General features: G+C 39.7%; 6 protein-coding genes and 4 long non-coding RNA genes across 16 annotated transcripts; 7 read left to right on the top strand and 3 right to left on the bottom strand.

Moving 5' to 3' along the window:
* Positions 1 to 8,958: 8,958 nt before the first annotated feature.
* Positions 8,959 to 30,508, bottom strand: MDM1 (Mdm1 nuclear protein). Its single transcript, XM_066319138.1, has 15 exons — positions 30,432 to 30,508; positions 29,912 to 30,017; positions 27,763 to 28,115; positions 27,202 to 27,318; positions 25,213 to 25,356; positions 23,515 to 23,648; positions 21,294 to 21,393; positions 18,149 to 18,187; positions 17,606 to 17,781; positions 16,933 to 17,214; positions 14,996 to 15,141; positions 14,773 to 14,873; positions 13,622 to 13,865; positions 12,504 to 12,572; positions 8,959 to 10,274 (listed from the first exon to the last, which is right to left on the bottom strand). The coding sequence occupies exons 1-15, from the start codon at positions 30,447 to 30,449 to the stop codon at positions 10,168 to 10,170; spliced, it is 2,136 nt and encodes a 711-aa protein (XP_066175235.1). The 5' UTR covers positions 30,450 to 30,508; the 3' UTR covers positions 8,959 to 10,167.
* A 25,959-nt stretch (positions 30,509 to 56,467) lies between these two features.
* On the top strand, positions 56,468 to 66,544 carry LOC136361315 (uncharacterized). 2 transcript variants are annotated; one of them, XR_010743616.1, is made up of 2 exons: positions 56,468 to 57,463; positions 66,379 to 66,544. It is a non-coding gene; the product is annotated as an uncharacterized lncRNA (long non-coding RNA). The 2 variants fall into 2 exon arrangements; XR_010743615.1 differs by lacking the exon at positions 56,468 to 57,463 and adding an exon at positions 63,680 to 63,882.
* LOC136361314 (uncharacterized) lies at positions 59,471 to 65,157 on the bottom strand. The gene is made up of 3 exons (XR_010743614.1): positions 64,213 to 65,157; positions 62,671 to 62,814; positions 59,471 to 59,968 (listed from the first exon to the last, which is right to left on the bottom strand). It is a non-coding gene; the product is annotated as an uncharacterized lncRNA (long non-coding RNA).
* A 5,026-nt stretch (positions 66,545 to 71,570) lies between the features above and the next one.
* LOC136361313 (uncharacterized) lies at positions 71,571 to 83,644 on the top strand. Its single transcript, XR_010743613.1, has 3 exons — positions 71,571 to 71,685; positions 71,925 to 72,036; positions 83,234 to 83,644. It is a non-coding gene; the product is annotated as an uncharacterized lncRNA (long non-coding RNA).
* A 16,326-nt stretch (positions 83,645 to 99,970) lies between these two features.
* LOC136361333 (uncharacterized) lies at positions 99,971 to 101,566 on the top strand. The gene is made up of 2 exons (XR_010743619.1): positions 99,971 to 100,227; positions 101,081 to 101,566. It is a non-coding gene; the product is annotated as an uncharacterized lncRNA (long non-coding RNA).
* A 197-nt stretch (positions 101,567 to 101,763) lies between these two features.
* Positions 101,764 to 160,839, top strand: NUP107 (nucleoporin 107). The gene is given in 30 exon segments (XM_066320223.1): positions 101,764 to 101,768; positions 101,880 to 102,251; positions 140,166 to 140,251; positions 141,244 to 141,333; positions 142,088 to 142,203; positions 143,063 to 143,198; positions 143,735 to 143,838; positions 144,324 to 144,451; positions 144,781 to 144,829; positions 146,042 to 146,113; positions 146,581 to 146,669; positions 147,442 to 147,520; positions 148,455 to 148,568; positions 149,473 to 149,563; positions 150,715 to 150,791; positions 151,317 to 151,376; positions 151,726 to 151,871; positions 151,983 to 152,031; positions 153,082 to 153,151; positions 153,627 to 153,745; positions 155,367 to 155,405; positions 155,846 to 155,996; positions 157,001 to 157,107; positions 158,034 to 158,055; positions 158,058 to 158,135; positions 158,315 to 158,475; positions 158,664 to 158,789; positions 159,445 to 159,558; positions 159,842 to 159,938; positions 159,941 to 160,839. Coding segments are annotated over 30 exon segments (3,024 nt in total). The 3' UTR covers positions 160,018 to 160,839.
* RAP1B (RAP1B, member of RAS oncogene family) lies at positions 102,101 to 133,135 on the top strand. 3 transcript variants are annotated; one of them, XM_066319166.1, is made up of 8 exons: positions 102,101 to 102,251; positions 120,911 to 120,995; positions 122,380 to 122,448; positions 125,231 to 125,287; positions 126,376 to 126,516; positions 128,440 to 128,583; positions 130,319 to 130,434; positions 131,894 to 133,135. In XM_066319166.1, the coding sequence occupies exons 2-7, from the start codon at positions 120,939 to 120,941 to the stop codon at positions 130,403 to 130,405; spliced, it is 555 nt and encodes a 184-aa protein (XP_066175263.1). In that variant the 5' UTR covers positions 102,101 to 102,251; positions 120,911 to 120,938; the 3' UTR covers positions 130,406 to 130,434; positions 131,894 to 133,135. The 3 variants fall into 3 exon arrangements, with proteins under 3 accessions (XP_066175263.1, XP_066175264.1, XP_066175265.1); XM_066319167.1 differs by lacking the exon at positions 122,380 to 122,448; XM_066319168.1 differs by lacking the exons at positions 120,911 to 120,995; positions 122,380 to 122,448 and having other exon boundaries at positions 102,121 to 102,251.
* A 1,379-nt stretch (positions 160,840 to 162,218) lies between the features above and the next one.
* On the top strand, positions 162,219 to 168,362 carry SLC35E3 (solute carrier family 35 member E3). The gene is given in 11 exon segments (XM_066319140.1): positions 162,219 to 162,234; positions 162,237 to 162,481; positions 162,483 to 162,569; positions 162,571 to 162,609; positions 162,697 to 162,706; positions 162,709 to 162,806; positions 164,314 to 164,472; positions 165,353 to 165,392; positions 165,395 to 165,434; positions 165,904 to 166,031; positions 166,034 to 168,362. Coding segments are annotated over 11 exon segments (918 nt in total). The 3' UTR covers positions 166,090 to 168,362.
* A 15,597-nt stretch (positions 168,363 to 183,959) lies between these two features.
* MDM2 (MDM2 proto-oncogene) lies at positions 183,960 to 201,972 on the top strand. 3 transcript variants are annotated; one of them, XM_066319155.1, is made up of 11 exons: positions 183,960 to 184,101; positions 184,603 to 184,675; positions 187,211 to 187,285; positions 187,652 to 187,785; positions 187,944 to 187,993; positions 189,235 to 189,302; positions 189,451 to 189,544; positions 192,084 to 192,244; positions 193,244 to 193,399; positions 194,774 to 194,851; positions 196,483 to 201,972. In XM_066319155.1, exons 2-11 carry the CDS (start codon positions 184,607 to 184,609, stop codon positions 197,050 to 197,052), a joined length of 1,455 nt encoding a protein of 484 aa, XP_066175252.1. In that variant the 5' UTR covers positions 183,960 to 184,101; positions 184,603 to 184,606; the 3' UTR covers positions 197,053 to 201,972. The 3 variants fall into 3 exon arrangements, with proteins under 3 accessions (XP_066175252.1, XP_066175254.1, XP_066175253.1); XM_066319157.1 differs by having other exon boundaries at positions 192,087 to 192,244; XM_066319156.1 differs by having other exon boundaries at positions 189,454 to 189,544.
* Positions 201,973 to 203,186: 1,214 nt separating this feature from the next.
* Positions 203,187 to 232,021, bottom strand: CPM (carboxypeptidase M). Of its 2 annotated transcripts, XM_066319162.1 has the most exons (9): positions 231,977 to 232,021; positions 231,661 to 231,817; positions 216,068 to 216,165; positions 208,713 to 208,885; positions 207,099 to 207,283; positions 206,688 to 206,858; positions 205,705 to 205,857; positions 204,517 to 204,665; positions 203,187 to 203,873 (listed from the first exon to the last, which is right to left on the bottom strand). In XM_066319162.1, exons 1-9 carry the CDS (start codon positions 231,992 to 231,994, stop codon positions 203,634 to 203,636), a joined length of 1,344 nt encoding a protein of 447 aa, XP_066175259.1. In that variant the 5' UTR covers positions 231,995 to 232,021; the 3' UTR covers positions 203,187 to 203,633. The 2 variants fall into 2 exon arrangements, with proteins under 2 accessions (XP_066175259.1, XP_066175260.1); XM_066319163.1 differs by lacking the exons at positions 216,068 to 216,165; positions 231,977 to 232,021 and having other exon boundaries at positions 231,661 to 231,801.
* Between the last annotated feature and the right edge of the window lie 27,445 nt (positions 232,022 to 259,466).

A 259,466-nucleotide genomic window follows, 5' to 3' on the forward strand; every position in this document is an offset into this window, starting at 1 on the left:
TTCTGGCAAACGTTACCTCTCCATCCGTTTGGTCACTCACTCATCAGGAACAAATCCAGCTTGCCTGACTCCTTTTTATGACTCCAGTCCCATGGAAAGGGTTCATGACAAAAACAGGTGCTGTGGTACACACATCAGTTCAAACCACTGTGAGGAGCACACTTCGTCCCTTGTCCTGATGAATATTTAAACGAAATCAAGCAGATTAATGAGGAATTAGATGCTAAGTCTTTCTTCTTCCACTTCCTATGCAGTAATTACAAGATCTCTTCTGTCCTGCAGCTCTTTTATTTGAAACCATGCGCTGAGACATACCTATTTTCATAGAAAACCTTAAGTTAGCTTCCCATCTGTACTGTTAGTGGTCCCAGCCATGCTACTTTTCGGTTGTGCCATCATGTCCTCCTTCTGAGGCTGTTTCAGTTGTTTAGTTTACCTTGCCATTCTCCAGACTCTGAGATGCTGAAATGCGTATTTCAAGTTCATTAATTCATCTTTTGCAACTTCTGTTTTTATAACATCCCTGTAGCTTTTGCATTATTTACCCTTTATGTGAGCAGCTGTGAGTTACAACTATCTTTTATCCCTCTAGCTTACTCTGAGTATAGTCCAGCCCAAAAGCAAACAGCCAAGATGTTACTGGGTACTAACATGAGCAGACTTTACAGTTCCCATGTTCATCAGATCATTCCTGGCCTTTTCCCAGGACTGTTGGTCCTGGATGTACCACAGAGCTATGGTGTAGCCACAGCCATGGCTGCAGTGATTCTTTGTAAGGCATCAATAGAATTTCTTTGGAAGTGGAGACATGCTTGCCATTCCCAGGGTTCTGTATTTCTATTATGAGACTGAATTGAACAAAGACTAGTCACAGTTACCACCTCTTTCACTGGCTCACCACACCCTGGATGGGAGATACACATCCAGTGATACATCCCATGGAAAGATGGGGCTAAAAACCACCAGTGCTGGATCCTACTCCAGTCCCCAGTGGAAGTCCAGAGAGAGACTTCTTTTTTTTTAATCTGAGGCAGAAATACAATAGACCTTTGAAAACAAGGTCTTGATCCAGCACTGAGAGTGAACCACAGGGAAATTTCTTAGTTAGATTCCCCTTCCCAAACAGCCTACCCTGAACTGCACAGCAGGAGAGATCAGTGGAAGGAAAGCTGCCCTTCATTTAAAATGTGGTACTCTGCATGAAACCATCACTGGAGGGTCTTGCTTTGTGGAGAAAGAGTAAACTGAATAATTCATGTGAAGAATGAGGGGGAAGTAATTTCCCTTTCTTATTTCAATATTTTTTAAAAGTTTAAAGATATTTTTAATGTTTAAGGCTAGTAGCACTGCTTAAAACACAAAGTTCTTACAAGAAAATATATCTTCTCTGCTTTCATTTTAATTAAAAACTACCAAAGACCTTTAATCTTTTATAAAGTACTCTCTGATTTTTTTTTCAAGTAAAATTAATTAAGGAAATTATTTTGAAATTGATCATGGGTCACTTTTTCTCCCTGGTACTGCCCCAAGAGTTAAATGTCTATCCTATCACTTAACTCACCTATAAACTTTGAAGTCTAATTACATGGAATTTCCCTAATTCATTAAGAAACCATAGTGGTAAATATTCTCGACAATGACTTCTTGACCCATTTTGTAGACAGGATTTTTTTGAGGAGGACTGGAAGTCTGCATCACATCTGCTTCTAAAGCCACAGACACTTCCTTCTGACTTTGAATGGGGTCACAGGTGAGTAACCAATACTGTACTTTGATGTTCAGCCGCTGTGTATCAGCAGCAACATACTAGCACACAGGTATTTTCTTGGGCTTTAGTACATTTTAAATCAGCCAACATTAATTATACTGCATTATTGGAAATGTCAGGACTGGCCACTGGGCTAGAAATATTGTCAAGAGTTGGCATGTGAGAAAGTGAGCCTTTGTATCGTGTATTGTTCTCTTGGATCTTTTATTCGGCAACGAGATTCTCCCCCCTTTAAACACTTGTATGAATGAGCCATAGGTCATGTAACACCTAAAACTGAACACTCAATTTGAGGTTTCAGTCACACTTCATCTCATTTTGCTCCAGCTCAATTGTGAAGCAGTCAGCTGCTGTCAGGTCCATTTTATCTCAGTTCTTTTCTGCTTTTGTCCAGACTTTCAAGCTTCTGAAGATTAACATAGACTATAAAATTGTTTCAGCTCAAACTCCACTAAAGTCTTATTTCAGTCAGCTCTCTGGCCAGCAATGAAAACCTCAGTAATTCTTCTCTACAAAACTTGAAAATAAGCTTTTCTGTAATCCAGACATTTCTTATGCCAACATCCTAGTGCACAGGGAAGTGTCTTCTGGGCACGATCATTACGAATGGCAGAAGGAATTCAATTTCTACAGAGGAAATGGTACCAATACAGACACTGGGAAAAGACATAACATTTGACTGTTACATTTTTGCTTAGGTTTTTTTGTTTGTTTGGTTGGTTGGTTTTTTGTGGGTTTTTTTTTTGGTTTTTTGTCTGTGTGTGATAGGTTTAATGTTATGTAAGAAATTGTGAGTACTTTGAAGAAGAATGAATAGCATTAATAAAAGTGTTTAGCCTGGGAATCTCAGGCGATTGAAAAAGACTCTGGAGACAGTTCTCAGTACAGGCACTGCTGACTCAGGGGTTTTGTGGACTGTGCGCCATTTCCTACCTTCCCTGGCTGTAACAGTTTTGTAACATAGAGTAACACATTTCCTCTGACAGTAACACTTTGGCTTTTATAGCTGATATTTCATCAAAGATCTTTATCTCTGACCTTCACTTGGTCTTGTTACATAATTTTTGGGTCTCCTAACTATAAGATGCTATCATAAAGCTGGTATTTCATACCATAAAACATCGAAGAGGAACTCATTGCCTCAAATTTAAATTACATTCTGGGATTAAAAAAAAAAAAAAAAAAAAAACACCACCAAAACCAACCAACCAACCAACAACCCAGAAAACAACAGACACACATACAAAAAAAGCACCAAAAACATTCTGGTTTAAATAACTTTATTTTCAGAAACATTTATAGTGGAGATACAAAAGAAAGCAACCCAGAGATACATTGAAATAACACTATACTGCTGGCTACCAATGTCCTTACTGTGTTAATATCATGTTATTACCAGGACCACTGAGGTAGTAACTTCCACTGCAGTCCCCAAAGGATTAACTAATTAATACAAAAACAAAAAACCAAAAACCTGGGTCGATGTAACTGCAATAGGTGTTAGTCCAGCAGTTTTGCTTCTTCAGAAAACTCCTGCCAACATCAGTAAAACATAAACAGAAGTTTTAATAATACTTATCAATAACAATCAACACTCAGTTCACACAGAGGGAAAAAAGATAATTGAGATCATGTCAGTGCACACAGCCTCACAGCACCAAAGGCACCACTATTAACCCTCCCACCAGATAGCAACTCTTAATTCAGCATATAGTCACGCACATATTACAAGACTCTGCCACTTTATATAGTGACCTACATGTATCCAACCATGTCTTGTGAACAGTCAGACCAGGTAAACTGAAACTTCTAAGTTTCCTGTTAATGTGTGGTGTGGTTGCACAGCCATGACTCAGTAACATGATGAAGTGGAATTCATGACATAGTGCAGCTCAAAGAAAACCATTCTAAATGGGAACAGAATTTTGTAAACTGGCTTATAATTCAAAATCCAATAATAAACAGTTACGCAGGTTAAGAAATAGCCCCAGTACCTTGGTTGACTAGCTGTTTCATCATGAAACAGAGTAATTATATGAAGCCATTTTGAAGGGAAGCAACATTATTTAAGGTGAAGTACTTGTGTCCAGACACTGCCCACATACCAGCACTTACACTGAGACCTTGGGCTCAGATCTCCTGAAAGTGAGCCCCTGGTAGCTCAGTTATTCACTGTAACTGAGCCATGAGAGAAGGTGACAGCTCTCATGTCATTATCAGCAGCTTTCTAACTTGTCCTAGGATGTGTCCATCCCTAGGAAGCCAGCAGCCCCTGTGTGAGCCCTTCTCCAGACAGGGGTCATGCTATTGCCAATCTCCCAAGTGACTCTCTGTGAGTCAATGAGTTTCCTCTTGGAGTAGAACTACTGTCAAGAATGTAAGATTTATGGGGCCATAAAAAATAGCATAGGGATGATGATGCTGTTTTCCTGAGTTATCTTTTTTTAGCCATGTGTCATGTAAGCTAAAATACACAAACAGACTGGAGCCAGCCTCCCACTGGAACACAGGTAAGTATTCCTCACGAGTGCACCATTCTGGGAACTCACAAGCCCACTCTACATGGGGGAGCACTGAGCCTCAGCAGGTTTCCCCAGTGCACAACTCTGCAGACCTGGGCACCCAGTCCTCCACAATAGGGTGCATCTGCAGATTAACGTTATGTGCCACACAACCCAGTAACCAGAGAGGGGCCTAGAAAGGGAGAAATCCAAAACTACATGGATCCTGCCAGGCATTCCTATTCTAATTCACATGCTAAAGTAGGTGCTTTGGAGACATCCCAGCACACGACAGTATTACAAAGACATCTTGAGTTCTAAAAAATATCATACATGTATATATACATATACACACAGTTGTGATTTAATTACAGCCAGGACTAGGCCCCACTCACTCACTCACTCACTTCCCACTAGAATGGGATGGGGAAGAGAATCAGAAGAGTAAATGCAAGAAAACCTGTGGGTTAAGACAAAGACAGTTTAATAGGTAAAGCAAAATCCACACATGAGCAAAGCAAAATGAGGAATTCATTCACCAGTTCCCATCGCAGGCAGGTGTTCAGCCCAGGAAAGCAGGGGTCCATCATTCATGATGGCTACCTGGGAAGAAAAACACCATCACTCAGAATGTCTCCCCACTTCCTTCCTCTTCCCCAGCTTCATATGCTGAGCATATAAACCACATGGGATATCCCCTGGGTCAGTTTGTGTCAGCTCTCTTGGCTGTGTCCCCTCCCAACCTCTTGCGCAGCCCCAGTTTACATGTTAAATGAGTAGGGTGAGGAGCAGAAAAGGTCTTGACCCTTTGCCCAGCAATGAAGAAAACACATCTGTATTATCAACATTATCTTCAGCACAATTTCAAAACAGAGCCCCGTGCTAGCTACTATGAAAAAAATCACTCTGTTCCAGCATGCACACAGACATATATATATACACATACATACACAGACAGTATATATGTACATCAGATTTAAACACAGTTAAAAGGGTTGAGGTCCACTAGAAACCTTCGAAGGTTTACCTTAGCATAAGGTTACCTGGAATAAATGGAAGTCAGTCACATTTACAAAGCTGGCATGCTTTACTAGAAGACATTATCATGATCTCTGAAGAAAGTGGGGAGTAAGGAGCTTGAGTTGTCCTTTGCCCCCTCCACTGAAGAACCATCTCCACTAAGCAGGATCTGGCTGAACCACCCAACTCTCCCTGCAAACAGCAAGCTCTTTGCAAATGAGTGCTCTTGCTCTTACACTGTTAACAGAGCCCCATGAATGCAACAAGCAATCCAACAGAAGCTGTGAAAGCTGTAGGTAAACCAGGCCTCACTTCCTTGCCCAAAGAACAGTCAGCCTTCACACCCATGTCATGCAGTTCTCAGTCCTCCCCCCTGACACGACACCACACTGGACCAACCAGCAAGCACCATCCTTCAGTTTCCCAGTCACAGCATCTTTGACACACCAAGTTCAGGCTTCCTCAGTCACTCCATGGGCTTCTCTAGGACATAGCCTGCAAAAGAGAAACCTCACAAGGTCAGCTCACATCCCACACAGATGAACTGCAGGAAATACTAGTATATTTAGGAAGTTCATTCTATATGGAACATTTCTACATGGAACTCCAGATGTCCTTCTTAAACAAAACAGAAAAATTGAATCAAAAAGCAAACTAAAACTTGGATTTCCATGAAACTGGAGTTCCCTTGTTACCTACCACCCACTGCCTGCTATTCAGGTTTTGCTTTTGGTGTGATCACTGCTATTGTCATTAACACTTCTCACTGGGTTCCAGTGCACAGAAAACCAAAGAAATGACTGCACACCTGAAAGTTAAATACAGCTCCACCATGCTATTCTCTCTTCTCCAGAGTCTGGTCTGCAAAGGTCTGAATAATTGACAGGACCAGGACATTAATTTTAGGCCACTTACAATTAAAATTACCATAGGGTTTGTTTTCTTTATCACACAATTGTGTGCATCTAGGTAATGAAACCAATTTTCTTCAGGCTACAGTAAAAATCTGTCAACAAGGTCACAGCAAAACTTCGATCTGCATCAAATGGTGATGGGGCTCTTGGCTGACAAATTTTACCAGATGGTTAAGAATTGCTGTGACACCAGAACCATAGGTGTCAGCTCAGCCTTGCAGAACAGGAAGACAGAATGAATCAATACGGCATCATGCAAATAAACACACACTAAGTTGTTCAAAGAAGCTGAGCTTCCTACCCCATCTTCAAGTACTACACATTTGCTCATTGAGTATTATGGATTTGGAAATCCCTTTTTTTCAGTTACCTGCCAGAGAGCAATGACACCAAAATCAGATAAGACCAACATGTTAGTACCCAGGCTCCAAAAACTTCGGAGTGAAGGAGAAAGCTGGTGACTGGTAATAATTTCATTTCCTCTCACTTTACTGCTTACACACTTGGTTTTGGGCTGTGGCCCTTGGGTGCAGAGGGAACTCCAGCTACATGCAAGACATTGGTGAAGCCAAACCTGTTTTCAGAAGGTTGTTACTCACCACATGGGAATCCATCAATAATTTCGTAGATGTGGATCTATTAATCCAAAAAGGCTGAAAAATCCCTGTTCAACATACTCAGTGATTAAAGTATCACTAGAAGACTACCTACTCAGTGGCTTTGTGACTTAATTCAGACTGTATATGCAAGACCAGGAAGAGAATCACAGAGTAAGCTGAGCTGGGAGGGACCCCAAGGATCAGCAAGTCCAACTCCTGGATGGGCATAGGACCATCCCCAAGAGTCACATCATGTGTCTGAGAGCATTGTCCAAATGCTTCTTGAACTCTATCAGGCTTGGGGCTGTGACCACTTCCCTGGGGAGCCTGCTCCAGTGCCCAACCACCCTCTGGGCAAAGAACCTTTTTCTGATACCCAACACAAACCTCCCCAGACATAACCTTAGGCCATTCCCTCGGGTCCTGTCAGTGGGCACCACATGGAGATCAACCCCTCCTCCTCTCACAAGGAAGCTGCAGACTGCAATGAGGTCTTCCCTCACCCCTCTTGACCAGCTGGTGACAAGCTGGGAACAGTAGCTGAACACATCCAACACTTACTGACTGGGTCAGTTATTAATGTGCTGGTTTTGTAAATCTTGACCTTAAGTGGACACGCTCACAAAGTTGTTTATTCCTGAGATGCATCTCCTATTGGCAACTGACCTCCTCCTTATTTATCTACTTGGTCTCTCCACTTCCAAAGCTTCTAAAGTTTCCTTGACAGAAAACAATACATATTCAGTGCACAGCACACACTTGTAATTATTAATAAAGGGTGCACTTTTAAACTTTTTTTTCCACATTCAGCTTGCTTGAAAACACAAGAGGAAATATGTTTGAAGGCTGGTCTGAAATATTTAGAAAAACCAAAATCCCTCTTGAACAATAAAGAATAGCAGAGAACAGGCATAAAGGATTTTACATCTGCCTTGAAGACTACAGAACACACTTCAGAGACTTTGCACTAGTGTAACTCAAAACCAGGTATTTTGCCTACACTTTCCTTTTAAAGCTTCTGCCCAAAAGTAAATTCAATTCAAACATTTCAGGCAATACATTAAAAGTTGTTCAGATGGGAAATAATGTCCAGTGACGTCTGAGACACCAAGAACTTCCATTCAAGTATCTGAATTTGCATGTACCCCTAACACAACAATAATGTCTCCCTCCTTTCCCATACCTACTCTCTCCCTGGCAGAAATCAATATATATGTACCATACTGCACACACCTAACAATCTCAGAGCTACCTAAGATGTACCAGACTCACCTGCACCACTACAGACAACACTATAAGCAAAACTGGCACATACGGTTTACAGTATCTATGACTTAGAGGCCTCAAAATCAGATCTGCACAAAAACTCTTGACAGAGCTGTGAGCCAGGAAACCCAGACAAACAGAGAAAAACAAATAAAGAGGACACAGTTCATTAAAGTCAATTAATAGGTATTACAGAGAAATAATGGATGATGAGAGCTCTTGGCCAGGAAAACAAGGAGAACATGCTGATATGAATAATGTAGATAGACACAGCAAAATTGATGCACCCACATCACAGTAACATACCAATCTGAACAAGAAAATTTCCCCTTTTAGCCATTAAGTTTTCCACTATAAAAATATCATTTTAGAGGAAAAATGGAATTTTTCATTTTCAAACACTGTTGCATATTTTCCCTTTCAGTGGAAGTTTTATGACCAATTATAACTTACACATTAAGTGCACACCACAGAACAATCCCAGAAGCCCTTGAGATAAAATAAAATACCTTGATTTGTTTCAAACAACCCCACTGGTAGGAAGCTACTGTACCATGCAATTTCTGAAAGAAGGGAACAGCCTTTTCTAACATCATCAGTACTGGACAGCACTAATTCACTGACCCTTTAAATCATTTGTTTGCGGCTGAGCCTTTGGGCATTGCAGCCTTTCCAGCCTGTGTAGCACCCATCTGCTTCAAGTCACCATTTAAAATATCTGTAGTCAGTTACGATTTCTAGTGTCTACATATCAATAAATTACTCTTTCTGAAGATCAGCTCAGAGGCAACATCTTTCTTAAGCCCACAGATATTCCAGCTGAACAGGTGAAACAGAGAACTCAACAGAGAAGTGCCAATGTAATAGGCTCTGCCAAATTATCCAGCATAACTTATATAGAAACAAAACAACCGTTTTTATTTTCAGTAATGTGCATACATAATTACATACAAAATCAAAATGCAATCAGATGTGTACAAATTTCAAATTGTTCTTGTATAAAATTTTCAAATTAAGTAGTATTAAAACCTGAAGCCACACACAAAGAACTAAGCTGCTTGCTAGCCAGCTATTTCCTCTACTTCATTTAAACTTGTCTGCATTGCTTGGAAAGACAAAATGAGCTGTCAGCACAAATCACACACATTTTACACTGTGACAATCATAATGCTATCAGTATCCCCAAAACAGGAAACTAAGAGGTAATTAAAATATCTAAGTCAAGAAAAAAAACATTCTTTTGAGTTTACTTAAAAGAGTTCACTAGTCCTAAATACCTGAGTTTGAAGTGGAGTTGGGGAACACCACTGGCTAAGGTGGCTGAATTTGCTTTTTCTAGAGAAGTTGAAATTGACACTAAACATAGGTTTTAGTCTACAAGACAAGCATTCATACCAGTATAGCTGACAAACTGCAGCACTGTACACTCTGAACTCTGACAGTCATCCTGGCCAAAAACCCGTGGACAATGAACAAACCATAATGCTTTGCTTTTCTTAAACTCCTGTTAGTTCTACAGTTAATGACACCCGATGTTAGTGCCATTAAGAAATTAGAATTTTTTGGTAAAAGGTTAAAAGCAGTAAGTCGTAAAAGTATCTCTTTGTTACAGCACTGTGTTATGCTGACAATTCATACAGTAACAAACACATAAACCACAGCTGCCCTTAAGATAATTTGATAAAATACAGCAACTGAGGTATATTTGGTGAACCATGGTGTTGCCCCTGAATACTGTTCCAGGTCACACGGCACAACTGCAACAGAATACCTTGAAAAATCACACACAGGTTCCATTAAAAAATAATTATCTCAGTGTCAAAAGCTGCCACTGTAAAAAAAGTAAAGCCTCACAAGACTGTTTCAACATAGTGAATTAAGACCTAACTCGCAGATATAAAGAACATTAATTTTCAACATCATCAGTTTAAATATTTAATTTTCCCTTGGGATGGCAAGTCCTAAAACTTGGGCCATAACAATGGTAAGTGAAAAAATGCTGTGTGAAACCAACAATCACAACTTTTTAAAATGTACATTACAAGCCATACAAAATACATAATTTTACAGAATAGTTTTTATACAACAGGAAGGAGAGACTATGCCTTGCCCCAGAAATCCTTCCTCCTCTGAGCTCGTTCCAGTATCTGAGATGCAAGAGAACTAGATGCTGCTGAGCGAGCAGAAATCTGAGACAATCTGTCATCTGTGGGGAAAGCAAGAAGGGAAAAAGTAAATAGGAAGATTATACACACATATTCAAACACAGCTGACATTTTCTGAGTATTTTTATGCCCTCTTTCACAACAGATGCTAAAACAGTACCACAATACACTTCAATTCAATTACTTTGGAACTGACATGCTGGAGAAGAACCTCACAAGGAAGCCTCTAGTAGGTTAGGTCAGTTTAAGAGAGTTATGTGCCCATCTCTTGAGAAACTCTAGAACGAGACCCCTGTGTTCACCTGGGAATTGCCCAGTTCTCCAAGTCATCTTGATCTTCACTCTCCTGTGTCAGAAGACCTCATGAAGTGTTCTTGTGCCACTGAAATCTATATACACTAGACTCTGGTAATGACATATTCTTGAAAGCAACCCACTGCTTCAAGCAAAGCAGACCACCTTAGAATAATATGACTAAAATATCAGAACCTATGTTTGCCAAAAGGAGTCCTTCTGTGCCAAATCCAGCTAGTGTGCCCAAAGCTGCTAAAAGGAACGTGTCTTCTGAAGAAAACAGGAGTTTACCACAAAGACAAGAAGCAGGCTTTAGAAATATACTTTTGAAGGGTCTTCCTTTGCAATATAGGGTCCATTTCACACAGAGTAAAACTCCTAAAACTAATCAGTCTTGATGTTGTTTGCCTGATAAAGCACATTATAATTCTTTAACGGCATTATTAAAATGTTCCTACAGGTCTGTCAAGATGCTCTCCATGAAAAATTACAGTAATTACACCCATTCTCCTACAATAAATTAGAAAGAACTGTATCACCAGCTTCCAGACCCCTCACCAACAAAAAAAAAATCCTAAGACAAAATTCCTCAACTCAATCCAAACAGCACCAGTATTCTGTCAGTGTTTGAATAAACTTTACAGCAGAGTTTCTAAATTCTTAAAATATAGCAATCATAACAGCATGTGAAAGGATCACACACTGTGTATAACAACTATATTCTCATGCATAAGAAAACTGTGAAGTACACTTCTGCAAACTGACATGTCACTGGAATAACTCCCAGGTTTGTACCTGAACAAATATGGGCATACAAAGTATCTATGAGCTGGCACATTACACCTGTTTCTGCAAGTTCATACATTGCCATTTAGCTCACAGGGGCAAAAAAAAAAAAAAAAAAAAAAAAAAAAAAAAAGAAACAGCAGCTAAAGCATTTAATCTGTGTGCAGCAATCTGTGTGCAGCAAGCTGCAGAGTACTACAGGATTTTGCATATTTTATGCAGTTGCACAGAAGCTTGGCTGAGCCATCTGCACCACCCATATATCTTTCAGCCAACTGCAATGAGTAAAACAGAGAATCAGGGTGAACCTTGGTTAAAACCCAAGGAGCGATGAAGCGCCAAGAGGTTTTGGTTGTTCTGGGGAATAACTATAAATAAACTGCAATCAGATATAAACCTGCTCTGCCCATACTCTGAGCTGAACCAAACACAGGTGATTGCAACTAGCACAGCACCACACCAGGCTCAACCTCAGACACCACACTAAGAAAAAGTGTATGGCAGATACGGTGCCTTTGGTTGACTCATGCTACTGAAAGAGTTTATTTGTGTCTGCCCACAAAAGGGCCAAGAAGATGCAGCTGTGCAATGGCTGCTCTCATAGATTAACTTTAAAATAAACATTTTTAAAAAAAGGCCAAAACAGCAATCAGAATACCAACATGCCATAAGCACCCCTAACACACTGAGCAGAGGACAGGTAGGAAAACTGAAGTCAGAGGGATCCTCCATTTTACGTTGCACATCTGGGGATAAGTCCCACATGCAAAACTTTTATCTTAAAGTTTGTGGTACCTTTAAATTTGCAACCAAAGTTACTCCAGCTGCAATTTGGTCTGTGTCGCAGTTTCCTTTAGTTGCTATCAACACAAAGGCTTAAAAATGTGTGGGCAAGAAACAATTTTAGGTATGGAACTAAGCATGCTACAGTAACCATATCGAGAGCCACAATGGTCTATTAATTTTCAGCCACATTTAATGATTTATTCACATTACCCTAAACCTTCATACTTCAGATTACTAGGTTGAACATGCTCAAATTATTTTGATAAAAATACACTGTAGTTATTCAGGCAAACACATAAACTAGTATTACTTCTGCATTCAGAAACATCTCACATTCACGCACGAGTTAAGATTTATTTATGCTACATACACAACATACAATAATGCTTTGGGACAACAAATACCTTCATCGTAACGGTTTCTTTCCCGAAGGGGCAATTGGAAAGTTCTTACTTTTGGATTGCCAAGATTCCCTACAATGAAAAGTCAAAAGGCACTGTTTTGAATCATTTCAGAACAGACTAAGGATAATTTTTCATTTTAGAACATTTTAAAATGTTGTAACATTATTTCCAAAACAAGAGTCTTATAAATAGCACACATAAAAATTTTACCAGACTCCTTTACATTGAGATAAGGTAAAATAATCTTGCTCCACTGTATCCTTCTCAAGACACCATTCTTTCACTAAAAGTCACTTACTGAAATGCACTCAAGGTGTAGAACTAGAAACCAGCACCAATTCTAATCTTTCTGAGGAAATTCTCTGCATTTCACCTTCCTACTTTAATTGACAACTGCTTGCTCTTTTCTAAAATGGAAATACAACTTTTTAGTTAACCTCTATAATCAAAGGACCAAGAATTGTGGGACCTTAAGCAACTATGGCAAGTCGTTCTGGAATGGAGACTAAGGGAACAAGGAGTCTTTTCTTTATCAAATTTACGTCCCCAGTACCCTTAAACATCATTTAAAACTTCTGAAATGCTTCAGTACAAATCCCTCCTCAGCCAAGAAAAGATTTTTCTCAATATCCAATAAACCTTCCAGAGATAGCTTTCTAGTTTCCTTATCCTGCAGGAATAGTTTTAAGGAGCTTACCTCTCAGAAATCCACAACTCTTTGAAAATAATACTACATCAAAAAGGTCTCACTTACATACTGCAGTTAGGAATTGCAGCTGGAAGTGTCACACCACCCAACTGCAGCTAAAATTTAGAGCTGTTCATGCTAACCCAAATTATTCTTGTGAGTAATATTTATTGAAATTAATACAGCAAAATCAGGCAAACTGATCACTGTAATACCGTGATATTATAAAAATCTGAAACTAAGGTAGATGTTGTGCACATTTTCTCAGCAAGACTAACCAACCATATAGCTAAAAAGCTTTTGTTTATAAACAGCACATTCTTTGTAGATATTGTAAGGCAGCAAGCTCAGCACCTCTTGGCCTGAGCACTGCACAGTAGTCATTCACATCTTGCATCACTCTAACACAGACTTAATAAGCAAAACCCACCATTATGCTGGAATTCTGGATCCTTAAGAGTCCCTTGAATACGATGAGAGGGACTCCAGCAAGGCACAGAGCAGCTTTTTGTGAATTTTAACTGCTCTTGATGGGCTGAAGCAAGAGGAACTTGCTCACCACCAGCAACCACGTTAGGAGGCCACTGATCCTGCCTAAGTGGCAGAGGATCCACAGTTCCCAGCCCAGCAGGTCCAGAGTTCAAGAGTGAAGTGGCTCCCATTTTCACATCAGGCTACAAAATAGAAAGAAAAAAAGGGTCAAAAAAAAGCACAAAACTACAACATCTCATATACAGCCTCCAACTACAGATCCTCGCAAATGCAGGAAATGCTGAGTTTACACTGTTACACTTCTCATGCAAGTACTAAAATAAAAAGTATTTCAAACTTGTGAGTGTAAAGAAAATCTGTTCCTAATAAGAAGTGTTTAACATGGACTAAAAAAGTGTTTAACAGGCCAGACCAAGAGCTTATTTTCCAAAACTGTGGTTTTTTAGACTTTACAACAACATAACCGATTCCTCATGCAGTTGTGTCTGCTTCTATTACAGAACTTGCTACAGAGGATGTATGCAGTTAAATGGTAGCTCTCTTTGTAGAACACACCACAAGCACAACTTGACAAAAAACTATCAAAATTTTGAGGATAATATCTCCTAAATGTTTCTATTTTTCTTTTAGTAACTACATAAGCTGCAAAGTAAAAGTAGCACAAAAGTAAATGAAAGGAAAAGTAAAATTATTATGGCACATTAACCTATCTTTCACATAAGCACCCAACCTCTCTCTCTTTAATTTCTTCCGACTCAAGCAATCTGGAGTTGTGCCCTATGTGAATGGCTACAATAACATTAAGGGGAAATCCTACTGGCAACCTTTTTATTTTTCTGTAAATGGATCCTGTGCATTTAGACTAAGAAGCCAAAGTGAAGTACAGCTAATCTCACTCCAGTAGTCTCAACACCTTTGTCTGACAACCCAAAAAACCTATTTATTCAGACATACCTTTTTTAGTCACAGATACTGACAATTTCAAGACAGTAAATAACAACTCAAAACAATTTCTTAAATAAATTATTCATTATTACTTTAAGAGCACATTCCCAAAATTCATAATGGTAAGTCTGTTTTCTGGCTCACCTGGAAGGACCTTTTTTTGGTAGAGTTTGTTGCTAAGTTTTGCTTTCTCTGAGGTGAAGATGAAGACTTGAATTTAGGAGCAGACACTAGAACAGTACCTCCTATTGTATTGGAAAAGATGAAAAATGCCTTACTACGTTAAATTACCTAATAAATTAATTCAATTATGTGGGTTTTTTCTTTAGTTCTTGAAATATTGCTTTGCATTTAGAAGTCTTTTTACCAGCAGCTGGGGTAGTGTGATCATGATGAGTCCTCAGGGTTCCTGGAAGAGCCCTCAGCTTTGGAGTAGGATGCCTGCTGCCTCTCCTTGAGGATACAGAAGAATCTGACAAAGCTGCAGAAGTGTTCAATACTAAGGCATTCTCACTGAAAAAAATGAGTAATGATGAAAGGATTAGCTAAGGAAGGACTCGAGTCTTGCACTCAAGCTTCCTCTAATCTGTTCCTAAAATGGAGCCCAAGGCAAGACAGTTAAGGCCTTAACATCCCAACAGCCTGTAGCTAAAACATTTGCTTACCAAGGGGAGTCCTGAATTCCAGCCCTTAAGCTTCAATTTCTGTATTTTGAACAGTCTCAAGCCATAAATCCAGGTTCCCGCTGTCCAAAAAACCCTGAGTGTATTGCTGCACAATACAGTGGCTCAACAGGAGGGCTGGAAAACTTTGAACCCAGAAAACCTTTGAACATCATTGTTGCCTGAGAGGTAGGAGCGTGGGTTGAACATTCTTCAGTCAATGTGGTGGAACTGAAGCCACATATCCCAAATTTATGCAACCACTATAGCTCCATGGTTATCAAATATGCATCATAATACAATATAAATATATATATCATACATTATATATGTATATATAATATACATCAGCACTACCATATACTTCAGTCTACTGCCTCCAGGTGCATTTCAAAAGAAGGTGGCAGCATACCCACAACATGGAGAAACCTGATTCTATCAGTACTTGATGGGACACATCTAGGCAAAGAATTCCTCATTTCTAGCTCTCAAGAAGGTGTAACATGTAATCATTAAGCTGCTCTGCACGGCTGAGGCCAGTGCACATCCCAGAATACACAGAACCCCACTGCAAGATGACAGAAAATTGACAATGTCAATCAGAGACATCTATGAACTAGATTATCTCTAGAATTAAACTGAAACCTAGAAAGGTTTCTAGGTGATGGTTTGGAAAGCCTGCATTTAGTATCTGTTGGAGTCTAACATCTCAATTTTTTTTTGCCTGGGTTGAATACAGGGTATTATCCCAAATGGAGACAATTATGGTTTCTTATCTTTGATTAGTGCTGCAATACCAGAGATAAAATGCAATGAGGAATATAAAATGTGTAGCTGTCACAGTTACAAGGGTCAAAGCTATTCAGAATTAAATGTCTATCAAACAAAAATACTGTTCTACAAAAAAGTATACAAAACTTGCACAGTAAAAAGAGACTTCTGAAACTAGATACAATCTGGATGTCTCAAAAATCAAATATAGTACTATGCATATGCTGAGCTGATCTCCCATTATTTGTATATACTTTTCCATGTTTTTCCCACCCATGCTTAGTAACATAATCACTGGTGATTACTGGATATTAGTTATTTTTTTTCCTAAGTCCTGTATCTTTGTCCATGATTTTTTTTAAGAAAAATAGATGCCTTAGTACAATATTAGCATGTATCATGTCCCATCAAATTCTATGCTGTCATCTTGAAGCAAATTCTGAGTTTTAATTTTCACTAAACTTGGCTGCTGTATAATGAACAGTCTGTTCTAAGAGGTTCATACTGCATATTTTGGAGAAAAACATTAGAATCATTCATGAGTCTACAAACTTCTGTCTTGCAAGTTAGAAATGCAGTATTTTTAATGATATGTATTTTAATAATAAGTAATAAGTATTTTAATAATAAGTATTTTAATGATGACTTCCATCAACCAACTCAGTGTTTTAAACCTTCTTATTCCTTATCATACTGTTCAAAACAGAGGTACTACCATACCAATTTAGACTCTCTTAAATACAGAAACTACTTAACCTACAAATTTCTGAATTGGTAGAGGAAATACACACACAGTGTGTATATATATATATATATATATATATATATATATACACATATACACACACATCCAAAAAATGTTCAGTTTTACCCTTCAGTTTTCTTATCTTCTTTAGCATCCTTATTGTTTTTTTCTAATTGCTGGGTCATGACTGCAGTCTGTTCATCTGGCTTTTCCTCCTCTTTCTCTTCTGTTGATTGTTGATTTTCCCTTTCTTCAGTACCTCCTTGTTCCTCCCAAACTAAACGACTTTTGACTGGAACAGTTAAAGCATCTGACAAGTCTTTCGTTGTGCTGTCCCGATGTGGTGGTTCTCTGGAGTCACGTTGCTGTAGCACTTCAGGGCTTGGTGAAGCCTCTTTTTCAGAAACACTGGGTAAGAAAGAACACAGCATTTTGTATCACTGATACGCACAAAATGCACGTGTCTATATAGAACACATTCATCCAGTTCAGTTCTTTGCAAGAAGTACAGTTCAGGCATTAAAAAGTAGTACAGCTGACATGATGAATGGTAAAATTGCCACTGCAGTTTTATCTGATGCTTAAGCACATCCCATTTTTGAACTAGAATTTATGAAGACTCTTTCTATATTACCATTTCCAAAAATTCAATATAAATTAGGGCTGCATTTTCAATTTACACAGCATATTAGATTATTAGAAGTGCTCAAAAAACAACAACTATTTCCATACCAACCTGCGTTCAGCATATTGCTCAGTTTCAAAGCTGCAGAATAACAGGCAGGAATGACAACCTTACCCAGCAAGATCTAGGGCTCTGATGTTGTTGCTGATTTCTTCTTCTGAACTGGAAGTTGAGGACACATCCCAAAGACTGTTATTATCAGACAGGATCTGGTTGAAATGGTATCGGGAGAAGTGTGTTCCCTCTACTCGTTGCCTGTAAGCCTTCGCTCTTTCTCGAAGCTCTCTCACCTACACATCAAGGTTTCACAAGTTTCACAGCTGTTTAAACTTCACTATTAAGCTTCTATAAATATTTGCACTAGCTACTGGCAGCTAGAAGACAAAGGCAAGTTACTCATAATACAGGGCCAGCCACAGCACAAACATTGCATGCCACAGTAAATATGAGGAAAGCAAAAATAATATATTCGGTAAGCATATATTCAGTAAGCATGTTTGAGCCATGAAGCCAAAGCAAAATTGTCAATTATTCATTCCATGAGCACAAAAATTTATGCAGTAACTATGAATAAGTTTAGTGCTGGATTCTAATTTTTCCATCAGCACTCAGACACAGTGCTCCAAACACTGAAAGAGGAACTTGGAAGCAACCAACCTCCACATACCACATGGAATTTAGGGTGTTTTGAGATGCCTAAAGAGAAAAATACAAAGTTATTTTTAAATTTCTTGCTTTTCCTCTCAACACTCATGAGTGATATTGTTATTATCACCGTTGTAACTTTACTTCAGTCTAAGTAAGAAATTAAATACTAAAAACCTGTCAATGTAGCTCTATGCTGCCTCCCTGAGATTCAATAAAAAACTCTCAAACAAGAACAGTCAGCACTGCCATTCAACCACTTTTCTACCAAGCTTGAGGAAATTAATTTAGATTTCTAACAATCAACACTAAAAAATACACTCCCCACTAATTTATGGTAAATTCAAATCAACAGTCTACATGTATGTGTAATACTGAGTTTGTCTGCTGCAAGCACTGCAACTGCTTTAGCTACATAAATATTAGTGAAAAGTTAAGATTACGACAAGAACCCTGGGTGCTACTGTATGCAAGACATAGTATCAAACTTATTCCTTCTAGGCCATCAGTAACTGCAAGTATGAGATACAAAACCATTCAAGTGTCAGTTTTACTCCAACATGATGGAAGTGATAACCCCTCTCTTCAAACATTATACACCTCAAGACCATTTAAACACTTCCTGTCTTGTGTTCTTCACCCAAACACACTTAAAAGGGCAGGGAGAAAAAGCAAAATCAAGAAGTTTATGTTTAAATTATTAAAAATAACTTTGTGGTATCGTGTGAATTCTGACTTACTAAAAAATGATCCACAGAAAGTTAAGCATTTTGTCAAAGAGCAGGAAAGTAATACTGACATTTCCTCTACCACATTTTCATAGCTTTTCTTTTTTATTCTTCCTTCATGACAGATTTCACATCATTCCTCCTGCAAGGAACAGAGTTAGTGGGCTAAACTCAGCTAATCCCACTAAAAGTAACCAGATGCAGCAGATGGATAGCCAGCTAACATCCCACAATTTGACCCACTAAACTTCCAAAGAATAGCCAATTAAAAATATATGCTTGTCATTTTCAAAGGAGAATTTAAAGTTTGATGTGCAAGTGATTTACTGGATTACTCACCAGAAGAATAAAAAATTAATTATGATAGCCAGAACAGAAGGAATGTAAATCCAGAGCAACAGGGTACCACAGGGGGAGGACGAATACTAAGTCTTCAGTGAATTTTGAAGAAGTACAAAGGACAACCATCTTCTTCAGCAACTCAGCAGGCAGCATTAACTCAGCAGGACACAGGCCCTAGAGAGTCCTACTGCAATTATGAATTGCTCACATTAATTTTTCAAAAGCCTAATTGGAAAAGACTTTTTTTTGTTTGACTGCTGAAAAGCACCCTTAATAATAAATTGCAGAGAATTAGCCTACAAGTAATCACTATGGCTAAGGTCACATCGGGATTTCATTATGGCCTTTGCCTGTTTGGACTCAGAACTTGAGAAAGCCTGCTTTGGACAGGAAGTCACTCACATGCCAAGTAACTTCTTTCTAGTTTCCTGCAATTCCCTTTTTAGCAAGAAAATCATAGTGGAAAAGTCTGATGCACTCAAAACATACCTTGACAGTGTGGGAAATCCTTGGTTTTTCATACACTCTAATTAAATGCCACATGCAAAGTTGAACATCCATCCTCCACTTGCCATCTCCTCATTCTTTCCCTCAACTGTACTGCAGTGATTCCTCCCAGTGTGCCACAAACACACTATATCCCAAGGCCCACCCGTCAGTCACCTACCAGTCAATTGCTCTTGAAGCAGAGCACGGCTCCTAATTGGTTTGAATGTTTCATGACACGACACCAACAAATTAAAGTATTAAAAGTGACAAAAACTACATAATATTCTACAGAAACATTCAGTATACCACTTAGGCTGCATGCAATTTTGAAACCTTAGTTACAGTAAATCTAAAAAAATATAAAAAACATTAAAATATTACTTCTTTTCAGTCCTCTAATATCTTTTTGAGGCTGTTTACACAGAATGCATTTTCTCATGCATGCGTACACAACCTCTGATTACGAACAGTCTCATACTTTAATATACTTTAAATATTGAGACCGATTTCTCATCGAGTACTTTTTTTATGTATTCTACAGTTATTTCTTTTTGCTAAAAGGAAAGTTACTTGCTAGATTAAATCTAGCAAGAAAAGGCAGAACTGAAAGCTACCAGATTACTCCTGCAATTCTCAGAGAACCTTATTTTCAAAGAGAACCTATACTCTCAAAGCCCAGCACCCCAGAACCATTTCCTCCAGTTCTACCTTCCACTAGAACCATTTCCTCCAGTTTTACCTTCCACATCACCATGGAACAAACTGATGAGGAAACTCACATGCCCAGGTATTTGCCACACAGGCAGCACCAGTGTCTCAAAAAGGCTCCCTCTGTCAGCTGGGAGAAGACTACATGAATTCAGTGCAATCAGAGAGTTGGACAGCTAGCTCAAGCAGTTTCTTAGCACACTATTAATGGTTTTGATTTCCTTGACTAACTCAGGAATCACTTAATAATGCAAAGAAGTGTTGTGGTCTTGAGGCTACTCAGCATTTTCACAGTTCTGTCAAATGACTTCATATAGAGTGAAATATGGTTTCTAAATAAACTGCAAGAAAATACAGTGACTGAAATTCTTAAGAAAAATTCTCTATTTTATGTTGCATTATGACACAATTCAGCTGAGTGCCTTGAATGGATTCATGCACAGTAAGCTACTGAGCTGACCTGACTATCAAGCCAATCTAGGCTGATACGTATGTTGTCCTTTTCATTTTTATTCCCTTGGAATCTCCTATAATTCAGCTCTGTATTTTGAACATCTCTGCTTGTTAAAAATGGGCAGAACATCAAGAATAACATTACCTGTGACAAGAGACTGTTCTAAATGATCCTGATTGTAAGGGAAACAAAACTTCTCCCTCACTTCGGAGGTCACATTAATATTTTCTAGTCTCATAATCTCTTTAATTTTCCCCTATGTATTACACCGACTTGTCAGAATCTAATTGTCTTAGTATACTCACCTTCGGGAGCTTGAGTCATTAGCATTACAATCTCAAAGCTGAATCTTATAAATACCACAATTCCAAGTTTTTGCATCTAAAAATCAAAATACAAAGCATACACAGGCTTCAGGTTTTCTAACAATACTCACCTGGTTGTGAGCTTTACTCTTAATACGAGACCAAACTCCATCTTTGTAGAAATACTGGGCTGGAGACAAAAATTTTGACCTATATTCAGTGTTCATCTTCCTAAGAAATCAAGAATGAGGAGAGAAAAAAAGAGTAAAGTTTGATATCCAGAATACTCTCTAAGAGCACTTTTAAAGCTACTCAACAAGCATAAATATACTTGCACCTAAATGCCAGTGAGACACAAAAAACAAATGCACAAACAACTCAAACCCACACAACTAGGAAAGCTGTGAAAAATACTCAAGTCACAGTTGGTGGTCCTTCAAGTAGTTTCTCCTATTGTTCTTCCCTTGCAACACTTCCACCAGAAGCTTTTGCCCTGACAGCCAACAAGCAGAACATAATACATACATCAGCCTCAATGACTTCAATGCAAAGTGTGGGACCTTGATTTAAGTCACTGATGAAGGTACATTTAAGTAAAAATGCCTGGTTTGGCATTAATATGTCTGAGACATTTCCTTCTATGACTTCCACTTTAAAGACACTCTGCATATTGGTGGGGTGAGCTCCTAGAAACATCTGACTGCCAGAACATTGGTCAATATAATTCATCTGTGTCCTAGTGGCTTTGATCTTCAAAAGGCCGCAGTACTTGAAAAGATGGGTACATTTTTCCCTTCTGCCACACACATACAAACACAGAAAAATTAACATCATGTAACCTATAGCAGGCAGTAAGTAGCACTTCAAGTCCTTAAGCACTGAACTGTGGATGTATCAGCTTAAATCTAAAGATATTTTTGGATTTAATCATGCTTCAGAACATCACCAACTTAATTTTAATATATTCACCACAGGGTGGTACACAGCCCTATTTTTCAATTCTTCTTCAGAAATAGGTCATAAAAGCCTGAAGTCAGAGGATAAAATGAACCTTGTAAAAAGAAAAATATGAAGGTCAAAAAACCCTTTATATTCAAAATTTCTCTCAATATGTCCCTTTCTTTAAAACTGACAGAAATCCTTAACTTTTGTTTGCAAAACCAGTGGATTAGCACAAAAAACACAACACTGCTGTGCCTTGATCCCAGTCATTCTGCTGCAAAAGCAGGCCATGCATTGCAACACAACTTGCATACAAGTAACAATCCCGTCTGCATATTGAGAACCTGCACATTTTGACAGCTATTTTGCCCAGTGACTTTTTAAGAGAATTTTTGTCCTGTGCTACTACACTGAAGGCATATGAGGCAGAAATTTGCTTAGATGAAAAGAGGCCCAGCAAATGATCAATAATTTTGCACATTACTCACTGCAAAATTGACTATAACCTACTGCAAAGAGTATGAAAATCAAGTAGTTAAAAGTTTTAGCTATACTATATCCACACACTTTTCCATAAACCAATTTTATTTCATAGAATTTGGGGTGATTTTTTCATAATCAACTCCCAATATCCAAGAGCATTCAGGCATGTAAGTCTCCTCTCCCACCTTCAATCTAATGCATTACCACTGCCACAAGGAATGAACACAATTGCTGGGCATACATTAAGCACCAATACAGGAGAGATGGATTAATCTATGCATTTTAAAGCCTACTTCTTTGCTTCTATTGCTGTTGACATATCTCAGATGTGTATGAAATGGAAATACGAATTCAATTCTCGCATGTGGCAGAAATAAAAAGATACTCTGATAGCACTCAATAACATACCATTTCACTTCATTTCCACACTTGCCAGATTTCTCTAAACAGGACAGATTTCTTTACCTCATGTGTTTGTTTTTGTTACTCAGGCCCACAAGGCCCTACAGACCAGAATAAGCAGACATCAAGTACAATCACCAGAGTCTTAAGGTGTGGAGTGGGCACAGTAGGTAAAGCAGTTTGAAAGTTGACTATGACTTCCAAAGCACCTGCTGAAAGTTTAGCAGCAGCACTGCACTGGTTTTATTTCATTCATGTTGTATTCATTAATACTGCTATTATTGCATCACAAGGTTCACCTGAACAGGAGTGGTTACAAAGCTTCTAGTTCCACTGCTCAGGGAAGAGGATGGAAATTAACATCAAGCTTAGATGTATCCACAAGAAGCTCAATCTCAGCACTGCAAGGGTCATTTGCCCCTGCAACTGTAGCATGGTGGGGTTAAAGGTCCTTAGTCCATCATTCTAAATACTGGGCTGCTGTACACCTACTCACTAGTCTAGGTTTTCCTATTTTATACATACCCACGGCTTGTATGTAAAGTGAGGGGCTTTGGACTGATATGTTGCTTATTATTTTGTTTAGGATGTTTCTGTTCTGATTTCCCTTGTTTTGCTGCATCTTCTGCTGGTTTTTGAAACGGTTCTTTCCTCTTACTCTAAGGCAAAGATAATTTTAAAAATACCACATTAGCTAACAATCTCAAAACCCTCATATTTCTTTTGACATCAAGCACTTGCAAATAGCTAGTTTTAGTGTTAGATGTTTTGAATATTTAATACAAACAAGAATACCACATTCTTTTGTTAACACAAAAATAAACTAGCAAAATGCCAAAGTTAAGATAGAGTCATTCTGCTAGCTAGATGATCCATTTTGACCACTTCACAGAATTAATTCAACACGAAACACAGAAATAAAATAATACAATATCTGCACATTCTAACCTCAGTCCAAAAGGCAAATTTTGAAATATTTATTGTTTTATAAATGTTCAGATTGATTTGTTTGGGTTTTACATTGAAGATTTTTTCCCTGATTATTTCATTCTTTCAGAAATCCAGTGCATGACTTCTGATTCTGCTAGAGATCTTCACAGATATTATTCAAATTCAATTTAAAAAATTAAAAAGCCCACCAAAATTCTCCAAAACGTTTTCAAGATATTCATCAGAGATGAGGTATTGGTATAAACAACCAGTTTTTAGGCACTTTCAACTTTCACAAAAATTCCCTTCTCATGACTCCTCTTACTTCATTTGTTAGCTGTTCTTCAAAAACAACCTGAAATTTCAACATTATAACCAGAAAAATGCTTCTTGGAAGCCTCAGGCTTTTCATGGTTTCTTCATATCCACTTAAAGAGGAAAAAGGGGACATAAAATTTCTCATCCCCAGACAGGATTTGAAGAACTGGGCAGGTCTGAGTTTTAAGTGATAAAACATCCCAGCCAACAATCCCCTCAGAAGTGCCAATGGATCAAGCCAAGGCACTGCATATTTGTACACCTTCTGCTTAGCAGTGGTCCTAATGAACACCTTGTCCGAAATGGCCCTTCCTGTTCTATCAGCAACAGAGATGGGTAGTGAAGAGACTCAGACTAACTGGGAGCATCACATAGCTGGCACAAGCCAGGCCAGAAGATTCCTAAAAAGCCAGAATAACAGCTTTTTGGAACAGGTCCTATGGGAGCTGACTCAAAAAGGCAAAAAAGGAAGATGTATGCCCTGTGGAAGCAAAGTCAGGTGATATGGAAAGAATACTGGGATACTGCTTGCCACTGTAGGGAGAAAATTCACTATCTCTGATTTATGACATTGGAAGGGTTCCAGACCTCCCATCTAGCCCTACTGCACACCAAGACACAACACTGGTACCAACCAGAGTATAAATCAGAGGTTTAAACTGCAGAAACTACCCTAATTACTAAAAACAAAGTGTCAATTTGGAACAAGAACAACAAAAAATCACTTCAAAACTCAGAAACTTAAAACTTTCAAGTGAAAAAAATGCTCTACAGAGGACCCACTACAGAACCCCCAAAGAGCAGAGCTGTACAGAATTTATTTTCAGTCTTTTACAGCAAAACCACTACTGAGTCCAGTGTCACTTGCAACACTAAATAATTTCAACCTAAACCCACCCCCTTATAGAACAGATCAAAACTGCAGAACTACAACTAAAGCTTTTCTTTCTGGGAAGTATTTACTTGTTAACACACCAGAACTTCTTTTGCTTCTGAACCACCTCTCTCTTGTGGATTCTTAACAGGAGGAGACCCTTTGGAATTTCTCTCATATGCAGTTTCAAAAGTAATGGCAGGAGGTTTAACCGGAGGTATGGATTTCTTTGTGCCACAAATCAGCTGCCATGGGAGGAAGAAAACAAAACAAAGAAAAAAAAAAAGTGTGATTTGTTTGCCTTAAGGCTAAATTTTCAAAATCTGTTAACTTATTCACACAAATACACTCACATATGAGCAGAGAGACAATCATCTGTACAAATACAGCATGTGTGGACTAATGAACTTCTAGGAGAAATTCAAGAGAAATTTAAATACATTTAGAAGTGACCAAGTCAGACACAGTTTAACCTGTGATCAAATACTGTTCTTAATGAAGTTTACTGTCAGAGGTTTTGTTTGTTTATTTTTTTGTTCACCTTCAGAGCTGTATGTAGGATCATGGATTTTTTAAAGGCATGCCATAAAACTTCCATGTGAGTCCTCAGTACACATCCTGTCCATAAGTAACAGAAAACTGCTCTGAGTTTTAGAGCTGAATGCTTAGAGCTTGAGCAAATTAAAATCCACACCTTTTCAACTAACATAGTAATATATATAAAGGCAGGGAATTTGCCTAATATGTGGTCATGTATTATCCCCTCACAGGGTTCCAAATTTCGAGACCGTGCCATATGTGAGAAGCATGCATTTTCCACAGATTTGCTGTGAGAATTTAGGTATATTGATTTATAATCTAACTTGGATAACTGATATTTTCACAGAATCTCCTCAAGGGAAAGGGATTGTCAGTACTGAGGTATATTTCCAGTCCTATCAACAGTGAAGAATACCAATTTGTTAATATGTACAATTTTTATCATTAAATTTTCTCTAAGTTCTATTTATCCATGGATGTACAGTGCCTATAAATTTATTCTCACTGTTTCCTCTTCTGTGTAAGCTGTGACAAAAGTCTTTTTTCTGAGAAAAGCACAATGTTCACAAGTATTAATAATAAAATTATCAAACTGATTGCATGCAGAATCAAATGGAATTCTCTTTGACTCTTTCCATAACGTGACTTTCTGGAAACTGCTTCTTCTTTGAAAGGTCCTTTGGATTTTCTATACTACTGTCTTGTAGTTCAGTGAGTTTTCATTGGATAAGGAGCTGCTGGGAAACACATCCTGCAGTAATCCACCTGCTTGGTACTCCAACAGAACAACACAGGATAGTGATTATCTTAGTTATCAACGCTTATTGCCTCTGAAAGATGTTACTGAACAATCTGAAGATAAAAAAAGCATACTGTCTCTGGTAATGCCACTAACGTATATGCTTCTAGTGAAGAAAGAAAAGACAAATGCAGAAGTGCCTGTTTTACACTGCAGAATGACCCAAAGACTGAGTCTCCTGGGTCATGATCCCAGTAACAGTTAATTGAAAACAAAAAGCAGTCTCACACTCGGTTAGTCTTTGTGGTCTCACCAGAAAAAGCAGCATTTTCAACCCTACAAAGCCCAAAAGCTCAGGAGAGATATTAAAATGTCATAAGAATATCTTAAAATCAGAAAACTCCATTTTAAAATATAAGCTGCTCTCATGAAAGAACAAAACACTAGAGAGACACACTTCAGGGCTTAGAAGTGTATGTGCACAGAGATGGAGACTGAGAATAAGAAACTGGGGCAACACAGATAAATTAATGCAAATAGAAGAACAGGACCCCATTAGAAAGAATGAAATACAAGAATGAAATACAAAGTCTAAGGAGAACAAATACTTAGGCCTGACCACAATAAAGAATCACATGGGAAAAAATCAGATTATGCTACACTTTTGTAAAGTGAGAGAAAAAAAAACTGTAACAACATTAAAGTTTCTTGTTCCCCCACCAAAAGAGCAATAAAAGGAAATCTTTTTGAAAGGAAAACTTTGCAAATATATAAAAGAAAGTATTAACTTGCTTTTTGGATTCTATGTTACCTGTTCAGCTGCAAGTATTGGTGACTTTTCATGAGGACTCTTCCAGACAAACTGGCTTTGATATTCAGAATTTCTGGGAATATTTATGTCTGCTTTCCTCTGAAGGGCTCTGTGAAACTGACGATGGAGAAAAAAAAAAAGTAACTAACAATGTTTGATCCCTTTCCTACAATATTTTGCAACTTAAACATTTTTCAACACACCCTTTCAAAACAATGGTTTGGGTTTTGGTTTCAAGAATAAAATGAACACAAAGTACGTTTTCTCACTATAGTCAACTACCCCAAAAATCTATATATTATTGGCTAAATCCTTGTTCAATTGAAATCAGCAGTGATGACACATTCTGAAGATGCAAATGAAGAGCAAATTCTATTGAATTAAGTAGCACCAAAATCTGATCTCAAACATACTGCTCTCCCAACAAAGGAACTACAAGAGAGTATCAAAACACAAAACAAAGGAAAGAGTTCAGTAAGAGAGTCTGAGCATGTGTGTGAAATTACTGTTAGTAATTTTCACACAGATCAAGTTTTTTAAAAAACCAACTTATTTCCTTACCCCATTACCCATTTTTTCTGATTCCTTTTTTTGAGACGAAAATGCTTCATTTTGATTTGGTGGAGCTTCTGAGGGTGATTTCTTCATGTCGTTCTCCACAAGGGCAAGAGCTACTTCAGCACCAGAATCTACCACATGTGACTGAACTTTTGGGGAGACTCTGGGTTCTTCTGGTGTTTCAAGTTTTTCCTGATTCACATTATTGTTGTTGTGGTCAGTGCGCAACTCTGCAGCTTCAGTTTCCAGCGGGTCATTTGAATCACAATCTGCTGTCCATTCGAGGGACTTCGAAATCTGGGGATTATGGTAAGGTACCCTTCTCTTGGAAATGAAATTGGGTTCTCTCGTGATTCCTGAGCAAAAAACATATTCGACTGAATAGAAACATTCACTGAAGACATAATATCACTCTATAACAAGAATAAGCTGAAAGTTTATCATACAACTGATTACTAGAAAGCTTGGAGCAGTGACAGACTATGAATTATGGGCATGGCTGTGAAATTCTCTGTTCTTTCCTATCTGCAAATGACCTTCCTTTCCATTAAACAGAAAGGAACATGGTGCTCCAGAAACATTTTGGATAAAACCGTATAAAGCAAAATTGTCCATAGGACAATCCTGTGCAAATTGATTCCAGGAGCTGAACAACAAGAAAACTAACACAGCCAGTGAAAAGAATGTGGTTAACACAGGTACAGAGTAAAAACCTGTGGGGAGAAAGTGTGGTACAAGCACTTCTCATTACAATGCACAACACACCTTGCTCAACAGGTTCCCTCTGACTGTAACAGATCTCTATTCACTTGCAATTTAAGACAATCTCAGATAACTGAAAACTTTTACAGTATGAACCCAAAAACATTTTCAAAAATAGAAAAATATTTTGTAACAAAGCCAGGTATCAAGCTGGTTTAAGAATTGCTGCGCTTTACACAGGCAAGTGAAAATAAAATTACCGCACCATTTTAAGGAGAGTATTGAATGACTGAACACATTTGAAGAGGAAAATCATACGAGGGAAATCGTAATCCACCTCAAAGTGCTGTGAATGGAATAATTAGTGAAAGCCCCTAACTGGCTGAAAGAAATATCTTCCACAAGACAGACACTCCCATCCCATGACAAAGCAATGCAGAAAGAGAGAACAACCTATGGTGAAAGGTACATAGAATCCTATACATACAGGATAGGAAAATCATTTCAGTGGTAAAACACTGGAAAAGTAGCAGAAAGGCCCTCCAAGCACCTGCAGCTGTCAACTTTTTGCTGTAATGTTCCAAGTGATTCCTAAAATTGCCGATTATGGCATTCAACAGGGAAGAACCACAAGTAAATTATCAGTAACAATCTGCAAATCCTAGAGCAACCAAAAGTGACATTTAAAGATGTGGGCACTTAAATGGCCAGAAAGGAGGTGGGAGTGAAAATTAACACAAATACGTTGAAAAACTACAACAAGCATGAACAAAAACACCATTACAAAGTGAGAAAGAGGAGAAACTGCTGTATTGCTAAGTCATGAGTTTATTGCAAGGCTTGTAAAATTTGCTGTTTCGTTTGACTGGAAAATAAGCATAGGTTACCATTTTAAAAAGTAGTCAACATGCTTAGATTTTTAAGCATTTCAGAATTCATGACAATTATAATCGTCAGCAAGAGGTATCCATACACAGACCCATGTGCTGGGGAAAGCAAGGTTAAACTGACCTCTTTCAGTTACCTGTACCTGTTAGGTTCTTAACAATTTTACTTTATTAAACTTCACCCCAAGTTAATCTCCCCTTAAAAATTGAATTTTATTTACTATTTCAATACATCACAGATAACCCAATTCCACCCTTGACATATGGGTTAAAACTGCACCTGTGTTTCATGTTTGGGCTTACACTGCATGCCAGAAACTACCTTTTTTCCAGGGGTTAAATAAATAACACTAATTGAAAAGAAAGTTTCAGTGTAGTCATAAAGAATATGGAGGTCAAAAACACAGTCTTATCTAAATGACGACCAAGACTATACTTTCAGTTTAATTACTAAGGGCACAAACTGTAAACACCACCAGTTCACCGCGGCCATGCAACACCCATGACAGAGAAACTTCCCGCGCCCTGGCTGCACCAAGAGGGCAGCTCCCAGGGGCACTTACCAAACCGATCCGACCGAAGTCCTGCCCACGGGGATTTCTGCTGCTGGGACGGGCTACAAAACTCTGGGCTTCTCCATTTGAAGTTTCTCTTGTATTCGCTCAGTCCCTACAGCAAACAGAGAGGAGTCTGTCAAGCCACCGGTGCACACGCTGCTCCACTGCTCCTGCCGGTAGCAGACCTCCGAAGGGGGGAAGAAAACACCAACACGCTGCTGCAGGATGAGCTAAGCTGGCAGGCTGCTCTGCATCATCCAAACCCACCCCCGCCGGAGAACAAAAAGAACTAAGAGAACGTGGAAGCATTTCATGCACCAAAAAAAAATAATACAAAAGTTTAAAAAGCCAAAACCATGTATCTTATGTCCTCAAGTTAATGGTTCCAGAAACAAACACAGTCTGGACCCTGAACTGATTCAGCCTTCACTGGCCGGTGGCGTAGCGCAGGGGCCTTCCCCTTCCCGCTACCCCAGGACCGGCCTCAGCCGCGCTCCTCCCGCACTCTGGGCCCCGCTCGGCTCACCCTGAACGGCACGGGCATGGCGCAGCCGCGGCCAGAGCACGGCCGGGGCCCGCCGCTGGCCCGGCCCGGCGCCGTCCGCCTCCCCTGTGCCCGCCGGGCGCCTGCGCGGGGCCGCCGGGGCGGGGAGTGCCCGGCCCCGCCGCTTCCCCCGCCGCCCCGCCGCTTCCCCCGCCGCCCCGCCGCTTCCCCCGCCGGCCCCGCCGCTTCCCCCGCCGGCCCGCCGCTTCCCCCGCCGGCCCCGCCGCTTCCCCCGCCGGCCCCGCCACACGGAGACACCGATCCCCGGTAACGGCGCTGGGCGGGAGCGCTGCGTGTCTGGGGGAGCACAACAGGCAGGCAGCCGGTGCTAATGCATCGCAAGGCCTGGGGGATCTTGGGCGCCTGCTTACTAAAAGAAACCCAGGTGTCTACGCATGCAGCCTTATGTTGCTACAATAGCGTTTCGAGAAATGAAAAAAAAAAAAAAAAACAACCAAGTTTCCTACCCTTCTGGAGCCTCTGCGATGGCGTGGCAGCTGCCGGTCCGCCTTCGCCGCCTCACCCGACCTCGCCACCCGGTCAGGAGAGCCTAATCTACCTTCTTGTTCACATCTTCCCTCGAGGGTCGCTTTTCTGACTGCCTTCCCCCTGCTGATTTCCATCCTGACTGGTTTTAACTGTATCCCATTAGAAACAACGGAGAGGGTGGTAAAACAAGGCGCACAGATGGACGCGCCGCCCACGAACGGTGTGTTTACATTCGCTGTTGCCCGTGGCTGCCGGCCCCGCCCGTGTTCCCTGCTCCCGCCGCCTTTTCTGGGAAAAGCTTCCCGAGCGAGGGCTTTGTCACCGGTGTGTCCGCACAGCGCCCTGCCAGTGCCGGACCCGCTCAAGCAGAGTTTAGGTCCGCTGGGACCCTGTATAACTGGTGAGCAACAATTTACTGTCGGTGTGAGACGGGGAGAGCACCAATCTGTGATGAAACTCCTGCGAGCCAAGTAAAATGTTCTTCTGCCATGTGAGCAGCAGCGGGGAGAACTGAAGAACGGTGCTGCGCTTGTAGTGTGTTTAAGTTTCACACATCTTTATTAATGAATTTCAAGATCAAGACAATAATGTTGGTATTAGTTACTTGCCGATTACACTTGAATCTGCTAGGTCCACCACATAAGGTGGTTTGTTTTGTTATTACAGTGATTTATTTCATAACGTTCAATCAGGTGTAGTTCAGTAAATTTTCTAAAGTAATGTGTAAACTTGCTGCAGAATGTGAAAAGCCAGCTGGCAGAAATACAATGTTCAAAATACATATTCCAGGTTTGCCAGGAATCTTTCCTCTTTGATATGTACAGAAACCAGGCCAAACATAATTTCTGTATGTTTTTAGGGTGTTTTTCAATCACCAAACTGCAACAATGCTTTTATAGATGGTTTGGGGCTGTCTGAATTTGGAGATGGATTTGATTTTTTTAGTGCAGAAACATAGTAGGACACCACACCATCCTGATAGGCAGATTTTTTATATTTCTTCATGTCTCTTTTGATTTTTTTAAGATAAACTACAATAAATTATCCTGAAACAATGGAATTCACACTCTTCTTTATGCACTGATTGATTTAAGTTGCATTTTAGATATTCTCCTTATAGCTAGGAGATAGGAATCGCGTATGTGGGGGAAGCACTTCAATAAATATGTCAACCATTGAGCTACTAATGTCTTTATCTCATGTTTTTTTATCGCTGCTGGTGTGTACCAGCCATTTCAGGTTCAATGTATACACACTACTAAACATACAAGTATTCAAGACAATATGATGTAAGAATGCTAAGATGCTTAGCCCAGTAAAAGTATTTCCATATGAGGGTGTAATAAATTAATGAATTAATAATGAAAACATAAACATGGATCTGTGTGTAGAACAAGTTGCGCTGCATTCACAAACTCAGTCTGGAAAATTAGGAAAGGATTGTTTCCAGTCTTCTGGAACATAAACTTGCAGAGAGTGATGTGTGTATCCCTCCATAACTGATCTGTATAATTTATGGGATCCTATTGTTTAGATAAATAAGTATTTAAAGCTTGTGTTGCTGCATTAGGCATCTAAGTAGTTTTGAGTTCAAGTCACTTCGCATTCTGTAACACTTGAGAGGTTGACTATCTCCCTCCTTTATTTCCTATAAAGCAAATATAAGTATTTTAATTTGCTGGTTCTCCCTCCAGATCTAGATTGTCTTGTTGCTGTTCTTCAAATCAATCAAAATATGCAGTTTCTTTTGATAAACCATGTACAAAAATTATTTTGATTTTTTATGTCTATAATTTCAAATTAGTAATTTGTAACATGTAATTTTTTCTTTTCAGTTTGCTTTCCCGTTAGCATCACCACATCTTGCTACACATCCAGACCTAATCTTTGACTTTTTCTGTCTCTTGACACCCATACTCTTGAATCTTGACTTCAAGACTTGAGCAACTTTCACTTGAACTTCAGCCTGTGAACAGCTAATTCATCATTCAGCTGCACTACATCTAACTGAGTCGGGACCTTCCCATGACCTGTTTTTCTCACTGATTGTAAACTTGGATACTGCAGGCAACCCTCCCTTAGGGAGCTGGTAACCTGAAGTCTCTTTCTTTTGGTTCAACACTGCCAGAGCAAAAAACTCAGAGCATGGTGTATCAGCAGCCCTCCCTCCAGCCAAAGGCGGCTAGACGCAGCTTGCTGTGAAGCTTGACAACTCCACTCCATATGTCAGCCTAAAGGGAATCAAACAAGAGCAATGAAACGTGTTTTCTACCTCCAGAGTCTGTAGCCTCTGGCACTCACTGGTACCAGAGTAAAGGAGGAGTGGTAGCACAGCTGGCCTGGCTCAGGTCCCATGGTTTTACTCTTGAGAGTAAATGTTTCATGTGCAAACTTGTCCCAGCTTATTTTACAACCCATTTTAAAAATGCAGTGTTAAAACTATTTTAATTTTAGCACTCATTTCAATCCCTTTTTCAAGTGACAGAGCTGATCCAGCAGTCGTTAAAGGGCAGTGTTTTGTTGCTTACAGGGGTCTGGATTTGAAGATCTCCTGGCTTCATGTGCCTGAGCTTGGCAAAAGCATTAACTCTTATCATCTTAAAGCAGTCTGTCTCTCTGGTACAATTTCATTCTGAATAGCAAAAAAGCTTATATAGTTCTTCTTTATAGCTGTAAAAGAGGTCATAAACATGAAATATGGATAGAGCAATCCAACTCTCAACCTACCATCTACTTATTAGTACACTGTATCTTCTTAGGGCAAAACACTGTCAAAAGTAATGGCTGCCTTTGAGAACTTCATCTTTAACCCCCAGGGCCAGAGACATACAGCAGGGCTTTCCATAACCAACGTCTGCCAACCTCCATGGCAACTCAGGATCTTTAAATGGTCTTAGATCAGATAATTTTGGAAATCAGCATCCTTAGCCGTGCTTCCTCGTTCTTTAAAGTGAGAATATTGAGATCTCTAACCATGGTTTGATATCTGCTAATCATGAGGGGGTTTTTAATAAAAGCACAAGGTAGTTTTTAAAAAGTGTAGAATTCTGGTTCAGAAGCAGAACAGAGTATCTCAAATGTGTGTAGATGTTGCAAGGGCAACCATGGCCAACTTCATTTCTTACATTAGAAGAAAATAGGAAGCAGGAGAGCATGTGTCATTTTGATCTAATGTTTGCCTGAAGAGCACAGAGAAGCCACAGCTGCTCATCCTTCAGCAAAAGAGCTTGCACCCACTTTGTAGGTATAAACAACAGTGATCTCTGTTTCTGTAGGGAGCACAGGGCATTGCTTTGTGATGTGTGTGCGGCTCTATGCACTGTCATTACCAGTCGATGTGACTGTTCATACTATAGAAATAATCTGCTTTCTGTTTTTAAAGGTGCATAAGATGTGTGCACTGCAGTAGCAAAATTGTGCAATGGTGGCATAAATAATCTGTTCTGACAGCCCCTCAGGGAGTAATTCCTGTAGACAGGAATTGTGTGAGTATTATCCCAGGATAAGCTGATGCATTGGAAACTGCACTGTAACAGTGGAAGCATGAGATGGGCCTCAAGTACCATGGCTTTGGTGAGCAGACTCAGCTGGGTTGGCAAGGTAATGCAGCTCAACTTCGAAAGGGAAGGCAAAGAAGCTAATAGTCACTGTAGAGTTAATATCATCTGTTAACAGACAGAATTCACTGTGTTGTGTTAAGAAAACCTTTGGTAAGACACATCCTGAACTTTAAGTGAAATTTTTTTCATTTTTCATTTCTTACTTTGCTTTTGTGCATGCCATTTGTCACAGTAATCTGTTATCACACTATTGGTGCTATATACATACATCAGTAAGAAACCACACTTCCATGATGCTGACTCATAGCCATTTAGAAGAGAAGTCTTATTAAGGGAGTGCAAATTAGCCACATTGTCCAAAGGAGATTGTTCTTTATGTTTTAGAATCAGGATGTGAGCAGCTGTCCCTCTTCCCTGCTGCTCTTGGCAGCATCCTTCAGGAGATGGACAGACAAAAGTCTATTTCAACAGCCCTGTAGGACAGAATGAAAATCTTGTTCTTCTGGCCTTTGTTTCTCCCTAGGCACACACATATCAGCTGGTGTACACATTTCTTACCTGTATTTCCGTATTGCAAGAAATCTGTTTGACTGTGCACCTTGTTCTGACGCATGGTTGTGGTGTTCTCAAGGAAAAAAGCTTCTGAACATTCTGTATAAGCCTTTGGTTACTGCAGATCAGCTGTACAGTTGGAATTATGTTAGGCAATACACAGGAATATTTTAGGGCACTGAATAGTGCATGAAAATGCTGCAAACTTATGGTGCAAAGTGTTGCAGGCATGTGATTTGAATATGCTAAAAAAGTTCCAGGTTTTATTGGTTTTGAATATATTCTATCCATACCACACCAGTTCCCCTCAGACAATGTAAGCCAGTATAAATAACAAACTCTGTACCCTGGATAATTCATCAGAAGTGCCATCATGTGCTCCTGCCTGGTAGGTGATCCAGTGCCACACAAATCAAATCTTAATGATCTTGTCAGCATGTCCTTACTAAAGCTGAAATTCCTTAATTGTCTGAGGTTCACTTCTGTCTGACATACGTATGAGCACAAGGAAATATAGTATTTACTACCACAGCTGTTTTCTACCTCCTTCCCCATCTGCAGCCCCCCAGGGACACCATTATAATAATGTCTTGTGTAAACCGCAGTTGGCAAAATCCTGAAGTCCATTCTATAGCAGATGTGACATCACTGTGACACACATATCTTGAGTATCTTCAAAAAATTATTTTCCTCCAGGGAGACTGAGCAAGCTGAGGATGTTTCTGGAGAGCCTTACTCATCTCTGGCTGAAGACAGCATCAGTCTTTGCATTGGCTGCACAGGGATGCAGGAGTTACAGGCTGAGCCCGGCCCTACCCCTTGATGGTCCCAGGGAGAGGTCTAGTGGTCTGTGTTGCTCTCAGGGGACTCCACACATTCCCAGCTAGAGGAAAACCACCACATGGGGATTGGCTGAGGTCAGGCAGCAGCTCTGTCTCTCAGTAAGACTCATGTGGCAGCAGCTCCCTCAGACAGGGCTGGGTCCCAGCTGTAGTGTCCCCATGGCACTGCCTGGACCTCTGCCTTGGCTGCACTGACTCTGCATCATGCCCAAACCCTGGCAGCCACAACCTCCCAGTGGTGGATCTTCTCTGCACCTCTATAAAATGGGCACCAGTTTTTACAACTGGTCTGCACAAATAAGATTGTTTCTAGTATTTTCTTTCAATCTGTGTCAAAATCTGAGTTTCAAATACCAGTTGAAAAGGAAGTGCACCCAACCAGCAATCGGGTCCTTATTGCAGCTGGCTCAGTCTCAGCACCGTAATTTAAGTTTCAATCAATTTTGTCTTGGATGCCTTTTCAACTTCAGATAAACTAGAGTTTTGTGTACTTAACAGCTTTTCAGAAAATATCTGCAATTAAATATGATACTTGAATTAAGTTCAAAATACCTGACATTGCTATGGTACACTTCCCAAACATAAATTCATTAGGGTTTTTCTTTCTGTGACAGTACCTGGGAACAAAATGCTGAAACTTTTCCTTCTCCTAAGTGGCTCCCATTGAAATCAATGGAGCAAACTCAGAGGGTACAGTCTGCTGAAGGTAACCCTTTCTTTCCACAGACCAAATGTAATATGGCCATCGGCTGATCATCTCTGTTAAGTGATCTAAAAAGGAATATTTCTTATAATCTTTTATTTTCTAGTTCTGGCTTGAACCTGGCCATATGAGTCATGTTTCATGTCATTCATGAGAACCATCAGTTTTCAGTTCTGGCAAAAATCTGAGTAAACTTTGCTGTTTTTTAATCTGGAATGGCAGCAAGAGGTTTTGTGATCAAAGTCTCCACCTGCAGATGTGCTGGGTGTCACCATCATCAGTTGCAATGACCTGACAGAATCTAACCCTCAGTTACAATATCAGGTGAAGAGATAAAGTTTGCAAACTGTCTTACCCTGAAAATTCTGTTGATGTAAGGAGCAACATTCCTGATGACCTCAAGAGAAGGAGTATCTTGTTCTGAAGAGAAGGATGGTGAAAAGCATTGACCTAAAGAGCAATCTCATAGTGAATTAAAACCAACATTCATGGTACTTGATTGTTTTTAAAGATTACTTCAGGCAGGTGTTCCACCACTTCTACTATCATAGCCAAGTTGAAATTCTTTCAGCAGACAAAACAGTCCTTCATCTGTACCAGGATGTAAGTCACAGGAGGGAAAAGCCATGTTAGTAGTAGTTAGATTTGCAAATATTCATTTTAAAATAGGAATGTAAGGAAAAAACTCTTTATTTTGGCTGACTTATCCTGTAAGTTTCCATCTGGGTTTGGAGTTTGCATATATAAAAGAAGTAGAGTTAACATTTTCAGAATATCCCAGTGGTCCTAGTTATTTTCCTTCCTTTCCTTTCCGTTCCTTTTTCCTTTCCTTTCCTTTCCGTTCCTGTCCTTTCCTTTCCTTTCCTTTCCTTTCTTTTTCTTTTCCTTTCCTTCCTTTTCTATTCCTTTTCCTTTCCTTCCTTTCCTTTCCTTTCCTTTCCTTTCCTTTCCTTTCCTTTTCCTTTCATTTTCCTTTCTGTTCTTTCCTTTCCTTTCCTTTGCTTTCCTTTCATTTCCTTCCCTTCCCTTCCCTTCCCTTCCCTTCCCTTCCCTTCCCTTCCCTTCCCTTCCCTTCCCTTCCCTTCCCTTCCCTTCCTTCCTTCCCTTCCCTTCCCTTCCCTTCCCTTCCCTCTTCCTTTTCCTTTTCCTTTTCCCTTTTCCTTTTCCTTTTCCTTTTCCTGGGTTATATCTCTCTGACTACACAGTGTCCAGCATGGTAAAGACAGGCTGTTTGTGATTTTTTAACATATTTGCAGAACTTCTGGGGCCACTTAGGTGGTCAGAAAACTATATCCCATCCATCCCGCCTCATATTTGGAGAAAATGGTCTAAAGCAGGCTTCCAAGGCATAAACTTCCACAGAGTATTTTCTTATTTTCTCTGGTGAAAATATCTGGATGTTAAACATTCCATATGCAATCACCTGATGACAAATATAAATTTTCCAATTGAAAAGTATCAAATTTTCCAAATATTTTATATTTTCGTAAAAAAAAAAAAAAAAAAAAAAAAAAAAAGCCAAAACCAGGAAAGTTTCAGTCTGCTCTGGTCTTATCAGAAATTAAACTTTGTTAAAATATACCAGGAAGATGTCTCAGAATAATTGGCATGTTAATTTAGCACAGGATCCAAGAAGTCAATCCAGCTTGGCTGCATTATCACAGTTACATTATTCTAAGGTTATCAAATGGTATTTTGGGGGGGGTTCTCCATTTTTCAGTCTCTCTTTTAAGTGTGGGTCAGGTTGGCAGCCTCTGTGAAGTTGTTGTTTTTCAAAACTTAGAAAAATTATTTGAGATTAATATTTGATTTTTTTTCCCTCTGCTCCCTCACAGACATAGTCATCCTTAAATAAACATTTTGCCATTAAAGAAGATGCTACATTGTTTTCTGTCATAATATGCTGCATCTATCTTGACTTCAACTTTAAAATGTAATTCTAATGCAGCAGCTCTTCTAGGTGATTTTCCTCCTAATTTACATTTGCATTTGCTCCACCACCAGTGCTCACTGAACAGTGAAAGCATTGTATTAAGAAAGCTTAAAGAAGACATATTTATCACATTTTTCTGTCTATAAAATATTTAATCTTCAACAAATGATGCTTCTCTAATCCATTTCTTACATTCCTTGAGATGCGTGGCTCATCTCTCAGACATAGTTCTCATTGTGTTTTGAATTGGATTATTTAAGGAGCACCGATTAAATCCCTAATTCCTTTATTGGCATACTATCATTTCTGCTACACTCAGAAGTTCTATTTTCTTCCTGGGCACTTTGGATAATCCCAGTTGCAGAAAGGTTTATTGGAAGAAGGATGCATGGCCAAAAACAAGACCAGGGCCCACACCTCGCACAGACAGCAGGACCATCTCTGGAGGTTCCAGGGTAGAGGTTACATATTAGTAAGAGTTTTATACATATTTCTGATCAGAAGAACTCATAGGTGATCCTGCTATTATTTTAAAGCTAATCTAACAGTTTCCAGAAAAGTGTGGCAGAAGTGCCACATTTTTCCGTGTTCTTGGCAAGTAAAGCAATTCAGGGTTTCAGATTTCTTCTTACCTCCTCACCAGGGCAAGTCAAGTCTTTGATCTCTGAGTGGGAAGAATGCAGATTTTATGGCATGACAGTTTCTCTGAAGACTTGAGTGCTGACTTCTTTTCAGTATTGGCCTGAATCCATTACATGAATGCACAATACTAGAAAATTTCCACTGCAGTCTGTTCTGTGGCTCAATCAGTGCAGAAAGATTGAAGTCAACAATTCTTCTGTTGTGTTTTGGTCAATAAATCTGCTGCTCCTGATTCATTCCTGGTACAACTCCAATGCTGCAATATGGATAGGTGCTGTGGGTTTTTTTTTCCCTGAATTAAATTGTCTGACCAAAAAGACTACAAATCTTCAAAAGTACTTGGCTTAAGCAAGGGCGAAAATGTCATTGAACAAAGACAAACTGAAGAATTTTAATTTAAAATTTACTGCAGGTTTGCTGAAAACTGATTATTATGCCTATCTATTCTGGATTAAGACAATAATCATAAATCAAAGTGAAAGACAAAATCAGTTGAAAAAGCTTCTTAGAAATATTTTTTTTTTCAGCTATACCTTCCAGGGCTTCTAGGCAGTGCATGGACTGTTGACAACTGTTTGATTGTTTGATGACTTGGGCAAATGAAGGAATGGCAATGACTGAGAACTGCCCAAGTGAAGTGCTCCTCTATTCTTCTGTTTTATTACTGCATTGCCTCTGGCTTCAAGACCCAGGCAGAGGCAGCTGGAGTGGGCAGACAATTTTACAGATGTTAACACTATGCCTTTGGCATCTTCTTTCACCGAAGTCAAGGACATAATCTGCAGTCTTCTTAAGGGTTGATGTGTGGTTTGGAGATAAAAGACAAAACTTACCGGAGGATCCAGTGTACTGATTAATAACCTAGGACATTGTGCTTTAGAAAGTGTGCTCTGATTTTTTTTTTTTTTTTTTTTTTTTTTTTTTTTTTTTTTTGTATTCATGAAAAGATGTGAACGCCGCTGTCTGCGTTGCCGAAGGGACTCAGCACGGTGGGACTGTCACCACTAGGTGGCAGGAACCTGATGCGGCAGAAGACGTCTCAAAAAAATGCTGAGCACTTAGTGCTTTGCTGAGCAGGTGCCATCCAGTGAGGGAAAAGACTAGCACCGCTCCACCACCACGCTAGCCATCAGAGCAGGACTCGTTTGGAGTCACTCTGGTTTGCAGAACAGTCTTCTGAATAACGGGGGAAGGAGGATGTGTTTGGAACAGAAGTTCAGTGTTGCCTCCTCCCCCCAAGCAAAATGAAAATCCATGGCTAATAAGATTATTTTCTCTATTTCTTCAGCATTTAAAGTATTTAAAGGACACTTTTTTTCCCAGTTGGAGCCGCAGTGATGTGGACAGCTATGACCACATCATAAAAATAAGGTTATCTGGCTGCCATTGTGGTCCCATTCCCTTTGGCTGTGGCCACACAGCTCACTCAGTGCAACCTCGTGTTTAGGCCCCAAGGTTGTAAAGTGAAATATCTCAGCATTGCATTGCCCCCAGGTCAGCACTGACCCTGCACTGCAGCTCTGGGGAGAGCTGTCCTCTGAGCAGACTGTCAACCTGGAAGACTCCAAATTATGGCTCTCCAAATAGGTATTAGAAATCCCGAGATAATTCCAGTTAAAAAAAGTGATCCTCAAGATTTCTTTAGGGACATGCACTCTAGTAAACTGCTGATTTCCTATTCAGATTTGCTAGTATCTAATCCATTCCTTTAAGCAGCATTTCTAGGTAAATATGGTAATGGATCGCTCCTAAAATACAGGAAAACTGCCCTTGCTATTTACGACAAAGGAGACTAAGAGCCACAGAAATACATTTTGGTTATGTTTGCAAGTCTTGATTAAGCTTCTGTAACAATTTTTTCTACATTATAGATGTAGAAGGCACTTTAAAGAGTGGGAGAATATCTGCTTTAAATGTGATATCATATATGCAGAAGGCACTCAAAATAAAGAAAATAGAAGGTCCTTGTACTAAAGCACCTATGCTTTAAATGAGATTAAGTGCAGGATAAGATGACAGTAAACAAAGGGCTGGATGAAAAGCTGGCAGTGGTGAACAGCCAGACTTAATATTATGACCATATCTTATTTCCTCCTCAGATTTTTTAATACAGTAAATTTATTGTAATAGGATTTCTGGACAGCATCCACTTGAAAGCCTGCACAGAGGTTAGCAACAGAGGACTGAAAAAAATTGAGGCATGTCAAAAGATTTTAAGGAAGTCTGAGGCTGCAGGAAGAAAAAAGATCAGAGACTATTCCTTTAAAAATAGGTTTAACAATTCCCATTTTTTACACAGAGTACTGTGAATACATTATTCTAAGTTCCTGAGTCATTTGTGTCAAATGTGAATTTGGTTTGATTTCCTGGAAGTGTGATGCTACACCCCAGACATTACAGTCACAGAGGTTATGCGCGTGAAACTGGGCAGAAACTGTGGGGTAAGAAAGAGTTCCTTACAGGAAACTTGGTTTTTGGCAGGAAACAGACTAAGTTCTCAATTTTGGCCAGTAAGGTAAGAAAGGGGGAAAATACTCTTTTATCTATAACATAGAGGAAAGCAAACTATTTCTGAGAAAAAAAAATTCATTTTGTTAAACCTGAGTTTTCATTAATACAAGTTTCAGTCATCAATTCTCAAACATTTCTAAGGGGTTTTTTGTGTATTCTCACACTGCAAATCTCTTGCCCAAGAAGGACTACAATTTACATGCAGTTGTCAATTATATGCCATTTAGCAACAGATTTGTTGTTGACACTTGGAAACCCTGAAGCTGAAGCTTGCACAGGGCAGGAGCTGCTCAAGGGCCTTTGCTTCTAGCAGGCTTTCAGCTCAAGCAGAGAGTTCACCACCCTATTCCCCTGTCTAAACAGCCCAGAGAGCAGACCTTGAAACAGTAACTGCAAAATTAATTACTGGGACTCAGTATTTGTCCAATAATTAAATATTTAAAAAAAAAAGAAAAAAAAAGGCAGCTCCTCCCACTTCACATCAGGGATACACAATCAACACTCTGCAAATTCAGAACATTCAATATTCACACTCTTCCTTTCTAAAGAGGGGTAGGAATTTGGGCTGTTTCACACACAATTGGTGTGTGCTATTTTTGAGATCAAAAGAAAGAGAGGCACTCATTGCATCCAGACACTGGAAAGTGCAGCTCTGGACTTCCTCATGAAGATCTGCTTTTCCCCTTTCCAGCCCCACCCTTCACATGCCCCAACCCAGAGTGCACAAAGATACAGCACTTCTTTTCTGCTCAGCTTTCCTGAGCATGTTTGTTAGTGTTGGGCCTATTACATTTGGATTTGTGTTACAATCAAAGGAACTCATTCTGACCAAATCTTCCTAGGAGAATCGCTGGGCTTATTAGGTCTTTCTGTCTGTTACAGCTAGAAATCTATCTAGAGATCAGCAACTGGCAATCTGCTGTCCTGGAAGAAGCAGTAGGATCATTAGTATTTTATACTCCTGAAGGAAAGTGCTTTCTTAGGTCAAAACATTACATGACTGTTTAGGGCGCTACACCAAACATCTGTACTCATTTCCATTAACTGCAAGTGTGCTGGATCAATAGTCAAACACAGTAATTTGTTCTCTGCAATACCACCAGGCATCTAAAAACTGTCTCTAAAACCTGGGTGGTTAATGTGAACCAGGCATTTGTAAATAGATCAGCTGGCCCACCCATGATTATAAGCCTGAACATAAGGCAGCATATTTTACAAGGTCAATTCAAATTAAAGCTCCTCTCCCAACCCAATACCTTTAATCTCCAAAGACTACTTGTATGCATCATTTCACTTATGCAAGTCTGTTTTGTGATTACTTCCAATTACTTCCCTGCCCACATAGCTTTCTCACCCTCATCCATGGAGTACACACGTAGGGATGTAAGTGGCCCTAGCACACCACAGCTGCTTTCCTCAGGTGCTCCTCTGTAGGGCAGCCTTCACAATGTGATTTAATACTTGAGAACAAGCTGGCATGTGGAGGAAGGGGAAAGAAACTGCTCAGATGATGATATTAGTAGATCATGTTCCTGCTATTTTAGTTACTAGTTTCACTTTTTCTCTCTATAGTATATTCACAAGCATAAACTTGCGAAGTTACTAAAAAGAGCACAGGAGAGGGGTTTTTGATAGTAAAAATCGAATGAGATTTAGTCTTAACATGGATTAGTATCAAAATTCCTGAATCTATACTGGAGGAAGGCTCAAATGTCAAGGGCAGACCTTGATCTTAATTATCTTCATGGAAATCTGAAGTAGCTCCACACTTTGTCAAATATTTTCTTGGAAACCTCACTGAGAGCACAGTGTGAATCAAAGTGCTCAGTCCAGGACCAAGAATGGAAATTTGTTCCAGCCCATTTTAATTCAAATATGTTTTTAAAATGTTAATACTACAAAGGTCAATCAGGACACAGACCACTGTGGTATTTGACCAGAGAAGAAAGGCATCTGTCTCCAAACTCTACCACAATATACTGATTTCTTTCTCACTTTTCAACAGGCATAAGAAATGATGGGCTTCTGCAATTGTTTTGTGCAGGAAAGGGCAGTGAATCAGTCTGATTCAATATTTGAATGCTTTGCATCAGCCCCATGGGACAAAGGAAGGTGGGAAACAGGCGGTGTCCTGACCTGACTGCCCTCTCTCTGGGGAGCTCTCTTCCAGCACCAAGTTGCCACGTACCCCTTGGTGCATCAGAAGAGGAAAGGCAGGGAGGGAGATGGCCAAGCCTGTGGTGCTCCCATCCCATCTGTATCCAGTCCAGTGGGACACTCACTCCTCAGGAGAGCAGAGCAGCCTTCAGGCTATAACTGGCTTTTCTGAAATGTCTCTGCTCAGCTTGGGTGTGCCCAAAATCAGACCCAGTGGAGTTACACCAGTATTCGTGAGAGCAAATTATGGCCCTGGCTCTTTAGTTTCATTGTTTTGTGTTGGTGATGCAATATGACTAATTTGTTAGGAATAATAGTGCTGCACTCAAATATGCCCCTCTCAGAAATAGATTCCTTGCAGGCTCATTAAGAGTATCCATTTTAGAAAACAAACGCAATTTGCCTTAGTTCCTGAGAGCAAAATTACTTTAAAGTAACAGATACTCCTTTCAAGCTATACCATCTTGCTGCTGTATTGTATGAAAGTATTAGATGTCATCATGCCTCATTGAATGGACACATCATTTAACCACCACCTCCAAAGAAAAAATTCTAAAAACATATTTTATAACAAAATTATCTCCTTTAAACAAACATTCCCGACTAAGGCCTGGAGTTTCCTGGTTTGGGACTGTCAATCCAGTACTATAGAAATAATTGGGGTCTGTGTGCTCCCAGTTGGGATTGGAAGTGAGTTATGAAAATCCTCTTCTATTTTTCTCTGACTATTTACAAATCTAGCTGTAAGTGTTAACCATGGGTTTCCTAGGAAAGCTGGTGACTGGAAGAACATGAGTAAGAGTGTCATAAAATGGCAAATGTTCTGGAACAACATTCACTTCAAGATAGAAGGAATTCCTTTGAATATGGAAATATTTTTGGGAATGCCTGAGAAATTTTCCATTGCCCTTTTAACAGCTGATCTGAAAATTCTGCCTCACTGCTTCCCATCATTTTTCAATTCAAAAATTTTGTGAAGTCATATTAAAAAACAAGAGGTACTAGGAAAGATACCTTGCTAATTTGGTATATTTATTACATATATCTGCACAATTAATCTAGATTTTGAAGAGAAAAAGAACAAGTGTATGCATTTGAATGAAACAATACACCATATATTTATCATCAAAATTTACTGCATTAATTATATATTTTCTACTTCTTACAGAACATCTCCAAAGCATATCTGATCTCTGCTGGAATTCCTACAATGAGTAAATTAGCAGGCATCTGTACCTGAAGTGTTATCCCAAAAAACCACACTTGCTTGGAGACCATGTCTGTGCTTACTTTCTGCAGGAGCTGTCGATGTCCTGAGGAGTCAGTAGTTATACTTGCTATGACTAAGGTAGACCTTTGGAGCAGATGTTTGTATTGATCTGATTTCGAGGACACACATCACTGTAGTGTCCAAGTCACCTTAGGCAGCATATTTCAGGACTATGTATAAAGAATATTGATTTTTGGATGCCTGTTTCTAAATGGAGAAAAATGCAACATCTGCATCTTTCTTGTCCCTGAACTTGCACCTGGTATTTCTAATTCCTTCCATGCAGACTGGATATAAAGCACTTTCTATATCATTCCCTCTGCGTGTTTCTAGTACTTGATCCCACAGAAGTCAACAGCACCGTCTTCATGTGCCCAAGATCAAACCTTGAAGCGGCAGTGAAGGAGATAATCGAACACTACATCTGCTTCACACTTTCATACTGAAAGCCCCTTTCTGCTAGTAAACTGTATATAGTGCTTCGTCCAGATGAAATACTTTGGAAGAAGCCATGCTGTTGCAAAGGATCAGTCAGAAAATATCTGTTCCTCATACATACCCCTACAAACTCATTCCTGATTCCCTGATAAGGAAGCAGGGCATCATCATAGAAACAGAAAACAGAGTGAAAAAAAAATGAATGATCCTGTGAGAAGAAAGAAAATGAACCACAGCCTAATCACTTAAATCTCAAGGCAGAACAAAGATTTATGCTGTTATTGGCACCCTTGTCACCTGGACACCGGTATTCAAGAAGGTCTACCTGAAAGTTATTTTCTTCACACATTTTTGCAAGTGCAGCTTGCAAACATGACAACATGAACTCAGGTTTAGATTAGCAGTGAATTGTGGTGTGGAGGGCTGTTGTTTGATGGTGCCCAGTGACACTTGTGAATTAAGATGGCCACTGCCAAGGAGCGAACATTGCACGTGACCTCGTGTGACACACTTTGTTCTGCTTATTTGAGACACATAGGAGTAGCCAGACTAAATAAAGGTCAGAGTGGGCCTAGCTCACCATGCAGAGCCACTATAGCATATTTAAATTTACCACCTCAAATTTTAATCCAAACTGCTCATCTAAGCTATGCTGATGGATACAGGGTACTTGCATTGAAATCTTTTTACTTTGTTGACAAATAATAGGCTATTTAAAAAGTCTTGCAATTGTAGCCCTTCAGTTAGATGATATATATGACTAAGTTAGGTGATTACGGAGAGAGAGTCTTTATACTAGTTGATTCATTATGTTCTCTACTGGTGTAGGAAACTCATCCACTATGCTTTAGTGAGACATATGGAAGGTTTTAAAAGTGCCTTTGGCATTGGGACCTAATATGAAATATGTTGCAACATAAGTTCTTTCATAAAATCTAGCCCAGTTTATCACAGCGACATTAGGAAATCCACAGAGATTATTTTTGTAAGCAAAAGGTGCAGAATTTGGCCCAGCTTTTGATTGCCTGAATGGATCTATGTAATTGCTGCTGCACATATTTCTGTTTGTGACTAAATGCAAGTTGCTTTCTACACAACCTGAGCGTGCCCTGTGTATTATTTACATGTGTTGAAAGAAGCACTGATGTACGACAGGAGCCAGAATAAAACTGCCAGGAGAAGGCTATTAAGACATATAAGTGCTGAACTCATTAGGTAAATTTATCTTGTATTATTTTTAGTAAAAGTCCTGATGACTGTGTATCCCCATTACATCTCCCTGAGCTTCCAAAAAAAAATTTAAAGGCCCAAATTATCAAGTTATTTGTCTTTCAAAAACAAAGTAAATTTCACTGACAATCTACACAACTCTGAGGGGCTTGGAGGCTGCCTCTCTATCTCAGTGGCTGCAGCAGTAAGAAGATCCACACCAAATTGCACCTTCAGGCTGCCTATCCTGCCTTCCCAGCAGAATGCCCTTCATTAAGGCAGACATTACTCCGTTGTGTAGGAACCTCTGCAGCAGAAGAGGCAGTGCAGGAAAATAAGTTGAAACCTGGTGTGTTGCTTGTCTCCAGCAAGGGATGTATGGAGTCAAGCATCCTCAGGCAGCAGAAGATATTCAGCCTGGGTTCACCATATCTTAGGAATGTTCCTCTCAGGAGAAAGAAAGGAAACAGAGATCTGGCAGCAAGAATCCCTAAGAAGAGGCATATGTACCACAGCATCCCTTAGGAGAGCAGACTCCCTAATTTCAGTAGCTTTTATAGCCCCCCTGGCAGGAACCTTATTGTCCCTCATCTCCATGAACTGCCATGGCTCAGAGCTGTGACTCCAGTAGGTGACAGCTGATAATTTACGAAGCATTTCATCTTGGCCTGTAGCAGACCAATACTGCAGTGAAAGTCAAAACTCACTTCTAATGAGAACACCATTATATCTACACAGACCTCCCAGGTGATCAAAGTCCTCTGCAGCAGTGCTTGCTCCACTCTGGCATCACACTTCCACAGGCGTCTTCCCCACCACTCGAGTATGAAGCACCCTCAGGGTGCAGCTAACCATCATCTTCTTCCTGCACCCTTTCCTCTTCTCAATGCTGTTTGCTATGTGACATTCAAAAGCAAAGCAGGCAAGAGCACCCTGACTGATTTTGCTCTATCCCACTGTTTCCCTGTCTTTTCACTTGGAAAACAAGAAGATACTGACTGTGGCTGGGGAAACTGGGACTGCTGGGTGAGTTACACAGCAATTACATCTATTTCAGGATAATCTGGTACACCTCATTACTCCTGGTGTATCATTGATTTTACTGCAATTAAATCCTGAGGTTTCAGGCTTGGCTGAAACATCAAATATCAATTAAAACAAAAAAAATCTCAGACTTTCACAAAATGGTTGCTTCCTGGAGATGCTTTAGCAACGCTTCTGCCCTCACCTGCTTTTGATCACCAGCTCAATGATATCTGCTCTATAGTATAAAATGTCTCCAAAATGGCTGCAAATCACTAATATTTCAACCTTACCAGCTACATTATACACATTAGCTATACACAAGGAGAGGACAGATATGCTGTGCCAGCACAGGTCAAGGTATGACATGCTAGGTAAATTATAGTACATAATAGGAGATGCTTCTCAGGAGTCAGACAAGTTTTGACACAGAGAAAAAAATAAGGTAGTACAGCTGGTGCATTTCTGTCCTTCCTTACTAGAGACGGTGTCTGATCTCTGTGAACCAGTTGTGTTGGACTGGGGCTCGTCTGTGGATTTAAGCAAAGGCCATGCTGGCTGATGCTAAAGCCAGGCCCTGCACTGGAAGATCCCTTAGCCCTGTTCTTACCTCCCTGACTTTCCTGTGTTGGGTGCGCATGTCATCCAGACCCTTCACTGGGAATTAGATCCATTTGCTGTGTTACTTACCCAGGAGAGCTCATTACACCAATAGCACTATCATGCTCACACAGGAGAATCTGTGTGTGTTTCCAGTGCACAGGTCTAATCAATCATCCACATCTAGGAACAATTTCTCTCTCTTCTGCTCCCGCACGGAGAAAGAACCAGTATTTTCATAAAGTCATGTTAAATATCACTGGTTAGGTTTGAGAGATATAGAGGGTGAACATTTAAAATACAGTGCCCATTTTGTTTGACACTGTTGAAAACAAATAGTTTACTACTTGTGTTTGGTTTTTTCTCATTTAATTAGGGACTTAGCTCAATGTTCCAGTATCAACAGAGCGAGCAAATATTTAAATGAGATGGGCATGCTTATTTCTTCATTGCTTTTGTTATAGGTGGGAGGAGACCCTTTAGTGTCTGTCTTTCCATTTAATATTTTATAATGAAGCAAAAGAGTCAAGTTATTTCAATTATCCCATGTGTGTGTTGAAAAGAGGAAGGGTAGAAAGCAAGGCAACAGGAGGCTAAAACACCTTGTCTCTGCATTATATGGGAGCGCAGCTGGATTATAGTAAATTGATGTCCTAGGCAAAATGTAACACAGAGTTCCCTGAGGCTTCCTCTGCTCCCCCAAGGGCATGTGCTGTCTCCATTGCTACACAGAGCTGCACTGACATGGAGTTTTCTTCTCTGGATAGCAGAGACTTAGCTACCACCCACTTCTCACACCATGCTAGCTCCCATGGGGACATCCAACAGCATTTTCCTGGGCCAGGGTAGGGTGGCCTGAGATCTCATGCTTCTCCAGCAACACTCCAATGGCAGTGCAGTTACTCTTGGCTTTTAGAATTTGAACTCTAATTTGCCCTGGGCTAGATTCTGGGTGCCAGTGGGCTGAGGCATCGTTGCATCCATAGTGTGCTCATCACCCTTCACAGATTTTCCTTCTGACCATGAGATCCAGAGATATGTATGAGCTTCTGTTCAGATGCAATCATGGAGCTCCCAGACAGAGAGACTGAGACTTAGACCCAGTAGAGCCACTAAATCTAGCATGGGAGCAGTTGGGAGTGTTTGCTATGGGTTCATTTCAGAGAGGGTGAGCTATACCCCAGCTATGAACAGAAAGTACAGGCAGCAGCACTGGCAGACCCTAGCAAGGCTGGGCTTTCTTCCTTCATCCTAGCATCTCCCTGGCACACTGAAAGATTGGGAATGGAAGACTGCTTCAGATGTAAAGCATCCATTTGTATTTAATAGCTAGCATTGATTTCCAATTTCATATCTGCTGAACAGTAGCCACTGGCCACATTAAATTCATCATCATCTTCACTGCACCTTCCAATTCAGGCTCTAGTATCACCCTTAATGAATCAATCCATGTCAGCATACAATATATATATATTTAACTATTCTCGGTGCCTTTATGAAGTTAAATCAGCTGGATTCTGAACACCCTAATTTTAGTTTGTGAGGCTAGGAAGATTGTAATATAAAACAAACAGTCAATTACATGTTCAACCTGTATTGAAAACCTTTTTGTTGGGCTACTACCCTCTGTCCTTAAACCACACATGTTTAATGCATGATTATAGTATTTATCCATCATCATGAAGCTTTATTGCTCCTTAAAGTAGCATGGAAAACACCAATCATCTGTGTTATTCTTTGCCAGTGTTTAGGTGCATGGGTCACCATTTACCCCCACCATGAGCATGCACCAGCACAATCTGCCCAGGAGCTGGGTATTTAGAAGGGACAAATGGATCCCAGGTTTATTCATGGCAGAAAGGGAAGCAAATATTTTATTTCATGGCTCCGTGGCTTTGTAGCCAGCATTAGAGTTTGTTTCTGTGTCAGAGGCTTGCAGACCTTGCTATCCAGTGGCCTTGCTGGTAGCACCAGCAGAAACACTGGAAATATCAGTGATACAGAAGAAGGGGACCTGGGGCTTTTCCAGCCGGCGAAAGAACCGTGGCATCTTCAGGCCAGGGATCAATAGAGGCTGCTGCTCGCTTTGTTTCGCATGACCTGGAACCACCCGACTTTTTTCACCTCCTTACAGGGCAGCGCTGAAGCAGGTGTCAGTGTGCGGTCTCCTCAAAGAGAGGAAACCAGTGCAGCCCTGTGCAAGGAAAAGCACAAATCTTCATTGCAAAGGATTGTGAAAGGCTCTGACAACTGACAGCAGCAAAACTCACTTGGTTGCTTGGTGCCACGTGTAAATGAGGGGGTTTTTTGTTTGCAGAAGGGCAGCTCTGCTTGGATCATGTTCTCCTTCAAGAGATTAATTCTCCCTAGACTTTATGTTAGCACAGTGAGTCCAGAGATACTACTCATCAATTAAAAATTCAGTAAACAATAAGCTGTCATTACCATAATCCTTCAGACTGGGAAACATGGGGTCGAGAGCTGTATCATCCTGGCCTGTGACAAAAGCTCCAAAGACTGCCGGCTGTGGTGTTAATTGATTGGTGTCATTTATAAGTAATCTAAAAATGCTGAATAATTTATTTTGCAGTGGCATGTGCTGAAAATATACAGCTGCACAGATATTTGCACAGCTTCAGAAGAAATAGTGCTTAACAGGGTATAAGGCAAAGATTAAGATTCAGTGATCTCCTTAGGAGCACTTTATCATATGCTCTGCTCTCCAGTGCTTTTATTACAGCAGAAGTATATAGATCTGACAATAGGAATGTATAGACCTGGGTGGCCAACACACACAGGCTCGATATTCTCCTTCACGGCAGATTACCAATAATGAACTTTAAAAGCAAGGAAGGTGGATGCCAAGCAGGAAATACTCAGTGCTGAGGACAGCCCTGCCGAACCACGATAAAAATTGACTGCTGTGTTTCCACAACAAGGATGCTGATGATGGGAAAAAGTCTAATGATTTAATCTCTCTCCAGCCAAAATGGGATAAAAATTCTTGCCATTGACTGAGCAGGTTTTCCAGGGGTCACCTCGTGGGGAGTGACTCTCATCAACCCACATTGTTTTTACAACTGCATGAAAAGCCCCAGCTGACACACTTTGAAATCAAGAGGAGCCACCCCAGGGAGCCCAAAGGACTGAAGAGGCTGGCAGCCAAAGCCAAATCTCTTCCCTTATGGATGCACAAATGAAAAGTTCATGTGAACACTAATTTGCTCAGGCAAAGCTGCCACTACAGTCGAAGGCTGACGACCAGGGCCTGTTTCAAGTCCACATCAACCCTCACCCAGGATGAATCCCACCCCACAGGCAAACCCTGCTCCTTTTCTTTCTCTTAAAGGCAGAAGGCTTGTCCCTAAATTCCATTTTGCTGGAATGATTAACTGCATTTCTAGGAGTTGCTTTGAAAATTGTGTGTGTGCATTGTAACTGAACCCTAACCCCATGCAAGTTTGCAAAAGAACATGGAACTCAACCCCAAAACACTCAAGATGAAAGGTTGGGCTCCTTACAACATCATTTCTGTGCTGTTGTATCAAATTTTAAAGTAGAGAATTATATTCTTGAAACCAGATTTGTGTGGCTAGCTTAAAATTGTACATTTGTACAAAACATTTGTATTTTAACAAATGTGGCAGGGTGGGGAATTTCTTTCTGAACATAAGCTTTTGAAGTGAAGTGATTATGCGGAAATCCTAACTTCCATTTCACAAAGTTCTTGGTTCTTCAATCTGCTCTTGGAACAGAGCCTAAAAATACAACCAAATATAGCTAAATGCCTCAGAAACTAGAATGGCAGGGGAAAAAGCATGCAAACTTTTATTTTTAAAACTCTTTTTATTTCCCTTCCTCCTGACTTTGACCCTGTTTTGGGGCCTGGAGGGTGAACTTACTAACCCTGAGTACGATGAGCTCTGCCATTTCCATGGGACTTTTCCATCTGCACTGCATTTTGAGAGCCATGCTTGTTTGAGGGGAATGCCAACTGCAGGCAGCAAATCCCATCTTGCTCCAGAGAAGTCAACAGAGAGCTCCCCCTGACTTCAGTCAAGGCTGGATGGCATCCAAAGAGAGTGAGGGCAGCAGGGAATATGCTTGTTACCATTATTCATGTTGGTTGTGTAAACAGTGCTCACTTGTGACCGAGAAATATGTGACTTTTTTTCTATGCTTTTAAAAAAAAAAAAATTACCAAGAAAATAATCATTACTGCACACTGCTCATTTTTTCCATTGCTCTGCATGTAAAAGCATGCATTGGTACAAATACAACTGATCTGGTTAAGTGTTTTAATACACCAGGGAGTAAATTGTTTGGGATGAAAGAAATTCATTATCCACAGTTTGCAGGGCTGAAAGTCTGGCTGTTTTAATGTTACTGCCGAGTAAAAAATTTAAAAGTGCATGCTGTGGCAAGATGAATATGTCTTTAAATTCTAGTCTAGTACACTAAGCATATTAATTAGATTACTATTCATTCTTTTAGTAGTGCTGAACCCCCAACATGGCTGGTAGTATAACTAAAGGTAATCAGCCTATTTTCCCTAGATTATTTTTCCATTAATTTAATTCACAAGGGGAAAAACTTGTGGTATCCTCCTAGGATAGGGACGGGCAAAGCATAAGTGGCAAAGACCAAACATCTCAAGAGGTCACAGCTGAACCCAAAAGCTAATGTATTTGTACAGGAGGCAGGGGAGTGTCTCAGGTTGTGGACTGCTGCAGTGTGTGCGCTCCCACTCCAAGCGATGCAGGTCAGACCGTCTCCTCCCCCTGCAAAGAGCGGGCTCCTGTGCACAGCAAACACAGCCAGGCCTTACACAGACCTTCGGTGTTTGGACAAGAGAGCCTGCAATAAAACTAAAGGACCTTCTCAACTAGCCTTTCACATATAGGACCTTTATTTTTGTCCATCCTACCCTCCAATTTGTCCATGATAAAGGAGATCGAGATATACTTATTTACTTACTTGTAATACTTTACATATTTACTTATTTACTTACTTGTTTGTATTTCACCCCTACTTCAGCAAAGCTCCATGATTCAGAAAACTCAACTTGCATGATTCAAAAAACTCAATTTGCAATATCTGAAGCAATTCCTCTTCATGAATACCATACTCCCATGAGTAACATCTCGGAAAATTAAATGTTTCCCACCTGGGCTTTTGTATGCAGCTGCTGCCAGATCTCCCTTTGAGCAGTGAGGTCAAGACATTGAAGAGAAATCATTTCCAGCTCATTTAAAAGCTTTGTGGGGTGGGATGGCCCATGGTTAAGCATACAACTCTTTTTATAAAGTTAGGTTTGCAAATGCTCAATTAGTTGGCTTCAAAAGAAATTTACTACTAAGATTTTTTTTTTTAATGCCTCCAGTCTGTCTTTTAGAAAATACTGCTAGCTTATATGGTTGTAAAGCTATGGCATGGCTGTGCAGAGCTTGCACGAGAGATGAGACAGAACTGTAGAATTCCTGCATAAGGTTTTTGACTGCATTGGAAAAACTGTATCCCCATCAATAAGGCCCCAACTTAAGAGTTCCCTCCAGCTTTCTGCCTTGCCCTCTGCCAAAATTTGCCGCCTCTGCAGCAGAGGAGTTAGGAGGTGGTCAGGAGCCCACGGCTGCGCTGCAGTGCTTGGAGCGGAGGCAGCAGGGAGGGAGCTCGCCCAGTGCTGATTGCAGCTGACAGCAGCCCTGAGGGGCCCGCAGTGGCTGTGAGGAGTGGGAGAAGCCTCAAGGGAACTGAGCCAGGAGCCCATTGCAAGGCAGGGCAGGCTGCTCAAGCAGCTCAGTCACCACTCCCAGCTGCCAGCATCAGTTCTGCACTGGAGGGAACTGCTCTCATAGCTGAGAGGGTCTGCCTGCACCTCAGCTGCCCCAGTTTGCTGGCTGCTGTGTAACACAATCGCAGATGAAGACAAATTAGCAGCATCACACCCACAGAAGTACCCACAGCACCAGCCCACCTTTCTCTCCTTCCCAGGATGCGATCCGGCCTGGTTCCCCAGGCTCACCTAGGAGCAAAACTAAAACTAAGCACCCTGCAGACATTCCCAGGCAGTCCACAGATACCATTTTCTATTTAGGGAGACCTTACATTTCATAATGAACTCAGTGATGCTGCCAGAGCTCAGCATGTCCCTGAGTCAAGGCCTTTGCTGCGCCACAGCAGAGCTCCTGCAGGTTTCTCCTTGCAGCTCAAGGCACCTTGGCAAAGATGCTGCAGGGACCTGAGGACACTGTGCATTTGTGGCACTTCCTTGTACAGCTTCAGAGTTACTGCCTGGCCCTGTGCTGGGCTGCACATTCCCATGGAGGGGTTCAGACCTTGTGACTGGGACCGAGGGGTGGACAGGGAGTGTATCTCTCATCAGTATTTGAGTCTCACACCTCTTTCACTCCCTTTCTAACTGAAGGGGCTGTTTTGCACTGGCACAGAAAATTATAAAACCCATGAAGTGAAAAGCCATTAATTTGGATGTGTATTGTCTCAGTTTCTGGGTACCTACACAGAGGTGCTGGACTGTGACTGATACTCACGGCCAGGAGCTGGCATCATTCCAACAAGCATTAGTGGGAAAGTGGTGCCTCACCAACCTTATCTGGGAAAACAGTCAAACAACCCCAAATTTAGAAACAAAAAGTAGGGGCACACAAAGCTAGTGGTGATGGTAAAACTAAAGGAGGCTATGTCTGCTAAAGGCTGCACTGGTGCCAAGCCTAGGGCTTACAGCGACGAAAATTTTTGTCATTGTCTGTTTCACTGATCCTAGTTCGGGAGGGTCCTTGGTTAAAATCAAGTGGAAAGCGAAAAATAAACTGGTGCAGAAGTTCTTCACGTATGTGCCTCAGACAGGGGTTTTTTTCAGACCCATCCTGAGAAACTGGGTTTGGGCAAGCAGGTGTAGATAAGGGTGTTCTTTCCCTGCTCATGCAGTATGTTCTCTGAGCTCTGCTTTTCTCTCTGCTTCCCTGAGTGTACTGAGAAGTGCAGAAACCTCAGTAATTTCAGTGTCCTGACCTGATGTCACTGCCAGTTTTATCTCCAGCCCCTTGGTCCAAAAGCTTTGGCATTTCCTATTACCAAAGGACCACTGTCCTGTCCTCTTCCCCTGGTCTGTCCAGCTGGACAGAAGACTGCAGGATTTGTTCCTTGATGACGAAAACAATAAGGAGTTGAAAATGCAGTGCCTAGTTGCTCTGTGAGTGCCAGCACTGCCCCAGGATGATACCATTTCAAACAGGAAGCTGCATGGCCCTGCTTCAGCCTGGAGCTGCAGCCCTGGCCCTTATCAGGTATTGACTACCTGCGACGACAATAGCACAAGAAATTTTGTTTGCTTAGGTAATGAAAGACTTCATTATAGAGCAACTGTACCATACCAAACATGTTTAATAATTAAGCAATGAGATATGACAAGAGGCAAATTCCAGCACAATTTTTACGTGCCTTGGATTGTACGATAAGGCCGAAGGCTGAGGAATTTTAAACAGACACTCACACTATTTTGCATTTGAATCATCTATTCTTCTACTTTTCCACACTCTTTAGCACAATGGTGCTATTCTGTCATAAATATTGTAAGCGTTAAATTTCTTATGGTCTGAGACCTTGGAATCTATTCTCTAAGTGATATATGTGTATCGCTGGCATGCAGAACATGGAATGCACCCCTTTGTCCATGATTAAGTCTGGAATTGATTTTCAGATCACAGTTAACAGGTCTGAAAAATAGGTTTGCTGATGGAATTGCTGACAGATTAACTACGTCAATGCAAGGGAACATCAATTCAGTGCCATGGTTGCTAACTCTCAAATATTTTTCCTTATGCTTTAAAAAAGAACTTGAGATTTTGGGATACTGCTCGTTCTTACATGCTGCAAGTTTGATAAGAGTTCTGTTTACTTCACACTTGTCTCTCTCCTTTAGAACTTGAACACATAATCATGAAATGCAATAATTTCCACAGAAGCACCACACTAATGCAGCATCAGTTCTGAAACTTTAATCTTATAAAATCAAGTAAAGACAGACTGAAAATTCTCACAAAAAGATTTACAACAAGCTCTTTGTGGTGTGTTTTGCAAGGACTTTCTTTATGCAGAGAACATAATACTGCATAGTGTGACGTGCTGTACAGCAAATATTTGTTTTTGAGATAAGCATGGAGGCTTGAAAGGTCTAATGACCTAATTGAAATAAATAAGTCGAGCTGGAATTCAGGGCCAGATGTGTGTGGCAGCGATGGGGAAGCTGCCCAGCTGCTTTGCCACTCCTTCTCTAAAGAACAAACTTCTGCTTGGCAAGATATTGTAGCTTTGGGCTGCTGACCCCTCCCCACCTCTGCTTTGGGTAATGCATACCTGCAGGAAAAATATAAGCCATTCATGGCATTAATAGGTTTACTAATATTTAAGAGAATGTGTACTTCATCAGGACAATTAAAAGTAGAATCAGGCCCTTTGGAGTAGCTGGAATATGTTGTTCAGAGGAAAAAGTGCAAACTTAAAAACTAAATGTTAAATATTCTGTAATGTAGTCATGTATGTCTGTAATGTTCATTAGAGACACCAAAATGTAATTGTGATTCCTGCCCTCAAAAGCTTCCACTTCAGCAGAAGCCTGAAGTTTGGGGTGCACTGAAACTCATAGGAGGCAGAGAGCCATCATGCAAAGAGTAACTGTGGCCATGTGGGAGGGTGGGGGGACACAGACCAATCTGGAGGGTCACCCAGTGCCACCTCTGCACTGCTTTTAAACTCATCATAGATGAAAATCTGATTACAATACAGAGGTGCAAGGTTGAGGAAAGAAGGCATCAATTAAGATGTGACCATCTGACTGTGTGGTTAGGTATTTGCACATCTTCCTGTGTGCTCAGCCAGCTGTGTATGTGTAACATCTGGAGTTGGGAGGGGGAGTACAGCTGGGACATGGTCCTTTCCTGATTCCTGCAGATAATCGGCTTTTGCCCTGAGGCACTACACTTTGTTAAAATCTTCCTCAAATCCAATTTTAAACAGAATGCAAGATCATACTGTAACACTGGCTAGCCAGGACAGCACATAAATCAAGGTATGATGTGTGCAATGCATTTCACTGCGATAGTGAAGAGAGAAGTCAGTTGTATTAAAGACAACAACAGCCATGTCTTTCCATGTGGCTATTTTTTATATTATATTTAGATAGCTAGACTTTTATCATTTTCTTGACTAAGTAAGGGCTGTTTCACAGAAGCTTCAGGAAAACGGCTGCATTTTAATACAGTCTAATTGACTTCTATGGTTATCTCTGAGGATTCCTGGTCATAAAAGCTAATTAAATTATGCTGATCTACATATTCAGGAACCATTCTATTTCTTACCCTTGAAAGAAAAAAAAAAGAAAGCCAACCAAACTGGAGGCTCATACTCATGATTAGAACACCTCAGTTTGATTTGCTCATTATTACAAGATATATTTAACTTTCTTGAACAAGTAACTGTCCTTACCAGTTTGTTGGTTATGTGATTTCAGATCTCTCATTCTGCAAATGTAGAAAGATCTGTATACTCAATTTACAATTCTACATTCTTCTAATAATTCTAATAATAAAAAGAGGAAAAGATTAAAAAAAAAAAAAGGCAAAAGTCAATCATCTGAATCTGCACGATAGGGTCTTTATAAAGTAGACTTTTTGCATTTTCTCTATTCTGTTCATTATCTGTTTTTTTTAAGTGTCCGTTTTTTATTTTTACCTTTTAGTTCCATGCACCTTGTAAGAGATCCTGATTTATTTATATTAACTGTTAAACGGTGTACCAATCCTAATAGTGTAAAAAAATCTGGGTTTTTTTATCTGAACTCACATTATTTTTCTGCATTTATTACCTGCATGTTGCCAAGTTTCCAAGATATTTAAGTACCAAACAAACCAGATGAGTGCCAATTAAGATTTTATGAAGCAAGCAATATTTCTAAAAGTCTTAGTAGAAGTTTAAAACTATCTTTCAGCACCTAAATGTCTTTCAAAATATAGCCTAAGGCAGTAAGCAAAATTCTCCCTTAGAATTATGGCCACTTGTCTTGACAAAAATTACAGAAACCAGTTCCTCTAGAGTTGGTGTCCACATATTTCAACCTTTTTATTTAGAGGCCTTCTGACACAATGCACCATTGCAATCTCAGTCTAAATGCCTTAATCGAGCTAAAAGCAACACAGTGCTCACTAAAGAATTTTCAAGAATTGCCCAGCAGCAGCTCAGACTCCAGCAGCTTGTACCCACCATGTCAGGGGACATGAAATGCTCTAGACACCAGCAGTGAAGTGGCAACATGCTAATTTTGTTTTTCCATTATGAATTGACTGAACAGCTCTGACCATCTCTTTCACCTTCTGCCTGCTTGTCCCCTCTTCTCTCAACTTCTATGGCCCCAAGTATTTGGAGGACTGCTGTTAACATCCTGTTTGTATCTGGGCATTGCCTGGCAATGCAAGGCACAAGCATTGTTATTTCCACCATTTCTCCTTACTGCTGACCCACTCCTTTCGCAGCTCCAAGCAGCTTTTAAAAACACCCCCAACATGATTTTTTAAAAGTTCATTTACTAAACATAAAGTAGTAAGAGAAGACATCAAGAAACCAATGTAGTTTGCACAAATAAGCATCAGCACCATCAAATCCCTCTGCGCAGACCTTCAGTGCTGTGAGAGTTTGTAATGAGCATGAAAATCTAAAGGTTTTTATGGAAAAAAAAAAGAAAAAGAGGAGAAAAAAAAGGAAAAAAAAAAACCCCACCCCTAGCTCTTTCTACAATGTAATCCCAAAAAATTAGAAATGTTTGGCAAATCTTTTGCATGAACTTCAAAAGGAAAAAATGTGAACAAAAGGAGGTAAGGCTTCTGCTAGTTTCTGCTAGTTTAACATAACTGTGAAAGGAATCCGTGAGGGACTAGCCTAAGGATTGGTCTCTGCCTGTGTTTCATGCTGCTTAAGACCTTACTGAGCAACAGGTGCCACTTCTTTAGCAGGAGCATCTCCCTGGGGTCCAGGGCCTGCAGGGTCTCACCAGCAGCATGGGAAGGTCAGGACCTCACCCAAGCAGGGAGCACCAAGAATCCAGATCACTGGCATCTCTGTGGTGGAGAGGTGGGTCCAAGGACAAGCCAGCCTAAAGGCCAGGGTCCATGAGGGTCAAGAAGGTCCATGACTGGGCATAGCTGCAGACCAGCATCACAGCTCAGATGGAAGTCTAAAAGTACAGGCTAAAATGGAGCCCATGGGTCCCTGGAGAGGCAGGGCAGGGACAGTAAGGCTGTTAGTGCACCCACAATGCTTATCAGTCAGGAAACCTCTGCTCTCCTTAAGGATCTGAGGCTCTTCCTGTGGTCTTCATGCCTTTCCTGTCTTTCCAGGATTTCTGTAATCTCCCTTGCTGAAGTCCTGGTAGGCAAACAGATGCACAACAGAGGTTATCTCCTGCGCTGTCCTCTTGCATTAGCACACCCTTGGACTTTCCCACTCCAGCTCCACTGTGACTTCAGTAGGCGTGGAGGTCCCTTCCTTTCCAGATGGGCTGGTGGCTTTTTTTAGGTTTATCCTGGAGGAAAAGCAGCTGATTATGGTCATAAAGTTTAACCCAATCCAGAAAAATATTAGCAGGGATAAAACAGTCTCAGGTACATTTGTCTTAGTTGTATTTACCTAATAGCAAGCTCTTCAGGTTCTAATAAACAGTAACATTTCAAGGTTCAGGTTTCAGTGGTGAATTTGTGCACCTAAGAAGAAAGTGTATCAGCTCTGCAAGGGGTCTGGTAATCCAGAAGGTCTTTGTTTTTACCTGGGAAATCTGACCCCCAGGTTAGTCCTCGGCAGGGCTGGGCTGCAGGCGCTGCTGACAGCCGCAGCAGTGTGCGCTGTGCCTCTCAGGCGAATCTGAGATCTGATCAGGCAGGTCAATAAATATGGCTGATGTATTTTAACTGACTAGTTTCACAGACCCGTTATGTCTGTGTTCATAGATGGATCACTGGGGAAGAGATTCACAACTTTCCTTATTAAAAACGTTTTAAGGTGTTTCACCACCACTTTGGCATAATTCAGAAGAAAACTGCTCCAGCTGGACTTTTTTCTTTTTAGCAAAGCTGTTCCTCTGTGTCTGTTTGATCTAAGGACAGTTGTCTTGCATTAGCATGCAGGATCTGATAAACAGGGTGCACAATAAGATTAGAGCCTGTGGTGTTGACAATAACATGGTCCATCCACAAAAACCTGCACAGTGCTTAGTGAGAACCTAGAGAGTCCATTCCCCACTGATCATATTCTGCTTCTAACCTCTTACCCACCCTCACCCACAATACTATTTCACTGTTATGTCCTTCCCACAAGGCACCACAGTTTCTGTAACAATTGATTTTTGTGACTCAAATGCATTTCTGAATGCAAAACCAGATTGCAAAAGAACTGCAGAGGCAATGACAGTCACTGTTTTGTATTCCTCCACAGATATGTTCTAATGCACCCCTGAAAAGAAGGGGAAGTGTGCCCTTTTAACACAAGGGCTGTGCTAGAAAATTTCATTTTCTTTTAGGAAAATGAAAGTTTTATAAATCTTCAATTTACTGTCTGACTGTACAATGTCTGAGTGACAAGAGAGTACTAGTCTTTAAAAAACAACTCATGTTTGGAAACCTCCTTTCCTATTGGAAATGGGGTATATTGGTCACTTAAATAGGCACTAGGAACCTAAATGCCTTTTAGGATCTAATCCTTAGATGCTTCTTGTCAGATAACGGCCTGCCCGCAGGGATGTGTGACATGGGTTTGACACTAAATTCATTAATCCTGAAACTAGTTATGAAAGTGATAAGGAGGATTCTCTGCATGACAGACAAACCTCCTGCATCATCCAGGTGTTATAAGTACATCAAACCATGGTTCATCTCTCAGGACCTCAGTAGCCCTTATTAAAGCTCTGTTAGTGTTCATTAGGATGTTTCTATGAAGAGATCTAAATCCAGAAAAAATCAATTCAATATATTGACCACTAATACAGCTGATCTGTAGTGTGCCAGAGAGGCAAGAGGTGCTCATGCCAGGAATGACAGTCTTTGTACCAGACCTTCTTTAAGCAGAACATGAGAAAAAAAAGTTCTGTCTCTCAAAACCCTACAGTTTAAACCTAGGAAAAGATGCAACAGATAGGCAGAAAAGAAGATGAGAACAAGTTTAAGGAAGTGATAAAACAGATATTTGTCAGTCTATTCGGTCTCATGCAAACTCATGGAGATAATATGAAAAAAGGAGAGTTTAAAAGGAGAACTGAAGAGACATTATGAGGCAGATATGCTGATGTTTCAGGGAGACCTTCTCTTGAGTGTTTGGGACAGCATGAGACAGAGCATGGAGCCATGTGTTAGAAAAGCTAGCAGGAGGCCATGGGTATTAGTACAGTCAATGACACAGACAGGCTTCCCAGTCCTGGAGGAGGTGGTGGGTAGGAGGAGGAGAAGAGACATTCCCTTAGAGCGTTACAAACACTGTAATGCTGTAACTGTCTGTTAACAACAAAAAAGCTCCCCTTAGTTTTGACCTGCTGAGAGTCAAAAATAGCTATAAAACTGAAATGGAAGCAGATGGACAAATAACTGCTGAGAAGAAGGACTCCATAAAAGCAGTATAAACATGGAGTCTTCCAATGTTTCTAAAACAGCTTTTCTCTGCCTACAATTCAATAAGAAGGAACTGGGTATACCTTCTGATATTTGTAAAGATTTAACTACAACTTCAGAATTTTGTTCCCCCATTTATTCTTTTGTTGTTTGTACTTATATTCATAGATCTTCCTTACCACACCGGATTTTCTAACATTCAACAACCACTTCTTGCTTCAGCTGCACTTTTATTTTATCAGTGTAACCACTTTTTACACAGTCCCTTGGTGTTTGTGCTCTGCTTTGTTTGGATTAAAAAAGGACTTGCTCTTGTAATCCTACCAATTGCTACTTGAATATTTACCAGTACCTACTTGTAAATTCCTGAAAGTTTAGTGAGTTTTGCATAATTGTTCTGATTAGTATCTCTATTGTCCTTTATAAGGGAAAACTCATGTCAGAGTCATAACTATTCCACATTCTTCCAGCTCCAGAAACAACCCTGAAGTTAGGCCAGGTAGATGCCTGGATTTGACCCTGTAAGTCTGATTGTCCATGTGTTTGCCAGATGTCCCGGTTAAAGCATAGCCCAGATCACTGAAAGTGCAAGTAGGAGGGAACTAGAGTTGCAAGGAAGAGATAACCTTACCATGTCACACTAGGCACACTAGATTCAGTACATATTTTCACCCCTCTTGCAGAAACAGAGGTAATCTTCTCCCTGACGCCAAAATGGTCTGTGTTTGCTCTGAGGAGCTGCTGTGTAGGGCTGATGTGTTGGCAGGATGCTGTCCTGGAAAAAGTTCTCTTAAAGTTCAGGCAAAGATGGATCAAAAAAATTGACAGGTGTCCTGACTACAGCCTCACCATCCACAAAAAGATCATCAGCACTTTTTTTTTTCTCTAAATTCTCTTTTTTATAGCCACCTTACAAGACTATTTGAACATACAAGCAAAAAAATAATCCCATATTATCCTTAAAACTTGTTTCTTCATTACTCTTTTGGACTAAATGATCTCTACCATCTGCACAGTGAAGGGATATTTTTAGCAATTGTAAACTGTAGTGATGGGCCAGAAACATGCAGTTTAGTACTTTTCAGTCAGAATCTGAATTTGCTCTATTTGGGCGAACCACATGCAATGTGAGTGTTTGTAATAAGTCACCTATATCAACAGTGTGTTTGTCCTCTGCTAAAAATCGTATTATGTAGATTAAAGAACCACAATTCCTCTTTAAAAAAATTTCCTGACATGTAATTGTGGTGACATGACCTTCAGGAGGCGGGGGCAGTGTGGTAGGTCAGGAGGCTGGTGGCCACAAGGTCTGTCCCATTAGTTCACCATTAGTGGGTTGTATGAACTCTCTGAGAAGTGTACATAGAAAGGCTCAAAAAGGTAGCCCACTCTCATCATTCTGCATCTCAGCACTTATATTTAACTAACACTACTTCAATTACAGGAGACATTTCAAAGGGTAGTATTTAAAAATGGCTTTGTCACTTCATGGTTTTTTTGACCTATTGACTATACTTTACTGTATAACCTACAAATATGCAAGAGGAGAAAAAGCATGAGTCAAAAGTAGGTGGTGGCAAGATCCTTCACCATGTTTCAGTCCCTTTATGAAGTGTTGACAGCACAGAAAAAAAAATCCACAGAACCGGCAGCAGTAAAGTCTCCTTTGGGTAAAGCACTGCTGAAGACAGTAGCAAAACCTGGACACTTGTGCCGAGACTGTCCTAGGCAAATACCAGGAGGGGGACTAGTGAGGAGATGAAAAGCAAGTGTGGCTCTCAGTTGGGTTTAAGCTGCAGTGACTTTGAAAATGCAATATGTGCTACTGAAGGTGTACAAAAAGGTGAGTGCCCCCAGGCCTATGACATTTGTATCGTATTTCCTGGAGATCCAGCCCAGTATTTTACCCACAAATTTTGAAAACAACTGCCATAAAATATTGACAAACAGCTGAATTATTTATTTTGAAAAATAAAGAAGAAAATGATCCAGATGGTATTGAAAGGAGACTAAGAGTCAGGAAGGCTGGGTTATATCCTGGTTCTATCTTTAAATGGCTGTTTATTTATTTAATTCTCTTAACATACATGCACATTTCCATGTCAATCTTTTCAATTATAGCGCTCATCTGCTAATGAAGCTTATATCACTTCTAAGAAAGTAATTTAGATACCTGGATAACAGGAGATCTGAGCATACATTGCATTATTGCTGGCCCATGTGGTCTGAGGAGATCTTCACTGAAATATTAAGCAATAATCTGATTGATCCTTCTTATGACTTCTTGACCTGAGCCATTATCCAAATTTAGATGTCTTTGCTGATTTGAAAAGAAGCTTTGGAGAAGGTCCTAGGTCTTTCTTTACTTCCAAACATCATCAAAAGATAGGTGTTTATACTTAGGGATTTTCCAAACAAGTCACCATTCTGCTGCCTGTGAGTCCAAGAACAGATCTTTGACCTAGGCTCTTCTCAGGGCTTGTTCAAACATTGTCCTTTCAGTTGTGTTCTCACCATCTCTGTCCCTCTATTGGCAGGCCAGAAGAGGGACATCATTAATCCCATCTCTAAAATATTCTTAACTTCCGAAAGTGTTATCCAGTAGGCTGTCAGAGACTTGATCTGAGCCTTTCTTATAGATGAAGATCTCCTGACCTTTTTTTTTTTTTTTTTTTTTTTTAAGAAGCTCTTATTTTTAAAGTTCTCTTTCATACCCTCCAGCTTCTGTGGGGTGCAGCATTTGTTTAATAGAGTGAAAGGCCTTTTTTACCACGTGTAGTATTCCTTCTGACTTCAGCAATAATTTTGCTGCAACCTGAAATCAAAATTTGCCCTGCATTTGGCAGGGCCTTGAATTAGCTGTTAGCTGCTAATTTTTCAAACAAATATTTACATTTGTGTTTTATTTGTAGCTGATCCTATGGGAAAAAATTAAATGTGTTCTTTTCCCAATTAAATCTGAATGATCCATATTTGGGGTTAAAAGTTCATTTTGTGATTTTTACTTGCTTTGCTGTATTTTATTGCTGAATTTGCTGTGTTGAAGAATTGTGCGTGTCAGAAATAGTCAGCAGGCAACATAAGTAGGCAGGAGTATAGACTTCTGAATGTTGCATGAATGGTCCAGAAGTGTGGACAGACAGCTTCAGAAAAAAGTCAGCAGCATCAGAAAATTTTCCTCTAAACAATTGGGAACTTTAACGACAGATAAAGGGGTTTTATACTTAAAAATAACCTCCTAGCTAATCATCCTACCCATATGTTGAAGAGCTGCTGCTTTGTCATTTCCTTTTGTTTGTTTAGTTTATATGGTAGTACATGCAATGTGGAGATAGACTGTGGATTGTTTTTCTAGCTTCAAAACTCCGAAGTTTCACCTAGAAGTTAAAAAGGGAATATTAAAGTTCCTGTAAAAGGGCTATTCTACTGATTTTGCACAGTACAATCTTTCACGCTTCTGATCCCAAGTAAGATGATTAGACCAGACACTCTTGATGTTGTGAGTTTATCGATGCTCACAGGGATCCCATGAAGGCAGAAAACCAAAGTGCATAATCCCTTTATATAAAGTGACCTACAAGAAAGTGCAGTTTATGGAACACGCACAATCTAGAGACCTCAGCCATAGTCCTCTTGCCAAAATCCTGCTGGGGCAGTGGGAAACTCCTGTGCAAAGAAGTGTAGCAGGTGCGGGCATTTTCTTTGTGCCTTCCACACATCAGCCTTGATTTCCCAGACACACATGCTTTTGCCTCCCTGATGCTTTTGTACTGAGCAATTAATATGTGTTGATACATTCTCTATTTGAAAGTGTAGCATTTTATATTTTCATCTATTTATGGAATTCCTTACTCTTGCTACAAGAAATGTAGTTGCAAATGGATATTCCATTGACTGCCTAAGCAATCAGAGCTTTAATTTTGCTTTCAGTGAAGTTTCAGTTTTCCACAGATACAAGAACAGATCTGTATTCATGACTGCTTTTGATAATTAAACCAAAAAGAGAATAGCTGCCATTAATGTAATGCAGTTTTCCAAATCAATATTGTGGCCTCTTCCTCCCTGATCTGCTGAAATACAATTTCAGAAATGCAGAACACATGGCTGTTTGTGGGGAGGGAGGCACAGAGTTCCTAATGTTCCCTTACTGTTTGCAAAACGTAAAACCTAAGTTGCTGAGCCATAAAGAAGAGAGGCTGAGGGGAACTGCTAGAGTTAAGCAGTTTTATAAAGCAAACAATATCAGCTTATGCCACAGTAGTGCCCGCAATAGTTCCATGTAGGGGCAAGGTATTATCAATCATGTCCTTGCTTCCTCATTAGTTATTTTTGGTTCCAGGTGAATCCTTCATTCCTCTTTACCAACAATGCTGGGTTTCCATCACCATCTCAAGAAGAACAGCAGCAGAAAAACAATGTGCATGTCTGGGAGTAGTCTGAAGAATGAAGCTCAAAGACAGAAATTGTTATGCTATTTTAACAGAATAAAGAGGGTTTCCAATTTAGCAACCGAGTTTATGTCATAAAATGTTATACTGGCAAAGACATTCTTTGCAAATACATTTTCCAAGCTTTCCCAAAATCAGCTTCTGCTACATATATTTCATCTTGTCTTTAGGATATCTTGCAAAATTGAAGAAGTAATATGAATGCTTCTGAAACAATGAGGCCTCACATTGCAAAGTACAGTGTTAGAGAGGCCTATATTCCATCAGAGCACCAAATTCTACCGAACACTGTAAAGCTGCATCAACTTCACCTATTTTGTCGTTGTTGTGGGTTTTTTTAAGAGAGAGAGAGAGAATTATGATAAATCAAAAATTTAATAAAATAATTCAATCAAAAATTTCAGAAAATATTTTCAATTATCAGGGCATGGATTTTTTTCTCACAAGAATGAATCTTCCAAATTCTGTGGAAATCATACCATCCGTCTGCACTTTTGGACCTTTTCGGCATCCTCTAGGTCAAAAATCTCATGCATAGGTGGGATTCTCCTGAATATTCATGTCTACTTTGGGGATATTTTCATCTGAATTAGTGGCCTAAGATTTCTGCATAGCCAGTCCCAATGGGAGAAGAAAAAAACAATCTTAAAAAATATTTCTTCTAAAAAAAATTCTAATTTTATCCCAACCCAGACATCCAAAACATCAAGCCCTTGTAAAGAGATACATCAAGCCCTTTTAAAATGCCTGTCTATCTGCTGATAGTAAAGATGGCCCAAGGTGCCTAGTTCAGACATAGACCTTTGTATTGCAGATGACTCAAGTTGGGTGAGATGTACTCTGCCCCATATGTCTTTTTGATTCTGCAGGCTGTCTTGGAAGCAGACTAGGCAGTAGACAGTAAAAATACTGAGACATTTTTGTTCTGTATACCAGAAAGTTTGGTATTCCCCCAGCAGGTCTACTCACCATATGTCTTTACATTTGTTCTGTATCACAAAATTGACTTCTTGTTGCATGGTTAAATAAAACATTTTTGAGAAACTGACATATGGTGGTACCACGCCGCTCTTCAGAACTGGGATTCTATGGAGAGCAATGGGGAATTCTGTTTAAAAACTGGTGTTAAAAGATGTCCTCAAAAACTCTCCTAAATGGGGAAAAGAAAAGGGTTTTTTTTATCAAAAGCACCTCTTCTTAAAATATTGGTAAATTACTTAACTACTATGAATTATTTGTATCAGAAAATGCCTATAGCAGCTGTTGAGTATGGCACTGAAGTGGGTCTGGTTCTGTGCATCCAAATGCTTGAAAATTCTTTACACATGGACAGATGTTTAAGATGTAAATGTGTTAGAGCTGAACCTGTCAGATCTAAAAAAAAAAAATATTGTTTGCTTGCTGTTTTCTCCCTCTTTCAAGTAACATTCATTTCATTATTATTTTTATGTTCCAGGCTAAGGAGTAAATAATGTAATGGCAACCAGCTGTCTCAATGGAAGCGCTCTGCCTGCCCCCTGAGGCTTTGGTACAGTCAGTAGGTGTCCCACACTGTGAGAGCCAGCAGAAGAGAGATCTGGGGAGGGCACATTTACACAGCTCCAGAAGGTTGAGACTATCTTATAAAAGCTTTCTGGTTTCGCAGTTTCCCTCTGGACTAAGCAGCACAGGTCAAGCCATACCTCATCCAGGGGTAATGTGGTAGGAAATATCAACAAATTTTCTTGTTCCTGTGATGTAATACTCCCTACATCCTAATGCTCCGGATAACGTGTCATCTTCAGAGCCCTCCACCCACTGCCTTAGCCACCCTTCCTCTGAGCTGAGGAGGCCTCAGCTTCAGGATTCTCCATCTGCACCAATCACACCAGACCTTGGGTTCAGAGTATCTGATCTCATTTCACACAAGCTCCCGAAGCTCTGCTGGCATGCCAGCATTGCTGCTGAATCACCAACGTGTCTTAGTCAGCCTGCTTAAAACAGCACAGCTCTGAATTGTCTGACTGCCTCCTCCAAGCTGCATCTGACTTTGTGCTGGCACGCCTTGCTTGTTTCTAGCTACTGTCTGGTCCTCTTCATTTGTTCCTAGCTACTGGCCTCATGTCTGAATTGGCACCCCCATGTCCTTCAGACATCTGTGTTCCAAAAACCGTGCTCCTTCCTCTGATGAGGTACCAGGGCTCTCCTGCACTTCCACTATCAGGCTACAAACCCTTCAGGGCAAAGGCTCACTACGTGTTAGGCACTGACCTCTTCCTGTACCACATCATGTGCGTTTACAACACTATCAATTATTTAAAACAGCACTGCCTTCAGTTCAGCCACATGCTGAGTTAAGCTCCATAGCCTTTGGGTAGTTTGCGGCAATTTTGTTTTTCCTCCTTGGCGTTCACAAATCACTTGCTGCTCTGTAGCACTTGTTACTATTTGCTAAGGGAGATTATACGGTGTATTATCACTTGAGAGAAGTGGTTTTGGGGAGATAATGTAAGCTTTCTTCACCAAAATCCAGCTACACCTTCACAGCAATGGAAGCCAGACCTCACCCCCAGAGAGGCCTTGACTTCATTAGCACTTTCATTTAGTACAGACAAGTAATTATTAATATCAACATCCAATTCTAGCAAATCTAGCTGGATGTGCCACAAGGTGACAAGATGTAATAAACATTAAAAAAAACAAGATAGACTTAGAAGAAGGGAAAATGCTCCTTTCACTTAACAAGGGAGACAAGGCAGCTACAGCAACAAATGGCAGTGCACGAGTAGCTGCTTTTTTTAAAATGCAATCTTATTCACATACACTAGGATATTTTTAAATGCTTTCTCTCTTGAAATGTTTGGGACAATTTTAATTTTTTACTCAGGTTTATTAAGAAATAAAGTTCTGCCTCCTGAAATATAAATGCCAGGATGTTATATGAGACAAATTTATTTTTATTTAGCTCAGAAACAGCCAGAGATAAATGCAATGCCTTTCCCCCTAAGGTCTGCAAGGAGCCAGGGCAGTCCATTGGTGAACTGTCAATTACCCCTTTCTACACATGGTAAACAACGGACTTGGCTAATCATGCCATGTATCACGTACAAGGTCACCAAGAGCTTCACCCTCAGCCTGGAGAGGTGACTCCAAGTAAAGACTCACTGCCAGCCTCCAGAGTCACTGCTTCCTCACAAATTCCTCACACATTAGTAGCTTTCTACACATCCTTCCATCCGTCATATCCCTGTTGGAGGCACAACAGTGGGAGAATAGTTATTGCCAGTGCTGCTCTGAGGAGCACCTAGCAGCACACACAGAGGATCCTACAGCACTGGGTGTAGGGAGATGGGGAAAACTCTCAGTCCTACATTTTTTTCTAGGAACAAACCTTAAAGTCCTGGAGGAGAAATTACAAATGGAGTAAACTTTTACACCTTCATCCCAGGAATCTGACTCTGGGATGCTATGACAAGAGGCCCAAAAGAAGAACTAAGCCAAAAAACAGAGCAGAGACTGAAAATGCTGAATGAGAAGGACATAGTTCAGAATTTTTTTGCTTGTCCACAAAGCACATTAAAAAGCCACGGAAGCCCAGACAAAATAAGGCCTCTAAAGGCAACACTCTAAAACTACCCTTTTTTTGACCCATGGCTCAGATAGAAAGCCTGAGGCTAGAAGTGCATTCTGTTCTTCTCTAAGTTTTAATGAATCATCATGGTGCATTTGCCATTTTTCCTATGGCTGATCAAAGAGATCCAGTAAAAACTGCCCATATATTTTAATTATTTTTTTAATTCTTTATTCACTGAAGCCAGTGTTTTACTCATGGTCCAGCAGCTAAAAAAAGGGAAGCAATAGAGAAAGAAAAGTATAAAGTTATGATTTATGTAGATTGCTGGTCTTCTCTTCAATTTCCAATTCTCTTTAACTTGCCTATTGTCCATAGTCTGGCTTCTTAGTGGCCTTCTAAAAGGTGTACATTTCAACAAGGAATTTGAGCAAAGGGAACAGTGACCTTAGTGACTCCTTAAGGCAATAGCTGCAATAATCTTCTCAGATGAGCAAAATATACATGCATATAACTTGATTTATATTCTAGAGGATAACATACTGCTTTCAGAATGACCTCTTACATGATTAGCTGAGCATCCTGTAACATTCAAAGTGGTTTTATGCTAAAAGCAGCTTTCTAGGCAAACAATATGACCTTGTAGAGGTGAGAGGCCTGCTGTTGTGGAACACATGCAATATCAACAGTCACCTGAGCAAACCAGCCCCGTGTGGGTAAAGCTGCATGCCTAAGGCATTTGCTGGGTATAGCACCATAGCTGCAGCCAATGTGGAAGTTTTTTTATAATCTGTCTTTCCAAGAGAGTTTAGAAGCATTTCCATTAATAAAGTACTATAAACACTTTTGTCTTTGCCATAAAATCTGAGGTAACAAAATAATGTTTCTCAGAGGTATAATGGGTGGTTAGCTGTGCACTGGGAGTGCTTTCCTCCAGCACAAACTCATACTCTGTTCTGATTAGGGATCCATTAGGAAACAACTGGATTTCAGGGACTCCAAGAATGAGACAATTGCCCCCCTCCTACCAAACCCCATTATCTTCAAGAGGGTTTCTATGTGCCCCACTCCTCTTCAGGCAAAGTGATTTTACAACACCCAGACTAGTGTTAACATAACACTGGTATTAGCAAGTGAAGCAAAAAGTACAAGTGAATACTATGTGTGCCCAGGATACTTGTACTCCAGTTGCCAGCCTGTGCTGTCATATCTTTACCACTGCATGAAGTATATTAATATTAACACAGGTAGCTCAAAAGTATGTCATATCCGCCTTGAGCAAATATTTATAGTCTGTGTAGACATACCCAGTTCAAAAGCCAAAAAAATGTGGAACAAATGTCTATAAAGGCAGTCTCTTGCTACTCTTTTTTTTCTCTTTTGCATATTAGCAAACTAAGCTTCCTTTGTGGAAATTCTTATTATAGTCCTGCTTAGAATAGACTGACAAGTGATGGGCTGAGTCATACAGGGTCCAATCTCCCTTATATGGCAGCAACTGAGGAGTCACTCTGTTGAAGTTCCCTGGCATAAAATTAGGCTAAATGGGATCAGAATTAGGCTCACAAGCTTGCACAAGGGTGTTATAGGTGCTGCTGGTGATACATGTATTTTGGAGTTAACCCTCATCTAATTCTTCACCATCAAGGTAACAATAACAGTTCTCAGAATTGAAGAGGAGCCCAAACCCACATAGAAGAGCGTACAACAAAATGATCTACACCCTGGGTTTTGCTTTAATGTAGGATGTATGAAAGTCTCTCAAACACACAATTGATATATGCAACCCATAATGGCAATAAGACTAAAAGCACAAGGAAGGGTTACAAGATAATCCCTGACATATTTTTACTGATGCCTTACACTCTTTTTATTCTGATCCTCTAGGCTGTCATACAACTATGAAAAACTACTGGGGGATTCCTTGTGATTTCTCTCAGAAGCTGGTTCATGAATCTTGTGATCAGACTGGCTTAGAAGACCAGTTGTTCCCTGACATGTAAGCAACATTATAACAGTATTAAATAGCAAATCATCTCATCTTCACACAATTCCTGATCATTTATAATTGCTTAATTGCTATGAGTTTTGTTGGCAAAAGCTGTACAAACCACTTTCCAGGGTGTATTCATTTCCAACCATTTTTATTGTGGTCCCTGCTGTTCTTCTTCATTATTTTTATCCTCTCTGGGCCATGCACCACTTTGCTGAATCCAATGTCTTTTCTTAAAAGCCAGTTTTCCTTGCTAAGTTGTTAATTTTTTTTCCTGCTGGCTTTGATGTCTTTCTTCAGTTTCTCAGTGCATCCTCAGAACTCCAATTCATTTCAGGCTTTTATTTCTGTTGATGACTACTCTTTAATTTACGACTACATATGCCAGCAATTTACAACTGTCTGATTTCCTTAATTTGAATTTTTCACACAATAATAAGAAAGACACTTAAGTCGATGTAGTGTTATCAACCTAAGGTGAAAAAAAAAGGGGGGGGGGGAAGGGAGGATACAAACCAACATCTTCAGTTGTTTTATGATTCTAAGTCTTTGTGCCATTTTTGGTCTTCTAATCTAATGGTAAGGACAAAGATATGCAAATTAGAAACAACAACAAAAATAACACTGAAGGAAAGTCCAGTGTATTTGAAAATACTAGTTGGTTTAGCAATAAGTCTAATATGCTCACATTTTTTCAAAAGAAATTTTAAATTTCAAGCCAAAATGGTCAAGGCCATTTGAAACTCATTTTCAAGAATTGTTTGAAGGTGAACCCTAGTCCAACCATGCAGCACTTGCACAGGGCAACTGTGGGAGGTCACAAAATGGGGAGAAATCATAATGAAGGGGAAGGAGGAAAAAAGAGTAGAAGGTGAGGAAGGGAGGAAAAAGACTTAACAGAATTGTCCCCTTGCTTGGTTAAGTGTCCCCCAGAATATAGTGTACATCCTACCTTTCCCTTTTAGCTCACTACATGGCACAAAATTACTCTGCTTTGTAGTTTTCCTTTAAGAACTTGTTTGCCTGAAGTTAAACACCTTGTAAGGCTCTGATACACAGAATTATTCTCCTCAGAGCACAGGGATCAGGCTTATACTTAATGTTGATGTAAACCATAAAGGCAGTATTTTTAGTGTGTGGTTAAAACAAAGAATGGAGAATTTAGCATCCCTAAATTCACAAAGAGAAAACCGGAACATACTTCTAAGGGAAAAAACATGTCGGACACCATTCTCCTTGTCATGTTCATAAACCCATCATTTCTATGTGATTCCTTTTAAGTTCAAAGCACTGAGTTTTTTTAGTAAATGAGACAAGGGAGAAATGGAACTGAAAACGGTTTCCCTGAGGAGAACTATTCCCCAGTTCTTAAAAAGTTTCAACATTTCAGAACCTTAGAGAGATGAAAGTATTTTCTATTACATTTGAGCTTTTCTTCCTGGTATTTTTTATTATTATTACTGAATGTAATACAGCAAGAAGGAAACAAAGAGCCAACTCAGATCCATAAATGAGCTCTTGAGTTGGCTGACACCAGTCTTCTCTCAAAATGTTTTGAAAGGTTTCTCACCGTTTTCAGTGGTGTGGCATCATACTTCTTGCTGTCCTCACATTGGGCCACCATTCAAGTTTTTCAGGGCTTTGTAGGTGTTTTGTACTTGTTGTGTGGATTATGGAAGAAAATTCAGCACAAAAAAGACCTAAGAAGAGTAGTCTCAGTTATGCCCCAGATTTTTTTTTTTTTAATATGTTTCCATCTGAAATATCCTGAAAATGTTTATATATAGTGATAGACTCACAAATAGCAGGCAGGAAGGGAGCTTGGGAGGTCCTCTAATCCATCCTGTTACCTACAGCAGGATAGAGCATACCTATGCCACTTCCCACAAATGCTTCTCCAGCTTGCTCTTAGAGATCTGCTTCCTAGGACATGTATCCTAATACTTCATTTTCCTTACCATTAAAAACCTTCACTAATGCTCAAACTGTGTGATGCATGTGCACTATCCCCCTTAGCACATTTTTTCTGGTCTTATCCAACATGTACACAGAGGTCAGACAATTTCCTGTCCTCTCCCTGGCAGGCCTCAATGTGTCTGGAAAAAAACCACATTTGAAAGTTGACATCATGTCACTCCTCCCTCTTCATTTCTCCACAGAAAATAACCTGCCTTTCTTCAGAGTCTGTGCCCTCATTATTTCTTGAGCATTGATCATTCTTGTTGCTCATCTCATGAAAATCTACCATTAATTCTGCCTTTTCTGAAGTGGGGTACCCCAAAATGGACTTCTGTACGGATGAGAAAAAAGATTCCACCCTTGTCAAACCCTTCCTCTCCAACTCAACATGGAATATCAATACAGAAACTCTTCAGCAGCCACAGCAGAAACATATAGTATTTAAAGATCTATTAAGCTCAAGTTTCAGGAAATTGCAATTTGGCCTCATTGTGCCATTTCTAAGCATCAAGAGGCATTAAGACTAGTAGCAGATACACTAGTGTAAGTGAATACCCACCCAGAGGGAAGAAAAGTTGTAGGCGCTGTTGGATCCAGACGTTCCCCTAAATGCCATGTAAGGGCCTCCATGGTAGTGTCCCACCACTAAAGGTCGTTTGCCTTCCTCACACACACACACCCCCACAACCCCCCCCCCGCCCCCCCCCCCCCCCCCCCCCAAAAAAAAAAAAAGGCAGAAAATCTGAAATAGGAGGGAAAAAGTGCTGACCCACTCTAACTCAGTTGGTGTTGGTACAAAATGATGCTTGGATAGCAGGGTTCTATCTTCATTATTTCCATCTTTTACAAATATCAATCCACAATCCACACAATTAGTACAAAATTTTCTGGAGACTAACTTTCAGAGTTAATCTCCAGAGAGACTGGTCAGTATCTTTATAACAGTGAATCTTGTTCTGTGGGCTTCTCTTGTGCAGCGTTTAGGATTCCATTCAAGAGCAGTTCCCCTTTGTCTGCTGCCTTCATAAATAATGGATGTATCTTGCATTAGAAATTAGCAAAGATTGTTAAGCTTCCTTTTTTGGCATGTGCAAGATCTGGTAGCTTTTGAAATATTGATAAATTTGTGCAATTTGGTGTACCTATTATGTTTTTAAGAAAGAATTTTTTTAAAAAAGACAAAAGAGGAAAATTATAGTAGATCTAAAAAGCAGATATCTTACTCTCATAAACATCAGAAAATGTGATCCTACCATCTTTAAATCTGTGAAAAAATAGTTGCATACTAACTTCTGTAATATTCTTTTAAGAAGACTCTACAGAGATTGCTGTAGGTTTCAAAGCAATTATGGCAGGAGGTCACAAAAAGCCTTCAGGAAATGCTGCCAAGGTACTGTACCATCTAAAAGGAAGAACACAGTGCTGGAAACTTTTCAAATCTGATTGAGGGTAGATAAAGGAAGACAAATTTTTAAAGTCCTCTTTACTCATTTCACTGATTTTATTTTTAATGTAATACTTTACAATGACATCTTTTATCTGAAAACACATGTTTAGCCTGGATATCTCTTTTAGGAAAAAATCCCACGGATAATTCACTGCATGTTTTGGTGGGAACCATCTTTATCAAAACTAGTGACTTCTGTTTTTCATTTTGTTTGCATGCTACAGAGTTTAACTGTCTAAGCAGCAACATAGTGCTCGTTGTTGTGGTTCTCTGTGTGCAACAAAGTCCTATTTCCAGCTCTCTAGCCCATCCCTTCCGCATATTCCACAGACAGGACTTGTAAGTACAGCTTATTACAGGGATGAGTTAACCAGTAATTTCATTGTGCTTCGTGGCTAGGGTCCCAAAATGCAGTCTGCCTAGCCAAAAAAGGGTGGGCAAAAATTGAAAGGCTGCATTAAATAGCCATAAAAGTTACAGGGTCCGATAATACACACAGTTATGGCAAAATCATTGTTTTTATGCTGTGGACAACTTGCCAGTATCCAGAGCTGCAGGAGAGAAGAACAGGAATAAAGGCCTGAAATAACCTAGCTAATGAAAATTGCAGGCAATATGGTACAGAGCAACTTGGTGCCAAGGCATTTGAATGGTTTGCTCTGAAGTCAGCCAGGATGGCTGGTGCCACATTAGTGCTAATATGCCCTTCTGGACATGTTGATTCCTTCAGGACCACACAGTTGGGGCCTTTTGTCCATGTTCCACATTGCACGGATGCTCAGAGCCGGTTGAGAAGCACAGTGTAGTTGTGCTCAGGGCTCTGCAGGAGTCAGCTCAGCTCCAGCTGGACTTAGTACCTCAAACTTAGTGCCAGACTTGCTAAACTGAAGCTGGCTTTGTGCAAAACCACATTGGGCCATGGGGTGCTTGGACACCCAAGTTGCCTCTGTTCAGAGCAAGCTTCATTCTGGTAGGATTAAGTAGTTCAGTGTACAGAATGTGCAAAATTTACTGAGCTTCTTCGGTGGCAAACTTACTTGAGATATGGTATAGCTAACTACTATAGCTATCAAACTACTACTAACACTAACCAAAACACTGAGCCTGGTCAGATCCAAACTGCCTCTGTAATCATAATATGATTTATCCTGCATGTCAGTAAGCAGTCAATAGCTGCCAGCTAACTCAACTGTTTCCCAGACTTTAGCTCCTAGCCCACACTACTCTGTGAAAACAAGGCTAGAGTTTCTGTCCTTACTTTCACCAATTGAGGGAACCGCAGGGTGAGGAACTCATAACTCATGAAATAGAACTGAAAAAAATTATGGTTTAGCAGACAAAAAGCAGAAACAACAGGTGTTTCCACAGGGACAGAAATATTCAACTTTCATGACCACGCAGGGATACCACAAAAATTATCAAGAAAAGAAAGTTATTTGAAAATCAGAAGGGAGGGAACAGGTACCCTATTCCTAAATGGATTAAGTAAAGCATGACTGACTAGAATAAAATGTGCCTTTTTAAATTACCCATTTAGCAGCACTAGGGAATGTGAAGAGAGCAAGAGAGATGGACCACATTGTTTTCTTTTGACTCTAAGACAGGCTGTTTGGACTGGAAGAGGATCAGAACTTGCAAAAAGCTCTTCACTCTTCTACGATTCATCAGGTTACACATATGTATCCAAAAGTGGCTTAGCCTCTCCCCACATCATTGATATGTTATAGAAGGACAGTGGAAAAGTATGATAATATTTACAATTTTCTTCTCTTTCACTTTTGTGAAATTCACAAAATTCACCTTCCTTTTTGAGTTGTCATTTGATTCCTCTCTTCTTCCACCTTTCCTGTGAAGAAATGTTAAACAATCCACAGAAGTATTTCAAACCATAGAAACAGGGACACCAATTCAAGGAACATCAGCCTAGCTCAGGCTCTAGCAGTGGGCAGCAGTAAATGCCTAGAAAAGAATTAGGAACAGAGCAAGTGCATCATGTTGCTTCCAGAAAATCTACCGAGCACACAACAATTTGGGGTTCAGAGGACTCCTGAACCAGACATGGTGATTTTGCATTTGGATTTGCAATGGATTCACCTTTCATTAAGTTGTCTAGTCACTCTGGAACCCATGCTAATTTTACTCATCTGCAGTATTTTGTGGTGGGTGGGGTCACACCTTCAGCAGTCTCTCCTCCATGTTGTTACTTAAGGTTCTTGGCTTTAATATATGAAGAAGGTATTTCAGGAAATATTTCAAGAATTGACAAATGAAGGCTGATCTTTGACCTTGAGGTGGAGACAGATATGATTCTCCTTCAGAAGAGCAGACAAATGTATCTCTGCCTTTACAGAAACAAAAAACCCACCATAACTAAACCCAACAGTAGCATGTCTTTTAACAGTGAAAGTACTTGAATCCAGTTTCAGGTGCAAACTTTTCATCACGCACAGTTGAATCCATTAGACAAGTTGTCAAGAAGTAATCTAAACTTGGCTGCATAGTTGGACTGTGCAGATATATTGCTTTTCGATAAGTATTGAACTGAATTTATGCTGCAGTATGGCTGGACAGACTCACTCCCATAGACTTTCATAATCAGTATTTCCTGTTCTCCACCATTCTTTCTTTCTAAAGGACACAGCTCCCTGTGCCATTCCTCATACTGTTCAGAGGAATTCAGAACAGAAGTGGGAATTCTGTTGTATACTGAGAAAAACAAATCCTTTGTGCCTTAAGGTAATGGAGCATATCTAAAATAATACAGTACAAGCTTTAAGCTCAGCAAGGAAAATTCTTTTACCACTAGCTTATTGACAGAAAACGAAGCTGAAAATTTTGGCCAAGCATACTTCTGTATTTTCTTTAGGCCTGATTGTTGTGTTCAAACAAAGGCCTTCTCTTTTCTACTTAATATAAATGCTCCTTGTTTAAATCCAGAGTTCATAACTTCAATTTTTTTCCTAGGGAAATTGTTCTATTGGTGTTACTAATGCTGCTGAGAAGACAAAAAAAAAAAAAAAAGTTTTCTAAAGCATTTAGGATTCTGTACTATATTAATATCAACTGAAACAGGGGAAACACTAAAGCACTGAGCTGGTTTTGGACAGCCTATCTGGCAATAGCCACGGCTGTCTGCTGGCATACCCAGTTTTACCTGACATCATCCAGGAATTGCTACAGAATGAGGTGCTAAGATTTGAACAGAAAGCTCTGGCAAAGAGATGGAAGTCCAGGACACCCACAGGGATATCACCTGATTTTATGTAGGTGGATGAGATTATGTTGGGTCAAAGGCAGACAGGAAGAAGGGAAGACCAGGGAGAATTTTCCCATGGAATCTGTACAGTAATCTGGAAGAGGGAAAGGAAGGCCTTCAACAAAATGCTAGAAGAGAAGGTGGAAGGAGCAGAAAGAGAAATCAGTATGATGGCAGGCATTCAATATGATATGATCTTGCATGGAACTAACTAGGATCAAAAAGTGGCTGGAAGCAATCAAAAATCCTTTATAAATTCAAAAATGTTTTCTCTGAAGATCTGGGTCAAGAAATACAATAATAAATGAAAGGGTCAAAGACTCATACTTTTGACCTTGCACTGGTATGTACAAGTGTCTTCCCCTATACAAAAGTCCATCTCTCCAGTGCATTGCTGTTTGCTGCAGCAAACGGCAATACACTGGTTAATAGATTCTGGTTTTGCAGCTCAAGGAGGGCAAGATCTGCTTTCTGTTTCCTTCCAAGGACATGAAAGCTTCAGAAGCAGTGGGATGGTGAACAGCACGGGTATAAGCAGGAGAGGGAACAGAATGGCTCCATACATTACTAGCCCAGCAAGCAGGATTTTGCAGGAGCAGAGTGGGCGATCAGACCATAGGGCTGTTGTTCCAAGGACTGCCTGCTTCTCGGCAAGACAACAAGAGGTGGGAGCTGCAAGCAGGCACAGGGCCATAGCTGTCCAGAGGGACAATCAGAACATCCCATGTGTCTGTGTACAAGAGAAAATGCCTTCAATTGTCACACCCCCAAGTATCCCACCTGGGTTCCTGCACCCTCAGCTTGAGTGGTTAAAGATTTTGCACCGACGAACAGCCGCAGGTTGCTCTTCAGCCACTACGTCATGCTGTGCTGTTTGCTCTAAACTTACATTCAAAACAGAGATGGACTTTTGAACTGCAGGCCCCTGGGGAGACAGAGCTATGCACCATTACTAAATTTAGATGCTTCTGAAGTGGAAAATGGTAAAATGTTTTGCGAATAGCTAACTTTTCAGGATGTAACACATAAGAGTTGTTCCACGCAGCCTGGCTGTCACAAACAGATGATTGGAAAACAGGCAATCATTAATCTCTTTCTGGAAAGACATACTGACATACATTCCTGAACTGTTCACACATTACTTCAGATATATCCAGAAAGAAAGGCCGGATTTTTTTGTCCCGGCTCCAGTTGCACTGAGCATTTCATACTGGCACTTCTGCCTAGGAATTGCTGCTCCCTGAGGCATTATTTCAACCCTCTGCAGAAACAGATGAGTCTACATAAACACTCCTGCATTTCTTTACAATTTCTTGAAGGGGTATTTTATGCTATGTTGTGATTTTTTTTTCTTTTTTAAAGCTATATAGGTATTATCAAAATTGATAATTGACTATGTCAGATAATTTTTTATTTGTGGCATTTATCACCTTCAGTTCAGTTCAGAGCATTTAATTATATTTTGAATATGACTTTTCTGTACAATCTTCAAAGTCATCATTCCAACAGCCAAATATTTATTATTTCCTAATATTGGAATACCCAGGTTTAATTAGGGTGCCTTACTATATGTATCTTGTTGTGGCTTGTTTATAAAGACCTGTAAGAAATCTGGCTCTGGATTTTTCGCGTTTTCTGTGAGAGCTCCTTCACTGCATTGCATCACAACATCTGCTTCATGTAAACTTGTTGAAGGTCACTGGGACTCAGCATAGCAAGCAGTAACTAGGGGTTAGTTTGGCCAGTGGCAGCGGGCGTTCCTCTGCAGAGCCTTTCTGACAAGGACTCCAGTCACTACAAGTGATCTGTGTATTACCATGGATATTCAAAACAGTAAATCCAAATTACTCTTGGGATCTACGAACTGGAATACATAAAGAGGAACAGAAAAGGCCCAAAGCTATGCTTCTTCCTTTTAGTTTTCATTCATTAACAATAGAGAAGTCAGACACAATGAAATAAAATGTGTGTATCTAGACCAGATTGCTTTACTATTTAGATAACAGAGTTATTTAATAACAAGATATAAAATCCTATAAAAAATAGCATTTTGCCTCTCTCATGCGGATTGATGGTTCTAAGTAAAACTTGGATAATACAGCTGCATGAATTATGAGACAATATAATCTAAGATGAAATGTAACTATGTTGCAACACTATCTCTTAGCTTAAGTTGCACAGCAGGACAAGGGTTTCCTAAGCCAAATTTGATAACCACCTGAGAGGTTCTTTCTTTTTTTAGTTGCCTAGTTACAGAGTTTGTAAGTATCTATTACAAGGTTAGTCCATTTGTGAGGCATCCTAAATATGTTCCATCTGAAACTACAGCCTTGGCAATGTATCAGAGACCCAAAGGTTTCTTACAGTAGTCTCTGATATGCATCAGGTTCCAACAAAACCTACAGATTAAGATAATTTTTGGCATACAAAAAGGTCCAGGCTAGGTCCAGACAGACAAAGACATAGTGTTTCTCCATGAGTTAGTCATTAAGCTTTGTGATTCAATCCTCTTGATATCTGTAATATGCAAAACAAAACTACATTTCCCTCATTTCTATAAAGAATTTTAAAATCTACAAATAAAAGAGTTATACAGCAGAGTTAAGGACTATTATCCTAAGTAACTCAATTGCTGTATCGCAAATCAATCTATCTATCTATCTATCTATCTATCTATCTATCTATCTATCTATCTTCTATGATTCATAGATTTCCTCTCTCTTTACTAGTACTTTATATGGGGTTTGAAAACATTTGTTTGAAAACATTTTCAATATTTTCTGCTGATATGGTCCAGAATTTGAAAGATTCCCATTTTGGGACTCTGGTTTAGAGCCTGAATTGCCCTGACACCTGCTCCTCTCCTGATGGTCACAAAGGTAACCTTGGAGCTGGTGGAATCATCAACTGGTGCAGTAACACCTTCTGCGGCTGCAAATAGTCTGTGTTCAGCACAATGGCCTGCCCGATGGTGCTCCAGGTGACCTGAAAGCCACATGTGCAGGGGGCAGAACCAGGCAGACCAAGGGCTATCTGGGAAGCTGGGACCAGACCAGTCCCAGCAGGCAGCTGTTGAAGCTGCCTAAAAGTGATCTCTTTCCTTTGAAAAAAATGAAGGGAAAGAAGGTCCTGAATAAACATCAGTCAAACCAAGTTCTGAGAAGCAGACTCTGACCAAAACAGAGGTGTAATGTAATAAACTCTTCCTCTACTATAACCTTTGTTGAGAAAAACCACCAGTTATTTCCACTGTAAACTTCAACAAGAGTCAGGTGTCAATTGGCCATCACTGATTATTCATCCTGATCTTGGTAATTTATGAGACAGCTCTGCAAAAGCCCAGGTCAGGTCTAGAGGAAGTGTGGCCTCTTCAGGGGGGACTGTGCCCACTTGTAGGCATAATGCTAACTCGCAGTTTTCTCTTATTGTATGCCTTTAAACTATAATTTAGATACCATATTGCTCTTCTGTTTTTCCTCAAGCCAAGCTTTGACCTCTGTCTTCCCTGCCTGCATTTTGCTAGATAATTAGCAACTGCATGAACTATACTGATGGGATGAAGGTGAACATGAAGAACTGGGAGCAAAGATTAAGGCCCCATTCTTTCACCTTAGAAACAGCAGTTTGTTTCAGAAGAGCCCATAAGAGTTGCCATGGCTCTCATGGATTGTTTTTGTGCTTTGGGTTCCACTGCGTGGTGACTTACATAGAGCTTCTTTTAATTTCCTGACATTTTCACTGATGGGACTAAACTGTGAATTCTTAGATCCTTGAACTTTGCTCCTATTTTGTGGCTTGAGCTCATTTTATTGACTGATAATGATTTTATACTAAGAGAATTGTTTCTCATTAGCAGTCCAGTAGCTGCTGAAGGTCTGTGCCTAGCATAGATTACTTACTCCAGCACAGCCAGGTACTTAAATTGACAGAGCATTTTAGCTGTTTCAAATGAAGGCTGTTTTACTGAACTACTTTCCATTAATTTTCACTGCTCTCTGACAGCTGCTGCATCAGAGTTTCCTTGCTGTAATTAGTTACTGCAAATTTGTATATATGAGCAGTGTTTAAATATGAAAGGTAGCTGACACTGGTGGTCTTCGTACTGGTGCTGCCAGAGTGATTAACTCAGTAGGAAAATGAGCAGGGAGGAGTATGGAAGACTCACAGAAGTGAACTCCTGCAATATGAAATGCCATGTGATTATACTGACCCAGAGCCATGCAGCAATCATGTGCTGTGCAATGCCTCCCAGGTGAGTAATGCTGTGGTCCACCACAGCTCCCTCACTCTCTCCTGGCCCCCTCTGTCCCAAGGCTAACTTTGCTGCCATACACAGTCCAGTATACCACTATTGCAATGAGAAATTGACCTGAAGTGCCAGTTGCAGAGTAAGGCCACGGAGAAGTGAGGCTGCCAGGCCAGTTTAGCCTTTAGAGCTCTCCCTATTGACACACCTCCAGTGCACAAGTCATCATTATCAGCAAGTGGCCAGCTTTTCCACTGGCAGTGACACCTTAACCAGGTCTCACCATTTCTTTTAGGCACTCATTTGTGGCTCCACAAGGCTCCCCCAGCAGTTCAGCGAAACTCTGTGTGGCTGCTCTGTGACTACCAGATTGAACAACCAACACGGACTAACAGGAGTTCTCCTTGATTTCCCAACACAATTCACTGTGTCCCTCAACAACAGCTTCACCAGCACCAGTCATATAGCAGTGCAGAGGAGGGAGAAGGCAGGAAGACAGAAGAGCTGCAATTTAATTAAAGCCATAGCTGACAGCAAAGAAAACATCTGTGGAGCCACCATGTCCACACTGACTCCAGAACGGCTGAACCTCCCCTGGTACTTGTTTCTCCCTGCAAAATACTTGACAGAGCCTAGAAAACCTCCTCAGGCTGAACATCTAACTTTGAGATGGTTAAAGTCAGATTAAAAAAAACAATCCAAAACATCTCTGAGACGCTGGTATGAAGATACCACATCCTGGCATCTTGTTTGCTAACCAGGTTATCAGATGCTTCGTTTCTGATCATGCATTTCTCTTGGTGCCCCCTCACTGCCTGCTTTTTTTTCCCTCTACCCTTTCAAAATGTATTTTGACCTTTTCATTTGCTCTTTCTTCTATTGTACTTTTTTTCTTCTTTCTCTCATGTTTTTCCTCTTCTCTTTTTTCTCTCCCCGGTTTCAGCTTTACATTTCCGTACTTTGTTTTCAGAGTGCTGCTGCCTCCTGGGTTGTCACAGTAACACCTCCTAATTAGCCGGTGTCCTCCTCATTGTCCTGTGGGGTAGAGATCTAATTGGCCTCTCAATTTCACTGCTACAACTCCATGGCCAGACCAGCGACAAAGCCTTAGCTGTCCCTTCCCCTTCATGCTAGCAGTCACCATTGCCCTCCGAAACCTTTCTTCTCCCTTACATCCACATGTCTTCAGTGAAGAAGGCTGGAAAGCAGCTGATGTAGCCTCAGAGCCAGCAGCTTCCTGCTTTGGTAACTCGTCAAAAATTTGCATTCCTCAAAACCTAATTTGGAGCTGGCAAGTCTGAAGCCGAGCTTCAGCAGTTGTGTGCATGTGATTTCAGGGTGGTGCCCCTGACTTCAGGGAGTTGCACACACCAGAACACCCTTGGGCCCACAGGAGCAAAACCTCTGAAAGATGGAAATAGAAATAATTCTGAGAAGTGAAATAAATGGTGGCTGGAAAGGAGGCAGGAGGAGAAACAGACATGGTCCTCAGTGTTTGCCAAGAGACAGCTTGTTGTTCAATCTGGTTTGTAACCATTAGCCTATAAAGAAGTACTTCCCAGCTCTGCTGTGCAGTAACACTGAGGATTCAGTGCTCTCCAAGTTGCAAAGGGTCTGTATACAGCCTGTTGTAAGCAAACAGCATGTTTGGTTGATGATACATTTCCTGCAGGTACTGCCACACATAAAAAATATTCCAGATTATTTAACTCCATTAAAGAAAGCAATTACTGTCTTCATTCAGCTGCACTGGCAGGCCAGAACCACGGTAAAGGAAATTCATCTCCAGGATGCCTAAATGACAGAGCTGGCCCCTGTACAGTACAGCTTTACTGCAGTAGCATTAGCTGCAGTACCTTTCATTACATTCTGCTTACACCGTACAGTATTGGGTAACTTGATATTTCTCCAAGTGACATTTACATTCAAGTCCAGAAGGGAGCTTTGATTGTCATCTTTTGTGAAAACATTACGTGAGAATTTTAGGCCTCTATGTCACTTGATGTAAATCAGCTCTATATATAAAAAGTTACTAAACTACCCTCAGACCTTGTAAGGGCTATGATTTTCATCATGTTCAGCATCTTTTGGTGTGATTGTTGTTCAGCCATTTATGTATGACTATGATAAACATACTTCTTTGGAATTAGTCCACTTAAAAACACATTGCCACGATCGGCTTGCCCTTTTTAGCTCTTCTCAACCCCCACTTGGTAATTTCTCTCTAGTTATTTTAATAATGTTTATCATTACAAGGGTTCTTAATAGGATGGTCTAGCTTTCCCTTCTCACTGCATGAAACACTGCTGCTGGAGTTTGATTTGCATGACCTAAATGATTTCTGCAATCACTGCTCTCCAGTTGTTTGTCCTGGAGGGACAGTGAAGGATTATACTCTTTTAAAAGCATTTCTATTTAGCAAATGCCTCATTTGCAATAAGACATCAGCATTTACCACATTCATAAAGCAGCTAATAAATTTCATTTCTGCTTCAATTTTCTTGCTTCACAGAAGACCAGAGAAAAAGATTGCATAATTGAGATCCAAAAGCAGGTAATAATTCCTTACCATTAGCCGTCCAACCACAGACATGTAAGCTTGTTCAAAGCTGCTGAACGTATCAGCAGCTAGAACTATCCATCCTATCACAAGACCTCTATATACCACTGCATAAAAATGAAGGGAAGACTACCCTACTGAATCCTTGAACTTCTGTCCCTCATACTGCTGTTCCTTTCTACCTCAGTTTCCCTTCATTTAAAATAAAATAAAAATCAAATCCAGGAATTTAGCACCACAAATATTTTTAATTTGAAGATGATATTTCTTCTATTTGGGAGATTGATCCAATCAATAGGAATCTCATTACAGAATTAAATTGCTCCTAGTTCAAGCTCATATTTTGGGAATGGGGAACAGAAAAAGGATAGAGTGAGGTGAAGGGGTGTTGTTCAAGCCTTTTCCAGTTGATGTCCCAGATGGGCAATTCTCTGTATCACCAGCTAACGGAGGTAACACTCTCTGGGCCAGGAGCTAATAAGCCACTCCACAGATGCACTGAGGAAGAGTTTGCTGAGAGGAGGAAGGATCTGAAGTTCCCCATCAAGATGCAGCTATTTTAATACAAGAGGCATATTCTCCTTGGAACAGTAAGCTAAATGAGACTTTGAGTTGATTAATGATCATGGCAGAAAAAGAACCAGCAATGAAAGCATTTGTAAGTCACTGTATACCTTCCAGTCCAGCAAAGGATTCTGAAATAAACTACTCCATGCAGTGGTTGCTGTTAAAGGGAGGCATTCACATTGCTTTGCTGATGGTTAATCCATACAGGTCTTCACAATGACCTCTAATGTAATGTCAAAAGCAGCAATAATGGATTTTCCACATCTTCTTGAAATAGTCTGTGTCTTTCTTAAAACAGGGTATGTCTCTGCTTCTGTCTCTGTGTTTCTGTAAGTCCTAGGACATTGATACTGAACCTATTAGACGTCACCATAGTAGAAGGAGGAATTATTTTATAATCCTTATAAGTACAATATAACTGTATAAAAAATATTTCCTTATCTCAGCTTCCATATCTGGTGATGCAACAGCATCCAGCTCCACAGTTCATTCATTAAACAGATCTCTTTCTGGCAAAGAGAAGGAACTTCTTTGGGACGACATTTTCTTTTTTCATCTGTCATTGAACCCAAGAGAAGCCCTCCCTGAACACCACGAGCAGCCTAGAATATTGTTCCTTGGAGCACAGCACACTTTCCTCCACACTGCCAGCCTGCTCTTGCCGTGGATAAAAAATCAGCTGAGCCAGCAGACACTTGTTGCATTCTGAGCATTCCCCATCACCCACCACAAGCAGTGAGGGCAGCTTGGCTGCTGGCTGCAGCAGCAGCAGCACAGAAGGCCTATTAACAGAGCAGACTTCAGGGCGTCTCTTCAGCTACAAACACACACACAAGTACACACACAGACGCTCACACGCAGGTGCACGCAGGAAAAGTAACAGTGGCCCAAGAGAGATACAGTAATTTATAATGCTTCAACCTTGCAGTGTCACAGCAAATTCAAAGACAGACAGCTTCCTAAAATGTGGCAAATGGCCACAATTGGAAGTCTCAACACTAGCAGACTGTTTCTCTGCTAAATTTGTATTAAAGAGTAAATCACAGAATCTGTCGTCAAAAAAGAAGAATCACTTACAGACCCAACACACTCAGAGCAGGTGAGGTTCACAGTAAATTGATACAGCTCATGCAACATCAGGCAATATGAGGTGTCGCTTACAAAAAAAAAAAAAAATATTTGGCTCATAACTTCAGGTCTGTTGGCTGAAGCAGGAAAAGCAATCAATACATGTTGGCAATATTTACCCACTTAGAGTGCTGCCAAATGTGAATTTGCAAGAATGTATCAGCTGCTTTGAACTGATCTCTGACTTTGTCTCTTCATAGACAAATGTGAATTGAAACTAGAGTGATGCACATTACAGAGAAAGAGATATGGCAGGAATGCACAGAGTCACCCCTATTATTTGTTCTTGCCATAAGAGTCACTACAGAAAAAATTAGGTCAGATACAGTTTCCAAAGGGCTTAAGTGAGGTAAATCAAATTGATAACAGAATATGAGTCTGAAAAAACTCAATGTGTCAGACTAGATCACCCTCTACCTGGAATAAAACATAGATTTTTTTTTTTAATTGGAATTGAAATTCTGAATTTTACAAGCAAAAGCCCACATCTGGTACATTATCTGTCTCCTGCTCTCTCACTGTCCCTTCCTCTCCATCAAGCCATGGCTTTTAGATGCACCACTCTCCCGAAATACAGACTGAGGCTTCTACAGTTGTTAGGTGACATGCTGTAAATGAAGAGTAAAAAGCACCTATCAGACAGAAACACATCCTGTGGCAATAAAAACTAGGACAAACATGACTTTTGGTTACTTGATTTGATTCCTGATGGTTATTACAATCCAAGTTCTATGAAAATTTCACTGAAAAACAATAATTATTTCAAATATCTGGTCCTACTTAAAAGCACCAGAAACATCTCACTAAGTCAAACTAATGATACATCCTATTCAGTATATTGTCTCCAATGGAAGATGTTTTCAGTGGAAGATGTTGTTCATGGTGAGCATGTGAGTCTAGAGACTTTCTGCATTCCATTCTTTTACATCTCCCAACAAGAGAACTGCTGTTGTAGCACGTCTGATGGTGCATTGCCTGGTGCTGTTAGCATGTTTACTGACATTTTATCTGCAAATCTGCCTCATGTCTTTTTCTCCTGCTGGTATATTCCACCTTCCCAACCTCTTATATCCCTTGTGTAACACAACAAAGCCTTCCCACTCTCCATCATTTTTGCAAGGAAGGCCCAGCTAACCCAGAGAATGACCTTGGGCCATGAATGATAGCATGTGGGTCCCTTCCCAGAAAAATGTCTTCCTTCTCGTTCTGCAACATTTCTTCTTCCAAGAAATAGTTTGAAACTGAAGAACTGGTTTCTGTGGAACAGCAAAGGCAGGAGAGGAAAATTAGCCATTTCCAAGTTGCCGACAGAGACAGGGCTCTCCTACGGTCATACAGAATATTTAAAAATTAAGCAACAAGCTTGAGACATGGAATAAATCAAAGGAAAACCAAAGTTGTTCTAGGGCTTTTGCGAGCATTTCTAATTGTGGAAAGAGATGAGAAAACTGTCAAATGTAATCTCTTTGATAGGACTGCATTAAAAGATAATTTCCATTCCCAGATGCATGATCTAACTCCTAATGAAAGGTGCATCCTGAAGAACAGAATTTGGCCTTATGTGAATCTAATGAACCCAACATCTTTAGCAGGCCTCTCAAATACTCCTTTGTTCTGCAAAGTGTTTTACTGTACTGTTTACATGAAGGAAGCTGTACAAAAAAATTAGTCAGATTAAATGCTGTAGGGCCAGATTTCATCTGACCTTCCCGTGATACTCTAGTAAAAAATTAAAGGAAGGTCTTGCACAGGGAGTATTTCTTTTTACTGCATGAAGCAGCAGGTATGCTCCCTCACTGGGGAGGAAAAAAGGACACAGGTCTAACTTCCCTCTGCAGTGGAGGAGATACTGAAAAATTGAGACCATTGGCATTTCCCCCACACAGCAAAACTAGGAAGAGCATTGCCCAAGGTATAGGCTTACCTTTAAATAATGTATAGCTTATAAAAGGATTATGGCTTTCCCTGAAACTGTGCCTACAGGGCAGAGCTGCATGCCTGCATGCAGTGTGGGGCTGAAAGGCCTGTACAGGTGGTTGATCTAATGGTTTAAGTTGGAAACAAAATTCCAAATAAGATTAATAATCACAAAGCTCTACTGTCCAACACAGGTGATGAATTCTAAATAATTAAAAGCTTCGTTTCTCTTACAATGCAGATTTATTTTTAAATTTTTTTCTGCAGTTGTATTGATATCACCTTCTACTGCATTTACTCTTAATGGCAAATCTGTTTATGTCCCTGGAGCACAAAGCTCAAGACAAACAAAACAACAGGAGACTCTATAGGTGTCATGTAGCATTCTGGAAGAACTGCTCCTAGGTATGAGCTCTGTTCAACAGGAAGTGCAAAACAGATTGGGAGAATGACAGTAAAACAGACTTTGGAGGTGCTGTATGATCCCTAGGGAAAGGAAAGTATTTTGGATGTGATTTTTTTATTTGTTGCCAGAACCTTTTAAATGTGCATAGTAGAGGAGATATATTTTCAGTTAATAAAATAAGGTTCCAATTTACATGAACATTCATTATGAAGCACCTGTAGATATGGCCAGACTCTAGTTAGTGGCAAACTTGACAGAGGCTGAAGTCAGACCTCCGTGGCTCCCCTCCTCCTGATCTTTAACAGCCAGCTTTAAAGCAGCTTTAACACTCTATCCCAGCAGCAGAGCAGCACAACCACAAGGCAAGGCAGAAGGGACTGCTGTTGCACAGACACTGTAACTGTTAGACCTGATCTGCCTGAGCTGGCTCACACCCTTGTGCCTGGCTCTAGGGTCCACACTGGGAAAACTGCTGTGCTTTTCGCTTCTGGGGACATGGAGGAAGTGTGGATGGACCCCAGTCAGATGGACCATCCAGTCAGATGGACCTCACAGCAATGTCTCTGGACACACAGCTCATATATTTCCCTGACCCTCCCTGGAGAGATCCTGGTCTGATCTCTATAATGACAGCAGATGCAAGGCTCCCAACAGCCTGATCTTACAGTGAGCATAACCTTTCTACAGGTGAGGGATGAACACATGGCATTAATGCTATAAATGTACTGAGGGAATTCAGAAAAGCTTCTGTCACACTTAGACAAAAGATTTGCAGGGTGACCATAACGAGCCACAGTACCAAGTTGTTTTCTGGTCCAAAGGAATCCTTTCAGCAAATCAACACCTCTGACTGCAACAGAAAACCTTGTGAGCACAATATAGAACATATGAACTGAAGAAACACAGAAGAACTATTAGATTACTGTAACATGGCAGGAAAAAGAGATAAAGTTTTCAGTACTTAAAATCCAATAGCCAGTTTCTTGCACCCATTTTGACTATCAATTTAAGTATGAACATTCCTGCTCTGCTCCATAGAGTTGTTGGTTACTGTATATACAGTTTTCATATAGGACTTTTTCCTTAGCATTCCTTAGTATCTGTTATTCTCATACTTTATCAGCCAGTAGGAATGGAGTCAGCACCATTTTACACTTGGCCCACAGGTTCCTGTGAGTAAAGAGTACTCATCTTCTACCATTGCACTCAGTAATTATCTTCAGGATAATTAGCATCTGTATCTTGGAGACCTCCATCAAGAATCTTCTTTCTATTGTGGACTATAACTATTAGGTTGAATCTCAGCCTGCTATGAACTGGCATAGCACCCTTAATTAGTATCTTTTCCTTTCCATCTGAGCTGGGAAGAAGCCTTAGGAATATATATTGTTAAGGGATACTCAAGGCAGCTGTGAGCTGTAGAACTGAGTCTCCCAAAATCTGAATATACATTCCTTGTGCACTCTGAGCTCTGAAAGTTATAGCTTGGTTGTAAATATGTGATCAGCCCCTTGACTTGTCTAAATAGAGTGTTGCATAGAATGGCGGTATCATTAAACTGCTAAACTTTGCATTGATGAATTTTTTTTTTTTTTAAGACAGAACAAATTATTTTCAAACCTTAAAACTTCACAGACAGTATCTATGATGCAAGAGTGCATGGTCTGCATCCTTTCCATTTTAATCACTATAATTATAAGGGATTATTCTGTATCATTTTTACAATAATACAAAGTTCATGTATCATCATCTTGCAACTAAAATACCAGCGGCACTTCATGGATCTATGTCAGCTTGAGAACAGATGACGGTATTATTTTTCCTCTGTCTCTGTTGTAGCTATGGCCTGTTTCATGCTTGCTGCTGAAACATGACTACACCCTACTGTAGCAGCAGATCTGTATGCAACCGGGGAGCTGGCAGTGGGAACAGGGAAATCAAGTCTCCACTTCCTTTCAGCGATAAAAGCCTCAGGATAAAATGCCTGTAAGCCGAGCGCTACTGAATGAGCCATTCGGCGGAGTGGAATCAGGCTAGGATTGAAGTCTAGCTATTTATCTCTTTTTACAGCAGATTTGTGAGTGTTTGCCCTGGAAAAAGGAGAGGCTTCAGAAGCCATCAGTGTTCACAAAGCACAGTTTTAGAGCTGAAGTGTTAACACCTTTCTGTGGTTCTCTGTTATCTTTGTAAAAAGTACAGTAACTTCTGGCTGTATATAAATGTTCACTACATCGATCTCACAATTTGTGGGGAAGTTATTTAGAAATAACAAGGAGGTTTCTATACGTCATAACATTTATCTGGATTAAAGTAAGGTATGCCAATTCCAGGACAACTACATTTTCAGGCACACATAATCCACTTCAGTTATTTTAGTAAATTTTCTCCTTGTAAATAAGTACCACTAGCAACAGCTAGGATGTTGACACGGTTCTTTTATGATCTTTCTCATCATATACCATTTATACACAATTGTAATTAATATTATTACAAAGCCCTGTATAATAATTGCATATGGAATACATATGTGTTTGTATATGTGTAGCATAGTATGATGTTGTAATAATGTATCATGTAACAGCGTATTAATGTACATAAAGTGTTGTATAAATAAATAGTAAATATTAGTGAATATATATATTATTTGCTACATATATGCATAAGGCAGTAGTAGGTACTTTGACACAGACTATCACAGTTTGAGGCTCATATGAATAAAAATTTGAGAAATAAAAAAACGAAGTTATAGTAAAAATATTCTATCAATATCCAAATTGTTTATGACAAATTGTTTTTGTGGATAAGTTAGGATAAAATTACCCAAAAAAAAAAAAAAAGAAAATAGTAATCAACAATCAAGCTATATTTTCTTTTCTTTCCTCCTTAGAATGACTTTGATTTTTACTGTATTCAGATAGATTCCAACATATTCAGGAACTGTCACCAGACCACTTATCATTCACAGAGAAATATAACAGAACTTGTATATCAGTAAATGAAACAGGACCATCTGATATTGCCAGCATAATATCAGCACCTTCTATTTAATTTGGATGCAATTAATCTGGAAGGACAGCAAGGTCCCAAGAAACCAAATTCCCTAGTTTTACACAGCAGAAATAGATGTAATTTACTGGAATAGTGGCCTCATTTATGTGGGACAGACCTTCCAGTTGGAGTTTCCAAGCACCCAAACATTCATTTCACCAAGTTTCCTATAGGGTATATATATGTATTTTCTGTCCTGGAGTTACATGAGCTGTGAACTGCAGGTGTAATGACACAGGGTGCACAGTCTCTGCACCTAAGCAAGGAGAATTGCAGGACATTTATGAGAAGATTGGGGTGACATATGCAGGAGGACAAGACGGTGGATGTGTAAAAAGGAACAAACACGCTGAAAATACGAGATGCAAAGAAGGTCGTCCTCAGAACACTCCTTGTCAACAACACACAGAGAGGGCAGCCACAAGGTCCCCAGCTCCAGTGGACCTTATTATTGTCTGGTTTTGAATCCATGTGGTGGCTCTGAATGGCTTAGTTCCTCACACCCTGGATTTGTTCACTGTAATGACCGCAAGCACAGGGACGGTGGCTTTGAAAAGTTGCTCAACTGAGGAGTGAAGATACCTACCAGGATGCCTCTCTTGAGTGTTGTAATTTCCTAGAGCCACCCTCAGCTGCTGGCACTAGCCAATACTCGGGCATAAATAAACATCTTTTACTGTCTCTGTATGAGGTATTCAAACACAAAAAAGGGCAGGCAACTCCCTAGCCTATAAAGCTGCTATGAATATATTGACATTTCACTATTGTGACTTAATCAAGATTTGTAAATACATTAGAATGAGCAAGTGATACACTCAGTGTCAATTAAAACAAGAGGATGACACAGCACTGATACTAGCCAAAGATATTTCTTGATGATCTGAAAACCACACCTATCTACTGCTGATGCTTGGGGCACATTATTTCCATAGGCGCAAATAATTAGAGATACCCTTCTGAATGATGTTTATCTAACACTGCTTTCTTCACAGTGAAGACTGTTAATGCAGCAGTTGAGCAACTCCAGGAAGGCACAGTTATCCTGAGATAATCAGGAGCCTGAGGGCTCAGAGGCAGTCATCTGTGTTCTCTGCCCCAATTTCATCGGTATATTAAATTAAAAAAGAAACCCTCTGTGTTAATACATCATGAAGGTCAAACATTGCATTGCAAAGAAGGGTGGAAATTCAAAAATAGGATTCCCAGAGCAATTCTAACTAAATGTTTACATATATATAGGTAGAGTGCATTATCACAAATATTATGTTGTCACTGAAAACCCATTAGACTGCAGAAAAATTATTAGGAAACTGATGTATCAAAATTGTGCATTTGGTTTTGTTTTTTTTTTGCCTACATGTTTATGAAGGGTGTGGGTAAGCAAGTAACCAAATCAATTTCATTGTGAAGACGTATTTTAAAATATTCTTTGATTAATTTTGTAATTAGCTTACATATTATGCTATGGTTTATATGGGAGGGCAGAACTAAGGTTCATCTGTCCATCTTAGAAATTCCATATAACTACACGTTTTATGTGATACTGGTACTAAACCACAGCACAACAAGTATATAATATGTTTTTAATTGTCTTTTAGGCAAATTGTAGCTTCTACATAGGTTCAGCTGGCATGATATACTGATATACTCTGAAAGAAAATGGGGCTAAGATCTATTAGTTGTGTTTAGGATTCTTAATTATGGACTTAGCCACCTTGGACATATACTAGCAAACCTGGAACAAGCTGTAACAAGCTGACAGGCATCTATATGACAGAATAGCTCATGACTCTGTTGTGCACCGGTAGCTTATTATAGAGCATTTAAAAATACATCTCCAGAGTGTAACTTGGACAAATACACACTCAGCTTTTCATCATGGGTGTCATGTGTGTGGCAAGGAGTCATGACTGACTGTCCTCCCTACATCATCATCTGAGAGAGGCTAATCACACTTTGGCCAGATAATCACACTTCAGCTAGATGAGCAAAAATCCTGTGTATGGAAAATTCTGAGAATTACTCACCCTGTGACTTGTTGACACTCTGTGTTCTCTGTACCTTAAGTACTGTGGGCAGCTGTCTTCACTTTCTGGAGTCCATGTGCCTCCATGAGCAGCCTAAACCATGCACAGAATGTTTCTGGGAACTAAAATACTACGTTATGCCTAGAACACAGCAGATATAGGGCGAGTAGGAAATGGGCTAACTCGGGAAAACCTGAAGCACCTCAGAATTTCTTCTATAAAATGAAGGATTACCCCCTGAGGACTTTTCCTCCATTACTGAATGCCAGAGACAGGGAAAAAAATCACTTAAATGATAAAAAGCTATTCACAAGAACTGGTTATAAAATGATGGTTGTCTACAAGGCACTGCTCTTTCTCTGAGTATACTGTTACGTACCAGAATTGTTAAATAACAAAGTACAAATATAAGAGTGTTTTCAAGGGGAAAAAAAAAAAAAGCTACAGTCCTCTCTTTTTAACACTGAGGAGCATAAAAAATACAAAGTATTTTACAGAGTAAATACTGATCTCTGAGCATAAATTACAGTATTGTAGTGGGTGACAGGAAATTTAAATACGATTTTCAAGTTAATTATATCACACAACTCCACCCTAGAACTAAGTCTTTAAACTACCATGTTAAAGCAAGAAGGGAGACAAGATAAAAGATAAAGAGGAGAAGGGGGAAGGGAAAACTTGCTATTTTATTAAATAATGGGATTATGTAGAATAAAGGATAGACACAATACTAGGAGTTAGAGAAAGATAGCATGAAACCCATTACTTTAGTTCATTGTGGCCTCACTGGGGTCTGAAGCTCATATAATTCAATGATTTTTTTTTTTTTAAGGAAGAATGGAAAAGGAAAAATGTAGAAAACAACAAAAATTAGGAAAAGCAGGGAGGAAAACTAACAATAACTAACAATTCAGGTGGCAACACCGTTAAAACAAATTAGAATTTTTATTTTATGTCACATCATTAAAATCATGGCCCTGTGTCTTCTTTAATTCGAATTGAATTTGGAAACGCCACACGGGGCACACAAACTGGCTGCACAACTTACATAGCCCCTGGAGTATCACCTTAGTGTGTGAAACAGAGCACCAGGGCAACAGGAGTATCGTTTTCATGAAACGAAATGCAACACCAGGGCAACAGCTTCCATTCTGTCCCTATCTTTGGTAGTGATTCACAGGCCTCCTCTTCACCAGCCTCTGAATGTTCAAATCCTGTCTGGAGTTCAAATTTAACACTGCTTGAGGTTGAAACAAAAGATTCTGTGTAGTGCAGAGGCAATTAAAAGTCTTGGGACTCGTGAATTTCTAAGAAAGGGAGAGGACAGCATTTTCATTTCAAATGCATGTCTTTATCGATAAAAAGTGAATACAACAACAAAGATATCTCATGTGAATAGGATATTATGAAATCTTCAATTTGAAGTTCAACAGAACTGCATAATACAGCAGAAGTAAAATGAAATTATTCATAGAATAAATCTATTGGACAGATCTTCTATTCAGACTTTCAGGACAGTTAAGGAACAAGAAGAGATTTGATCCCTGAGCCCTTCTAAAGGTGACAGCAGAAAGAGGCAAATAGGTTACAGGCCTACAAGGTGATAAACCACCCTGAAAGTGGGGCTAAAGTGAAGCAAACAAGCTGCAGAGAATGATGAGAGGGAGAGAGCAAGAGGAGGCAGAGTGGGGAACATCGTGTCTCTGCACAGGTCTGATGCCATCAATTATCACTGCACGCATATGACCCAGAAAAACACCCAAACTTTTCTGGAACACACTGTGAACCATGGCCTGTGCCAGATGTAACACCTTATCTGGAAATGGTTTGAATACATGCACTTACTGAAAATCAACATTTTCCTGTTTTTACACTGCTTATTTAGAGGATACAGAATTTCATTAAAATATTCTCTTCTAACTATATTATATACTGTTGGATTAGTGGTAAACACTTTAATGAAATTACTATTTCAGAGGTTTGCAATTTATGGACTTTCTAAGAAAGGAGTAAAACAAAGAAATTTTAATCAGCTAAAAAACACATTCATTTGGGAATAAAAAAAAAAAAAGAAAAAAAAAAGAAGAAAAAGAGGGAAAAAAAGAGGAAAAAGAGGAAAAAGAGGAAAAAGAGGAAAAAGAGGAAAAAGAGGGAAAATTAACCTGCTTTTTTTCCCATGGCCAGAGGAAAGATATGGCAGAACAAGGACACATGTAGAGAGAAAGCTAAGAAGAAAAATGATCTAGCAAAGTTATGAAATAAATTCTCCTTTCTGTGCTGCACATTTTGTTTTTCTAGCCAAATTGAGCAGCAACACTAATGAAAAACTAACGTAAACAATTATTTTTCCGTGAATGCTTTCAGCCCAGTGTGATAATTAAAGCTTGATTCTGAAGTGGACAGAAACAAAAAGGAAGCAATGAAAAGTCACTTTCACATCTATATGTCAGTGTAAATTGCTGTATTAATCAAGATATAATTCAGCTGCTAGGGAAAGCAGGACCAAAACAGTGAGTATTTTTAGGCCTGTCATTGTTAAATATATTTGTTCCTTTCTTAATATTGGCATGAAGTAGAAACGAATATATATATTTTAAATTCAAGTATTACTAAATGTTGCACATCCCTCAAGGGCTGAATTTAGGTCCTGGTATAAAACTCATTAAAATCAACAGGAACCTTTCTTTTGTCTCCGGCAGTCAGAATCCGGATATAAATGAATATGCTAAAAACAAGTAGCAATGAAAAAGGAAAAAAAAATCATAGAATAAAAGAATGGTAGAATAGTATAATAGTTATAACTGACATTCAGTTATAACTATAAACATGTTTTTACCAAGTAAAAATTCTGTACTTTCATGTTCTCATAAAGAAGTGTGAAAAGTACCCACTTTCCCCATAGCACTAGCACTATGGACCCAGTCCTATCTTTGCTCAGGCTGTTCTATTTTGCTCAACACATTATTCTAAAATATCTGGCAATGGGGTGAAGAAGGACATTCTTGGGAATAGTGCAGAAATATAAATGAGGAAACTGTTCGTTTACAAGTTTATACTGACACATTGTGATCAGTCATCATCATCACTTAACTGCCATTGCACCCAGCCCTTTTTTGGAAGACTTTGAAGAACTATCCAGGTATCACAGCAGCTGATGATTCAGAAAGTAGTAACCCCCTTTCTGCATCACGAGCTGCTAGGAGTGTTCTCCGGGAAAAGCAGGGAACTAAAACTTCTGAAGCTTTAAAATTGTGAAAATGTATGTGTGACTTCCAGGGGTTTTTTGAGAGAAATGGTCACCCATATCCTGGACAGATTTTCCTCCAGGTAATTACAGTCCTTCTCTAGTTTCAAGTAGATACATTATTCTTCAATTACACTTTTAAAGCACTTATGTTGCTGTGACAATCTTGTTCCTTATCTGATGAGCTGGTTGGCCAAAGCAATTTGAAAGCTCTTTTCCACAAAGGATAAAATAAAGTAGGTTTTCCTTTTACCAAAGGAATCCTCATTTTTAAGAGTTTAAATTCCAGAGTTGTGGACATTTTCTTGAATCCCTCTGCAATTCGGAGTACTGTGCTTTCACAACAGCTATGTTGTGAAATAGCTATTCCTTGCTTTATCTGAAGTAACTGCAGTGATATAAAAGTAGTCTCTCAAAGACAGAAGAAAATAGATTTAAAAATTAGACCCCTATAAGTAAATGCTGACATTTACAATTTAAATTGCTGTAGTGTCCATTGCCTGCTCTTCCCAAGCTTAAAAGAACAAAGGCAAATTTTGCTCCTCAAAGCAGTTATCACAGGGGAGGGAAGCAGACAAATCACAAGATAAAAGGAGAACTATACGGTGTGAACAAATAATAGGATTCTGGCCAAGGCTAAGGAAAAGGGTTAGTTCAGTAAGAGATTTTGGCAGATAAATTGAAGAGTCATGGAACATCACTTAGAGATAAGAAAAAACATTAACTCAAGATAGTTTGGAGAAGGAAGAGGAGCAAAGTGACAGAATTTTCCTCAACAATGAGGTAAATGTATGGAACATGAAAAAAAAGTCGAGAAAAAAATCTTCATATCAAGTTTCAGTCAAGCTTGTGATTAAGCCAATGTTTAAACAACTTTGATTAGCAAACAGCAAGACAGCAAGGAGATGCAATGAAGAGACATTAAGAAGCAGAGCTACATAATGGAAGCAATGTCTGAAGGGAAGATGATGAATGAGTAGAACTGATAATTATCAGGTGAAAAACCTCAGGCTGAAGCTGTATCAACAGATATGAAGACACAAAGGAATTGCATTGAGTCTGAAGGGGAAGACACATCCCTGAAACATCTCAAGGTTCCATCAAGACAGGTGTTCCCACTCTGTGTGACTAAATCTTCTGAATATGGAGAAATAACGAATGAAAATCATATTGAAGGATACAGAAACAAAAAAAAAAATCTCACATACCTATGTCTCAAAAATATGTTATTTTTCTTCAGTGTTGAAGAAATTTTCTCTAAATTGCTCTCATGATCCAAAGCACATTCTGATCTAGTAACCATTCTCTTGCTGGAAGAGCCGAGTTGTAGAGCTAAGAATTGATCCCTTTCAGTCCATTTACCTTAAAAGATGAGAAATTTGCTTCCCCTCTGAAAGCAAAGAATCCTCTTAGGATTTATCAAATGGCGTTTCTTTTCCCTTCAGGACAAATTTCTAGAAAAGCTCACAAATAACTGGCATGCAGCCAGCACTGTATTCCCTGGCACCACATACCCATTTAACTTTAGAGTTTGCTGGCACAAGCCAGCTCTGCATTCTGTCCCGGAGATGGCTGTGTTTCAGCAGTAATGAAACTGCAATACACATAGTGCCACATTCTTCACCCCAACACCCATGCAGCCCCAGTGAAAACAATGCAGACAAAGTCAGGAAAATTACATGGAGGTGACCAAAGGCCAACCTGCCAAGCTTTTATTAAAGAATCATTTAAAAAATATTACTTTGTTTTCCCCAAATAATCTACCAACCCCCACCTTACTCCCCCACTAATTCCATGGAACTTTTCAACAAGATTTATCAGTATTTTCCTCTTCATCTTCCATCAGAGGGATCTTCTATGTTCTCCTGTTCCTCACAAGAGCCATGACATTACCAGATGGCTCACTGTGTTAGTGATCAGCAGACTGAACTACCTCCAGCTAAGCACTGGTCATTGAAATAAAAGGGTTTTGAAGTACATGCAGGCAATTGGTAAATTGGGAGACAGAGATTACAGCATAAAGGACAAGTGCTACAGTGCTTTAGAAAGGTCTATTTGACGTTAAGATTTATGCACATAAGCAGGTCTCTACTGCTTTTTGTTCAGTAAACAGCCGGCTGAGTATTTGACCTTCTTCTTCTAAAAATTCCAGATCAATGCTGGGCACAGGCAGGCCCAGTAAAGCAAGCTGATGTATTTGTGTTGTTCCTATTAAACACAACAGCACTGTGGCCATATCCCCCTCATTTCACTCATATTCCTGGTTCTTTGGGGAGTTGCTCTATCATAGGGAAACCTTCAGCACTTGTTCAGCTGCTTGAGTGACCGTCAGTGATAAGGCACATGTGAAACTGTGAGCAAGCTGAGCAGAGCAAGCCCTGCAAAGTACTGGGTGAGTATGCTTAACAAGCACACCAATTGCTATTTGCCAGTCACACTGATATGAGTAAAGCTGGTTTAAGAATTGTGCTGAGGATTAGCTAGATGATTCATAGGAAAATCCAAAATTAAGGACCCAATTTACATTCAAAATATGTGGCTGAGAGAGTTGGGGAGAGGGAACACTTGGTCTCTTGCTTAGAATGAATCCTAATTGCCTATTTCTTCTGGTTACAGTGATCAGTCTCCAAATGTTCTATATTAAGCAAACTATATGTTTATATATGTGTATATACACTTCTTGTAAAATACTAAGTTCCAGATACCCCTAAATTAAACTCAAAACACCAGGATCTGTTCATAGAGATTTACTCAAGACTCCCAAAGCCCACCTTCCTCTTCTCTTACTGTTTAGCAAAGAGGAGGATTTGCCCCAGAGCCCATAAAACACAGAACAATTAAAGGCACAGTGTAAAATACTATTACATTAATGACATGTATCTGTTCCTGGAGTACTGCAAGTTATTTGTGATTAACCTAGTTCACTGAAGAAGGTTGTCAGGGCTGAGGATATATATCTTTGTTCATTTCCTCTGACTATTTCTGGGTGCTGATATTAATATCTAGCGACAGAAAAAAAAAAAAAAAAAGAACACAAGTATTTTTCTGTCTGGTGAGCTAATATGCTACACAGCTAATAATTGCATGGAAATGCTCTTCTGATTTTTACTTGAAAGGCTGTATTTCACCTATTCATCTCATTAATGATTTTTGTCCTGCATAGGATGCCTTGCTGAGAAAGGACTGGTTTCTGTAGACTTGTTTTTTCACAACCAGGGCTCTCTTGCATTATCCATCTTTTACAGGGATTCATTATCAAAGGACTGCACACGGGTTTAAGCTGCAAAACACCAAGAGATTTGTCTGGACTTTGGAAGAGATTTTATGACATTCAGGATTTGGAAGCAACACTCTAAAAGAAAAATCTTTTTTAAAGTGTGTCACTTTCTGGATGCCCTGTATCACAATGAAGTCTTCCCTACCAAGGGCAGTTCATTTCACTGATCACCCTTTGACCCTGCTCTGAGCTTCAGCATATCCCACAGATATGACTTGAAGTCATATCGTCTCCCTTTTTTATCTGTGTGCTAGAAACAGAAAGCCTCTGCTTCCTCCACACCCACTCTCCTTGCCAGAAGCCTCACTGCAACTTCCTGTCAGTTTTATACACTCTTGTGTAAGTGTGGAAGTGCCTTGGACTTCCTCAGAGCACAAGTTTTATCTGAAAGCACCACGTTAACTATTTGCTTACTAAGTGTTTCCTAGAAACATAAATGCTCATTTATTTTTAATCTTTATCAGCTAAACCCTTTGTAACTGGAAAATATGAGTGACACTCGGGGAGGGGGAGGAGGGGAAGTGATTTACATATTTTAGGACTAAAGTAACAGAAAAGCTAAGTAGTTATTTGCAGGCATTGGGAATCCTGCTCTGTATCGGCAAGACTATTCACATTCAGAGGCAAAATGATCCACATAAAGCGAGCAGTATGCGGCACCTCTGAAACACCCTTCACCAGGGCATCTCGACACCCTTTCGGAAACGCAAGGAATACCGCACCGGCATTTACTTTTCCATCTCTTTACGTTCTTAATTAACTTTAAGCAGCCACCCCGCGCTTCGGGCGCACCTTCGAGCCGTACGGAGGCGCAGCCCGCCCCGGGCCGGCCGCAGCAGGACGCGGCCCGAGGGGCGGCGCCATGGCGGCCCGATCCCGCCGCGGGGCCGGGGTGGGGCGGGGCGGCCGCGCGCGTGCGCAGGGGGCGGCGCGCGGGGTCAGCCCTGCCCGCGCCCGCCCCTCCCTCCGCCCCCGCCGCGCCAGAGCGAGGCTGGGCGTGCGGCGTCACGGCGACGGCCCCGAGCCGCGCCCCGGCACAGGCGGCGAGCGGAGCCGAGCGGAGCGCAGCGGGCGCAGCGCAGCGGGATCGGCCGGCGAGGCGGCGGCGCGCGGTCGGCGGGGAGCGGAGGCGCTGTCCGGTGGGTATCGGCGGGCAGCGCGGGCCGGGTCGGGCCGGGCCGCTGTGGCGGGGAGCGGCGCGGCGTCTCCGGTACAGGTGGCGAGGCGGGGCGGGGTGCGGTGGGGGCGGCGGCGAGAGGGGGGTGGCGGCGGCGGCGACGGCGGGGAGCGGCGCGCTCTGAGGGAAGGGGCACCAGCCTGGAACATGGCGGAAGTGGAACCGGGAGCCGCCGCCTCGTCCGGCCTCAGGCGTGGTGGGACCCCGAGGGGGTGGGGGGAGCGGGGCGCCGAGGGGCAGCCGTCGCGGCCGGGCCCTGGGCCCGGGCCTGCCTTTGGCCGCCGTCCCCCGCCCGGCGGTCCCCGGAGCAGAAGTTGGAGCGGAAGCGGAAAGTTGTAACCCCGCGGGTCGGGGCCGCGACGTGGGGCCCGGACGGCCGCGGGGAGGGGCGGGTGACGCCCGGCTCGGCCCCGCCGCGGGCGGGGAAGGGGACGGTGCCCGGCCGCCGCCGGCGTTGTCAGCGGGAAGTCCGAGCCGAGCCCCACCTAGTCCGGCCGCGGGAGAGAAGCCGCTCGCTCTTTCCGGCCGGTGTGTGGGGGCGAGGCGGGGGGGGCAGGCCGGGCGCGGCCGGCCGGGGCAGCCCGCCGGGGCTTGTGCCTGGGCTGGACACGGAGTGGGACGAGCAGCCAACGCGGTGGCCTGCGAGCTCCCTTCCTGCTTATCACAAAATAAAAAGGAAATGACAGGGATGTTCGCCTCCTCTGAACACCCCACCATCACCCGTGTCAAAGCAAATGGAAGAATTTGACTGACACTTCCTGCGACAAACCCGTCTAATGAGCCTGTGATCCTTGTACCCTTCTGCGTGCGTTGGTGAAGAAGTGGTGGAAGCAAAACAAAGTTTGCTGAGAGGAGAATAAAGCCAAATCTGACCTCGCATTGGCCTTAGATTTCCAAAAAGAGTGAGAAATCAAGGTTTTCTGCGAAAAAAGAACAGCGTGCTTTTACTCCCATTTCCATCTTGAAGGCATGGGTTTTGCTGCTCAGAGTAAACGAAACAAAAAAAAAGGAAAGTCTTTTCCTATCCTGCTTTGGGGTACAATAGGAGGGTAGTACAGTTCTAAGAGAGAGGATATGTCAGAGATGCCCAGCTTGAAAATCATACGGGTTGTGTATATGTTCTTGCATTTAGATATTTTGATTAGTGTAATTTTAATTTTCCACACATAACAGCTGCATCTTACCCCAGGATGAGATGAGTAGACGGTGTATGAGAAAGACTTTTCAGTACTCTTTTGTAGTGAAGTATATGTTGAAATTACTGTTATAAGAAAAGGAGACAAGAAACACACTTTTTTTCTGTGAATTTTAATTATAAGGCAATGAAGCAGCACATTCCCTTTAAGAATACCCATTCAAAAACAAGTGTATTTCCCTTTGGAAAGAGTCTCTTATCTCAAAAACTTTGAACATTATTTGAGTTGCTACCTTTTGGATGACTTGCCTCTATATTAAAATCAGAAGCTTTAGGAGGGAAAAAAATCCAACCAAACTTGGTGTAGAGTTGAGTATTTTCATTTTTATTATTCATTGCATCTTTTTTTACTCTTGCTCAAAATCTGTCCTTTAGACTTCATTCTAGATAAAAATGAACTGAGTGAGTAGTGGGGGATACTTGTACTATTCTTATTAAAGGCTTTGCAAAAATAAACTGATTAGATGTGGTGTTTTATTCTTTTGGTACCTGTGTGTTTTCAGGGATGCTTCTTGTAGTGATATGGGCTGCCTCAGGTTTAACTTAAAGCTGTAGTGTAAAACAGTGTAAAAATTATCTGTACCCAAATAACTGAGTTTGGAATTGCTCTGAGCAATTTAAGTGCCATGGATCTTTTTTGCCGCATAGATGATCATACTTGGAGCACCTGTCTGCCTGGGAATGAAATAAACTGCAAAACAGTGTTGAAAGACCACCCAAAAAAAAAAAAAAAAAAAGTAAACTCAGAACTTTATATGGGGGATGAAAAAAAGCAATAGTCTTTTTTTCCTGTTGGTACCTGTGCTTCTATTACTATATATGTGCACTACATGAGTTTTCTGAGTGGAGTTAAAATTGTGCTGTTTTGTTCCAAAGCTCTCCTGTAGGACAGTTCATCAAAAATAAATCTGAAGTGAGCCATGACAGTTCTTTTTGTGCTGTGCCAGTTTTTGCAGAGTGGAACTGACTGTCTTGTTAATTGAGAGCCTTTCTGGAGCAGAGGCAAACAGATGGGAATCTAGGTGAGGGCCTACAAAAGGAGAGAGAAATTGCTTCTGTGGCTGAGGAAGGAAGTGTGCTGAAGGCTACACTAGCTTGTGATCTCAGTTAGTAACTGTGACAGGGAACTAAAATAAACAGTTGTCCACCTATCATCTGGGATGTGGGAAGTGCAAGAGTCACAGAAGTACTGGAGTACTTGATGCTTACTGCTACCGTGCCAATCCTGTCATCCAGAGAGCTCTGCTGGCTGCTCAGGGTTAGGTACAGAGAGGTGCTCTGAAGGATAAGAATGTCTTGCCCATTAAAACAGGCACTCTTGTCCTTGCATGTGTGCTGAGAGGCTGGGAGGATCCTTTATGAACTGGCCTTTCTCAGTAATGCTTCGATGACTGTCAGACACCCAGCTGACATTTGGGAGTGTTCGTCATGTTAGCCTCAAGTTGTGAGTTTTAATCAAAATTGCTCTCTTAGTAAAACAGATCACTCAGCATAAGCTGAGCGACAGAAGTCTGTGTTTAGCTTGTGGTTGTGAGTGCTGCCACTCCTTTACCTCAGAACAAATCCAAAAGCAGACTGAAGTGCACTGTGTGGTGTCAGTATGCTGAATCCCTGCTGAGTTGGGGCAGGCTTCTGCTGTGTTCTGTTGCATCTAGGTCAGGTAGAGGGATATTTTAGACAGCCTCCTTGTTCAAAGAGATGAAAGGAGTATCTACAGTAACTACACCTTCATATTTCAAGGTAAACTTTGTTTTCCTGCTCAGATGTGGTTAAGATGGTCTGTTTCTATTCTTCTCTCATAAAGCAGAGAAAAAAAAAAAAAAAGAAGTGTTTTTGTACCTGAATGCCATTAATAGAACTGTTTTCAAGTTGACTGAGTTTTCAAAGTTGTTTAACAGTAGAGTGTAGTAGATCTTTAGTACCTTAGAGCATCTAATGTATGGCTTTTTCCTTAAGTCCTGTCATCCATGAGGCAACTGAGTGAGACAGGCATAGAAGAAGTAATATTTTGGTGAAGTCATGGCAGTTTGCTTGTAGTAGGCAAATTCTATTTGGAGAAGGTCAAAGACTTTGTCTACTGGTACAGACTGTTTCTTCATGAAGCAGTTGAATGAGGTTACCTTCAAAAACAGCATTAGGTTATGGCTTGAAACTCTAATTTCTCAAGCTTTAGAGTGTGTAAAGAAACACTGGACAACTAAAAGTTTTTATTTTTATGTGTGCCTGCTCTTGTGAGCTCCTGACATACTGCATGTTCCTCTCTTCTGGCAGCAAGGGAAGGGAGGAAGGCTGTGAACACCAGGTTGGAAATCTGCCTGTTAGGCAACTTTTGAAATATAAAAATTTTAGGGGGCTCTCTAGCTGTTCAGGATGCTTATTTTTCAAGAACAGTGTTTTAATAGTGATTTTTACTCCTGAAGCAGTAGAATGAAAGTCACTATAAGACCCTAGAGAATGTGCATTAAAGAAATGCAGAAACTTTTTAGATGGGAACCAGGAAGAGATGTTTGACAATATCTTGTGCACTGTCCCGGTCAGCACTCTATAGTTATTAATCTAAGGACTTGATGTTATTTGAAGTAAATCCTGCTATGCAACTGTGAAAGGAGACTGCCAAGTCAGTTCCCACATGGTTAGTTCATTCCTGATCAAGGGAGGAAGGCTAGACCATAGTGCAGGAGTAAGACAGCCTAGCCCTTCTACTGGATTGGTGTTTGTATCCTGAGGCAGACAAGCAACATCTCATGTTTCTTCCCAGCTTGAAATTCTCTTCAGGAAATCTGTACTTTCTTAGATCACTTGGTATCATTCCTGCAGCTGTTGCAACACAGGAAGCTGGCCTAAATGTGAATGGCTTGACCAGGTCTTCTGCAAAAAGGATACTGTGTGCTGCTGTTACTCATTCATGAAATAATTTTCAATGTAACCCTAATAGTAGAGCTGTGAGAAACCTTACAGCATTGAAGAGCTGGGACAGGAAAAGAGTTTATTTTCATAACTGAAGGTAAAGCAAGACTCTGTAGTTACTTAGTGGTTATTATTACCTAATTTCAGTAGGTAATCTGGATTAAAGGAAAATATGTACTTCAGCATTTCCATTAGTTATGACTTACTCTATAACTTTCTGTGACATTAGATGGCAAAAGTTTTTTTCTTAAATTAACTTCTTAACTAGATAATGTATATTGTCTAACTCATCTATATTGCCCAGATAATGTATATTGTCTAACCTCATCTTCAGTTGATCTGAAATAATTTCTATATTGCCCAGATAATGTATATTGTCTAACCTCATCTTCAGTTGATCTGAAATAATTTGTGAACACAGATAGCCCCTGCAACTGTTTCTTTTTGTTTCTCTGCATTAGTTGTCTTAGCTTTTGAAGTCTTGTCCTATTTTTCCTACTGACAGTCTCTCTTTCTGAAACCTAACCAATTGTGCCTTCACTTTTTTTATGTCTGCAGTGAAGAAAAGTTTCTTAAAAGCATGCTTCGTATATCAGGAGGAAGCAAAAAAACCCAGTACCACCACATCTCTGTCAAAGATGAACTGCAGACACTTGTGAGTTGTCTATGTGGAGCTCCAGAGGGGAGGTACAGGAGATAGGAGGACCTGTTACTAGGAGTGACACTTAAGCACTACAGAAGTGAAAATTATTTTGGTAGTTGCAGAGTCAGACCAGCTATTTCGATTTTTTTTTTTTTTTAAATTTTTTTTTTTTTTTTTTTTAGCTTTCATGTATGGTCAGTATTTTTTATTTGAAGCTAGTATGCTAAACAGTAGTTGGACTGCATCAGAACCCAGACAGCAGTGATAGTTAAGTTGTAAAACTGTACAGTCCTTGTTTGCAGTTAAGGATATATCATACTGTATTTTTGTGACCCTTCTGACTTGTTTAAAATAGGGATTTGATGGGCAGTAGACATTCTGTTGAAGTGTGGTGATTTTATTCCCATTCAGGGTAGGGTCCTTTTGTTATTTACTGTCCATTGTTAATATTGGTAGAAGCATAGAGAAAATTTCATGGGTTTTATGATGAGGAGCATCAAAACTGAGTTTGTGGCAAGTGTGAACTCACATTCAGAATTTTTACAAATATCATACCAATCCATAGATGAATTTCCAAGGTAGTTGTATATCAACAAGTATACAGTTCGAGATGCCTTGGACTTGTGTTCTTTGTGAGCTGTGGAATGTTGTGTTCAAAAATCCAACCTCGACCAAGATAAGTTATTTCAGAATGTGCCGTGCTTCTAGAAACTGATGCCAAATCGTCATCAAATTGTCACTTGGTGGAATCAAAGAGACTGTAGTAGTCCTGTGGCATCAAGGAGCACTGAAGAGGCAAGAATAGCTGACTGTCATGCTGGAGAATATCACTCCTCTATTTTTCTGATACATCTTTTTTGACTTAGTAGATTAGATGGGATTTTGCCAAAGAAGAGATGCCCTGGCACTTAATCTCTGTGGGCATTGAGTAAGTTTGGAGACTAATAAAGAGAAGCTGTAATACTATAATAAGCAAGCACTCATAACTAGTTTTTTATCTGGATGCTTGGTCTTCAAATGTTCTTATTTCTGGTATATTTTCTACTTGCTTTTAAGTCTGAATACTAGAGAGGGAAGCAAGCATTTCTAAATTATAGCTATGTATACCTGTAGTTACTGTTGTTGTTATTTTATTGTTACCTTTTCACCTTTCTCTATATTTGAGCTTAAATTTTTATATTTGCTTATATTTTTAGTGATCCTCTGGTTTTTGTCCTGATCTCCCTAAACCTTTTATTTCAGGAATTGTCCAAAGCTAAATTGAAGTTCAGCAGAGAGATCTTTTGTAGAAAACTTAAATGTGGTAGCTGAAATTCTGCAAAAACTGAGGAGCTAAAAATGAGGTCTTACAATTAAGTGCTTTAGGCCTCTGTGTGTGCTTGTGTTTGGCATCCTTTTGATCTGTGTGTTGCTTTTCATCAAATTCTTAAGAGTAATCTCAGAAGAAGAGTGCTGTATCAATTGTAAGTGTAAGTACAAATTAGAGTGAGAAAATAGGAATATTTTGTGTGGACCCTGGAACAGAAAGGTCTAGTAAGTTGTCCAGTTTTGTGTTTAAAGAACAAAAAAGTCCTGAAGTCCTCCATTTCTGCTAGAAATCTGGGTCCTGTTTAGCCAGGAAACTGGTGAAGAAGGAACATTAAGTGCACATTAGTTTGAAAATAATTAAACTGCAGTAACCAATATTTAGAACAATGTGCAGTCTTGCTAGCTAGTTCTGCTTCTAGCCAGAGACAAGATCTTACAATGCAGTTTGCAAAAATGTTTTTCAAAGACAAATACATCAATTTGAAAATATTTGTATTTACAGGTAATGCAATTCTCTCATTACTTAATCTTATTGTGAGAGTACTTTTTAAATTAAATTTGGCGCTATAAGTTTTACAGCGGAAAGTTGAAGCCCCTTTTCTGAGCTGAATGCTGAATCTGCTGTGGTAGAAATGAAAATAAGGAACTGTTCACACACTTGCCTACAGAAGGTTGAAGTCACAGATCATAAGAACCTAAACAATAGGTAAAATAAACTGCAGGCACCTTGAGCAACGTGGGAATGAAAGATTGGTTTCCTGAAGGATAAACTTTCTTCACTGGGACAGTCAGGATGGACTGAAGAGTCATTCTTCTGCTTGGTCTTTGCCTAAAATGCAGATTGTTTTGAGATGCCTGTATTTAATTTGCTGAAAATAAAACTCTTCAGTGAAAGATTAGGGGTGTAGTGGTGATGCTCATTCAAATACTGTGCTCGTGTGATTGTCATAGCCTAAATAATAGATGACCCTTAGAAGACAGACATGTGGATTTTATTTAGAAAGGTCTGCCTATCCAAAACCCTAGAGTCAATTTAACGTTTCAGTAACCTTTGGACATCTTCTGTTACCCTATCAATGTGTTTAATCTGTTGTGGGTTGATCCTGGGTGGACATCAGGTGTCCACCAAAGCTGCTCTATCACTCCCTTCCTCAGTTATATGGGGTAGTGTCTTGAGTTTGAATGGCCTAGGTTTGGTACTGTGTAGGCTATAGGGTCTTCCGTGAGAAGCTGCTAGAAGCCCCACTGGCAGAGCCAGTAACTGGCAGCTCCAAAGATAAACGTGCCACTAAGTCAAAGCTTGGCCAATTAGAAATGGTGGTACTGCCTCTGTGGTAACAGATTTAGAAAGAAGAAAGAAAAAAAAAGTGACTGCACAGTCGTAATTGCAGCCAGAGGAGAGCAGGGTGAGAACATGTGAGAGGAACAACTGCAAACACCAAGGTCAGTAGAGAAGGAGGGCAGGAGCACCAAAGCTGGGGTTCCTCTGCAGCCTGTGGTCCTGCAGCCCATGGAGGAACATGAGGATGCAGAGATCCACCTGCAGCCCGTGGAGGACACCCACACTGGAGCAAGTGGATTCCTGAGAGGAGCCTGTGGGAGGCCTGCACTGGAGCAGGACCCTGGCAGGGACTTGCAGACTGGTGGAGAGAGGAGCCCACACTGGACAAGTGTCCTGGTAGGACTTGTGATCCTGTGGGGGTCCAGTGCTGGAGCAGCCTGTCCTTGAAGGACTGCACCCCATGGAAGAGTGATCCATACTGCAGCAGTTTAAGGGGTTCTGTTGCCCAGGGGGTGGACTCATATTGCAGCCATTCATGGAGAACTGTTGTATGTGATATGGACTCAGACTGGAGAAATCCATGGTAACTGTCTCCTGTGGGAGGGACCCCACACTGGAGCTGGGGTAGGACTCCTGTCCCTGAGCAATGGGAAAAAGGACCTGTGATGAACTGACCATAACCCCCATTCCTTTCTCCCTGTGCCGCTGGTGAAGGAGGTAGAGCTTAGGAAGGAGGGAGGGGTGGAGGAATATGTTTTAAGGTCTTACTTTACTTCTCATTTGTTAGTAATAAATTCTTTTAACATCTCTAATTCCAGCCTGTTTTGCCTCTGATTGGATTTGGTGAGTGATCTCTTCTGGTCCTTAGCTCAACTCATGAACCTTTCATTGTATTTTCTCTCCCTTGTCTAGGGCGGACAGTAGTGATAAAGAGTCTTTGGTGGGTGCCTGGCATCCAGCCAGGGTCAACTCACTACAGATAGAAAAAATACAGCACAAGGCTTGTGGGTCAAGATAAGGACAGGGAAGACCACTTGCCAGTTGTTGTCATGGGGATAAAATAGACTTAGCTTGGGGAAATCAGTTTAATTTATTGCAAATCATATTTGTAGGATAATGAGAAATAAACCCAAATCTTAGTAACACGTTCTTCCCAGGCTTAACTTTGCTCCTACATTTTCTACCACCTCTCCCTTAGAGGCTCAGTGGGGTAAGGAATGGGGGCCACAGTCAGTAGCATGTTCATGTTGTCTCTGCTGCTTCTTCTTCATCAGTCGGAGGAATCCACTCACTCTTCTGCTCCAGTGTGGGGTCTCTCCCATGGGAGATAATCCTTCACAAGCTTCTCCAGTGGCAGTCCCTTGTGAGGGTGCAGTCCTTTGGGAACAAACTACTCCAGCATGTCTTTCCCATAGTGTTACAGCCTCCTTCAGGCATTTTTCTACTCTGGCCTGGGGTCCTCCCTGGGCTGCAGTGGGACAACCTGTCTCACTGTGGGCTGCAGGGGAATCTGCACTGGCACCTGCAGCACCTCCACCCCCTCCTTCTTTGTTTCACTTTGGTGTCTCGAGGGTTGTTGCTCTTGCATATTCTCACTACTTTCTCTGCTGCTGTGTTCCCCTAGCAGTTGACCCCTCCAACTCCCTTCTTAAATACGTTGTCCCAGATATGCTGCTGTTGCTAATGGACTCAGCCTTGGCCTCCAGTGAGTCTGTCCTGGAGCCCATCTGGTGTTGGACATGGGGAAAGCTTCTGGCAGCTTCTCACAGCAGCCACCTAGCTAACAAAACATTGGCATGCAAACCAAATAAAATTTGATTTCTAGCAAGGTGAATCTGGAGGTATGACAGGTTTCTCCAGAAAATGACAAGCTTTGAAGATGCAGAGGAACCAAGAATTATGGTCCAAACGTGAACTAGAGTGATCTTAAGAAGATTCAAATAGAATCTTGTGGAGACTTGATTAAACAAGTTCAACCCTCTTTAATTTGGTAATTGTGTCCTAATGATCTAGTCCATGTAATTGAAAGTGGTGTGGGGATGAGTATGATTCAAATTCATTAATTAGGTTAAAATTATTCAGCTCTTTGTGTAGGTGTCCTCATGGAAGAGGACATGAGCTCAGGCTTGCAAGTGTGAATTGCTTACCTTTGGGGTTATGCTCGTAACTCACAGATCTTTGACCTCTTGAAAATTTGGGACCCATTAAATGAGAGTTCTGGGTGGGGCTAAGGTCCATCAGCCATTCACAAAGCAGATGCAGAGAAATGGCAATTCACAGCTTTGCATGCAAATATTAGCTAGAGTTTGGTTTTGTGGGGGCTGTTGGTTTGTTTTTGGGTTGGGTTGTTTTTTTGGGTTTTTTTGTTTTTTGTTTTTGTTTTTTTGTTGGTTGGATTTTTTTGGGAGGACAACATGGGGATAGAGAATCACTTTAGTGGGTGGAATTTTTTTCTGTGGGATTTAGTTTTAATTGGTTGAGGGGGTTTTGTGTTTGAGGTTTTTCTTGAATACCCTCTTCTGAAGCGTGTGGCAACTTAACAGTTGCCTAAGGAACAACCAAGTTGTATGTGCATCTCCATATGGGCAGAGGTGTGAAGGTCCATGTCTCAGTTGTCATCTTATAGTTAAGGTTTGCTTGTGGGTTGGACACTTGTGGAGCAACCATCCCTAGGTTCAAAGTGTTACTGCCCTGCTGCCAGAAACAGAACAGGACATTTTGCCCAAGTTTCACCCTCTTCAGTTAAGCATGTCAGACTTTTTAGAAACTTATGTCCATCAGTGAATTCAGCTAATGGAGTTAACCGTGAAAAGAAGCAGTTAAGGTTGCCCCTCCATCATTGCACAAGTAGCAAAACCAAGTGTGCAGAAAATAGTAGTTGTTGCCAGGTGTCAGTGTATGCCTTTTCCAGGTTACTCTCAGGACAGATGTCTGAAGCTGTAACAAAATTACTTTTGTTGAAATTAGCTACAATTTGGGTGACTTTGAGTGAGGTTTGTTGCTCACGTTCAAGTACCATGTTTCTATTAGGGAAGTATCAATTGAGTTACAATTACTTGGAAGTTTGCTGGTATGGTTCAGTTATCATGAAAGAGCTAATTTTATTCCTGTTAATGAATGCTAGTAGGGAGTAGTCTCAATTTGCATAGAATCAGTGTCTTTTCAACAGATAAAACTTCTAATCTTAATTAAAATGACATATGGGAATTTGTAAAACTTCTCTCTGGCTACCAACCTGATTTGTAATAGAATTACTGTAAATTGTACTGTGGAAGGCTACTTTGTACATAAAGGGCTTACACTAGCTGGGTTTAAATGGCCAGTAACAAAACATCATATAATGATGAAAGAAATCTTTATATCTGTGCCTTGATGATGTGTTAGTAATCTAAACAAACCTGAATAAAACCCAAACTTCTTATAGTGAAGACAGTAGAAATAATGATACATTGGCATGCAAGCTCTGGTGTTGCCAGGGTGTATATGATGTGTAGGTTATGGAGAAAAATAAACAGGAGAGAAAAAAGATGGTCCTGGAATTGCAGTTGAACACAGCATTGCCTTAGCTCTGGAGAAGGAAACCCGATACAAGGTTTTACTAGTTCAGCAGCCAGTGGCACAATCAGCATAGAGCTAGGATTGCCAGATATTAAGCAGATACCAGATGGAATTTGAGACTAGGTCTTGCTTCTGAAAGAGAAATTAAGATGCCTTTTTCAAAAAAAAAGTATCTTAAGCCAGCTGGCAAGCTTAAAGTAACTTTCAAACTGCACTTACAGAAGAAATATCTTAACTCAGAGAACTTCCATGCCTTACTTGTAGTCCTGCTGGGTTTTACACTGTTTTGTAACTTGAAAGATAAAATTTAGTGTAACAATTATGGGAACAAACAAATACTTATATCTGCTTTTAATCATAAGGATGCATATCAGGTAAAGCATTTTGTGTATACTGTGATGTGGCAATCCATTAACTAGGAAAAACTAGAGCTAAATACTGATCCTTCTCTGTAATGACAACAGAGCCAAATTTAAAGCATCAAATTGCTGGCTCAGTTCTCAGAACTTGCTTTATGGTTGAATATCTACCTTACGCATAGCAAGATATTGTAATGTGGTAATTATGCATTCTCTGATTTTAATATACTTATAGTACATTTTAAAGTCTGTGTGTCGTTTCTGTTTATTGCCTGCCTGGATTTTCTTTGAAAGCATAAAAACTATTCGCAATTCAGTTTCTTCAGGAATTCCAAGGCCATAATTTTAACTGTAAGTCTGACTAGTAGGACATTCACAAACAGCTTTCCTGGGGGATGGTGACTATTTGACAGGAATAAGGAGAAAATGTAAAATTGTGGCAAACACATACAAAAAATTAAGGATGATAAATGTTACAAATTCCATTTGGAGCTTAAATAGATTCTATTGCATAGGCTTTATAAGGTACTCCTCATTTGAATTGACACATTAGAATTTTTGTGCAAAGTTGAAACTTGAACTCAGTAAGTGTTGAAGCATAGTGTATTCTTAGTAGCATAGGAATGTTCATTGCATCACTTGCTTTGAAAATGCTTTTTATATTTTGTGTGAATCTACTGCAAGTTGTACATGATTGCTGGTCTCTCACATCAGGAGGCTTTCATCTTGAGCTATCAGTATTGACTTTAAGCTGGCAGTTTTTACCTTTACAACATCCATTAAATTCATGTTCAAATTTAAGACCTAGCTGGGAGTTAACTTTGGCTTAAGAAAAAAAACCCCACCAGATTCTATTCAGCTATTCTAATTATAGACAGTGGAACTAGTCTCACAAGGTCAGATGCTGTTAGCTGCTTTGCAGAAATGGTCCCTGTGTGCAGGATTAATCAAGGTAGCTCCCTTCAGTGGAAGGAGGAAACCTTGGTTAAGCTTTCTCTGTGTAAGTGTCCCTGTAGGCTGTTCAAGCAGCAGGTTAAACCTTTGTGCCATGTTTGTGCTGCAGTAGCTTGTTCGCAGGTCTCTGGCTTTTCTCAGGTGATTAGTATGATTTCATGTCACTGAATAAGCTTAACCACCCAGACAGCTTTTTGAAAATCTTCTGAAGATTGTCTGACATCAGTTTAAAATATTTGAACATAATTGAAGAGCTATTTTTGTCCAAGAAAAAATTACAGTATTACTGCCCAGAAGAACTAGTTGTTCAACTGACAAAATACATGTTTGTCAAGATCAGAAACTATCAAAACCAGGTAAAAACTAGAAATAAAAATTGCTCCTAGCTTTGTTTACTGAACAGTTGATTTGCTTCCAGACACTCTGCATTAGTAATGAAATAGCTTTACTTACAGGAATATAAAAGTATGTAAGTCTTTATTGGACCCCGATCAGCCTTTCAGAATTGATTTATGAATAATGTTTTTTATAATTTTTTACAAATGTGTGAAAATCCCCTCTGGAGTATTTTAACTTCTCTTTCATAAGAGGAACACTTACCCTGTTGAGTAAGGGTTATCTAAATTGCTTTAACTTCTGAAGCCTCTAAAAGTTGGTGAAAATGAACAGGCTTCCACTTTGGGCTATGTTGTCAAAGTTATGCTCATGCACTTAAATTTTTCGGGTGGGGGGGGGTGCCCTCCTCAGAGTTGAGAGATTAGAATTTAGGACATCACACATGTAAGTATTTGGGGAATATTAAGAACAGTACACATTATTTTTTAATTAGTTGTTTACCTGAAGAGAAGCTTCTAAACCAGGAGGTTGAAAATGTAGTGGAATCTGCATGGTTTAGCCATCTGAGACTGTTTCTGTATCAGAAGTGGGAAACATCTCTGGAAAGACATAATCCTCTGAGCTTGGCTGGTCCCGTGACTGAACTACTGCTATTTTTCCAAAAGTCTGACCATTGTTGTCTTGTTTCATCTCAGGGCTAGTATCTGCTTCCTGAGAAAAAGATGAGATTTTTTTCCCTTGGCTTTTTTTCCCACCACTGCTAATTGTGAGCAGGTAAACCAGTCAGTTAATTTGTTTAATCTGTCAATCTAGTGTTTGAATCTTTTTTTCCCATGCAAATTGTTGGGATTAATTTAGGAATGTTGTTCTCAAAGTGGTTCTAACAAAGTCTCTTCCAGAGAGGTAAATGTTCTGAGGCAAAAATATCAGGAGAGTTTTAGTGAATGAAGTACAACCAAAATGTCAGGGTCTGAACAAGAATCATGGTGTCTATGAAGTGCTATATAATTATGATCGCTTCTGAAAATGATAAGACTTCTGGGAGGGCCAGTTTATTTAATTCCATACCTGAACAACTAGTTCATATCCTCAAGTCTTGAGGATATCTTCAAGTAAGTGACTGTACCTAGTTCATGTCTTCAGCCTGGGACTGAGCTGCAGTTACAGCTTTTTAAGGCTTAATATCACTTGAAAAAATAGGATTATTAGCTTTCTCATCTCTCAGATAACAAAGTTCAATCAGAACCCAAAATTTGAAACTGAAGGAATTGAAAGAAAACTAAATAAAAAGTCAAAAACCCACCTCACTTTCAGAACTATCACATCAATACCAATTGCCAATGGTATGTGAATTTCTTTTAATTCTTCATTGTGTGGTTGCTTTTTAGAAAAGCTGTACAAGTAGCAAGTGTGCGATTTTTTCCATTCACCGCTACAGTAAGGTTACTCATTCCTCAACTTCCTTAGCATCATCTTTGGTTTGCATCTTTCTGGAGACGTGCTTCAAGAAACTATTGAAGAAAATGTCCAGGAGGCACGTTTTCCTGGTTTGCCTGAGAAGGACAGAAGCAGAAATGTTCACAGTCCTTGTCAGATGTAAAACTTCCGAAATGCTGCATTTTCAGTTCCTTGTCCTGGTTAACATTTCTTCTGTTCTAAAGGGCTTATTCAAAGATGTGCTGCTCATCCTTCAGAGAGAATCTTTATTGGGGAAAGTGTGCATGTGCATATCAAGTTTATCAAGTATTTTAATTCTAAGTATGTGATGAAGAAGTAGAATTAAGCAGTTATCTAAATATGCTGCACTAATGCACTAAGTGCAAAAAGCAATATGAACAGGCTGGTGAGAGAGGCTGCACAGACTCAGTGATTTTCTGGACAGCTGCATCTCAGGAAGTGTGCAAGGCAGCTCCTGGGGCATCACTGGCAGTTAATGGAGGCAATCTGGAACTGAGCTCTGTACTTTTGAGAGATTGTATACTCGAGACAGCATTAGAATTAAGTTTGCGATAGTGCTGTTTTTTTAAAGAGTAGCTTCACTCATTTTTTCTAGCCAAAGCTTACATTAGGCATCTCCACGGTTCAGTTATGTCAGTTATATCTGTGCATAGAAATACTCAACTCAGCTGTTATAAGGCAGTACCTGCTCCAACTAAATTTTAAAAAAAGGTCGTATTTTTTGCATACTTCCCATCTTTTTGCTTTTTAGTGTCTGCATAAGGGCAAAGTTGACAATATTTTTCTGCCTTCAGATAGGGGAATGGAAAAACGCAAATGAAAAGGAAAGTTGGCATTTCTCTCACTTCTTGCAGGTCACTCACCTTATAGGTAGACAGCCTTTAAAGCAAAATTTCTCCCTTAAAATAAACTCCATTAAATGAAGAGGGAGATTCAAACAAGTTACTTGGTATATTTGCTGGGAATAAGTTTAAACTTACTTGTATCTAATTGTTGGGTGGTTAAGTAGATACTTCTCAAGTGTCCAGTAAATCTGGGGATGTCTTGCTTATCTGTTGCTCACATATCTCAGTATCTTTATTTCTGTTGTGCCTGTTTGAGTATACTCATTTTGTATCCCTGAGGTGATCTGGGGACTACAGACAAATACTGATGTTGGACTTGACCCTAAATTATTCTAGAAATGCCAGGCCAATATGGTGTTTTATGGCATAAACCTGCTATTTTAGACTTTGTCTTCTGCTTTTTCCCCCACTCATTTGTCACTAATGAGTCAAAAGGAAATCCTGCTGGCACTAGATGAATCTGGATATATTATTAGTTCCACAGACAAGCGTTGTGTCAACTGAAAAATAAAGTAAGAGCATGATTGGGATTTAGGATGCCAGCCTGTCACTACTGCGTTAGGGATGGCATTAATAATGACACACGACTCTCTTCGGTCTCAGAAAGCAAAGAGAGCAGTCTTTATTTTTGACCATCCTTTTTATGGACAGTTTCGAAGGAATTAACATGATTGGCCAGTCATAGACAACTCTTCTTAAGCATTTTTGCAAGTAAACAATAAGTTGGACAAACAGCTGCAAAGATTGTTTTTCACCTTCAAGGACTGTTTTGATTCCTCTTCACAATTTCTCAGGCCAGTGTGAGAAAGTTACGTGACTTAATTTCACACAGACTCTGCTGCTGCTGCCTGATCTCTCACATTCAGCATCCACACCAGCTGTTTGTACAAGATCTGATATGGAAAAAGAGATTTGATCAAGAGCAGAGCCAGGTCAGGTTAGCTGACCTGGAATCACGGGAAAGTCAAATTCAGGAAGGATCAGAGCCGAAGTTCAGTCTGGGGGCATGCTTGCAGCCATCATGCATACTGGTCAGTATAAAAAAGCGTGTGCTAGGCTTTAGCAACATCAAATATTTGGTAGACTGCAGTCTACCAAACAGTCCTACGTGATCCAGTGGTTTCTTGGGTGAGGAGGCAAAGACCTGCAAGCAGGAACATTTTGTTAGGAAGGCTCTTTCAGGTAGGAGTTGAGGTTTTCTTTTCTGTTAGAAAACAGTAAGAGAAAGGTGAAGTGACATTAGTGCTGTTGCTCAGAGGCAGTGGGGTGGTAGATATAAGTGGTATAGATGGTGTTTCTGCTGCCTGCTGTGTTAGGGCTGTCCAGGTTAGCTTTCTTAAAGTGTTTTAGAGGATGCATTTGTTTGTGTTCCATTCCAAAATGTAATGGCCAGATGATAACATCAGTGCAGGGATGCCAAGCTACCTATATGCTATATGGGGGTGTGCATATATAAAGCATTACTGTGTGCTCTCGGTGAGTTAAAAAGTAACTACAAATGACAGAAAATTGTCATGATAAAAGAAATTAGTACTTGTATTGTCCATTGCCCGAGTTTGGAGGGCAGGTCAGAGAAATGTTTAACCTCTATTGCAGTCTGGCTTTGTCCTCAGAGATCATAAAAAGCTTTTTGCTTTAGGTGTTCATTGATTAAGAAGATCGCCTAAGCAAGCTGTAATACTGTATATATATGCTTTAATTGTGTGCCACCACTTAAAGTAGGAAAATCAGCTCCAGAATGTTGTACAGTGATTGGATATGTAGGGTTGAACTTCCAAATCTGGATGCTGAAAAAAGCTTCAGCTTGTATTGAATTCCTGAATTGCTGTTTCTGAGCCAAAAATGAAAATGGCAGTCTCTCGCTAAAACCAAGTTAGTTTATTTCAGGATTTGGAATTTTCTTTGGAATTGTAGATCACTGAGTAAGAAAAAGTCAGAAGTAACTTAAAACAGATATCTTGGTACCTGCTGCTGAAGTTCTGTTACTTTTAAACTACTGTTGGCCTTCATTATTGATATCTCTATATTTAGCTGCTAACTTCAGTCTGAGGACTGAAAAATTCGGTTTAAACTTTTCTTTTAAAGACAGTGAAATTGCTGCCAGTCACCCAGTTAACTGTACTGGGATTTCCACTACACCTACTATGTTTGTCATTCTAGTGATACCTTCTAAAAATAAAAGGATAATTGAATGTTTGTTTTAAAGAAATGGCAGTAATGTAATTATAGGCTTAACTTGTCATGAGTTTGAGAGGTGCCTTTCAGGACACTTAGAAACAATCCTGTTTATAGAAAGACTGGACAATTTACACTTTTGTGGATCTAACAGCATTTACAGTGGTGCCACCTAGATGAAACTTGTGGTGTGGATGTTTCTCATGATCTGTGTTTGCAAAAAATTTTGTAGGGAGAGAAGAGTTTTTCAAGTCAGGAGTGAAAAGATGTCCTATTAGGTGTGAAAATCACCAGTCTCAAAATGTATTGTTAATGGAAGCCTGTGGAGACTTCTTTTGCCAGACATAAAGTCCATTATTTTTCCTTAAAGGCTTTCTCCTTGTGTTCCTTTGGTGAGGGACAGTTTAGATAAATTGAAAGATTATGCATTTGCAAGAAGAAATAGGACATGGTCTCTTGATTTCTCCATCTTCTGACCATTGGTATATTTATTCAGTGGTGGTGAAGGCAGGACTGTGGTGGTCCTGTGTGGTGGTTAAATTTCTGCATAAATCCCCTTAGCATTTTGTTCTCAACACCTAACAGATGGTGTTTCAGAGATTTCAGAGATGCTGTCCAATTACTGCTGATGAGAAGGGTCTTTCTTACCTTACTTTCCTCCCTGCTTAGATTTTACAGGCACCTGTGTTGAATCCTTGCACTTTCCCTTTTCCCTGGCCTGTAGATTATTTATTAGTTAGGGAGGGTTTCATCTTTCTTTGGGGGTGGAGAGAAGAGAAAACAGGTAACTCAATCTGATAAGTGCTAGAGTCCCTGCAGGAAAGGAACCGAGACCTTCCTCAGGGAGGCAGTAACAGTCTTGCTAGCTCAGTTGCCTGCAGGACTGTAAGAGGTGGTGTGGGTTTTTGAGCAGTTTGACCCAAAGACATGTCCCAGAATCTGTGGCCTTGTTTTGGTTTGATGGGTCAGTTTCCAACAAAGATGAGCAAGCAGATCCTGTAGTTTGTTGTTGGTAGTCACACCGGCTAGTGTGGAACAGGGAAGCAGATCTAGTTCATACAAGAGGTATAGTCTCAAAATACTATTTTAGTTGCTTCTACTTACTCATGAAATGAGTCATAATAGATCTAGTGGAACATTAAACAGTTTTATGGGGGGGTTTTTTTGAAAAATTATTTCTGGGATCCTGCTGTTCTTTTAAAGGAATGTTTGTTTGCTGGGAAGGGGGGGGTAATTTTCTTGAAAAGGTATCTGTGATTCTTTGTTTAGTGCTTAAGTGTTTCAGAATGATAAAATTCATGCTCTTTCCTCTTGGATAATTATTTCTTATGAATAGTAACTGCTGGCTTTAGTATAGTAGGGTTTGTTTGATATTTATGGGAGAACCAGTAATTAGGTAGAACAAATACTATATCTGATGATTTGCAGCATTTTATTGTGGCTGCATTAAGAGTTGATATTTAGAAAATATCTGCTGTATTAAAGAAGTTAACTAAGGAATTTTTATCAAACCCTGCGTAGTGAACTGGATTGTGGTGTCATTATTGTACTTCCTGCATATAGATCAAATTTTAATCAGACTGGCATTTTCTGTGTTTTAGGTGTTGAGGGTGATTTATCTATTGCATCATGCGTGAATACAAGCTAGTGGTTCTTGGTTCTGGAGGTGTTGGAAAGTCTGCTCTGGTAAGTATGAGACAGTTCAAGGATGGGATTTTTTTAGGCTTACTGTGTGGTTTTTTTTCTCTAATGCACTCTCTACTAAAGTATATTTCTTTGCGTAAGTTTGCACTAATAAATATAAGTGTTAGTAATGCCCAGTGAGGCATCATGGCTAGCAGGTAGATCCTTTGCTGGGTGCATCTGCATACATTGGTGCGTTCTCACATGCTACTGTTTTTGTATGGGTGTGGTTGATCAATCTCATGCAGTGAGCTGCAGAGCTACAGCTTTATGGGGGTGTCTGGCTTTGACAGATAAACCAGCTATCAGTCTGTGGGAAATCAGGCTCCTCTGTGAATCTCTCAAAGGATATAAACTAGCTTGCCCAGTCCTGTTTCTAGAAAGGTCTTCAGGGCACTGTTTGCTTTATGTTTGACAGCAGTGTCTTTAACACCAATATTTTTATGGAGATAGAAATACAGATTTGCATGTTGGTGGGAAGTTGAATGTGTTTGCTGCATCCTTTCTGTGCAAGTAGTTATATAGCTGCAGCAGATAGATGATTAAAATGCATGAACTCTTTCATTTACAACATTACATTAAAATGATTACAGAACAGTTTAGTCTGACCTAGACTAGAATCGAAAAAGTTCACAAAATGTGATATTCTCAACCCACCTAAGAACTTTACATCTTTCCATTTAATTGTGCACCTTGCCATAAAGTAAGTCCAGAGCTTACCCACTCCCTTGAGTAAGAAGTATTCTCTTCTGCAGCAGTTCATAAAGAAATCTTAAATGACAAATCATGTTAGATTGTGAAAGAACATTTTCTTTCACCTCTGAATTCTTTATCTCACGGCAGCATTTCTGGATTTGAATGTGCCTGCCCTGACTTGGCCATTGAGTCTTAAGTTCCATTTGACTTGTGCTAAAAACGTCCTTCTTGCTAGTTACACAGGAACAGCCTACTGAGTGTAGTGAAGACTAGTAAAAGCTGGCAGTTGTTTTTTGACTAATTCCTACACTGGCAGATGAGTAGCAGAAGATGAAGTAGTTCTAAATACAAATGTAAAAGCTGTGCAGCTGTATAGTGTCCTGGTGAACTAGAAACTAATACTGATTCTAAGAATTAGGCAAACCTTAAATCAATGCATGCTTTAATTCTTACCCTCCATGTGACACTGGATAAAGGAAGGTGTAGCATTGCTTCATCTAACAGTTAAATAATTAAATAGGCATACACATCTAACTTTCTGTTGTTTCTTAAAATTATAGTTATGACAGTCATTTGATTTGCATTAAAAATGTAATGGATAACAGAGTATATGCCTAGAACAGTGATTTGTGTACACTGTTTACAAAATGTTGCTAAGCAAGAGGATCTTACAAGAACTTTTGTGTTGCAGACTGTACAGTTTGTTCAAGGAATATTTGTTGAAAAATACGATCCTACGATAGAAGACTCCTACAGAAAGGTATAAACAAAAGACCACTCTAGTGTTACAGAAACTTAAAGCTGTAGTGCATATTGTCAAATATTTGAGTCACTGCTTGAAAATGAGTACGCCTCATAATGCCATATTGAACCAGATAACAAGTTTGAAATATAAATGTTCTTCTAAAGTTTGTTTAAAAGGAATAATTCAAGACTAGCTTTTTAGCGTTTAGTCATAATATCTTGCTGACTAGTAAGTAAAAAATGGTTATTTCATTGTCAGAGTTGGGAACATGGATTGAAAAAAACATAGGAAAAACATTCCCACTATTCAATTTTATAATATTTATTATTAGTTTGTTTATGTGTTAGTATTTGCAGGTAGATTCGGACTTGGAGGTACTGAGCTGCTTTGCTACTAGAAAAATAGCTAAAAACACCTTCACACCCTTAGAACACTGAAGGCATCTATCATACTGTACTCATAACAATTTCAATGATAGCTAGATATGCTTTCATTAGATGGGTTGTTGTTTTATTAGTAAGCTAACACAAACCTGTCATAAATGAACAGGCATTTGCAGCAAGTGGCCTGTTAGTTTCTCTCTTCCTGTCTTCAGCATGACAGGCTGAAAGTCTGAGTCTGCTTGCATCATCTTGAATCTCCATATTGCTCACTCTTCAGTTTCACCTGAGACCACGATTAAGATTCCAGACTAAGATAGTTTATATCCAAACTGCTACCATTAACCATTTGGTGCAAGAGAGAAGTTTTTGGCTGGGTCAGTTTCATAATCTTTCTTTTTTAGCTGAATTACTTTTCATATGCATAGATACTCTGATGTTGCTGATCATGTGGCCACAAAAAGGTTGGTGTCTATACATGGGAGGCAAGATGCACAAACCATAGCCGGGAATGGGCAAAACAGCAGGACCTCCTCTTTCAGCACTGAGCTACATTTGTATTGGAACAAAGGTGGTGCATTAAGAACTGTTGCAGCCTACAGTCACCAGAATCTCTTCTGAACAGAAGAGGAATTAGTGAGAGTAAAATAATAATTTCATACCTCTTTTCTTTGACCTCATATAAACTGTATGTTGGAAAAACCCAAGTCTGTCCTAAATATGTGGGCTTCTAGCCAAAGGTAGAACTCCTATTAAAGACACAATAGCAGAACCAAATTCTATGTTGACATTTTTTCTGTGTTAGAGAAGCAAGAATTTTTGGCAATGTCTTGGTGTTTGGTGCAGGACTTTGCTGGGTAATGTAAATTACCAGTATATACTCCAGTATATGGAGTAATTTACCCAGTAAATGACTCCAAAAACATTCACAGGCTGACCTAAAGTGAAGTGTTTCCTTTGTTACATATTTACATTCTTTAGGTCATAGTAGAATAATGATGTTTGCTGGGTGAACTTTTCCCAAGACTGTGTCTGTGAAGCCTAAAAAAGTAATCCCATCTTAAGAAATTTTGCTGTTCGTCAACTACTTCTTTTTTGTTGTTGCTGCTAATAAAGATTTATTATATTCCTTCCAGGTTTGTTCCTGAAATAACTAGTAATAAGTAACTCTGGGTATCCTTCTTTTCAAATCAGCCAGATTGTTCAAGTCCTGCTAAAGTCTGGACAACACTTTATGTAATAGTAATTTTCACCTTCTCACTGTTAGTTACAATTGTAACTTGCTTCTTGACTTCAAAATGTGTTGGTTTGGCAGTTGAAATTCTATGTTATTTACATTAAATGTAATTTTATGATACTTAAGGTTGAGAAGATGTGACTTGTTTCTCTAATTAATTGAGCTTGAAGTCTTGCAGCTTTATGCTTTGGTTTATTCCCCAAATATTTCTTCATAAAGTGAATAAATGCTTCTTAATTAGATGAAGAATTCAGCAACAATACCTGTTTAAATAGTCTTTATCTTTAAGGAATCACAATCCATAGGAGACATGGGGGAGGTGTGAGAGGAAGGGAAATAGTCACCTTCCCTATCCCCAGCTCAAATCTAGTTACAGAAGACCAGCTGCAAATGAAACTAGTGACAGTGCATAAATGGAGAGGAGGTAATCTGTTAACTAGGAATTTTACATGCAGATGGAAACAAGGGAAGTTTACCAATAGCTTGAAAGAAAAAGAATTTTTTAAAATGTGGGTAGTCCATTTGAAACAGCTTGAGGGCACTTCCACAGGCTTTGCTGCTCTCAGGGCCATTTCTTTGAGGTATTTCCACTAGATGGAGGAACTCTGGAATGAATACAGAAATTATTCTGTCATCTTAAGCCTTCCATTTTTTGCAAACTTTTCTAAGCTGGGTCAATTTTCTAATTAATGTTCCTAAAGGCTTGTTTTGGGGACACCACTTCTAGTGGTGGCTGTTTAATTGTTTGCTGTGTACTACTTACGCTCTTGTAGATGTAAATTACTATTAAATGAGCCTTAGTATGCCAATCCAGTTTTCTGGCTTTCACTTGTACTTTTCTTTCAATCTGTGATGATCCCTGAAACAAGTGGAAATTAGTTGTGCTAGCTGCTGATAACCATCATTACAAATTTAGTAGCCTCCTTTTAAATAATCAAAAATCCCTAATCACTTTGCAAAGCGGTACTTGGCTGCTGACACTGCATTTGAAAATGTCACTGGGGCTCTTTGAAAGGCTTCTTCCTGCTGTTTTCAAAGTGTATATCCATACAGTCTTCTTAAGCCATTATGTTGCTTTATACATTATGAATTTGCTTATTAAAAATAACACAATTTCTGATGTCTTTGGAAGGAGAGTTGCAAGGGGAAAAGTTCTAACCACATCTTTCTCTCCTGACAGCAAGTCGAAGTAGATGCACAACAGTGTATGCTTGAAATCTTAGATACTGCAGGAACGGTACGTAGAAAACAACTTTCCTAAATACTGACATACAGAGTGTTTAAAAAAAACCAACTTGAGTATTGCAGAAAATAATTGCAAGTTTCCCATGAGCTTATATTCTGTAACAGAATAGAGTTATAGAAAAGAAATAGAGCATTTAAAGAGATGATGCTCTTGATTTAAGTTTGTTGCCCAGAAAAATAGACCCACTGGCCACTGAGATTTGATTTCTGTTGCTGTAGAGAATACGTGCTTTCTTCTGATGTCCTTTTTCTTTTGTGTGTGAGATGTGCTGTGACATTGGGATAAAAATAGTATTGCTTCCGTCAGCTTATAGGAGCTCAAAGCAAAAGGGTTATGCTGACCCTTTGCATACTGGTCAGGTTTTTCTCTGACTCATTCCAAAATTACTGAAACCAGTAATTTCCTTTATGGGTTCCAGTGAGTTTAAGCTCAAGACTCTTGGAGTTTAACATGTGTTCTCTGAAGTGTGACAGTAATTTGGTCCAGTAGTAACTTACTTAAATTCTCTGTCACATTAATACTCTGTAAAGATATAGTAAGATGGAGTGACGGTTTTCTAGAAATAAATTGCACTTCTCATCTGACATACAGCAAGGGACAGGCAGTGATTGATCAGGCACCAGATAGCCAAGTCACCAATGCGAAAGAGGCACATGCCATTCTACAGTTGTACTGGTAAGAGTGCACAAGTGAGTCATTATATGCAATATCATAGTTGTCACTGAAGTCAAGGAAATGTGACAAGTCTGTTGAGTATCTCCATCCTCTAGTCCATCTCTTTGAAAATTAATGTAGAATTAAACATAGGAAATTGGCTAGACTACAAAATTGGGTGTGAAAAGGGATGCATTTACTTTATAAACCATTTTAAGGCACTATTTGGATATGTAGAAAATGTTGGTGTTGGAGGCTCAGGAGGAGTTTAGCTTCTGTAATCTACAGATTACAGTGTACCTTCTACTGTACTTCTTCCCAATGAAATTGCTTTAGTTTCTCTAAACCAGACCCACAGTTTACAGCAGTGTGTGTAAGTAAAAATGCAAATTGAATGCAACATATGTATCTTTTTTTAATTACAGGAACAGTTTACAGCAATGAGAGATCTGTACATGAAAAATGGACAAGGTTTTGCATTAGTATATTCCATCACAGCTCAGTCCACATTTAATGATTTACAGGATCTAAGAGAACAGATTCTTCGAGTCAAAGACACTGATGATGTAAGATCTCTAAAAAGTTCTTAATCCTTAAAGTTTTCATTAGCATGTTGCAGTGTACACACCGTTGTCAGGAGGTCTCCAAGTTTTAAGTTAAGATGTATGAACCAGTAGAAGAAATTAAACTCTTAAGGTAGACTGAAGAAATATAACTTGTTGTGTTATATGGAGAATTATTTAATCTCTTTCTTTAAAAATACCTTAATTGAAACTGGGTGTAACTTCATTCATTACACTGCAGCAAACATTTCTAAAGCAACTATGGTTGCTTTAATTACTATCAGTGAAGTTTTCTGCTCAATATCTCTACTGTTTATGGTATTTTAAAAGCATAAAATTTTAAGTTGTAACCTTTAAACTTGCATGTTATGTAACTCTTATATTTTGTCTGTCTGCTCGCAATTAAGTTTGGTCATCCTATTTCCACACAATTTCTTTTATGCATCTCTTAGCATTATCAAAGCTGTAAAGTGAGGCTAAAACATTTCTTAGAAATGATGAAAAGAACCTTATGGCAGTTGGAGGAAGTGAATGCTTGGTCCCCTAATAAAGGAAAGAAGTATTTCAAATGTGAAAACACCAGTAAGAGTGTGCTTTTAACAGAAACACCTTGTAGCTTGTAGCTTTCAGGCAGAAAGACTACCTTCTTGAAGAAAAAAAATAAGCAATGAACAGCTTTTAAGTGTAATAATGTAATTTAAACTGTGTTTATGCAAACTTTGATACATCCTTCACTGCATGTATCTGTATATGTTGCTGCTGTCAGCAGACACAGATATTAACCATTTCAGTTTTGGGGAAGTGTATTAAGACTTTTTTTATACAAACCACCTTGCACTTCCTTGACCATAAGCACTTGCAGGTCTTACCTATGTTCAGCAGATTTCTTCTTGAAGCAATTTATTGCCCATTATCACAAATGTATCTCAAAAGGTTAATATTTAAGTTACATGGACCTTCTCATCCACAACCTACCAAGTTATAGCCTTGGTTACCATGAAATTAGTTTTGTACAATAAAACCAAGATAAATGTGATGATATTTAAAATCTTATTTTGTGTGTTATATTTCTGCTGATTAGTATAATTTTGGAGGTATTTCCTTAGAACTGTATTTTTTAGAAAACACCCCTCAGTTCCGAAAGGCTTTCCATAGTATCAGGAGAAAGATAATAAGCTTCAAGTTGCAACTTTGGTTTTCAGAATTCACAGGAAAAGTTCTTCTTATGCCAAAGCTTAGGCATGACTTGCTTTCTTGGTGGGAGGAAATTAAATGGTCAAAATATCATAAAACTTTTGTCAACACTTGAATGTGTGAGGACTTTAGCTATGTCCTTAAATTAGTAAAAGACAGGAATGGGGGAAAAAATAGATGATGATGTTTTCTTGCTACAAAGCTCAATTCAGCATTTTCTGTAGTTGGGAATGCTGGTACAGTGGCATGTTCCTTTTCTCTATGTGCTGTGGCTTGTTGATAAGAACTGTGTGGTATGCTGAGAGTAGAGGAATGGTGAAAGGAGCTTTAGCATCCTTCATCATGCTACCCAGTATAGGACAGTTTCCAGGATTTTGGAATTTGTAAGAATCATTTGGTAAATTCTTCAGTAGACTTCTTGGTGCCTCAAACATCTAAAAATGAAATCTCATTAAGTCCTCTAAAAAACCATGAAATTTGCTTAATTGGCAGTGAACTAAATCTTCAGACCATTCCCCCTATTACCATGCCAAAAGCCAGCCAAAATGCAGTCACTTTCATTTGAAGATTGAAATATCACACAGCTGTAAACTTAAGTTTCAGTTATACCAGAGCTTGATTATTCTGAAAATCAGGGTCCTCTAAGGAATCAGATGGCTTTTAGGTGTCCATTTACGTTGTGCCATTGAAAAATTTCAATTGTTTCTTCATTGGCATTGAATTGTTTTTTAGGTGCCTATGATTCTGGTTGGCAATAAGTGTGACTTGGAAGATGAAAGAGTTGTGGGAAAGGAACAAGGTCAGAACCTAGCAAGGCAATGGAATAACTGTGCATTCTTAGAGTCTTCTGCAAAATCAAAGATAAATGTTAACGAGGTAAGGCATTTTATCTGTGCTGGGAAGAGGTGTCAGGGTGGAAGAATGGGGACACTGTCCTGATAACCATTTACTGTTTGTCGAGGAAAAACTAAAAAAAATCATGAATATTCACTGTAATGGACAAAAATGTACCCTGCTGTTGTGAGATGTTCATGTTAAGGGATGTGTGTAGCTTTGACATGGGATCTTTTCAAATTATATTGATTTTAGTGTAATTAGTGTAATTTTCAAATTATCTTTGTATGAATTTGGGATAAATATTTCTCTCATGTTCTATTCCTTACTTGATACAATTTCTGTCAATTGAGATTGTACTGCTAGACTTCTTTGTTCAAAGACCTTTAAGAGAGTTAAGTTACTAAAACTATTTGATTTGAGTTATTTCTTGTTAACACTTTTTGAGATGGTAAGTACAAAAACTCTTAAGAGCTTTGTTAAAACTAGCTGCTCTGTAAAGTAAAAGGGATGCAAAACCCTCTCTACTATATATGTATTTGTTTATTTTAACAGGAGCTAGACAATTAATCAAATGCATACATTTTGGGGATTTGCCAGCATAAAGAAAGGGATACAAAAATTTTAGAAAAAGAGACTGTGTTAGTATTTACATTTCTGGAACAGCTTGAATTTTATGATAAATTGTACAGTTCTTGAGGTCATTTGGAAAACATTGTTGGCAGCATCAGTCAAGTTGAAAGGGCCTCTGTGCAAGACTTGCAAGTTATCCAAACAGTATGGTGGTTTTAACACAGCCGATTTTTAAAATAAGTAATGCGTGTTTAATTAGTTGGGAATTTCTGGAAGCCACTGATTTTTTTCAAAATTCAAATTAATCACGATAACTGTATAAAAGTCATATGTTCAATAAAGTAGAACTTCCAGCAAATACTAAAACCCTTGCTGGAATATTTTCTACTTTGCAGCCAGTGCTTAGGAAAGTGCCAGGATGGCTTTAGCATGAGGGCTTCCTTAGTTTATGAGATGCAGAAGTAATTGGAGCAATGTCAATTATGAATGAAACAGATGCTGCTGAAATGTTGTATGTTGATTTGTTTTAAATTAGCCTTTTAAAAAAATCATGTTCTTGTTAGAATTCTAGGAGACTCAAAGTGTGAGTCTCATAAAATGAGAGTCGCATAAATGAGTTACTTTTCTAGGAAATTTTATGCTTTTGTCATGCTGTAGGTCTAGAGAGGTGGAATTAGTTCTTAGACTTCGGTATTTCTTAAGTATCTGGAAAGCCATGATCACATTCAAGTACAAGGGACTATTATTGAATACGTAGTGTATGTGAGTTACCGTGAAAAATGTGTCATTAAAACTTTAAATGAATATCTTAAGAGTGATTTTGAGTTAGAAGAAAGCTGTGACCTGTTTCTTGACCTTACTGCTAAACTGCAAAGTTATACCATAGAGTAGTTGATCACTGTGGCATTTTTCATGTGAGTTCAGATGAGTTTGAACCAGAGATTAAATAGCTGTGGGTTATAGATGTCTTTCCAGTTTGCTTCATTGAAATTGTAGAATCTTTTGCTGACAATTATCTTAACCAAGAAAAAAAAAACCGAACCAGTTACTAAATAAGCATACAATTTAACTTTACAGCTTTGTGGTAACTAAATCTTTTCAGGGGTTCTTGAGTATGTGAGTGCATTATGTGTGAAGATTCAAGGCTCAAGGTTATAAGAGAAGTCTCCTAATATCCATAATCAACTGGTTCCTGTCTTTTCAGATCTTTTATGACCTTGTGCGACAAATTAACAGAAAAACTCCAGTGCCTGGAAAAGCACGCAAAAAGTCATCATGTCAGCTACTTTAATGCATAGCTGTACTGTAGCTCTGAGCCAGGTAAACAGTTTAAAATTTTCTGTGCGTTATGGCTATTCAAAACAAACAAAACAACAGCTAAAAAAAAATCCTAAACAGCTATGGTAACTGTTGATGCAGAACAGCATTGAAAACTATTGATTTACATTATCATGGAAATGTCTATAGTCTTTATTTTGCCATTTCAAAGTCAGAACTACAAATATGTGTGCAAGATATACTGTTCACGCTAGTCTGGATTTTTTTTTTTTTCTTTTTCAAGCTTTAAGGTGTAGGTAGAGCTCAAATTAACAGTGTTTCCTCTGATACTTCAAAGCTTTTGGAAATGCAGTTTTCGCTTTTAAAGCCTGATAGAATATACTGCAAGAGCTCAGTTACCTGGAGTTATCTGGAACATGCACACAGTACCATATTGTAGTTTGCATGCTAGTGTCTCTTTCTGCTTTGAACTCCTGCATATGCTTGTGTGATGTCACAGGAATTTAGCTTCCTTTCTTAAGACTGTGTGGATATTTTGGAGGCCAAATTGTAATTATTAAATTGTAATATTTGGATGAGAAAGGTGAAGTGATCATTGTAACAGTTCAAATATTTGACCTGATGCTATTGGTTACTAGATCAATTTCTTACTTGTTTGCAGTTGGCTAAATTTCTACATGACTTAATATGTGCACCAAGAATGGTGCTGAAGGATAAAGCAAGCTCCAGGCTGCTCTTTAGGCAGGCCTTTCCAGAAGTTAGTCAGGAGGCATTGATTTTTTTTTCCTGCTGATTTTTTGGGGGAGGTTCTGGGCAAGCTGTTTGCCTCTTTCCATCTCCAAGCCTTAGTATGAGCAGGGGTCTGTCTTGATTGGCCTGACATCATTGATGTTGCCTCCCTTTCTTTCAGTGTTATTGAACATACAGTGCTGCAGTTACTTCAGTACTGGGATCCATAGACCTATTGGATGTACTGAAGGATCCTATTAGGACATGTCACTGCCAGAAATCTTAGGCTTTTATTAAAAATCAAATAGTGCCATATGTAATTCTTTCTTTGGTATATTAAAACCTCCTCAGTTTGAACAACTTAGATCAGTTAAAAGTAGAACTAAAATGGTTCCAAAAGCATTAGCTGAGGGTGGTAGAAATGGTTGCTCCATTTCCTTAATGGGACTTTTGATTCAGGAGCTTTCATCCTTCAGTTGTGCTTGTTTTTAAAGCCATGGGAATTGCCATGCTGTAAGCAAAACTAGTCCCATCAATCACATATAACTTCCACAATGTAGCCTGGATTCCTCTATGTATCCCAATCCAGTTAGGATAATAATTGAGATAGTCTGGTTTTTGGATGAGTATAGTAGGAAGTGTATGATTAAAGAAGTGTTGAGGTTGTTTTCTGCTTGTCAAGAACTTTGCTAGTTCCTGCTGTAGCTGTTTTAAGCAAAGAGCAAGGACAAATAATTGTTACTAATACTAATTCCTTGTTTTGTTGTTACAGGTCTGAAGAACTGTTGCCCAATTCAACAGTGCCAGCATTCCAACTTTATTAAACCTACCAACATCTTAAATGGACTTTCCTGTGGTGGTACCCTTTAAGAAATGGATGAAAGCTACATCAGTTTGCACATTCTATCACTTTCCAGTGTCATGAGAGATTTTTACTTCTAAATATTCTGTGTATGCAACTGGTAAAACCAGAGCCTACATCCAGTATTACTGATAAGAGACATTGTTCATCCACCAATGTTGTACATGTATGAAAACTGTGTACTGTATACTTCAACAATCCCCACTTTCTATTGGAGAGTACAATAATGTAAATCCTAAAAGCACCACTATTTTAGCATAATAAAAGAAAGTCCAAAGAGCTCCTATATAGACTACTCCAGATAACTTTGCTTCATCGGTATTTGTAGCTTATTGTAACTTTTTTAAAGAAATACAGGATCATCATCATCATCATCATCGTATTGTACAAAAGCGCTTTGATTAACACAACGGCTATATAGTTTTTTAATTTTAGGAAAAACCTGTGGAGACAGTGACCTAGTCTTTAAGAGTCCTTTCAGTATAACGTCTGACTAAAGACATGGCCTTTAATATCTGTTGGGAAGGAAATGTCCAGACTTTTCAACCTTTTATTGTATGTTTCCTTTTCCTTGTTTACATAGGGAACAATGTTTATAGTTGTGTGTACAGTGGGGGTCTACAACAAGAAGTGTATATTTTAAAACAATTTTTTAATGATTTAACAATTTTTTGTAAATCATTTTCGGGCTTCTGCAGCTGTAGATTCTCACTGTGAATTCCCTTGCTTGCTCATGCATAAGTGTATTTGCAATACCAAATATACAGGTTTAGTACTTTTGCCTGTTAGTGATTGTTTTACATGTGTAACGTTTTGGTTGAGATGTTAAATGGTGGAAGAGTACTGTGGATGTGAATGTGGGAAGTAATTTTAATCATGTGTAATTGGTCACAGGGCCTAAGTTGCAGTAATTAACTTTTGCTGATTTATTTAACAATGCCTTGTTGCTTTGTATGCATTAACGTTTGGGTGTAAAGATTGTGTGTATATCCAACAGGGAGCCACAGTATTTAAATTGACCAACCTAATGTTACAACTGCTTTGAGGTGGCCAAATGTAAACTAAAAGCCTTAATTAAAGTGGTGCAATTTTGTATGACTTAGCATCAGTAGTTCAATAAATTTGGATTGCCATGCAAGGGCTTGCATTACAGTTATACTACTTGAATGTTTTGTGTTTTAGTAGTGCTAGTAAATATTGATTTTTAAATCTCTTGCACAGTGCAGATTCATACATCTTAGGATGAAGAAGAACCCCTATGTCTTTGTTTTCTGACAAATACATGCCATAGATATTTCTTCTAATAGTATCCCATGTGTTAGTGTGAATGAATTTTTGACTGAATGAAATTCCATTTATTTCTGGACTTGGAATATTCCAAGCTGTAACAAAAGGAAAAGTCTAACAGAAAAATACCTGTCTTCAAAGGTTACACTATCAGTGGCTGTTTAGGAAACTTGCAAATACGTTACCTGCTATTTTCCTTCCTTACAGGGAGAATTAATTGTTAAAATCTACTTAGTCCGGCAAAAAAAAAAATCTTGGGAGACAGAATGATTATTCTGCATGAACCAAACCTTACTTGCTTGCTTTTAAGGAAATCTGCAGAGGAGCATTCTTGCAGTATTGAGTGTAGACTTTTTAAGACTTTAAATACCTGTTAATAGTGTTGGACTGAGAAGTGGAACGCATGGACTGTAGATGATTTCCTGATCTTGGCTCTGCTGCTGAAAATTAATGCCACACTCAGATACTTGGTACCTCCTGTTTCTCTGGCACAGAATTATCAGAGAGCTTGTTCTAATTCATTCTGCAAATTCAGTCAGATTAGGTTAGGTAATACTGGTAGGCTTTGAGATAGTTTATGTTGCCCTGAGTGAATTCAGCTGATCCTTCCTGCTGGTAGTTTCATCAGTCATCACCATTTTTTCTACTGTGCAGAGTCAGATTTAAGACTGAAATTCCTTTTCATTTATCATTAGAAACCGTAAGATTTTGATGATCCCCATCCTGCTTAGTCCCCAGAGTAGAGGAGACTGGAGCACTAGATGCCCTAGTTCTTTTTTCAATAGGTACCTACCCTCTTGGTGAGCTAATCCGAATTTTTCTTCCCTTCATTTCCAACCTCTTCTTATTCAGGTCTTGTAACACTTTTATGTTCTGGCTCTGTCCTTTTTATTGGTCTTTTTAATGTGTTTCTTTTCCAGGCAGCTGTACAGATGGCATTGGGTGGGAGTGAGAGAAAATTCTTTAAAAACATCATAGAAGGGACCTTGGTCTGATCTTGGTGTCCAGCCAAAGAATACTATTGACAGGGATGATCAGGCTTTGTCCTAAAAAGCTCTGTACTGAATCATTCTTAGTGTTTCTGTTCCTCAGCATTAAGAGGTATTCAGTTGGATCAAACCCTTAAGGAAGTAATTTTTCAGAATTTCTAGGATTTAACATCTAAAAGATTGTGCTAAAGAAGGGAAATATGTTGCCTCCTCCCTGTATTTAGAACTTATGTCAGATGTGTAAAGCCAGCACATTGTAACCCAGGTAACACCTAAACCCTGGTAGTCTTGAAAATTTAGACAAGCTTCAAGGGGAGCAGTGTCCCAGTTGTTAAAGGGAAGATGCTTGACAAAATGTTGCTAATGAAATGATGAAGTGTAAAGAAAAATACATAAGAATTCTCTTTGTGTCTAAATAATTGTGGTGGGAAAAGCTGTTCCCACTGAGGAAGTGAGCACCCCGTTCCCCATGGGAATTGGAACTATGTAAGCAGTTACCAATTCTAGAAAAGAATCCTGTCTGCTGAGATTTTTGAACAAACTTTTACATAACTCCAAGACAATTCTATTACATACCAACGCTTAAGAAGTTCATGGTAGAACTACTTGTACAGAAACAAACATTTCTCCTAAAGCTTTGGATTAAAACATGCATAACTCACATTTTGAGAACTAATGCAGGCATTTTTGCAAATTCGGTGTTAATACATGTGTTACTGCTTGTCAAGTTAGCTTATGCTTACAGTGCACACTTAACTTTACAGGAAGTTAGCTTATGCTTACAGTGCACACTGCTTCATTTCCTCTCTAATCTGAAACTGATATATATCAGTATTTAAGGTCAGAGCCTTCTATGGAAAAAGTAGTACAGAAGTATTATTTAATGGAATTGCACTCTTCATATTAAGACTCTTTCCTTGCAATGCAAATTTTTGTTATATCTTACCTTATCCTAGTGCCCTTTTTCATTCTCAAATTATTCTGTGAAATGAATGTTACTTGCCTGACTTGCAATGTCTCAAAATAGTCTTCTAAGATATTTTCAGATGTCCAAATGAACTAAGTGTAAGCTCAAACTACTACTTCTCTCCTGCATAAGACTTAAATTCTGGAAAAGTACTGTACAGTTAGATATTACAATTCTTTAATAAGACATACTGGTTCTGTGATGCTAGAAATGAAAGGTAGCGGGAGTTTAAAATTTGGATTAAAGTGTTGTAAGTAGAATTGCAATTTTCTTATGGCTATAAGTAGCAAAGTAAATATGAGAATTTTTCTTCTTTCAAAATGCTGTCAACAAACTGGATGAATCAAACATCATTAATTTTTTTCCCAAGTTTTCTAATCTTTGCCAGTTTTGAAAATAGGTTAGTTGGGCAGAAGTTTTGCCACAATACTGGACTAGTTCTAGATAGACTACAGTTTAGACATATCAACAGTAAAAAGTTGTACTAGATGTGAATGGTCAAAAAATAGTCTATGTTACAGCTATCTAGCACTTTTTAAATTCTAATTTTATGATGCAGCCAAGTGTAGACAAGAAGCTTTTTGTTCAAATTTAAACTGCTGTCCCAACAGCATTAGGCTATATTTCAATTTATTGCTTTTATTTTGCCTGTGTGTGGGGAGGAGGATAAAGACAAATAAAAAGTTGATTTTAAATGTATAACAAAAAGCAGTTGTGAATTGTTCTCTAAGGTAGCATTAGTGTACCAGAGTTACTAAATTAGGGTTTTATTTCTGAATCTCAAGCACATTATGCTTTTCTTTCAAAGGCTTATGAACAACTTGAAGACTTCTAAAACCTTATCTACCTTTTCCATTTCATACAGTAAACTCTGGAATGATACTTATATTTGTGGAAAACTTTACATTCTGAGTCTTGAACTAAAAAACAAAGTTGTTTCGTAGTCTTGATTTTGTTCACAGTGTTTCAATATCTGGGCTTCAAACAACATATATATATATGTGTATTTTGCTCTGTTTTCTGGGGTGGGGGGGTTGTTTGTTTGTTTGTTTTAAATAACCTCCAGAACCATTTATTTTCAGAAGTTTGAGTTCGTCAAGCAGAGAGTGACTTCCTGTTTTCAGAGTTGTTCTTTAGGGAGAGATTTGTGAATGGATAAAAGAATGTCTTTGCAGTTCCACCGTACTCGCATCAGTCTCAAGAGATCCTAATTCTGCCAAACAACAAGCTCTACAGCTTCATTGTTTTAAGAAGTTTACTATCACCAGGATTTTTTATCCTTGAAGTTATGACTGAGGTGAACTTCATTTATGAATCATTGTCATTTCTAATTAATTCATGTAATGTCTTTGTTTACCATGAACTTGGAGGCATGGGGCATTTCTGCAATCTTGAATACTGAGTGAAATCCAGGTGGACATTACAGTTCCTTCTTTTGTCAGTATACTTTACCTTTTCATACTATGTGGCATTTTAACCTTCCAGATCTAGTAGGGAGGACTCAGTAGCTTCACTTCCATACTAAGTACAAAAAAATCTCTACATGTGAAATCCCAGCTCTCATCAGCTGGGTTTACTGCTTGTAATGCACCCAATAGCAACAAAGACCCTTGGCAGTACTGTCATGATTTTCAGACACAAATAAAATGAGTTAAAAATTTGTCTCTTTTTCCTGTTTAATTAAAAAAATATGGTTTAGCCGATCTGCCTCAATAGAAAGAACATGAGAATCAATTTGTTTTGCTAAGAACCTGAGCAAACATTTGGAGAGTCAACATGTATCTAAATACTAAACAATCACATGAACACTTACATTCTTGAGATTAGTTTTTAAAAGGTTTCCATGCATTAAAAAAAAAAAAAATAAATTACACACTTCCAGGAATGTGTTTCAGCTAAAAAAAGATGGGCTAAAACATGAACCTTTTGGCTTCTCTTGCAAAAAGGTAAGGTATAAGTAGTTTCCAGTTTTCTTTGTACTGAGTGCAGTTGTGCTGCTGTCACACATTGCACATGAACTTCGTTAACTCTTGCTTTTGGTAATTCCGAGTTAACAATTTTGTATATGCAGATGGCATGTATGTAGCTTAGCAGGGCATTAAAGAAAATCTATTTAATTCATAAGATATCTTAAAATTTTTGTAGTTTGTAAAGGGTAACTGGAGTTACAGTTTGTTCACTTGTTTAAATTTCAGGATATACCAGATTAAAATTAACCTAGTACATCCTGTAGGCTCTGTTAACTTTGCAGAAAGGTAGTATGGATCAGAGGAACCTTAGGCATCGGCAATAAATATGCCAGGTTTCTGTGTTACTTGTGCTGGCTGCAGGGTCATCTTTGGGTGTCCTGCCTCTAAGGAGCATTGCTACCTCCCCTGATATTATGGTAACAACTGGAATTAAGATCAGTGCATCTGATGCAAATATGTGAAACTTTTAAGACAGATTTAGGAATTTAATTATAAATTTGAATTTAGAGTCCTTTATATCACTGACTCAAAAAAAGAATGCATTCCCTTCTGCTCCTTGGAAGCATAAGACACTTTCATGAGACTTTCAGGGTTTTTTTCCTTCAATTTTCCCTCTATTTCTATCTTGGTAGATGAATATGAAGTGAGATGCCAGTCAAAAAATAATGAAACACACCTCCAGGTTTTTACCCGGTTCCCCCTGCCTTGCCCCCTTACTGGAGCCTCTAAGGTGCTTCCTCAGTCTGCACTTAGAAGAGGCTGTACATTCTAAGACAAGTTCTCTCAAAGGCCCCAATCTTTCGATCTTTCACAGGTTTCTTGGGTTTGGGGTTTTGGTGGTGTTTTGGTATTTTTTGAAGTACGCGTCCTGCCTTCTTAATTTCTCTTCAGACTTACTTCCTTTGCTTTGTTCTCATCTGTTATTGGTTTGAATAAACTGGAGACGGCACACAAAGGAAGCATCCTCTCTGTCATCATACATTTCTCACTTGTTTACTCCCTGCCCTGAGGCAGGGCTAGCCTGAGGGTGTGAGCTGTTAGCGCACGATTGAACCAGATACTGATTTGTGCATTACTCGGAGTTTTCCACTGCACTGGAGACGATAATGCTACACTGTCTCAGTAGGATATGTTGAGGGGTAAATTCTGTTAAATGTATAGTACTGAACTAGGATGCCATAATTCCTTTAACACTCTTATTTTTTCTGTCATGATGAAGGTTGTTGCCCTTTCTTGTGCTTTCTTGAGTCTTCAAGACAGGGAGAACCATTTCTTTGTTTTTGGTGGCTGGTTGTTTGGGCGTTTTTTAATCCAAAATTACATTTCTTGAGTGACTAATCTACTCTCTATAGATCATCTACTTGCTTGTATTTCTGCATATCCAGTTTTCATCAACTTTCTTTGTGTGAAGCCTTCTGAAGTAAGGCTCTGGCAGCGTCAGTGAGACGCTATGCTTGGGCATCGCGGTATTTTATCAGTATCTCAAGCAAGCTGGAGAACTTCAGACCGTGTCTTGCACTTCTCCTGCCTTTTGCAGCTGTTGTCAGCTAATTTGCTTGATAGTACCCCATTGTAACTGCAGCCCTAAAAATACCCAAATACTTGCAACTGTATTTCAGAATTTCCCTGTCTATGTGAAAAGATTGTTTGGACGGTTTCCCTTGTCCTAGAGGGCAACTAAACGAACCACGGTCAGTTGCACAGACGTTTGCACTTACAAAGTAGTAACGATGTTTTTCTGTAGTTAAAACATAGGCTGAATTCACGTGGGGAAGGGAAGAGAGAGATAACTTCGTAATTCTGTAAAGTTTGTCCAGCCTTGAAGGGTTGAGTGATCTTGCATGGTGCTTACTTTACCCTTTAATGCTGGTGCCAGTAGATTGAGTTACGCTGGGAGAAACGGGAAAGAAACAGACACGCGTTTGCAACTCGGTGAAAACAAACTCGTCACTGCAAAGGCCGGGAGGGAGGCTGCGCCGGCCGAATGTGTATGAAGCACTTGGCGCGTCTTTTCTGTGCGGCGAGATAACCCCAACCGCACCTGGCACAGTCCGGGTTGGTTTTCTTTAGGCTGTGACGCTGAACGCGGAGCCCCGCGCACCGCCAGGAGAGCGGCCCCGGGCCGGCCGGTTCCCTGGGGCCGGGGCGGGCGGGGCGCCCGGGCGGAAGGAGCCCGTGTCCTTCCGGGCCGCGGGCCGGCGCTGGCGGCGGCGGGAAGGCTGAGCCCGGGCCCGGAGCGCCGCGGCCGCCGCCATGGACAGGTGAGGGCCGGCCGCGCCTCTGGGCCCGGGCTACGCCGGCTGTGAGACGCGGCCCGGCAGCGGGGAGCGGGGGCGCACGGCGCCGGCTGCGAAACGGCGGCTTCTGAGCCTGCCGGAGGCTCTTTGTCACCCGGGAGCTTTAAGCGTGGCTGTTGCTTCTTGAGTGTACATTTGGATTAACCGGGAGTGTGAGGTGCTCTGGGGTCGCGGGGCCGGGCCTTTGCCAGGCCTGCTGCCTCCACGGCCCCCGGGAGCGGGTCCTCTGCTCCCAGTGACTGGGAATGGTATTTCCCCTTCGGGAGGGGAAAGTGAGCTTTCCCAGCCTGTCGTGACTGCGTTATCCGAAGGAAAAAAAATCATGTAGTGAAATCATGCCATTATTTCAGTTTAATTTTTTTCAGTTCAAAATTGAATTTCCTACTGTGGCGTCTTTTACTAGCCATTTTTTTTTCTCCTTTCCTTTTTAATGGAAAAATGTTAGTTATGGTGTAGGAGAAACAAAGTCTGGGTTTCACGAAGGCTCGTTTCCCTGAGCTAATAAGCAGTGCTAAAATTCTGCAGAGGACGCTGGACATAAGTAGTAAGATAGGAGATGACCTAACACTTTTAAGTTTCCCGGTTGTGGAGTTACATTGGCATGACAGTAAGATCTTGGATGCCCTGCTTGAATTCACTTGCTTGTTTTCTGTCTGTGTTGCTGTTTTGTAGAAATGGTTTTGAAGACATGCCATCCCCCCATGATCCAGAGATGGTCAGACCTGGGCGGAAGCAAGGCTCTCAGAAAAGAGTTTCTAGTATCCTTTTTCTGTAAAGATTTTTTTTTTCTTTAACTGCTGTGTTCACCAGGTGTGTATATTTTAATACTGCTTTGATTTTCCTGTATGTATGTACTCAGGTGGTTGTCCACCCAGAGAACCATGTGAGCCATAGCTGACTCAATTTCTGAGCTTTTGGAAAAGAAAAATAAGTTTTCCTCATTATATCTTAATTATATGGCTTTATGCTTATTTGCAGGTATTGTAATATCAAAGTATTATGATGATCTAGTGTATCTTAATTTTCCATCCACTGTGATGGCAAGAGTAGTGCACAGGCATAGATTTAAATTTCCATAGAAATTTTCCCCCCTGCTTTTTTACAATAAGGAGCCCCTCCCCACACACCATGTAGTTTGACAGCTATGATAATGGTATTTTCATGGTTATGGTAGCAAAGGAATCCAGTAAGTTTGCTTATTCTTCTGGGTTTTGTGTTGGAAACAAAAGTAGTGAGATATTTGCCCTGATTATATTGTGCCTAAGAATCAAGATGTTTCTGAATGCTAGTAATACAAGCTACTGAAACTTTTATACAACTACTTCTTAGTAAATCATACCTAGAGCACTGAACCTGGGTGCTGACATGAAGAAGAAAAGTAGAGCAAGAGAGCACTTGGAACCGAGAGAGGGAACATTTTAAAAAATGCATTCAGGCTCAGATTTTCTTGTTATGGTTGATGTAGCATGAAGCAGCTCCTCATGGGGCAGAATCTGAGCCACTGTGAGATCTGAGACCTACTGTGTTCATATTTCTGAACTTCACTTTGTGCTATCCCTTTTAACCTTCCAGCTTTTAAGGTTCTGATAAAACATTTTACGAAACTTTCTGTTATACTCCTGAAGACAAGATGTGTAATTTTCATAAAGTTTGAGTCACAACAAAATATTTTTCCTTTCCAAGTAGTCACAGTCATTTGGAATAGATCCAAAAGTGTGTTTAGGAAAGCGTTTCTTAACTTATTAATCAGTTCTTACATCCCTGGATGACACTATTGGAAACATGACACCCAAAAGCCAGTTTCTTTCCCGAACTCCTAATTCATTACTTCACCAGCCAGGTAAGACTGCTTGCTTGTTTGTTTACTGTTTGGTTAAAGGATTTATGTGCTTGTACTTAATAATTAATAACAATCCATAAGAAGGACATGGATGTGCTGTAATCCAGTGAAGGCCCACAAAGTTGATTAGCAGGTTAAGTATTTGACATGTGAGGAGAGACTGAGAAGAGCTGGGATTATTTATCGTGGGAAAGAGGTTGGGGGGGATCTTGTAAATATATATAAACATTTGATGGGACAGATAAAAAAAAGAACCAAGTTTTTCTTGGTACCCTGAAAAGTCAAGAGGCAATAGGCACAACAGCATATACAGGGAATTCTGTTTGGACATAAAAAACACCCCCTTTTTTCTACTCTAATGGTGGTTGAATGCTAGAACTGGTTGCCCAGATAGTCTATTGAGTCTCTGTCCTTGGAGATAAATAAAGCTGGACAAGGTGCTGAGCAGTCTTTTCTAGTTGACACACCTTTGGGCTGCCTTTTGCTTTAACGGTTTGGAAACCAATTTCTGAGAAAAAATGAGAGGAGATGTACTGCTCTTTATGCTTGTGTGTGTTTACAGTGAACTCTAGTAACTTAGACTATGTAACTAGATATACTGGCTGTTTGGTGCATATATAGAACCTGCTTTCAGGCTTCTGTCTGCATTTCATAAGTACTTCAGTCTCTGTTAAAAATTTCTTTTGGAATTTCTGGATAGAGCAGAGCAGCCTTAAGTACTTTCTCTTTTCAGGAAAGCGTCTTTCTCTTTTAGGTACTGCATTCCATCGCAGCTCCATGAAGCCATCAGATATGTCTGCCATCCTGGGAACAGGAGGAAAATCTCCTCTCATTCTACCAAATTCTGGACTTTTTGGCAGTCTGTCAATGGTAAGATAGTTAGAGGATAGCATCATTTTCTCTTTTGTCCCTGTGAAACATAAGAGGTTACAAGTTTAGTGTTTCTGTGTTGTTTGCTCCAAAGACAAGCTGTGAGTGGTATAGGCTTGCCAGTACTGCTCTTTCTGTTTACTGCTGGTGTTATTTATTACTGTATTATTCTTTGAGATGATTCAGGGAGGAATAATAGAGGTTTACGAGGACTCTCCAAAAACACCATGTGTGCTAAGCTAGTCCTCATAACATTGGTCTGTGACTACAAAAATCCTGGCTGTGCTTGTTTACAAATTCTTCAAAGATAATTGTTTTATGTTAGCAAGTTGAAAGTTTGGGATTTTTCTTACTTTAGCATTCTCCAGTATTAGGCTTCACTGGAGTGTTGAAGTTTAGACTTCAAAGAACAAGCTCTTCTGATGACTTTTTAGATGACGCTGATTATCTTCTACTGCAATGTCTGGAAAAACACTGATGGGAAAAGTTATCAGTAGGGACCTCTGACATATCTTATCTCCATTTATTTTTAAATTAACACAAAGGAAGTTAATGTGTTTTTCTCTATCTACATTTTAGTTCATTCTCGTTTTTAGTTGTTTCTGTAGCTTGATGCAGGCCATTTGTTTCTTCATAAATTATCAGCTTCTGGGGTCTAGTTGATCAAAGTGTATACAAAACTCTTAGCACTGGGAACTGCAAAGGCACAGTTGCACCTTATCTTAAGGCAGTTAATTCACTATTTGATTTTAGGATTATCTGTTTATATACCATTCATATAGAAGGAGAAAAAGTGTAGCTAGGCTTCTAATATCTGAGATTATAATTTATTTTCTTTATGTTCTTGTTGTGGTTTTAGTTGGATGAAAGTAGCTGGACCATGGCACTCTCGCCTCAGAAGACAGGAATGTTTGTAAATGCAGACACGTCCAATATGACAGAAGATGTCACTATGAGTGCTGTGTTGCTGCGTGAGGATGATCCTGGGGAAGCTGGTGAGACAATCTAAAGTTTTACTAATAATTTATCGCAGTTCTGATTTGTGGGGTATAAATATACATGTTCTTTTTTTTAATTTTCTGTATTATTTTGCTAGTATTTCTTAGTCAAAAGCAGTCCAGTTTTAAAGGGTCAGATAATCACGACATTCCAGTTTATTGGAGTTTTGTGAGTTTGTGCTTTCTGTGGAACCTGTTCTGATTGAAGAAATGTGATGCTCTAGTGATGTGGGAAGCAAACTGGATTAGTTTTGTGGAGATACACAAATGAGTTTGCTGTTGAAATTCTTGCAGGTGGCGTATTTACAACAAAAGTTTTATAACTAACATAGCTCATAGCTTCTGTGTATCTTAGTATCTTAGCTGATAAATACTTCTGACTTTGTGAGATAGTTCCTGTCATCACTGTACGCATATAAATTTGCAAAAATGAGAAGTCTTATCATGAGAAGGATGTTTTCATAGTCCAGTGGGGTCTGTTTTACCGAGTTGTGCCTCACTAATACGGCTGTTTCTTCTTATGTCTGTCCTAGCTACTATGAGCATGTACTCAGACTTTCTGCATTCCTTTCTGAAGCATACATCAACTACCATTTTTGAACTTGTGGATGAGTATGAAAATATTTGTAACAGTCAGGTAAGTAGTTACTTGGGTTTTTATTCACTTTGTTTTACATTTCCTTCCCAAAGCAGTGTTGCTATGAAGTCACAGTGCTTAACATATATACTTTAAATCTTCCAGCTTATGAGTCACTGAACATCAGCACTGAGTAGCATCTCACTTTCCTCAAACACTGCTTTGGCACAGGAACACCCATGGTGTAGCTTGCTGAATACTAAAATTGTCATCTGGCTGCTGTTCCACTGAAAGTGTGAAGTGGCAATAAACCAGGAGGTGTAGCAATGCTTTTGTTAAGAAGATAGATTAAAATCTATTTATTTCTCCTATATATAAAGAAATTAAATCATTATCTTATTTTATAAATAAAATCATCACTTGAAGAGATGGTAATCAGACCCATTTTTTGGAAACAATCAGGATAATAAAAAGATTTCTGTAATGGCTTAGGAAAAAATACACCAATGGGCAATATTAACTCTGTATAAATTTATTTCCCTCAGGTGAATATATTAGGGAAAATAGTTTATCGGGCAACTCCTGGACAGCAGAAGTTTTCCAAAACTGCCAGTGTTTTGTGGCTTCTCAAGCAGGAAATGGTGACTTGGAGATTGCTGTCCTCGATTTATAGGTAATTCCTTTGAAAAGGACACTACTACATTTTTGTACTGAGACAACTTTCTTGGATAAATTTTTTATGGGTTTATAAATAGGGAGTCAAGCAATTAAGTACCGATTAATAAGTTGTTTATAGAAGTAGATTCTGATATAAATTCTGTCTATTTATTATCTATTTTCAAAAATTAAAGTTGTAAACAGAAATGTTCTTATTACCTTTGCAACTTCTAGTATTTTTAAGACTATTTTTGTAAAGTTTTTTTAAGTATTTATACTTAGGCATTTTGCTCAATTTTCTCAACTTTTGTTTTAATCTTCAGTGTTTTGCACTTTTATTTCTAGAGACAGAATACAGTCTGCACTGGAAGATGAAACTACATTTGATATCACTGTAAGCATGGACTCTTTGGCATGTTTTTATATAATCAAAGAAGCTAAATAAGCAAAGTATAGGCTAAATGCTTGTATTTTACTTTTACAGTCTCAAAGTGGCAGTCACTCAAAATTCAAAAGTGAAAAATGAGACTGATTTTTATCAAGATAATTATTATTTCACCAATTGTGAAGATAAATCTAAATATCCATTTCTAAAGAGAGAATGCTAATGTAAAAATTATTGTAAACTCTCCTTTGTTTTGTTTCCTTAAATATCCTGAGTTGGAAGGGATGCACAAGGATCACTGAGTCCTACTCCTGGCTCTGCACAACACAATCCTAAATTCACTAGAAATAACTATTTATTTATTTTTACAGACTGCATCAATAGCTGTGATGTTCCTGTAGCTCAGAGATAATTTTGCTTTGCTTAAAAGAAGAACATGTGGTCAAGCTGTCTAGCCTTTGCAGTCTGATTCCAGTTTATCTCAAGAGAAATCCAAATTTTTTAGCATTCCTTTTACAGCTGTAGTCATCTTGTCTATGTCAATACAGTGCTTCCAGGCTTTGCTACCAGAATATGCTTAGGAAAACAAAACAATAAGTAAAGTGACTCTGCCTTTGTAAAATTTATGATTGCAGGTCTTTCTTCTCAGTCATAAAATAGCTTCCTCTATGATTCCCATTGCTAAGTTGTCAGTGTTAAACACTGTTGTGCCAAAAATACCCAGTTTCCTCCTACCTGTGCTTGTTAGGATAATGGACCTTCTGTTCTCTTTTTATTGCAAATCTAATGAAGGTTAAATTAATAGAGGAGATTAAATAGAAGGATCAGGGCTCTGGGCTCGGTATCTCATTTGTTTGTTTTTCACACTTTTTAGTGTTAAATGTGTGTATGACTTTGAAAAATGTTATTTTGGAATTTAAAGTAACAAGTGGGATTTAAGATAATATGCAGCAGTCAAGGAATCCACTGTGTGGAGTCTTTCTGTAGTCATGTATTTGTTAATTATGTTCTAAGTCTCATTTTTACAGTTTTAAGTGTAACTGGATGTAAAAGATCAAGTAAAACAATCTACAAGGCATTTATTTTTAAAAAAGAGGGAGGGGAAAGATAGCATACTGAACTTGTAGCAAATTTCTGAATTAGTATGTGTTCAATTGGATAGTTCTGGTTTTGTGAAGATTTTCTTTTCCATGAAGTAATAATCAGCTTTTTCTTAAACAGGCTTTAACTGCTAGTGAAAAAACAACTGTAGACAACTTGTTTCAGAAAGATTCACTTGTTCGACAAAGTCAGGTATGATGGAAAGTTTTTAATATGAGAATGAAAATAGATTATTCATAACACTGATGCTCTATGCACTTTTTGGGCTTGTTTCTAATACTTTTTTTAAATACTCACTCAAGTGTGTATTAAATGAATGCATAGAAATGATGCTCCTTAGTTGCTAAAGATCAGAAAAGTTTTTCAGGCTATTTTGCAAAGAATGAAAGGCTGAGAGCTGTTCCTGTTTGCAGCATCTGTTAGTGTTGCTGGTGATTGATGGGCTGTTAAGTAGCAGTGTATTAAACTGCAGTATCCCGTGAGAAAGAGAGCTCAAATCCCAACCACCTTCATATTGAATATTTAAAATGCAAGTGAAATAGTCTTCTGGATCTCTCAGCCTTTTGGTTGCCACTTAGATAACAAGTGATGAGAGGAAGGCAGCAAAAGTATTATTTGTTCCATGTTTGTTTTAAAAATGCAGTTTAAATTTATTCCAGCTGGTGGTGGATTGGCTGGAGAGCATTGCTAAGGATGAAATTGGCGACTTCTCCGATAATATTGAGTTTTATGCAAAAACTGTATATTGGTGAGTTCAGATTTCCTTTGATTATATACATTTTCCCATCAAGTGTAAGATTCAGGGTCACAGACTCACTCTTGAAAAGAAGTGGGTTTTTTTAGATTGTTCTCTTCATTCGCTTCTTTTCTTTAAATTTATATGTGTTAAAATTGAGACTTCTTACCCATCCACTGAAGTAAATCTCAGAAGTCAATTAAAGCCTTTTGGGAGGCAAAGATGGAAATAAAAGCCATGAAACCATTTTAATTTAATCTTTGTCCGGCTTTAGTTTTTGCCTGAGTTCCTACCATTTTGTATCATTGACCCTTCACCAGAAGCCATTATTGTTACCTTTATTATCACTGATGGGTTTTATGGCAGAATGGACCAAAGGCTACCTTTTAATGCTAGATGACTAGAATAAACCTGCTTTTAATGGCCAGCGAATACAGGCTTTTGGAATTATGTCTTTATCCTCAGTTAAATTTCTGTCTTAGACTGACTTTATCGTGAATGCCAATGGGAAAATTCACTTATGCAGAGATCAGTTAATACATGAATGACTGAAATAACAGATGCTTTTGAAAGAAATCAAATATATGTGCATTTATTTTAGTATTGTACTTGTTGTGAAATGTTAACATTTTCACAGCACTATCAGAGTCCATTGATATATCAACCAAACCAAGTGTCTGTTCTGTAAACATACTCATGAAACAAAATACATTTTTCAGTATTTGTCTTATTAAAAGATGCTTGCTTAGAAACATTTTTCTGTAAAATATTTCACTGCTTTCAGGGATAACACACTGCACTCCCTGAAGCAGCGACAGTCAAGTACATACATGGGAAGTTCTCGTCCTCTGGTAACAGAATTGGTAAGTATTATATAAAACTAAGGCTTGGCTTCAGAATGGGCTAGAGAGTATATATATATGTGATCTTCACAGATTCCTACCTGTTCTTAGATAGTTGTGCTGTCTAAAAGTAGTTACAGTATCTAAAAATTGCTACAGAAATTGTGAGGCAGAGTGCCTCAAAAATTCTTTTCAAGGTCACTGTGGACTTGTGTTTTCTTTCAGCAATCACAAGTACATGTGATCTGTTTGGTGAAGTAATGGCTTTATTATGACTTCTTATGTCTGAAACAAACTCATGTTCCTAACCAGAAAAGTTTATAAAACTCCTTGGGAGCCCTTGCAGATAAGGGAATGCTGTCTTTATGCAGTAACTAGTAAAATGAAGCCAAGTCCTAATGCAATACTTCGAGAGCTCTATAATAAAAGCTAATAGGAGAGAAGTCAAGGAAAGAAAGGACTGTCCATTAGAATGAGGTGATGGACTGCCTCAGTGACAGCAAAGCAGCCATAGGAGATTTAATTCAATTGGGGAGTGATCTGAGCTATTGATTTGCTTTAGAAAATCTCTTTGCATTAAATAGAAGCAAGTTCAGCTGTTGTGAAAAACCGTCTAGATAGAAGGTGGAGGAGGAGAAAGTCTGGTAGGCAGATAGACAGAAGGGCAAAGGATGTTTGAAGGTGAGAAGAGATGGAAGATAAGAAATTTGGGGCAAATAACAAGGCAGTGGAGTAAATTAATTGCGTTGACTTCTTCTGATAGAAACAGTGACAGAAGAGGAACGAAAGAAATCAGAGGAAAAACAGAAGCATCGTGCTCAATATTACATGGGTTGTACAGATTGCTGTGCCAACATGAAAAAGTGACTCCCAATTATAAAACAGGGCAGGACGTTAATCGAAGAGACACAGATAGAGGTATTGTGTAGATGAGTGATGACTTTTTTCCTTGCAGGATCCAGATGCTCCTATTCGACAGAAACTGCCACTTGATGATTTGGACCAAGAAGATGATGCAAGGCTGCTAAAGTATCTCTTCACTCTCATCAGAGCAGGAATGACAGATGAGGTAGTGTAAGTTTTAATTACGTAAACATAAATAACTTACTGTTAAAGCCAATAAGCTGTGTACTAAAATGTCTATTTAAATTTGACTTGTAGTGATTCAGTTTTCAGTTTGTTGTCAGTACTGACCGCCATATTGGCATTTTAGTCAAACTTGCTTTTAGCAAAGTAATTTTGGTGTAGAATAGGTGTTATGGAAAAAGTGTAGTTTTGGGTGTTTGGGTTGTTTGACAATATTTTTTCACTGTTGTGTTTTAATACTAAGTAGTGCCAAGACAAACACACAGAATGCTCTAAAGAGCCTCCATTGATGATTAGAGACACAATTAGGAAGATTATCAGACGTGTATATATGATGGTATTTGAGTAATGGGGAGGAAAAGGAATTTGGGATTCTTGTGCCAGAGACTTTAACTGAGGACTGTGGTTACTTGCTCATATTCTGTTCCAATATGGTGCACAGCTATTCATTTTCTGATGGTGTGGGAGCATGAGCATATTGCTGCAGGGCAGTGTGAGTAGAAATTTGCAACTTCAGTTGGTGTTGAGAAGGCTAAGTGAACTGGGAAAGTAGATGCTGCGTGAAGACAACGATTAAACAAAAGGGCTGTGGTTTACACTAAACTTATCAGAATGATGTGTAACAGCTGTCTAGCTAACAAAGATGAGGCTGTAGTACATTTCTTACACTGCTGTAAATACTGACTGAAAAACAAAATTTCAGTGAAAAAGGGTGACATTTACTTTGAAATCTTTCAGTTGTTTTGAGTTTAAGATCCTCTTTGCTTATTTTTCACATAGAATCTCTACACAAATTAACTATTTTAATGATGTTCACATTTTTAAAGAAGAAGATGGACGTTTTCTTGCCTTGAAGTGTGTTGCTGAGAAAATGCATTATTTTTCAGGCACAGCGCTTATGCAAACGATGTGGTCAGGCATGGAGAGCTGCAACTTTGGAAGGCTGGAAATTGTATCATGATCCTAACATAAATGGAGGTATCTGCTACAAAGTGCATTTGATACAGATACAAAAATACTAGGATCTCATAATATCTCTTCATCGCAAAGAGAAATAGTTCTTTCTTTTCACCTGATGAGCCTTCTTTGGTATCTGGAATATTTTACCATGTCTGTTGAACATGTGAAAACATGTAAAAATTAAATTATTTTAGTTGAAGGTGAGTTCATTGAATCCATCTACACATGCTAAAGCCACTTCTTTTTTTAAAGCCAGATGTTATCACTAGGAAATAGATGTATCAGAGTTCTGTAAAGATCTTCTCCACCTCCATATAATACTTGGGTCTGTATTTTCTTAACATCTGGCTTATTCCACCTGGCACACATTTTGTTGCTTATCAGCTCAAATTGGACTACATATCCATACATACTACAGAAGGGTGTGGTAAAACTAGAGTTCTGCAAATGTAAATGCAAGAGAAAGAGATGCTTTTAAATTGTAAAGTACTTTTCTCCTTGGTTCCTTTGCACATGGTTCCCTATTTTTTACACTACCTTGCTTCTCTCTAATGTGTTCATTACATTGCAGCATTTAGCAAGGAATTGAAGAATGAGTCTAGGTGTTGTTTGTAACTGAGTGTGAAAGGCTTAATGCTTTCCTTCTTTTCAAATCCTGATAGGCTGTTGCTTTCATCTGCATGTTACACCCCTCTCTTGGCTTTTTTTTTGAGTCTGCCTACCTAACCTGTTGTTACACAAGTATAAATGCCTGTGTGGATGCGTGCAAAATAGCAGCACTGAAGCAGTGATGTTTTTAAGAAGCTTTGATTAAGATATAAATGTTTTTTCCCCCTTAACTTTGTTTTTTTTTTTTCAAATTTAGACACTGTAGATAGGTTACAGTCAAAAGCATTATGTTATTAAAAGCTAGATAGCAGCTAAGTTTTTAAATTACTGTAACTTATAGAGGCAAATTCACCAAACTAGCCAGAAAAGCCACCTTGCAGTCCAGTCAAAAGCATCAAGATACTTCAGGAAGAGTCCTAAAGGGGTTGCAATTGGGCTATGAAATTAAAATAGACTTCACTGTTTTTTAGATGTTACTGGATTCTTATTTTTTAATGGCACTTTCTTTTTCCTTTCTTCCTTGTTTTTTTGGATTTTTTTAAATTATTCTTTGCATGTAGGAAAAGAGCTGGAGCCTGTTGAAGGCAATCCATACAGGTGCATTTGGAAAATAAGTTGTTGGCGCATGGCTGAAGAGGTAAGACAATGCTGCTTCTCTTTCTATTAATACATAAATTGGAACTTTTCTGAACTCTGAAATGGGATTTTTAAGTAAACATTTCCACTCTGAGTTTGCTACTTAGAGGATTCACAATTAATGCTTCTAAGAGGACTTCTGAAATATCTCATTTATGTATTGTGAGAAATCTGCATCATCAGCACCACTTTTTCAGGAAACATCTGCCTTATTTTTTTCTGATTGAAAGTAAAACCACTGACACTGACTTTCATCTTGACTTAATTGAATGGGAAAGAGAAAACATTGCTTTCTTTCCAGGTCAATGTAAATTTTTCAGTTAAGTTACAAGGGGATGCTAGTGAAGGGAAAGTCACTTGGTATTCTTATTTTGGCTCCTTGTGTATCCTGTGATTTTGCAACTTTACTTGGTATCTGTTAGATGGAACATTTTGCAATTGATTGATCTCTAATAAAATATGAAGTGACTAGAAAACTTAAATGTTTTGTAATTTAAAGTTTGGGTGTTTCTACTGTTTATTTTAGGAGCAGTTTAATAGATATGAAAGAGCAATCTATGCAGCCCTAAGTGGAAACCTCAAACAGGTATGTCAAGGCCCCTAGTTCAGCAGTGTTTAGGAGTTGTGCATTTCCTTTCTCGTATGTGACAATGATATCATCAGAATTATTGCAGTTACTGGTTTCTGTACTTTTAAAAATCTACTAAACAGAACAATAGCAAATATTGCTGCTTTAGTAGACATGCTGTTTGTAATACTGCTGTATCTTAATTAAATATATGATAGACTTTCCAGTCAAGAAAAGGCTGCTGTTTAAGGTGGTTACTGCACTGTTTTGGTGCCTGAAAATCTGATCCTGAATTATAGTTGCTCTGTTTGGGTTCTGATGGTTCTCCATCTCTTGACAATTTCTACTCTGTTTTTTTAATACGTAGCTTCTTCCAGTTTGTGATACCTGGGAAGATACTGTTTGGGCATATTTCAGGGTCATGGTGGACACTCTAGTGGAGCAGGAAATACGAACCTCAGTAGTAACTGCAGAGGAGATGGAAGAGCTCCCTAGAGATTATTTAGAAACAAAGTAAGTTTCAAGTAAAATTATGCCACTACTATACTCAACAAAGCATCTTGTATGGAATCTGTGTGGAATAATCAAGGTAATGTGTTTTGTCTTTTCTCTTATGCTTTCAAGCTGGACTTCAGAAAAAGTTTTTGAAGAACTTCAGGCAACAGACAAAAGGGTATGTAATAACTGCAGTGTTTCTCCTCACTGCTTACCATTTTTAATTATTCACTGGGTTCTACTTTTTACTGCACTCTTTATTGAAATGCTCAAATATGCACAATGACTAATTTGTTTCATATTTTGTATCCCCAAAAATGCGTGGTTTCCAATTCAAATAGATTTTTCTTCGTACTACTACCTCTTAACAGTAAAAGGGATACAGGTTTTGTGTTACCCTGCTCTCTGTCTGCCAAACTAGCTGTCAAGTGTTGTGAGACCTACAAAGCAAACAAAGTAAATCAACTATTCAACACTTCAATAAAATGTTCAAAATCAATTACATTGCATTTTCTTCATAGGAGGTTTGTGTGCATATTTCAGAACAGGCCTTTCAGAATTTAGAAGCTTATTTGCTTAGACTGAGATACTTTTTTACTTTTAGCACCCAAAATACTCAATTCATGTAAGATGGGGATACATAACTTACAGGTTAATTTTGGAGTGATTAAATTGAAACTACACTTACTTTTACTTGATGGAATGGACACATGGCATTTGTCATATTGCTAAAACAAAGACATGCAGTCAGCTACGGATATAGCCAGCTGTATTTGTCATTGCAATATAGTGCAATCCTCACCATAAAGCAGATGTGTTTGGATTGCATTTCATGCATTAATGTATTAATTCCTTTGGAGAGAGGGTCAAATTTCCTCCAGAAGTAACTTTCACAGACCTTCTTCTGTGATTTTTTAAAATCTTATCTGTAACATCATTGTTTATTTTCCTCTTCAGAGCAAAAAGCCCTTAGTGTTGGATGTCTTCCTTGAAAGTGTTAACTGCACAGGTCTATGTTCCACTTCTTTCTTTCAGTTTGTCAATGTTCTTGTAATTAGATGTGGAGACGTCAAGTGCCTTTTCTCTTGCTCTTCATGAAGAATACCCTTTGAAATAGGGTAGCTTTTTTCCCCTGAGGAACCTTTGCTTTATTTATAACTTTGTTTTCTTCATACATTATGCTAGAAGATTTATTCAAAGTTTGAATTTTCTTTTTTTTTGTCTCCAGAGGGTTATAGAGGAGAATCAAGAACACTATCATGTGATTCAGAAATTCATTATACTTGGAGATGTGGATGGTAAGCATTTCTCTAAGTGATTTTTTTTTATTGTCAACTGACTACATTATTTTGAGGGACCTTGCCGGAAACTTCTGTATGAATGGATTGTTAGAAGAACACAGTAGGGAAGCTCTGCATTAAAGCTATGCTCTAATCAAGAATTGTAGGGACAGCTTGACCTACAAGGTAGTTTTCAAAGAAGTAATGAAATCATGTAAATGTGTTAGGATACAGGCCAGACTATACCTGTAACTTCTACTGAGAAATGATGGAATACATACAGTACATTTTTAAGCCAAACAGCTACATCTTTTGAAAATTGCTGCTGTTCTCTTTTGTTGGACTTCTGACACTAAATTACATTTGTTGAATAAATGCATAATTTTGAAATACTTCATAGGTGTGTTTTTTTTGTTTTTGTTTTTGTTTTTTTGTTTTTTTTTTTTTTTTCTCCATGATGTGGCTAATGCAGACATTTCCTTGGTGGTTATAGGTTTGATGGAAGAAGTCAGCAGGTGGCTTTCCAAAGACAGAAGTGTGCTCCCAGGACACCTCCTTCGTTTCATGACACATCTTATTCTGTTTTTCCGCACTTTGGGTATGCAGACTAAGGTCAGTTCACCTGTACATGATTTGATGTCATAGCAGCAGCCAGTCTTTGAAGTAGAAATGCTTGTGTGCAAATACACAGACAACATAGAGTGATGGTAAATTACTAATGGGCTGCAGAGGAGCTGCATGCTTAAATAGTGTATTTGTTGGTCTTGGAACCTAAAAGAGGAAGGAGCATCCTCCTCCTTTCCAGCTGAGCTTAAAAACTGGGATTTGAGGATGGTGGATTTTACTCAGAAGCCCTTTGTTGAGAAGGTCCCGAGTCAAACTTCAGTGTTAGGCTTACTTATAGGAGCCAAGATGTCTCGAATATAGCCTGTTCTTATAGACAAGTACTGGATCGGTACTTATTGCTGTTGTAAGCTCACATATGCTTTTGCTTGAGGTAATTAGTACCAGCTGAAAATTTCTTATTATCTCCAAGTATAAAATAAGTTTAGCTACTACCTACCTGGCCTGTTTATGCTAAATACACAAACAGGTCACACAGCTGTAATTACTAATTTCTGAAAATATCACAAGTAATTTGGGGCTCTCCTCTTCTACTGTTTCAAAATTTAGAAGCTGTTACGTATCAAGTAAGTTTCTGAATGTAACCTCTTTTGGGAAAATGTGTGTTTTCATTAGATGATTTAAATACAGATCTGAGTGATTGTTTATTCATGCTTCCAATCATTGCTTGAGTTCCTTGGGGAAATCTGTTTTGAAGTCAGTTAACATTTAGCTAAATAAGAAGAGTGAGTATGTGTGTATATATGTATATATACTATTTTTTTAGCCAGAGTCGAAGTGTAAAGACCTACTTAAAGAGTAGGTCTTTAAGCTAAAGTGCAGTAGAACTAGCCATTAGCATATGTTTGACAGAAGGGACAAAAAAGGTGCAATTTCCTACATGAATTCCATTGTGGGAATTTGTAATACTTGCTTCTGCCTTTACAGTTTTGGAGTAGATGAATTTATTGTATGATTACTTGGTCGACCCTCAGTGGACTTCACAGGGCAGAAGTGCAAAGTTTTATGATGTTTATTGTATATTGATTGTATGCAGTTTATATATATATATGCTTAGATTATGGTCTTCAATTTACACATATAAAATTAAAATGATAATTCCTGAGAGCAACAAACACTTGAATCTTGGCTAAAGCAGTTTCAGGTGCTTGGACTATAGTGGTTGTTTAGTATAGACTATTCCAAATGAGTCAGGTAATATTTATATTCTGTTACATTATCATTTTCTATAATAAAACAAGGCATGTAGTACAGTGCAGTAGTAATCTGTGTACCTGACATTTTGTTTATTAATTTTAAAATATGATTAAATGGAAATATTTAAAGATCATGTAAAAAGTAAGATTCCAGTTAGACCAAAGACTGTATTATCCAGTTGTTAAAAAAGAAAATCCTTGGAACGCTATATCTTTGAATCAGATGACATGTTTTTTTTAATCATGCTCCAAGAGAAACAGTTCTTCCAGTTGAGCATGTTTGCATCAATTACTGAAGCAGAAATAGGCAAATAACCTTGTGTCTGTTTTAATAGTGATAGCCTGTCAAGTACCTTTTATTTTATTTTCCACATTATCTGATTTAAATTGAACTTACATTTGTTTGCAATAAGGAGGAAGTTTCTGTTGAAGTCCTGAAGACCTACATTCAGGTAAGCTTTCAGAAATACTGTTTGTTTTTCTCTAATGTAATTTAGATGCAAAGGAGGAAGAAGAGCAGACTTAAGGTTACAGGATGATGAGAGCTATGATGCAGCTAATGCTCTTTTCTCAAGAGACACATGGAAGCTTGGCTAAATACTCAAAGTCTCTGTCAGCAGTTCTTAAATAAGAGACAGTTTTATTGATTCTTGTTTAGAAGCTGAGTGGAATCTTCCTGTATCAGAATAAATTAATCAAAAATTTGTTACGCATTTTTGGGTTTACTTTGCTTAAAAAAGTGTTTTTACTTTAGTGTAAACACCTAGGCGTTTACACTAAGGAATATAGTATGCATATCTGTGATGTATATTTATATATTAGTGGATATCTTCTATATATTTGTTCCCTATATATTGCTTCTCATTCTATATGTTTGCTTTGTACTGTGCAGCGGTTGGTGTCTGAGAAGCACACAGATCTAATAGCATTTTATGTCAGCCACCTGCCCCCAGAGCTCGCTGTGGCTCAGTACGCTTTATTTCTTGAAGATGTTACTGAGAGCGATCAACGCCACCACTGCCTTGAATTAGCAAAAGAAGCAGGTGAGAGACCCTGATAGTCCCATTATCATTTTATATCCTGGGTTATTTTGAGTTTCAGTAGTTTTTCCTCCAAAACCTAGCTATGAATATGATACTCTTTCCTTCCTGTGTCTCTCTGGTTTTCAGTTAAATTACATTGATTTGCTGATCACTTCTTCAGGTAGGTGTATTGGTGTGTTTTCATTAACCTGGAATTGTTTAAACTAAATATCACTGCCTCTGGGTTATGCCCAAACACACCAGGAAGTAAATGCCAGCTACCTGTCTCAAATACATGTTCTGAAGCTTGACATGGTCATATTATTTCAGAGAACTAAATAAAAAAATACATTCCTCTTTGTGGATTTAGGAAGATTATGAGAATCTTAAATTTTTTGTCCTATTTATAGTGCTTTTTCTTAGCCATGGTGGGTTGCTTGCATTAATTGTAAACTTCCTTCCAGACCTGTACATGAAACTAGAAGGGATTACAATGAGGCAGCACACTGTGCATTGCTTGACAGTACCTCTGTGCCACTAAGAATACACAAGAAAGCAGATTTCCTGCAGATTTCAGTGTATTAACTTCAGTCGTTTTTCAATCATTTTCTTTTAAACTCAGCTAAGGTTTCAAAAATAAAACATCCTGCTTAAGCATCTGTAAAAGAACTATTCTGAGCTTTTCCTAGTACATTCCTGTCAAATCATAGTCTTGCTGTCAGAATTATAGGAATCGGTGATCTTAGCAGATATATCTATATACCGTCTTCAGCGCAAACTGAAAAACTTACTAGTTGTCTATTCTCATATGTGATATTCTCTTTTATATCAAATTTTGTTCTTGTAAAATACCCACAATGAATTTCATAACGCAAAAGCTTTTAATTTATTCTGACAACGTGTGTGTGAACAGACTGATAAGAACTACCAGTAGTAAGGAATAAGATCAACAACTGGAGTCTGAAATTCAATTTGTGTCAAGTTTGAATTCACGATAGTTCTTACGCAGTTCTCTTTTAACGCAGGTCTGGACGTTGCAACGATAACCAAAACTGTTGTTGAGAACATCCGCAAGAAGGACGCTGGGGAGTTCAGCCACCATGACCATGTGCTGGATGCAGGCACAACAGAGGTGAGCGCTCCGCACAGCCGATAGTCTGATTGCAGCCAGCTACAGAGTTCTGACCATCTATGAGCCATAGTTTTCTTTAGTAATGCTGAAAATTGCCTTGAAAAAGCCTATGAAGGAAATGCACTTTCCATGTGACCAAGTGAGGATACTGCACAAATCTGTAACTCTGTTTCTACTTCTCCTTGCTCTTTGGGTGTGCGCTTACCAGCAGCCCTACCTGTATACAAACATTAAGTGAAGATAAGGCCCTTGAAATATCTGTGTTGTAGCTGAGAGTAGAACGTTGTATGGCCTCTACAATTTATGAGCATTAATACTTTGGATCTCAGATGTACGTTTTAAGATGCTCAAGTGGCATTTCTAGCTACAGCAGACACTGCTTTTGCTGACAGCTTCTTTGTCACTGCTACTGAGCATTGGTTGGGTCCAACTTAGTGCTTTAGGGACAGCAAGGTAACATTAATAGGCTCTGTTCAAAGTACTGTTTAGAAAGCAACTGATCATTTGCAAATCTGTGGTAATGTTTTTGCTGTTCACTAAGAGTTTAAGCTCCCTAAGACAAAAAGGTAGTTTATCTAACACAAGAGTTGGAAAACTGTGGTTGCAGACTGATGGCACCCCTGAAGATTATAGCAAGAGCTCCATAAAATGCGTAGGTGCCGTGTATTTTTGTATTAAAATTTGAGGAAAGCACATCATAATCCATAAAAAATGTTGAGAGATGGTGCTCTGAATATCTTGGAAACAACTTAGAAATTAATTTTTTAGTATTCCAGATGGCAGAGATTTTCTACGCTTTTGAATAAAGCGATCCTCTTACTAGGTGTAATGCTTTCCAAACCTGTGAATTTCCCTGAGCAGATCTAATGTGTGTTATATTAGCTGTGTGCTTGAAATGGTGGTGAATCTCTTGTTGGTTTTTACAGGCAGATCAGCTGAAAATAGATGTATGGACTGGCTCGTATTCGATCCTGCACAGAGGGCAGAAGCACTTAAGCAAAGCAATGCAATCATGAGGAAGTTCTGGGGTACTAAGCTTCACAAATATTGTAGACTTATTTTTAAATGTCGGTTTCTGTTCTCTTTGGCTCTTGGCACTTTATTTGATATAACTTTGGATCTAGTCTATTAATAAGCATGGTTTGGCAGCTTAAGAAGATAAGGTATGGAAATTGCAAAGCTCTGATACCACTTCACATTCTCATAGCATCCAAGAAACATGAAGCTGCAAAAGATGTGTTTGTGAAGATTCCCCAAGACTCTATAGCAGAAATATATAACCAGTGGGAAGAGCAGGGAATGGATACTCCACTTCCAGCCGAAGATGACAATGCTATCCGGGAACATTTGTGTATTCGTGCATATGTGGTGAGTTTCAATATGCAATGTTCAAGTTACTATTTAGAAATACTGGTGGCTTTGCCTTGGTGGTGGAACTTTAGCTTTGTCCATTTGATTTAATTCTGATTCTTTGATACATTAAACCTGGGCATGTAATGACATCCTGGTATTCGATAAGTCAAAAAAAACCCAAACACTGTTTCCAATGCATCCAGGAAGCCCATGAAACCTTTAATGAATGGTTTAAACACATGAACTCAGCTCCACAGAAGCCTTCCTTGTTACCACAAGCAAGTTTCACTGAGAAAGTGGCCCATGAACATAAAGAAAAGAAGTATGAGGTACGTGGAAGTCCATCTTATTTAGTGGTAAACTATTATGTTCTTGCTTTGAGGCAGTCTAATTCAGTGAAACAGAGTAGAAGGACTGCTATTTCGTATTATTTAAGGATTCTATTATAAATTATTTCTACATTGAGAGAGTGAGACAATAGAATAAAGGCCACTGCACAATAAATACTGGGTTTTAATGACCCAGCTTTACATAAAATACTGTAATGTAATAGTACATATTATGTGTTGATTGTCAGTGTTACTAATAACATGAGCACTTGATTTAGCTGTTAACTCTATTGAGTATTATCACCTTCTGTTTTTAAAAGATGTTGCAGTTCTGTTTTGACTGAAGTTCTTTTTGCAGGTCTGGCCAGTAAAACTACATCATATCAGTTAATATAAACATTTGTTTATAAGCATGGCAGAATAGGTTGTTAAAATTGTCTTCCTCTAGTGGCTTTGCTTCTGAACAACATGTCTGACTCTGTGGACAGGGCATTAAGCAAGCATGGAAATAGCTGTTAGCAGCAGGCTTTAGGTTTTAGCCAGTGGCTGAAGATTCTAATTTGAATTGGAGCTGCACTGCCTGTTGCAGTCTGTTTTAAAATAGCCTTGGAAATTATCCTGTTCTGCAGTAGTTTATTTTGTGTTTCTTTGCCAGATGGATTATGGCATTTGGAAAGGCCTCTGGATGCTCTTACAGCTGATGCTAAGGAGGAAAATGTACAATGTGTTGCTCTTTGTTGATGGTGGATGGATGGTTGATGTCAGAGAGGTAAAATGAATTTTTTGTGTCATGACGCAGACCAGAAAGCACAGACGATATGTAGTTGTACCTTTGTGACATTTAATTTCATGTGTTCCTCTTAATTGGCTCTGGCCTTGCTGTGAGCATTTAGACCTTGCTCCCCTTAGTTACCATACAGCTCATATGACAGTCCACTCCAGGCTGCTTAGGCCAGTTTTCTGCCCCTGACAGTGCTAATTGTGTGGTTATGCTGAGTTGCCTGTTGAAGGTAGATTTTCATAACACTAATGTGTTATTTTGCTCTGGTAAGGATGCTGAGGACGACCCCGAGCGAACCCACCAGATGATCCTGCTGCGAAAGCTGTGCCTGCCCATGATGTGCTTCTTGCTGCACACGGTGCTGCACAGCACGGGCAGCACCAGGAGTGCCTGCGCCTCGCTGACATGGTCGCCTCCGAGCGCCACAAGCTCTACACGGTGAGCTAGGCAGGGCTGCCAGCAGCCTGGCTTACACTGAAAGCTCTGTGGGTTGGCTGTGGAAAAAGCTTCTATATAGAGAGGAAGACACCGTATGTTCCTTAACATCATAAGTTTCTTCATTGCTTCCCATTCACTGCAGTAGTCAAAGGTTTCCTTGTGTTATGACTTAAGGAATCAAAGCGTTTAACTTTGAAACATTGAGGATAATGACCCATGTTCTGACATCCGGTTCTGAGTACCACAATTACTAATTTTTTGGATGGGGGCTATTGAATTGTAACTTCATGATCTTAAAGGTCTTACCAGCCTAAATGATTCTATGATCTAAGTTTAGCTGTAGAGTTGTAATTGATTTTCTTTATTTCCATTATATTTCAGACACTATATAAGCAGGTTTTGGTTTAGAGCATGTTGGTTTACCCATGACCATCTTTGCCTCCAAAGCCTAAAAAAAAAACCCCAAAATGACACAGCTATCTTGAGTCTACCTTCAGGTTTTGGATGCTGCTACTAACCTCCTGTGTCTTACTAAATTTCCTGTAATGCCTGATTGTCACACTATCTTAAATAGAAACAAATAATCAAATAGAAAAACGTCCACTTAATTAACCCCACTTTTTGTAATCAGTGCTATTCATTGCAAATAAATATAACTATATGATGTTTTGTTCTTATTATTTATTCTTAGGTATTTTCACAAAGAAGAACTCCGAAAGCTTCTACAGAAGCTGAGGGAATCTTCTCTGATACTTCTGGACCAGGATCTTGATCCTTGGGATATGAATTCAGTCATAGGTTTTCATGTAGATACTTGCAAAAACCTTCTGAGCATGGACATTCTGGTTATTAACAAAACAACAGACACCCCAACAGATCATTACTTGGACAAAGTTTCTCTTTTTGTGGGGTAAAAACCCCAACCTTCAGATTTCATTTAAACTTGAAAAAAGTATGACCAACTTCAAAGATGTTATTTGTTATAAAACCTTTTTCATATTTTTTTTCCTAATAAAAGTGCTTGAAAATGAGAAAGTGTTTGTTCATTGTAATCTAAAATGTCGTTATATGGATTGGTGATTGTATGAGCCTCCTTAATCTATTGGCTGCATGCCAAAAAGAGCTGCCCATAGACTGGAAACAGTATTTAGCATTAAAATGTGCATGGATCCAGGGAGAAGACAAGTGACACTGCTGGAAGGTGTACGGAGAAACGCAGGGGAGAAGAACACAGACACACTGGAGGAAAGGAAAAACCAAGAAAGCAGAAGTGAGGGGTTAATTCCAACCCTTGAGAAGGCAGTCTTGCTTCATGGCTTTGTGCTGTTCTCCAGCATATGGAGGAGTGCTAAAACGCTGATGAAATCCTGAACCAGAGGAAAGATGATCGTACATTGAAGCCTCCCGTTTGAGATTTTGTAGTTATTTTGAAAGCTTGTTCTGCCCCCGTTTACCTGTGTAAACATACGTTTAGCTGCCTTTCCCCTAACAAGACGGAGTGCAGAGGGACACGTAATGCAGTTAGGAATTTTGGCTCCGTAACCCAAGTCAATGTCTCTTTGACACCTGACCAAGAACGTACGTTCGTGCTGTACAGCTGTAGGTACAGTTTCGTGTTTGCAGAGATGCCCAGTCCAGTGCGGAGAGGTACCGGCGGCTTGGAGCCGAGGGGCCTTTCTGTGCCTCGGGCTGTTGGGCAGGAGGTGGGGACACACACACACACAGAGGCACAGACATACAGACACAGACACACGGACAGACATACAGCACAGGCACAGACATACAGACACAGGCACACGGACACACGCACAGACATACAAACACAGGCACACAGACATACAGACACAGACACACGGACAGACATACAGACACAGGCACAGACATACAGACACAGGCACACGGACACATACGCACAGACATACAAACACAGGCACACAGACATACAGACACGACACACGGACAGAATACAGACACAGGCACACAGACATAAGACACAGGCATACAGACATAAAAACACAGGCGCACAGACATACAGACACACGCACACGGACACACACACACACACACTTGCTTGTGCCCCCGCCCCTCCATGCGGGGCGGAGGCCGCCCGGCGTGGGCGGGGCCACCGGAAGGCGCGAGCCCACGTGTCCCGGCGGGCGGGAGGCGGCGGGCCCGGCCGGTGCGCGGGCGGCCGCCGGGCTGCCTCAGCCATGGGCTGGCTGCCGGCGCAGGCCGGCTGGTGGCGGGGCTGCTGGTCAATCTGGCCGCCTCCATCTGCATCGTCTTCCTGAACAAGTGGCTGTACGTGCGTCTGGGCTTCCCCAACCTCAGCCTCACCCTGGTACATTCGCCATTACCTGGCTCTGGCCTCTACCTGTGCCAGGCGCTCGGCGCCTTCTCCCCCAAGAGCCTTCAGCCCGCGCAGGTGCTGCCGCTGGCCCTCAGCTTCTGCGGCTTCGTCGTCTTCACCACCTCTCGCTGCAGATAGCAAACACATCGGTACATACCAGCTGGCCAAGGCCATGACCACGCCGGTCATCGTGGTCATCCAGAGCGTGGCTTTACGGCAAGACTTTCCCTCTGCGGATCAAGCTGACCCTGGTGAGAATGCGGCGGGGCCGAGGGGAGCGGGGAGGGGCAACGCTGAGGGCAACGACCCGCCTTAAAACCGCCGTGTCCCCTGCACAGGTCCCCATCACGCTGGTGTTTTCCTCAACTCCTACTACGACGTGAAGTTCAACGTCCTGGGGATGGCGTTCGCCACCCTGGGCGTCCTGGTGACATCGCTGTACCAAGTGGTGGGTAACGGCGCGGGCAAGGGAGCCTTGGGCTGGTTGGGCTCCCAGGTGTGCTGCCCCTTGCTTTGATCGCCTTTAGGTAGCACCCAGCCTCCCAGGAGACCTTCCGGTGCTCCGTTATTTCTCTTATAAAACCCCCCACCAAGTATGACAATCCACCATAACCACTGATAAATTAAGGAACTGATCGTCCTTGCTGCTAAAAATTGGGGGTGTCATCTCTAACGTGAGCATTATTTTCAAGGGGCAAAGATTGCTTTAGCAGTAAAACTCCTTTTTTAATAGAGGGAACAGATGTTCTCCTTGCTGAAGCAAGTGCCTTGCATTTGAGCTTTTTCCCTAGAAAGGAGGTTTTCCAGTCCTTCAATCCATGGTTTATCCTTGAGCTATTTACATTTTATCAGTGTCCTTCTTCAGTTTCAACTATACACATTCTAAGGTGGTTTTCTAGAGAGTGGATTAATACATAAACACACATGACAACCTTTCTGGATAATTATGATTTAAAAATTGATATGTCCAAAGACTGCCTCAGCCCCTTTCTGCTGTAACATTGTACTAATAGCTCACCCGATTGGTTATTTTACCATGATTGTAAGAGCCTCCTAAATTAGAAACTCCTGTCATGTTGATGTGACAGATTTAAAGGTGAATTTCTTTGTACGAGGTGAACTGTGCCTCAAAAAAAGTGAGGCTCTTTGACCCGTGGTGTGTAAAATGATAAAAAATGGACTCTTGACCTGTTTGGGAGCAGGAGGAGGAAAGAGGTGCTGCATAATAACATTAAGTGATCTGTGTACTGGAGAAATAATGGTACTTGGGTAAAATGATATAGATAAAAAACTGAGCAAGTTTATATGCCAGAATCTGTGTTACCAAGTTAATGTGATTTAAGTAACTATTAAATGACAGTTTCAGCACAACGCAAAGGTGCGTTGTTTTGGCTGTAGCATCTGTCTTCATAGCTATAGATAAGTAATATTGTGAAAGCATGCAAGCTTAAAAATTGAAGTTAGAGTCACTTATAATCAATATAAATCCATTAATCTGGAATAAACTGACAAAAGACAACGTGTACTGGTTTTGTTAGCTTGTATGTACAGGAAAATGAGAAGAAAGGAAACAGAATCCAGTCCCTGTTTAGACGAGGCTACTCAGCTCCAACACAGGCAGGATCTGGAACTTATGTTGAAATAAAGGGGAGCTGCTATTTTCTTCCAGCTCCACAACCTATTTGTTCTTCCTCAAGTACTATACTTCACCCCGAGGCTATGGGAAAAGGAAAGTTTAGGCACTCTTTTCGCTGCCTCTGCATATGATTTTCTCTTCTCATGGCTTTATCACTTGAAAGAGATAAACACATGGGCCTCCAGTGAGGCAAAGGTGAGGCTCAACAGTCTAAGTAGTGTTGTCCACATGAGACTCCCTCTGTGTTAGTAGCCTGTTTGCTTTTGCTCAGGTTGTTAATTTTTCCTCATCTTTAACAGCTTTCCTCTTTTGGTTTTAGTGGGTAGGCGCTAAGCAGCATGAGTTGCAGGTAAACTCTATGCAGTTGTTGTACTATCAGGCACCAATGTCCTCAGCTATGTTGTTGTTCATCATACCCTTCTTCGAGCCAGTCTTTGGAGAAGGGGGAATATTTGGGCCCTGGACGCTTTCTGCTGTGGTAAGGCTTTTATTGACTTTATTTAAATAATTACCACTGATGTAGTTATATTTGATAGTAAGATCTGTTTCTTTGTGAAACAGATTTTGTACAGCTGTTTGCTATGGTGAGATGAGAGGGGCATGTGCAGGACACAATGCCTCTTGTTGAGTCTGCCCCACTTGCTCTGAGAGGAGCGAGTCTTATCCATTGTTTTCTCTCCTTATTCTTGTTTCTGTTTAGAGGGCTCTGAACACAGGAAAATCTATTAAAATCCAGAAGCTTCCCCTGGTGTATTAAGTGCTCTGGTTCTAGCTCTGACTGTCCAAAGACCACTCCCACTTCTCTTCTGTGAAAGGATGCCAACATTGGTTGTTCTGTAGAATTAGTAGTTTATTTTCACCAAGAACACTATCGTTTCTCTCCCATATCTTCTGTCTGTGAAAGAGCCAGTACTGCTGATTGTACCACTCAGTGATGGTCATTTCTGTAGCATGCATTTTATCAATGGGATAGCAAGTATCACAGTATAAAATCAGATATTCTGCTAAAATAGGTTTTGTTGTGACCATAAATAAGACTGTCTCAAAGTTAAAGAATACAGCCTCTATGTGAATGAGTAGCCAGATTTTCCTGATCACTCTTAAATGTTCACCAAGAATGAAGAGAAAAGGCCTGTGGCTCTATCAGTGTATATTTATGGATGTCATACCCTGAGCTGCTTATACACATCACCAGTGTCTGTACTGATATTGAAGCTGTTTCTATTTTTGTCCTGCATATGTTTTTCTTGGCCTGATATTTGCATTTGAAAGTAAATTAAACTAAATAAATAACATAGAATGTATTGACAGATTGCCAAAGCAAGTCAGATTACTGATTGTGTGCCATTAATCCACAGATAATGGTACTGCTGTCTGGAATAATAGCCTTTATGGTAAACTGTCCATTTACTGGATCATTGGAAATACGTCACCTGTCACGTATCCTTTGTAACATTGGTCGTTTCTCCTGTTTCCAGATTAATTATGTGGAATTCATTTGTGCTATTAATGTGGGAAAATTGTTGATAACTTTCTTGGTTTATTTTAAATGATGAGGCTGGAAAAGCTTGTTCGTGTTTTAGTGTATTTTGTTTCTTTGTTTGGGACTTGTATAGGTAATGGCTGTTCACTCGCTGACCTTCATACCTGCAAGGAATATTAACTCACTGCTTTGGCTGCCTTGAGGAAGTGTTGGCCTGTCCATCAGACTGCAGTGAAAAGGGGTGAAAAGCTTTAGGTGGAGGTTAATACAGCCACAGAGATCAGGAAAACTGTATGAGCTGAGTCAACACAGTGTACCATTGCATGCTGTGGGTGAACTAATGAAAATTCAAAGTGTTGCATTTTACAAAAAAATATACTGTGTTTGCTCTTATGGTGTTGGCTATTATCCTTAACAGATGTCTAGGTATAACATGTTTGGACATTTCAAGTTCTGCATCACCCTCCTGGGAGGGTGCCTCTTATTTAAGGATCCATTGTCTGTTAACCAAGGCCTTGGGATTCTGTGCACGCTGTTCGGCATTTTAGCCTACACCCCTTCAAGCTTAGTGAGCAGGAAAGCAATAAGAGTAAATTGGTCCAGCGTCCATAGAGCAAGAGTTTCTGAGGACTGTTGTGAAAGGAAAACAAGTATTTAAATGTGCATTGTTTTAGAATGCACGAAATTGTCTCATCCACTTAGATCTATGGTTTTAGTGTTAACTGCCAGGATTGCTATTCTGTAACTAAACCAAACCAACTGAAGGATGTAAATGCTGCGGTTTTGCCATCTCAGTCTGTCCCTATGTTTTCATTAAATTAAACAGTAACGTAAAGAGAAAAAAGGCACGCTTCAAATTGCTGTGGAAATTGTACTGAAGTAATTAATATGTTTTTTGCATACCAAATGAGATCATGATGGCTACAGTTATAACAGAGAGAGAAAGAGAAAGAATCCTGTCTGTTTGTCAAGCCAGTATTGCTGTTGTGAAGAAACTTGGAGGCACTTTTATGCAGATGTTCTGGATGTGTAGTGATGCTTCCTCATTTTTGTCTGATGAATAATGAAGAGGAAACATACTTTGTCCAGTCATTTTAAAGAAGGCTGCCAGACTCATTCATATTTCTTGTATATGATTTCTTATCTATGGCTTCAACACAGGGATAGATTTTTAGATTAAGAAAGGCAGATAAATTACAGATGAAGAGGAAAGCAGAAACTTGAAGCCACAGGCCAAGCTGTGGAAAAGTAGGAAAATCGGATCTAAACGGTTCATCTTAATCTTTCTTTTCATTTGGTGAGGACATTAATGAAGCAACTGATGTTTTTGAAAAATGTTGTACTGCTTTATAATTTTCTCTGTGCCAAACCAGACTCTTCACAAGATCTGTAAATACGTGTGAGCCTAATAAAATCTCTGGTTTTGTGGAGGAATCAAACTGTCTTGCAGCCCTTGCACACAGACACCCATGCTAAAAAATATTTTGAGAAGGCTTCAGAAAGGTCACATCTTAGTGGGTGTGAAGGTTGCCCAGTTCTCTCCTGCCTTCAGCACCACCTTGGCTTGCTCCCGTGCTTTTCCCCAAGAGTTACTTCTGGTGGGATCTGCAGGTTTGTCTGTTGGTCATCATTTTAGGGGTGACGGCAGCAGTGAATGCTGGTGTGAGGCAGCATTGCCTCAACAGGACAGTCTTGCAAATGTATCTGAATGACTGAAGAGTGCAAGGTGGGACCTGCTTCTGCTCTAATTAAAATACTTCGAAATTATTTTATGACAGTATCATGCACTTATTTTACAACGTGGATGTGCTGTTCTAGTTTTAAAAAGGGAAGAAAAAATAACTGCTTTCCATAAATCTGGTGAGAACATATGTTCACTAGATTTGCAAGGTTAGAATTCAATTGCAGTATCTTAATCTTTACATGTTGGGGTTTGTTTTGTCTTCATCTACCTCTATCAGATTTAAAGACGGGAATTGTGTGGAAAAAAGCAAGTATTTAAGTGTTGCGGCCACTACCAGAAATAATATTTAGTTCCTCTAAGTTTTTTACAATAGAGGTAAGAAGTCTTTGTGTTGAAAACAATGAAATTTTTTCTCAAGCTTGTAAATTATTCATTCTGTTGCAGAGTTCTTGATTTAATAAAAAGTTATTCCTCTGCGTAACCTGAGTTTATAGAACATATGTCATTTCAGAGTTACAAATACCTGAATAATTTTACATTTTTGCCAACTGTTTTTTAGACATAGTACTGCTCCAAGGATAATTTTTTTAATACAGTTTTGTAGATCTGTGTAATTAGTTTAACAACACAGCCTGGACTATTGAAAGATGTGTTCAGAGGTCAAGCTCTGGATCCATATCCTTCAGTATGTACACCTAGAAAGACATTGCATTAATTTGTGCTGTGCACAAGTTCTTTGAGATGTAGATAGACTGAAAAAAAAAAAAAAACCCAGCTAGAAAACAACTGAGTTACATGCCTGTATGACAAAAATATTGAGATGAGATGGATGTAAATATATATAAAGTGGTAGAGTGAACTAAACACCATGCCTGGAAATACAAAAGACTCTTTAAGGAGAGGAGCAGATCTGCAAGAAAAAGTTAACAGCATCATTTAAAAGTACATATAAATATAATCTGGTGCTGGAAGGTGTGTGTGTGGGAGTCACTTAAGTGATGTGATTTTTTTTTTCATGCTTTCAAGAACTCTCTTTTGAGATTTACTTGTTATATCTAATAAATAAGGTATCTTGAACTTTGTCATATAGTTCAAATATTAAATCCAGGATGCTTGTGTAATTGTGGGATGGATCTTTGTATGTATTGTTTCTTTGGATACCATGTGTAGGGTGGGAATAAATTTTTAATCATTTGTCTGATGTCTGCTTATTGCAGAAGAGAGTAGTTGTTCTTGTCTTTTTTTCATCTTCTGATTGAATTACACAAGTTTGGGGTCCAGGTATGTATAAGACAAAATGGTACCACATGGATTTCTGTCTATATGAATAGGGCAGAGATTGAACTTTTTGGACTCGTGGCATAAATGAGGGGAACTTTAAATCCTGAGGTAAAACCAGAGTCTTATAAAAATTGCTGATACCTGCTTATTCTAGTTTTCACTACACCACTTGAATGTGTTTTCCTGCTGTGTGTATTTCAATCAGTTTTGGCTTTCCTGAAAAAGAAATCAGAGGCTTGCCATCTTCAGCAATGTGTAGTCTTCACCCTATGTGCAATTGAAGCTGTACTGTACACACCCTAATGTTCACTTTCTGCTTTTCATTTACTTTATATTCATACTTTGTGTGACTAAACTGGTACAGGATAGGCTTTGGTCCTTTTCTGCCATGCAGTGCTTTGCTGCTGTTGTAACATTCTTTACTTTAAAAAGCTACCACTGATGTAGTTCAAGTGGATCTGTAGATACCAAGATGGCATTTAGAAATGAGAGCAGATAATTCTGATTAGAATATGAGTGACTGGTGGTAAGTTGTCTAGCCTTGTCCCCAAAAACACTTTAGAACACATCATGAAGGTTTTCCCATTTTCCCCAAAGCAATAGGATGTATGTCTTATTTAAGAGAAACTTAGTATAAAACTTTGCCTTTAACTTTAGTAACTTGGTGCTTGTTCCACAGCTTTTGCCTCGGATTTTGTACAACTTGCTACTTTCTTTCAGGCTCAGGGGCAGAGTGCCTTCCTGTAGATGGGTGAACAGCTACTCTCTCAGGCTTGAGGTTGAAGGAGTGTGGTTTGCTGCTGTTACATGTATGAAAAGGAGGTTTGTCTTGCAGGAATTCTACGGCATTCAGGACAGAACTGCAATTCAGTAGGACTGTATCCTCTCTCTGTCTCATTCAATGAAATGAATGCCCAGTGATGGCCTGGGGCTAAAGCAACATTAAACTTTGTTTAGGCTACCCATAGTTTTTTCTTAACTTTTTAAATTATCAGTGGTAGTCAACGCTTGTTAAATATTAAGGTAAAATCTCATTTTATAATGTCTTTTTATATAAGAATTTCAGAAGAGTAGGTTTTAACATTTTGGGGTTGAGCTACTGTCTAACCCATATCTAGTTTGTCAAATCTGCAGAATCTATCAAAGATGCTGGATTTCCTAGCTGGCTGTATATATGTTACAGTTGGGCTGCTGAGGAGAGGCCTGCTCTTGAGCAATACTGGACACTGGCACACTGTTCTGGTATTTAGCAGTGACTGAGAAACATCTGGCCTGAAATTCACCAACGTACTTGGGAAGGGAAAAAGGCTCACTGACTGGTGAGAGCTTTTTATGCTCCTGCTTTTAGCAATAGGCTTGCAGGTTAAGGGAATTTGAAGAGCAGGACTTAGTCCCTCATATCACCTTTCATATTAAGATTTTTCTTCCAAGATGTCTGTTTTGCTTTCAGTTAAATAGTTATGTCTTACCTAGATGATAAAAGAAACAGAGTTTGGATTAAAGACCTGCAGGTATTTGTTTGTGTTACGGGGTTTTTCCTCTTAAAATTATATTTTAGCCTTTCAAAACCCAAATTGCCTGTTTAATGAGAAAACAAAAAAGGGAAAATTATTTTAATAAATGAAAAGCTACTGTGTATATATAGTGAAAATATGTTTTGTTTTGCGAAAGAACTTCACTCTTCTAATCTTGAAGATGCAGCTCTTTGTTTTTCAACTGTTACAAGCAGACAGATGTAAAGAAGCACCAGCTTTTCTGGTTCATACAAATTCATTCTCTTCCTGCAGGTGCTCTCACTTTGATCACAGTCTCAGCCTTCCATTTGACAGCTCAGTTGTTGCAAACATGATTGGGATGTCAGCTGCTGAGGGTTAAGGACACAAAGGAAAAAAACTATCAGCAGGAGCTAATATTAATCTTGGGTGGATTGAAATCCTACCTGTTAGACATAGAGACATCTTATCAAACAGTGCTAAGTAGCAGGGAGAGGTGACGTTCATCTCCAAGCAGACATTGCAAGAATGCAAGAGCTAAATTGTTTGCATTTTTCCTGTGCTGTAGTTGTTGACAAATTTAGTATAAAGTAATTTTTAATAATATACAATTGAAAATATAAATACCATTAAAAAAAAAAAAAAAAAAGAGAGAGCTGGATTCAGACAGTATTAAGATCTTTGCCAAGCTTGTTTCCACAGCAGTGATAAACCTTCCTTGAGAGAAGGGAGCTATTGTTTCTCCCCTGCTCCAGTGTTGCTGGGCTTGGTGAAGGAGGGCTTGTGTTCCTGAAAGCTGCTCTCCTTTTTTTCATCTGCATCAACTGGTCCAATGAAACACATCACCTCTCCCTACAGGGCTTTTCTCACTGAAGTTGCTATTTCTGCTTTCATCTGACTGACATGGATCATTCTCTTGTCTTCCTTATGTGTATAAAATGACCTGAAAGCTCTAATGGACCTAACGATTCTGTTCTATGGTTCTGTGACCCTGGGGAGTGGAACCTACTCCACTGCCTTGTGTAGCTGCAGTGTCCAGTCAGCAGTAGGGAATCCAGCCCAGCCCAAGTTACAATCCGCAGTCCAAAGAATAATGGAGGGGGAAATGTGATCCTTTTTCATTGTTTTACTTGCCATGCAGTTTCTAATACTTTCCAGTTTTAGTCTTTGTCATTTCCTTTTAGTAGTGCATAAGTAAGCTCCCGTTCCTGTTCATCTGTCCTTTCGTATAGTTAGTTAGGATACGTTTATGGAATTCTGGAATTGAGACAGAAATTGTCCTCACTGCTCACATAAATACATTGACCTCACTCACTGTCGGTGCTCTTTCACATAGGGGCCTTATCTGCCTTCCAATCCAGGAAAAAAATATTTGCTTAAAATACAGGAGGAGTTAGGTTAACCTGAATTAAGAGGTAATTAGTCAGCTCAGGAGTTGCATGTGCCTTCCCAGCTGCACTTACTCAGTATCAAACAGGCACAATGTGCTGCCTTTACAATGGATAGGCAGGAACAGACATGGGCAGACTAAACATAATGTAATTAAAGTAAATTACATATTTAGAAGCAAGTGGGAACAATCCAAAGGCTGCCTGCAGGATTGGCATTGCAAAGATGTTTTCTGATCTGTTTGTGGCTTCACTAGAACATGAATACAAGCCATTCATTTGAAGGCATGTGGTTATATCCAAGGAGCTCTAAGAAGTCCAGCATGGCTGTGTGGGTAACACGCACATGCAGGATGCACATGCAGGCTAAGCAGTACGTCTGAAAAGAGCAGGATTATTTTTAGAACCATAGAGGCTGTGTCTCATCCAGGAAGTACAGGGAGGAGATCGCTGGTTGAAGCACAGCATAAGAATGTAATTTTTAATTACCTTGGCACAAAAAATGTTGTGTTTTTACTTTCTTACTAAGCAGAGACTGAGAAGCAAACTCAGTTTGTAAAGAGCTGTGTTCTGAAGCACATGGAATAATCATGGATACTGAGACCATAGAATAGAGGTGGTTGTCATTAAAAAAAAAAAAAAAAAAAAAAAAGAGAGACAATGGATTAAGAAACAACGGAGAAGAGTAAACAGCACATACACATCTAGGCAGGTTTTTAAATATAAAGTCTGAGTTTAGATGCTTAATTCTACAATTAGGCAGCTCAGTAACAGGGCCAGATTTGTCAGTGTGAACTTCTTCCCTTTCAAGAGAACTTGATAGAGAATGCATTGGCTCAGCACTTCCAGAAAGGAAGCTGCATAATTGACAAGTTTGACTTTTTTTTTTGTCTCCAACTAAATTAGGTATTGTACTCACCCAAGAAACTGAGTCCTTGTTCTGTTGTTTACTCTGCCCATGAGGTTTTTAATCTTCCTCTTTTCTGGGGGAAAAGAAACCATTGTGCACTTTATTTTCTCACTAGTGTGTCTGAATGGGTTTTTGTTTTACAATACACCAAAGTTGTATATTAAAACTTGGATTAAGATCTTCTTAATCAAGCTTCTGTCTTTGAGCTGAATGGAAAAGCCTCTCCAGCTCCTATTATACAGCATCAACTATTGTGAATAGATGCATCTCTCCAGACAGTCCAAAGGAATATCAAGGTCTGGGATTCAAAGTGGTTTACTTGTTAAGTGCATCTCTTGTGGTGGTTAGTCTGAAACTGATTTCCTATTTGTTAATCCAGTTGAGAGAAGAAACTGACAGTGGTGATCATACGCCCTCCAGGAAATTATGACACATTTCTGAAAACACACATTCTTGCTTTTCTGACTGTTAAGGTGGCTCTTCTGATCAGGATTAACAATGTACCAACGTTTTTCAGCTAGTAGCATTCCCCAGAGATACACTAGATTTTTTTCTCAAACAAAGCCTAAGTAAAACTTTTCCACAAAGCATTTTCTAGTTCATTAATAGCTTTATCTCTACTGGGCTAGGTATGTAACCTTCATTCTATACCCCTATACTACAGTCTTATAGAGTTCCAGCTGACAGCATTGTGAATGGACATGTGGGAGGTTGGCACTGAGCTGGGATTGGTGAGCACCTGCACCAAGTTGGTTTTATAGAAATAGATGCACATTTACAGAACCAGCTGTATTTGAATGTTATTCAATCCTCATCTTGAATGCTGAAGACAGAAATGTAAATCCAGAAACTCTGAGAAATTAGCAGATGTAGTTGAAGACACGCTCCTAGCACACATCATATGACATGGTAGCATCAGTGGAATGTCATGTTCCTGCTTAAAGGCACAAGTCCCTGGGCCCAGCTTAGGCTTTTGCTTCTGCCCCTTGATCTGTCTGAACTGGGAAGTTATCGGGCTTTCTGCTAGGCAGAATAGCCACGATCGGCTGTAGAGCCTTCCTGTGCAGGCAGGCAGGCAAGTTTCCGTGCTGGGACAAGTGGCAAGGGTGACACCGCATGGCTAGAAAGAGGATCGAGGGAGCGGGGCGGGGCCTGAGGCGCCTCTTTCCAAAGTCCGGATGGAACGTCCACATGCCCAGACTCAGAAGACAGGTTCTGAAGGAGGAGGTGTCACACATAAACGACATGGTGAGAAAGCACTATTTTCATGTACAGCTACCAACCTATCAGACAGAAGCCCCCAAAGAGCTTCTTAAGCACTCAACAAATTTATGAGCCTTAAAGTGATCTTGAAGTCTTCGGGAGACTGGCCCTGAGCCTCAGCGGCTGGCTTGCTTTGGCCTCTGCAACCTCCTGTGTACTGGCAGTTCTCTATTCCCGTTGTCACCCGTATAAAGGGAAGATCTTTGGATGTAAGTTGTATGTTGATCCTATTTTTCAGTGTGCTTTATTTCGCTGAACCAGTCTGCTATATCATCTGTTTCTGCTTCTATAGTAATTCACTGGGTGTCACACAAATCACTGGGATATTATTTATAAAGGCTGGTTAATTTTCTAATCCATTACTTGTCCCTAAGCAGGCCAGGATTTAAATACCTTCAAGTATTCTCAGTGTTTTCACTGAGTGTAAAAGTAAGATAAGCAAGTCCCCTCATCTTGGAGTTCCTTTTTAAAATTAATGTAAATCAGCATATGCAAAGATGTCTGAGGAAATTATTTTATGATGTCCTTATTGTCTAATGAGATTTAAATGTGGGATGCTAGGAATGACTGAGATGTAGAAAAACTTATGTAAAGACTTTGCTGCAAAAGTGGCTTGGCAGGATTGGATTGTAGTAGAAGCCAGAGATACTGGGCTCTAAAGAGGAATTGCTTGCATTGGACACTGAAACCAGAATCTAGTAAAAATGGAAAGCTGATATGCATATATAAAACATAGATAAAACCATATAGTTTTCTTAGTTTTAGTGCAGTCATCGTTTTAGTGCTGCATAAAATAACTGTATGGCTGCATGAACCAAAAGGATTCAGTCTGTGTGCCGAGGTTGCCAGTGGTGTGTAGCAGTACTGCTCCCCAGATACTTCAGGCTTCTGCTTTTCCAGACACGATTGTCCTTTTACTGGCTGTGTCATCAAAGAGGAATGTGTGCCCTGCCGTGGTCTCCCTTGGATACAATCCTTGGAGTATCAGTTTAACAAGCCCGAGTGAGAACTGAGATGTGGGCAGCGATCCTGTCACCGAGAAAAACAGAAACTCTCTAACTTCTCTGCATTGTTAGAGAATCAAGGCAGTACTTTGTTCTGGCCAGGATGTTATTTCAGCCAGGATGCGCAGTAAAAATTATTTCATCCACACATGCCCAGGTTGTGCAGTAAAAATCATTCCGTCACCAATGGTTTTTCACCATACATTTCACATATTTATACAGACTACTCCCAAAGAAATTCTTCATTGGTCTTAAATTACACAAATCTTAGGATTCTGTTTGCTATTGATAATTGATCCCTCTGCTCCTTCGATGCGAATTTGGTCCTCATCTTCACTCTTCTTAACGATCTTTTCCCCTGACCAGGTGTCGCCTACCGCACCGGGGCGGGTAATGTTGGTTACTGTTCACTTGTCTCCTCTGCATCTTGTGGCTGTTGATGTTAAGCTCATCAGATCCCAGCCGTGAACAGTGGCTTTTGAAGGGGACTTCAATTCCGCTCCCCTTGGGCAAAGGCAAACAACCCCTGACTAAAGTCACGTTAAAAGTGTTAGAAGTTGTATCATTTTCAACAATCCCTCTAAATTAAATTGTGTTGCAAAGGCAGTAAGTTTTGTCACAAAGTCTCAACAACGGCAGCAGAGAGTGATGTCTTGTATTTTTAAATCAGCTTTCACAGAAATCGCTCTCAGTTTTGAAGTACAGACCAAATGTGTTATAAAACACAACGGCCTTCAAATTACCATCAGAAGTGCCTTCTTCGGTACTACAAACACAGCTCATCTTGCAAAGCTTTCAGCTCCTTTGCAACACAGGAAAAGCTGGCTTTGGGTAGCTGAAGTAATTATCAGTGCTAACCTGCACTCTTTGCTTCTCCCTGAGTAACACCTGAGGGAAACTGCTAGAAACAGGGTCCCAGTTCTAACTGGGTTATCAACCCAGGTGACTGATACAGGAGATAACATTCAAGGTGTGGTTAGATGATAAGGAAAAGATCACTGAATGGCTCGCTGCCTTCAGAAGGAGTTATTTCCCCATTTCTATTTCCGTTCTCTGCTTCCAGCTGTTCCAGCAGCTTCCCTGCCGCTTTCTTTATGATGTCTTATGTGTTCTTGATAAAGCAAGCTGACATACTAGCAGCAAATACAAGTAAATATCCTGCTGTTGAATCAGATAAATCTGGTCAAAGGACCAAAGCCACTTCAAAGAAATACTTGGCTAGGAATCCACAAGCTCCTGGCAAGGCCATTGTTTCAACAGGGCATTAGATGAGCTCGGGACATTCTTTGATGGTATTTGATGGATTCAGCTGCATCACCAAACAGTCCAAGGAGGCTGAGGCAATCCAACACCACACTTCTTCCAAAAATGTTCTCACCATCAGTTTGCAGCCATGAGTGAGGTGACAAGGAGAATGGAACACCTCTCTTGCAGTTGTGTGCCCTGAAATCAGCCAAGGTTGATGTAATCTTCCTCCTCAGTAATGCTGCTAAGATAGCTGATGATCCCACCTTTTCCCTGCCTACATGTCTTGCTGCCATTCCAGTGATGTCCTGCTGTGTAGCTGCTCAGGACTACCTCAGGGAACTGATCTACAGAAAAAAATTGCATTATTTCTCAGGTGTGCCAAATCACTTTATAGGTGCACAAAAACAGAAGGGGCAGCAAGAGGATGGAAGAGATGGCTGGGAACAGATCTCTCTGAAGTAACATGCCACCAACCCCTTTACAAAGCAATGCATGCTGAGTCTTCATTCTCTTGCCATTAAGCACAATCATTTCAGTGTGGCTGTGCAGCTAAGTAAGCCCTACAATTGCTATATTTCTTGAGCAGAGCAGATAATGTGGCTGATTAAGGATCAGAGAAAGGGTGAGACAGGCCCAAGTCAATGACTGCCTGCAGCTCTACCAATGCCCCATCCAAGATAAAGTGGAAAGTAGATATTGTGATATCCTCTGCATTGAATAAGTTATAGATCAGGATTGGCAATTATCTGCCAAAAAGGAGTCTCTATTCTAACAGACTCTCTTCAATAGATATGGAGGAAAACAAGTGTTTTTGAGAATCTTTTTGAAATTGTATTTAGCATGAAACCAGATCTGTGCTCTCAGATGTCTCACTGTAATGCATTTGTATGTTTGTGTGAGGATAGTTTTGCTCATGTGAGCAAACAGTAGCCTGTCCTCTGACAGCAAAGGCATGATCCAGTAATACCTTACAGTCCCACAACAGATCCAGTTAATACCTTACAGTCCCACAACAGTGGATTTGGGATTTTTCCCTTGTGAGTAGCACAACATGGTATATTTCTCTCAAGGTGTCCTACCCTCTGGCCTTGGCTTATAGCTGAACAACATGTTGTTAAGATAAATAAAGTAAGTCAGAAGGTCAAGCCCAGTGCATATCTCTCAAAGTTCATGAACAAAACAGAAGAAATTGCCAAATTATTTTAAACTACAAACGTGATTTAAACTAAGATGCCAGGATGACTATTGCAAAACCAGCTGAATGAAGGAATACCGAAAAGTCTGTGCACTTGCTTTTTGTGGACACGAGATAACTGAGATATTAATGCTTAAATGGAACTGAACAAAACACAGAATAGTATTTTGCATGGCTTCTTTATCTGCAGTCAGAGCTTAGTTTGTGTCCTGCTTTTCCAGTGGCAATCAGTGGGTTTCTGCAACTTTTATGCATTAATTCCAAGAGCCTTTTTTGGGTGCTGCAGATGGAAAAGCCTTTTCTGCACCAGATGGCGCAACCACCAGCGAACCTCCCCTAACAGTCCTTCTGCCGAGGCCAGTGGGGCGGGGGCTCTGAGTCCCAAGGCTTCGAAACTGCAGTGGTGACTGTAAGACCGGCTAATGGAATATAGGCAGGTGGCAGAAAAACAAGTTTAGTGGCACACACAGCCTTCATGAGTGCATGTACCTTTTGGCTTAATACTTCCTCTCTTCAAATACTGCCTTTCTGATAAAGGCTCTGGATGTTATCCTGATCTGTACTGCCCACTGTAGAAAGAGGTTTTAATTTGTAAAGCAGCTGAGGTAGAGGTTTCCCTTAACTTTGCTGTTTCATATACAGTAAAAAAACCAACCAAGCAAAAAAAAAAAAAAAAAAAAAAAAAAAAAAAAAAAAAAAAAAAAAAAAAAAAAAAACTGAACAGAAAAAAATTATAGTAACAAAACCAAGTCATGGACTTGGACAAGAACTGCCTGTTACTTGTTCAAAGGTCTCTAGTGCAGATGGCACCATCACAGTCCCCCTCAGGCTAATGCATGCCACATATTGGAAACTGCTACCAGCTGGCTTTCAGGTGGAAGTTATGAAGAATTAAAACTCTACAATAAAAGAAGAAAAGCAGAATGTGAAATACATGGATATTAAAATAATTTTAAAATGGAGCAAACCCTCTTGCTATGTGGTTTTTCATTGATCCAAGTATACAAACATTTCACATATAACTACTAAAAATCAGGACACATGAGAGTATTGCAGAATAGCTTGTGAGCTCTTGTATGAAACTACTTTTTATATCTCTAGAGAGTGTATGTATATATATATACACACACACACACATATATATATTCAATATACTGTGGAAATATTAACAAAATCTGAAAAGCAGAAATGACACAGAGGAAGAGAAGGACACAGGAATATGCAAGTACTGGGAAGAAAACACTGTTGGAAGCAAAGTGGAGAAAATCAAAGGTGAATGTGAAAAATAAGCTCAAGACAGTGCTGGTCATCCCAACCAGTGTCTGGCAACCAGAACTGCAGGATGTCAAAAATTTCACTTCCTTAGTGTTTCTTACTGCAGATGTGAGAATGTAAACATGTGTGAGAGCTTTTCCTTTGACCCAAGGGGAAAACATGACATTTTCCCGTGATTTCTGTGACTGTAATGTTCGAGGGCCTTGGAACCCAGCCCGGAACAAGCAGGTAAACAATCATTGCTGTTGCAGTGGAACTGTACTGCATCTCTGTGGGTCACAAAACTCCTCCCAGGAACACCCAGTCCTACACCAGTTCTCTGCTGAGTGCTGTGCTGAGGTTACAATTCCCTTGTTTCACAGAGACAACGGTTTCTGTTTCAGCGTCATGAATGTGCTCCTTACTTACATGCCATTGTTCATGTTTGTGTTTAAACAGGTACTAACTCACAGGCAGGCAACTGTAAAAAACTTCTCTCACTTGGCAACAAGTTATTGCATACCAGCTCGTGGGTGCTGAGGTGACTTGTGATCAGGATCTGCAGGAGTCAAGAGACGGCATGTGGGCAAAAGAAAATAGGCAGACTGGGTAAGCAATGTGTTTTTCAGAAGGACGACTTAGCAAGGTAAATCAGTTTATTTCAGGAGGTATATGGAATCTATGCCTCAATTTGGGGGGACATTAATCTCAAGGAAAACTCTTTGTAGCAAATCTACTTCCAAAGTGGGCTTCAGAATATACATCCAAGGTTGATTAACTTAGCCCTGTTTGTGATAGCAATGAACTCTTGGAGAGAAACTACTCAATAACCTTGAGGCTTTCAGGTCAAAGCGACACTCAGACCACTAATGCCTGTAATAAATTCTCCACACTACTTGTCTAGCTACTTGTACTGTTGTTTAACTGCATGTGCTACAACTGTATGCTTAAAGTTGTACTGAAGAAGCTGCGCTGTCAAACACAAAGAGCAGCAGCAAAGTGACTTTGTAATTCCAGCAGTAAATCAATTGTATTCGGAAAGGAAGAGGGCTGAGGCTTTTTTTCAGGAATGGATGGTTCATCCTGGGGTCAAGTAAAATCATACACCAGTCAATAAGACTGCATCAAACCAAAACATTAAATTGTGGAGTGGACTACAGAAGGTCTGCAAGGAAGGATGTCTAGATCCTGTGATCCAAAGCAAAGGATAGAAAGCAGTATGGAGCATGCAGAGGAGATGTGGGCAACTGGGTCAGCAAGACTGCGACAATTCTGGGAGACAAATGATCAGATACATAGAATGGGTCTGAGTTAAGAAGCTGGTTGTGTAATAAAATCCCTTATGGGTTTTGTTGTTAGAAACAAACAGTTCAAGTAACAGACGGCCACTTAAAATAATTTTTTGTCTTTTCTTCCTCTAACCTAGACAGCAGCCCTGACTTGAATAGTACTTCAGGCCTGACCTCATCATCAGCTGTAGTTCTCTCATGCATGATTCCAAACAGACTGGATTGGATTGCATGCTGTGTTTGCTCCTCAGCTTTCTCCTGGGTCTAGACTGTCCTCTGAACATGTTTCAGTTTCAGACTGAAAGAGATCTCAGTGTTTCACATGAGCCTTATTAGCCTGTGCATACCCCAACACCCTTCGGGCCACTCCCTTGAACTGAAAATTTTTTTGTCCTGGAGCTGAACAGCATATTTGAATGACAAATGAGCACTGAATAAAAGAACAATTCTAAACTGAATGGCTCATCTAGTTTGATTAAAATAAGGCAGATGAGCATGATTATACTGGGACTTTTCTGATCTAATTCCATACATCAAGTATTTCTAGGAAAGGAGAGACCCACTGGATTGTTTCATTTTCACAGTTTAGTAAAGCAGGATATGGTCACAACCTGGTCACATACTTCACCCTTGCTTAAGAAGAAAAGCATGTTTCTTCACTCAGTGATATGCTTAACAAAAACTGTTTAAAAGTAAGGGAAGTCTTTTCCTGAGATTTCTCCCTTTTAGTTCTTTAGAATTGTCCCATGAACTTCTTTCAAAAGTGGAGACTAAACAGAAAACTAGAGGGGGAAAACCACCCAGCCCTTTCATTCTGGGTTAGATATTGAGCAGAAATTCAAAATAATTGGTTTATATTTTTGCCAGTTGGCTTCCCTTCAGAAGGCATATACTATGGTTTTGTTTAATTGTGCTTGTGGCTGACTGCGCTGCTACTAAACAGGAATCAGATTTGGGCAGGCAGATTACTAATGTCTCTCAGATGGATGAAGGAATAAATACACCAATTAAACTAAAGCAGAAGAGCTGCCGTTTTCTGATGTGGGGTTATTCCACCTCCAGGTGGTTTTGAAGCAGCTGTAGTTAACGTGCTGGAGAGCAGACACACCTCAATGAGTGCCTGTGAGAGGGAGGCAAGAGCTCATGAACAGCTGCTAGAAAAACGGGGGTTTTTCTGAGACCCTCTTTTCCAGTACACCTGAAGTAATTTTACATTTTTCAAAATAAGCATCTGAGGTTATGGAAATGTAGGAAACTGATGATCTTGTATCCAAAGCACCCACATGGCACATGGTGTGATTCTCAGAGGTGTTCTGTGCAGTGTCCTGGACTTTGATGATCCTTTTAAGTTCCCTTCCAACTCAGAATATTCTGTGATTCTGTGATAAGACACCACAGTCCAGGGTGTGCACCCAGGTGAAGCTGTAGAATGCCTGCTGTGGCAGAGTAGCCTACCAAGCCTGCAGAGTAACTGGGGTTTTTGGGAAGGACAGTGCAGCCCTGGGAAGCTCAAACATGGCCCTGCACACCAGGAAAACACAATCTGGACAGCCAGGAGAGTTTAGTGTTCCTTGTTAAATGGCTGCAAAACCATTGCATGTGGTTTTTGGTGTTCCCACTGCTGCTATGAGCCATGCTCTTGATTCCTGCCTGTCTGTTCAAACTTGCTCCCAGGAAGGCTGCATCTGCTTTTTACTTAGTAGAACCTGAGTGTCATTTCTAGTAACAATTTCTGGTGGAGGTGCTGACAGACCTCTCCATTGGGATAGGTGTTAGATTATGAAATATAATTTCCTTGAAGCAAATATGCTATTACTAGCATGAGGATTTCTTATCACTGTGCTTTTTTCTTACACAACAGGAGTGTCAAGAAAAAGACAGAATTCTTTCTCCTGTATTTGCACAGAATTGTACTGACCCACTGTCTGGCACGTGGGATCACAGCTGCAGCAGGCAGCCCTGGCAGAAAGCCACATTAAGCAACACATGCTCCAGCTGCATCTTTCTTTCTTTCTTTCTTTGTCCTTTCACCTTGGTGTGCCTGACAATCTGCAGCACACAACGAATCCCAGCTTTATGTCACGTAATAGAGATGCAGTCTAAGGCTTTAGAAACATATATCAGCACAGGGCAAAGCCCAGGAGGGTTGCTTGGAACTTATTTCTTTTTTTTTTTCTGAGAGTAGTTCATAGACCGTTCGAGATTATTCTATCTGATTAGGAGCAAATGGCTTGGAGATGAGATCTGACAAACCCTGGCCATCTATGCCAGCATCTGGCAAGGACCATATTGTCTATGTGCTGGATGCTGAATAGGCAGCTGCCAGGAAAGGGTAAGTAGGGCATGTATGGGGAAAAGAAATTACAGGAGGAACAAAATCAGAAACTGAAGTGTTTTGATGGTCCATCCATTCACTGAGTTGGGCATTCCTGCAGCACAGGGGCCCACCTTTCCTCTGGCACGTGTGCCTGTAGGTAGACCAGATCCCTCTCAGGAAATAATTTAGCTTATAGGCATTAAACAGTGAAATGTCTACACTTAGAATCTGAATTTATATTAGAAAGGGCCTCATACAATGCTAGTTAACCACAATGTAAAATGAGTATCTCCAGTGAAGGCAGCTGGGCCTTAACTGCTCCAGATATTTTCTGTAGCATTATGAGTAAAATACACGGGTATAGTGAGATCTCCTTTTCTTTTTAGAACCCTCAAATAGTGGAGAACTTAGCTTCTCATAACTATACAAGCTTATTACTCATCCTTCAAATAGAACTTTTTAATTATACTTGTCTTGAATTATCAAACACAAAAAAATAATTAGGTATGTTGATGACATAGCAACACTAACTGTATCAGCAACAAACAAGTGTTGCAGCACTGCATATCAGAAAATATCCCCCTCTTTCCCTAAGCTAGCACAGACAGCATATTTTACCTACTTGCAATCTCCCTTAATTCAAGATTAGTCTGTTGGAGAAAAGAGATAAGATTGTCCTTGAAGACTGATAAAAATTCTAGACAGAAACTGTTGGGGTTTTTTTATCCTTAGCAGTTAATGGAAGTTAATGGAAGCAGTAAGGGAAATTATTATTTAAATAATCTCAGTCTCAAAGTTATTGGTCACAAGATGCTTATTGGTAGAGAAGTGGAAAAAGAAAGTCATAGTTATGAGTTGTCCACAGTTATGGGCAAGTCTTGGACTGCAGAAAACATATTGCTAATTTTAAAGAGGTCTTTAATTTTCACACAGCCATAGCAAAATGATACTCTGCTTAAGTAATGTGATAGCCTGGGGAGAAATACATAAACAGTTTTGTTTGGTTTGTTTTCTGTTCAGTAAAATGCATTTTACATTGTAATTAAGTTGTTCGTATTGTCTACATGAAGACAAGATTGAGCATTAGTAGTAGAGCTATTTAGTAGCCGTTCACTTCCATCCTCTTGCATTTTTGTGTAGATGGAATTTTCTCCTAACAATAAAATTAGCTAGCTAAGGGTCTCAGGAATTGAGGGTACTGGGTGGAAAAGAGCAGCTATCTGACTTTGCCTTCTTGACTCCACTTGAAACAGATTTCTGTTTGCCTTGAAATCCCAGCACTAAAAGGAGGTGAGCAGGCTTTGCAAAATTCTGGCATCTTCTAGGTTGTCCCTCACTAGACCTTGAGCTTTATGCTCTAGAGGGATAACAAGGTCATCTTGAAGATCCATCCTCACACAAATATCTGGATTTAAACCGTTGCTGGAATTTTTACAAGGTGCCATGGTTCCTCAGAAGCCATCTTTGGCCAAGAGACAAGTCCAGGCAGTTATCCACTGCTTGTTTGGACAAGTTAGTTGTCATGGAAAACTAGCATTAGGCACCCTCTGCTCTAGCCTATCTTAAAACAGTCTGCAGCACTCGTGTTCTCTGACAAAGCTTTTCATTATTCAAAAATAATTTTTAAATGTCATCATGGGCAAAGAAAACACCTGAGAATTGGAAAAAGGCAGTTAGACTAAAAACTAACCAGTTCGAGTTGAAGTGTAGGAACTAATAAGTACCTGTGAAAGCAACATACTTCCAAACGCCCTACATTTAAAACGTATAGAAAATTATAGAATGGAAGATAAGAAAAACATAGGACGACAACATCCAATTAATCTTTGGATGCAGAGTTTTCTCCTACTTCCATCTCTTAAGCACCTCGGAAACACGCCAGCTGAGCGGGCATGAGGGGCTGGGAACGGCAGCGGCGTGAGGAGGCGTCGCTGGGCCCGGCTCTGTGGGCCGGGGGAGCCTCTCCCCGCGGAGCCTCTCCCCGCGGAGCCTTTCCCGGGGGAGCCTCTCCCCGGGGGAGCCTCTCCCCGCGGAGCCTTTCCCGGGGGAGCCTCTCCCCGCGGAGCCTTTCCCGGGGGAGCCTCTCCCCGCGGAGCCTCTCCCTGCGGCCCCGGCCCGCGGCTCCTCTGCCAGCGCGGCGCGCCGCCGCCACAGGGGGCGCTGCGGGCACCAAGATGGCGGCGGGCGGCAGGCGCGGCGCGGCGGGGCCGCGGTAGAGGGCCCGGGAAGGGCCCGGGAAGGGCGCCGGCGGTCCCAGAGCCCGCCGCGGGCCGGGCAGCGGAGCGGGCGCGGCTGGCGGTGCGTGGGGATCGATCGCGGGGCCGAGGGGGCGCCGGGCGTCCCGCTGGTGGTTCGTGCGGCGCTGGGTGTTGGGGGAGGGGCTCCCCGCTGGGGGAGCGGGGCCAGGCCGCGCCGGGCGGGCGGGGGGCGCGGGGACGCCGCTGCTCCTTCACGGCGCCGTCTCCGCGCTGCCGCCCGACCCCGCCGCGTTCGGCGGCCGCGGTGAGTCAGCGGCGAGCCCGACGCGCCCGCCCGCCCCCCGCGGTGACTCGGCGGCGGATCATGCTCAGGCATGTCGGGCCGGGCCGGCGCGGGAGCTAAGCCCTGACTTGCCTCCTCTTGGCAGCGCTATATAAGGGCCGGCCCGGCCCGAGTGAGCCCAGACACCGCCGCCGGAGTCCAGCGTGTGCGCTGGATGAGGCCCCGAGGTGAGTGGGCGCCGCCGGCGTGGCGGCTGCCGCCCGCCCGGGTTGTGTCGCCGGGTGCCGCCTTCTGAGGTTGTTCTCCCCTTAACTGCAGGCAAATGTGCAATACCAAGATGTCCTCCCTTACGGATGCCTCCTCTGTGACCGCTTCGGAGCAAGAGGCGCTGGTCAGTAGCTCTGATGGGCGCGTGGGTTTTTTGCATGCTTTTTGCAGTTTTTAGCGGCTAATTCAGAAACGAGCGATGGTTGGAGAAAAGCCAGGAAATGCGGCCAGTGAAGCTCGTCTCTCTTTGGTTCTGTAGTAAGCGAATCTTAATCATAATTGAGAGTACAGGGTGATGGTGTAGATCTAGACTGTTTCCTGGAGACGTCTGATGATTTTTGCTTTCTTTTAAAAAGAAAAGATGATCCGATTTGATCGTGGTAAGTATTTCGGGTGGAAATTGTTGACAAATAACTGAAGAGCTGTGGCAAATCTCCATCGTATAAAACATACTGTTGGTGAAATAGTCTGAAGATTTTCATCTTTCTTCTCTATTGGAATTCGTAAGAAAGTTGTAAGAAGAGTCTTCATTTGTGTTTATGGATTTGCATTTCCAGGCTTTCCGTGATACGGTGACAGTACTGCTGTTTTGTCCTTAGTTTTCCTGAGGATGGAAGCCTTGTACACCTGAAATGCGAGTTTAAAAACTGCATGTGTACAATGATGGTTTAACTGGCTTATCTTGTGTAGAAGGCTTAAAGCTTAAATGTGTGCACTTGACAGTAGAAAAAAAAAGTAAAATTGCAGAACAGCAGAAAAAAATGGATTTTTTTCATTTGTGTCTTCCTTATTTTTTGTCATCATATTGTGATATTACTGTCTGCTGTCAGATCTGCACGGCTGCACAACTTCATACTTGAAGGAGTCAGGAGGAGAGGCCTTGGGAGTAAAAGTGGGTTTAGTTGTGGATTCAGAGTTCTGAAACTGCCTGCTTAGCTGTCAGAAGTACTTGAATAAATTATTATTCACTTCCTTTATGAAACTCTAATATGTATGCTGTATGTTCTAAATAATTCAGTTGTTAGGAGGGGGTGAATGGACAGCTAATGTTGTCCACAAGCTTAGTTATTCTTTTCATTATGTGTAATTCTTGCAACTAGTATCATGTTAACTCGCTAAGACTTTAAGTTGGTTTTAGCAGATCTTTGAAATGGAATTTAGGGTAGTTCCCCTTCTCCACCTTTCCCTCAAACATTTATTCCTCATCTCATGATATTTTATTCGCACTTCCCTATTTTTTTTTTTTTTTGCTTTGTGTTTATTTTTTACATTTTATTTTATGTGCTATATCAGGATAGCTAAATATTAGCTTGGTTTTAGAATGGTTACGCTGTTTTTAAAGAGGTGACACTAGAATATGCTGCTCTGGGAGCATCAGTGGCTCCACAGGCTTTGGTGTTGTGGCAGCCCCTGCAGCTTGTTCTCATCTGCTGCACTGCTGCTGGCACAGCTGTGTGGATGGTGCAGTTTGTATGTATGGGGGAGGTGATTTTTCTTGTTTAATTTTTCCTTCCTCTGCCTCGGAAATTGCCATAGGCTGACTGCAGATTAAACTGCTGGCATGGTGTGTGGGTGGGAGGCCGTTGCAGAGGTAGGAGTGAGTGAAACATGACAAGGAATAGGGTGTGATTGTCCCAGCTAACAAGAGTCTTCAGAGGTAAAGCAGCCCAGCTGGCAGATGCAAAACCAAAACCCCAGGACCTGTCACAGAAAGAGACTTAAGAAGGAGGTGGACCAGTGTTTTGCTTTATGGCTTGCACTCTGGACCTGACAGTCACAGAGGTCTGTTTCTGTTCTCAGTCCCCCTTGGGAGTTGTGGTAATGGTTAAAGGAGTGAAGCTGAATTCCCCAGGACCCAGCCCTGGACTTGGAACTAATAAACAAATCCCATAGCTCCATTTAAGGAATTTGTATTTACCAATGTGTGGAGGTTTAACCCCAGCTGCCAGCTAAGTAACACGGAGCGCCTTGTTCCCTGCCCCCCAGCTCCCTCAGTGGTGGGATGGGGGAATCAGAAAAAAAGGCAAAAGATATACAGGTATAAGAGTAATAGTAAAGAAAAGGGGGGGTAGTTAAATCCAAGGGAGACTAGTATTGCACAATGCAGTTGCTTACCACCTGCTGATGGATGTCCAGCATCAGCCAGCACCTCCTGGCCAGCTCCCCTGTTCATAACACTAGTCCTGACATTTTACAGTAGGGAATATTCCCTAGGCTAGTTCAGGTCAGCTGGCTGTGATTTTGGCCCCCATGGCTTGTTGTGCACTTCCTCACTGGCAGAGTGTGGGACTGAAAAGTCCTTGATTTAGTGTAGCTACTTAGCACCAACAAAAACATCAGTGTGTTGTCAACACTATTCTCCTGTCGAATCAAAAACACAGCACTGTAGCAGCTACTAGGAACAGAATTAACTATCCAGGCTGAAAGCAGGGGACAAGGAAAGACTGGGGTTTGAGCCAAGATATATAGTGTATGTGATGTTTAGTATGATTTGGTTCATATTTGCTTCTGTGGAGATAGATTTTTAATGCAGTTGTATGTTTGCATATGCATAATACTGAAGGAGGAAGACAAGCTGTATAAATAGAGAATTTTTTGAGAATTTTTTGAGGTTTTTGAGAATAATTAGTGCATACTGTTTTTCTCCTTCCACATACAGGTTAAACCAAAGCCACTGTTGTTGAAATTGTTAAAGTTAGCTGGTGCTGAAAAGGACACTTTTACTATGAAGGAGGTGAGAACTTTCAATCACTAAAGGTAGACTGCAGTGGGTACAGATGGGTTGTTTTGGGTTGGATGTAGATGGTGGGCCAGTGTTGTTCATAGCTTGTCTAGAAATTGAGATAAGACATTATTTATTCTCCTGCTGACTTGTAACGGGATATTTAACAAGTTTCTCAAAAATCTGAACAAAAGTTTCTGGTGGTCAGTAGAATAGCAGTGTTCTTCTGGAAGGATAGATGAAAATCTAATGGCTCAAAGAGAGTTCTAGGCAGAGTTTGAAGATCAAATTCCAGTGGTTTAATGTTCTTTGTCTTTTACACTTAAACTTGAAGCAACAGCCTGGGTATTTAACATCTGTATTTCATTTATTTCACAGGTAATATTCTATATTGGACAATATATTATGTCTAAGCAATTGTATGATGAAAAACAGCAGCATATTGTACACTGTGCAAATGATCTCCTGGGGGATTTATTTGGAGTAACAAGCTTTTCAGTAAAAGAACACAGGTAAAATGGGATTCTTTTCTGAGAGTCTGGTTGGGAAATAATGAAGAACATAATTCTTATGTCCCTTTTAAACTCTTGGCGTCTTCAGAGATGGTAAGCTCTCTTTTATGGTTATGTGTAGCTAACTTGTATCATCTCTTTCTTTATCCCTATTTAAGGAGACTATATTCAATGATTTCCAGAAATCTGATAGCAGTCAATCAACAAGGTAAGCTAGTTTAGGAGGGTGATTTGTTTGGGAAGCAGCAGTAGGGAAAACATAATTTACATAATGTGTTTTGCAGGTAGTGATGAGATAACAGCAAGATGTCTATTATTAGCTGTTTAGCTTTGCTCTCTATAGTCCAGAGCAATCACAAATAGTGAATCAAAGCAAACACTTGTTTCTACAGGAGGATAAAAAAAATTCTGAACAGAGCATTTGGGTAATTTTGTTGGGCTAGAACCAGAAAAAACAAAAAACTGAACAAAAAGACTACTAAATTACAAACATAAGTCATTTGCTTGTATTTGTTACTGATAAAGCCCTTAACAACATATAAAGTTGTGGGTTGTTTTTGTTGTTGTTGTTGTTTGGTTTTTTTTTTTTTTTTAATGTTGAAGTTCTATTTTAATTTTCACAACTGAATCTGAAGTACATTTAGAACTGGTCATTCTTAGCTATACTCAGCCCTGTTTTATATGGGCTGTATATTTTTAAAAAGCAGATTTGTGATGATGCTGTGGATAGCCACTCCTTGAATGGAGAATTGTTATTCACAGTCCTGCAGTATAAAAATGCTCAATATAGATGTAATTTTTGCCTAATACAGGGTAAGTTAAACAATGGAAGCCATTTTGTAAATTGGCCTCTAAATCTTTATAAAGACACCCTTTGTTTCTAATTTTTTCCTAAAGGCAAGTGTTCAGCTGCTGAAAATGGGAAACTTGCTCTCTTTGTCATCCCCATTGTTAATCTGGCAAACTTAAATTTATCTTTCTATTCTTTTTTCATGAAAGACTCTCTATTAATTCAGGATCTGTCTGTTAGTAAGCATAATATCATTAACAACAGTGAATTTTTCTTCTATTGTATGTCTTTTTAATTCAGGGTTCCCATAAGATGATAAGTAGTGAAAAGCACTTTGGAGAGGAGCAATTTGTACATTTCATGCCTATATTCTTTCATATATGCTGAATCACAGTTTATGCGCAGACTTCATTTGGAGCCATTTATAATAGAATTCTGAGCTGCTTTCAGTTGACATTTCTTCTTTCTCCCCACATTTCCACTTCAGTAATGTTACAGGGAAGGTGCCACACACACGTGGAAAACAAAGAAGCAGTATGTTTCTTTCCCTTGTTGCAAAATGTCTGAATTTTAAGTTTTACTTAGAATTTACATTTTGAGCCTGAAATTGGCTTTTTCTGCTGTGTTGTATTATGGGTTTTATTTTGGTTTGGTTTCAGGCTCTACCCTTGGTGACACACGTGAGGATGATGCCACACCTCATCTTGAAGAAGAAAATGTTGTTAAGGTGCTATTTTTATTTTATTTGAATAAGTTTTCTGAGTTGTACATTCAGTTCAGTTTTGCATGATAATGTCAATGGTTTAATGTAGTAAGTTGATTCTAGCACTTACCTCATATTCATGCACAGGCTTACTCAGTATTTCTGTTATCAGGAGTCTGTGCAAGAGTTAGAAGAGAAGCAGACTTCATCAAATGTGACTTCCCGACCAACTACATCTTCTAGGAGGAGGACACACAGTGAATCTGGTATCTGCAGATTTATGATGCAGAGCTTTCAGTAGCATGGCCACTTAGAGGGAAAAGCTACATTCTCTTGCCTTGCTGACTTGAAAGATGCTGACAAATACTATTCATATTTCTCGCCTTATCTGAAACAAAATGTTCAGTCTGAAAGAAAAACACAATTCCTTGCATTGCTGCAGTGTCATGTTACAGTTTGGATCTCTAGAATTGTTAGTAAGATGATGGAATAACTTGCTCCCCTGCTCTGTTAAACTTCTTCACATCAGCAGGACTTTATCAGTTGTGTTATCTTCATGATGAGAACACTATAGTTTGTAGTCAACTGATACCTTCAAATTCATTTCAGTTCCTTCTGTAGACAGTCACAAAATTTGACATTTTGTTTGTTCACTAAAGCCGGTTTTCTTTGGATTTCAACTGGTGGGAAGCATCAAAGGTGTGGGAGTAACACAGGATGATTTTGGATATATTCAGGTACCTCACCACTCATTAAGCACTTGATGCTTAATGTTAAAACATCTGGTGATCTAAGCATCATATTTGCCTCCCGTTTGTGTTTACTGTGGTTTTTCAATAATCACTGGCAAGTACATTTTCAAAACCCAGAATGTTTCTTCTGATAAGTAACAGTTACAATCTGGTCAGCATAAAGCTGAGTAAGTTTCTCAATTGAAGTGTTCTCTACAGTTCTACTTGAGTATTATTCTGTGGAATTTCTTACGTTAGTTTGTTCCATCACTTACTGTCTTGCCTCATGACTTGGTGGTTGTAATTACCTGGGCAGTGATAACTTCTGTCACTGCATAGAACTTTCTTTTCTTCACTTGTTCAGGAACATTTTTTCAGTTCTTCAGCTTTCAAGTAGTAGTTTTGTGTCCCTCATAGGCCCCTGTTGTATTAAGTCAGTCCCAAACCAGTGCTGCGTTGCTGAGCGGTTTGCACTAAATTAAAAGAACATTTTAATGTTGTAACTAAAACTGATGAAAGGATGGAAAGTCTCAGTTAAACATCACAACCTGTAATATTTAGGCATGGCACAGAGCACATAAGGTCCTGTGTTGTGCTTACTTATTGTAGGTTTGATTATTAACTCTTATCTTTGCATCCATTTATTAGTTTGTTACAACCTTAAGAGTTCTTTTAATATAGTGTTTTTATATACACTTTTTTTCTAATTTATAGGAAATCTTCCCTTTAAACCACTATTCTTGTTAAATTGGGATGGTAGTGGCTCCTTTGGAGCCATTAAATAGTGTATAGAGACCTTGTGGTGATACAGTATCAGTACGGCATGGAGCCATGACAACTAAATGAGGACAACGATGGACAGGAGCAACCTTTGGGCCTGGGGGCACCAAGTTTGGTGGGGCTCTCAGGGCGGAAAAAAGAAAAAAAGAAAAAGAGAGGGGCTGAGCCAAGAAGCACCAAGGGAAAGTAAGAGAAGTCTCAAAGTATGTACAAGTGTTTTCTCCTTTTTTTTTCTTTTTTGTTTTTTTTTTGTACAATGAAAATTCAAGACTTGAAGACTTGTGGATTGTCACACTGTGATTTGCAAGGCGAGGGAGAAGCTGGGCAACAGAGGGTGGGTGCAAAAGGCACCTATGGGGGACAGCAGGCTCCTACCCAGACCTGTTGAACCAAAAGTTGTTGGCATCTTGGGAGGTTTTCACTCTGCTGCACTGACATTCAGAATTTACAACAAGTTTTTATATGAAACTGGTTTTTACCAAATGCTTTAAAAGCCAGGGGAGCTGAGTTTTGACTAAACTCTCAGTCCTTGTGCTGCTGTAGGTGATTGTTCCAAAACACAATGTATTCATAAAGCATTGTCTTTTTGCCTTCAAACCAAGCATGCTTAGTAAGCAGAGCTTAAGGCAGTGCTTTTCAGAGTTTAGCTTTTTGCATAGTATGTCTTGAAGGTTTCCTGCTAGGGTGTGATGAAAGTTCTAATAGTTTGCTACAAAAATCTTGTTGAGTAAATACAATTACATGTAGTGCAGCTATTCACTGATAAATACTGCGGTGTCTGAAACTTGAACCTGAACTTACCTTGCTTAGCACAAGGTGTTCTGTGTGCATGTGACTTGGGAGCTAATTGCTCTATCTCCCTACAAACTCTGGGATGGACTCAGAAGCCCTCTGAAAGTGCCTTTCTGTCTATTGCCTGTAGAGGGAGTGAGGACAAATAAGATTCTAATTCTATGTCTTGAAATCAGGAAGGGTTTAACATGTCTTATGTGGAGTAAAAATTCTTTCAAATTTGCAGTTGTTTTCCATGTGGAGACTGCTGATGGGACAAGTGGGGAAAGCCAGGCCCTGAAATACTGGTTTCAGAAATGTTTCATATTATATGGGTATATGTGTTACTGTGTCTTTTAAAGTAAGTCTTAGTGCCTTCTTGTCCCATAGAAAAACCCTAAAATATTTTACTTTATTAGATTTCTTTATAGTAAATTATATTTTAAGCTTCTTTTTAGAATATTCAAAACTGCACATTGCATAGATACCTTTGAGTAATAAAAACGTTCTTGACTATGCCCAGAAGAAAACTCTTCAGATGATCTGCACAGTGACAGAAGAAAGCGACACAAGTCAGACAGCATTTCGTTGACGTTTGATGAAAGTCTCTCGTGGTGTGTAGTCAGTGGTCTGTGCCGTGAAAGAAGCAATAGCAGTGATTCAACAGATTCTCTTTCCATTCCTGTAAGTCAAACAAGAAATGTAAAATATTTTTGTGGTACAAATTTTGCAGATGCCACAAGTTCAAACATGCATCTGAAAACACAATCTTCTTAATTAAATTCAGCAGTGTCTTCAGTGGTGTCTGAGGAAAGAAAAGAGGTTGAAAGAAGAGTAGGTATGTGGGTGGAGTGGGGTTTTTCATAGATCTGCTGGCAAAGCTGAAGTGAAATTTTTTTAGATACTAATGTTGAATATTCTTTTAAAATCAAGATTCTCACTGCTTGGCACAGTACGGAAAAAATGTCAGACGTATTTTGTGTTTCAAAATAAGTATTTCTTAGGATGCTAAGGGACAAAAAGAGTCATAGACATTCCATAATTCAGAGTTAGGTGATAGTTCTGGTACAGCTTTGGTAATTATACCCAGTGGAATGGATGCTGATATGGTGCATTGTAGTCGCTTGCCATGCCGCTACTTGGAAGTTTTGTATTGTTTTTAGCAAACACCAAGGCAAATTATTTGTGCTTAGATTAAGTCATGAAGAGCTGAATTAACAGTATTCCTAGTCAGTCACATACTGTTGTTCTAAATTGACAGAACTAATACTGTATCTTTAGTCTTCCTATTTTGTAATTGCTAAGACATGGTGTTGGATTAAACAGAATTTATGAGAACAGAAAATTTAAAGGCATGCAGCCAAAAGAAACCATCTTCTTGCATCTGTTCTTTCACTTTTTAGGAGGGACTTTCTGAAATAATGATTGCAGTCTTTCAGCTGCCTGTAGACAGTTTCTTATTACATGGCAAACAAAAGGCTTCCTGACCTAGCTTTATTTTTGCCCACCTATAATTTGTTTATCTGATAAAAAGTACTGTGTCTCACAGCAGCTGGTCCTTTTTCTTCCACAGTAATTATACTGAGTAGTACAGTTTTATCCTGAGAGTTGTTTTAACAGTAATGTTACATGTATGAGCTGGTGAAGGTTGAATGTGTGTTTTCTTCTTTTTGTTTTTTTCAGGATCTTGACGCTAGTTCATTAAGTGAAAACTCTGATTGGTTTGACCACAGTTCTGTATCAGACCAGTTCAGTGTCGAGTTTGAAGTTGAGTCTATTTATTCAGAAGATTATAGTCATAATGAAGAAGGGCAAGAGCTCACAGACGAAGATGATGAGGTACTATCTGCTTTCCTTATTTGACCCTAGGGGGAGGGGATGAGAAGAAAAAGGAAATTTCAACATGAAAATTTTCTATAAGTTTCCAAGGAGAACTCTTCAGGTATATTTTTGAACTGCATGTGCTGGTGTCACTAAATCTGCATCCAGTTGTTCATTAAATCAAATTATGCATCAGTGCAGCTGGGTCACCAACTTGCACAACCCACCAGCTAGTCACTGAAATGGTGCTGAGGCTTTCTGCAGGCTCTGAAATGGGGTTTATAGGAAAGTCTGGGTGCTTAACTTCTCTCACCAGCTGTTGGAGTCTGTGGCAGCATGTGTACTTCAGTCTTTCTGCATTTTTAAATCTAGAAGTATGTGTTGAGCTTTGACAACACTTAATACCAAAGGAGACCTTTCTGAGTAACTCTTTCCAAAGGGATATGTGCAAGGTTTTTGCCTCTGTGAATGTTAATGTTTCATAGAGATGCTGAACCAAAGTTTTAGAAATCTTTATTAGTAGGCATGAAGACAGAAAAATTTGGATTACTGAAATTTTCCAGAGATTTCTGGAATGTTGGGAGTGAAGTGAGAATATATGTGGGCTTTTCTTTGTGAGTTGGGTTTGTGTTACTTTAGAGAGGTTAATCAGTTCATGGCAAGATTGGGTAGGTACCAGTGGCAGAATTCACCAGGGATGTATGTGATTGTGGTACCTGAGAGGCTGAATGGGACTGGCTCTACTTACGTGCACCAAGTTGTGTGTGAGAGTGCAGCGCTGCACCCTGAGAGAGGATGGTAATTTGGAGGAAGAAAAGATTGAAGTGTGCCCCTGCTCCAGACAGTAGTTTTGGGAATTGCAGAATGACTGGTGTTCAGAGGAGCCTCTGGAGGTTGTCTTACCCACCTGCCCTGGCTCAGGCAGAGCTGATTGCCCAGGTCCATGTCCAGATGTCTTTTGAGTATCTCTAGGGATGGAGGCTTCATAGATGCTCAGGACAACCCATGCCAGTGCTCCTTCATCCTCACAATAAAAGGTTGTCTCCTGATATTCAGAGGGAACTTCTGTGTTTAATTTGTGCTCCTTGCCTCTTGTGCTGCCACTGGACACCACTGAAAAGAGCATGGCTCTGTGTTCTTGATGCCATCCTTTTAGGTATTTACCCACATTGATCAGGCACTCCCTGACCTGAGCCTTCTCCAAGGCTGAACAGTCCCAGCTCTTTCAGCCTTTCCTCACATGAGAATTCCTTTAATCCATAAATAATCTTAATAGCCCATCCCTGGAGACTCTCCACTAGCTTGCTATTTGAAAATCTTACCAGTTAAAAATACTTTGACTTTTTAACTAAATGTCAAAACCTAGTTATATATTTTTTAAATTTAAACCAGGTTTATCAGCTGACTATTTACCAGGATGAAGATAGTGATGCTGATTCATTTGATGAAGATCCAGAGATATCTCTAGCTGTGAGTAAAAACTTTTCTGGTGAAGCATCTTAAGTTGGGTAAACTGACATAGAATAGATGAAGAATTTTATTAGCATAGATGAATTCTATTGCTACCAATGATTTTTTTAATAATTAAATTGACTTTTTCTTTTATGACTGAAGGTTCCAGTACAGTACTTTAATTACTGAACATGTGATTATGTGATCTTGGGGGTGTTTTTAAAATAATTAATACTGTTCTTAATCCATTAGAAAAACCCCAATCCCGTGCCATAATTTTCCTCCATTAAGTCAATGAAATTTAGCATTTCATTGACTTAATGGAGGGAAATTATTTGTAGTCTAAATTGATCTTTCTACACAGAATGGAAAAAATTAAGATCTTAGTCATGTACGTTTAAAAAACCTCTTCCTGTGAGTCAGAATACCTAGTTTTGTTGTCCAGCTTGAATGAAGGTGTCTGTAACACACAGATGTGAAGGCAAGCCTTTTTGAAAACAGTACTGTAAAAGTAAAAGAGACCTTTACTACATTCTGTGAGACTGTTCTTGAAGAGTGGGAAGAAATTTAGTCTTGAGGCAAAGTATGGAGATGTTTGTGAAAAAACTCTGCATTTTAATTCTAGTGTGTGCTGTCTCCTTATTTATATTTGTTTTTCACAGTTGACAACTTGAATTAGAGCTGTTTTGTGGAACTGTGAAGTGTACCTTGATAGTCTGTAGGACTGAGGGACTTCGTGTGTTAAAGACAGGGCTGGCCATCTTATAGCAGTGCTTATGTGTGGGAAAAGAGACCTGTACATTATTTTTAGGATTTAAAATGAGTCTGATAAGCTTTTGATGTTACTGATGTTATTCAGGACTTGTGTAAGTATGTTTTGGGATGAGTTTCTTCTGTTGTTTTCATTTCCCCTACAGCTTGCATTATTTCTAAGAAGGATTTCTGTCCTTAAAAACACAATGCATTTTTAACGAAATAGTGGTTTATTTTCATTGTGGTATATGGAGTAACCTCTGAGAGGCTGATGCACCACTTTTGTTGGTTTGGTTTGGTTAGGTTTTTTCTTGCATATATATACATACATATATATATATATATATATATATATATATATATATATATATATATATCCCCCCCCCCCCCCCCCCCCGTTTTCCCGTGTGATTTTGCATCGGCCGATACTTTTGCATTCTGCGGCTGTGTCGGAGCGCCCTCACCCGGCCGGCTTGTGCACCAGCACCTCAGCAAACGGCAGGGGGAGGCTTCCTCAGTCCTGAGTAGCTCCCGTTGCACAAGTCCATAGTCGAAAAGAAGGGAAATTACGACCTTTTTAACAACATTTTCATGAGGGCCCCTGAAGAAATTTGTGGTCTGGTTTCTGCAGTTTTGCATAAGAAATAATAATCTGTTCTGTTCACAAACCTACTGCAAAACAAAGGAAAGCCAGAGTCCTTTTAAAATGAGAATCATTTTAATCTAGAATGGTAAAATGAGACCAAAACCACTGAATGGAATTTGAAAATTGTAAACAAGTTGATAGCTCAAAATAATAATTATTTTGGCAGTAATGAATTGTTTAGAATTTCTGAATACTTCAGTTGTAAGTGTTCCAAGTAGCTTAAGCTTTTCCAACCTTTGATTCACTAAAGGATTATTGGAAGTGTCCCGAATGTAACGAAATGAATCCTCCACTCCCACGACACTGCCACAGATGCTGGGCCCTTCGTGAGGATTGGCTTCCAGATGAAAAGAGTGAGAAACTGGAAAAGAGCAAATTAGAAACCTCCATTCCTGCAGAGTCTAGGGAAGGTTTTGATGTTCCTGACTGCAAGAAAACAAAAATGACTGAAGATAAAGAGCCAGCTGTGGATGAGATTGAGGAAAAAGCTGTACAGCTTTCTGAGTCCCAGGAAAGTGAAGGTTATTCCCAGCCATCAACATCAAGCAGCATGTTCTGTAGTAGTCAGGAGGACTTCAAGGAACCTGAGAAGAGAGAAATGCAAGACAAAGAGGAAAGCATGGAGTCCAGTCTGCCTGTTAGCAGCATAGAGCCATGTGTCATATGTCAGAGCCGACCTAAAAATGGCTGCATAGTACATGGCAAAACAGGACACCTCATGTCGTGTTTTACGTGTGCAAAAAAGCTCAAGAAGAGGAACAAACCCTGCCCAGTGTGCAGGCAGCCCATACAAATGATTGTACTAACTTATTTTAGTTAGACAAGTGTTGACTGGAAAGCTGCAAAAGAAGCTTCATAAACTGGTTAAGAGAGTAAGAAATTATTTTTGTATGCTTATTGGAAAATTAATATTTTATGTCTCTTGGTGATCTGTGTGAAAAGTAATTGCTGACATAAGTGCACTGAAGTTATTAAGAGGTTTGCCTAATACTCATAAGTCAACTTGGAGATTTTAAATCCCTCTCAGTAGAAGTAACCAGGTCATCTAAATCATCTGCCTCTCCAAGTGTTTAATGTTCCATGCAAGTTAGTAACATTTCGCATTAAAACCTTAAATTCAATGATTGTTGGAGGAGAGACATGTTGAAGTGTTTATTTCTGCAAGTTCCTCATTTAAGAAAATAGATGATTATCCAGCTTCCAGTTTTTGTTGCCTGGTGAAGGCATAAGGCTCAATCAGACCCCTCTGAATAAGTCAATAAAATGAATAAATAGAATCTTCTCTTAAATTCCTTCAAGTAACCAAATTCTGTGGGAGCTCTTACCAGGAAGTAAGAAAAGACGTGGTATAAAATAATACTTTGGAAACAGAGAAGGGTATTGTGTGTCTTTTATTTTTATAGTGTGCATTGTAAACTTAAGGGCTGTGTCCTCTGAGAAGTCATTGATCCAAACTCACTCATAGAGTTCTCTCTCAAACATCCAGAGAAACTGACATTTGTGGGTTTGGAAGTCTGTACTGATGATGATTATTTATTTAGCAGGTGGAAACAAGTCTTGGGCAGACAAGATAAATGAAGGATATGCTATGAACTGTCATGTCTGGCAGTATTTAGGGGACAGTTGTTTTCTTTTTCTGCACTTGTTTCTCACTTAGCAGAATACATTCAGCTGCATTGCTACATTCACTGTAGTAAAAATAGAAAAAAAAAAATCGACTTTTGTCTGCAGAAACAATTAAGCTGTGCACTTCCAGTTCACATTCTTTAAGTGCAGTAGTCTTTACAATCGCTGTTCTTATCTGTATCACAAGAATTCTGAAAATCTTTTGCAAGGTGTTTGACTAACTCAAAATTGGTCTTGTTGGACCTGTCCTTTACTGCTTTTAGCTCTTGCCTCCTCAGTCTGCTTTGTCAAAAGCTTTGTGAAACTTACCAGTTCTGTGCCCAGAGAGTCTGCTACCAGCCTCAGTTCTGGGGGCCTTCAGGCAAAGTAGTAATTGTGGGAACCAGGATGCAGGAAAGATCACTCAGCTGCTTTTCACGTGGAGTTTCTGTATCCAGTGAGTGATATTTATTCCTTTGCAAAACTGTGTTACAAGACCAGTGGTATATTTTTAGCACCTTGTATTTTTACAGGTAGTTGCTGATTGTCTGCCCAGTGGGGAGTGGCAGATAGTCAGTGGAGTGCCAGGAGTGGAGATACAGTCCAAGTGCAGGAATTGTACTGTGTTACCATGTTACAGGCCAAGGCTCAACAGCTTCCCTAACACCAGCAGTATAAAATTGCTGATGCCTGTGTGCTGGCACAGAGACTTCTGCTGTTCCCCTTAACACCAGAGCTGCAACTGCCTGGAAGTACCCAGGAAAAGCACATAAAGATGTACAGGAGAGACTTAGTAAATCCTTGGTTGTGATTTGGTTGAAAAGTAGTAACTTCATAGGTGAGGATTGAATTATTTGGATCATTCACATTTTGTTCATATATTTGAGCTATTTCTTTAAAAATGCCACTAAAATATACTGGTGTACCTGAAGTTCTAACATAATTCATTTTAACTAAACAAAATATAAACCCCACTTGTATACATTCAAATTCTTGCTTGCAAGTTTCTTGCGTCCTGCAATTTGTTAAGGGACAGCAAGTAGCTGGAAGTTCTTGGAAGTTTTTTCAACAGCAGAAATCTTTCATGGGTTTTATAGGATTTGGGCCTGAGATATAGAAGGCCTTTGGGCAGATAGTTAATTTTTTCAAGTAGGGATACTAATAGAGGGCTGCCTGCCATACTTTGCACTTCCTGTTAAAGTTTTTTGAATTTTTGATTTGATAAACTTAGTGGCAGTGAGGCTTGCAGAGGCTCTTCCTTGCACCTGCAGGTGGGAGACAACTGCAAATGTGTATAAGCAGAAACATCAATAATATGGGGACTGTACATAAAATGTTTCATCTTCTTATGAAGCTTTGTCCACTGCATTTTCTCCATTGTCTTCTCCTCTCTCAGTATGATGCCTTCTCTGCAGTCACTGCCCTTGCTGTGTAACTGCAGTGCTGGGGGAGCAGCTGTCCTTATCTAGTTCCTGTTGGGACAGATTGTCCCACCCCACTCTTGGCATTCTTTTCCAGTCTCATGCCTTCTGTTGCAGAGAATAGCCCTGGAAATACCTTCCACTACAATGGTGAGGAAAGGGGGGATTTCGATTTTTGCCTCTGCAAATCACTGTGTCAAGTACTTTTCGAGTTACATTTTACAGCTTAATATTAGTCTTAGTGATATCTAATACAACTTTAGTTTGGTGTAGGTGCAGTGCCTTCTAAAGGGAAGTGATGGGTGTTGATGCATGTTCCTGTTGGGGACGCTGGCAGGCGAGTGCAGGTGCAGGCCTGGTGCCCAGGGGCGGTGTCACAGTGACTCCCGGCTGTGGCTCCCCCCTGTCTCCCAGCCTGGCTGTGCTCCCTGTGTGGGCATGAGCACGGAGCACCCTGCTGCTTCTGGCCCTTAAACACATTTCTGGCCTTGGGTAGTGGCACAAAAGTCAGCCTAGTTTTGGTACAAAAGCTGTTCCTCCTTGGTTTTTGAGATCCTTATTTAATATCGCACACATGTTAATTTATTGCTGTTTGTAAATATCCTTGTGCTCAGAGTTGATGTTTTGAGCTCTAATTTATTGAATTAGTTTACTGGTACATGTGTAGTTATATAAATATGGTTATTTAGCAAGTCACAGGCACAAGAAAATATTTTAAGAGATGTAGCATTAAAATACAGAGAAATACTTGTATTATATTCAGATTAAGAATGGCACAGGAAGATTTATAGCTATGTTTCCTTTTTTCCTTCCCTTAAAACAACTTCTACATTGAATCTGAACAAGATTCATTAAATAGAGAAGGTGCTGGTGCAATGTGAGCATAGTGAAAATATTTCGGTGGTGTTTTGCTTTCCTTTGGAATGCTTTTGCATTCCTCAGTACAGGCAAGGAGCTGACTGACTGCTTCTGGGGGCTGGTAACATTAGGGGTTTGTGGTCCAGGAGATGCAGGACAGAGAAGAGAGGTTTTAAGGTTAATTTGCAAAGGTGGTAATCACTTTTGCCTTGACACACGACTAAGAAGGTTGCTGGGGAGGCCAGATGCCCACAGGATGCGACTGTGCAATTTTCATGGTGCGAGAACCTGCTTTTATTCTTTTTTAGAAAGTACAGTGAACCTACTTGTTTAAATACAAGTCTTTAACTATTTGCCTATTTGTTATATTGACATTATATTAATATTGAAATTCAGTCCACTCTGGCAGGATCCTGGGCTGTGCTGTCCTGTGCCTCTCCCCTTAGCAGATGATTTTGAAAGGGTAAAAGTGCTTCAAAATGCTCACTGGTGAAAAGCTTACATTTCTTCTAGGGGGGTGGTACAATTTTTATCACTGAGTTCTGTTTGCTGTACATTTGTTCAAATGTTGCTGTCTCTGAAGTATCTGTGCGTATGAAGAGGCTTGCAGGACTTCAGGCAGATTTTTTTTCTCTTTTACAACTAATATGAGGAAGAGAAAATTCCTCATTCTTCCAGAAAGTGTCAACAAGAATAGTTGTTTCAAAATACTGTATCTTACAAAAGAGAGATTAGAAAATTATTAGAAGCCTAATAAAACTGAATAAAATGAATAAATAGGATGAAAGTAGGGGTAAAGATTTTTTTCCTTCCCCATCCTAATCTAAGGCTGCTCTTGTGTTACGGCATAACTTTAGGTAAAGTTTCTAATTTTTAAGCAGGTCATTTATTCAGCCTATTGACTTGCCACACACATCGTGAGGGAGGAGTTTGCCCTTATCCTAGGTAGATTCAGCATTTTGTTGTGCAACATTGGGCCTGAAAAGGGGCATTTGCTGCTGTGGGGCTTCCCTGGGGGAAGGAGCATTGGACACATACATGGGACTTGTGGACAGGCAGCGTTGTCGTGGAGCGGCTGTAGGGCAGCCTTGGTCCTGCAGCACAGCAGAGCCTTGCTGGAGCAGCAGCCCTTTCCTCTTCAGGGGATTCCCTGCCCTTTCCAGCTCCTCCATACCGGTGTCCAAGGCATATCTCGTTCTTTAAAGGTTGCACGAGCAAAGCACAAAACCCAGATTAAGCTTTTAACAGTTGCACTTACTGAACATGAAAAATTGTTGCTAAAGTGTGGGAGGTTTGTTAGGGTTTTTTTAGCACAGACGCACTGAAACCTTCAAGTAAATGCTTCTTTAATGTATCTGTAGCTATATTATACATGTGAAATTTGTCAGTGGTACTTAAAAAGGTGGTGGCCCCCCTTTTGAGCAGATGTTTTAGCTTAACAGCCTGCTTTTAAAGGACAGTTCTTGGTCTTGAGCCACAGTAGTGGCTGACTGGATGATGATTACTTAACATCTAAAATACCAATAGCTTTTCTAAACCCAGAATCTTTGTTGTCTGACTACACATAGCTGGGATGACTGTTGAATAGAGTAGTTCATAGTGAATTTAAATAACTATGCAACACGATTTCAAGAGCTTGACCTGGGGCATTACTCTCCAGCTACCCAGTGCATGTATGACCACAGTCAGTAACCATTAAAATGCAAGTATCCACTCCAATTGCGCACAGTGTAGACCCATTTATAAGAAGTTTCACGTGTGTTGCATTTATTTAGTTTTCAGTTTTTCCTTTTCTGATGAAAATTGAGTACTGTGTTCCATTTAAAAGCTTTAAATAAAGATTTGTTTATATACTCCATGGTGCTCTTTTTTTTCCATGTCAATTACTTGATTGTTAGAAGTTCTGGTACTTTGTTTTCCCAGAGATTCTTACTTTCGTGAGCCAGCACACAGGCTCTCTCTGCCCCCCACCCCCCTCAGCTGCCTGACTGCTGACTTCTGTCAGATTTCTTCGGTTTGGGAGATTTTAACTCAAGGAATCTGTGGTGGGATTTAATGCATAATCACTTCTTTGTGTGGTAAACAACCCACAGCAGATCAGAGGGTGAGAAAAGGTAGAAAATGCAAATGGATAGGGGGAAGACATTCAAAAACCGGTCTCTTGCACACACAGCTCTCATTGCTAGCGGCATTGCTGTGGACTCATACACTGAATGTGCCGTCTGGCAGACAAGTGGCTGATGCCCAAGCTCCACAGTCCAGCTGGTAGGGCTTGGTGTGACAGGGAACAGTGCCTCAGGAAAGATTGTAAAAGGCATTAAAGGATTAACTGCATTCCTGCATTTTTAATTTACTGTATACAGGAAAAGATTGATGTTTCCAAAGATAATCTTTGCTGGTTTACTTTTGAAATTGCTTAAGAAAATAAGTGGCAGACAAAGCTTTAAAATAAACACAGGAGATGGTACTAACTGGCTTTTCTTGATAAATTTTCTGTTTAATGGGCAGCTTCAAAGGGCCCTGAAAATGACTCGCAACTGGCCAGGCAAAAGGAATCTGCTAATCCTGCCTGCAGTACAACCCAGCCAGGGGAATGCTGAAACCACCCTCTGTAACTGGAGCTGGTTTGTGCCTTGCTGAGTGTGTCTGCCAGCTCCTGGCATGGATGTTTAACAGCCCCAGCAGTAGGAGTAGCAGGGCAGTGAAGCTGTTGAAGCAGTATTAAGCCATAGCTAAACTTACTCAAAGAATTCTGAATTGTATGTGGTTCTGTGCCACAACAAATTCAGCTAAAAATGGACAAAGTATAAAGCTGTCAGTGACTGTTTCTACATTGTTTTCAGCAGCTCTGCCACAGGAGAACACTGTTTTCAGAGCCCACAAATTCCTCCTTTTTCCCTGTTGGTGCAGATTATCATCCAGCTTCCACAGCATGGCCCTTTGGCAGATACTCACATTTCATTTTCATCTTCTTGTCTTACAACATGTCTGTGTTACTGGTCTTTACCTCATTTGAGCCCTGAGCAGTCTCATCTTGTCCAGGTAAGAAAGAGCATATAAAAAAATGTCATTCTTCATTTATACCAGTGGCTTTATTATGAGAAATTAGTATTGAGCTGATGACTTACAGTTGTGTGAGCACCTGAGCTGTTGGCTCAGTGGGGAACTTGAGCTTGGCATGAAACATTGCAGTACAATCCTCAATGTTTTTAATTTGGGAAAAGTCTTGAAAACGTACTTTCTGCATCAAAATTCTATGGTTATAGAGGCTGTACAAAATTTCTTCAGAGTAAAATACTTACATAGAAAAATAAGATAGTCTGTTAGAATTAAAAATATGTCTATAATAACTAAAGTAAAACATTCAGTTGTCAAGCCAGTATTTTACAAAATACAGTAAACATGATTGGGAATCTGAGAATTTGGTTTATAAAAACATACATTCTTTTGTATATACAATTCCTTCTCTGAAAAGCCACATTTGTGCAGGAAGATTTTGCCTTTGTCATTCCTGACTTTATTTGAAAATTACAAGCATAACAGCCATTAAAACCAAGATGTGTATAGTTGGTTTTGCTGCAGCTGAAGCCCGTGTGAGCTCTTGGTAGAGGGGAATTTTGGGACATGAAGCAACTCTTGATCTGATTTTATCTGAGACCTCTGGGAAAGAGAAGTCCTGTTTCAAAGCACTGAAATTTCCAGTATTGTCGGGTATTTCCAGTGTCTTCAGCATCGATTTAAATCCTGGTACAGTAGCCTAGGAGCAAACACAAAAGTGTTCTTTCTTGGTTTGAAACATTGAGTTCAACTGTGAAACAATTGTTTACATTTTAAATGTACAGGAGGAAATGTTCTAAAGATACATTTGAGAACACTAAGTGGGAAAAGGTAAAGTTTTTATGTTGCAGCAATAAGACTCCTGCTGTGCAAGAGTTGAATCCTGCAGTGATGCTTAAGCACAAGCCATTGGCAGCAAGCAGAGCCTACAAGGCATGGATGTTCTTTGGACTTCCATTTTGACACAAAGGGACTGACAGTCACTGATGGTGGTGTCAGCCTGGTGCTGCCTGGATCCCAGGCTCCACCTCCTCACCCTGCAAGAGCTCTGTGGTTTGTTTCCAACACCTCAAGCTCCTGTTGCCATGCTCCAGATGCTCATCCCAGCTGGCTCCACCATCAAGGTCCAAGGAGTGTTTTATCTCTGGACATTGAGGACTGTATCAAAAAATTTCCTTTCTGCTAATATTTAAATACATCGTTTTTTCAAAGTCTGCTAAAGAGTCTTTACACCTCCTATGACTTGAGCAGTTCAGCTCACCCACCTCTAAGGCTGCAAGTCTCACTGTGCTCTGGAACTCAATGCAATTAGAAACAATACTTCACTAGGGCTGTATACTCACATTGATCACATATGTCCCAGGCAAAAGGAGAAGAAAATACTCCCCTTGTTCATTTGTCCTGTAGGGGCAGACATGTGGCCTTCCTTTGGCTTCCACTATGGCATTGGGAATAGGATTCCCATTCTTATCAGTAACTTGGCCTTTGACACCTATGAAAAAGAGAGAGCAGGGGAAGATCATGAACTGTAACTGGTGAGCCTCCTTCTCTGAGAAAGGCAGACTGTTCTGTTGCTGGATGCACTCAAAGCTATTTCACCATGTTTCAGCACATCTAATATTAGTACTAGTACTTCGGCCTTGCTCAAGGGAATTAAACCAGAAAATCCTTGGCTGTTGTTGCTACTAGTTTACCCTCATGTTCAGTTAGAAAGCAGTATTCTAATCTCTTCTAAATCTCATTTGCTGAAGGCATCATGTACACTTACTGCATGTCGTTTACTGAAGGGCTTCAATCTCCAATACAGGTTTAGCAGTTTTTGCACACAAACACACACACACCCTTCTTTCTTGTGATCTAAAATAAATCAGTCTCTTGTCTAGTACTTTCCAAAGGCAGAATACCAACAATGTCTGCTTATGAAGTAGATTCCCCTAATTCCCACACACCATCTTAAAGGCAGCACAGGCATTAGGCAGAGATAAAATAGCAGTCAGATATTTAGGGCAACAAAATACAAGATAAACAACAGGTTTGTGCAAACCCTTCAACTCATTGTAAAGCATCACAGCTTCACTAAGCAGCAGTTCTCTTCCAAATGTGAAGTCAGATCACACCTAGAGAAGCCTTTCGAATTTACAAAATCCAAGCAGCAAAGACCCACGACACTTCTGCTGAGGCACACATACACTTGGAGACCTCTGAAATTAATGATTGTCCCAAGACAGCTCAGGAAGATGAGGGAAGGGGGGGGAGTGCATGGTCAGACAGCCCCCAGGGCCTGTCCCTTGCTCCTGCCCCATCACATTTTAAGCCCCTTGCACACCTGTAGTAGCACCCGTTGCCCCTCACCTGACACACTTGTAAGTTCTCCTGCCTTACCCATCTCTGGCTTTGTAGCACTTCCCATTTAGAAGCTCCCAAGCTAATACCAGATCTCTCCCCTGTGAGCTGTGACACTGACCCAGGCTGCTGAGGAGTTCCCTCTAAGCTGGCCTTAGCTTTCCCTCAGCCCCCATTCACATACCCACCTAGGTGTACTTGTTTGATGTATTCGATCAGAGCAACTTTGTTGTCTCTCCAGAACTTTTCCAGCTGGTCTGCTGGAGGATATTTACAGCATGACAGCTCCAATGTAATTTCAAAACACTGTCCCCAGACATAATTGTAATCTTGCATTCCACCTTAAAAGTGAAATAAAAGGGTTTTCAGCTGCAAAGAAAGACTAAGGTCAAACTAAAAGACAAACAGGAGAGTTAAAATGTTGGTACTTGCATCATACCTGTAAGAAAAGTATATCAGATAAATTATTCCTCAATGCCACACTTGTATTTACTGCCTCCTGTGAAAAACCAACTTAATTATTTACTCTAGTTACTTATAGAATGTTGTTTCTTAAAGCATGCTTCATTTTGGAAATGATGACAATTGTGGCTGAGAAAGGGTAGGTCTTTGACTTAAATTCATTCAAGCCCTCCCAACTGAAAAGGGACAAATAGGCTGGCACAGGATTTGCCGCTGCCAAAGCCATTCCAAGAGCCTTTTAAGTCTTGGAATTCAGACAATGAAAACAACTTACACAGTGCACAAGCCCCATATTCTATTTGGCTACACATAAACAATAATGGAAACATTTATTTCATTAATTAAACATTAAAAAATAGACAACATATGAATAGAAGATTGTTTGTTCTTTCTGAAAGGGGATGATCTTGATGCCAAGCAGTGCGTGCACATGTGTGCAATGTAATGTATACAGCTAGTGCAGGCCTTAAGCTAGGGCACAGAAGCAGGCAAACAGCAGTGACTGCCTCATTCACTTGTGTAATTGCTGGCTGGAAGAGTCTGAAAACAGCCAGGTCCTTGTCACAGAATCTGCATCAATGAGTTGACTTGCTCCCCTCATCAGCCTCCTACTCTGACTAAAATCACTGCCCTTTCATCATCAGAGATGTCAGGAGAAAGTGAGAACCTCTTACCAGAAGCAGCTGAATGACATCAATGACATTCTTACCTTCCAGCTGGTACCAAGAGTATCCGTTGGTAATGCCTCCTGGGAAGGTCTGTCTGTTGTCACACCCCGTCCCTTTGTACATGCTGGCATGGTTGGAAGAATAGGTTTTTGCCAGGTGAATAAAGACATCATCATCTGGAGATTTGCTGTAGCCATTCAAAGAGCCAGTAACTGCAGAGTGAAGATAGCCATTGTGGAAACCTCAACACACAGTGTTGGCTTACATGCAGAATAAACACCTCCCAAATGGCCATGTTAGGCATTGAATTTTGATGGGGTTTACCAAATTCTGCTCATCTCAGCTCAAAAGCTACGAGAACTTTTGCAGGAATCCTTATAAATTTTGCTTTGGTACAGCCAATGTTCCTAAACCCTGTCAGTTGTGAAGAACAGAGTTTGTCACCAGCTTACCTGGGTTACCATTATCAAAGGTGTAACTGGCAACCAGGGCACCCCCATGCAAGTTTGCTGAAAGAACAAACGTTTCATTTTTTATCCAGTCCATTACTGCTCGAGTCTCTGGCTGAATGCTGGCACTGTTATTTTCAAAGGCATCAGGAAAATTTCTGTTCAGGTCTTCTCCATTCTTGTTGTACCTTAGAAAGGGAGAAGACATTCCCATTATTGTTTTGCCTGTGGATACTTCCACATCAACAGCCTCCCAGTACTTCGGATCTGTGGTGTGCTAGCATCTTCAGGGAACACACAGGATGACCATGTTTTATTTCTCAAGTGTTACGGTGATGGACTTCAGTTTGCTTTCTGGCAGCACTGAAATTGTCATAGGCCACAATAAAACAATTCTTAGTGGAAACAGAGAATATTTAACATTCTATTTAACACGGAATGCACACCTACTCATAAGTGAATTAGAAACACCAGAGCCAGATCAGAAGGACTTTGTCCTCCTCCTGTATGTTTTTCCTGCTCATATAGAAGACCAAGGTAACTACTGAATGGCTGTATCCCTTGGGCTGTTGTCACTCTCAACAGACAGAAAAAATTTCAGTCAAACACAGCATGCATTTTCTTCCCCCTGAACCTTAACACCCAGCCTGTTCAAACACTCTCTTGCTTTTTCACTCAGGAATAAAGAGCGTATTCACCATTGGCTGTGTTAATTTTTGAGCTCTGTCTGTTAAACTCTGTCCATTTGACAGTATAGTTCCATACAAGTGCCATCTATTTGCTGAAGAATGTATTTTTCTTAATAAAAAGTATGGCCTACAGTTCTTTAGTTCCACCTAAAGAACTAAACTACCTAAACGTTCTTTTCACTTGTTACTGACATTGCCAAGGCCAGTGAACCAAGAGAACTTCCAGCTCATGGGTTTGCTTTTTCTGCACATTCCAAATTTGTCCTTTGGTCATTTCTTCCCATTCTCTCACTGTGTCTTTCCGTCTTCTAGCTTGTTAAGGTTTTCATCCCCTTTTTGGTCTCTGCAATAATCATGTTAAAGAATGCAAAAGTAGCACAGGATGCAATGCCAAGTTATATTTTCTCCCATGTAGGTTTTTTTTCCTACCATCACTATTAGCAGAGACTATTATAGCTGGTTCTGCTTGTGTAACTCCTCCTTCCTACTAAATCCACATTCAACATTATTTTTAAACACATTGCTAAAGTCCATTCAATGAGCTTAGACACACTTTTTAAGAAGGGTTACAGAATTCTCCAATTGAAATAGATCCCTGTGGGTAGAATTTTCCTTCTTTTCTTGTAGCACTCAAAAGGTGCTACAAAATAGGGAATTGTGCTTGTATTAGCAATCTGGGTCTCCTGCCTAAAAGGTGAGGTCATGATACCATGCTGACCAATTTTTTCTGGCCACACCACATATAAACAGCAGTCTGACTCAATCTTCCAGAAACTCTATGCCATAACAATGTGTCCTCAGAAGAGCACAGGCAAAAATTAGCCCTAGCACATCCAGTAGACTCTGCTCTCCACCAAGTATAGTGCAGTCTTCTGGATATCTGCAATTATTACTCCCTACCCATTTCTTTTACCTCTCCCACCCTTACCTTCCTCGTGTGTAAAAACAATCAGGCACTTTTGTAGCTTCAAATCCATCAGGATTCATTGTTGGCATGATATGAACTCGGGTATTATTGAGTAACCGGGTAATAACTGGGTCACGTCCATAGCTGGTCACCAGGAAATCTATCAAATGGAGCAGGATTTCTCTCCCAACAGTCTGTGAAAAGAAGCACAGATTTTACTTTAAGTTTGATATGGAAGAATGAAAAAAAAAAAAAAAAAAAGATCCACCACCTTGAACTTCCAAGTTTTCCTTACAGGCCACACAGACATACAAAGCATATGAGAGCACACTGATCAGCATTTGTTTTATGCTCTCCCCTAAATATATTTAAAGCAATTGAATAGATTCAAAGAATCACTGGAGGGTTTTCTCAAGGGTTCTAAACCCAGATCAACCAGACCTTTTTGTATAATGGGAAACTGTGTCAGATGCACTGCTTAAATCTTGCATGGATAAGGAACAGCTACAACAAAAACTAAAGCTGCCTGATAAACATCATGTGGGCTTGGGAACACCCCAGTGCATTTACTCAGTCCCACAGCAGGGTCCCAGCTCAGTGCTGGTGCCCCAGTGACCCTGCACACGAGTGCCAGCACTGTGCAGCACCACTTGGCAGTGCTGCTTCAGGAGGAAGGGAGGACAAGTCTGCCACATTTTCCAGGATGCCATAGAGCAGGATTTTTCCTTGTTGTTCCTCTTATATGGGAAGTCAGTTTTAAAACAACATCAAAGAGGCCAATAGGGTTATTACATCACTTTATTTTAATGTCATGAACATGCACATTGAGGAAACCAAACAAATCCTTAGAAAAAGACATGGAAAGACATTTGGATATGGACTTTAGATGAAGGAGAGGCAGCGGCAGAGAAAAAACGAGCATATTTTTGTTTGTGTAAGTTTGTGTAAGTTATGAAAGCTGACATCTCCTTTTAGTCTATCAGATTTTAGGCAAAACAGTGTCAAGTACTAAATCCAGAGTTAAGGACAACCCTATTCTACCCCAGAAACCACTGCTAGTGTTCACTGGACATACTTTCCAGGGGCACTTTCCACAGCACCATGACCCATGCCTCAAGGGTGTTTTAGGGTTCCTAAACCCTGTCTGGAAAGGGAATAAACCAAGACCTGCAAGTAGATGAGTTCTAGAGATAACTTATCTCCACTTTATCTCCAAGAACAAAGCTTAGTATATCACAACAGGATCTAAACCAGCACCTAAGTATGTGAAAAGAGACTGCTTTGCAGGTTTGATAAATACACTCTGTGAAATTTAAGAAGGGATGCAACAGAACCTGTCTTGTACAGGCAGCTCCTGAAAAGGGTGATAGACATCTTGGGAAGCATATAAGGGTGGGGGAAGAAGGGAGAGGGAGAAGGAAAGGGAGAGGAGTCCAAATCATGGCCCTGGCATGAGAGGTGAAGTTACCAGACTTAGAAACAGCAAGAATAGCTCTAGCACAGAGACAGCTAAACTACAGACAAGACTGGACTGCTGTCTGGACAAACTGGGAAAGTTCTCCTACTGTACTTCTCTTCAGTACCTGACCAAAAGAAATCCCAAAAGGAAAGGGCAGAGAAACAGGAGCAGAAAGGGGAAAAAAGAAAAGTAATGAAAGAGTGTGGTAGAAAACAACAGTGTCTATAAAGAATGAAAGTTGACTAGATTTTCACAGATTACACACTTTGCACTTAAAAGTTAATCCCAGGCTTACTTACATGTACAGTATTTTATAAACTATTTTATAGGATTCCCAGTATAGCTATTGTTGTACTCAGGACATTTAGGCAATTCAGATTATTATAAGAGTGTTGGCACCTGGGTGACTGCACAGTGAGGGAAGAATATACTTATTACCATTGTTTTGCTGTGGTAACAGAGGGGTGGTTTTGTTTTGGTCCAGACCACCCTGCATTGCTTGGGAAAGCACATCTGGAAGTATCTGAGAGAGTTTTTGTTTCTGGGAAAGTTCAAGGTCAAGTTTTGATCAAGTCCTTGGAAATCATCTGCTGTTCAGTCAAGCTTTACCCTGTTACTACAGAGGTCAGGTATGGCTGTAGATAAGAGTTATGAGTCACTTCATTTTATTTTAGAGCCTCAAATAAAGGATCTAGACACACTGAAGGTAGGTTGCTGACAGTAGAGGACAGACACCTTTACCTGCCTCAGGCTTAATATGAAGATAGAGAGAAGAGCAGAGGACAGCATGTATGTGCTCTGGGGCTTTGAGAGGACGTGGACATCTAGTTTTGATTGCAGTATCCCAAGGGAGATGCCAAAGTGGACTGTGTCACACAGAGGGTGACTGAAAAGCAAAGGAAATCCCTTTCTCCCACATCTAGGGATACAATTAGACATTAAGTTTCTCTGTGCACGTTCAGATGTCAGCTTCCTCCTGTGCCCCAAAGGGAGAAAGTCCGCAGGAAAGGCTTTCAGCGATCCTTCGGAGAAGCATGAATGAAGAAGCGTGCAGGCGTCAGGGCATGGATCAACGCTTGAGAAAAGGGTGTGACTGCTGCTTTTGTACACAAATCCTTTAAACTTCCTGACTCTGCCTGCTGGCAGGGCTGTGTCAGCACCCTGCTCAGCTACCACAGGGATTACTCAAGAAGCCCGAGCGGCAGCTGGTTAGGAGATTAAGGTTAGCTCCAATTGCACCTGTACTCTAACACTTTACTGCATCAGCCCTGGGTTTAGAACAGTGTGGTTACCACATGATATAGACCTAATACCAGGGGACTATGGGTGGATGGACTCTGCCCATTTTTATTATTAAATTCCTTTCCTTAAACATGGCCTGGTTTTTAAGTTGAATGATGTTGAAAGAAAGATCCAAACCATCAGGTAGGACCTGTTTCAGGGCACCACAGTCTTGCCCATCTCCTTGCTCCAGTCTCAGCTGCTCCACAGGCCAGGAGCAGCATTCCAGGCACAACCCCACCTAAGGAAGTGGAGTATGAGCAGAGAAACGAGTAGGCCATCCTGGTTTCCCACTGAAATGCCACACTTGCAAGATGTTATTTTTAACACTTGTACAGCACTAATTACTAGGCACCGCTAGGACATACCCCACTGGGGTTGTCCTTTGCTAAAACACGCCAGTGTTAAAGTGACTGCTCGTGTGAATAGTTCGGCACACATCCCTTTATTTCTACAGCAGCAATCACCACAGACACCTGAGAAATACCACATGTATGACAGGGAAGTGCAGTTCTCTGGTTTATATCACTGCAGGAAACAGCAACACAAACCCTGCTTTTGAACTAGTAACTGGTGTAAATTGTTATCGCCTGGACAAACTCCACTGGCCTCAGGATCTACTTGGCTGAGACATGGATTGCTTTCTCTTTTCCCACTCAGAAGAGTGTGAAGATAAGGAAAAAAAGTAACTGCAGCAAGGCAGTGTTAAAATGTGCTGAAACAGACCTCAGCAACATCCAGCTTTTGTCAAAGTTTGTTGTTAGCATTGAAAGTTGATGGGCTTGAATTTTGAAATCTCTGGTGCTTCTGACCTTTTCCACATTACATCAGCTAATACTGAAGCTAGGTGGAAAATAGTTGACTATGTAAAAAAAAAATATAAATGGTGTTTTTTTTTCTAGAGCAAATACTGTTTCCCTGCATATCACTTCAATAATATATCACACAGGACTGAGGACATAGAAATATGGACTTCCAACTCCTTACAGCATGTTGTGCAGTATATGCAGCATTTTATTTTTGTGCAACTGGATGATAAAAAAGCCTTTTTTCCACAGTGCTATTTTGATAGTGTAAATGCAGCTTTCATTAATTTTTTAGAAATAAGACTAAGAAATTCCACACAAGACTCATTAGTTAATTGTTTAGTGTTTTTTTAAGACCCCCTTATATTGATCATAAATAAATCTACTCTAGTCCTTATTCATCTAAGCACTAACATTTCAGGAACCCCTACTGTGGATATGACTATGTCCATGATGGCATGGAGAACAGGGTAGAGTTGCTTTAACCTATTTTACAAGATAAGGCAGCAGAAAAACACATCCTTTCACATAGGCTAGTCCAGGTCTATCAGTACAGGCTCAGTTTCACATAATGAAAGAGGAAAACTACTATTATTTTAAATAATATTTTATACTACTATATTATTATATCACCTATATTAGTGTCCTATTTATATTATTATAAATAAATTGTTTATTATGAATAAGCCATTGTATTCTTTAATATTATTTGTAATGTTGTTATTTTATATGCTGAGAAAATAAAGCAATCAGAAGTGGACACGTTAGGATAAAAGGAGAAAATCAGCACTGAGAAAGAGTTTATCTTGTGATGGTCCAGTTACACAACAGGAAGTGTGTAACAGCAGAAAGTTAAAGCCATATACTCAATACATTAAAGGGGGAAAGCAGCAACACACAGGAAGTTAACAGTTTGTTCAGATGTGATTTCCTTAAAGGGTTTCCCTGTGGTGACATACATGGTTTAGAAACAGCCTTCCAATTAGATCCTATTTGTTCAGTTGTATAGAATGGACTTAAGTCACTGGCCCAGAGGGTCCAAAGGTGATAGCTCTGCTCCATTTATGACTTAGGAGTATTTAGGGGTTGAGTTGTGGTTGATGTTAAGCAGGAGGAGTTCTTCCCCAGGGAGGAACGTGTGACTTAGAAAGAGAAGATCTTTCAAGTAAGAGCACAAGGCTGGGACAAGAGAGGCTGCTGTCTAATTCAGAGTGGGGGCTGCCCCAGAAGATCAGGCAACCTCTCCCTCATTTTCCTCCTGCAGACTTTATTAACATTTCACAAGCTTATGCATTTTGTGCAGTCAATTACTGCCATCATGATTAAAGTCAGCTTAAATCAGTTTTAATTTGGCTCAGGTTAAACAAAAAGTACTGTTAAAAATGATGTCCAGCTTCATACAGGCAACACAAAGAATGGGAGAAGTCTTTTGTTGCATCTCAGTGGATCTGGGGCAAAAGTTCACTCTATCTGGCAAGAGTGAACACAAATGAAAATCTTTTAAATCTTGGCTGGTTATATCAAGAAAAATGAACTGACTTAAAAAACTTTTCAGTTCTGAAAAAAAAAAACCCAAAACTTCTTTCCTGGTATTGTGTACTCGCATTACTTTATCAGAACTTCCCTATTGGGCAGCTTTCCAGATAACCTAGATTTTCTTCCAGCAGCATGTGTGAACAGCCCACACATATGTAATTCAGGTTCCACCACAACTTTTATGTTTTTGGAGCAGTGGGCCAGCTGAGTCTAAGTTAAGTGTCCCATGGGTGATCATAACAGGTTAGAAGGGCAACATCACCAAACAACACTTGAGAACAGTTCATTTTGTACCTTTTGTGGAAAACATCACTGAAGCACAAAAGGCCTGACTGGATCAATGAAGCCATAGTCCCACGATTTCAATTTATGAAAAACTCTGGCACACGGCTTGAAGCCTGTTGTATAATTAGTGCAAAACTTATCTGCTTAACATACTGTAGGGGTAGTTGAATCTATCCCCAGTGACTAGTCCAGCAGAATCTTAGATTATAGGGAAAAAAAAAAACAAACCATTCAAGTTCTCCAATGCTTCTCTATAAAAGGAATTAATTTCCTGCCATCTGAAATATATTTATGATCAGATTAAGAAAAACACCCAAACACCAATTGTGTTTTAACTGTATGTACCAAAAAACCCCATATGGCAAAAATCATCATGAGGGCTTGAAAAAGAGGAATAGCTCTATTTCTGGAATGTTCCCTAGGTGTGAGCTTAGTCTTACAAACAATTGGAATGTAGGATGCCTTAGCAAGGCAGCTCCAACACCAACCCTGCTCAGACCATCTGGCACTGTGTCTGGCTTCAAAACAAAATCTTGTCTCATTTCCTCATGAAGTCAATAAAAAAAACTTAGATCTGAGCTGCCAATCCCCAGCAACTCCCAGCCCTGTGGATGTGCTTCTATGGTCAAAGCTCCTTATGTGTACCCAGCTGGGCAGTGATAATGACAGGGGTGCTTCCTTGTGGACTCCAGTATGTGTGGCCCTTTGCAGTCCAGAAATATTGGATTTGCAAGCCAGTCCATTCCAGATGAGATAATATCCTGCCCTCCAACTCCTCCCCATCAAAGCTGGGTGATTTACAGTCACAGGTTTGCAATCCCCTTCAGCAGTCCGCAGGGATTGGGATGTGGAGCCTCAGTTCCTTGATGCCTTGGTGACACACACCATGTTCCAGGAGCTGCAAACTCTCTCTTGAGCACCCAGTAACAAATGGACCCATTTGACACCATGAATCAGCTTCCTCCCACACAGAGTTAAACTCAAAGGCAGTCAAACTCCCAGCAACACTGAGCAGGGCCAGTGTCCAAACAAGGTGAAACTAGTCTTACTTGGGGAAAATTCTTGGCACATAATGTCACAAGTGCCTGTAGGCGTGCAAATGCGCACACACAGCATTGTTAACAGCAGTAACCCGTGACACATTGCCCTCTGCACGGGATACACTTTCTACTATATCTATCTATCTATCTTCCTCAGTTTTGGGAATTCACAGTTTAGCACATATATATGCATATATACCTTGCTATTATTTAAAATAGTTCAATTATTTAACTTTCACATGAAAGACTGCATAAAAACGTATTGCACAGTTCAAACTTATCCTGAAGGTGACTAATATGATCAAGTAAAGCTAAAGAATAAAAGAAATGCAAAGCAAAAAAGTACTGTAGAGGACAGTGAAGCTTTGATTCTTTCTAATTCAGATCCAAGTACTGCAGGTAGGCTCATAATCATAATTTCTCCTTGACCATCAATAAGTGGGCATTCTTCCCAGAGCAAGTTTATTGTTCTGGCATGGCTTTTTCTTTTAGACTCTGTGTTATCTCAGGTGAATCTAGTGGTTGCTAAAATAAATTTTCTTCCCACAAGAAATAATTTGATGCTTCACAGCAATTATTATTTAATTTTAGGATGTATTTGAAGAGTTCTATCAGTCATATTTCATGCCTGGGCAATAACAATGTACAAGCAAACTCCTGCATCTTACTCTTTGTCAGGAACTTAAAGCCTCTGGGTTTACTCACTTGGAGAAGACAAAGCTCTCTACTTAAAAGAGGTCCTGAGTGTAGGATTGGAGGACTCTTCACCATGATGTAAGGTCTCCTAAGGCCCTTCCACCAAAACAAGGGAACTTTATTCTGAAAATTCCTCAATAAATACACACATATTTTGTCTTCCTTGAGTTATGACATACCTCAGTAATAAGAAGCACATGTCTGAGAGCTGCTCACTCTAAACCTCTGGTAAGTGTATTTGGTATAAATGACATTGCAAAAATTGAAACGTACCTCATCCCCATGCATATTAGCAACATACTTGAACTCTGGAATGCCAATCTTATGATGGGTTGGAAACCTTCCCAGAACAAGAACCCACAGGTCTCTACCTTTAAGAGGGGAAGGGGAAAAGACATTTTTTAAAACAAGTGTAAAAAAGCATACAAGCCTTAGAAGAATAAAAAGAGTTTGTCATTAAGACCATTGTATACAAATTCTCGTATTTCATTGGTGCCCACTCAGTCCTACACATAACATATCAAAGTAGACTGTGGGGTTCTTTTATTCTATGAATATTTGCAATATTAGTTATAAGAATAAATATACTTTGCCTTCTGCCAAAGTATGTAATAAACCCTGCAATTTCTAAAGCACTTAATCGGGACTAGAAAAGAAGGCTTTTTTTTTTTTTTTTTTGTATAAACACTTTTCAAATTAAGTTTAGCAAGTGAGACCACTGTTGCCCCCCCCACTCCCAAATTTTAAATCATAAGGCTTTTCTCAAATATAAATATATACAGAAGTTTTCATTATCATAAAGAAAGAATATCTGGTTTTGTACTAAAGAAAACACAAAAAAGCTAAACACATTCATGCATTACTGCTCAGAAAACAGGAGGTACCAGAAGGAGCTGTATCAGAGATATATTTTAAGTATATCAGCAGGGAAAGAATTAATAGCTACAGAAAGAGTATTAGTTAGGATCACTAAACCTGCAAAAGAAGCTGAACTTGAAGTAACAAAATAAACATATATATACATTTTGGAGGTCCACATTTAAGGGGGGGGCAGGGAGGGAGAGAGAAAAGAGCATTTTTTGTTATTATTTTTAGTGATACTGTGGCATTTCAGACCTCATCTGCTGATCTGTGTTTCCCACTAGTCTGCTCAGTGAGGTGGAAAATTCAAGTTTCAGTAGATGGGAGCAATGAAACTGGACCAGTTCCTTGATAACAGCAGTGTCAGGCTATAGATTGCTAATGCCCAGGCCTCACAAGCATGTCAGCTGTCCCCAGCTCCACATAGGGCTTTTTGGGACCCATGACATGTCTGAGAGGAGGCCAGCCATCATGGCTTTTTTTGAGGGAAAGAGGAACTTAGGAATTGCTGTCTGCAGTACTATAAAAAGCCTTATTTCCTAAATCTTTGTGGATCGTCAAATCTGAAGTAAACAAACTCTGGAGCATATTGGCTTCCCATTCCTGAAGGCATGACCCCTGTAGTCATGCACATGCCACAGCATTTTTCTTTTCTTTTCTAGCTATGTGACTGGCTCACAGGAGCTATACCACAAGGGTCATGGCTTTGGGAATGGGAGAAAAACTTGAAGAGACAGAAGCAACACTGCAAGATGCACTGAAACAGTTGTAAGAGAGGTAAAACTGAAGACACTGATTATCAAACTAAATTCTCAGTTAACAGAATCAGTGTCTTAAGCTTAGGATCAAGAAGCATCAAAACAGTGCTGAGAGTTGACAGATTTAACACAGAGTGATCTCAGTAGATCTCCCCTGGTTTTACAGCTGCTCTTGAAGACATCGGTGTTCAACCACTGTAACCACGCTAAGCACAAAGCTGTGAGATGATGCTACTGACTCATTAAAGGACAATGTGAGCAAGCAGTCCATACTTTTAAAAATAATTTTGTGGCAACTGATTTGGTAAGAAAGCTAGTTATTTGGCCTTGTTATATGCAGAGCCACTGTTTCATAAAAAACTAAGAAGCTTGATTTCTGTAAGCCTAGAAAAGTTGCAGAGTGGAGAACCCAAAGATACTAGCTTTTAATCACATTCTTCTTCAAAAAGAAAAGAAAGAGCACACAAATCATATTACCCTAGCCCTTCCCCCCTCCAAAACCTCCAGAGGTCCCGTCTAATCTCAACCATCCTGCAGCTCTGTGAAAATAGATTACAAGTCTTGCTGTAGTAGCATATGTTTGGAACTGAAAACAACCCTAGTAGCAAGAAGACAGTTATTCATAATCAAGTGTGGACAACAATCTCAACTTACTTTCCAACACTGCAATGTGTCATTCTCTCTACAGTTATATCCTGGGGCAACTTGCAATGAATTACCAAGGAAGTTCTTCCAGAACACTCCCATGATTCTTTGTCCTTATGCCTTCTAAGCTCTGCTTCCCAGATCTCATTCTCTCTACTGGAAGGCAAGATGAGACATCCCTCCTTGGTGTCAGCTGTCATGTGGACTCCTGCACCAAGAGGAACCCACCTGCTGACAGTGGTGATTGCAGCCTTTCCACCACGGCTCAAACCCAGAGGTGGCTGCTGCAAACCCACACATGCAGCTCACGACATATTCTCAAGCAAAGAGACCAAAGAAGAGGTAAAGTGTTCTGGATGTTTCCATCATTTAGGATTTTCTACAAATAATAGGGTATTCTGATTTCAAACTTAAAAAGAATACTTCCAGTGTCTTCCCATCAGCAGCTCTCATTTGTGCTGCTCTCACTCAATTCATGAGTGAATTGCACTCATGGGAAACACAAGGAAGAGCTAAGTATAAACTAACAGTAAGTACTGATGTAAATTGGTCTTTCCTGCATTAGTGTTAAGAGTGCTTAGAGTTTGTTTGAGGACCATCCACACAATAAACACTCCCATGAGCTGAGATACCAATTATTTCCTGGCATTTCCAGCTTATAAGAAGTACTAAACCTTCAATTAACATACATTCCTGGGTCTGCTCAACCTGCAGTACTGGATAGTGTATCTATGAGGGATTATGTAAGATTTCTTCCATATGGCTGTAATTAAGCACATATAAAAAGATTCAGCATACGGATGGTTTCCTTTAATCAGCAAAGCCTGTATAACTGTGGTTTGGTACCTGAAGGGAACAGCCAAGCTTCCTCTTACGCTTTGAAAAGCCATTTCTCACTGCCAAATTGCCAAACCAAAACTGACGTCAACTAATTAGTGAACTATCTTTCAAGTGATGAAGACAAACCTGTGTGTTTCTAACTGTGTCTCAGGACAAGTAACAAGAGTTGTATTGGAGCAGAGCCAGACCACACAGCTTCTAGTAGAATGAAAAGCTTTTTTATACATTAAAAAAGTTTTCTAGCATTGCCACTAGTTTGCAACATAGTGTCAGCATTGTAAACAGGTGTACAAAACCTGGTAATTAAAATGAAGAATTGAAACTGATCTCCAGATCTAGTAGGAAAGAAACCAAATCAATTTTGTTGATGTCAGAGTCTGGATTGTGCTCCCTGTTTTTGTTCTGAACTTTATTTCCGCTTTTCTTCACTTTGTTCTTTACAGTTTCACTTATGAAAAACTTGTCATTTCAAAGAAAATTATGGCTAGGAAATGAAGTGAAATGACTGGAAAAATGGATCACTTTCAGTAAGTCAGGCTAGAGTACTGATTCAAGAGTTTGCAGGGAGGACCACTTTGACCAAGAAAAAGCAATAGACTGACTACAGTCCTCCTGGGCTGGCCATGAGTTGAACACTGGCTTCAGGGGTAGGAACTGCAGTAATGCGGATCTGTGTTGAGGCAGTCCCTACCCAGAAAGATGCAGGACAGAGAAGAGGGGAAGAGAGATTAACTCTCACTAGAATGCAAGGTCCCAGAACAATTGAATAGAACCAATCTCAGAATTTAACAGCCCAGGTTAGAAAGAACCTCAAGAGATCATCTGGTCCAATCCTATATGGGAAAGGAAACTCAGGTAAGATTATTCAGTACTTTGTTCAATTGCATCTTTAAAACCTCCAGTGAGGAGGACTCTGCCTCATTTCTGGGGAAGTCATTCCAGTGAATGATTCTCCCTGTAAAAAAGTTTCTACAGATGTTTAATCTCATGTATATTGAGATTAAACCTCTCATAGTGCAACTTGTACCCATCACCCCTTGGTTTTTTTTCCATGTGGCTCCTTATGAAGTGAGAGGATCCATCCTCTTTGTAGCCACTCTTCAAGCACTAGAATTCTGTGAAAAGATTCCCCTGTAAGCATTCTCTTCTCCAGGCAGATGAACCTCCTCGGGGCAACACTGTCTTCCAGCAAAACACTACCACAGCTAATGAAGGACTTCAAGAGTAATTCCTTTTGATAAACTATCTCCAGCAGCACCCTTGCCCTGAGGTACTCTGATTTGTCATCACCAATTCAAGCTGGAAAATCTAAGGCCATTTTGGAACTTTTCTTCTGCAAGGGGACTGCCCAACAACACACCTGGCTTGATTCAGATTCTAACAGAATTTGAAGTACCAGTACATTATTTGTATAACCAGAAATGGTTAATCAGAATGACTGATGTAGCAGTATTACAGTATTACAGAAGTAGCCTTACAAATATGAATGAATATGTGATTTTAATCTAGCCAGACTGAGTAAAACATCCCCAAAATAAGCTGCATACCTGAAGCTGAGATCAGAAAAACACCTGTAAGAAAACTGTACCTCAAATTCTTTTGTGAGCATTTATCCTTACTTTCAGGTATACCACGGTCCACCAACTCAGAATGGATTATCTGAAGATTTACCCTGTAGTAGCACTGGCATTAGTAATGAACAAAGTTGATAAGCCAAGAAGAGCTAGGGCGCTTAAAATATAAGAAAGCCTTCAAGGTATTTTTAAAAATAAAGAGATACAGATCAATCACATATATCTGCCAATATTCAACATAGTGCTTAGGTAAGCACAAAAAAAGCCAAAAGAACCCAAGGTAACATTTGTTAACAGGTCTGTCACAGCCACTGAGTCACTATGTGGGGGCCACTGCTAAACTTAATACTTTTGGCCTCTTCCCACGGGTCCCTTACTAAAGGCATAAGGCACTCTCTCTCTGCAAAAAGTAAATAGAAGTATCATTTTCCCACTATTTAATCAGTTCCTATCTACTCCAAGAGATTATACCAGTCGCTCTAAATTAGTCAGCACCATATAAGCAGAACTGATGGAATAAACAATGACTCTAAAAAACACTAGATACTGTTTATTTGTATCCAAAGCACTTGAGAAAGGAAGGGAGTCAAAACAATTCATGGTTCACATGCTAGCCTTTCTTTCTAAAGGTTTACAAATCTTTGGTTGATTGGGACATCCATAGCTGCTTTAGACACTTTCACAAGACTTGTATCTTACGAGAACAGTGACCCTTTCTTTCCTATGCACATGTGAGTCACCACTGTACCATATCCAGTTCTCATAATCAAGTTGAACACTCTCTTTAAATACAAAACCGTGAAAATTTGCCAATGAAGAGCACAGTCCCTATAATAGTACCTTACAGGTTATTTGAACAAAAATCAAGAAATAAAAATAAATTTGAAAAAGCCGAAGAAAAACAACCCCGAGGGAATGTTGGTTCTAAATATAGGTACACTAGCCTCATTCAGCATTTCTGACTAAGAAGATGAGAACACCACAGACACATAGAAATAGTCTAAGCAGGCTTTTTCTACTATTTACACTGACTGATTTCATATTTAGAGCCAGAAACCAAATAGACTATTTTTCCTTTTCAGCAACTCCTGTTTCTATCACCACAAGATTTTTAAACCTAGTTCTAAAAAGGTATGCTTTATTTCCTGAGAAAGCTGTGAAGCTGGTATGCATCTAGTAATTTTCAGAAAAGCTATTGTATACGTGAAAGTAATAAATATTATCTGTAGCAATGTACCTGCACAACTTAGGCCATTCTCTGTACCAGTCAAACTGTTTGTAACCAATCTTAACAAACCACCTGCAGTTTTTGTTATCAAAACTCTCAGGAATTCATCAAGGTTATTGAGAAATACAGGGCTAAAATAAGAAAAGAAGAGCCTGAGAAAATAACTACCAAGAATGCAAAACCTAGATAAGGGAGGCACAATGTGGTGATGGACGCTGATCAATTAGGTGTCCTGAAGGGTTCGTGCAGGACGTGCGGACAAGGCAAGGCAGCCAGTGAGATGATGCATGAACAAGCAACTTAGAATCTGTAATTGTAGCTTAATGCAAGCCATAAATTGGCTTCTGCTCAACCATATTGGTTGTGCGTTCAGATGTCCCATCCTCCTGCAATTACCCATTCACAGCAGCACCATTGGATCATCATGAATAAAGTGATTGCTTGTAACACAAGCTGGCCATAAGTGAGAGAGGTGGTTTGTTATAAAGTGTGGTTTATGCAGATTTAACAGCTTTGTTTAGCCTATGCTTTTATCTCCAAGAACAGAGGACATCAGAACTATTTCTGCCACTTGAAGGTAACAGAGTTACACTACAGGTTGTAGTTCATACTTGGCTGAGAAGTTACTTACAGGATTTTAGTTCACTGAAGTACCTCACCAAGAGACTTTCTACACCAATCCTGTAAAAATCCTTGTCAGATCTCAGACATTATGTTTGCCTCAAGAATAGGAACCCCAAAACCATACACATCTCAACACTGACAAGCAGACTCCTACAAACCCAGACACTGAGTGATTCCCCCCACCCCTATTTTTAATTTTTCTTTTCCTTTTTTTTTTTAAACTCAATAAAGGGGGGATGGGGGTAGGAAATGGAGGCTAGATTAACTTCTTTAAAATAATCCAGTCTCTGTTGTGATCCTCTATTTCTGGTTTAGTTAACAAGCTACATCAGTCTGACCAGTCCTTTCCAGATTGCCTCCTAAAACAGGTAACAAAATGTCTCTGTAGAAACATTAGTGACCGGCTTTCAGGAAAGGTAACAAAGACACAAGGCAACAAGTAAGAATCAGGCCGTGTTACTACCTACAAGTAGAGTAATATGGTCCTTAGGCTCTTGAACAAACATGTTCTGATGACCTCTGTTTATCCCTGGGATTTTGAGATCTGCCTAATGCAATTATGTATTAAAGCAAGTTTTGTACTTTAGGCACACCATGATCTGGAAATATGCTTAATCAGAATAATCATTGCTTGAAGTGCATACCAGGGAAGGCACCTGCCTACCTTATTTCTGTAATTTTCTCTAGCTGTTCTTTGGAAAACAGAATAATGGACCAGACTCAACTTTTGAACCAACACAGTAGAACTACATTTCTTACTGAGAACAGAATTCACTTTTATTTTAGATTTAGCAAAGTGTTACTTTTTCAGATATGCTCAAGCTCTGTTTAAATGCCCCAGGTAACTGCAAGACCATGGATGTATAACATACTGGCCAGGGACAAACAGGAAATGCAACTCAACTGTCCTAAATCCACTGTGAGCTCAGCATGTCATGCAGCAGCTACAGTAATTTAATTAAGTAACTCCAACTGCCATGGTCTGACCTTTCCCATAACAACAACTAAGTCCTAGATATCAAACTGCAGAATCATCTGCTTAGAAACATCCTCTAACCTCTCACATTTGAGCCACTGCATAGCTTATAAGAGTGAACAGTTTTACAGGGAAGGTGTTCTCTCAGTTGTGACAGGAAGAGATCTACAGCCAGTCCAATGCATCATCTTCTTCTAGGTCCATTTCATAAAATTAGTCTTCTAATTAATGAAAAGTTCCAAAAGCAGAACATTCAGAAAGTTTAGAAATAACATGCACATTCAGATTTCACTCAAAAAAAAGTCCCAGCCCTAAAAGCAATCTAGATCTCTCTTCTACACAAAAACACGTACAAAACAACTGTCTAATGAGCAAATGCTTCATTGTAAGAAGACTTGCAAACAATTAATTAATGTATTATAAGTAGGTCTCCATGTACTTATGTGAACACAATATGCCACAGATACACACAGCAAAGCTTTAATTAGGTAGCCCTGAAAATAAGCAAGACTGGTCCCTTAAAGCATCTACAGCCAGAGGTCCTAGGCAGGAAGGTGTGGCAGAAGGCATGCAGGGCACACTGCTCCTCTTCTTTTGTGGGAAGTGAATGGAAAGCTACTAGAAACACTTTTCTACTTAAATTGTCGCATTGTCTGATGTGGTAGGAGGGATGTGTTACAAAGTTCTCCTGAAGCTAAAAGGAGAATCCAGACAAATTTACCATCTGGGTAAAACTGAGGCATAAGATAGGAGTTTTATTAATTTAAGTAAGTTTGTGATTAGGATCACATTTCATTTATAGGACTAAAAATGTACACACAATGCTCTAAAATGCGGAATCCTACAAGGAGTGTGTGGGGGGGGGGGTGTGGAAGACATTTATTTATGTCCGTCATGCACCACTGTTAGTATCCTGAGCTCTGTATTTTACTTAGTTTTAAAACAAACAAAACCCCCAAACATAAAATCTCTTGCATATTTACTTCCTCAACATCAGGAAAGGATATGGATATTGCATCCACCAGCTTTAATTGCTGATTCTGTGTTACACGAGCTCCAGAGCATTTCTGACCTCACTGGTGTGAATTACAAAATCCAGTAGTCAACTTTGCCTATTTCTAAACAAACACAAAGCTGTTAAGTCTTGCTGATGGAAAATAGGATGGCTGCCACCTTAAGATCTTTATTGCTCTGAAAAAAAGGTTGACAAATATATGCTGCAACCAATCAACTACAAAGCAAAAGGTAGAGAGGGAGCAGGAGAACAGAGATTTTCCCCACAAGGCTGATTCTAAATCAATGCTACTCACATGAACAGTGTACTGTTTTTAAACAGATCAGATCTTTCAATTTTGAAGTTAGAACATGAAAATTTCAGTACTAGATAACAGTTTATACATGAGAAATGTTTGATCTATGTTGCTAGGATAGGTTCCTCTCATGCTTTTTAAAAACTATTATTTATTTATTTAGGCTGGGACAGGAATCTCTGATACAGCATGTTCCACAGGAACAAAACAAACAAACAAACTTTCCCACAAAATTTTCTGCAAGTGTATTTAAGTAGGAGAGATCATAGAAGGCAAGACAAAAATGACTGACCAATTCACAGCAAGTGTAAAGAAGAGAAGACTTAAGCAAATAATTTTATTTTTACTGCAAGAGAATAGGAATGTGCTCAATGACTGCATCTCCAAGACTAAAGTCTAAGCCTAGCAATATTTTAAACATCTGATGCTGACCAAACAACCTGCTTTTTATAAATGATTCATGTAAAAAAGCATAGTTATACTGACAGGAAAGCAAAATTTAGTCTTGTTACCATCAGATAAAATCTTAGCACTTGGCTATTGCAGGACTGATTGCACACTACTTGTGTCACATCACAGGAGTCAAACTGCTAGAGGATGCAGTCAGCTAATATACGAATTTATATTTCAGCATTGAAAGAATTTTTAGCTTCAATTAGTACAAACAGTATTTAGAGCTAATATAGTAATGGTGACTCCTTTTTAAATACATGATTTTGAGCAAAACTCAGTTGGGAGCTGAAGACTTAAGAATACAAACTAATACTTCTTGTTTTTAAAGTCATGATTCAGATTTCACTAGATAAACCACAAAGGACCCAGTACTCCTTCTCTGTTTTAGTTCCCTTTTCCATCAGGGTGACTCACATAATGGGCTGCAAATAGAGTTTACAAGGCTATTACTATCAAGCCCACCTGTGAACCCAAACATCTTTTCAATAATGAAATGATCATGTACTTGGAATCTTAGAATCTTGTTAACAGGCATTTAGATGCCACACATACTGTCAAAGACAAGAACAAAGACGGTTATGAGGAAAGACACGAAAAAGAGCAAGTGACACATAACAGGAAAAAAGTTTCAGAAGTGGGCAAGCATGGATAAGGATTTAACTATCACAATAAGTTTTAGAATGCCCATTTTTACATGGAACACGACTGGAGAAAAGCAACTTCAGTATGATCTGTAACATGGGGCCCTCAGAGTGGAAAATGTCCCATTCATTCTTGTTTCTAAAAACGAACTTTGAAAAAACTCAATGCTTATATTATCTATACACACCATACTTGCATGATGAGCCTGTAAGGAAATTTGTGGGGTGGAGATAAGGAGGAGGGAAGGGAAGAAGAGACATTATTAAGGACCGGAGACAGGAGGAAAGTCATCTGCAGCAGTCAAATGGAACAAACCTAAGGTAATAATCTTCTACACCAACACATCTCACAGAAAAAATAACTGCAATATAGTCTTTAAAGACAACACATTTGCAATGGATTTTCATCTGGGTAATTTGTTTATTTTTAAGACAAAAAGAATCCTCTCTATTACCTTTCACTATTCTTCCTTCTTTTTAAAACACTGGTACTAGCATTTAATAATGGGCAACCCTGAGAAACTTACACAAAGTACAGTGGGTTGTATATAACCTACTCATTCTATTTTTGTGCAGTGCCAGAACCCCCGAGCCAATCCAATGGTAATTCCAGTAGAAAACAAACACTTTATAGATAACGTATTTCAGCTCTGCTTTCTCCAGCAGTAAAACTTGTTTTCTAGTACTTCAAACATAGGAAAAAATCCAGAATATAAAATTCAATAAAATGCCACTCTACTATTGATGGTAGTTACTCAGGTTTCTTCCATACTCTGTCACAATAAATAGCCTAAAATGAGTTCCAATTTTTTCCCAGCTACATACAGAGTAATAATGTGTAGATGACACAAGTATAATACCTGGCCTTTTATTATTAAATATTTTCACTGAAGTGCAGTGAACCTAAAATCAGTACTCCCCTCTTCAACAGCCACCCATAAATGCCTAAAGGATCAATCGCACTGTATCAGAAGAGTCTGGAGATTTAAATTGACCTCTGGCACATCTTGGGCACACATTCCACTGATGTTGATGGGGAATGATGGACAGGTTAATTGCCTAGGTTTTCCATTAAAAGGCACACGTTGCATACAGCACTACCTGACTCCTAAGCCCTAGCACACCCTTCTGCTGAAGTCACAGCTGCTTATCAGATGGAAACCTGGGCATGCTCATTCCCTCCTGTTTTCCAAGGAGGAAAACACATGAATGCAGGCAGGAAGGAGACATAATGTGCTCCAACAGGCAGTTGAGTCACTGAGAAACCTGGCCTGCTCAGGAGCCCTGCTGAGCACACCTTTCCTCTAGTCCACAGCACAACCCATGCACGAAGCCACGGGCAAGTCCTGCATCAACTAAAAAAAAACACAGCAAACACACACCCTGCACATTTCAGCCTCTCTTGTTTATGGAGCAGGGATAGCAAAATGCTAATAAGCAAGACTCACTACTTAAAAACAAATAAAAAAAATTTCCCCCAAAGTGAGCAAAGTGTTTAAGATTGATGGACAGAATGTGTCCATCCAAGGGCAACAGAGAGAGCAATTGAATATTGGTGTTCACTAAGCATCAGAATCGGATAACTAAGCCACATAGTTCTCAACCAAAGACACTTTCAGGACAGCTCTTTTGCAAGGTATTTCTGAGAATTTCTAGTGGAACCAGGACAAAATCTGCTCAATTTGTTTTAGGTTTTTGCCTCTCCCGTGATAAAATCTGCAAAAGCGATATTAATATATGAAGTCAACTTTGAAGGTTCACTAGTTAAAGATAGGGGGACTTGAAAAACATACAACCTTTCCCTCAGTGAGCAGAATCTGGCCCGAGGATGTTTACAACTGTCCCAAGTTGACTGGAATTCTAAAAATGTAGACCAGCCTCCAGAAAATCTAGATTTAAACCAAGCTGTTAATTAGCATGCTATCACTTTATCTCAATCCAGAGCTATCTGAAAAGACTTTTTAGAGTGTGGATCTACTACAAAAGTTACTCCATTCTTCCAATACCTGGCTGTTTTTGTCCTCCTAAGGAGGTCATCAAGTCTATTAGAATCCTTAAGTCAACTTCCCACCACCTTAATTTTCTGTTCAAAGAATAATAGCAACTCTGCATCTTGAACAATGAAAATCCACAGATCATACACATACAATGACTATTTTCCTTTCAGTAATGCACTCTAAGATTTACTTGCTGAAGAATTAGCCTGTTCTTCACTGGAGCAGCATTAGGCAGGATGGGTGAACATGGTTACACACCATGTCCCATTCTCCCATCCCAGACTGATGCAGCTCTGCAGATTCCTCTATTATTATAGAGTGTTCACACAGTGTTCTGAGGCGGGATGTTGGACATATTAGAAAACCGAACTCCTGACAAAAACTTTTTATATCTTTATTCCACAACACACCTGAAACAATATAAAAAATTAAGGTATTTTCTGGGCCATCACACATCTCTGTCTATCTGCTGCCAAGACCATATCAGGTTTCTCACAGACAGATCACCTATAAATCCTGAGGGATTTGAGGATACCTATTAAATTAGACCAAAAGGTAACACTCAGTTTTGTCAACAAATGAGCTACATCTTTTAAGCTTTCTCCCCTCATTTATGGATAATAGCTTAGCAGATGAGATACATAATTAAATATCATAGCTTCCAAATCAGATCTGGAGACTGAACAGCCATTGCCAGCCTAGAACACATTGTTCCTAGTAATTTGGCAGAGGTGCTCTACATAACCTGGCAGTAGGGAATTTCTATATGGTGATGTAAACCATATAGATGTAAACCACCACAAAATAAATAGGGTGTCTTTTCATTTGTTTTCCATTGAGGATCTTGGTACAGATTCTGCTGTGCACATTGCTTTACAGTCTACATGCATCAAATAAACACACTATGTAAATCTCACCTCAAATTTATCCATAACAAATCACACTTGACTGTTGGAGTTTTATGCAGAAATTACTGACTTGGTGAGAGGGAGCAAAGCACCCTATTTCTTTAGTCTTGACCTTAGCAAGGCTTCCAATAGAATCTCACAGGAATTGCATGGGACCACTGGAGGTCACCTGGTCCAACTCCTCTCCTTAAGCAGGACCACCTACAGCCAGCTGCCCAGGACTGTGTTCAGACAGCTTTTAAATATCTCCAAGGATGCTCCCTGAGCAGCCTGTCCCAGTGTCTAGTCAACCTAATGGTATCTTTCCAAACAAGCTGGGAACATATGGATAAGAGGAATAGAATACAGTAAGGTCAGAAGCTGACTGGACTGAACAACTGGTGGTTCAAGAGACAGCAAATTACTAGCAGCATTCCTCAAAGGTCAGTACTGGGCCTGATGCTGATTAATATCTTCATCAGAGCCAGGGCTGCCATTCTTTCCCTGGAAAGATGAAGGAATTTCTTGACAGCAAACTTACAGAGTTTGACCAAGATAAATGCAAAATCCTGCACCTAGAACAAAAGAACCCCATATTTGAATTATCAACTCAGGAAAATAACCCCATGCAGGTAGTGACTGCAGACTGGCTGGAGCTGCAGCTATGCACCTAAGGGCTGCAAGGTGGCTCAGGTATCCAGAGACTCTGTAGAGCCTCCACCCTTGCAGATATTCAGAAGTAGAGTGGAGAGGGCCCTGAGCATCATCATTAACTTTCAAGTGAGCCTGGCTTTGAACAGACTATCTCAGACTAGATAGCCTCCAGACCTAAGTGACTTTATGATCTGCCTGAAGCAGGTGAGGCGTCTGACAAGAAGACTGTTTAAATACTTCTCTTAAAGAACTACATGCAATCACTTTCTGAAGTGGTAATACACAGGTCCCTATCAACTTCCACAACTGGGCTTTTAAGAGTGGATTTTTATATCCTTGTAGAGTTCTGGGTCTACACACAGTGACCAAAAGTCAGGCCTTTACTTCACATTCTTCATAATCCAAGTCTAAATGGCAGTATAAAATACTAGACTATTAGATTAAATTGGAGTAAAACTTAGATTAATAAATAACATGGGAACAATAGCCATTAATTATAATAGTAAAATAATGTCTTATTTTAAAAGTGTTACTTTGATCGATGGCATATTGCATTCATCATCAAGAATTTTCATATCGGGGTATCAACTTACTACATCACATTGATCTCAGTTTTATAGTACTTAAATTAATTTCTGTTTCTCATCATCAAGAAATACATTTTGCTATCATGGTTTAGCTAATTGGCAGGAAGACAACACTGGTTAACAAGCGTGTACACGCACAGACGGTCTTGCTTGCGTCAGCTTAACTGAGAATAGAGGAACAGAACTTCAATCCATGGACCAAAACTGAAACTTGATTTTCACCAAAATTCTATAACAAGAGTGTTCGTAAAACTTTCTTTCAGTTTGAGCAAAAACCACCCAAATTAGACCCTAATTCAGTACTGTCCCATACCATATTCCAGATGACTCTGAAGGCTCATTTCTCAACAAAGGTAAAAATCTCTTAACATTTAGAAAAAACTGAAAGAATAGAGGAGCACTAAACATTTTTCACTGCCATTCTGCTTTACATGGCACTGGGAATAATAACAAGGAGAGCCCACACAGTTCTCTTCTGAGTTTGGCAAAGCAGAAGGCAATATATCAAAATCTGAATGATGTTTCAGTGCATAGCTCAATCAAAACCAAGAAATGATGCTTTTCCAGTTTTCATGCTGATGGAACTCCGACAAGTTCCTCAAGGAACACCTCATGTTATCAGCTTTTAGGTATCTAGATATGTAAAAGCCAAAGTTCCAATCTCTCAGGTTGGATGAAAGGTTTTTTGCCTACCAACACACAGATAATCCTGGCAGAAAAGTCATAATCTAGTCCTGTCATCAGAATGTTAGCTAAGTTCTCTAAAGGTATGAAAATGAGGATGTGGATAATTGCTACTTTGTACTGGAGGGAACTGTACTTACAGGAACTAACCTCTTGTATGGATGAATAACATAATCCAATCTAATTCTGCCTTTGATGAAACCAAAACACAGTTTAAATAACTTTGAGATTCCCTGTCTACTTTGAGATACATGGTAAAACAAGGGAGAAGGCATGAAAACATCTTCATGATAATCTACCAAGAAGAATACAGGGTTTTTTTAAAAACAGAAGCGTGGATTTGATAATAGATGCTACAAATGTCTCCTTCCAGTGGTAAGAAATAGGATTAGAAGAACAGATGATGTTTCTAAAGAATGGATTTTCTATCTAGTTTTATAGCTCTTCTCAGAGTGTTTTCGTTTCTTGAACTGAAATCTAATAAAGCAGTTTGAGTTTTGGGGTGTGTTAGGGGTTTTTTGGGAGGCAGTTTTTTGCTTAAAATTAAACATATGTACATCAAAGCCCATATGCTAATAAACACTAATCTTTCTAATTGCTCTTAAAAAATTAGCCTCCCCCCCAAATTATGGTAAGAAAGTACCAATTATAGAGAGATAAATTAAAATATCAATATAAGGTCAGAAAGGTGATTATTGATTTCAGCACATTTTCCTGTAAGGTTTGAAACTGAAATCCTATTCTTCATCTACAGCATAGGACTCTGTATCACAAAGGTATTTTTAACACAACCGCAAGTTAGAAAACACACATTTTTAATCGTGGTCCCAGCCAGAACGGGCACTTGGCAAAGGCGTCCCACATACTCTACGCTCCATAAAGACAGCTCTCTTTCTGAAATTGCCACTCAGGACTTTTCCAATTCTCAGAAACATAAGGGTTGGGAGAACTTTTACCCTGACGACGCGTGAGATGCTTCAGCCAGAGTGTGTTATTCACGGTTAAGCAAGAGGAAGACAAAACTTCACAGAGGTTTGTTAGAGAGACCCGCCGCCAGCAAGCGCCCACGAAACGCCACCTTTACCCACACCTGCCCCTATTTGATTAGAACAAAAAGCCTTCTCTCCCCTCGTCCCAGCGCCCTTACCTTCCACCGACCGCCCGATGCTGTACAAGTGAGTGAGGGAGGGGTACGCGGCGTGAACCCCCCTCAGGTACTTCTCCAGCTCCTCGGTGTGGTGGTACCTAAAGTCCAGCGCGGCCGCCGCAGAGACCAGGCAGATGATGAGGCTGCCCACCACGTCCTAGAATCAAACAGATGAAGCTGCCTCCGCGGGCTTGTGGCCGGGAGGCAGCGGCGGGGCAGCGGCCGGCCCGCGGAGCGCCCTCCCGCCATCCTTCCCTCCCTCCTTCCCTCCCGGTGCCCGTGCCCCGCCGTGCCGGAGCAGGTGCCGCCGCCGTACCGCGGCCGCCGCCCGCATGCTGCCGCCGCCGCCGCCCCGCTGCCGCCCGGCCCGGCCCCGACTGACGCGGGCCCCATCCGCTCAGCTCCCCGGCCCGCCCAGGGGTCGGGGCCCCGGGGGAGACAGCCCTCCCCTTGTCCCTTGTCCCCTCCCTCCTGCCCGCCCCGCCGGGGGTGCTCACCTGCGCGGGGCGCGGTGCCGTGCGCTGCCGCCCTCAGCGCTGCCCTCTTTTCATCAGCCCCTGCTGGCTTTTCCTCGGTTTTTTTTTACCGGAGAGGGCGAGCGGTGTCTGTAGTGATTAAAACAGCCCAAACACCGAACCGGGGAGGGGCGCAAACGTTCGCGTTTGGACTTTTGGTGCCGTTTCGCTTCACAAGGAGGGTTGATAAATAAAAGCCAAGCTCCTCCTCAGCACCTGTGTGGTCCTGGCGTGCGATCAGGACGGCAACACCTGGGGCCCAGAGACACAGCCTGCTGCGTGAGCCGTGAGAGAATTTATCTGCAAATCCAACAAAATCTCTACCTAGTGCTATTTTTCCTTTGGCTTGTTTTGTTTAAAGATGAGTTTTTAATAGGCTTGTATTCACATACTAAAAGGACTGGATTCTATCTACAGAATTAAGTGCTTTTCTTGGTTCTGCACTAACCGCATTGCCTTGGGGATATCTTGGTCTTGGGATTCACCACGAAGACTTTTTCACCACCTTTTGTTGTCTTGAAGAGAACTAAGAGAAAGTTAAGCTGGCTTCCAGCAACAAAAATTATGATTGTGTCTACATTTATGTTAAAATATGAATGTGGGTACAGCTGTGTATTAGAATACAGCTACTGGTAAATTCTGTATAATTCTACTGAGAAAAAAGTTACAACCACCAGTGGGATTTCATCTGCTTCTTCTGAAATTTACTATGCTGTTAATGTCAGAAAAGGCTGTTAGAGGAAATGAACCTATGAGCTAGTCTCAAATAAAAAGCCCTGTATTCCAAATAGAAGACACTCTATTTAACAAAAGTTCTCGTTAAACAAAAAGTTACTGTTAAATTTAAAATTACCATTTTTAAAACATGAAGTTTTAAGAAAATAAAAGTTGAAATTATCTTTTAATTCAACTATCTGTAGCATCCATTGTACCAGAGGCATATATATTTAAAAATGTAAGATATCCACATCCAGACCCCTCTTAGTTCTTGAGAGGGATTTTCATATGATGTACAAAAAGGGATGAATGCAAATTATGAGGCTACTTGATAAAACAGATATGCAAAATTATATTATATAGGGTTCCTTCCAGAATGGTATTCTGGGGGAGGGGACAGACCCAGAGCCTTTCTCCCATATATTGACTCCACCTCATTTTAACTGTTATGACCTGACAAGACCGTCTCTCTCTTATTGACAAAACAAAATTCTTGTGAGACTTAAATATGGATGTCTTTTACATTCTGTAGAAAAAGAAAAAATCATAGTTCATTCTGGTTACCATTACTATGGGAAAGAAACTGTGGGGTTACATTGCAAACATGTCTCCAGAGAAGCAGGAGGGAGACATCGAGTATGTGAGCTTCATATTTGAATTTATTTGGCTACAATATGCATATTTATAGGCTCCTTGAAAGATGATCTGGACACACCACTTTAAGCAGGGAAGAAAATACACTCAGATGGTAATCCCACATAAACATACCTGAAACCTTCCCAAGATAATCACATGAAATCAGAGATCTCTGACTTCAAGACAAAATAGGGTGTTGGCAATGTGGTAAAATCACAAGGGGTGTAAAAACTTAATCTCAGCGAAATAACTAAAGTCGACTTTGATACTGGGTAATCTCACAGTGTTATCTCATTTGGAAATTACACCACCCTCTAATGTAGCCAGCATAGTCACGGTTAAATGAGAGTATTACTGCATATAGGAGTGTTCAAAATGATAGATTGTTTCTGTGCCAGGTGCTTCTTGCAAGTTAAAACAAGCCAGCCTGTTTGGCAATATTTGAGTTACATGTGACAGAATCAAAAAACTTTTTTCCTCCTGCACAAAATTCAAAGATAAACTTCAATCGCTTTTCACAAGGTCAGTTTAAGCCAGCCTGGACCAGTAATGGTTTGGTAAACACAGTTGTAGGTAAAAGTCAGTACCAAAGACCAAACCCTGCATGAAACTAAACCAGCAGTAAATCTCCCGTTAGCATCAGTAGCTCACAATCAGGGACTACGTGTCCGAAACTGATTGCAGTGGTTCTCAGCGCTGCAGTTGCCAGTGACCCTTATGAGGAAGCGACATATGCAAAGAAGCCAACTCCTCTTGCTGTAAGAAGCATTATTCTCCTCCCAGTGTCCTTCTGGATCGTCTATTCAAAAGTATTCATTATTTAGGTAAGCACTCGAGCATGGGATTTGTGGAGAAAGCCCACAAGTCTTTATGTGAGCTTCTCACTCGTGATCTCAGCAGGAGCTGGCCGGGGCGCTGCCGCGTTGCCCTCTAGTGACAGGCACAGAAATCCCTGCACAACCCACCGGCACCAGCAACCCTTCACGGCTTGGGAAGGCATCACCCTGAGACTGACGCTTCACGGACGCAGCTGAGACTGGTAACGGCAGCAAAAGGGTCTTCTGGAAAAAAATTGTGGCTTTGGAGAGCCATTCACAGAGGGGAATTTGAAATCTTCATCAGTGTTTTGTCATCTTTCACGCAGGATTCCTGCACTTTCCAAGGATTGGTAAGAAAAAATAGGTGCACCCCAAGATCGGTTTTTTGCCCTTCTGGTTTTTGGCTAGAAATTTAAAAAGAGGTGACTAACAAAGATTAGGCTTTCAAGAATCATCACTGCTCTTGAAACTCTCATCTGAAATCATGTCCTAGGCATATAGATTACAGCTACATGTTCTTTACATTGAAGTAATATTAAGGACCTGACAATCAGATTTCTCTGGGGGAAAATCACAAGATAAAGGCTTTCTCAGGTGAGACAGACCAGACAAGTGAGTTCAGTACAAGTGATGACACAGGCACATGAATTTGATAGGACAGCACAGTCCTGGATTAGCATAAACCCAGATACAAATCACCTGAGTAAACATCAATGAAGCCATTCTGGTATATTATATTTGTACTGATGAATTAACAGACTGATATTAGTATGGCAAAAGATAGATTCCCTGCAAGAAAGAGCACTGAATTATATCAGAAATCTCTTGAACATTCACCAACAGATTAGTTGCCTCTACCACACTGACAGTTCTCAGCATATTTGGTTCATAAATCTCCTCCCCTCCATCCCAGCACAAGAATTACCCCTGGAGAAGAAAGGGATGCCCTGCTATGTCTGGTAATCTGCAATTAGAAAATGATCCCAAGGGGAACTATTTGCAGCTGGTACTGTTTAGAGCTGTCCAGACAAGCATTGATTCAGCTGGAGAATCTGGAACCACAACCAGCTCCCTGACAATCTTCTCACTCATCCCATCTTGCAAACAGCAAAATCTGCATAGAGCAGAGATTTTGAGCTACTGTATGATAACAGGTTGTCATGTGCTATGGTAGAACAGGTCAGTTCTGCTCCACATGGGGTTGAAAAAATGGCAGCATGATCTCATTCAAGACAAAGGTCTAGAGTGTTGTGTCTTGGGTATTGTAATACAATTGTAACATTTTTCAGCTTTATCTTTCTCCTCTTAAATTGGCTTATACTTGCCCTTTCAACAGTCCACACAAAATTAGATGTAATTTTAAATAAATTATCCTTGGAATGGCAGGACCTAATCTTGCACCTGAGGCACTATGTGTCCCTGAGTAGGTAAGAGCATGGCACTAAGAATGGGAAAGACAGAAAGGTTTGGTGGGAAGTTCAATGGCCTATGGACAGATGCACCTCAGGGAAGTAAACAAAAAGAAGGAAGGTGAGGAATGTCTGTAGAGGTCTTTAAGAGGTGAGAGTGGCCTGGAAGGTAGAAAGGTCATAGATACTGTGGTTGAGAAAAAGCAATTGAGAAGATTTGGCAGGTGAGTTCATATGGAAAAAGACTGAGAGCAGCCTTTCTGCTCGCTAACATCTTGCAAATCTGACCTCAGGGTAACAAAATTTGAGGGATTTAAGATGTTGACATAGCATCTTGTCAGGTCTGCTAATTTGTGTATGAAATGCATTGCAGTTAATACCATGGAATTTACAGAGATTCTTCATAGTTGATTTCTTGCTGATTGTTAAGCAATACTTTTGAGCAATCTGAAAATTATCCCAAGAACTGGACTCAGTTCAGCTCTAGCCATTTGGAAAATTTGTCAAGCTTTGAAATAGCGTTTTGCCATTTTTGCTAATTACCTTCAAATCAAAATGTGTTTTAATTGCCATTGTCAGAAACAATGCAACACTCTTACTCACAATGATGGCAAATCTGTCTCCTAAAAGCAAAATTCCTCCAGGCCACTTAGCATATCTGTTTCAAGTAAACAATGGTGCCATTTCTTGAACAGGAAATTAAGATCCTTTTTGGAAAATTTCATTGTGTAATAAAACAATCCTTTATTTCTCTGCACTGATTTATGCATAATGGGCCTCTACACAGACAACTGAGTAAACAGTGTGCACTGAAATCTCCTGTCAGTGAAAAGTACATATTATGATGTTTTGCAATAACCTTTTTCTTTCGGGAAAGAAATGAAAAGGGAGGAGCTTTCCAGATATACAATAGCTATGAATTTGCTGATTTGCAGTTCAGAAATTAATGTTTAGTGGTACAATAAACAAAGATGCCACACATTTGACTGTAGTGAAAGCAGATTGCAAGACCTCTTGGATTAATCTGTACTGGCTGTGCACTGGTTAGACTGTCATTTATTAAACCATATGGGTCTGTGTAGTCACCATTTCTCTGAAGATAAGGCTATGGTTTTTTAACCAGCTTAAGGTAACCTAAAACTGAGTTGTCCTGAGAGACGCCATCCTGCTGTCTCCCTTTTGTCAGTGTGAGCACTTGAGTAGCTGTGTGGTCAGTTGGATTGAGGTACTGGTTCATCTGGAAGCTAACCCAAACACACACATAGACCATGGAAAGAATCTCTGTTTTCACCTGGTTTAGATTCCTAATCCATACAGGCACTGGGGGAGCACAAGAGTCAGACAGCTCCTGGAGAAGGAGTGAACTGGGAGTGAACTGCTGGCTAAGGGGAAGCGCATATGGGATGCCACAGGTCAAAAGAGAGTCTCTTTGGAATAATAAGCTGAGCTTATAAAAGAGAGACTGTTGTACACTTCCTCTTTTCTGGAAATGTTTTGCTCCCTAGAGACACATGAAGTGCTGTTATTTTCCTCCCCCACTAATGATATGGGAATATTAATGCTCAATTTAGCAATAGATTGTCAAACAGTCTTGTAATGCCAATTAAACAGAAATTTGAGACAGAGAACCCTCTTACAGATATGGAAACCTCTGCTACCCTTAGTCTGGTACTGTTGCCTGTTTGGCGTATAAAATGATGATATCAGCTGCTCCATCACATGAGCCTTCCAAGACAATTGTCATGACATTGTTCAAACCTATTAAGGTTATCTTGATGCAGCCAGTATTTACAAACACAACAGCCTGCATAAATAGCACTGGAAACAATAGCTTTTATTCACAAATGCTTAAAAGCAAAAGAAAAGCAGCTCCTGTGGTGCCTGTGGAGGCTGGCTAAAGAGCAGCCCTTATCAAGACACAACCTGTACAAGGATCTGTCAGTACAAAGGATCTGAAGGTAGTTTATTTGAGGTCATGAATATCTTAATCAGAAAATCCAAAATCAGGATGAAAAATGTAGTTTTGCTGACAGCAGAATTTTTTTTCTCACTAGTTCATCTTTTACAGAATTATTAGAAAACTATTAAAGTAGGCAAGATTTGATATGAAGCAAGAAAAACCAGGTAAGCTCTATTTTTGTCTTGGTTCACTGAATTTGTATACAATTAAACTTCCAATGTTATTTGTTTACAAATACTTTTAAGTGTTTTCTTGCTTTAGAATGCTTTGTGCTTTAGCTAGATCACAAAAACCCCCCCCCTTTTTTACAACCATGCTTTCCTAAAAGTAACCCCACAGCAACTTTTCCTGTCAAATCCACACACAGAGAAGATACACAGGATAAGGTACACTTTAGCATTCTTGGCACATCTTTGGTACGGATGTTCCAAAACAACATACTTTACAGCAGGTTTAAGGAGAGTCATCAGGCACCAAACTGACATCTGAGCGAACCCCAGATTGGAGCAATTTCCTGTACCAGCTACAGGAGGAGGCAAATCTGCAGTGGGTATCAGTGTCTTCATTTTTACTTTGCTAATATATGGCTGTGTAAATACAGTATAAGATTCTCCCCTGGGAATGAGGATTTCAAGTGTTTAAGAAAGAGTAGCCTCATCTCATTTACATTAGTACTCCTTGTTTGCAGCCTTCCACACAAGAAGCCTGAAAATACACAAGAAAAACTTTAATTCTCCAGAGAGCCTGTGGTAAGGAGATTTCTAAATTAAGATATCTTAAAAGATATCCTCATTTCAAGGCATGTATTCAAATCCCTTTAACAGATAGCAAGGCTGAATATTGCATGTACTGCAAAGATTGACAAAACCTTTTCAGTAGTTGATTGTTTTAAATATAATTTTAATTATTATTCATCCTACAGGGTTTTTAATGGATATTTAGGGAGCCTTGATCTTCTGCTTTCATTATACACAAAGTAGCTTTTTTGAGCCTCTTCTTTGCATGACTGCTCCCATGCAAGCCTAACTTCATCGGTGAGTATCTTTGATCAATGATTGAACTGTTGAGGGAAGTATTTATTCCTTAAAACTATCTTCTTGTGGGCTGATACTTCAGATTCCATTGCATACTACAAACATTTCCATAGATTACCATGGATATAGATATTTTATCATTAAAAAATTTACATTTCCCATATTTGCCTTCTTTGAATATTAATTATTTCACTTTGTCCTAATATGCATAGATCTGTTGTGCTCCAGGATTTGGCATTATTCCAAAGTAACTTATCACAGTTACAAATGTATCACAAATTCAAGCCTAATGTGATTGCTGATTTACAGAGTCATGGTACAGATCTTAGATTCATGGCAATAGATAGATGTTTTACAGGACTGGAATGTTAATTAGTTCTTATGTGAAGAGAGTTCTTGTTTTAATTTAAACTATTCATAATTTACAACACTGGACCTCTACATTTTGCCTTGTAGTCTAAATGTAACCAAAAAGTGTGGTCACTTATTTTGTCTTTGTCTTTAAACAATGATTTATTTCTTTTCACTACAATGTGAAAACACAAAATATTTTATTTCTTGTGTAAGTTTATATCATGATTCCTTATAAGAGGACCAAAATTTATTTCTTCCTCTCCAGCCAGTGTTGTCCTAATTAACCTTGGTAATTTTGATACTTTTGTCTAGATGTAGAATTACAAAAGAGATCTCTGGTTCTATGTGTTGTCCAGCCTCTACCCAGCTGTAAATAGAAAATCTGAGCCAGTACATCAAACAACCATATGTTCAACAACTTTAAACTTATGCCAAGGTTGTCTTGATTTCAATCACAGTTAAGATGATAAGTACTATCTTGTAGGAGACAGAATAGGCTTAGGAGCTTTCATAGTTGAAAATGAAAGCTTCTGCTGTTCCAGAAATGTTTGCCTTCTGTAGAGGTTACATAGTTTTATATTCAAACAGAGATGATCCATGGACATAGGCATCTGTAAGTTCTGTTGTATTTACTTTTAATGATTTGGGGTCACAATTTTGATCACCATTATTTTTTCCCACGGTCTTTTGAAACAAAATTTTAGTGAGTTGCTAGGCCAATAGAGATTTATGAACTCTTGCTGTCTCATAGGAATATATTATCTGATTAAAATATAATATCATAGTTTACTCTTCTTTTAAGATTTTTTTCCTTTCTCTGTTTATGTTCTATTCAGAACAGGTTAACATGGAAAAAATCTTGGTCCAGTCTCTTTTGAGAATTAAAGATTTTTCTTTTACTTCATTCAAGATTCTACACTCTCTAGACTCAGTTTTGCACTGTCATATGTTGTAATTTATATATATAGAATAATTGAAGAGTGTGCAAAAGTGATAAATCAGCATTTTCCATACATTTGGCAGGGATCTATTGATGGGGCTGCAGAGAATACGTCTACTATCATTTGGCATTTGGCAAAGACTGTGGCCAAGTAGTAGCTGGTACACTGCTGCAGTTTGGATTTAGTATGAGAATACTGTTGATTCCACAATGATGTTTTAGTTCTTTCTGAGTAGTGCCTATTTTAAGTCAATGACTTTTCAACTTTCCATGCTCTGTCAGTGAGGAGGTGCACAAGAAGCCAGAGGGAGCATGGCCAGGACAGGTGACCTGAACTGGTAAAAGGAATATTCCACACCATAAAATGTCTTGCTCAGTATATAAGGTGGGGGGAAATTGGACAAGCAGGGCTGATCACTGCTGGGGGACTGGCTGGGCACTGGTCAATAGGTGGTGAGAAATTGCATTGTGCATCCATTGTCATTCTTGGGATTCATTCCTCTCCCACTTCTTATGTTCCTTTTCATCAACATCATCATCATCATCAACATCATCATCATCATCACCATCTTTTACTTTTCTGCAATTACTAAACTGTTCTCTCAATACACAAGTCTTTCCTTTTTACTTATTCTCCTCTTCTTCCCACTGTGGGGACATAATCCATGGGGGAGACACCTCCTGTCTCCTCCAGTCTAATTATTACTACTCTTGCAAATTTCAAATTTCCTTGGGATGTTCAAACCAGCACGGTTTTATTGCTGTGACTTCTGACTGTGTTCCAGGTCTTGTTGAGCAACTACTTAAAAAAAGCCACCCAGAGATCTGTGCTGAGATTGTACAGCTCTGAGTGGACAGGTGTGTGGGATAGTGTGGGCAAGTGCCTAGGACACTGGGCACCTCCAACATTTTGGAACTTCCCCCTGAAGAAGAGCAGGATCCAGAAAAACTGGGAAAATACTTGGGAAAAGGATGCCATCAGCCTGGCAATTCCAGAGAGACACAAATCACTGCAACATGCTGGGTCCTGGCCAACCAAGCCCAGTCCAACACTGTTCAGGATCCTCAAGGGAAAAGAATCCCCCTGGATTTGATGACGAAGTGACAGGCACTGCAGCTGCTCCAGTCTGGCCCCAGGCCCTGCAGCTGAACCAGAGCACCAACCCCTGCCAGTATCAGTCACCCCTTTTCAGCAGAAGAAATGGACACAGGAGAGCTTGTTCAGTAAAGGAGAACAAAGCAGGGCCATCACAAGACAGGAAGAAGAGGCAGAACAAGAGGCAGCCACTCAATCCCTATCCCTGAGAGAGCCGTGGGATACACAAAAGGATTTCAGCCATCACCCAGGTGAGCAGGTGATCACCTGCCTGCTTGTCTGCTGGGTAACAGGGCTAGGGGCCTGGAATTAGAGGGTAGGGAAACCAATCAACTGGAATCACCTTCTAAGGAAGGGGGTATTGACCAGGCAATTGGCAAAGGGCCCCAAGTCCTCAGCCTTTGGGAGGTGACTCCTGTGGTGTGTGAAGGAATGTCCAGGAAAGGGCTGCATAGATGCTCTAGTTTTCAATGTTACTCTTTTAGTGAAGGGACTTTTAATCTAATTTTCCACATGAAAAATCAAGAAAAAGGAACAGGTGTTCTGTCCTGTGAAATGTCACCCTGTGATGACGTAATTCACAACTAATAACCTAAGCTCTTTGTTGTTAATTATTCCTTGTTTGAAAAGAAAGCCGTTGGTCAAATCCAATTTTTTAAATGAAAGCAAGAGCCCTCAAGTTCCTGAAGCATATATACATTTATGTAAGTAAATTGAAACAGATTAGGCATAAGTTTCATAAAGAAGGAGATACTTGAACTAGAAAGTATATATATTAAATATTAGAATATAAAGAATGGCTGGATGTATGTGGAAAAATGACATCAAGATACTAAAGTAAAAATACTCAATTATGAACGAAGGAAAAACATCAGAATATTAAACCAAAGAGAAATAGACTAAATTTTTTTTGTAAGTCGTGGAATTCAGACCCTGAGACTAAATGTATTTTTGGAACTGGCTATCTTGACTCATCCTTTTCTCTGATAAAAAGACAAATTCAATACCTTCTACTTCAAAAACACTCAAAACACAGAACCTCAGATTCATCTCTAGTTAAAACACTCAGTCTGTTCATGAGGTAAATTGACTCATTTTACAAATAGCAAAGGCAGAACAAAAGAGCCGTTCATTAAAATTTCTTATAACAAACTTTCCTATCACAGAAAGATACTGTCACTTCATTACACTCAGAAAAGACTTTAAATTGAATCATCAGATAAACTGCTTGTCCTGCTAGTGTAAGATTGCTCTAGGGCACAAAACAGAATTTGAAGCAGCCTTGTTTCACCTTTGGCTCTTTCAACTTGTAGATTTAAGCAAAGAACAAAATTGATCTCTTTGCTTAAAATGCATGTTTTATGAACATTTTTAAATTATCTTCCCATTGCTTTGGGAAAACGAGACACTAAATTATAATACACAAGAAGCATATAGTGACTCTGTGACTCTGACATCCTGCAAACAAACACAGAAAAAGAGTAAGTTTACTATAGCCTGGCACTGAGTGCTGAAAATGCTGCTGTTTTGCCTAAACTGATGTGTATTCAATCTGGTCTTTTCTTACAGACACTCTGCTCTTTATTCTGCAATAAATGCTGCAGCTCTGCTGATGTTAGTGTAGCTCCACAAATGATAAGGTAAGGTAAAGAAAGAAAAATGCAGACATGGGATTTAAAATGCGTGAACATACTCTTCAAGAGGATTTACTAGCTTTAAAATATAGTTACAACTGCCAAAAAGTGTTGTTACAATTGAGAAGGCTATTTGCCTTTGCCAGTAGTACAGGATAAGGCCCTGACACAACAGTTGGCTCTTCAATTTTCCTGTGAAATAGACTGCTAAATCCACTGTTACATCATGCTAAGAGTGCTGAAGATAACGTGGGAACACCAGGCTCTTGCAAACTATGGTGCAAATAATTCTGAATAATGAACACATTGAGTGAAGAGTCACACAACAGTTGTCCCTCATCAAAATATAATCATCTCTCTCTGTGGTGGCTTGTGGGATGATCCTAGGTATTGCATATCTTTGTAATGACGAGGATAGCCTCTCTAGATAGCCTTTTGAACAAATTTCCTGAGAAGACTGACACATGAGGCTCCCTTACCCTTCACTAGCAGCCTTTCTAAAATCACCCTGCTCTGCAGGGGTATTTATCTATGTTCTGAAAGATTTAATATTGTCTATAAGCCACCAACACAGCACTATGGCCTTCTGGTACGGGCTGTTACTGTGTTAGTCCTCTGTACTCAGAAATAAGCTACAGTAGGGCTTTTGTCTTGTCTTTCTGGGATGCGCATCACTCCAAGCCAATCTTGTCCTTTTACTGATGCTATCTGGACTGCTCTGGGGTCTGGGACACTGCAGTTTTGTTTCCATTTCTCTGACTATATGCTTTGTGAGACTGTTTCCCACCATCACTGCCTTTCCATTCTGATACACATGAATTTGGCCTTAGAAATTTTTTTCACTTGAAGGGAAATTTCTACAAAATCTGTCTTGTTGCATCACAAACTTTCTGCTCTGAAAATCAAGGATGATCAGAGAAGTCTGTGACTCCAAGAGAAACCACTGCAGGGACATCCCATGACACCTGCTTCACTGTCCCCTCTCTGACAGCAGGCATCATTTCTAACACTCCATACACAATGTTAGTAAGGGTAACCAAAGCTTCCCCTTCTGGTATTCTGCAAACTGTAAATTTTTTCACTCACAAGAACAGAAGGGATATTGCAAACATCATTTTAGTTAAAAGCTTCTGATGAAGACTGAGCAAAGGATCTCCTAGGAGTTATCTGCTATTTCCTATTTGGCCCTATGTTGTAATTACAGTCACTGACCTGTGGATGGCCCATAAAAGAGAGCTTTGGTGTATTGAAATCAACTACTCATTTTGCCTAGCATTCCACTGTTATCATCAAAACATTGCACAGTTAACAAAATCATTATTACAATTAAAATTACAACTGTAAGACAAAAAGCTCCATTTGAAAATGCCTGCAGCTGTGGGAAGCCAACATTAGGAGAGATTCCAGGGATTCCCATCCCACATGACTGCAATATGAGTAATCTGTAATTTCTGGAAAGCTACCAAGCTGATGAATCCAGTAAAGGTAGGATGTTTTAGCATATACCTCAGTAACTCAGCAGGCACCTAGAGGCATTGCTTTAAAGTTAATAAACAACTGCCTTTACCTGATGGAGTTTGATGGTAATTTCTAATCCTGTCGTAACAGTAAAAATGATCCTTCACCGAGATTATACTACAAATACAGAAATTTTTGTCACTTTTTGCTTTGCAAAGATTGATGCACACTACTCATCCATTTCTAAGCAATCTATAAAGCCACATATGATTAAGTTAAAATACAAGACAGCTGTAGCTACGGGTCTTGACAGATATTCTACACTGGTTTGCAATTTAAGACACCAATATCTGGATAGCAAAACCAGAAAGTTTTCTCTTGCTCTAACCTATCTTGACAGATAAACAACAGGGTTAAAACAGTACATTTTTGGGTTACCACACCCTGAGTGAGCAGGTCTGTTCTCAGTTTTATGACCCCAATGATGGCAACATACTTTTAAAATTGCTGTACATTTCTAACAACAGTTTGGCTCTTTTAGCCAAAAAGAAAAAAAAAAAAAAAAAAAAAAAAGAGAGAGAGAGAAACAAAACAGGAAACCAAACCATACCAATGAACCTACCAAAACCACAAAAAATCCTCCAAAACACACAGACTCTAGTTTTGATCATATATTTTCTTTTTATCAGTTTCCTCCAATAAACAATTTAAAATATCCCAAATATAGCCCTGTACAAAGTGACTTTCTTTTCTAGCTTCAATGCTACAAAACTACACGTGATGCTACACCAGGTATTTTTACTATAATAAGCATTTCTGTAATTAACTGAGTCACATCTTCTTTTTCATAGTGCTATCCTTCCCGTTCTCTCAGCTCTTAACCACATCACTATCAACAGCATTTATTTGGGTTCTCATTTTAAATGTCTCTTTCTTTTCTTTCCACTGGCTATTGGGCAGCTGATGTACATACTCCTCTCAGATCTCATTTATGCATGTATTCACATATTTAATTGAAAACATATTACTGATTTTCATAATGATACTGTCATTAAGCCTGAACAATTTTTTTATTGTGATAACTCTCAGATTTGCTTAATTTGAACCTCTCATTTTAATTGCCTTAAATTTGATAAAAGGGGGAAGTTTTTTGCTCTCTTTTACTTCCAAAACTTTTTGTTGCAGATTCCATGAATGCAAAAATAAATCAGCACACGAAAAGATTTAAAAAAAGATCCCAATAAAAGTAAACGGTTCTCTTTCTTTCATCTCTCTTTTTTTTGTTTTTTTTTGTTTTTTTTTTTTAGATCAGAATAGATGTATTGTATCCAGATTTCTTCATCATGCTGCTGGATAAGTCAATATCTGGCAGCTAATAATAAAAAATCCTAATATGCAGCAGCTTCCAAGAACTTTTTGTTCAGTTTTCACCCCAAAATTCCACTAGAACGGTGAACACTTAACAGTGATTAAATTTTTACTGTGAAGGCCCCAGGCAGACTCTTTTTATAAATTCTAGATAATTCCTTTCTCTGGAGTTTTTACGTGCTCATATTTCTCCAGGCTGGTATAGCTTTCCATATTCCTGCTGGTAGTTTCTCACATGCTTTCTCTCTTGTGCCTTTTCCTCCAAGAATAGGAAGTAGAAAATTTATTTTCTTGTCCTGAAAGGTCAGTGTGTTTAGTGGAAGACAGCAGCCTGGTCAGCTCAGGAACAAGCCTGATCTTTCCTATGAACTACTTGTATTGCTAACTAGCTGATTGCTACCTAGCTGTTTTCTGGGAACTCCAAGTTTCTAGTTTATTCCAGCAGCAGCAAGGAGATAAATGGGAAACAATTTCCGAAACTCACAGTCTCCATGAATTATGAAAGAAATATTTTTAATATATAATTGGAATGCTGAAGATCCTTTTACATGTGTATATATATAATGAGATGTGCTTTAATTTGATAAACCCCACCCAAATCATTAAGTTTTGACTTTTGAAGCTAATTCTATCCCTAAGTCTAAAAAATCTAAGATATTTTATTATTCATTGTCTCCATCTCAAACCTTCAAATACACATGCAGCATTTGTTACAATGCCTGGACTTTACTGGCTTGGTAAAGAACAGGGACTCAGTTCAGAGCTAATGGCTTTCTGTACTCTCTGGACAGCACCTGGCAATCTTCTTCCAATAAATCCTCCTCTTCTATCTTTTTATCACAACACACACAGTTATGAGAAACATAAGATATCATTTTAGTTGAGGCATCTCCAGTTTGAAAAGTTCTGACAGCAGGCATAGCCATGAAACTGTTCCCTAGAAATAAATTTCACAGCATGAAACTGTTCCTTGGAGATAAATTATAATTGATAAATTAATTAAGATTTCCAGTCTTACTGGAATGATGAGAGCATTCAGGGAAAAAAAAAAAAAAAAAAAAAAAAAAAAAAAAAAAAAAAAAAAAAAAAAAAAAAAAAAAGTATTTGCAATCAGGTCTAAAAATCAAGAACAAAGTCAGGGCCTGTTTTTCTTTAGTGAACAGTTCCAGGTCTGGATTACAGCCATTCTACATGTTGATGTTGGAGTCATGAGAATGTTCCCCATGCAACATTATCCATCCAGTCATGATTATAGGTTATTTACCGTTTTTAATGAGATACAGATAAAATGCATTCTTAGAGAAATTAATTTGATGAAGAAGACATAAATATTTTAAATGCTCTAGAGTGATGATTCTTATGGTTTTATTTGGAAATATGCCACGAACTGTGCTTCTGTGACCACACATCTCTTTTGGTTTCTGGAACTCTTCATTCCAAAGTCACGGAGGTAAATCTGACACACAAAGACTGTGGAGGCTGTTCCTGCTCTGCTTTACCAGCAGTACTTGGGTGGGCTTGACTTGTTTTAGTTTGTACAGGAGCTTTGCCTCCAGGTGATCTCCCTGTAGTGTACATATGCAGCTCCTTCTAACACATGGTTGTGTTATGGATACAGTCATGGTGATCTAGTTGATGAGGGTTTTTTTCCTGTAATGCCTGACATGGCTCTGGAGGTTCATCAGCAAAACTGAGGTCAAGAGAACTTCCTCTAAATGATAATGTACAGGAAATTATACTATCACATAGTAAAACTGGCCTGTAGGCTGCTGCTACACTTGGCAGCTGAAGCAAAATAAAGCCACCTTCTGTTCGATGCGCAGCTGGAGGAACTCCAGGTGGGCTGAGTGGCCTTGAGAGACATAATCCCGCCAGGGTTAGATGCCTCTGGATACCCATTTACCTCCAGAGATTTCATCTAAATCCTCCAAACTAGAACAGCTGGTGCCTCAAGACTTAAAAATACCATCAACAAGAGGCATGGGGAGTCATCATTTCAAACAAGATGGCTGCCAACAAGAGCAGCAAGGCCCGGCTGAAAAAAATTATTGTAGTCAATTTGGAAATTAAAAAACAACAGTGTCCAACAGTGCTGTTAGATGTTACTTCAGTTAGTTCTTGGCAACACTACTGGGACAGACAAATGAACCTCAAGGGGGATATTTGTGGTGGAAAAATGAAGTTCAAGAGATCCCTGCCCAGATCCAGAAAAGTCTTCAGACAGATATATCCTCTGAACTAGCCAAATCCCACAGCCCACAAGGAAAGACAAACCCTTGAAGCTTGTCTTCGTGTTCCTTACAAAAGTGCTCAGATGCCTAGTAGATGGTGAATTTAAATCAGGAAAAGTTCTGCACCTGGCTCCAATTGCAAATACCATGTACTGATATTTACACATTTCAAATTATGAGAGTGAAAAAATACAAATTGGTCAAAAGAATTCTTTTGGGGGTGCCACATTAAAAATAATAATTTCCTTTAATTTAGCAAAACACATTATGAGACTGTAATCACCCCTTTAAAAAGTAGGAAATCTGCCAGGTGGCAAAGACACAAACTTCTTAATGAAGTTTCCAGTTCACCTCTACTTTTAGATCAGTGAGGAGCTGCATCTCTTCCAAAAGCTACTGGTTTCTAGTCCTTAACTTTCAACAGCTCACCTTCTGGAAACAGGAAACTTATTTTCAGTAAGACGTCATGAAACAATGTTAAATGATAGCTCCAGCAGTCAACAGAGTGGAAGAAGATATCAGCACATGATGATTCACACCATCTGTACAATCACCCACTAACCTATTTCTATTCTTCAACTGCCTGTACTTTCCTATCTCCCCTTTCTTCCTCCCTTCTTTCTTCCCACACACTCTTCCCTCCCACAGTTTCCACCACCCCGCCCTCCCTTTGATTTAATCCCTTGTTCTCTATGCTCCTTTGCTCAGTTTCATGCGCCACATTAATCCAGACCTCCCATGCATGAACCTGGAGTCAAAAGTCTGTAATAAAGACTCAGTCATTGGACTTAATTGTCTGTGCTTTTTGCTGCAAAAGTTTAAAGTTTGTCCCAGAAGTTAGATTTTTCCCCTGATAGTTGAACCTTTGCTTTGCATGGCAGAAGGAAAGAGGCTGCCTGCTTATGAAGAATGTGGAAGGAGGACTCCGATGACGCCTCCCACTCCCCCAGCACATAACATCTCACTGAGAACACAAGGATGTTGATGAGGGTATTTCGTTTGGAAAATGATAAATTACAGAGACAACATAATGGCCAGACACATCCTCAGTTAGGGAGCATGCCTGGCAAATGTGGATGTATTTGCACAGCGTGCTCACCACCCGAGTGCGCAGCACCCAATGGTGCAGGAAGCGTCCAAGGGTAGCAAAAATGCCAGTGGAAAGGAGGAGTGCTGCTCAGGTGGGCATCCACCTCAGCTCCAGTAAGTGCTCCCAGGAAGCTGTTTGTGGTTTAAACAGTGCCACAGCAAGTGGTTTTCACCAATGCTGCCTTCTTTGACATGCAAGACCCTGATATCCTTCCTCCCTAGCCAGCAGGTTCAGCCACACTGTTGTGTTTGTCACAGAGATTGCAAGGAGCAGAGGATGGGGAGGAAGGTGGGCACACTCATATACCTCTGGTATGCTTTCTCTCTCCTTATAGCTTCTTCCAGTTGCCTCCAGTTGGTGCTAGTGACCACTCCCCACCCTCCCGCACCCCTCAGTGTCCTTCTTCCCAGCTTTCTCCAGCTGTCCCACTGCTGCCAGTGGCAAGTCTCAGCCACTGTCTGGAGAAACAGCAGCTGGCGAGAACTGGTCTCTGTCCAGTATCACAGGAATTGCCTCTAGGGCAGGTTCCCTTCCCATACTGGCCTTATTATGGCTCCTGCATTGCTCATGTACAGCCAACAGGCAGACAAGTTGCATCCTGCCCACAAAGCCAGGCTCTGTCTGGCTCTTAGGCATCAGAAATGATTAATTCTTATATTCACAGGAACACAGACTCAGCTGGAAGGTGGAATAAGTCATGGATTAGTGGTTAGGCAGTCTGTAAAAGAGATGTGAAATAAGATGTTAATGCTCCCAGGAGAGAACTGTAACTCTGGGGCAGTCCTGTGGAAAAGGGGTGATGGTGTCACCATGATTTAAGTGGAAACAGAAGCCAAGACTGTGCCTACTGGTGCATGAGAGAGGAGGCTTTGAGAGCAGACCACCAGACACAGCTCAGCAGAGAAACTCTTTTTTCTGAATTCTGGTGAGGTACAAGCAGTTCATGCATGAGACAGAAAACAAATTGCTGAGCCCTGTTAAAACTGAAGTGTTTCTGCAAATGTCTAGAGGCTGAACCTTCAGAAACTTTGAGAAGCCAAGGATTTTAGAGGCCTCCCAGCTGAGGTCATATGTGAGCCCTGATCCGAAAGCTAACAATTTTGGGTGCTGGTGCTCATGGTCCATTGTGAATAACAAAGTTCTTCATATGATCTGGTCTTGCAGTCTTAGGAACAGATGTGATCTTCAATAGATGATGGTTCAGATTTAAAAAATCCAGGGCAAAGCACAACACCACATTTGATCTCATCTCAATTGCGACTGAAAGAATATGCTCCTGCTACAGAAATTAGGTAAAATTTGGGATATATTTTGGCTTTGCTCCTGGGTTCTATCTTGAAACTCTGCTTCTGTGAAGAATAGTGGAATTGCTTTAGACTTTTGGACATTCTTTGGAGTACATGGTATTTAGTAACATACAGTTGAGTAAATTAAGAGGAAAATTTGAATTAGAATTGCCTAGGTCTATAGTTAGGATTAATATACCTACAAGTAAATGTGACTCTATGATCTCTCACATATAGTCCTTACAAACACAGTGAATATAGACATGTAAGTGAAACAGTCCCACATATTTATAGTAAAATTAATTGTTTAAAATTGGAGTATTTGGGTGTATTGAGACTCAGTGATGAGCATTCCCCACATCTATGCAATTTTGGAATTTACAAAATCAAACAGCAATGTTGAATTTATGGAGTTCCATTTTCAGCACAGGCTGCCATAGTTGCGACAATTTCCAAGGTTTAAAGCAGTACACATACCTTTACAACCTAAGAGTCCACCAAAAGTCATCAGTCACTGAATAATTTCATTCAGTTCTGAAAACCCAGTCAGTAGATGAAGAGATAGAGGGGTGTCTTACTGTATGCAGGTTTGGTAAGGAATTGCAAGTTAAGGGATGTGGAAATGGTGAACACTGTTTTCTAGGGAGTAATGCTGTGCACTTGGAAATTGATGGGATTTTTCTGACGACTTTCCTTTGCTCTCAGCTGCCCCTAGGAAGGCGTTTAGGAAGGACTGTGCCTCCCTAAACCATTGAGACTGGCATCAACAGATCTACACATTTCAGCATCAGTTTCTTGACTCTGATTTGCTCCCTTTTCACAAGGACAAACTAATTTGTAAGATCAAAATGCAATCAAAATTTTGGTGTCAGTTGCTTTCTCTTAACCAAAGATGCTAAGCAATATAGCTGAAAACTGTGCTGAACTTTTGCTCTGCTCAGAAAAAATAAGATTCATGATGGATGTATGGATGGGTAGACAGATGCACTAAACATTTCACCCCATACTTGAAAGCTAATGAAAAACACATTTTGTGGCTTTGACAAATTAACAGAGCAGAGCAACGTAGTTTTATATCTTATTTCCTGTTTTTCTAGTGAGTTTTGGCTTGGAAAGCAAACAGACTTGTGCACAGATGAATAATGTGTTTAGATTTAGATTTGGCCAGAAAAGGAAGTCACGGAAGACCTTTTTACTTGGATGGAAATAATGTATGTTACTCTATGGGATTCAGTTCTGTTGCTGCTTTCATAGCTGATTGCAATGTGCTAATGTCCTAGTGCCAAATCTCAAATGGCTCAGTGAAGTCAGTGGGAGTTTTGACTAAGTTAAATCTAAATTACATCTGAAGAAGGATGTTAGGATTTGCTTTGTCACAAGATCTTCCCTGGCACCCTAAAACCTCTACACCCTGAAAAAAAAAAAAAAGAAAAGTATTTTGGAAGTCTTAGACACTGTAACTGAGATGGTTTCTGAAGCACAGACAGGCACTCAGGAAAACAGCTGTAGAACCATTTTCCAGTAACCCCACCAAATCACAGTGGAAAGAGCATTTCAAGGACAGATTAGAGTTGTAGCACACAGCAATGATATCAGGCAAGATCTCAGGGTGTACAGAATAGCATGGAGAGACCATCCATGTCAGACCCATCTGTCTTCTCATGCTGGCCCTTTACACAACTTAGGACAGAGGGATGATCTGAACAGCAGGGTCAGGAATTCAGTGTTTCAGATGAAATCACCAGCTTTATTCTCAGCTGAGATTCCTGTTAATGAAAAGCAGAAATTCATGCCTTTTGTGGGTTTAATTATCATCCTCCCATAGAAGGTATTGATCTGGGTGGAATAAAACTCCTGATCCTGACTCTTACTAGAGCTCTATTATAGTGTAAAAACCCTGTTCATCACTATAAAACCAAGTTCATGGTTTTATGGGATTATACAATGGCCTCCATTGCTATTTATACACTTTTTAAAGTACTTGCATTTTTCTAAAGATTTCAGGCCTATGTAGCCAGAAAATGTGAACTGTATGGATTTAAACTCACATACCAACAAAAAGAACATTTACTATTTTTAATCCCCCTATTTTTAAACTACTCTCATGAATCATCGTGTTCCGGGGTGTCTGGGGCTTTGAAGGGTTACGATTCACATCTCTTCCCATCTCCAGAGGGTAAGAACTGTTTAGTTCTTAGTGTTCTCCTCTCCTTGAAATTTCCATTAAGTATAGAGATTAGCATTAGACTGCTATGACAGCTTTGTAATCAGAACTTGCTTTCATGAGAAAATGGCTGGAGCCACAGACATTTCTTTATTACATATCATAAAATACTCACCTGAATGTACAGATTATAGCCCTTTTTAGACCTTAATCTGTTTTGGGTGTTAGCCAGCTGGACATTTTTGAGGCATGCTGTTTATTCAGCAGCCCCCTGCCTTCTCCTCCTCCTTCCACAAGTACATATACACATACAGAACAGCTAAAAGGCATAATTCAGGAATTCTGGCATGAATATTTTGGAACATTCATCAACATGAAGCCTTGTATGCTTCAGACCTGTGTGTCTTCCTGAAAACAACACTGGTTCACTGGCATAGACCATGTGTAGGTTGACCCTGGCTAGATGCCAGGCACCCACTGAAGCCACTCCATCACTCCCCTCCTCAGGCTCGTGGGTGGAGGTAAGAGAGAGATGATTCACTCATTACTGTCACAGGCAAAACAGACTTAACTTTTGGAAATTAATTAAATTTATTACCAATAAAATCAGAGTAGGATAATGAGAAACAAAATTTAAACCTTAAAACACTTTTCTGCAAATCCTGCCTTCTTCCAGGGCTCACTCCCAGTTTTTTACCTCCTCCACACTGGCAGTGCAGGGAGATGGGGCATGGTGGCTGTGGTCAGTTCATCACATGCTGGTTTTGCTTCTCCTTACTCCTCAGGAGGACAACTCCTCACACTCTTCCCCTGGTCCAACATAGGGTCCCTCACACAAGAGGACATCTCTGCCATTGGCCCTTCCCACAGGCTGCAGTTCTTTGTGAACTGCAGCAGGGTGGTTCCATCAGCAACAGACACTCCAGCATGAGTCCCCCAGAGGGCCACAGGTCCTGCCAGGATCCTGCTCCAGCATGGGATCCCCAAGGGTTCACAGCCTCTTTTGGGCATCCACTGGCCCTAGTGTGTGGTCTTCCAAGGCTGCAGGTGCATCTCTGCTCCACCATGACTCTCTATGGGCTGCAGGGGCACAGCCTTTCCCACCATGGGCTGCACCACAGGCTGCAGGGGAATCTGCATCTGTGCCTGGAGCACCTCGTCCCCCTCCTTCTCTGACCTTGGTGTCTGCAGAGCTGTTTCTCTCATGTATTCTGACTCCTCTCTGCTCTAACTGCAATTGCTCCTGTGCAGTTACTTCTTTCCCCTCCTGAAACACGTTATGCCAAAGCTGCTTTCACTGATGGGCTCAGCCTTGGCCAGCAGTGAGTCCATCCTGGAGTGGGCTGACATTGGCTCTGTTGGACATGGAGGAAGCTTCTGGCAGTTCCCTAAAGAGTCACCCCTGTAGCCCCTCTGCTACCAAAACATTGCCTTACAAATTCCTTACACACCAGTATATGCACATACATATTTCACATTGAGAGAAGTCAAACAACAGAACAAATTTTCCAGAGATGCTGGGCAGCCTCCATCTTTCAAAGTTTTCAAGACCCAATGGAACAACCCCTGAGTAACCTTTTATGAACTCATGGCTTATGTTGCTTGGAGCAGCCCCTGGGCTGCAGACTTCCTGACATGTTTTCCAGTTTCAGTTGTTGGTAATCCTGGGATTCCAGGACTATGTAGTGGATAGTCAGATATATATATATATATTTTTTTTCCAATGCTTTGGGGATAAATTTTAAATAATCTACACACTGCTACATTTTAAGTCCTGGTTGTGTAAACTAAGAAATCCATCCAATATCCTATTTTCCTTGAAGTTACAGTATTAATTTTAACTATTCCAACTAACAATACCAAGAGCTTAATTATTTTTACAAAATACCTTTAAAAATACACATTATAGTTATATTTCCTCCCCACCCACCCTGGAATGCATAAGGAAAACATTTCAGTCTCTCCAGTTATCATAATTGGAAGCTCCCGGTATATAGGACTATGAATGCTTTTAGAGTAGAGGTGTACCTGTTCACACTCAGAAGGGTAGAAGTACAGCCTATAAACCAAAGTGAAATCAAAACAGACAAAAGAATGATGAATGCAAGAGAGAAGAAAAAACATCTGGTGATATCTTCCCTCAGTTGGACTGTTCGTTGCTGTCCTGAGAGTCTCTGTTGCCGGCCACAGACACAGCATACAACTCCCACTGATTCCCTTACAAAGCATTCCAGGACTCTTGTAACAAGTTTGCTGTATTAGCCATTGTTCTCAGGTTAATATTCCTTCCTTCTTCTGTTCCTTTCCATTGCCCTACAAGGACAGGATTTTTCTAGCTCCTCAGTTTACAGCTGCTCGGAGTTCACACCCTTTTCATCCTCTCTCTCATGGGCTTTTGCAGTGCCCTTTCCAGAAAAAAATAAACTTTCAGATTGCACAGTGATTAGAGAGATTATCCACATTAAGCTTTCCCCTTGCAAGCACGAAGACAACAAAAGTTCATTTGAGAAACTCAAGCACTCTGCTATAACTGGGAAAGGTATTGCCTATCTCCTGCAAGAAGTGGCCTTTTTATTCCCCTGCTAGATTTAATCAACCATTTGTGTCTATCATCTCACCAAGAAGCTCTTTTGCTTTCTGAGGTCTGCATGAATTTCAAAAGCTGCTGCTAAATCACCAGAACAATTATATTAGTTTCTAGGGGCTTTTTAGATTCCTTATCTCCTTATCTCATGCTTAGCCTATACTGAGATCTAACTAACAATTAAAAGCTCACACCTATTTTTCAGGTTGGTAAAGCATTACCTAAAATATCTGAAAGCAAACAGAAAGGTCTGCTGTTTCTTCAGGACACTCCTCCCTGATATTCCTCCTACCTTCATCCACACAGACACTAATATAACACAATATAAGACACAACCTGAAGAAATGTTCATTTACTTGGAGATTTGACTCCAGTGAAGAGAACTGTGTAAGTCATAAATCTTTTTTACATAATCACCCCCCCGTTTTCCAGCCAAGTTTCCTGTTGTTCCAACAAATTGTCTACAGGACACAGTTTGATCCAATATTTTGTTTCTAAGATAAATATTTTGATATTTTCTTTCCTTTCAGAAAATACAAGCAATGAGTTGTTTTCAATTAAGACTGCATCTTTTGCTGAGGATTTGGGAGATGCTTTTGAAGTTGGGTAAAAAAAAGAGTTGAAAACTCTGATAGCTTTGGCACAGCACCAAGCATTACAAAAGCAAAAATCCCATGTGATTGCCCATAACTGCCATCTCCAAATGAAAGTGTCACATTGAAGTCTTCCCTCCTCATTTCTTAAGCTTTTTCTGCTCAGTGAATGTGCTTCATTTGTCTTATGGCTGTTAAATTCATCATAGCAGGTGTAATATCAACATACCTACAAGAAAACAGTAAGCTAATGAGTAATTAAATGTTGAATTTCCTGTAAAAATTATAGAAAAATTAACAAAAAAATGCCAGTAACTCCCATATGAGTCATGGCCAATATGGTCACATATTAGATAACATGTGAAATCAAAGAATTATTATAAAATTACTATATATGGTAAGTGAACTAAATGCAATATAAAACACTAAGAATTTCTTATATTTTACAAAAAAACCCAACCATTATCCCAGATTAAGAAACATCTTTGATTGTATATGAAAATGTGTTTCCATAATAGGGAAGAGAACAATTTTCATTTTTGATCTGTGGGGTGCATTTCCTTGATCATATAGGTAAAGATTTCACTTATTATCAGATTAAAACTGAGCCAGAGTGTAAAGCAGCTCAGTACACAAATTTAGCTCTTAGAAAACATTTTAAAACATAAGGCTTCAATTTTATACCAGTTTTGCATAAGCCTTCCATTCCTGTAAAAGAAGTACAAAGGACAACCTTTTTCCAGCCTGAAATGAAGAAAAAGCTGAAGACATAAGTAAAGATCAGGGATAGGCACTCTCTTCATTAATTTGTTTTCAGGAAGTAAACTGTAATGCAAGTTTTCAGGGGCTAGAAAGGATACGTGCAAATAATGTGTTTAAAAAATGATACAAGCAATTTAAAATTAATTTTCCCATAAGCAGAATTGTTAATCTGAGTCCTCTGAGAATCTTCAAGGGGTCAAAAGCAGAGAGTTACACTGCCTACCCATATGGAGTTGGTAATGAAGAAATTTTTTTCAAGTCTTTTCATAACCTTACAGAACTTGTGGGAGAAATAAAAAACTTAATATAAGTTCTGGCATAGCAGAATCAAACAGAGATTTGATACATACATGGCAAGCCTGTTTTAGTTTGTAAATCTGTTATGGTCAGATGAAAGGAATAATTCTGGTTCTGAAAGTAATATAACCACTTTTATAAAAATAGATTTTCAAGATTATTCTTTCCATTATATATATAAATGGTTTGTCATAAACTATAAATGTTTAGAATTAAAGTAGTATCCTGAATCTAAGGATTTTTATACCTTTATTTAATATTTGTAGTTTAATGATGTAATTATATTATCTGATAAACAAGTCACATATGTAATATTTCAGTGAAATATATTTAAAAATTCCTAGCAGCCCAAGAGGAACATTTACGCTGTTTGAATTAAGGCACCTGTTTCAGAAGTCCCCTGTTAATGAAGTGAGTAAGGTTCCTCTAAAGGTTAACTCATGGAATCTTGTTTAGAAGCCTATTACCAAAAATTATGCAGAGTTTAAATATGAAGTATATGACACCTGTGAAACTACAGTGGACACATCTTCCTTCAATATTTTCATTGCAATTTTTTTATTTTAAAACAGTCCTTGGTAACTGCTCTTTTTGGAATAAAGTGCCTGCAGTTTGCATTTATCTAGATTCACTCTTTTACTGTTTCAACTATTTATCTTATCCAGGCCCAGTTGTTTATTGTGAAAATTATAACTTAAATAGTTGCTCATTTGAGGTTTCCTATGTGATTGTTTATGCATCAAGGTAAGAAAAACTAAATCAGTCCTAAGAAAAAAATAGATTATGAGTAACAGTTCGGAGGATTTTCCTTCCTTGCATAGAAGTGTGCTCTCCACTTTCATTCTGGCAATTGAGAGTACCCCAGTGCAAATGAATCACAGAAGATTTAGCTTTTGGAAGGGCTTTGTGAAGTCTTTGCCAAATTAATAGTATTCCTAAGACAGCAATATCTTGTTCTCCCTGACTTTCAGATTTTGCTGTTGCTGTCTTAAAATTCTTTTTGTTATACTAGGAAAAAAAACCCCATGTCCTTGTGTTATAGGAAGCACTACCAGCAGCATAATTAGTTTGATGAATACACACATACAGATGCCAACAAAATATGGTAAAAAATACTAGAGTCCTTTCTGCATTTCTTTCTGAACACTAGGAAAAAACCTTACACCTCAAGATCTGTTTTCATCTTGGCTGTGTATTAGTGAAGAAACAAAGGTCCATACATAACCAAAATTATCTTGAAGAAAGTGATGACCCTGATGGAATGCAGTTGCTGCCACAGCTGTATTTCAGTATACACTGGACAATAAAATGATACATCATGGGAAAATTTACATCTCTTATGCTTTCTTGTGGAATTCCTCCTCTGCCCCTTGGATACATTCAGCTTGTCTTTTAAATATTCTATGAAGCTAGAAAATTGATTTATTTACAGCTCTATGATTTTTCTCAGTAGACCAGAAAGAAGTATAATAACAAGAAAGAGGTTTAGTAACAGCTAAAAATGCCTTAGGTTGGTCTAACCATCCCTATTTTGGATAACCAACATTAAGGCCTTTTCCAAAGTATACATGGCTTAACAGCAACAATCATTTTAGACTGAGTCTTCATTCTGTAAAACACCTGAATAACCTACCTAATACTGTAGAGGAAAGTGCACTGTTTTCTTCAAATGGGATTTGCAGAACCAAAACATTCTCTATGTATATCTGAGATAAAGATATATTCCATATATTATGCAAGTCTCCATTCTAACACAGTCCCTGTGTGAATGAGGTGAAGTTATTTGGTCTCTCTCCTCTTTGATTTTCTTTGGTTTAGAAATATGAGTAACATTGCTATCCTACCTCCTGGGATATCAGGAGACCCCAATCAGTGAGCAATTTTGCTCCAGTGTTAGGGATATAGGGTCAGATACACAATTCTAGCTCACATAAGTCTTATTAATGTGTAATTACCAAGTGCTTGCAGTATCTCTGGGATGTCATCCTCCCAATTTACAGCAAGACATGACTGTTTCAGTTAACAAAAACAAGATAGCAAATTTAGATCATTGTATTTTATGCTGCTGATAAATGCACAAAATTGTAACAGAAATTAATAAAGAAATTAATTTTAAATTTAATTTTAAAAATATGTTTTCAGGTGAAATACTAAAAGTAACAAAAATGCAAGCAGATGGAAAAACTGTTATGTAAATGCATGATTCAGAGTTTTCCTAAGAAAATAATATGACCTGAAAAATCTAAAACCAGAATTAGGCAACAACACAATGCATGCCAAAAGCCTGATCCTTACACCTTGTTGGAGTGTTCTTAAAAATTGCTCAAAGAATACTATTTAGAGCTTTGTGAGATCTCCAGTCCAGATCACTTACTCATTTGAGTTAAGTTACAGTGCCATCTACTGTAGTAATAGACACAGAGAGTCCAGATCTATTGTAAATTTTCTTTTTTATTCTAAAATTTCCCTCTCCTGGGCTTATTTTTCATTTTTATTCCACTGTAACTGTAATCAAATCAATCTATGAGTTTACAAGCACTTAAAATCATATCATATATGAATATAAATGGAAGGACATTCAGAGTTAAAACAGCAAAATTAGAATACAGTCATAGGAAATCAGACAGACATACAAACCAAAATGAAGACTTTTTGGGGGTGTAAAAATCTTGCTTCAGAGTTCAGGATGGCCAGACAGAAGGCTTTTTTTCTGTACTCTGCTCCATTGAATGTACTTTCTGCTAATCTTAAATACTTCCCTACCAAAAGACATGCCACAGAGTTGAATTCTGTGCCCATCTGCCAGAGAAGGGATGCAAAGTTGTAGATTTCCACACACAGAAATCCCAATGCCCCAGTA

This window comes from Sylvia atricapilla, chromosome 5, assembly GCF_009819655.1.
Source record: "Sylvia atricapilla isolate bSylAtr1 chromosome 5, bSylAtr1.pri, whole genome shotgun sequence".
In the NCBI taxonomy this organism is placed as follows: domain Eukaryota; kingdom Metazoa; phylum Chordata; class Aves; order Passeriformes; family Sylviidae; genus Sylvia; species Sylvia atricapilla.

Coding starts and splice junctions, on each gene's coding strand:
- MDM1 (XM_066319138.1), bottom strand. Junction 13,866..14,772: donor CCAAAAAAAGGTCCTTCCAG/GTGAGCCAGAAA, acceptor TCTATTTTGTAG/CCTGATGTGAAAATGGGAGC. Junction 10,275..12,503: donor AAGAAACCGTTACGATGAAG/GTATTTGTTGTC, acceptor CTTTCCCCACAG/ATGACAGATTGTCTCAGATT.
- RAP1B (XM_066319166.1), top strand. CDS start 120,939: ATGCGTGAATACAAGCTAGTGGTTCTTGGTTCTGGAGGTGTTGGAAAG. Junction 120,996..122,379: donor GTGTTGGAAAGTCTGCTCTG/GTAAGTATGAGA, acceptor TTTGTGTTGCAG/ACTGTACAGTTTGTTCAAGG. Junction 126,517..128,439: donor GAGTCAAAGACACTGATGAT/GTAAGATCTCTA, acceptor ATTGTTTTTTAG/GTGCCTATGATTCTGGTTGG.
- MDM2 (XM_066319155.1), top strand. CDS start 184,607: ATGTGCAATACCAAGATGTCCTCCCTTACGGATGCCTCCTCTGTGACC. Junction 187,994..189,234: donor GATAGCAGTCAATCAACAAG/GTAAGCTAGTTT, acceptor GTTTGGTTTCAG/GCTCTACCCTTGGTGACACA. Junction 189,303..189,450: donor AAGAAGAAAATGTTGTTAAG/GTGCTATTTTTA, acceptor TTCTGTTATCAG/GAGTCTGTGCAAGAGTTAGA.
- CPM (XM_066319162.1), bottom strand. Junction 207,284..208,712: donor TGTTTTTACACACGAGGAAG/GTAAGGGTGGGA, acceptor TCCCTTTCTAAG/GTACAACAAGAATGGAGAAG. Junction 205,858..206,687: donor CTCTTGGTACCAGCTGGAAG/GTAAGAATGTCA, acceptor TTCACTTTTAAG/GTGGAATGCAAGATTACAAT.